General features: G+C 51.6%; 5 protein-coding genes across 7 annotated transcripts; 3 read left to right on the top strand and 2 right to left on the bottom strand.

Annotated features, from left to right (window-relative positions):
- Positions 1-76702: 76702 nt before the first annotated feature.
- Positions 76703-147710, top strand: DAB1 (DAB adaptor protein 1). The gene is made up of 15 exons (XM_038753216.1): positions 76703-76771; positions 107751-107936; positions 114529-114668; positions 117589-117687; positions 128237-128368; positions 129699-129818; positions 130225-130263; positions 132966-133031; positions 134611-134670; positions 137821-137883; positions 139343-139454; positions 140519-141061; positions 142272-142399; positions 142568-142685; positions 144518-147710. Exons 2-14 carry the CDS (start codon positions 107870-107872, stop codon positions 142667-142669), a joined length of 1671 nt encoding a protein of 556 aa, XP_038609144.1. The 5' UTR covers positions 76703-76771; positions 107751-107869; the 3' UTR covers positions 142670-142685; positions 144518-147710.
- Positions 147711-156095: 8385 nt separating this feature from the next.
- On the top strand, positions 156096-177370 carry C8B (complement C8 beta chain). The gene is made up of 12 exons (XM_038752682.1): positions 156096-156240; positions 156781-156943; positions 157771-157912; positions 159239-159380; positions 161079-161211; positions 164150-164347; positions 167209-167449; positions 169127-169255; positions 172595-172758; positions 175115-175268; positions 176272-176340; positions 176858-177370. Exons 1-12 carry the CDS (start codon positions 156164-156166, stop codon positions 177007-177009), a joined length of 1764 nt encoding a protein of 587 aa, XP_038608610.1. The 5' UTR covers positions 156096-156163; the 3' UTR covers positions 177010-177370.
- Positions 177371-179573: 2203 nt separating this feature from the next.
- Positions 179574-203704, bottom strand: C8A (complement C8 alpha chain). Of its 2 annotated transcripts, XM_038753313.1 has the most exons (11): positions 203457-203704; positions 198066-198165; positions 197452-197596; positions 195710-195857; positions 193440-193629; positions 191645-191845; positions 189165-189405; positions 187026-187151; positions 186686-186843; positions 185855-186089; positions 179574-179813 (listed from the first exon to the last, which is right to left on the bottom strand). In XM_038753313.1, the coding sequence occupies exons 1-11, from the start codon at positions 203555-203557 to the stop codon at positions 179662-179664; spliced, it is 1797 nt and encodes a 598-aa protein (XP_038609241.1). In that variant the 5' UTR covers positions 203558-203704; the 3' UTR covers positions 179574-179661. The 2 variants fall into 2 exon arrangements, with proteins under 2 accessions (XP_038609241.1, XP_038609242.1); XM_038753314.1 differs by lacking the exons at positions 197452-197596; positions 198066-198165; positions 203457-203704 and adding an exon at positions 197368-197428.
- On the top strand, positions 203556-224375 carry FYB2 (FYN binding protein 2). Its single transcript, XM_038752632.1, has 18 exons — positions 203556-203631; positions 209048-209088; positions 209436-209588; positions 212755-213304; positions 213594-213761; positions 214660-214756; positions 215444-215538; positions 215808-215907; positions 216344-216384; positions 216861-216927; positions 218327-218425; positions 220150-220178; positions 220580-220643; positions 221131-221217; positions 221437-221521; positions 222246-222402; positions 223080-223113; positions 223530-224375. The coding sequence occupies exons 1-18, from the start codon at positions 203556-203558 to the stop codon at positions 223585-223587; spliced, it is 2001 nt and encodes a 666-aa protein (XP_038608560.1). The 3' UTR covers positions 223588-224375.
- Positions 224376-225709: 1334 nt separating this feature from the next.
- On the bottom strand, positions 225710-257635 carry PRKAA2 (protein kinase AMP-activated catalytic subunit alpha 2). 2 transcript variants are annotated; one of them, XM_038752386.1, is made up of 9 exons: positions 257471-257635; positions 242344-242485; positions 235725-235818; positions 232890-233034; positions 230430-230517; positions 229486-229710; positions 228737-229244; positions 228151-228277; positions 225710-226775 (listed from the first exon to the last, which is right to left on the bottom strand). In XM_038752386.1, exons 1-9 carry the CDS (start codon positions 257562-257564, stop codon positions 226573-226575), a joined length of 1626 nt encoding a protein of 541 aa, XP_038608314.1. In that variant the 5' UTR covers positions 257565-257635; the 3' UTR covers positions 225710-226572. The 2 variants fall into 2 exon arrangements, with proteins under 2 accessions (XP_038608314.1, XP_038608315.1); XM_038752387.1 differs by having other exon boundaries at positions 226696-226775; positions 228733-229244.
- Between the last annotated feature and the right edge of the window lie 27988 nt (positions 257636-285623).

Genomic DNA, 285623 nt, shown 5'->3' with positions numbered 1-285623 from the left:
GCTGTCCTGGGTGTCTACAGTATGCAGAGCACTGTACTGGATGCCGGATGCAGGCTGTATGCGGAGCACTGTACTGAGTGTCTACTATGTACAGACTACCGTCCTGGGTGTCTACAGTGTGCAGAGCACTGTACTGGGTGTGTGCCAGGTACAGACTGCCGTCCTGGGTGTCTACAGTGTGCAGAGCACTGTACTGAGTGTCTACTATGTACAGACTGCTGTCCTGGGTGTCTCCAGTATGCAGAGCACTGTACTGGATGCTGGATGCTGGATGTGTGCAAAGCACTGTATTGGGTGTCTACTACGTACAGAGTGCTGTGCTGGGTGTCTACAGTGTGCTCTGCTGGATTTCTGCTGCGTTCATAGCGCTCTACTGAGTGTCTGCTGTGTGCGGAGCGCTGTACTGGCCTCCTACTGCGTGTGAAGCACCGTAATGCTGTCTGTCGTGTGCAGAGAGCTGTACTGGATGCCTGCTGGGTACAGAACACTTTACTGGACGTCTACTGTGTGCAGAGGGCTGTGCTGGCTCCTCATGACTGACTGAGCAATGGAGTTAGGCTTCCCTGCTCAAAAGTGTGTGTGTATGTGAGTGTGTGTGTGTGTAAAGCCCGGGCCTGGGTTCTAATCCCGGCTCCACCCCTTGTCTGCTGTGTGACCTTGGGCGAGCCGCTTCGCTTCTCTGGGCCTCAGTTCCCTCTCCTGGAAAATGGGGATGAAGACCGCGGGTCCCACATGGGACGGGGGAGTCCAACCCGACCATCTCCCCCACTGCTTAGAACAGTGCTTCGGACCTAGTAATAATAATAATAACAATAATAATAATAATGATAATAATAATAATAATGTTGGCATTTGTTAAGCGCTTACTATTTGCAAAGCACTGTTCTAAGCGCTGGGGGGAATACAAGGAGATAAGGTTGTCCCATGTGGGGCTCACAAGTAGTAAGCGCTTAGCAAGTACCGTGATTGTTATCACCAGACGGTAAGCTCGTGGTGGGCAGGGAATGTGTCTGTTTATTGTTTTATCATCCTCTCCCTAGTGCTTAGTACAGTGTTCTGCACGCAGGAAGCGCTCAATAAATACCACTGGGGATTCATTCATTCAGTCGTATTTATTGAGCGCTTACTGCGTGCAGAGCACTGTGCTAAGCGCTTGGGAAGTACAAGTTGGGGATGATGATGATGATTAGGAAGTGCTTAACCAATAGCTCAGGGGTGATTTCTAGGCAGTGTGTATATTTGTGTGTGTATGTCGGGGGGGCGGTCAGATCCCTGCTGTGTGTGGGGGAGGAATCCCTCCCTCATTCCAGTTCTCTGCTGTGTGACCTTGGGCAAGTCACTTAACTTCTCTGAGCCTCAGTTGCCTCATCTGCAAAATGGGGATTACAGCTGTGAGCCCCATGTGTGACAACCTGATCACCTTGTGTCCGCCCAGCGCTTAGAACAGTGCTTTGTACATAGTAAGCGGTTAACAAATACCATTATTATTATTATTATTATTATTATTGTTCTCTCCAGACTGGGCCTGAGCCTTCCCTCCCTCCATTCATTCATTCATTCATTCATTCATTCATATATTTTGAGCGCTTACCGTGTGCAGAGCATCATACTAAGCGCTTGGGAGTGGTCAATACAACAGAATTAGCAGGCACATTCCCTGCCCACAACGAGCTTACAGTCTGGAGGTAATAGTGGCATTTACTAAGTGCTTACTATGTGCAAAGCACCATTCTAAGCGCTGGGGAGGTTACAAGGTGATCAGGTTGTCCCACGTGGGGCTCACAGTCTTCATCCTCATTTTCCAGATGAGGTAACTGAGGCCCAGAGAAGTGAAGTGACTTGCCCAAAGTCACCCAGCTGACAATCGTCGGAGGCGGGATTTGAACCCGTGACCTCTGACTCCAAAGCCCGGGCTCTTTCCACTGAGCCACGCTGCTTCTCTGTTAACGGTACCTGTTAAGCGCTTACTATGTGCCAAGCCCTGGGGTGGATACAGTCCCCGTCCCACACGGGATGCTTTGCCCAGCGTGCACCCACTGTTCTCTTAACCCCGTCGTGGCTCGCGCTGCCCCCCTTCCCCTCTCCTTATTAACTAATTCATTAATTAATAATGGTATCTGTTAAGCGCTTACTGTGCGCAAAGCACTGCTCTAAGCACTGGGGAGGTTACAAGGTGATCAGGTTGTCCCACTGGGGGCTAACAGTTTTAATCTCCATTTTCCAGGTGAGGTCACTGAGGCCCAGAGAAGTGAAGTGACTTGCCCAAATTTGATGGATTTGAACCCATGGCCTCTGACTCCAAAGCCCGGGGTCTTTCCACGGAGCCACGCTGCTCCTCCTTATCCAGGGGGCTCCCGGGTGGGAATGGGAACATTTCCTGGCAGAGCAGATGCTGGCGGCGGAGGGATGGAAACAGATTGCTTTGTTCTCTTCGTTCTGGTGGCCCCCCAAATCACAGGATAAATCTGAAATTCAGCGTGCTCGCTAATAACCGGTCCTCATCTCCATGACGATGAACAGGCCCCCGTTCCAGGTAACGGACGGCGCTAACGAAAAAATCGGGAGTGTGTTAAATGCTTATTACACGCTAAGCACTGTGCCAAGCGCCGGGGTCCTTCATTCATTCAGTCAATCGTATTTATTGAGCTCTTACTGTGTGCAGAGCACTGTACTAAGCGCTTGGGAAGTACAAGTTGGCAACATCTAGAGACGATCCCTACCCAACAGCGGGCTCACAGCCTAGGGTCGATCAGGTCATCATCATCAATCGTATTTATTGAGCGCTTACTGTGTGCAGAGCACTGTACTAAGCGCTTGGGAAGTACAAGTTGGCAACATATAGAGACAGTCCCTACCCAACAGTGGGCTCACAGTCTAAAAGAATAATAATATTAATGATGGTATTTGTTAAGTGCTTACTATGTGCAAAGCACTGTTCTAAGCGCTGGGAAGGTTACAAGGTGATCAGGTTGTCCCTCAGGGGGCTCACAGTCTTAATCCCCATTTTACAGATGAGGTAACTGAGGCCCAGAGAAGTGAAGTGACTTGCCCAAAGTCACACAGCCGACAATTGGTAGAGCCGAGGTTTGAACCCATGACCTCTGACTCCAAAGCCCGGGCTCTTACCACTGAGCCACGCTGCTTCCCCGTCTCCCACTTAAAGAAGCTCCCAACTTTTCCCACCACAGAAGCAGCGTGGCTCAGTGGAAAGAGCCCGGGCTTGGGAGTCAGAGGTTGCGAGTTCTAATCCCGAATCCACCATTTGTCAGCTATGTGACTTTGGGCAAGTCACTTCGCTTCTCGGCGGCTCAGTTACCTCATCTGTAAAATGGGGGGTGAAGACTGTGAGCCCCATGTGGGACAACCCGATTACCTTGTGTCTACCCCAGCACTTAGAACAGTGCTTGGCACATAGTAAGTGCTTAATAAATGCCATTATTATTATTAGAAAATTCCTGACACATAGAAACTTAACAAACACCATTATTATTATTATTATTATTATTATTATTATTATTATTATTATCATCATCATCATTACTATGCCTTGGGGTCTGTACCCAAAGAGCACCTTGATATTCACGGTCCTTACATACATATCCTTATGCTGTGCTGCCTCTCCATCTGTCAGATATTTCATCTTCTACCTCCTTGTAGTCAGGGACGATGTCAGCCAGCCAGTCAATCGTATTTATCGAGCGCTTAGTGTGTGCGGAGCACTGTACTAGGCACTTGGGAGAGTACAATACAACAATAAACAGACACGTTCCCTGCCCACAGTGAGCTGACGGTCTAGAGGGGGAGAAAAGCATTAATAATAAAAATACGTCTACTCATTCTATTGGACTCTCAAAGGTGCATAGTACAGTTCTGTGCACACACTAAGTGCGCAATAAATTGATTCATTAGATGATTCTTACTGAATATTAGCCTTGTGGAGAGAGCTTGGGTCTGGAGATCAGAAGGACGTGGGTTCTCATCCCAGCTCAGCCACTTGCCTGCTAGGTGACCTTGGGCAAGTCACTTCACTTCTCTGAGCTTCAGTTCCCTTATAATAATAATAATGATGATGATGGTATTTATTAAGCGCTTACTGCGTGCCAAGCACTGTTCTAAGCGCTGGGGTAGATACAGGGTTATCAGGTTGTCCCACTTGGGGCTCACAGTCTTCATCCCCATTTTCCAGATGAGGTCACTGAGGCCCAGAGAAGTGAAGTGACTTGCCCAAAGTCACACAGCCGACACGTGGCAGAGCCGGGATTAGAACCCACGACCTGTGACTCCCAAGCCCGGGATCTTTCAGGGAAGCAGCATGGCTTTGCGGCTAGAGCCCGGGCCTGGGAGTCAGAAGGTCATGGGTTCTAATCCTGACTCTGCCGCTTGTCTGCTGTGTGACCTTGGGCAAGTCACTTAACGTCTCTGTGGCTCAGTACCCTCATCTGTGAAATGGGGATTGAAACCGTGAGCCGCACGTGGGACAGAGACTGTGTCCAACCCGATATGCTGGTATCCACCCCAGCGCTTAGTACAGCGCCTGGCACATGGTAAGCGCTTAACAAATACCAGTTAGAGAAGCAGCATGGCTCAGTGGAAAGAGCCTGGCCTTGGGAGTCAGAGGTCATGGGTTCAAATCTCGGCTCCGCTACTTGTCAGCTGTGTGACTTTGGGCAAGTCACTCCACTTCTCTGGGCCTCAGTTACCTCAACTGTAAAATGGGGATTAAGGCTGTGAGCCCCACGTGGGACAACCCGATCACCTTGTAACCTCCCCGGTGCTTAGAACAGTGCTTGGCACATAGTAAGCGCTTAATAAATGCCATTATTATTATTATTATTTCCATTAAACCACACTGCTTATCTATAAAATGGGGAGGAAGACCATGAGTCATGCTGGACACATAGTAAGCGCTTAACAAATTCTATTATTTTTATTATTATTACTGGGCAGGAGGTGCTGCGCTAAGCACTTTGGGAGAGTCCAGCAGAGTAATAATGATGCATTTGTTAAGCACTTACTATGTTCTAAGCGCTGGGGTGGATACAAGGTGATCAGGTTGTCCCACGTGGGGCTCACGGTCTTCATCCCCATTTTACAGATGAGGTCACTGAGGCCCAGAGAAGCAAAGTGAGTTGCCCAAAGTCACACAGCTGACAAGCGACAGAGCCGGTATTTGAACCCACGATCTCCGGCTCAGCAGAAGTGCGCGATGACACGTTCCCTGTCTTCCCGGAACTTCCCGTCTCGCGGGGGTGATGGGCAGAGAAATATTTACCAACAGGGATCATCCCGCTGATTTTGGTTGTCAAGTGGCCATCTTGGGCCTCCTCTAATGAGGACTCTAACCGGTCCAGGAGCAGATGGTTGAAGTCCCCAGAACTGGAGTTACCAGCTCCAGACGGTAAAAACCTTCAAAGGCTCCAGAATGCAAAATCTGCCCGAGTCACAGATCAGTCATTATCCCAAAGTCCTGTATTAGACTTCCTCTCTCTCTGCCTCTCTCCGTCTCTCCCTCTGTCTCTCTCAGGATTGTAATCGCCCTCCGGTCCTGGCTCTCCGTTGGCCTCCAGGCTCTTCCGGCCCTCGGCGGCTGTCCCCACTCAGAGAAGCAGTGTGGCTCAGTGGAAAGAGCCCGGGCTTTGGAGTCAGAGGTCATGGGTTCAAATCCCAGCTCCGCCAATTGCCAGCTGTGTGACTTTGGGCAAGTCACTTAAGTTCTCTGTGCCTCATTTACCTCATCTGTAAAATGGGGATTAAGGCTGTGAGCTCCCCGTGGGACAACCTGATCACCGTGTAACCTCCCCAGCGCTTAGAACAGTGCTCTGCACAGAGTAAGCGCTTAATAAATGCTATCATTACTATTACTGAGGAGCAGCGTGGCTCAGTGGAAAGAGCCCGGGCTTTGGAGTCAGAGGTCATGGGTTCAAATCCCGGCTCCGCCACTTGTCAGCTGGGTGACTTTGGGAAAGTCACTTCACTTCTCTGGGCCTCAGTTACCTCATCTGTAAAATGGGGATGAAGACTGTGAGCCCCCTGTGGGACAACCTGATCACCTTGTAACCTCCCCAGCGCTTAGAACAGTGCTTTGCACATAGTAAGCGCTTAATAAATGCTCTTCTTCTTCTTCTTCTCTTCTCTTGTGCCCTGACTGTCCCCCAGTGAGCCAGTCCGGACCATCCAACACCCCTGACTCATTCATTCATTCAATTGTATTTACTGAGCACTTACTGTGTGCAAAGCACTGTATTAAGCGCTTAACTCTTCCCTGTCCATCCCTGACCATCCTCAGTGACCCAGCCCGGACCATCCAACCCCCCTGACTCTCCCCTCTCCGTCCCTAACTGTCTCCCAGTGACTCAAGCCCAGACCGTCCAACCTCCTGACTCTCCCCTGTCCATTCATTCAGTTGTATTTATTGAGCGCTTACTGTCCACCCCTGACTCTCCTCAAGTGACCCAGCATGGACCATCCCACCCCCCTGACTTTCCTTCTCCATCCCTGTCTCTCCCCCAGTGATCAACCCCCTGCTCTTTTCCTTCCCAGCTCTGGGGTCAGGGGGCTTCGCTGACAGCGTTCCCCCGACACTTCCCCCAGCTGGACTGGCCTTGCAGACGTCATTCTCCGGCCCCCTCCAGCCCCTGTCTCTCTCCCCCCTGCCTCAGGTGTAATTGATTCAGTATTGATCTATTTATCCACTCTGCTTTATATTATTTAGATCTATTTCCACGCTCCTCTGACTAGACCGGATTTCTCCATTTACGCTTGTCATTCATTCAGTCATATTTATTGAGCACTTACTGTGTGCAGAGCACTGCACTAAGCGCTGGGGAAGTACAAATAGGCATCGTGTCCCGCCTCCCCTGCATGGTAATAACCTCCTCCAGGCCACAGACTTCACCTTGTGCTCTTCTCTGTTCCTCAAGTGCTCAGTACAGCACTCTGCACACGCTAGGTGCCCAGTACAGCACTCTGCCCCAAACAGGTACCCAGTCCAGTGCTCTGCACACAACAGGTGCCCAGCACCGTGCTCTGCTCCCAGTGGGTGCCCAGTATATAGGGCTGTGCACCCAGCAGATGCCCAGGAGAGAGCTCGCCTCCTCCAAGAGGCCTTCCCAGACTGAGCCCCCTTTTTCCTCTCCTCCTCCCTATCCCCCCACCCCACCTCCTTCCCCTCCCCACAGCACCTGTATATATGTTTGTACAGATTTATTACTCTATTTTACTTGTACGTATTTACTATTCTATTTATTTTATTTTGTTAATGATGTGCATCTAGCTTTACTTCTATTTGTTCTGATGACACCTGTCCACATGTTTCGTTTTGTTGTCCGTCTCCCCCTTCTAGACTGTGAGCCCGTTGTTGGGTAGGGACCGAGTTGCCAACTTGTACTACCCAAGTGCTTAGTACAGTGCTCTGCACACAGTAAGCACTCAATAAATACAATTGAATGAATGAATGAAGTGGCAGAGCTGGGATTAGAACCCGTGACCTTGGGGGCTGGGTGGTGGAGAGAAGAGCCACGCGCTTTTACTGTTTCCTTTAATCGTTCTGTCATCCTCCAGCTGGAAGCCTCCCAATTTTAGCTGCCGAATGAAGGGTGTAAATCTAAGAGCCAGAGTGGTGCAGCAGGGAGAGGGAGATGGGGAAATGAGGGTTCAGTCAGGGAAGGCCTCCTGGAGGAGGCGTGCTTTTAATATGGCTTTGAAGGAGGGGGAGAACCACTTTCTGTTGGATGTGAAGAGGGAGGGCATTCCTGGCCAGAGGTGGGACGTGGGCGAGAGGTCGGCGGCGAGACAGGCGAGATGGAGGCCCAGTGAGGAGGTTGGCATTAGGGGAGCCGAGTGTGTGGGCTGGGTTGTAGTAATAATAATAATAATAAGAATAATAATAATGGTATTTGTTAAGCACTTACTATGTGCAAAGCACCGTTCTAAGCACTGGGGAGGTTACAAAGTGATCAGGTTGTCCCACGGGGTGTTCACAGTTTTAAACCCCATTTTACATCATCATCGTCATCATCAATTGTATTTATTGAGCACTTACTGTGTGCAGAGCACTGTACTAAGCGCTTGGGAAGTACAAGTTGGCAACATATAGAGACAGTTGGGAGGGATCTGAGGCACAGAGAAGTTAAGTGACTTGCCCAAAGTCACACTGCTCACAGTTGGTGAAGCCGGGATTTGAACCCATGACCTCTGACTCCAAAGCCCGTGCTTCTTCCACTGAGCCACACTACTTCTCTAGTAGACGAGCTGTGAGGAGAGGTAGGAGGAGGCGAGGAGACGGATGGCTTTAAAGCCAACGGTGAGGGGTTTCTGTTTGATACGATGGCGGATGGATAACCACTGGAGGTTCTTGAGGAGCGGGGAAATGTGAAGTGAACGCTTTTGTAGAAAAATGATCCGGGCAGCAGAGTGAAGTGTGGACTGGAGTGGGAAGAGGGAGGAGGCAGGGAGGTCAGCCGGGAGGCTGAGGCAGAAGTCAAGGTGGGATTGAGAATCAATCAATCAATCAATCAGTTGTATTTATTGAGTGCTTACTGTGTGCAGAGCACTGTACTAAGCAGCATGGCTCAGTGGAAAGAGCCCACGCTTGGAAGTCAGAGGTCATGGGTTCTAATCCCGGCTCCGCCGCTTGTCAGCTGCATGACTTTGGGCAAGTCACTTCACTTCTCTGGGCCTCAGTTCCTTCATCTGTAAAATGGTGATTAAGATTGTGAGCCCCACGTGGGACAACCCGATTACCTTGTACTTACCCCAGCGCTTAGAACGGTGCATGACACATAGTAAGCGCTCAACAAATATCATTATTATTATTCGGAGAAGTGCTTGGATCAGCGAGATAGTTCATTCATTCAATCGTATTTATTGAGCGCTTACTGTGTGCAGAGCACTGTACTAAGCGCTTGGGAAGTACCAGTTGGCAGCATGTAGAGACGGTCCCTACCCAACAACGGGCTCCGATTCTAAAGATGTGGTGGAGGTTGAACCGACAGCCCGAATGCGTGGGTTGAGTGAGAGAGAGGGGCCGAGGGTAACGCCAAGGTTATCGGTTTGTGAGACAGGTGGTGTTGGCTACAGTGATGAGAAAGTCAGGGAGAAGACAAGGGTTTGGGCGGGAAGACGGGGCGTTCTCTTTTGGACATCCTAAGTTTGAGGCGGGACATCCGAGAGGAAATGTCTGGAAGGCAGGGGGAGATGCGAGACTGCGGAGAGGGATCGGGGCTGGAGGTGGAGATTTGGGAATCATCCGCATAGAGGTGGGAGTCGAAGCCATGGGAGTGAATGAGTTCTCCGAGGGGGTGGATGTAGATGGAGAATAGAAGGGGACCCAGAACTGAGTCTGGAGGGACCCCCCAAAGGCCGTCAGCCAGTCATTTGCCAGTCAATGGTCTTACTGAGCGCTGACTGTGCGCAGAGCACTGTACGAAGCGCTTGGGAGAGGACAACACAACAATATAACCGACACGTTCCCTGCCCGCAACAAGCTTACGGTCTAGATGTAGAAATCCGATTTATAAATCCGATCGAACGACTGAATGAACGGAGGGAACCGGAAGCCAGGCCACGGCTGCGGCCTGGTGGGCCTGCGGGCCGGCGTGGGGGCGAGCGGGGGTGGCGGCCCACCCGTCCCTCGTCCCCGAGCCCGCGGGGGGCGATCCCGCGGGGGGCACGGCACGCCGGGAAGCGGCACGGATTTGGAGCGGAAATATCAGATCACAATCCTTCAGGGATCTTTGTGCTTAAATCACAGCCCTGTCAAGGCCGGGTTTGATGAGCCCTAATTAATGCATCCGCCGCCGCCACCCGCCTGCTGGCACGGGAGGGGACCCAGCGGCGGCTCCGAGCCCGGGAGACCAGGAGGAGCCAGCCTTTGCTGCTGCTGGGGGAGGACGGGGGGTCCCGCTGGGGTCCGGGGGTCTCTGCCCCGGCCCCTCCTCCGGCCTGGAACGCCCTCCCTCCTCAAATCCCACAGATCAACCACTCTCCCCCGCTTCAAAGCCTAATCGAAGGCCCATCTCCTCCAAGAGGCCTTCCCTGACAGCGCCCTCCTTTCCTCTCCTCCCACTCCCTTCTGCGTCCCCCTGACTCGCTCCCTTTATCCATCCCCCCTTCCCAGCCCCACACCGCTTGTGTCCATATCTGACATTTCTTTATTTAGTACAGTGCCTGGCTCATAGTAAGTGCTTAACAAATACCATCATTATTATTATCATTATTTATTTACATCAGTGTCTGTCTTCCCCCCACCCCAGATCGCAAGCTTGTTGTGGGCAGGGAATGGGTTTGTTTATTGCGCCGTATCATCCTCTCCCAAGCACTTAGTACAGGGCTGTGCACACAGTAAGAAGCGCTTAATAAATACAATTCAATGCATGAATTGAAGCAGCGTGGCTCAGTGGAAAGAGCCCGGGCTTTGGAGTCAGAGTTCATGGGTTCAAATTCCAGCTCCACCAATTGTCAGCTGTGAGACTTGGGCAAGTCATTTAACTTCTCTGTGTCTCAGTTACCTCATCTGTAAAATGGGGATTAAGACTGTGAGCCCCCCAAGGGACAACCTGATCACCTTGTAACCTCCCCAGCACTTAGAACAGTGCTTTGCACATAGTAAGTACTTAATACATGCCATTATTATTATTATTATTGTTAATGAATGAATGAAGGGATACCAATGGGGGTGGGTCTTTATTGATTTCAGCAGTGGAATGGGGGGCAGTTATTACACTGGCAGCTTAGTTGGGGTAGGGGTAGGCGGTAAGGCAGTAGTTAACCATTCACACACACACACACACACACACACACACACACACACACACACACACACACTTTGAAGGCAGCATGATGTATTGGCTAGAGCCTGGGCCTCGGAGTCAGAAGGTCATGGGTTCTAATCCCAGCTCCACCACTGGTGCGCTGTGACCTTGGGCAAGTCACTTTACTTTTCTGTGCCTCAGTGACCTCATCCGTAAAATGAGGACTCGTTTTATCCCCCCTGCCCCCCATCATTCATTCATTCATTCCATCGTCTTTCTTGAGCGCTTACTGTGTGCAGAACCCTGTACTCAGCGCTTGGAAAGTATAATAAAGCAGTAAGGAGAGACAATCCCTGTCGACAACAGGTTTACAGTCTGGGGGGGGGGGGGCGGGGAGACAGACATCAAAACAAGTAAGTAGGCATTAATATAAATAAATAGAATTATATATATATATATATATATATATATATATATAAGTGCTGTGGGGCAGGGAGGAGAGGAGCAAAGGGAGCAAGTCAAGGTGATGCAGAAGGGAGGGGGAGCTGAGGAAAAGGGGGCTTAATCATCATCATCAATCGTATTTATTGAGCGCTTACTGTGTGCAGAGCACTGTACTAAGCGCTTGGGAGCCTCTTGGAAGAGGCGAGCCTTCAGTAGAGATTTGAAGAGGGGAAGAGTGATTGTTTGGCAGATTTGAGGAGGGAGGGTGTTCCAGGCCAGAGGTAGGATGTGGGCCGGGGGTAAATGGTGGGACAGGAGAGAACGAGGCCCAGTGAGAAGGTGAGCGGCACCAGAGGAGCGGAGAGAAGGGAGGGGAGGTAGGAGGGGGCGAGGGGATGGGCAGCTTTGAAACCAATAGTGAGGAGTTTTTGTTTGATACAGAGGTTGATGGGCAACCGCTGGAGATTTTTGAGGAGGGGGGGGGTGACAGACCCAGAGCATTTCTGTACAGAGATAATCCTGGCAGCAGAGTGAAGTATAGACTGAAGCGGGGAGAGACGGGAGGATGGGAGATCAGAGAGGAGACCGACGCAGTAATCCAGTCGGGGTAAGATGAGAGATTGAACAGCAAGGTAGCCGTCTGGATGGAGAGGAAAGGGCGGATCATGGCGATGTTGTAGAGGTGAGACCGGCAGGCTTTGGGGACGGATTGGATGTGCGGGGTGAATGAGAGAGCGGAGTCGAGGATGACACCAAGGTTTTTTTTAGGCTGGGGGAGACGTGGTCATGTTTGAAGGCAGAGGGAAAGAAGCCGTTGGAGAGTGAGCGGTTGACGATGGAAGTTAAGAAAGGGAGGAGGGAAGGGGCGAGAGTTTTGAAAACGTGGGAGGGAATGGGGTCCGAAGCACAAGGTGGACAGGGTGGCACTTGAGAGGAGGGAGGAGATCTCCTCTGAAGATACTGCCGGGAAGGATGGGAAAGTTGAAGAAGGGGGACGAGAGGAGAGGGAACGGAGGAGCGGGAGGGGTGATTTTGGGGAGCTCAGACCTGATGGTGCCCATTCTCGTAATGAAGTAGATGGCCAGATTGGTGGGGGTGAGCGACAGGAGAGGGGGAGGGACGGGGGCCCGAGGAGGGAGTTAAATGTCCGGAACAGTTGATGAGGGCGATGGGTGTGGGTGTCAATAAGAGGAACAGTTTTGCCGGGTGGAGGAGAGGGCAGAGTTCGAGGCAAGAGCGGACAAACTTAAAGAGGATAAGGTGGGCCTGGTGTTTAGATTTCCGCCAGTGGCGTTCGGCGGCTTCAGCCAAAGAGCGAAGGAGGTGGATGGTGAAGGTGATCCAGGCCTGCCGGTTAGTGGAGTGAGTGAGTTGAGTAGAGAGGGTGGAATTGAGAGCATCTATAGGGTGGAATTGAGAGCATCTATATGGTCATCCAGAGTGCGTAGGGAGGCGAGGGGGGCTGTGATGCGCAGAGAGAGAAGGATGGAGTTCGAGAGAGTGGAGGTCTCTGAGGGGGAATAGTACAGATTTCCGGGGAGGAGGAGTGTGGGAGAGGAGGTAGGTGAAAAGAGAAGCAGCGTGGCTCAGTGGAAAGAGCCCGGGCTTTGGAGTCACAGGTCACGGGTTCAAATCCCGGCTCCGCCAATTGTCAGCTGTGTGACTTGGGGCAAGTCACTTAACTTCTCTGTGCCTCAGTTACCTCATCTGTAAAAGGGAGATTAAGACTGTGAGCCCCACGTGGGACAACCTGATCACCTTGTAATCCGCCCCAGCGCTTAGAACAGTGCTTTGCACATAGTGCTTAACAAATACCATCATTATTATTATTCTCTGGGCCTCAGATACCTCATCTGTAAAATGGGGATGAAGCCTGTGAGCCCCCCCGTGGGACAACCTGATCACCTTGTACCCACCCCAGCGCTTAGAACAGCGCTTTGCACATGGTAAGCGCTTAATAAATGCCATAAAAAAAAAGAAAGGTTGTGGTCAGAGGGGGGGGGGAGGTCTGTCAAAGGGGGGATGGAGACCGCGAGCCCCACGTGGGGGCACGGGTCGCGTCCATCCCCGTTGGCTTGTCTCCACCCCAGCGCTCAGTACAGTGCCTGGCACAGAGTAAGCGCTTAAAGGATACCCTAATTCCTTACCGACTTGTACTTCCCAAGCGCTTAGTCCAGTGCTCTGCACACAGTAAGCGCTCAATAAATACGATTGATTGATTGATTGATTAGTGGTTTGAGGGGTTTTGCAATGATGTCATTATTCTAGGCTGGGGGGGGCTGGTCAGTTGATGACGTCATACGGAAGGGGTAGGGCCAGGGGACAGAGTCCCCCTCCCCTCCACATCTGGGGGGTGGGGAGGGGGTTGCGCCTGCGCAGGGACTGCGTGTGTACGCATGCATGTGTGCACCTGCGTGTTTCTGTGTACACTAGTGGAGGGATGCAGGTGTGTAGGCATGTCTGTAGGAGTTGTGCACGCCTGTAGCGCTTGTGCGCCCTTGGGTCTCTCTGTGTGTGTATATTTGTGTGTGTGTGTGTCTATGTGTGCTGAGACCGTGAACATCTTCCAGCCAAAGAGAGTCAGACAGGCAGAGACAGAGACAGGGCGCCGATGCGGCTCCCGATGAAGGGAGGGCGGGGAGGAGGAGCTGGGGAGACCCCCCCTCCCGACCCCGGATGCGGAGACCCCCCTCCCCTGGGAGCTCGCAGTTTGCAGGGGAGAGGGACAGAGACAGAGACACAGAGAGAGACACACACACACAGAGAGAGAGCTGGGGGGGGGGGAGCGCTGCAGGGGGAGAGAGAGCTGCAAGGGGGGAGAGCTGCAGGGGGGTGGGAACTGCAAGGGGGGAGAGCTGCAGGGGGAGAGCGAGCTGCAGGGGACAGAGAGGAGCCGCAAAAGGAGAGCTGCAGGGGGACTGAGCTGCAGGGGACACAGAGCTGCAAGGGGGGAGAGGAGCTGCAAAAAGAGAGAGCTGCAGGGGGAGAGAGCTGCAGGGGACACAGAGCTGCAAGGGGGGAGAGAAGAGCTGCAGGGGGGAGAGAAGAGCTGCAGGGGGAGGGAGCTGCAAGGGAGAGAGCTGCAGGGGACACAGAGAGAGAGAGAGAGAGAGAGAGAGAGAGAGAGCGCTGCAGGGGGCGGGGAGCTGCCGGGGGGGCGACAGTTGCAGGGGACCCAGAGAGAGCGCTGCAGGTTAGCGCCCAAGCCTCGGTGCCCGCCGTGGGTGGCCCCCGTGGGTGCCCCCCGTGGGTGGCCCCCGTGGGTCCCGAGCGGAGCCAGGCGGGGGAGGGGGGCGCTATTAGGGGGAATGCGGTAGGAGCCCCCCGCCCAGCAGCCCCGAGGACCCCCCCACCACCCCCCAAAGACCCTCCCCCTGCCCCCATCCCCCCCGCCCGCTACAGCGCCCGCCCCGGACAGGACCGGCCCCGGACAGGACCGGCCCCGAAGGCCGGCTTAGCGGGGAGGGCCCGCCGGGGGGAGGAGGGAGGAGGAGGAGGGAGGAGGAGGAGGAGGAGGAAGAGGGGGAGGAGGAGGAGGGAGGAGGAGGAGGAGGAGGAGGAGCGGCGTTGGCGTTGGCGGTGTCGGCCGGCGAGGTAGGGGGGCTTCGCACCTTCTCCCCTCCCCCGCAGGGCGGTATAGAGGGAGGAAAGGGGGGGGGAGGCTGTCAAACTTTGGGTGTCCGTGTGTGCGTGTGTGTGTCCGGGGAGGGGAAACTGAGGCCCAGGATCTCCGGTCCTGCGGCGGGGTGGATGGACGGACGGATGGACGGATGGATGGATGGATGGGTTGATGGATTGATTGACGGATGGATGGATGGATGGATGGACGGACGGGCGGGTTGATTGACGGGTTCCCCCCCGGGGGGGGGGCGGCGTGAGGAGGCCCCGACGGTGGGGGAGGGGCGGGGGAGGGGGGGTCCCTGCGCCCACACTGCGCGGCACGAGCGGCCGGCGCCCCTCCCTCCCTCCCTCCCCCCCCCAGGCCCTGCCGCAGCCTCGCCCCTCCCCCAGCTCTGTCTCTCCGCCCGCCCTCCTGTCTCTCTCCCTCTGACTGTCTCTGCCTGTCTCTGTATGACAGTCTCTGTGCCCGTCTCTCCCCGCTCCGTCTCTCTCCGTCCCTCTGCCTGGCTCTGACCGTCTGTTTCTTGATGGCTCTGTCTCCTCTCTCCCTCTGACTGTCTCTGTCTGTCTCTGTGCCCGTCTCTCCCCACTCTGCCCCTCTGACTGTCTCTGACCGTCTGTCTCTTGATGTCTCTGTCTCTCTCTGTCTCTGACCGTCTGTCTCTTGATGCCTCCGTCCTCGTCTCTCCCCGCTCTGTCTCTCTCCCTCTGTCTGTCTCTGTGCCCGTCTCTCCCCGCTCTGTCTCTTTCTCCTCCTGACTGTCTCTGTCTCCTTATGTCTCTGCTCTGTGCCCGTCTCTCCTCGCTCTGTCTCTCTCCTCCCCACTCTCTCTCTCCCTCTGACTGTCTCTGTCTCTGTATGACAGTCTCTGTGCCCGTCTCTCCCCGCTCTGTCTCTCTGTCCCTCTGACTATATCTGACCCTCTGTCTCTCGTTGTCTCTGTCTCTCCCCGCTCTGTCTCTCTTCCCTCTGACTGTCTCTGACCGTCTATGTCTCTGTCTCTGTCCCTGTCTCTCCCCACTCTGTCTCTCTCCCTCTGAGTGTCCCTGCCTGTCTCCTTATGTCTCTGTCCCTGTCTCTCCCCAATCTGTCTCTGTCTCTGTCTCTTTACGTCTCTGTCTCTGTGCCCGTCTCTCCCCGTTCTGTCTCTCCTCTCTCTGACTGTCTCTGCCTGTCTCTGCCTGTCTCTATGCCCGTCTCTCCCAGCTCTGTCTCTGTCCGTCTGACTGTCTCTGACCGTCTGTCTCTTGATACCTCTGTCCTCGTCTGTCGCAGCTCTGTCTCTCTCCCTCTGACTGTCTCTGTCTGTCTCCTTATATCTCTGCCTCTGTGCCTCTCCCTAATTTGCCTCTCTCCGTCTGTCTCTGTCTGTCTCTGTGCCCGTCTCTCCCCACTCTGTCTCTGTCTGACTGTCTCTGACCGTCTGTCTCTTGATTTCTCTGTCTCTCCCTCTGACTGTCTCTGACCGTCTGTCTCTTTATGTCTCTGTCTCTCTGACTGTCTGTCTCTTGATGTCTCTGTCCTCGTCTCTCCCCACTCTGTCTCTCTCCCTCTGACGGTCTCTGACCGTCTGTCTCTTTATGTCTCTGTCTCTCCCCTTCTTTTTCCTCTCTCTGACTGTCTCTGACCGTCTGTCTCTTGATGTCTCTGTGCCCGTCTCTCCCCGCTCTGTCTCTCTCCCTCTGACTGTTTCTGACCGTCTGTCTCGATGTCTCTGCCTCCGTCTCTGTCTCTCCCCACTCTTTCTCTCTCTCTGTCTCTGATCGTCTGTCTCTTGATATCTCTGTGCCCGTCTCTCCCCACTCTGTCTCTCTCTGTCTCTCTTTATGTCTCTGTCTCTGTCCCTCCCTACTCTGTCTCTGACTGTCTCTTTTTGTCTCTTTCCCTCCCCACTCTGTCTCTCTCTCTGACTGTCTGTCTCTTGATGTCTCTGTCTCCGTCCCCGTCTCTCCCCTCTCTGTCTCTCTCTCTGACGGTCTCTGACCGTCTGCCTCTTTATGTCTCTGTCCCCGTTTCTCCCCACTCTGTCTCTCTCCTTCTGACTGTCTCTGTCCGTCTCTTTATATCTCTGCCTCTGTCCCTGTCTCTCCCTAATCTGTCTCTCTCTCTGACTGTCTCTGTCGTCTCTTTATGTCTGCCTCTGTCCCTGTCTCTCCCCAATCTGTCTCTCTCTCTGACTGTCCCTGACCGTCTGTCTCTTTATGTCTCTGTCTCTGTCCCCGTCTCTGCCCATTCTGTCTCCCTCTGCCTGTCTCCGACCGTCTGTCTCTGTCTGTCTCTGTCTCTGTGCCCGTCTCTCCCCACTCTGTCTCCCTCTGACTGTCTCTGACCGTCTGTCTCTTTATGACTCTGTCTCTCCACCCCTCCCTCGCTGTCTCTCTGTGTGTCTCCCCCGTCTCTGGGTCTCTCTATGATTCTGACTCTGTCCCCGTCTCTCCCCACTCGCTCTCTGTCTCTCTCTGTCTCTCTCTGTCTCTGTCTCTGTCTCCCCGCCCCTCGCTCGCTGTCTCCCTGACTCTCTCTCTGTGTCTCTCTATGACTCTGTCTCTGTCTCTCTATGACTGTCTCTCAGCCTGTCTCTCTATGACTCTGTTTCTGTCTCAGCCCATCTCTCTATGACTCTGTCGCTATCTCTCAGCCTGTCTCTCTGACTCTGTCTGTCTCTCAGCCCATCTCTGTATGACTCTGTCTCTGTCTCTCTCAGTCCCCCTCTCCATGGCTCTCTCTCTGTCTCTCAGCCTGTCTCTCCATGACTCTGTCTGTATCTCTGCCTCAGCCCATCTCTCTATTACTCTGTCTCTGTCTCTCAGCCTGTCTCTCTGTGACTCTGTCTCTGTCTCTCAGCCTGTCTCTCTATGACTCTCTGTTTCTGTCTCTCTCAGCCTGTCTCTCCATGACTCTCTGTTTCCCAGCCTGTCTCTTTATGTCTCTGTCTCTGTCTCCCAGCCTGTCTCTCTATGATACTGTTTCTGTCTCTGTCTCTCTCAGCCCGTCTCTCTATGACTCTGTCTCTGTCTCTCTCAGTCTGTCTCTTTATGACTCTCTGTCTCTCAGCCTGTCTCTCTATGACTCTGTCTCTGTCTCAGTCCATCTCTTATGACTCTCTCAGCCGGTCGCTCTATGACTCTGTCTCTGTCTCTCAGCCTGTCTCTCTATCACTCTGTCTCTGTCTCTCTCAGCCTGTCTCTCTATGACTCTGTCTCCCAACCTGTCTCTTTATGTCTCTGTCTCCCAGCCTGTCTCTCTATGACTCTCTGTTTCTGTCTCTGTCTCTCTCAGTCCGTCTCTTTATGACTCTGTCTCTCAGCCTGTCTCTCTATGACTCTGTCTCTGTGTCTGTCAGTCCATCTCTTATGACTCTGTTTCTCAGCCCGTCCCTCTATGACTCTCTGTCTCTGTCTCTCTCAGCCCGTCTCTCTATGACTCTGTCTCTGTCTCTCTCAGTCCGTCTCTTTATGACTCTGTCTCTCAGCCTGTCTCTCTATGACTCTGTCTCTGTTTCTCAGCCCGTCTCTCTGACTGTGTCTCTCGGCCTGTCTCTCTCTGACTCTGTCTCCGTCTCTCTCAGCCCGTCTCTCTATGACTCTGTCTCTGTCTCTCTCAGTCCGTCTCTTTATGACTCTGTCTCTCAGCCTGTCTCTCTATGACTCTGTCTCTGTTTCTCAGCCCGTCTCTCTGACTCTGTCTCTCAGCCTGTCTCTCTCCGACTCTGTCTCTGTCTCTCTATGACTCTGTCTCTGTCTCTCCCAGACAGTCTCTCTATGATTCTCTGTTTCTGTCTCTCTCAGCCTGTCTCTCTATGACTGTCTCTGTCTCAGCCCGTCTCTCAATGACCCTGTCTCTTCCTGTCTCCCCGCCACTGTCTGTCTCTGTCTCTGTCGCTGTCTCTGTCCCTGTCCCTGTCTGTCCTCCCCTGGCTCTCTGTCTCTCTCGGGCCGCCTCTCTAAGTCTCTGTGTTTCTGTGTCTCTGTGTCCCTCCCTCCTCCTATCTCCTTTTGACCCTCCGTCTGTCCCTGTCTCTGTGGAGAGACACAGAGACACAGAGAGTGTGAGTGTGTGTGGTTAGCATCGCCTGTCCCGGGCCGCTATGGGCAGGGGTGGTCTCTCTTTATGGCTCAGTTGTACTTTCCAAGCGCTTAGTCCAGTGCTCTGCATGCTGAACTGTCCAGCGGCCCTGATGACCCGGATCCAGCAGGCCTGGTGGCCCGTGTCCAGTGGTCTTGATGGCCCGTGTCCAGTGGTCTCGATGGCCCTGATGCCCTGTGTCCAGCGGTCCTGATGACCATGTCCAGGGGCCCCAATGACCCATGTCCAGCGGCCCTGATGACCCATGTCCAGTGGCCTCGATGGCCCATGTCCAGTGGTCTCGATGTCCCGTGTCCAGAGGCCCTGATGACCCGTGCCAGTGGTCTCGATGACCCGTGTCCAGTGGTCTCGATGGCCCATGTCCAGAGGCCCTGATTACCCTTGTCCAGCGGCCCTGATTACCCTTGTCCAGTGGTCTCGGTGGCCTGTGTTCAGTGGTCTCAATGACCCGTGTCCAGAGGCCCTGATGACCCGTGTCCAGTGGCCCTTATGACCATATCCAGCGGCCTTGATTGCCCACATCCAGCGGCCCTGATGACCCTCGTCCAGCGGCCCTGATGACCCATGCCAGTGGTTTCTATGACCCGTGTCCAGTGGTCTCGTTGGCCCGTGTCCAGTGGTCTCGATGGCCCGTGTCCAGAGGCCCTTATGACCCTTGCCAGCAGCCTTAATGGCCCATGTCCAGCGGCCCTGATGACCATGTCCAGTGGCCCTGATGACCATGTCCAGCGGCCTTGATGGCCCGTGTCCAGCGGCCCCGGTGACCATGTCCAGAGGCCCTGATGACACTTGTCCATCAGCCCTGATGATCATGTCCAGCTGCCTTGATGCCTTGTGTCCAGCGGCCCTGATGACCCATGTCCAGCCCCTGCCCAGAAATCCTGCTACGACCCCTGTCACCCCACTGCCCCGAGTCCCGTCCTCCACTCCAAAACCCCCAAACCCTGGTCCTCCCCCTGCCCTGCCCTGTCCATCAGGAGAGAGTCTCTGCGGTTTGTGTCTCTGTGGTCTGTGTCTCTCCCCCGGGAGAGAGACACCCCCCCTCCCAGCGTCGCTCAGGACAATTAAGCTTTATGATTTCCTTATTAATTGTGTTTGAATTGCTATGCGATATTAAGTACGGCAAGATGGAGGTGATTTCTGGAGAAATGCCTTTTCCGCTCATTCACCGTTCTAGCAGTTATTGGGTAGGACCCAGACCCCTCGTCCACGGGCTCTGTGGCTTTGGACTCTCCGGGGCGCTTAGTACAGTGCTCTGCACGCAGTAAGCGCTCAGTAAATATCACTGGGGGGGAATGAGGGATGGAGAGGCTGATGCGGGGGGGTGGTGTCGGATGCTGGGCCTCTGAGGGAAAGACAGGGACGGAGGCGGGGGAGAGTCAGGGGGTGACATTTGCCTATTTTGATTTCTTTGTATATTTGGTGACATTTGCATATTTTGATTTCTTTATATATTTGGTGACATTTGCATATTTTGATTTCTTTGTATATTTACCCCTTGGAGTCGGTTGTTTAGCTGTTTCATCCTGATGACTTTTTTGCTGCTTTCTGCATTAGCAATTGTATTAATTGAGTCAATACCTGCCTCACCCTCCTTCTTCCACTGACTCTTACTGGCTCTAGGGCAGGGAAACTGAGTCTTACCTTTAGTTCCCCCCTCCCGCCCCCCGCCGAAGTGCTCGGTACAGTGCTGTGCCCTCAAGAGGTGATCAGTACAGTGCTATGGCCTCAGTAGTCGAATGGTACGGTGCACTCAACAGGTGATCGGTACAGTGCTGTGCGTTCAGTAGGTGAGGAGGGCAATGCTGTGCGTTCAGTAGGTGATCAGTACAGCGCTGCGTGTTCGGGAGGCGATCTGTACAGAGCTGTGCTCTCAGGGAATCGATATAGTTACCGTGAGCTCAGTAGGTGATCATTACGGTTGCTATTCGTTCAGTAGGTGATCGGTAAAGTTGCTGTGTGCTCAGTAGGGCATCAGTACGGTTGCGGTACACTCCATAGGTAATCAGTACTTCATTCAATCGTATTTATTGAGTGCTTACTGTCTGCAGAGCACTGTATTAAGCGCTTGGGAAGTACAAGTCGGCAACAGATAGAGAGGGTCCCTACCCAACAATTGGCTCACAGTCTAGAAGGGGGAGACAGACAACAAAACAAGTAGATGTACAGTGTTGTACACTCAGTAGGTAATCAGTACAGTGCTGTACACTCAGTAGGTAATCAGTACAGTGCTGTACACTCAGGAGGAGTCACTCAGGGACTGCCGTTGAGTTCTGAATTCCAGCCTTCCCCTCCCTATCAACCAGGTCACCCCTCTCCCCAACTTCAAAGCATTACTGAGGTCACGCCTCCTCCAAGCAGCCTTCCTGGATAAAGCCCTCTTTTCCCTGGCTGGCTCTCCCTTCTGCATCATCTATAATAATAATAATGATGATGATGGCATTTATTAAGCGCTTACTATGTGCCAGGCACTGTTCTAAGCGCTGAGGAGGTTACAAGGTGATCGGGTTGTCCCACGGGGGGCTCACAGTCTTCATCCCCATTTTACAGACGAGGGAACTGAGGCCCAGAGAAGTGAAGTGACTTGCCCAGAGTCACACAGCTGACAATTGGCGGAGCCGGGATTTGAACCCATGACCTCTGACTCCAAAGCCCGGGCTCTTTCCACTGAGCCACGCTGCTTCTCTACTGAGCCACATTGGACCTGTGACCACCCCTTCAAGCCCCACATATTAGGTACATATCAATCAATCAATCGTATTTATTGAGCGCTTACTGTGTGCAGAGCACTGTACTATTGTACTACAATCAATCAATTGATTGATTGATTGATACATATCTTTAAATTGTAGAGTATAAATTAGTTCTGTTATCCTCTGTCTCTCCCCGTACTATTATCATCATTATTATTATTATGGTATTTGTTAAGCGCTTACTACGTGCCAAGCACTGTTCTAAGCATATTAGGTACATATCTTTAAATTATAGAGTATAAATTACTTTAGTTCTGTTACCGTCTGTCTCTCCTCGTACTATTATTATTATTATTATTATAATTATGGTATTTGTTAAGCGCTTACTATGTGCCAAGCACTGTTCTAAGCACTGGAGTAGATACAAGGTCATCAGGTTGTCCTACGTGGGGCTCACAGTCTTCATCCCCATTTTACAGATGTGGGAACTGAGGCCTAGAGAACAATGATAATAATAATGGCATTTATTAAGCGCTTACTATGTGCAAAGCACTGTTCTAAGGGCTGGAAGTGAAGTGACTTGCCCAAGGTCACACAGTAGATGTGTGGCGGAGTCGGGATTAGAACCCACGACCTCTGACTCTCAAGCCCGGGCACTTTCCACTAGGCCACGCTGGTAAAACTTGCGGTGGGTGGGGAACTTGTCCTACCAACTCCGTTGTATTCATTCGATCATATTTAATGAGTTTTCTGATACTTTCTGGGTGCAGGACACTGTACTAAGCGCTTGGGAAAGTTATAATACCACAATAAACAGTGACGTTCCCTGCCCACCCCGAGCTCACAGCTTGGAGGAGTGTACTCTTTCCAGCATTTAGCATTTAGTGCTCTGCAAATAGTGAGCGCTCAATAAATACCACTGATGATGGTGGTGATTGATGCCGTTTATGGTGTGCGGAGCACCATGCTGAGCACTGAGTGTGTGCAAGGACCTGTACTGGATGCCTACTTTGTTCAGCAGCAGCGAGAAGCAGCGTGGTTTAGTGGAAAGAGCCCGGGCTTGGGAGTCAGAGGTCGTGAGTTCTAATCCCGACTCCACCACGCATCAGCAGTGTGACCTTGGGCAAGTCACATCACTTCTCTGGGCCTCAGTTCCCTAATCTGTAAAATGGGGATTAAGTCTGTGAGCCCCACGAGGGACAACCTGATGATCTTGTTTCAGCGCTTAGAACAGTGCTTTGCACATAGTAAGCGCTTAATAAATGCCATCATTATCATTATTATTATTACCCCATCGCTTAGACAAGTGCTTGGCACATAGTAAGCGCTTAACAAATGCCGTCATTATCATTATTATTACAGAGTGCTGTATTGGGCACCTACTGTGTGCAGAGCGCTGTATCATTCATTCATTCATTCAATCGTATTTATTGAGCGCTTACTGTGTACTAAGTACTGTGTACTGTACTAAGCACTTGGGAAGTACAATTTGGCAACATATAGAGACGGTCCCTACCCAACAGTGGGCTCGCAGTCTAGAATGGGGAGACAGACAACAAAACAAAACATATTAACAGAATAAAATAGATAGAATAAATATGTAAAAGTAAAATAGAGTAGATAAATAGAGTAAATAAAGAAATAAATCGAGTAGATAAATAAATAGAGTAGGCACTTGTTGCATGCCGAGCACTGGATTTGTGAAAGAGAAGGCCGGGAGAAGCAGCGTAGCCTAGTGGATAGAGCCCAGGCTCGAGAGTCAGAAGGACCTGGGTTCTAATTCCGCATCCACCACATGTCTACTGCTGTGTGACCAATGGGTGGTATTTATGGAGCTCTCTCTGTGTGCAGAGCACTGTACTAAGTGCTTGGACGAGTACAAGAGAAGCAGCGTGGCTCAGTGTAAAGAACCTGGGCTTTGGAGTCAGAGGTCGTGGGTTCAAATCCCGCCTCTGCCACTTTTCAGCTGTGTGACTTTGGGCAAGTCACTTAACTTCTCTGGGCCTCAGTGACCTCATCTTGTAAAATGGGGATTAAGACCGTGAGCCCCCCATGGGACAACCTGATCACCTTGAAACCTCCCCAGTACTTTTTTTTTTTTAATGGCATTTATTAAGCGCTTACTATGTGCAAGGCACTGTTCTAAGCGCTGGGGGTATACAAGGTGATCAGGTTGTCCCACCTGGGGCTCACAATCTTCATCCCCATTTTTTTTACAGATGAGGCAACTGAGGCCCAGAGAAGTTAAGTGACTTGCCCAAAGTCACACAGCTGACAAGTGGCAGAGGCAGGATTCGAACCCATTAGAACAGTGCTTTGCACATAGTAAGCGCTTAATAAATGCTATCATTATTATACAGCAGAACTGATAGATACATTCCCAGCCCACACCAAGCTCACTTGACTTTTCTGGGCCTCAGTCCCCTCCCCTGGAAAATGGGGATGAAGATGGTGAGCCCCATGTGAGTCATGAAATGTGTCCAATGTGACTCGCTTGCATCTACCCAAGCGCTTAGTACAGTGCCCAGCGCATAGGAGAAGCAAAGTGGCTTAGCGAATAGAGCCCAGGCCTGGAAATCAGAAGGACCTGGGTTCTAATCCTGGCCCCGCCACATGTCTGCTGGGTGACCTTGGGCAAGTCACTTCACTTCTATGGGCCTCAGTTACCTCATCTGTAGACTGTCTGCTGGGTGACCTTGGGCAAGTCACTTCACTTCTCTGGGCCTCAGTTACCTCATCTGTAGAATGGGGATTAAGCGTGTGAGCCCCATGTGGGACGGGGACTGTGTCCAACCTGATGACCTGCACACTGTAAGCGCTCAATAAATACGATCGAATGAATGAATGATCTTATCTCTTCACCAGTGCTTAGCGCAGTGCCGGGCACATAATAAAAGTGCTTAACAAGTACCATAATTGGAGAAGCAGGGTGGCCCAGTGGAAAGAGCACGGGCTTTGGAGTCAGAGGTCATGGGTTCAAGTTCCAGCTCCGCCAGCTGTCAGCTGTGTGACTTTGGGCAAGTCACTTCACTTCTCTGGGCCTCAGTGAACTCATCTGTAAAATGGGGATTAAAACTGCGAGCTCCCGGTGGGACAACCTGATCACCTTGTAACCTCCCCTGCGCTTAGAACAGTGCTTTGCACATAGTAAGCGCTTAACAAATACCATTATTATTATTATTATTATCAGTAGTACGCGTTTGACAAATACCGTGAAAAAAGAGTGAGTTGTTTGCAGCTGAACCCCCCCCCTCCTTCCTTTCATTCATTCATTCGTTCATGCAGAGCTATTTATTGAGTGCCATTGAGCCTCCTCATCCTCCAACCTCAACATAGACCCGAGTCGCAGCTCCGGGCTGGGCTTCGGTATCCCCCCACCAAGTCTCGGCTGGTGGAGAGGGGTGCCCCCAAACCTAGGCAGGGCATTCAGAGGTCTGTGGCACATCATCATCATCATCATCAATCGTATTTATTGAGCACTTACTGTGTGCAGAGCACTGTACTAAGCGCTTGGGAAGTACAAGTTGGCAACATATAGAGACGGTCCCTACCCAACAGTGGACTCACAGTCTAGAGGCACATGCCACCCATTGAGGAAAAATCCCAGCTTCCCAAACCCAGGAGGAGCCAACCCTTCCCCCTGCTTCTTTAGTGAAAATGCCAAATGATGCCTTTTTGCTAATTGAAAAATGGCCAGATTGAATCTCCTTTCCCCCCCCCTTTTTTTCCAAGCCAGGCGGCCTTCACGGAGTGGGGGAGTCTCCTGGCCCAGTCCAGGTTGGGGGCTGGGCATGGGGTGGCGTGGAACCCGGGACCACTTTCTCCTAAAGTATTTATGAGCGCATTTAGAGAAGCAGCGTGGCTCAGTAGCAAGAGGCCGGGCTTGGGAGTCACAGGTCATGGGTTCTAATCCCGGCACCGCCACGTGTCTGCTGTGTGACCTTGGGCAAGTCACTTCACTTCTCTGGGTCTCAGTTATCTCATCTGTAAAATGGGGATGAAGACTGTGAGCCCCTTGCGGGACAACCTGATTGCCTTGAATCTCCCCCAGCGCTTAGAACAGTGCTTGGCCCATAGTTAGTGCTTAAATATCAACATTATTATTATTATTGTCTCATGTGGGGCTCTCAGTCTCCATCCCCATTTTACAGATGAGGCCCGGAGGAGTGAAATGACTTGCCTAAGGTCTCCCAGCAGACAAGCGGTAGAGCCGGGATTAGAACCCCAAACCTGATTTCCAGGCCCGGGCTCCAGCCGCTAGGCCTGCGGCCTAGGCAGCCGGGTGGTCAGCAGGTGAGTGACCGCCCTGCTGTGTGGGGCTCAGCTGTGCCACTCGCGAACACCGGAGTCATCTCCTCCAGGGAGGCCCCCTTGCTCCTTCCAGAGGTGATAACACAGGCCGGAAAGATCCGGGCCGGGAAGTGCGAACAGATGCAGGACCACCAATGGGACGAACAGGACCGGGTGGGACATGGCAGGAATTCCCGCTCCCCAAACCCGTCACCCCCTGGGTGAGGGGTCCCCGCCGGAGTAGGGGAAGGCAGGTTTGGCCCCGATGGCAGAGGGTGTCTCTTCCTTCCCTCAGCCTCGGGGGGCCCCACAATTCCCTCCCTCCCCGCAGGGAGCCGGGAACTGGACACATCCGCTGGTCCGGAGGGCCAGATGGGTCCCTGGACCAGCCTCCAGGCCGGGTCAGCAGGGGAGAATCAGGGATGGATGGGGGAGAGTTAGGGGGGCATTGGACGGTCCATGCTGGGTCACCAGGGGACAGTCAGGGATGGACAGGGGAGAGTCAGGGGGTGGGGTGGTCCATGCTGGGTCACCGAGGGACAGTCCGGAATGGACAACAGAGAATCAGGGGTCCAGGCTGGGTCACTCGGGGGAGAGTCAGGGTTGGAGAGGAGAGAGTCAGGGGGGTTGGATGGTCCATACTGGGTCAGCGGGGGACAGTCAGGGATGGACAGGGGAGAGTCAGGGGGGCTGGGTCACTGGGGGACAGTCAGGGACAGACATTGGAGAGTCAGGGGGTCACTGGGGGACAGTCAGGGACTGGCAGGGGAGAGTCAGGGGGTCACTGGGGGACAGTCAGGGACAGACAGGGGAGAGTCAGGGGGTCACTGGGGGACAGTCAGGGATGGACGGGGAGAGTCAAGGGTGTTGGATGGTCTGTGCTGGGTCACTGGGGGAAAGTCAGGGATGGACAGGGGAGAGTCAGGCGGTCACCGGGGGACAGTCAGGAATGGACAGGGGAGAGTCAAGGGTGTTGGATGTTCTGTTCTGGGTCACTGGGGGACAGCCAGGGACAGACAGGGGAGAGTCAGGGGGTCACTGGGGGACAGTCAGGGACCGGCAGGGGAGAGTCAAGGGTGTTGGATGGTCTGTGCTGGGTCACTGGGGGACAGTCAGGGATGGACAGGGGAGAGTCAGGGGGTCACTGGGGGACATTCAGAGAAAGAGAGGAGAGTGTCAGGGGGGTTGGATGGTCCATGCTTGGTCACTGGGGGACAGTCAAGGACAGACAGGGAAGTCAGGGGGCTGGATGGTCCGTGTTGGGTCACTGGAGGACAGTCAGAGAAGGAGAGGGGAGAGTCAAGGGGTTTGAATGGTTTGCACTGGTTCACAGAGAGTCAGAGATGGAGGGATCATGTCTCACTCTCTAGTGTCCTCTCCCAAGCGCTTAATACAATGTTCTGCACACAGCGAGGGCTCAGTAAAACCCAGATCGATTGAGTTGGGAAAGTCTGAGCTTAAATTAGTCAAACTGGGTGCAGCTCCTTCCCCAATCAGGGCTCCGAGTCTCAGAGGGACAGATAGAGAGAGAGAGAGAGAGCAAGGATTTTATCCCCATTTTACAGATGAAGTCACTGAGGCACAGGCCAAGGACACAGAGCAGGCTGAGGGCAGAGCAGGCATCAACCCCCGGCCCCGGGCTCCCTGCCCCAGTTCCCACCCCCGGCCTCAAGCTCAGTCCTTGGACAAGTCACTTCACTTCTCTGTGCCTCAGTGACCTCATCTGTAAAATGGGGATTCATTCATTCAATCGTATTCATTGAGCGCTTACTGTGTGCAGAACACTGTACTAAGTGCTTAATTGAAACTGTGAGCCCCAAGTGGGACAGGGACTGTGTCCAACCCGATTTGTCGTATCCACCCCAGCGCTTAGTACAGCGCTTGGCACATAGTAAGTGAAGCACGAGAAGCAGCGTGACCCAGTGGAAAGAGCCCGGGCTTGGGAGTCAGAAGTCATGGGTTCAAATCCCGGCTCTGCCGCTTGTCAGCTGTGTGACTCTGGGCAAGTCACTTAACTTCTCTGTGCCTCAGTTACCTCATCTGTAAAATGGGGTTTAAGATTGTGAGTCCCACATGGGACAACCTGATCACCTTGTATCCTCCCCAGCTCTTAGAACAGTGCTTTGCACATAGTAAGTGCTTAACAAATACCAAAATTATTATTCTTTTAGCCTGTGAGCCCACTGTTGGGTAGGGACTGTCTCTATATGTTGCCAATTTGTACTTCCCAAGCGCTTAGTACAGTGCTCTGCACATAGTAAGCGCTCAATAAATACGATTGATGATGATGATAGTAAGTGCTTAGCAAATACCACAGTTATTATTATTATCATCATTATTGTTATTATCATTTTGTTTTAGCAGGGTGTGTCCTCCTGCCGGCCTGAGATGGCACCTCGGCCATCATGGGGTGATTGTAGGGGTCATCGTGGGGTCACTGTGGGGTCATCACAGGAGGCGGGGGAGCCTCAGAGTGCCCTCTGCTCCGGTCCAGAGGGACCGTCCAGCCCATAGGGCAGTTGGGAGCAACTGTACTTATCAGCTGTGTGACTTTGGGCAAGCCACTTAACTTCTCTGTGCCTCAGTTACCGAGCAGCGTGGCTCAGGGGAAAGAGCACGGGCTTGGGAGTCAGAGGTCATGGGTTCTAATCCCGGTTCCGCCACTGGTCAGCTTGTGTGACTTTGGGCAAGCCGCTTGACTTCTATGTGCCTCAGTGACCTCAACTGTAACATGAGGATGAAGACCGTGAGCCCCACGTGGGACAACCTGATTGTATCTACCCCAGCGCTTAGAATAGTGCTCGGCACAGAGTAAGCGCTTAACAAATACCATCCTTATTATGGATTAATGGATTGATGGATTAATGGATTAATGGATTATGGATTATTATGCGGATTAATATTGTGAGCCCCACTTGGGACAACCTGATTACCTTGTATCCACCCCAGCGCTTAGAACAGTGCTTGGCACAGAGTAAGCACTTAAAATAGCATTATTGTTATTATTATTATTATTATTATTATTATTATTATTATTATTATTATTACTGGGCACACCATGCTAGACGCACCTGTTTCCTTCCCACCTCCCTCCCACCTCCCAGCTGGATGGCAGAGCCGGAGGCCTTGATTCCCTCCCGCACCCCCAGTAGCCCCCATCTAGGGGGGCTTCCACTAGTCCAGCCTCCTGCGGGGTCCGGGAGCGAGACGCCTGTGTCTTCTGCCCCGGACCCCTAATCTCAGCCCAAAGAGTGCGAGCCTGAGGGTCAGAGGACCTGGGTTCTAATCCTGCCTCTGCCACGTGCCTGCTAGGAGACCCTGGTACGTCATTTCACTTCTCTGGGCCTCAGTTTCCTCCTCTGCAAAATGGGGAGTCAACTGCTGTTCTCCCTCCCCCTTAGACCGTGAGCTCCACGTGGGACAGGGCCTGCGTCCGACCTGCTTATCTTGTGTCTAAGCCAGTGCTTAGTGCAGTGTTTGGAACGGGGTAAGCGTTTAACCAATGCTACTACTAACTATTCATTCAACCAAGGTCAGCGTGGCTCAGTGGAAAGAGCCCGGGCTTTGGAGTCAGAGGTCATGGGTTCAAATCCTGGCTCCGCCAATTGTCAGCTGGGTGACTTTAGGCAAATCACTTCACTTCTCTGGGCCTCAGTTCCCTCATCTGGAAAATGGGGATTAAAACCGTGAGCCCCCCGTGGGACAACCTGATCACCTTGTAACCTCCCCAGCGCTTAGAACAGTGCTTTGCACATAGTAAGCGCTTAATAAATGCCAGCATTATTATTCAATCGTATTTCATTCAGTCATATTTATTGAGCGCTTACTGTGTGCAGAGCACTGTACTAAGCACCTGGAAAGCACAATTCAGCAACAGATAGAGACAATCCCTACCCAACAACGGGCTCACACTACCGCTATTATTATTATGATGATGATTCATTCGTGCATTCATTCAATCATATTTATTGAGCACTTACTGTGTGCAGAGCACTGTACTAAGCGCTCGGGAAGTACAAGCTGGCAACATATAGAGACGGTCCCTACCCAACAGCGGGCTCACAGTCTAGAAGATTGACACTTCTTTTCGGGCCAGGGCCATAAGGGACCTCTCCCCCTCTAGACTGTATGCTCGTGGTGTCTGTTTCTTGTTACAAATGCTTAGTACAGTGCTCTTCACACAGTAAGCGCTCCATAAATACGATTTGCAGATTGACCCTAAGGACAAGAAGCCAGCTGACCCAACACACAGCAGGGTGTGTTCCGGGGGTCTTTGGGGGTTGGAATGGACTCCCACCCCCTCCACCTTCCCTCACCCCTCAAAGCCCACGGGACAATATGCTACAACGTCCAACAGACACCTTCCCTGCCCACAACGAGCTCACAGTCAAGAGGGGGGGAGGCTGACATTAATATACATAAATAAATCATTAATGAATAAATAAATGACAGCGCGGAATGGGCCCAGGGAGCCCGGGGAGGGCGAGTCCCAGATCCGAGCTACAAGCCGTGGGCAGGGGCAGCTCGGCTCCCGGGTGTGTGTGTGTGTGAAAGTGTTGCCTTGTGAGAGGACGTGTGTGTGTGTGTGTGTCTGTGTTTGGGGGTGAGTTTATGGGGGTCTGTGGGTGGATGTGCTTGTGTGAATGTGAGTTTGTGGTGTAGATGTACGCGAGCGGGTGTTTATTTGTGTTTGTGTGAGTGTGTGTATATGTGCCTATGCTTTTGCATTTGGAATATGCGCTTCAGCGCTTAGTACAGTGCTTGGCACATAATAATAATAATGATAATAATAATAATAATAATGACATTTATTAAGCACTTACTATGTGCAAAGCACTGTTCTAAGCGCTGGGGAGGTTACAAGGTGATCAGGTTGTCCCACAGGGGGCTCACAGTTTTAATCCCCATTTTACAGATGAGGTAGCTGAGGCACAGAGAAGTAAAGTGACTTGCCCAAAGTCACACAGCTGACAACTGGCAGAGATGGGATTCGAACCCATGACCTCTGACTCCAAAGCCCGGGCTCTTTCCACAGAGTAAGCGCTTAACAAGTGCCATCGTTACTATTATTATTCACTAAGGCCGTAATCTTGGCGTGACCCTCACCTCCTCTCTCTCATTCAGTCCACGCATTCGATCTGTAATAATATTTAAGCTCTTACTATGTGCCAAGCACTGTTCTAAGTGCTGAAGCACTGTTCTAAGCACTGCTGTGGATGTGTGCATGTGTTTGTGTGTGTGGTGTATATGTATGCGAGCGGGTGTATATTTGTGTTTGTGTGAGTGTGTGTATATGTGCATATGCTCTTTCCACAGAGTAAGCGCTTAACAAGTACCATCGTTACTATTATTATTCATTAAGGCCGTAATCTTGGCGTGACCCTCACCTCCTCTCTCTCATTCAGTCACACATTCGATCTGTAATAATATTTGTTAAGCACTTACTATGTGCCAAGCACTGTTCTAAGTGCTGAAGCACTGTTCTAAGCACTGCTGTGGATGTGTGCGTGTGTTTGTGGGAGTGTGTGTGCGCGGATGTGAGCGTTTGTGTGTTTATGGGTGTGTGCGTGTGTATGTGAGTTTCTGCTAGTGAGTATGGGTTTGTGTGAGTTTATGGGGGTGTGTGGACATATGTGTGAAGTAGCGTGATTCAGTGGAAAGAGCCCGGGCTTGGGAGCCAGAGGTCATGGGTTCTAATCCTGGCTCCGCCACTCGTCCGCTGTGTGACTTTGGGCAAGTCACTTTACTTCTCTGAGCCTCAGTTACCTCATCTGTAAAATGGGGATGAAGATGGTGAGCCCCACATGGGACAACCTGATCACCTTGTATCCCCCGAGCGCTCAGAACAGTGCTTTGCACATAGTAAGCGCTTAACAAATGCCATCATCATCATCATGTGTGTTTGTGGGAGAGTGTGAGTTTATGGAGGGGTGTGGATGTGTTTGTGTGTGCGCGTGCAGATGTGTTCATGTGAGCGTGTGTGTGTGTGTTTATGGGTGTGTGTGTGTGTGAGAGTTTATGCTGGTATGTGTTTGTGTGAGTTTATGGGTGTGTGAGGGCATATGTGATGATGATGATGATGATGATGATGGCATTTATTAAGCGCTTACCTTGTGCCTGCTTACCTGTTCTAAGCGCTGGGGTGGAGACGAGGTAATCAAGTTGTCCCACGTGGGGCTCACAGACTTAATCCTCATTTTCCAGATGAGGTAACTTAGGCTCAGAGAAGTGAAGTGACTTGCCCAAAGTGACCCAGCTGACAAGTGGCGGAGCCGGAATTTGAACCCATGCCCTCTGACTCCAAAGCCCGGGCTCTTTCCATTGAGCCACGCTGCTTCTCTAAGCAGCTGTGTGTTTGTTGGTGAATGTGAGTTTATGGGTGTGTGTCTGTGAGGATGTGGGTTTCAGGTTGTATGTGTGTGGATGTGTAGCTGTGTGTATATGAATATGTTTGTAAGCGCTTAACAAATACCGTCATTATTATTACTATACACACACACACACACGCACACTCATTCATTTAATCATTTTTATTGAGCACTTTCTGTGTGCAAAGCCCTGTTTTAAGAGCATGGGAGAGGACAATAAAACAGTAAACAGACACATTCCCTGCCCACAACGAGCTCACAGTCTGGAGGGGGAGATGGGCATAATAATAATTAATAATAATAATAATAATAATGACGACGGTATCTGTTAAGCGCTTACTACGTGCCGAGCGCCGTTCTAAAGTGCTGGGGTAGGTACAGGGTCATCGGGTCATCCCACAGTGGGCTCACAATTCTAATCCCTATTTTACAGATGAGGTAACTGAGGCACAGAGAACTTAAGCGGTTTGCCGAAGGTCACACAGCAGACAAGTGGTGGAGCCGGGATTAGAACCCACCTCCTCCTACTCCCAGGCCCAGGCTCTTGCCAGTAAGCCGCGCTGCATTAATAGACACATGTAAATAAATAACTAAATTAAAGATATATACATGCGTACAAACACACACATGCTTACAAGCATAAAGACATTCAGACATGTGCCTGCATACACGCACAGGCATGCATGCATGCACACAGATTCAGAGAAGCAGCGTGGCTCAGCGGAAAAAGCCCGGGCTCTGGAGTCAGAGGTCATGGGTTCAAATCCCGGCTCCGCCAATTGCCAGCTGGGTGACTTTGGGCAAGTCACTTCACTTCTCTGGGCCTCAGTTCCCTCATCTGGAAAACGGGGATGAAGACTGTGAGCCCCCCGTGGGGCAACCTGATCCCCTTGTAACCTCCCCAGTGCTTAGAAGAGTGCTTTGCACATAGTAAGCGCTTAATAAATGCCATCATTATTATTATTATTATTATTGTTATTCAGACACATGCGCATGAGTAAAAAGTTACAGGCACACCCACACTCAAAAACACACACACACACAGACTGACACACACAGACACCCTCAGCCCCCTCCCCGAACCCTGGGAAGGATTTTATTTCCCCCCCCGCAACACCCCATTTCCCAACTCCTCTCTTTATAGAGGTCTATGTCTTGGCCTCTTTCAGTAGCTGTGACTAGTGGGGGGATCATGGGGGGTCACAGATTTATCCAGACGGCATCTCGATCTCTCCTCACTGACCTTGAATCCTCTGACTCTTATTGTCCAGAAAATTAATAACAATAATAATCATCACTCTGGTATCTGTAAAGTGCTTACAGTGTGCCAGGCACTGTACGAAGCGCTAGGGTTCGGGTTGGATGCAGTCCCTGTCCCCCGTGGGCCTTACGGTCTCCGTCCCCATTTTACAGAGGAGGGAACTGAGGCTCAGGGAAGCGAAGTGACTAGCCCAAGGTCACACAGCAGACGAGTAGCGGAGCCGGGACGAGAACCCACGACCTTCTGACACCCAGGTCAGTGCGCCATCCGCTGCGCCATGGCGAAGCTCAGAAAAGTGAAATAACTTGCCCAAGATCACACAACAGACACGGGGTGGAGTCAGGATTAGAACCCAGAGCCCCTGGCTCCCAGGCCCGGGTTCTTTCCACTAGGCCAAGCTCACTAAACTCTCGGGAGACGCGAGCTCCGTTTCGGGCTGTGACATTTTGAAACGAGGAGGTTGTCTGTGTTGGGAAAGCCTCTCCCGGAGGCCCACACTGGTGGTTTCCGAGGCGGGCTGTGTTTGCGGGGTCCGTGAGCCCGGCTCCTGCCCCCAGGTTCTGCACATGTGAGAGGAAAATGTTTGCGTTAAAAGCATCGAAAGTGTGATGGCGCGACTTCCCAAGTGAAGTGGTGTGTGCCTGTCGCACGGAAGCTGTTCCAAAACAAACGGCGGGGAGGGGCGGATGGGGCTCGGGGGCTGAGGGGAGACCGGGGAAAGCGAGGTGGTGGCCAGGGGCCTCCCCCAGCTTCCTCCCGCTCTCCCATCCCGCCACCCCCCACCTCCCCAGCTCGTGCGCTCTGCAACCTCTCCGCCTGGCTCCCCTCAAACACAGTTGGCGCCCAGCACAGAGCTCTGCACCCAGCAGGCACCCAGGACAGCAATCTCTCCTCTCCGGCCCCGAACCTCTCCCAGCAAGCCGGCACGGACCATCCAATGCCCCTGACTGTCCCCTCTCTGTCCCCGGCTCTCTCCCAGGAATCCAGCTTGGATTGTCCAATGCCCCTGACTCTCCCCTCTCCATCCCTCACTCTCCCCAAATGACCCAGTACAGACTATCCAATACTTTTGACTCTCCCCTGTCCATCCCTGACTCTCCCCCAGTGACCTAATACAGATCATCCAACCCCCCTGACTCTTCCCTGTCCATCCCTGACTCTCTCATGGTGACCCAGCATGGACCATCCAACACCCCTGACTCTCCCCTGTCCATCCTTGACTCTCCCTCAGTGACTCAGCACTGACCATCCAACCCTCCTGATTCTCCCCTGTCCATCCCTGACTCTCTCATGGTGATCCCGCATGGACCATCCAAGAGCCCTGACTCTCCCCTCCGCATCCCTGACTCTTCCCCCAGTGACCCAGTACAGACCATCCAACCCCCCTGACTCTCCCCTGTCCATCCCTGACTCTCTCATGGTGACCCAGCATGGACCACCCAACACCCCTGACAATCCCCTCTCCATCCCTGATTCTCCTCCGGTGACCCAGAACGGACCATCCAATCCCCCTGACTCTGCCCTGTCCATCCCTGACTCTCCCCTAGTGACCCAGCATGGACCATCCAACATCCTGACTCTCCTCTCTCCATCCCTGTCTCCCTGCAGTGACCCAAACCCCCTCTGGACCAGAGTGTGTTTCTGGCTACGAGTTCTCTGTGGGGATGGAGGCCCGGGGCTCACCGTTGCCAGGGGGAGGAAGACACCTTCCCCATGGCCCTTCCCCCTCCAGCCCTCATCCGTCCGCCCGTCCGAGCCCCAACCCCTCCAGCCTGTCAGGTAGACTGTGCTCCCTGGCAAGCCCTGGGCATCTTGGTTGGCCTTCCCAACTCTCGTCCCACTCCATCCTGTCAGGACAATTGATTGGAAGGAAGAGCACTTCTCCTCTCGACTGCAGTCAGTACTGATTAGAATGACAAGTGTCGTATCCGTTAAGCACTTACTCATCATCATCATCAAACGTATTTATTGAGCGCTTACTATGTGCAGAGCACTGTACTAAGCGCTTGGGAAGTACAAATTGGCAACATATGGAGACAGTCCCTACCCAACTCTGCACCAAGCACTGTGCTAAGTGTTGGGGGAGACAGTCAGGTCAGAAACAATCCCTGTCCCACGTTGGGTGGGGCCTTCCTGTGGCTCCCAGAATTCCCTTGTTTCCCCCCCTTTCCTTTCCAGGATCTGCATGGCTAGTTAGCTCCTCACACGGGGCCCAAGGCCAGGACCTCAGCATTGTTTTGTTTAAATGGTATTTGTTAAGCGCTTACTATGTGCCAGCCACTATACTGAGCACTCGGGTGGATGCACCCTAATTGGGTTGGACCCAATCCATGTCCCGCATGGGGCTCACGGTCTTAATCCCCATTTTATAGGTGAGGAAACTGAGGCCCAGAGAAGTGAAGTGACTTTCCCAAGGCCCCACAGCAGACAAGCGGCAGAGCCGGGATCGGAACCCGGGTCCTCTGACTTCTGGGCCCGGGCTCCGTCCACTAGGCCACGCTGCTTTCCTTGGCACGGTTGGGCTGGCAGGAGGGGGTCCCGCCAGCAAACCCATGCTCACGCCCAGCTGTCCCGAGGGTCCGGCCCATGAGAAACCGACGCCCCTGCCCTTCCTTGCCCCTCCACCCCATCTCTGGACTTTCCCGGTCTCCCCGAGTCACCGTGTGAGGGAATGGAAAATGGAAGAGAAGCGTTCCGGTGATCCAGAACGGTGGGCTGGGGTTCCTAGTGGTTCCTCAGTCTCCCTCTGTGGCTCCTGGAGGCCACAACCTAAACCAACAGGCTGTGAGCAAGGGAGCCCTACTGAGAGCTCACCTCCTCCAGGAGGCCGTCCCAGACTGAGCCCCTTCCTTCCTCTCCCCCTCATCCTCCTTTCCATTCCCCCATCTTACCTCCTTCCCTTCCCCCAGCACCTGTATATATGTATATATGTTTGTACTTATTTGTTACTCTATTTATTTATTTTACTTGTACATATCTATTCTATTTATTTTATTTTGTTAGTATGTTTGATTTTGTTCTCTGTCTCCCCCTTTTAGACTGTGAGCCCACTGTTGGGTAGGGACTGTCTCTATATGTTGCCAACTTGTACTTCCCAAGCGCTTAGTACAGTGCTCTGCACACAGTAAGCGCTCAATAAATACGATTGATGACGATGATGATGACTCCTTCCGTCCCAGTATCAGCAAACATTCGGTCAGGAAAGGTAGCGTGGCCTAGTGGGTAGAGCCAGGGCTGGTAGAAGGACCCGGGTTCTAATCCCATCACCACCACCTATCTGCTGTGAGACCTTGGTCCAGTCACTTCACTTGTCTCAGTTACCTCATCTGAAAAATGGGGATGAAGACTGTGAGCCCTGTGAGACTGTGAGAAGCAGCGTGGCTCAGTGGAAAGAGCACGGGCTTTGGAGTCAGTGGTCATGGGTTCAAATCCCAGCTCCGCCAATTGTCAGCTGTGTGACTTTGGGCAAGTCACTTAACCTCTCTGGGGCTCAGTTACCTCATCTGTAAAATGGGGATTGATTGTGAGCCCCCCGTGGGACAACCTGATCACCTTGTAGCCTCCTCAGTGCTTAGAACAGTGCTTGGCATATAGTAAGTGCTTAACAAATGCCGTCATTATGTGGAACAGGGACTGTGTCCAAACCTATTTGCTTAGAACAGTGCCTGGCACAGTGTAAGCACTTAACAAATACCACGATTATTATTACTATTAATCCCAGCTCCGCCACTTGTCTGCTGTGTGAACTTGGGCAAATCACTTGAATTAATGTGACTCAGTGGAAAGAGCCCGAGCTTGGGAGTCAGAGGTCATGGGTTCTAATCCCGGCTCCTCCACCGATCAGCTTGTGTGACTTTGGGCAAGTCGCCTGACTTCTCTGTGCCTCAGTTACCTCAACTGTAAAATGGGGATTAAGACCGTGAGCCCCACTTGGGACAACCTGATGACCTTGTATCTACCCCAGCGCTTAGAATAGTGCTCAGCGCATAGTAAGCGCTTAACAAATACTGTAATAATAATAATAATTATTATTATTCTCTGGGCCTCAGTTCCCTCACCTATAAAATGAGGAAGACTGTGAGCCCCACGTGGGACAGGGACTGGGTCCAACTGGATTAGCTTGTATCTACCCCAGTGCTTAGTGCAAAGTAACCGCTTAACAAACACCAAAAAAGAAAAAAGAAAAGCAGGGAGTGAGGGCGTTGGGATTCAGGGCCTGCCCCAAAGGCAGCCTGGCATTAAATAGGCTGTTCTGGATAAATGGGCGAAGCTATTAGCCAGTCTTCACCTCCTCGGGCTGGGCGGGTGGGCAGGCGGAAAAGTAGGGGACGGTGGGCTGAATCCTCAATCGGAACGTTTGCCGGGGTCGGCTGGTCCACATTCCCCGTTTGTTTGGTTTCTTCCAAGCCCAACCCCTGACAGATGGAAGGGAACTGAGCTGGGAATAATTAAGGCCGTGTCTGCTCGCCGCTGCCGAGCGGCGGGGCTTACAGGGGGGAGTTCCACATGTCTGCTGTGTGACTCTGGGCAAGTCACTTCACTCCTCTGGGCCTCTGTAAAATGGGGATTAAGAGTTTGAGCCCCATGTGGGACAGGGACGGTGTCCGGTTCGTTGTGGGCAGGGAACGCCCCTGTTTATTGTTATATTTTACTCTCCCGAGGGCTTTGTACAGTGCTTTGCACACAGTAAGCGCTCAATAAATACGATTGAATGAATGAATGATTAACTTGTACATACCCCAGCGCTTAGTACAGTGCCTAGCCAGCAGCATGGCGTAGTGGATAGAGCAGGAGCCCGAGATTCAGAAGATCATGGGTTCTAATCCCGGCTCCACCACCTGTGTGACCTTGGGCAAGTCACTTCACTTCTCCTGGGCCTCAGTTCCCTCATCTATAAAAGGGGGATGGAGACTGTGAGCCCCACGTGGGACAGGGACTGTGTCCAACCCGATTTACTTGCATCCACCCCAGTGCTTAGTACAGGGCCTGGTGTGTAGAAAGCGCTTAACAAATACCACAGTTACTATTATTCCATAGTAAGCACTTCAGCGCTTAGAACAGTGCTTTGCACATAGTAAGCGCTTAACAAATACCATTGTTATTATTATTAACAAGTACCATAATGTTCCCAATCAGGCACTGGGGTCTGGGCACCCCTGGCTGTGGTTTTGACCCCCTCCAGGGGGACCAAAATCCCATTGAGGATGCTCTGTTGTGCTGGGAACTGGATTCTGGTGAGCGGGAGGAGGGATTTCTTGCAAATTCCTTGTGATCAGGCCTTCCCCTCCCTCCTCAGCTCAGTGGTCCACTCCTCATTGTGGCTGTCCGATCCATCAGTCAATCAATCGTCCATCGGTAATCCGTACTGAGCGCCGACTGTGTGCAGAACACTCTACTGAGCCTTGGGGAGAGGACCATAGAGTTGGTAGATGTGAACCCTGACCACCAGGAACTTAAAATCCTGCATATGGAGCACTGTAATAGTAATAATCATGGTGGTAATAATAATAATGATAGTATTTCTTAAGCACTTACTATGGGCCAAGCACTGTTCTAAGCTCTGGGGGAGATACAGGTAATCAGGTTGCCCACGTGGGGCTCACAGTTTTAATCCCCATTTTACAGATGAGGGAACTGAGGCACAGAGAAGTGATGTGACTTGCCCAAAGTCACACAGCTGACAAGTGGGGGAGCCAGGATTAGAACCCCCGACCTCTCCCAAGTCCGTGCTTTTTCCACTGAGCCACGCTGCTTCTCTACTTGTGCTTGCGAGAGGACCCTAGCATTAGTAGACTTGGTGTAGTGGCTGGAGTTAGAAGGTCACAGGTTCTAATCCCGGCTCCACCGCTCGTTTGCTGTGTGACTTTGGGCAATTCACTTCACTTCTCTGGGCCTCAGTTCCCTCAACTGGAAAATGGGGATGGAGATTGTGAGCTCCACGTAGGGCAGGGACTGTGTCCAACCCCATTTGCTTGTATCTACCCCAGCACTTAGAACGGTGCCTGGCACACAGTAAGCACTTAACATATACCATTATCATTATTATTATTATTATTATTCTATACAATCTCTTCCTTCAAGGATGTTCTAGTCTTCTTTGTGCAGAGCAGTGTACTGAACACTTGGGAGAGGACAACAGAGTTAGGAGAGAGGATCCGTGCCCTAGGGGAGAGCCCTTGGGGGACGACCGCAGAGTCTGTAGACACAGTCCCTGCCCCCAAGGAGCTTTAAGGCTGCTGCTGTGCGCAGAACGCTGTGCAGAATGCTGTAACGCTGCATTAACCTCCTCAGAGATACCAAATGGAGGCAGGAGGGGGACGATGTGTCCTGTCAGAGTGTCAATCTGCTCACTCAATCTGAATTAATTAACGGTGGGCTTTGGCAAGCACTTATTATGTGCCGAACGCTGGGCTAAGCACTGGGAGTGCTCTGCACATAGTAAGCGCTCAATAAATATGATTGATGATGATGATGATGGGAGTGTTTAGCCCAGGTAACCAGGTAATCTGATAGACTGTGAGCCTGTTGTTGGGTAGGGACTGTCTCTATATGTTGCCAACTTGTACTTCCCAAGCGCTTAGTACAGTGCTTTGCACACAGTAAGCGCTCAATAAATATGATTGAATGAATGAATGATAACCAAGATGACCAGGTCAGGCACTCCCAGTCGAAACGGGGAGGGAGAGCTGGTGTTTAGACCCCATTTTCGAGATGAGGAAACCGAGGCCTAGAGGAGTAAAGTGACCTGCCCAAAGTCACACGGCTGGTGAGGTGGTTTCTTATGGAGATTCTCACAATTTCCCATCCCTGCTAGGGGGGAAAAGCCTGATTTGGGGGGATTGCTCTGTGGGTGTCCGGCCCCAGACTAGTAGCAGGACTTGCTCCTTCATTCATCCTGTTGCCGAATTGTACTTTCCAAGCGCTTAGTCCAGTGCTCTGCACACAGGAAGCGCTCAGTAAATACGATTGAATGAATGAATGAATGAACGTGGTAGAGCCAGGATTAGAACGCTACGTACCTATCTGTAAGTTATTTATTTGTATTGATGTCTGTCTCCTCTAAATGTAAGCTCGTTGTGGGCAGGGAATGGATCTGTTTATTGTTGTATCGTAGTCTCCCAAGCACTTAGTTCAGTGCTCTGCACACAGTGAGCGCTCAATACATACAATTGAATGGATGGGAATCAGATCCTCTGATTCCCAGGCCTGTGCTCTAGGCGCTAGGCCATGCTGATTCTTGGCCTAAACGCAGCCGGGGGTCGGGTGGGCTTCTCCGGAGTCGGGACCCCCCTCGACCCGTGGCCTGTCTGTGCCCCCGCCCCCTCCACCGGGCACCACCATGGCCCGGGCATCTGTCCGTAGAGGTCCGTCCATCCGTCCCTCCCTCCTCTCCACCCGGCCGTGGCCAATCGAGATTAAAAATGCATTAACCTCCTCAGAGATACCGAGCGGAGGCAGGAGGGGGACGATGTGTCCTGTCAGAGTGTCAATCTGCTCGCTCAACCTGAATTAAAGGCCAGCTGAGTGGAAAATTTATAGATAGAGACAGAGACAGAGAGAAAGACTGAGCCACGGAGAGACAGGCAGGCAGGGAGAGACAGCGCAGGGATGGAGAGACAGAGACAGGGGGGGACAGAGAGGTAGGGAGAGAAGCAGATGGTGAGGAGAGAGAGAGAAATAATTATTTTGATATTGATTAAAGTGCTTACTATGTGCCGAGGGCTCTGCTAAGCGCTGGGGACAGATACAAGACAATCGGGGCGATAGGAAGAGAGAGAGATGAAGAGACAGAGAGAGAGAAAGAAATAATAGTAGTAATGATGGCACTTAGTAAGAGCTAACTATGTGCAAAGAAGCCCATCTTCTAGACTGTGAGCCCATTGTTGGGTAGGGACCGTTTCTATGTGTTGCCGACTTGTACTTCCCAATCGCTTAGTACAGTGCTGTGCACACAGTAAGTGCTCAATAAATATGATTGAATGAATGAATGAATGGTGGTAGTTTCGGGCAGGAAACCGTGGGGTAGAAGGTGGTAGTTACTGGTGGAATTTTGGACTTCTGGTAATGACCTGAGGTTGCCTGCTGTGTGACTTTGGGTGTTTAACTTCTCTCTGCCTCAGTTTCCTCACTTTTAAAATGGGGATTCAATACCTGTTCTCCCTCCCCCTTAGACTGTGAGCCCCTTGTGGGACAGGGACTGTGGCTGACCTGTTAATCTTGTGTCTATCCCTGTGCTCGGTGCAGTGCTTGGCACAAAGTAAGTGCTTAACAAATACCATAATTATTCATTCATTCATTCAATCGTATTTATTGAGCGCTTACTGTGTGCAGAGCACTGTACTAAGCACTTGGGAAGTACAAGTCGGCAACACATAGAGACGGTCCCTACCCAAAAAAGGGCTCACAGTCTAGAAAGGGGAGACAGACAACAAAACAAAACATGTGGACAGGTGTCAAGTCAGAACAAATAGAATTACAGCTAAATGCACACTTGTAATACATTATAAACACTATGTTCCAGACATTGTACTGAGCACTGAGGTAGAAACAAGCAAATCGGTTGGTCACAGTCCCTGTCCCACATGGGGCTCACAGTCTTAATCCCTATTTGACAGATAAGGTAACTGAGGCACAGAGAAGTTAAAAGACTTGTCCAAGATCATTCATTCATTCAATCGTATTTATTGAGCACTTACTGTATGCAGGGCACTGTACTAAGTGCTTGAGAAGTACAAGTTGGCAACATATAGAGACGGTCCCTACCCAACAGCGGGCTCACAGTCTAGAAGATCACACAACAGACAAGTGACAGAGCCAAGATTAGAACCCAGGTCCTTCTGACTTCAGGCCCATGCTCTATCCAAACTCACCCACATAGTCTGAGTCCTGGGAAGATCCCAGGTTGGTCGACTCCGGGTGTCTCGGCCTCTCCGATCCACCAGAGCTGTCAGCTCCTTAGCTCCCGACCTCTCTGATCCACCAGAGTGGTCAGCTCCCGGAGTCCTGCTTTCTCCAATCCAACAGAGAGGTCAACTCCTTAACTCCCAGCCTCTCTGATCCACCAGAGTGGTCAGCTCCCGGAGTCCTGCTTTCTCCAATCCAACAGAGAGGTCAGCTCCTTAACTCCCACGCTCTCTGATCCACCAGAGTGGTCAGCTCCTGGAGTCCTGCCCACTCCGATTCAACAGAGCGGGCAGCTCCTTAACTCCCACCCTCTCTGATCCACCAGAATGGTCAGTTCCTGGAGTCCTGCCCTCTCCAATCCACCAGAGCAGTCAGCTCCTTAACTCCCGGCTTCTCTGATCCGCCAGAGTGGTCAGCTCCTTTAGCGCCCAACCTTTCTGATCCAGCAAAGTGGACAACTCCCGGTCTTCTGCCTCTCTGATCCACCAGAGTGGTCAGCTCCTTTAGCTCCCAGCCTTTCTGATCCAGCAGAGCAGACAACTCCCGGTCTTCTGGCCTCTCTGACCCACCAGAGCAGTCAGCTCCTGGACTCCCGGCCTTTCTGATCCACCAGAGCGGTCAGCTCCTGGACTCCCGGCCTTTCTGATCCACCAGAGCGGTCAGCTCCTGAACTCCCGGCCTTTCTGATCCACCAGAGCGGTCAGCTCCCGGACTCCCGGCCTTTCTGATCCACCAGAGTGGACAACTCCCGGTCTTCTGGCCTCTCTGATCCACCAGAGCGGTCAGCTCCTGGACTCCAGGCCTTTCTTATCCACCAGAGCAGACAACTCCCGGTCTTCTGGACTCTCTGATCCACCAGAGCGGTCAGCTCCTGGACTCCCGGCCTTTCTGATCCAGCAGAGCGGTCAGCTCCTGGACTCCCGGCCTTTCTGACCCACCAGAGCAGTCAGCTCCTGGACTCCCGGCCTTTCTGATCCAACAGAGCGGTCAGCTCCTGGACTCCCGGCCTTTCTGATCCACCGGAGCGTTCAGCTCCTGGACTCCCGGCCTTTCTGATCCACCAGAGCGGACAACTCCTGGTTCTCTGGCCTTTCTAATCCACCAGAGCAGTCAGCTCCTGGACTCCCGGCCTTTCTGATCCACCAGAGCGGTCAGCTCCTGGACTCCCGACCTTTCTGATCCACCAGAGCGGTCAGCTCCTGGACCCCCGGCCTTTCTGATCCACCAGAGCGGTCCACCCGCCCCCTGCCCCTGCTGTCTGGGAAGCCCCCCTCTGAGATCACACAGCAAACCCTGCCAGGCTCCTGATGAAAAAACCCTTGCTCTGAGCCTTTGAAGTCTGCTTGGGCTGCTGGGCTGGAGGCTGGGGGAGAGGGGAAGGAGATGGGGAGGAGGGTGGGGAGGAGGGAGAGGCGAGAGTTGTCCCCCTCCCCTCACTCTTCCCTGCCATCTCCAACCTCTGCTCAGAACTACCTGCCCGCCACGCTCAGCGCCTCCGCTGCGGCTGCAACTGGACTTCTGCTGGGTAAAGAGCACTGTAAAAATAACAATCATCCTCAGGGTATTGGTTAAGCTCTTGCTACCAGGCCCTGTTCTAAGCACTGAGGTAGATGTGAGGTAATCAGGTTGTCCCACCTGGGGCCCACAGCCTTCATCCCCATTTTACACAAGGAATAACTGAGGCACAGGGAAGTTTAAGTGACTTGCCCAAGGTCACACAGCAGACAAATGGCAGAGCCGGGATTAGAACCCATGTCCTGTGACTCCCAACAATAATAGTAATAATAATGATGGCATTTGTTAAGCGCTTACTATGTGCAAAGCACTGTTCTAAGCACTGGGGAGGACACAAGGTGATCGGGTTATCCCACATGAGGCTCACAGTCTTCATCCCCATTTTACGGATGAGGTAACTGAGGCTCAGAGAAGTTACATGACTTGCCCAAGGTCACACAGCAGACATGTGGTGAATCAGGATTCGAATCCATGACCTCTGACTCCAAAGCCGTGCTCTTTCTACTGAGCCAAGCTGCTTCTCCCAATTTGCGTCTCCAGGCTCCACTTCCAACATCCACTCCAAGCCTTCATCTTCAGGCCCCACCATAGTATTCCATCTCCGGCCTCCACCCCCGGAATCCATCTCCGGCCTCCGCCCTTAGTCCTTCCCCTCAACCCTCATCCCCAGCCTCCATCCTCAGCCTCCACCCCCATCCTCCCTGCTCTGACGGTGTCTGGGGAGGCCGAATCCGTGTTTGCCAACCCAGTGCCGTGGCCGGAGTGGATGGCTGCGGTTGCCCAGAGAACGGGCTCTGGCATTAGAAGCACTCGTCAGTCTGTAATTACCAATTACCGGAAGGCTTCACTCCAGGTTAGAGGGTAGGCTTGCATTCATTCAGTCATATTTATTGAGTGCTTACCGTGTGCAGAGCACTGTACTAAGAGCTTGGGAAAGTAAAATGCAATAAACAGTGACAATTCCCTGCCCACAGTGAGCTCACGGTCTAGATGAAGGGAGACAGACGTCAATACAAATTAATAAAATAACTGATTTGGATGTAAGTTGTGTGGGGCTGGCGTGGGGGCTGGGAAGAGCAAAGGGAGCCAGGGCGATGCAGAAGTGAGTGGGAGAGAAGGAAAAGTGGGGCTTAGCCAGGGAAGGCCTCTCGGAGGAGATGGGCCTTCAATAAGACTTTGAAAGTGCGAGAGGAGCGGAGGGTACGGGCTGCGATGGAGAAGGAGAGAAGCCAGGTGAGGTAGGAGGGGGCGAGGTGGTGGACGGCTTTAAAGCCAATAGTGGCGAGCTTTTATTTGATACGGAGATGGATGGGCAACCGCTGGAGTGTTTTTTGAGGGGGGGGGGGGTGACATGTCCTGAGGGTTTTTGTAGAAAAATGATCCGGGCAGCGGGGTGAAATATGCACCGGAGTGGGGAGAGACAGGAGGCTGGGAGTGGTGACCGGGTTATTAATAGCACGTGCTGGCGTTGGTCGTGGTGTAAACAACCGAAAGCGGACACGTGGGCTTGGCATCTGTCTAGGCTCAGGGACCCCTGGGTTCGGTTCTGTTCCGGCCCGAGCCAGCTTCCACCCCAATTTCGGCCATCTGGGTTTCAGGCTTCAGAGGTGGAGTTTGGAGTCCCTACCTCAAACTCTTCACTGCCTGTTCCCCTTCCCCCTGGCTATCGCTCTTGACTACCACTCGCCCCATTAATAATAATAATGATAATAATGGCATTTATTAAGCACTTACTCTGTACAAAGCACTGTTCTGAGCACTAGGGAGGTTACAAGGTGATCAGGTTGTCCCACGGGGGGCTCACAGTCTTAATCCCCATTTTACAGATGAGGTAACTGAGGCCCAGAGGAGTTAAGTGACTTGCCCAAAGTCACACAGCTGACAATTGGCGGAGCCGGGATTTGAACCCATGACCTCTGACTCCAAAGCCCGGGCTCTTTCCACTGAGCCACACGGCTTCTCCATTCTCCCTCCCAGCGCCTGTCCTGCCCCCCAAAACCTTCCAGACCCTGGTTCTCCCCACCTCCTCCAGGCAACCTTCCCTGATTAATCCCAACACCCACAAACCATCAGACCCCAATTCTCCCTGCCTCCACTGCGTCCAGGTTGTTGTACTGGATGCCCACTGTGTACAGAGAGCTGTACTGTAAGTCTACTGTGTGCAGAGCACTGTGTTGGGTGATAACTGTGTCCAGAAGCACTGTATTAAAAATAATAATAATGATAATAATTATGGTATTTGTTAAGTACTTACTATGTGCCAGACACTGTATTAAGCCCTAGGGTGGCTCAGTGGAAAGAGCACGGGCTTTGGAGTCAGAGGTCATGGGTTCAAATCCCGCTCCGCCAATTGTCGGCTGTGTGACTTTGGGCAAGTCACTTCACTTTGGCCCTCAGTTCCCTCATCTGGAAAATGGGGATGAAGACTGTGAGCCCCACGTGGGACAACCTGATCGCCTTGTATCCCCCCCAGCGCTTAGAACAGTGCTTTGCACGTAGTAAGTGCTTAACAAGGACCACCATCATCATTACAAGTGAATAGGGCTGGACATGGTCCCTGTCCCACGTGGGGCTCACAGTCTCAATCCTCATTTTACAGACGAGGGATCCGAGGCGCAGAGAAGTGAAGTGACTTGGCCAAGGTCACACAGCAGATGAGAGGCGGAGCCAGAATTAGAATCTGACTCCCAAGCCCGGGCTCTATCCACTGTGCGGTGCTTCTTCTGGGTACTTACTGTGTGCAGAGCACTGTACTGAGTTTAGAAGGGCGGGTAAAGCATTTGTGTGTATAATTTCTGCTAAATTAGGAATCCTGAGGCCAGTGGGAGCTTTTATGAACTCCTCATTTATTTGCCATCTTCCCTCCATGAGCTCCCCGTGCAGAAGGGATGGCAGGTGGGGGGGCTCTCCCCATTTTATGGGTGGGGAAACAGAGTCCCGGAGAGGGTACGGTGACACGGCAGGCCTGTGGCCAAACCAGGGCTAGGACCCAGGTCTCCTCTGCCCTGTCCCATGCCCGCTTCACTTCACAGCACTGCGTGCCTCCATCTTCCCCCTAATAAGACTAAAACTGCAGGGTTCAATAAGCAGTTACAGTGTGCCGAGCGCTGTGCTAAGCGCTGAGGGCAATGTAACATAATCAGGGCGCCACATGGGGCTTGCAGTCTGAAATGGAGGGAGAACAGGGGTTGAATCCCCATTTTACAGATGAGGGAATTGAGGCCAGAGAAGCGAAGTGACTTGTCCAAGGCATCCCAGCTCTGCCAACTGTCAGCTTGGTGACTTTGGGCAAGTCACTTAACTTCTCTGGGCCTCAGTTCCCTCATCTGGGAAATGGGGATTAAAACTGTGAGCCCCCCCGTGGGACAACCTGATCACCTTGTAACCTCCCTAGCGCTTACAACAGTGCTTGGCACATAGTAAGTGCTTAACAAATGCAATCATTATTATTATTATTCTTATTATTACAGCAGTGGCAGAGCAGCAGCGTGGCGTAGTGGATAGACTACAGGCCTGGGAATCAAAAGGACCTGGGTTCTCCTCCCGGCTCCACCACTTGTTTGCTGAATGACCTTGGGCAAGTCACTTTACTTCTCTGGGCCTCAATTCCCTCATCTGGAAAATGGGATTAAGGCAGTGAGCCCTCAGTGGGACAGGGACTGTGTCCAAACCAATTATCTTGTATCTACCCCAGTGCTTAGAACAGTGTCTGGCACATAGAGAGAAGCAGCGTGGCTTAGTGGTAAGAGCATGGGCTTGGGAGTCAGAGGTCGTGGGTTCTAATCCTGGCCCCGCCACTTATCAGCTGCGTGACTTTGGGCAAGTCACTTAACTTCTCTGTGCCTCAGTGACCTCATGTGTAAAATGGGGATTAAGACTGTGAGCCCCACCTGGGATTACCCTGTATCTACCCCAGCTCTTAGAACAGTGGTTGGCACATAGTAAGCGCTTAATAAATGTGATTATTATTATTATTACCACCTCCCACCTGCCCCGCAGGGCAGAGGGGGCCATGTCTGGGGCAGAATGGGGAGGAGTAGAGAGAGGAGGCAGGGAGGACCAGCCAGCTGGGCTTCGTTAGCCCTGACGAGCGGACAAACTTCCTCGTAGGCCTCAACCTGGCCGCAGTCAGAGCCCAGAGAGGCTGCTGCCCGGAGGGGGATGGTGCCAACGAAGCCAGGTGGGCAGTGGAGTCCATCACATCCTTGGTGAGCTTTCCCTGCCCTCCCCTGGAAGGAATCTCTGTTGGTCTGGGCTCATTCTTCCAGCGTCTTCCACGCAGGTGGACCCATTCCTGATTCATTCAGTCATATTTATTGAGCACTTACTGTGTGCAGAGCACCGTACTAAGCGCTTAGAAAGTACAATACGGCCATAAAGAGAGACAATCCCTGCCCACCACGGGATGGAAGATGTTGAATTTCCAGCCACTCGTATTTATTAAGCACTTACTGTGCACAGAACGCTGTACTAAGTGCTTGGGTGAGTAGAGAAGCAGCATGGCTAGAGAAGCAGCGTGGCTCAGTGGAAAGAGCACGGGCTTTGGAGTCAGAGGTCGTGGGTTCGAATCCTGGCTCCGCTACATGTCTGCTGTGGGGCCTTGGGCAAGTCACTTAACTTCTCAGAGCCTCAGTTACCTCATCTGTAAAATGGGGATGATGACTGAGCCCTGTGTGGGACAACCTGATCACCTTGTATCCCCCCAGCGCTTAGAACAGTGCTTTGCACATAGTAAGCGCTTAACAAGTGCTATTATTATTATTGCAATACAACAAACTTGGTAGACATGGCCCCTGCCCAAAACTCATTTATAATAATAATAATAGCATTCATTAAGCACTTTCTATATGCAAAGCACTGTTCTAAGTGCTGGGGAGGTTACAAGGTGAACAGGTTGTCCCACGTGGGGCTCACAGTCTTAATCCCCATTTTACAGATGAGGTAACTGAGGCCCAGAGAAGTGAAGTGACTTGCCCAAAGTCACACAGCTGACAAGTGGCAGAGCTGGGATTTGAACCCATGACCTCTGACTCCAAAGCCCGGGCTCTTTCCATTGAGCCACACTGCTTCTCTATTCATTCAGTCATATTTATGGAGTGCTCTCTGTGTGCAGAGCACTGTGCTAAGCGCTTGGGAAAGTGCAATACAGCAGTAAGCAGTGACATAGAATTCCCTGGTGAATTTTGAGGTGTATGGAGATGTGGAAAAGTTTCTGTACGAAAATGATCCAGGCATCAGAGTGAAGTGTGGTCTAGAGTAGGGAGAGGCAGTCCGTCTCCCCCTTCTCGTTGTGGGCAAGAATGTCTGCTGTTATATTGTACTCTCCCAAGTGCTTAGTACAGTGCTTTGCATACAGTAAGCGCTCAGTAAATACGATTGAGAGAGAGGAGGCCTGGAGGTTAGCGAGGAGGCTGATGCAGTAGTAATGGCGGGAGAGGAGAAGTGCTTGGATCGGCATGGTAGCAATTTGGATGGAGAGGAAAAGATGGATTCTAGACTTTGTGAAGATGTTTATTTATTGAGCACTCACTCTGTGCAGAGCACTGCACAACAGATTGGGGAATATGAGTGGGTTTGGAGATCCAGTCCTGGGGAGGGCAGTGGGATCCACTGAGCACTGTAGTAAGCGCTTGGGAGAGTACAATATGATAGACACTGAGCTTACAGTCTATCATCATCATCAATCGTATTTATTGAGCGCTTACTATGTGCAGAGCACTGTACTAAGCGCTTGGGAAGTACAAATTGGCAACATATAGAGACAGTCCCTACCCAACAGTGGGCTCACAGTCTAGAAGGGGGAGACAGAGAACAAAACCAAACATACTAACAAAATAAAATAAATAGGATAGATATGTACAAGTAGAATAAATAAATAAATAGAGTAATAAATATGTAGAACCATATATACATATATACAGTCTAGAGTCCAGAGAAGTCTGGGAGAAGTGTGGAAGACACTGGTCCTGGGCTTTGGCAGCCAGAACCATGTGCAGCTTCCTCCGATGCTGGGAAATGTAGCAAAGGATGATTATAATAATAATAATTGTGGTATCTGTTAAATGCTTACTAAGTAGCAGACACTGTTCTAAGCGCTGGGTTAGATGCAAGATCGCTAGGCTGGACACCGTCCCTGTACCACACTAGGCTCACGATCTTAATCCCCATTTTACCGGGGAGGTAACTGAGGCCCAGAGAAGTGACTTGCCCAAGGTCACACAGCAGACAAGTGGTGGAGCCGGAATTAGAACCCAGATCCTCCCTACTCCCAGGCCCGGGCTCGAAGCATGGTGTGAGAAGCAGCGTGGTGTAGAGGATAGAGCCTGGGCCTGGGACTCAGAAGGTCATGGGTTCTAATCCCAGCTCTGACACTTGTCTGCTGTGTGACCTTGGGCAAGTCACTTCACTTTTCTGGGCCTCAGTTCCCTCATCTGTGAAACGGGGGTTGAGACTGTGAGCCCCACGTGGGGCAGGGACTGTGCCCAACCCGATTTGCTTGTATCCACCCCAGAGCTTAGTACACTGCCCGACACATAGTAAGCGCTTAACAAATACCATCATTATTATTATTAGGCAACACTTTTGCTGTATGTTGATATCCCCAAATCTTGCTTACATTATCACCTTGCTGTCTTCATCATTCATTCATTCATTCAATCGTATTTATTGAGCGCTTACTGTGTGCAGAGCACTGTACTAAGCGCTTGGGAAGTACAAGTTGGCAACATATAGAGATGGTCCCTACCCAACAGCGGGCTGGTTACTGGTTTGGGGGGTTTGAGGCGCATATGAAAAAGCAGCAGGGCCTTGTGGAAATTGCCTGGGAGTCGGGGGATCTGGGTTCTAATCCTGGTTTCGAGCCCCAAGTGGGACAATCTGATTATCTTGTATCTACCCCAGTGCTTAGAACAGTGTTTGGCACATAGCGCTTAACAAATACCATCGTTATTATTATTATTACCCGTCAACTGCAATGCGATTTTGGACAAGTCAGTTTACTTTTCCGTGTCTCAGTTTCCTCATCTGTAGAACTGGGGATTCAATACCCTGTCCCCCCTCGCCCTTAGAATTTGAGCCCTGTGGGAGACAGGGAGTGTGCCTGTCCTGATTACCTTGTATCGTCCCCAGCGTTTAGTGCATAGTAAGCGCTTCCCAGCTATCACAGTGATCGTTATAATGGCGAAGGCTGAAGGTGGAATCGTTGGACTTGGGGATTTTCTAGTTGGCGGGGACCAGTCTCCTAGAGAGTTGGTAAACGGCCAGACAGAGGAGTCGCGTGGCCGTCCACAGGGCCTGGGAGCGATGGTGTGATCTCCTGGGGATGGCCGGGTGTCATCAGGGAAGGCTTCCTGGAGGAGGAGGCTTTGGAGGGCCGGAGCGGCAGGAGGGATTAGGTGGACAGCGGAGGCCCCCCCCCTGGATGGTTTATAACAGCAGCCGAACGTGTGGGCCTTGGAGAATGGAGAGCAGGTGGCCCACGGAGACCGTGGACCGGACGATGCCCGCAGTGACCTCTGCCCGGAGGCTGGAGCTCTTTCCTAATGAGACTGCCCTGCTTGGGAGCTAGGAAACGTGGACCCCCATCCCCTGCCTTGGGTGTCTCTCGGGAGACTGCAATATGAACCCCAACATCAGGGAATAATGCATCCTCCGCCAGCACGGGGAAGCCCGGGGATTCCATCCACACAGGGAGCCGGGAACCACCGCTGCTCTCAAGGGATTTGGATGGGTCCGTGTAGCTTGGTTCACCAGGGGAGAGTCAGTGATGGAAACAGGAGAGTTAGGGGTGGTGGTCAATGGTGCAATAGCTACAGCCCAGCCTGGGAGTCAAGAAGGTCATGGGTTCTAATCCCGGCTTCCCCCACTTGTCTGCAGTGTGATCTCGGCCCAGTCTTTTCACCTCTCTGGGCCTCAGGGACCTCATCTGTAAAATGGGGATTGAGGCTGTGAGCTCCATGTGGGATAGAGCCTGGGTCCGACCCAATTTGCTTGTATTCACCCTAGCTCTTAGAACAGTGACTGGCACCAAGTTAGTGCTTACCAAATACCATAATTAGAGGAGCGGCATGGCTCAATGGAAAGAGTACGGGCTTTGGAGTCAGAGGTCATGGGTTCAAATCTCAGCTCTGCCACTTGTCAGCTGTGTGACTTTGGGCAAGTCACTTAACTTCTCTGGGCCTGTTACCTCATCTGTAAAATGGGGATGAGGACTGTGAGCCCCCTTGGGACAACCTGATCACCTTGTAACCTCCCCCAAGCACTTAGAATGGTGCTTTGCACATAGTAAGCACTTAATAAATGCCATTATTATTGTTATTATTACTATTACTATTATTATTACTACCGAGGAGACTCAGGAATGGAAAGGGGAGAGTCAGGGATGTTGGATACTCTGTGCAGGGTCACTGGGGGAGAATCAGGGATGGACAGGGGAGAGTCAAGGGGGTTGGATGGTTTGCCTTGGGTCACCAGGGAAGAATCAGGGATGGACTTTATTGCTGTACTGTACTTTCCCAAGCACTTAGTACAGTGCTGTGCAGACAGTAAGTGCTTAATAAATACATTGAATGAATAAATGAGAATCAGGGGGTGGAACGGTCCACCCGGCTCAGGGCCTGGTGTCCAGGCACCGAGCCGATGCCAGTGACTTTGCCGCGGGTTAGCGTTGGCACGGCCGCCTGACTCCGTGGATATTCTGTGTGCATGGGACTCTGCCGTGTGCACGTTGAACAGGCAGCTGTGCCAGAAACCCCCCAGAGGCCCTTCACTCAGTCTCCCACTGGCCACCGCTCACTTGGGGCGGGCTGGGCGGCCTCCTCCCCAAGGGGCACTGGAGTGAGGATGCTGATCATGTGAGAGCACGGTGCTGAGTGTTGTGGGAGGGCCACGGTCTTGCCACCGGACACTGTCCGTGTCCCGCGTGGAGTCAGGGGGTGCAGACGCGGGCGGGGGAAGCAGGAGACCCACGTTTCAATCCCAGCTCTGCCCCCGGCCTGCTGAGTGACTCTGGGTGTGTCACAGAACCTCTCTGGGCCTCAGTGATCCCGTCTGTAGAATGGGGAGGGGACGTACACGGATGAACCATCTCAGCGGATGATTCCCAGATCTTCCTCTCTAGCCCCCACCTCTCTGCTTCTCTGCAGTCTCACATCTCCCCCTGCCTTCACGACATCTCTACTTGAGTCGTCCCGCCGACTCCTCAAACTGGACATGTCCAAAACAGAACACCTCATCTTCCCACCCAAACCCCGTCCTCCCCTAATTTTCTCATCACTGAAGGCAGCACCACTATCCTCCCCATCTCACAAGCCCGTAACCTTGGCGTTCTCCTCAACTCATTTCTCTCATTCATCCCACATATTCAATTGGTCATTAAAATCCACCCTTTCCAAACTGCTACTACGCTGATCCAAGCGCTTATATTCATTCATTCTATCATATTTATTGAACGCTTACTGTGTGCAGAGCACTGTACTAAGCACTTGGGAAGTACAAGTTGGCAACATATAGAGACGGTCCCTACCAACAACAGACAGACAACAAAACAAAACATGTGGACAGGTGTCAAGCCATCAGAATAAATAGAAGTAAAGCTAGATGCACGTCATTAACAAAATAAATGGAATAGGGTGATGAGGGCAGGTTAAAAAATGGTCTGCAGAATGATAAGTATAAGAATAAAAGAACCTTAGAAAAACCTCCACCAGATAAAGCCAAGAATTATCCAGCCCTGTTCTGCCTTCTGCAGTGTCAAAAAGATGCTCGCAAGAAATATACTGCTGGTTTGACATCAGTCTTAAAAGTTCTTGATCTGCCATCTAATACCCATACGCCTTGTTTGAGCTGCAAAGAAATAATCATAATAGCATGCATTGAACAATTACTATGTAAAAGTATTGTCCTAAGCACTGGGGTGGATACAAGATAGTCAATTTGGACACAACATCCTCCTCTCTGACCCCACTGACTCCTGTCTCTCCCCACTCCAGTCCATACTTCAACTCTGCTGCCCAGATGGGTTTTTTTGCAAAACTGTTTGGTCCGTGTTTCTCTACTCCTCAAGAACCACCAGTCATTGCCCATCCTCCTCCACATCAAACAGAAACTTCTCAGCGTTGGCTATGAAGGCGTCCATCCCCTCGCCCCCTCCTATCTCTCCTGGCTCATCATCATCATCATCAATCGTATTTATTGAGCGCTTACTATGTGCAGAGCACTGTACTAAGCGCTTGGGAAGTACAAATTGGCAACATATAGAGACAGTTCCTACCCAACAGTGGGCTCACAGTCTAAAAGGCTCACAGTCCTCTCCTCTAAAAGGCTCCTCTCCTCCTTCCACCCAGCCCGCACACTTCACTCCAAATGCAACCTCCTCACCGTCCCTCCATCTCATCTATCTCGCCGCCGACCTCTCGCCCACATCCCGCCTCTGGCCTGGAACCTCTCCCTCTGCACATCCGACAGACGATCACCCTCCCCACCTTCAAAGCCTTGTTAAAAGCACATCTCCTCCGAGAGGCCTTCCCTGACTGAGCCCTCCTTTCCCCTGCTCCCTCTCCCTGCTGTACCAGCCTTGCACTTGGATTTGTACCCTTTATTGACCCCACCCTCAGCCCCACACCACTTATTTCCATATCCGTAATTTATTTCCCTGTCTACCTCCTCCTCTATACCGCAAGCTCGCGGTGAGCAGGGAGTGTGTCTACCAAATCATATTTATTGAGCCTGTACTGTGTGCAGGGCACTGTACTAAGGTCTTGGGAGAGGACAACCCAGCAATATAACAGACACATTCCCTGCCCATAATGAGTTTACAATCTAGAAGCCGCTAATTACGGGGGACTCAAGTCAGCTGTGGAGATGGCCATCAATCAGTGGTATTTATTGAGAGCTTCCTGGGTACAGAGCACCGTACTAAGCGCTTAAGGCAGAGCCTATGGGTTATTTGTATGACTGAATTTGGACCAGCCTTGGCATGGCCGGTGTGGGAGAGGGGGACATTCCCCTCCCCCAACCTCTCAGGTAGAGGGACTCTCTCATATTGCCCCCCAGCCATGGATGATCACTAACGGATTTCCCTCCCTCTCTCTCTCTTTCTCTTTCTCTCTTTCTCTCCCTCCCCCCGGAAGGGAAGGTTTCCAGCACCCAGCCCGCTATCAAGATACAGTTTTAATTAACATTTGCTTTTTAGATAATAGATGCGATTTATTTTGGCACGAGTTCATTGAATGTAAAATCTACATAATTAAGATGCTAAACCTGCAATATTTTTCTCCTCTCAGTATTTTTACTAAATGGCATGGATTCAGTTGCATTCATTATGCCGGAGATAGCAGCGCTGAGCGATGGCAGTTTCTTGCCTGGGTTTTTTTTTTTTTTTCCCCTGTTGTTCCTCTTTGCTGTAAATCAAAGCAAACCAGGCTAAATCATCAATCTCAAGAGAGTTTCTGGTTTGGTTTTTTTTTTCCTCTCCAAAGCATCTGCGAAGGCGGGGGCTGTTCTTCCAGGCTGTGGTCAAGAGCAATCACAGATTGGAAATAGAGAGAGAGAACGCTTATCGATCAGCAAGGGCGCCGTGGGGTCAGAGCCGCTGGGGCCCGTCCGGCGGAATCGGCCTCACGCGGGAGGAACCGTGTGCTGGCTACCTTCTAGACAACCGCCCTCACGGTCGGAGATGGACCACCCGACGCCCCTAACTCTCCCTTCTCCGTCCCCGACCCCCCTCCCCCGGCAAGGACCACCCCTGTCTCTCAAGAAGCCTCCATTCAAACGTGTGACACGTTGAGAGGGAACTTGCTAAGAGCACTGATGGGAGCAGTGGGATTCATTTGGCCCCTGAGTGGCATTTATTGAACGTCTGCTGTGTGGAGCGTGGTACCGATTACTGGGAAACCACAGCGGTAGTAGATGTGATTGTTTTGGGGGTCCATCCTGCCCTCTTCTCTAGTAGTTTCTGCTCTCCTGTTGTCTGCCCATCGGTCAGCACGAGGGAGGGAAAAGGACTTCACGTTCTGCTGACCATCAGCCTCCAGTGACTAATAGCCTGCTTGGCCGCTGTTTGGGTAGCAGTGTTTGTGGAGTCGTGACTGGTTACCGTGCTGAGCTAATGGATTGGCCCCAGTGAGGAGGTGGTGTTGGCTAGTGGAGGGCGCCTGGGGCTGGGAGCCGGGAGACCTGCAATTGAGGCCTGCTGTGTGACCTTGGACAAAGCGCATAACCTCTCTGGGCCTCATTTTCTTCCTCACTAAAACGAGGAGAATAATCAGTGTGGCCTGGTGGAAGAATAGCTCGAGCGAGGGGGTCGGGAGGCCCGGTTCGAATCCTGGCCTGCTGTGGAAACTGGGCCAGTCACTTCACTTCTCCGTCCCTCGGTTTCCTCCCCTGTAAAATGGGGATTCGATACCTGTTCTCCCTCCCCCTTGGCCTGTGAGCCCCGTGTGGGACAGGGACTGTGACTGGTCGGAGATAAGGAAGCAGCGTGGCCTGGGGGAAAGAGCTCAGGCCTGAGAGTCAGAGGACGTGGGTTCTAATTCCAACTTCGCCACTTGTCTGCCGTGTGGCTTCGGGGAGTCGTCGAACTTCTCTGTGCCTCCGTTTCCTCATCTGTAAAATGGGGATTCAGTATCTGGTCTCCCCTCTACTTAGGCTGGCAGTCCCATGTGGGATGCAATGATCTCAGACTTGATCCACCACTTAGTAAGGTGTTTGTCACACACCGAGTGCTTAACAAATGCCACAATTATTCCTTATTCCTGTACTTCCCAAGCGCTTAGTACAGTGCTCTGCACACAGTAAGCGCTCAATAAATACAATTGATTGATGGATTATTTTCTTGGGTCTCCCCCAGCGCTGAGCACAGTGTGGGGCTCACAATGCCTCCCCCGCACCCAGTCCAGTTTGATTCTGATAGGTCTCCCCCAGCACCAGACACAATACTGGGCTCGAGAGCGTTCCCCCCGACCCCCAGTTGATTCATTCATTCATTCAGTCGTATTTATTGAGCACTTACTTAGTGCACTGTACTAAGCGCTTGGAAAGTACAAGTTGGCAACATATAGAGACGGTGATTCCATCAGCGGCACCTCTAATTAGAGAAGCCGATCACTTTGTGAAATCAATCAGGAGGGAGATGGATGCGGTTCGGCTTTTTCCTCCGGGGCTGAGGAATGAGGACCCCCCGCACTGCCTCCCCTCACCCCCACAATGATGAGGCCTCCCCAGCCCTCCCCCAGCCTGCTGCATCTCCCACCCCCACCCAGCGACTCAAATAATGAAGCTTTTTTTCCCATGGGGAACAATTAGCTGCTTCAAATATTATGAGGAGCAAGAACACATTTCTAATTACCGCCCCTCTCGGAAGGTGAAAACAGGAATTATCCTTCGTTGGAGCTGAGCTGCCGCTCTCTTGGATCGCCGCCCCCTCCCCTCCATCCCCCTGCCACCGGGCCGGTGGAGCTAATTGCCGTCAGAATATAACGAGCCGGCCCCGACCCTCGACTCGGAGAATCCTCGGGAACGGTAATAGGAACATCCATTTTTCTCTGTCAATCTAGAGCATTTATCTAGTGCTTCCCGGGTGCAGAGCGCTGTACTGAGCATCAGGGAGAAGGACAGTAGACGAGATCCCTGCCATCAGGGAGCTTCTGGTCTACCTTGTGCAGAGCGCTGTGCTGAACGCTGGGAAGAGGACAAGAGTTAGACATGATCCCTGCCCTCAAGGAGCATCCATTCTACCGTGTGCAGAGCGCTGAACTGACCGCTCGTGAGAGAGCAATAGAGTTAGTTGACACATTTCCTGCTCTCGAGGAGCTTCCAGTCTACTGTGTGCAGCGCTTGGGGGAGGACAACAGTTGTAAACACCATCCCTGCCCTCAAAGAGCTTCCATTCTAGTTGGGAAGACAGGTAGGAGGACGTAAGGGGGAATCCGGATAAGGACCGAAGTGCTATGGGGTGAAGGCTTGGGGCAGGGACATGAGAGGGAGGAGGGAAGACCCAAGAACTGAGGTGACTTGGGGAGTTAAGACTGGTTAATCCGGGAAGGCCTTCTGGAGGAGGTGGGATTTTAATATGGCTTTGAAGTAGGGAGAGAGTGAACGGAGCCCACTGTTGGGTAGGGACTGTCTCTATATGTTGCCAATTTGTACTTCCCAAGCGCTTAGTACAGTGCTCTGCACATAGTAAGCGCTCAATAAATACGATTGATGATGATGATGATGATGATATGAAGACGGAGGATGCTCCAGGCCAGAGGCAGGGCGTGGGTGGGAGGTCGGCAGCCAGATAGATGAGATCGAGCTACAGCAAGAAGTTTAGCGATAGGTGAGCCAAGTGTGCCAGCTGGGTGGTAGGAGAGTACAAGTACAAGCGCTTAGTACAGTGCTTTGCACGCAGTAAGTGCTCAATAAATACGATTGAATGAGAGTAACGAGGTGAGGTAGAAGAGGGAAAGGTGATTGAGTGGTGATAATAATAATAATAATGGCATTTATTAAGCACTTACTATGTGCAAAGCCCTCCTCTGAGCGCTGGGGAGGTTACAAGGTGATCAGGTGGTCCCACAGGGGGCTCACAGTCTAAATTCCCATTTTACAGATGAGGTAACTGAGGCCCAGAGAAGTGAAGTGACTTGCCCAAAGTCACACAGCTGACAAGTGGCAGAGCCGGGATTTGAACCCATGATCTATGACTCCAAAGCCCGGGCTCTTTCCGCTGCAGAGTTTCTGTTTGATGTGAGAAGCAGGGTGGCTTAGTGGAAAGAGCACAGGTCTGGGAGTAAGAGGCCGTGGGTTCTAATCCCGGCTCCACCACTTGTCAGCTGTGTGACTTTGGGCAACTCGCTTAACTTCTCTGGGCCTCAGTTGCCTCATCTGTAAAATGGGGATTGAGACCACGTGGGATAACCTGCTAACCAGTGCTTAGAACAGTGCTTGGCACATAGTAAGTGCCCAACAAATACTATTATTATTATTATTATTATGCAGAGGCAGATGGGCAACCCCTGGAGGTTCTTGGGGAGTGGAAAGAGGTGGATGGAACTGGTTTTGTGGAAAAACATTTCGTAGACAGCCGAGTGAAGTGAGCATGTGCGCAGCCTTGTGTCACTTCCTAAGGGCTCTGTCCCAACATATGCCACCCTGGGCAGTGGACTGGGGGCCAGACTCACACCTTCACCCTACCATTAAGCCATATCTTTCCCCTCTCCCCCCAAGCCCACTCCCCCAAGTGCCAGAGCCTTACCAACCGCACCATAATAATAATGATGGCATTTATAAAGCGCTTACTATGTGCAAAGCACTGTTCTAAGCACTGGGGAGGTTACAAAGTGATCGGGTTGTCCCACGGGGGGCTCACAGTCTTCATCCCCATTTTCCAGATGAGGTCACGGAGGCCCAGAGAAGTGAAGTGACTTTCCCGAAGTCATAGAGCTGACAAATGGCAGAGCCAGGATTTGAACCCCTGACTTCTGACTCCAAAGCCCGGGCTGTTTCCACTGAACCACGCTGCTTCTCGGCATCATCTTGACTGACCGGTTGTGTCTGTGGAGAATTGGCCAGGGGCAACTCTGATGGCTTCCTGTGTCGGTGGAGAGCTGGTCAGGGACTGATGGAGTGGCTTCCTGGGTTAGCGGGTACATTTTCCCATTGGTTTTTCCAGTCAGCCCGCACACTTGGCTTCTCTGGTGCCACCCTACTCACTGTCCCTCCATCTCGTCTGTCTTGCCGCCGTCCCCTCACCCACGTCCCGCCTCTGGCGAGGAACACCCTCCCTCTTCATTTCTGACAGACAGTGACTGTCCCCTACCCTCAAAACCTGACTGAAGGCCCATCTCCTCCAGGAGACCTTCCCTGACTAAGCCCTCCTTTCCTCTTTTCCCGCTCCCTTCTGCATCACCCTTGCACTTCAATCAATCAATGGTATTTGTTTTTTAGACTGTGAGCCCACTGTTGGGTAGGGACTGTCTCTATATGTTGCCAATTTGTACTTCCCAAGCGCTTAGTACAGTGCTCTGCACATAGTAAGCGCTCAATAAATACGATTGATGATGCTTATTATCTGCAGACTACTGTTCCTTATAAGCGCTTGGGAGAGTACAATCTAACAGAATAAACTGACACATTCCCTGCCCGTAATGAACTTACAGTCTACAGGGGAAGACAGACATTAAAATGAATAAATAACAATAGGAGCAAATATTTGGATTTGCTCCCTATATTCACCCTTCCCTCACCCCAAACTGCTTATGTCCATATCCGCATTTTATTTATTTATATTATATTGCATATATGGTATAATATACAATATTGTATTGTATATTGTATTATACTCTATTGTATTATATTGTTGAAGCAGCATGGCTCAGTGGGAAGAGCTCGGGCTTGGGAGTTAGAGGTTATGAGTTCTAATTCCAGCTCTCCTTTTGTCAGCTGTGTGACTTTGGGCAAGTCACTTCGCTTCTCTGTGTCTCAGTTTCCTCATCTGTAAAATGGGGATGAAGACTGTGAGCCCCACATGGGACAACCTGATCACCTTGTATCCCCCCAGTGCTTAAAACAGTGCTTTGCACATAGTAAGTGCTTAACAAATACCATTATTAATATCTGTTTCCCCCTCTAGACTGTAAACTCACTGCCTACAGGGAATGTGTCTGCCAGCTCTAATGTATTGTACCCACTAAAGGACTTAGTACAGTGCCCTGCACATGGTCAGCTCTCAATCAATACGATGGGTTGATTTGATTTCCCCACTGGACTCAGTCTCCTCCTCTGTCAAATGGGGATGAGATCCCTCTCTCCTTCCCCCTGAGACTGGAAGTCCCATGTGGGAGAGGGGCTGCGTCCGACCTGTTGATTGTGTGTCTCCCCCAGCTCTTAGCACAGTGCCGGGCAGAGAGTAAGCTCTTCCCAAACACTGGCTAGTGTGGTTCTAATAATATTAATGATGGTATTTAAGTGCTTACTGTTCTAAGCACCGGGTTGGATACAAGCAAATGGGGGTGGACACAGTCCCTGTCCCCAGTGGGGCTCACAGTCTCCATCCCCATTTTACAGATGAGGGAACTGAGGCCCAGAGAAGTGACGTGACTTGCCCAGGGTCACCCAGCAGACAAGTGACAGAGCCAGGATGAGAACCCATGACCTTCTGACACCCAGGACCGGGTTCTACCCATTACACTGTGCTGCTTCTATGTGTTAAGCGCTTACTACGTGCCAGGCATTGTACTAAGCCCTGCCGGCTTCGTTCTGGTTCCGGGTGGGTTCGGGGGATGGTGTTGGGAATCGGCTGCTGGTTTGTGGCCTAGTGGCTAGAGCTTGGGCCCAGGAGCCAGAGGGCCTGGGTTCTAATCCCGTCTCTACCACATGTCTGCGGTGGGAACTTGGACAAGTCACTTGACTTTTCTAGGCCTCACTGACCTCATCTGTAGAAATGGGGATGAAGACTGGGACCTTGTATCTACCCCAGCTCTTAGTGAGCCCGTTGTTGGTCGGGACCGTCTCTATATGTTGCCAACTTGTACTTCCCAAGCGCTTCGTACAGTGCTCTGCACACAGTAAGCGCTCAATAGATACGATTGAGTGAATGAATGAACAGTGCTTGGCACCTAGTAAGCGCTTAACAAATACTTCAGTTATTAATTATTGTCCTCAGTGGTTTATCACTGCCGCGTTTGTGTTCGTGGACCCGCGCTGCTTCCTCTCCCAAACCAATGAGCCGTGATCGACTCATAATAACGAATGGCTTTTAATCCAGTCATTGACAAACAAATCTGGGCAAGTGAAAAGCAATGAAAATGTCAATTTTGGGGGCGGGGAGGCCCTCACCACATGGCAGGTCAGGGAATGTGGGCAGGTCTTCCTCCCCCCCACCCGGCTCCCCTGTCCCCGCTCGCCCGCACGCATCCATCACCAGCTGGAGGAAGAGAAGGGGTGCTGTCTAATAATAATAATAATAATAATAATAATAATAATGGCATTTATTAAGCGCTTACTATGTGCAAAGCACTGTACTAAGCGCTGGGGAGGTTACAAGGTGATCAGGTTGTCCCATGGGAGGGCTCACAGTCTTAATCCCCATTTTACAGATGAGGCGACTGAGGCCCAGAGAAGTGAAGTGACTTGTCCAAAGTCACACATCTGACAATTGGTGGAGCCGGGATTTGAACCCATTCATTCATTCATTCAATCGTATTTATTGAGCGCTTACTGTGTGCAGAGCACTGTACTAAGCGCTTGGGAAGTACAAGTTGGCAACATATGGAGACGGTCCCTACCCAACAGTGGGCTCACAGTCTAGAAGGGGGAGGCAGAGAACAAAACAAAACATATTAACAAAATAAAATAATTAGAATAAATACATACAAATAAAATAAATAAATAACCCATGACCTCTGACTCCAAAGCCCGAGCTCTTTCCACAGAGCCATGCTGCTTCTCTTAAAACCAGGGACCTTTCGCGTGTCAAGCAGCACACGGGCCTGAGAGCCAGAAGACCTAGGTTCTAATCTCGCTTGCCCGCTATGTGACCTTCGGCAAGTGACTTGGCTTCTCTAGGCCTCAGTTGCCTCATCTGTAAAATGGGGATTCAATAGACTCCCTGCTGATGTGCAGCTTGGCATAGTGGAGTGATCCTGGGCCCGGGAGCCAGAAGGACCCAGGTTCTAATCCCGGCTCCACCACTTGTCCACTGTGTGACCTTGGGCAAGTCACTTCAATTCTCTGGGCTTGTTACCTCATCTGTAAAATGGGGATTATGAGTCCCTGTCCCTTTTGGGATAGGGACTATGTCAATTGTACTTCCCAAGGGCTTAGTACAGTGCTCTGCACACAATAAGTGCTCAATAAATACAATTGAATGAATGATTAACTTGTATCTATCCCTGCGCTTAGAGCAGTGCCTGACACATAGTAAGCACTTAACAGGTACCGTGGCTCGGTGGAAAGAGCATGGGCTTGGGAGTCAGAGGTCATGGGTTTTAATCCCGGCTCCCCCACATGTCTGCTGTGTGACCTTGGCCAAGTCACTTAACTTCTCTGAGCCTCAGTTCCCTCATCTGTAAACTGGGGATTAAGACTGTGAGCCCCACGTGGGACAACGGGATCACCTTGTATCCTCCCCAGCGCTTAGAACAGTGCTTTGCACATAGTAAGCACTTAATAAACGCCATCATTATTATTACTACTTATGTGGGATGAGGACTGTGTCCGATCCGATTACCTTATATCTACTCCATCATCATCATCAATCATATTTATTGAGCGCTTACTGTGTGCAGAGCACTGTACTAAGCGCTTGGGAAGTACAAATTGGCAACATATAGAGACAGTCCCTACCCAACAGTGGGCTCACAGTCTAAAAGGGGGAGACAAAACCAAACATACTAACAAAATAAAATAAATAGAATAGATATGTACAAGTAAAATAAATAAATAAATAAATAAATAGAGTAATAAATATGTACAAACATATATACATATATACATATACTCCAGCACTTAACACACTGCTTGGTACATAGTAAGTGCTTATCAAATACAATTATTACCAGCAGGAGAAGTTGTGAGACATGTACTGAGCACCCAGTGAGTGCATGGCTCTGTACTAGATGCTTGAGGAAGCACAGCAGTAGCAAGAGGCACATTCCCTGCCTTCAAGGAGCTTCTGCTTTGGAGACACAGAATTCGCAAGCAATTCATCAGTCAATCACTGGTATTTCCTGAGCACCTACTGTGTGCGGAGCACTGAACTGAGGGCCTCTCTCAGCCCAGCCTGCATAGGGAAAGTCAGGGATGGAGGGTGTTGGACGGTCCGTGCTCATCATCATCATCATCAATCGTATTTATTGAGCGCTTACTATGTGCAGAGCACTGTACTAAGCGCCGTGCTGGGTCACTGGGGAGAATCGGGGGTTCTGGCCGCTCCCATGTTTCTGACGGCCCTCGCCCTCTCCAATCGCCACGGATTTATGCCCCCTCTGCCCCTTTCCCGCCCCTCCTGCCCTCTCCCGCTGGTTTGTCTGGACGGGTCATCGCCTGGGGACCGCGTGCCTCTGGAAAAAATAAGAATCAGACTCCGCATATGAGTAGCATAGTCCTGGAAGTCATAAGGTCATGGGTTCTAATCCCGGCTCCGCCACTTGTCAGCTGTGTGACCGTGGGCAAGTCACTTCGCTTCTCTGTGCCTCAGTTCCCTCATCTGGAAAATGGGGATTGAGGCCATGAGCCCCACGTGGGCCAGGGACTGTGTCCGACTCAAGGCCCTACTGAGAGCCCACCTCCTCCAGGAGGCCTTCCCAGACAGAGCCCCTTCCTTCCTCTCCCCCTCGTCCCCCTCTCCATCCCCCCATCTTAACTCCTTCCCTTCCCCACAGCACCTGTGTATATGTATATATGTTTGTACATATTTATTACTCTATTTATTTATTTATTTTACTTGTACATATCTATTCTATTTTATTTTGTTAGTATGTTTGGTTTTGTTCTCTGTCTCCCCCTTTTAGATGGTGAGCCCACTGTTGGGTAGGGACTGTCTCTATATGTTGCCAATTTGTACTTCCCAAGCGCTTAGTACAGTGCTCTGCACATAGTAAGCGCTCAATAAATACGATTGATGATTTGCTTGGATCCACCCCAGCGATTAGTAGAGTGCTGGGCACAAAGTAAGCGCTTAACAAGTGCCATCATTATTTGGCGACAGGCATTTTTCTCCCTGGAACTTCTCTAAGACTGAAGTCATCTTCTAGCGAGCAAGGAGGCGTATTTCCATGGCAACCCCAGGGCCCGACTCCAGGCCGGGCCCGGGATGGTGGGAATCTGACGGGCGCTGTACTGGGTGCTGCCCTTGTGCCGGGTGCCATCTATATGTGGAGTGCTGGACTGGGTGCCGGCCGGGAGAAGGGCACTGTGCTAGACACCTGCCATGTACTTATGCTTAGAGAAGCAGAGTGGCTCAGTGGAAAGAGCACGGGCTTTGGAGTCAGAGGTCATGGGTTCAAACCCCAGCTCGGCCAATTGTCAGCTGTGTGACTGGGCAAATCACTTAACTTCACTGTGCCTCAGTTACCTCATCTGTAGAATGGGGATTAAGACTGTGAGCCCCCCGTGGGACAACCTGATCACCTTGTAACCTCCCCAGAGCTTAGAACAGTGCTTTGCACATAGTAAGTGCTTAACAAATGCCATTATTATTATTATGTATATGTTGCCAATTTGTACTTCCCAAGCGCTTAGTACAGTGCTCTGCACATAGTAAGTGCTCAATAAATATGATTGATGATGATGATGATGACCCTATACTGAGTGCCTGCCAATTGAGGGGTGCCATGCTAGGCCCCGGCCGTAAGCACAGCACTGTGCTGGACGTCTGACATTTGTGGGATGCTGTACTGAGTGTCTGCCGTTTGCAGGGCACCGTGCTGAGTGCCGGCCACATGCGGGTCGCTGTGCTGGATTCTGGTCCCAGCTCTGCACTAGACTTCTGTGTGACCCGGGGAAAGTCTCTGAACCTCTCTGGGCCTCCTCCCGCTCTTTATCTGTCAAATGGGGGTGGGGGGTGGGGGAGCGAAGGAGTCAGATCTGAGGATGCTGGCGCTCAGTACAGAGTGTGCGCTTCATAAATGCCAGAAGAATAATGGTGGTGGCAGGAATGGGGTTGGGGGCCGTGGCTGCCACCTGCCAACCCCCTCGTTGCCCCCTCTCTGGTCCAGTTGCCCAGGTGTGTGATGGATGAGATTTCCTTTCATTCATTCATTCATTTATTGAATCACATTTATTATTAATAATAATAATGATATTTGTTAAGTGCTTATTATGTGCCAAGCACTGTTCTAAGCACTGGGAAAGATACAAGGTAATCAGGTTGTCCCACATGGGGCTCGCAGTCTTCATCCCCATTTTGCAGATGAGGTTACTGAGGCACAGTGAAGTGACTTGCCCAAAGTCACACCGCTGACAAATGGTGGAGTGAGAATTAGAACCCATGACCTCTGATTCCCAAGCCTGGGCACTTTGGGGAAGTCACTTAACTTCTCTGTGCCTCAGGTACCTCATCTGTAAAATGGGGATTAAGATCGTGAGCCCCACATGGGGCAACCTGTTCACCTTGTATCCTCCCCAGCGCTTAGAACAGTGCTTTGCACATAGTAAGCGCTTAACAAATACCCAAATTGTTATTATTATTATTTCCACTAAGCCACGCTGCTTCTCCTGTGTGCAGAGCACTGTACTAAGGGCTTGGGAGAGGACAATGTAACAGTCAGCAAACACATTCCCTGTCCTCAACGAGCTTACAGTTTACAGTCTATATTGACCCCCTGAGCCTCTAACACTTGGCACGAGCATTTTTCCCCTGCCCTGGATGGCCTCGGCCCCTGGTGACCCCTGTCCTGGATGACCCCTGCTCTCCCCCGCCCCTGCCCATGACGGCCTGTGCTCCGGCCGGGCTTGGGATGTTTAGGGCTCTGGGTTCAGGCCGGACATGGAGCTGGCTAAGCTGGGGGGGGGGTGGACATGGATGGTTGCCGAGGCAACAGAAATGTGGGATCTCCTCCGGGCCTGACCGCCTTCGGCATCCTGATCCCAGGCACGGCGGCAACACGGAGGTGATGAGAGGCACTCGGTGGAGGTTTCATTTATTTTGCAGAAATGACAACTGGATGGGGCCGGGGAGATGAGGATGGTGAGGGTCTCCGATCTCCCGGGGTCTGCCCACAAGCCAGGAGCGCGGACTGTTGGCCGGCCCAGATCCCTCTCCCAAGCTGGTGGGAATAATAATAATGATAATAATAATAATAATCGTAGTATTGGTTAAGCACTTAGTACGTGCCAAGCAATAAGCGCAAGATCCTCCGGTCCCATGTGGAGCTCACAGTCTAAGTAGGAAGGAAAACACGTGTAATAATAATAATATTAATGGGGATGGTATTTGTTAAGCACTTACTATGAGCCAAGCACTGTTCTAAGCTCTGGGGTAGATAGAAGGTAATCAGGTTGTCCCATGTGGGGCTCACAGTCTTCATCCCCATGTTACAGATGAGGTCACTGAGGCACAGAGAAGTTCATTCATTCATTCATTCAGTCGTATTTATTGAGAGCTTACTGTGTGCAGAGCACTGTACTAAGCGCTTGGGAAGTACAAGTTGGCAACATATAGAGATGGTCCCTACCCAACAGTGGGCTCACAATCTAGAAGCAGTGTGGCTCAGTGGAAAGAGCCCAGGCTTTGGAGTCAGAGGTCATGGGTTCAAATCCCCACTCCGCCAATTGTCAGCTGTGTGACTTTGGGCAAGTCACTTAACTTCTCTGGGCCTCAGGTACCTCATCTGGAACATGGGGATTAAGACTGTGAGCCTGATTACCTTGTAATCTCCTCAGCGCTTAGAACAGTGCTTTGCACATGGTAAGTGCTTAATAAATGCCATTATTATTATTATTATTATTATTAGAAATTAACTGACTTGCCCAAAGTCACACAGCTGACAAGTGGTGGAGATGGTATGGAATTCTCATTTTACAGATGAGATAAATGAGGCCCAGAGTAGAGAATCAGGGTGACCTAGTGGCTAGAGCCCGGGCCTGGGAGTGAGAGGATGTGGGTTCTAATCCCGGCTCCGCCACTTGTCTGCTGTGTGACCATGGACCAGTCACTTCACTTCTCTGGGCCTCAGTGACCTCATCTATAAAATGGGGATGAAGACTGGGAGCCCCATGTGGGACAGGGACTGTGTGCAACCCAATTACCTTGTATTTGCCCCAGTGATTAGTACAGTGCCTGTCACATAATAAGCACTTAACATATACCACAATTGTTATCGTTGTTATTATTATTAATAGGGGAAGCAGCGTGGCTCAGTGGAAAGAGCCCGGGCTTGGGAGACGGAGGTTATGGGTTCTAATCCTGGTTCTGCCTCTTGTCAGCTGTGTGACTTTGGGCAAGTCAGTTCACTTCTCTGGGCCTCAGTTACCTCATCTGTAAAATGGGAATTAAGACGGTGAGCCCCATGTGGGACAACCTGATCGCCCTGTACCCTCCCCAGCACGTAGAACAGTGCCTTGCACATAGTAAGTGCTTAACAAATGCCATTATGATTATGATTATTATTATTATTATTATTATATGTGAAGTGACTTGCCCAGGATCCCACAGCAGACAAGTGATGGAGCCAGGATGAGAACCCAGATCCTCTGACTCCCAAGTCTAGGCTCTTTCCTTGAGGCCGTGCTGCTTCTCTAATGATAATGGTGCTGTTCGTTAAGCCCTTACTGTGTGCTTAATACAGTGCTTTGTGCAAAGTAAGCGCTCAGCAAATACCACTGATTGATTGTGTGCTGAGCACTGTTTGAGGGCGGAAGGGGAATCCTTATCCCTCTAGACTGTAAACTCGTTGTGGGCAGGGAATGTGTTTATTGTTGTCCTCTCCCAAGCGCTCAGTTCAGTGCTCGGCACACAGTGAGCGCTCAGTAAATATGACTGAATTAATGCATGAGTGAAGGAATCATCAGGTCTCTGGGGATCAGCATCTAAGAGGGAGGGAGAACAGGTTTTTTAAATCTCCATTTTACAGAAGAGAAAATTGAGGCCTATAGTGACTTGCCCACCGTCACCTGGCAGGCTGGAGAAGAGGAGGGATTAGAACACTTGTACTTCCCAAGCGCTTAGTACAGTGCTCTGCACACAGTAAGCGCTCAATAAATACGATAGATGATGATGATGATGATGATGAACACTATTTTTAGGTGCTGTGGGGCTTAGGAAGGGTGAATAAAGAAGCATCATGGCCTAGTGGCTAGAGCCCAGGACTAGGAGTCAGAAGATCATGAGTTCTAATCCTGGCCCCGCCCCTTGTCTGCTGTGTGACCTTGGGCCAGTCAGTTCACTTCTCAGGGCCTCAGTGACCTCATCTTTAATATGGGGATGGAGACTGTGAGCCCTATGTGGGACAGGGGCTGTGTCCAGCCCGATTTGCTTGTATCCACCCCAGTGCTTAGTACAGCGCTGGGCACATGGTGAGCGCTTAACAAATACTACAATTATTATGAAAGGGTATGAAGGAGATGCAGAAGGGAGTAGAAGAAGAGGAAATTAGGGCTTAGTCGGGGGAGGCCTCCCATGGAGAAGCAGCGTGGCTCAGTGGAAAGAGCCTGGGCTTTGGAGTCAGAGGTCATGGGTTCAAATCCCGGCTCCGCCACATGTCTGCTGTGTGACCTTGGGCAAGTCACTTCATTTCTCTGAGCCTCAGCTACCTCATCTGGAATATGGGGATTAAGACTGTGAGCCCCACGTGGGACAACCTGATCACCTTGTATCCTCCCCCAGCGCTTAGAACAGTGCTTTGCACATAGTAAGCGCTTAACAAATGCCATCATTATTATCATTATTATTATCCCCATTCTACAGATGAGGAAACTGAGGCCCCGAGAAGTCACGGCCACACAGGGGGCCATCCCCACCCCAGTTAGGGCAATTCCCGCCTTTCCTTCCTCTGTTGGGTAGGGACCGTCTCTATATGTTGCCGATTTGTACTTCCCAAGTGCTTAATATGGTGCTCGGCACACAGTAAGCACTCAATAAATACAATTAAATGAATCGGAGGTGAATGACAGGCACAGATGATGGAGCAATCCTTCGAAGTCCAGAGCTGGAGGAGAATCGACCCCGATCCTGGCCTGTCTGCGTTACAGATGATCCAATAGAAGAAGTCACCGATGAAACCAATTCTCTCGCCCCCCAACCCCCTTTCTGCCCCCACCCTCTCCTGCCCGCAGGACCCCGGCTGGTGGACGCAATCGGGGTATCTTGGGGTGGAAGGAAGCGGGGAACCCAAACAGTCGGCCTCTGCGGGCGCTCCCCACAGTGCCCTGCATAGCGTTCTGCACCGGGTGGCTGCCCAGTACAGCATTGTTTAGTGAAAAAAGTTTGGGCCTGGCAGTCAGGGGTCCTGGATTTTAATTCTGGCTCCACTACCTGTCTGCTGTGTGACCTTGGGCAAGCCACTTAACTTCTCTGGGCCTCAGTTTCTACACCTATAAAATGGGGATTAATGCCTGGTCTCCTTACTAATTTATAATGATAATAATAATAATGGTAACTTTGAAGTTTATTCATTCAATTGTATTTATTGAGCGCTTACTGAGTGTAGAGCACTGTGCCAAGTGCTTGGAAAGTACAATTCGGCAACAGATACAGACAATCTGTACCCAACAACGGGCAGCGTTAACTATACGGCGAGCACCGTTCTCAGCCCTGAGATACAAGTTAATCGCATCAAAAACTGCCCCACATGGGGCTCACAGTCTAATAATAATAATTATGGTGATTGTTAAGCGCTTACTATGTGCCAAGCACAGTTCTAAGCACTGGGGTAGACACAAGTAAATTAGGTAGGACACAGTCCCTGTCCCACATGGGGCTCATAGTCTTCAACCCCATTTTCCAGATGAGGAAACTGAGGCACAGAGAAGTGAAGTGACTTGCCCAAGGGGACACAGCAAACACGTGGCGGAGTCCGGATTAGAACCCATGGCCTTCCAACTTCCAGGCCTGTGTTCTAGCCACTACGCCATGCTGCTTCTCGGTAGGAGGGAGGACAGGTTTTGCAGGTATTTTGTAGGTGAGGAAAGTGAGGCCCACAGGTCATCATCAATCGTATTTATTGAGCGCTTACTGTGTGCAGAGCACCGTCCAAGGTCACACAACAGGCCATTGGCAGAGTCAAGATTAGAACCCAGGCCTTCTGAGTCCCAGGCCCGGACTCTTTCCACTGAGCCACACTCTTTAGTTTTTGAACATCATAAGGGGATGGGAACTGTGTCCAAACTGATTCTCATCTCTACCCCAGCGTTTAGCACACTGCCTGGCATGTAGGGCTGAATAAAAACCACAGTAGTTATTATTACCCTCCTTAAGATTATTATCAATTATTATCATCATCATCATCATCATCAATCGTATTTATTGAGCGCTTACTGTGTGCAGAGCACTGTACTAAGCGCTTGGGAAGTACAAGTTGGCAACGTATAGAGACAGTCCCTACCCAACAGTGGGCTCACAGTCTAAGAGAGATGGGAAAGGAGGAGGAAAGGTGGAGGGAAGGAGATGGGAAAGGAGGAGGAAAGGAGATGGGAAAGGAGGAGGGAAGGAGATGGGGAAGGAGGGAAGGAGATGGGGAAGGAGGGAAGGAGATGGGAAGGGAACTCCTCTTCTTCTCCCTCAGACCGGCGCTGTCTGAATGATCCCGGGGCTAGGGATGTTAACGACTTTGACTAATTGTCAACAGCAGCAATTACAATGACTGATCCCTTATCATTCGTCACAGCGAGGCATGCTAATTAAAATGGATTGTGTTCTGCCCTGGCACCAGGCCGGCCTCTGGACCTTCCTCATACATGAAGTTGACGTGTGCCTGGGTGGTACTGCGGGGGTGGGAGGGCCCCCCGCGGGCTGGGGTGACCGCCCTGCTGTCCTGTAGTCATTCAGTCATTCAATCGTACTTATTGAGCGCTTACTGTGCAGAGTACTGTACTAAGCGCTTGGCAAAGTATGACAATAAACAGTGACATAATAATAATGGTATTTGTTAAGCTCTTACTATGTGCCAAGCACTATTCTAAGCGCTGGGGGAGATACAGGTTTATCAGGTTGTCCCGTGTGGGGCTCGCAGTCTTAATCATCACAGTCTTGGAAAGCAGCGTGGCTTAGTGGAAAGAGCCCAAGCCTTGGAGTCAGAGGTCTTGGGTTCTAATTCCAGCTCCACCACTTGTCAGCTATGTGACTTTGGGGAAGTCACTTCACTTTTCTGTGCCTCAGTGACCTCATCTATAAAATGGGGATTAAGACTGTGATCCCCGTGTGGGACAACCTGATTACCTTGTATCTACCTCGGCGCTTAGAACGGTAGACTGTTATCCCGTTAGGGGCAGGGATTGTCTCTTTGTTGCTGAATTGTACTTTCCAAGTGCTTAGTACATCATCATCATCATCAATCGTATTTATTGAGCACTTACTGTGTGCAGAGCACTGTACTAAGCGCTTGGGAAGTACAAGTTGACAACATATAGAGACAGTCCCTACCCAACAGTGGGCTCACAGTCTAAAAGGGGAAGACAGAGAACAGAACCAAACATACTAACAGTATAGTGCTGTGGACACAGTAAGCGCTCAATAAATATGATTGAATGAATGAATGCTTGGCATGTAGTAACAGCTTAACAAATACCATTATTATTATTATTATTAATCCCCATTTTACAGATGAGATAACTGAGGCACAGAGAAGTTAAGTGCCTTGCCCAAAGTCACACAGCTGACAAGTAGCAGAGCTGGGATTAGAACCCACGACCACTATCTCCCAAGCCCACGCTCTTTCCACTGAGCCACGCTGCCTCCTTCCCACAATTAATTCAGTCATATTTGAGTGCTTACTGTGTGCAGCACACTGTACTAAGTGCTTATGAGCTCACAGTCTAGAGTTTGGAAGGCAGACATCAATACAAATACATAAATTTGTTTTGGGGGGGTCTCACAGATGTGAGTGGGGTGAGCGTTAGGCTGGGAGTCAGCAGACCCGAGTTCTAGTCCCAACTCTGGCTTGGCCTGCTGCTGTGTGACCTTGGGCAAGGCACTAAACCTCTCTGGGCCTGTTTCCACATCTGGGAAATGGGTACAAAGTCTCTGCTCTTCCTCCCCCTTAGCCCAGGAGCCCTGTGTGGGCAGAAACCATGTCCAATCTGATCATCTTATATTGGACTCAGTGCTTAGCGTGGTGCTTTGTACCATTATTTGTACATATTTATTCTATTTATTTTATTTTGTTAATTTGTTTTGTTCTCTGTCTCCCCCTTGTAGACTGTGAGCCCACTGTTGGGTAGGGACCGTCTCTATATACTTCCCAAGCGCTTAGTACAGTGCTCTGCACACAGTAAGCGCTCAATAAATACGATTGATGATGATGATGATGATATGTTGCCAACTTGTACTTCCCAAGTGCTTAGTACAGTGCTCTGTACACAGTAAGCGCTCAATAAATACGATTGAATGAATGAATGAATGCTTTATAATCATCATCATCATCAATCGTATTTACTGAGCGCTTACTGTGTGCAGAGCACTGTACTAAGCGCTTGGGAAGTACAAGTTGGCAACATATAGAGACGGTCCCTATGCAACAACGGGCTCACAGTCTTTCTGTTGGACTGTGCTCTCCCACCCACTTAATACAGTAAGCACCTGATAAACACCATTTATTGATTGATAAATACAATATGATATATTGCAAATTATTCATATCTGTTGTAGTGTACTCTCCCAAACACTTAGTGCAGTGCTCTGTACATAGTAAGCACTCAATAAACATGATTGATTGATAAACCTCTGTCTCCCCCTCTAGACTGGAAGCTCGTTGTGGGCAGGGAACATGTCTGTTCTATTGTACCTCCCAAGCACTTAGTACAGTGCGCTGCATATAGTAAGCACTCAGTAAGCACCACTGATAATTGATGATGATGTGGGTATTTATTGGGTATTTATGTTGCCAACTTGTACTTCCCAAGTGCTTAGTACAGTGCTCTGCACACAGTAAGCGCTCAATAAATACGATTGATTGATACGATTGATTGATTAAGAGCGCACTCAATGAATACTCTTGATGATTGATGGAAGTAGCTTGGAGTAGGAGGATAGAGCACAGGTCTGGGAGTTAGAAGGTCACGAGTTCGAATTCCAGCTCCGTCACTTGTCTGCTGTGTGACTGTGGGCAAGTCACTTCACTTCTCTGGGCCTCAGTGACCGCATCTGTGAAATGGGGATTGAGACTGTGGGACCACCTGATTACCTTATATCTCCCCCAGTGCTCAGTACAGTGCTTGGCACATAGTAAGCGCTTAACAAATACCATCATTATTATTAATTGTGAGAAGCAGCGTGGCGGAGTGGATAAAGCCCGGCATTGGGAGTTAGAAGGTCATGGGTTCTAATCCAGGCTCCACCGCTTGTCTGCTGTACGGCTTTGGGCAAGTCACTTCACGTCTCTGTGCCTCAGTCACCTCAACTGTAAAATGGGGATTTAAGAGTGTGAGCCCCATGCGGGACAGGGACTGTCTCCAACCTGATTACTTGGCATCTATCCCAGTGCTCAGAACAGTGCTTGGCACATAGTAAGTGCTTAACAAACACCGTCATGACGAGAATATTTATCAAGAGAAGCAGCATGGCTTAGTGGAAAGAGTTCGGGCTTGGGAATCAGACGTCATGGGTTCTAATCCCGGCTCTGCCACTTGTCAGCTGTGTGACTTTGGGCAAGTCACTAAACTTCTCTGTGCCTCAGTTCCTTCATCTGTAAAATGGGGATCAAGACTGTGAGCCCCACGTAGGACCACCTGATTACCTTGTATCTCCCCCAGTGCATAGAACAGTGCTTGGCACATAGTAAGCACTTAACAAATACCGTCACTATTATTATTATTAAGAGCTAACTAGCTACCAGGCTGGGTAAAAGTGTGTATCTGCAAATATACTCTAATGACAGGATAAAGTTGGGTGTCTACATAGCAGTCCGTAGTAGTCCATACCAGTCCGTGGAGAAGCAGCGTGGCTCAGTGGAAAGAGCATGGGCTTTGGAGTCAGAGGTCGTGGGTTCAAATCCCGGCTCTGCCAATTGCCAGCTGTGTGACTTTGGGCAAGTCACTTCACTTCTCTGTGCCTCAGTTACCTCATCTGTAAAATGGGGATTAAGACTGTGAGCCCCACATGGGACAACCTGATCACCTTGTAAGCTCCCCAGCGCTTAGAACAGTGCTTTGCACATAGTAAGCGCTTAACAAATGCTGTCATTAGTATCGGGATACTTTCTGTGTACAGAGCACTGTGCTGAGTGCTTGAGAGCCTACGACAGAGTCAGCAGCCATGGTCTCTGCCCTTGAGGGACTCACAGTCTACCAAATGCAGAACACTGTACTGAACTCTTGGGCAAGTACAGTAGACCTGATCCCCGCCCTCAAGGAGCTTTTAACAAATACCACAATTATTATTGTTATCATTTGATCGGTTGAATTTGATTGATTGATAGAAGATACAAGTAGGATACTTGTATCTGTTTTGTTTTGTTCTCTGTCTCCTCCTTCTAGACTGTGAGCCCACTGTTGGGTAGGGACCGTCTCCATATGTTGCCAACTTGTACTTCCCAAGCGCTTAGTACAGTGCTCCGCACACAGTAAGCGCTCAATAAGTACGATTGATAGAAGATACAAGTAGGATACTTGTATCTGTTTTGTTTTGTTGTCTGTCTCCCTCTTCTAAACTGTGAGCCCACTGTTGGGTAGGGACCATCTCCGTATGTTGCCAACTTGTACTTCCCAAGCGCTTAGTACAGTACTCCGCACACAGTAAGCGCTCAATAAATACGATTGATTGATAGAAGATACAAGTAGGATACTTGTATCTGGTTTTGTTGTCTGTCTCCCCCTTCTAGACTGTGAGCCCACTGCTGGGTAGGGACCGTCTCTAGATGTTGCCAACTTGGACTTCCCAAGCGCTTAGTACAGTGCTCCGCACACAGTAAGCGCTCAATAAATACGATTGATTGATTGATTGAATAGTCAGGCAGGCTTCAGCCCGTTCCAGCATTCCCCAGGAAGCCCTAGGGAGGAGGTTCTGGGCACCCCCAGTTTCCCCCATCCTCAAGCCTGGGGGAGACCCTGCCCCACAAAACCAGGGTCTGAGACCCCGGGGCTGAGATCACCCTTCACTCGGTGGGAATCCTCAGGCGGCCAACACCCTGGGCAGCCGGGCGGTCCAGTGGTCAGGGCCGGGAGCCGGGAGGCCCGGATTCCCATCCCGGCACAGGTTCCGGCCCTGTCCCCGGCCTGCTGAGCAGGGACCTTGTGCAAGTCATTTCTCTGGACCTCAGCTTCCCCCTCTGTACAATGGGGATTAGAGAAGCAGGGTGGCTCAGTAGGAAAAGCACGGGCTTGGGAGCCAGAGGTCATGGGTTCTAATCCCAGCTCCACCACATGTCTGCTGTGTAACCTTGGGCAAGTCACTTCAGCGCTTAGAACAGTGCTTTGCACATAGTAAGCGCTTAATAAGTGCCATTATTATTATTATTATTATTATTATTATTATTATTATTATTCTCTGAGCCTCAGTTCCCTCATCTGTAAAATGGGGATGAAGACTGTGAGCCCCCCGTGGGACAAACTGATCACCTTGTATCTTCCCCAGCACTTAGAACAGTGCTTTGCACATAGAAAGCACTTAACATATGCCATCATTATTATTTAATTCATTGATTCAATTGCATTTATTGAGTGCTTACTGTATGCCGAGCACTGTATTAAGCCCTTGGGAGAGTACAATAGAACAATAAGCAGACACATTTCTTGTCCACGACGAGCTGAAAGTCTAGAGGGGGAGACAGACATTAATAGAAATAAATAAATGGCAGATATGGACTTAAGTGCTGAGGAACTGAGGGGGAATGAATGAAAGGAGCAAATCTGGGCGATGCAGAAGGGAGTGAAAGAAGAGGAAAGGAGGGCTTAGTCAAGGAAGGCCTCTTGGAGGAGATGGGCCTTCAGTAAGGCTTTGAAGTGGAGGAAAGTCATTTTCTGTGGGATAATCCTGCTGTTTCCTCCCCTTCAGCTGGCGAGTTGTGTGTGGAACCGAGATTAGGTCTGACCTGACCTGTCTCGTATTTCCCCCTGCGCTCAACGCTCAACAAAGCCGGTGATGGCGGCTGTTTCTCCTGTTACTAAAGGTCGTCTGTCTCCTTTTCCCAAACAGGAGGAGACATGGAGGCTGTGAGCAGCATGACGTCGTCCTGATCCAGAGGCGTCTGTGCAGCCCGCAGGTAGCCCCTCGCCCCTGGCCCGTGAGGCCTCCCGCAATCCGTCCATGGGCTGGGGGTGGGAGACGGGAGAAGGGCAGGGGTCTGCTGCTGCTATCCCTGCCAGTAGTACTCAGCAGCAGGGAATGTGACTGTTTATTGCTGTATTGTCCCCTCCCGAGCATTTAGTACAGTGCCCTGCACACAGTAAGCGCTCAATTAAAACGATTGAATGAATCCCAACCAACCAATCCATCTCGGCAGCTACTGCCGTCTCAGCTGCAGCTCCTCAGGAAATCTTGTTGGTGCGGAGGGCAAAGAACAGAGTTGTCAGTGCAGTGTTGACACACTCTCCGGATATCAATGGAATCCTGTCACAGAATTTTGATACGCAAATTTGACAGCTAAAATGTCTGTTACGACGGAGATAACTACACTCTAATTCACTCAACTCTCTTCCAATTACCTTGATGAGAGGGTGAGGTTTGCGTTGGATTCATAAATGTGCTTGAAAATGGGATCGTGTTTGGGAGACGCCAAAATCTTGGTTCTTCCCGGGGGCACTGGGAGCCAGGACCCCCTGGGTTCTGGGCCCGGTTCTTCCCTCTGGGCCATGCCGTCCGTTGATGAGGACGGTTTCGGGGTGGAGAAACCCACCTAATAACAATAATAATGGTACTTGTTAAGCACTTATATGTGCCAAGAACTGTTCTAAGCGCTGGGGTTGATACAAGCTAATCATATATGGATACAGTCCTTGTCCTGACCGTCTCAATCCCCATTTTCCAGATGAGGTCACTGAGGCACAAAGAAGTGAAGTGACTTGCCCAAGTTCACACAGCAAAGTGGCGGAGCTGGGATTTGAACCCGGGTCCTTTTGACTCTCAGGCCCGGGCTGCATCCATTAAGGCACCCTAGGTGTTCTGCATAGCGGATGGGATAGGATTACTGACCGCCGGCCGATGCGAGGGCGAAGACAACCGCGGCTCCCGAGGCCCCTGCGATGTGCCAAGCACTGTGCTAAGCTCTGTGATAGACACAAGACCATCAGATCAGCTCTGGTCCCTGCCCCGTATGGGGCTTCCAGTCTAAGGGAGGGAGGGACCTTCTGAGGTCAAATCAGGAGGACTTGGGTTCTAATACCGATGCTGCCACTTATCTGCTTTGTGACCTTGGGCAAGTCACTTCACTTCTCTGGGCCTCAGTTCCCTCATCTGGAACATAAAATCAAATCATCATTTTACAGATGAAGGATTTGAGGTGCCGAGATAGGCGGAGCAGGGATTAGAACCCAGGGCCTCTGATGCCTTGGCCCAGGCTCTTTCCCTTAGGCTGCACCGCCTCAGCCGTTGTCACGCGGGAAGCTTTCGGCAGGCACCACGGCATGACGCTTCATTCGTTCAATCACATTTATTGAGCGCTTACTCTGTGCAGAGCATTGTACTAAGCGCTTGGGAGAATACAATGGAATAATAAACAGACAAATTCCCTGCCCACAATGAGCTTACAGCCTAGAGGGAGAGGCAGACATTACTAGAAATAAATAAAGGACAGATACGGACGTAAGTGGCGTGGGGCTGGGAAGGGGGATGAATAAAGGGAGCTAGTCAGGGGGACGCAGAAGGGAGTGGGAGAAGAGGAAAGGAGGGTGCAGTCAGGGAAGGCCTCTTGGAGGAGGTGGGCCGTCAATAAGGCTCTGAATGGGGGGAGAGGAATTGTCTGTGGGATTTGAGGAGGGAGGGCATTGCAGGACATGGGCGAGGGGTCGACTGCGGGACAGGCGAGAACGAGGCCCAGTGAGAAGGTTAGCGGCGGCAGAGGAGCGGAGGGTGCGGGCTGGGCTGAAGAAGGACAGAAGGAGGGTGTGAGGTAGGAGGTAATTCTGTTTGTTCTGATGACTGGACACCTGTCCGCATGTTTTGTTTTGTTGTCTGTCTCCCCCTTCTAGACTGTGAGCCCGTTGTTGGGTAGGGACTGTCTCTATATGTTGCCAACTTGTACTTTCCAAGCGCTTAGTACAGTGCTCTGCACACAGTAAGCGCTCAATAAATACGATTGAATGAATGAATGAGGGGGTGAGGGGATGGAGAGCCTTGACGCCGAGAGTGAGGAGTTTTTGTTTGATGCGGAGGCGGATGGGCTTCCAAATCCGACGACCGCGTTGACCGTCCGGCTATAGCTGGCGCGCTGAGGACTGGACACCCGTGCCCGCACCTAAGACTGACTTAATATTCATTTCTTCCCTCGCCTTCCAAATTCACCTTCAGCGCGCCAAGGTGAAACGGGAGAAGTTCAATAACTTCGGAATCGTAATTATAATTCATCACAGGTGATTAAACAAGGCTGGAGGAATTTGTGGCTGCGGTTTTCTCACAGCCAATGTTTAATTTTCATTACCGTGGTAGCCCGCAGGGTCTCCCCGGTGGGGGCTGGGATCGCGTCGGATCCCCCCGGCCGTGTCCACCCCCTGCGGTGTCCACAGGTGGTAGGTGGGCAATGACATTTTCTGTCTCTGGGTTTTTTTTGTTCAGTTGTTTTCCTTTTTTATGACATTAAGCGCTTACTATGTGCCAGGGCATGTACTAAGTGATGGGGGAAGATACAAAATAGTACGGTTGGACACAGTCCCTGTCCCACATGGGCTCATAGTCTTCATCCCCATTTTACAGATGAGGTAACTGAGGCTCAGAGAAGTGAGGCGACTTGCCCCAGGTCACACAGCAGGCAAGTGTCAGAGTCGGGATTAGACCCTGGGTCCTTTAGTTATGGTGGAATTTGTAAATATGATCCCTGCCCTCAGGGAGCTTACGAGTACTGTACTGAGCACCTAGGAGAAGACAATAGAATTAGTAGACACAATCCCTGCCCTCCAGGAGCTTCCAGTTTACTGTGTGTAGAGGGAGAGGACAGTCGAATGTTGATGACGGTATTTGTTAAGCGCTTACTATGTGCCAAGCGCTGGGGGAAATTCAAAATTATCAGGTTGTCCCAGGTGGATAGTTAGAGCTCTCAGGGTGGCATGCTTTCCACTAGGCCACGCTACTCCTTCTGATAATAATGTCGGCATTTGTTAAGCGCTTACTATGTGCCGAGCGCTGTTCTAAGCGCTGGGGAAGATACAAGGTAATGAGGTTGTCCCACATGGGGCTCACAGTCTTAATCTCCATTTTCCAGATGAGGTCACTGAGGCCCAGAGAAGTGAAGTGACTTGTCCAAAGTCACACAGCTGACAAAGCGGCAGAGCCTGGATTCGGATTCTTTCCAGGTCAGAGGTTCCCCTCCAGCTGGGGGGCTTCTGGTCTGCAGACCCTTCCAACAAAGCACTTGGGTCCATCTCTCTGTATTCTTCTGCTTTCCCAACTTCTCGGTTATTTCGGCATCTTCCTCCCCTGCGAGACTCGGAAGCTCCTTAAGGGCAGGGATTATGTTTACCAACTGTATCTTGCTCTTCCAAGCGCTCAGTACAGTGCTCTGCACCCAGTAGATAATAATTAATAATAATAATAATGATGATGATGGTATTTGTTAAGCGCTTACTATGTGGGAAGCACTGTTCTAAGTGCTGGGGGGAATACAAGGTGATTAGGTTGTCCCACGTGGGGCTCACAGTCTTCATCCCCATTTGACAGATGAGGTCACTGAGGCACAGAGGAGTGAAGTGACTTGCCCAAAGTCACACAGCTTATAAGTGGCGGAGCCGGAATTAGAAGCCATGACCTCTGACTCCCAATCCCGTACTCTTTCCACCGAGCCACGCTGCTTCTCTTCGTAAGCTCCGTGAGGTCAGGGAGCGTGGCTTGTTTTTTGGGCAAGTCACTTCACTTCTCTGTTGCCTCAGTTACCTCATCTGTAAAATGGGGAAGAAGACTGTGAGCCGCACCTGGGACAACCTGATAACCTTGTATCTCTCCCAGTGCTTAGAACAGTGCTTGGCACATAGTAGGCGCTTAACAAATACCATCATCATCATTCTAATAATGGTGATGATGGTATTTGTTAAGCACTTACTATGTGTCAAGCGCTGTCCTGATGATGATGGTAATTGTTTTTTTAAATGGCATTTATTAAGTGTTTACTATGTGCAAAGCACTGTTCTAAGTGCTTACTGTGTGCCAAGCAGTATTCTAAGCACTGAGCACTGTTCTACTGTCCTCTCCCTCTACACACAGTAGATTGGAAGCACCTGAAGGGCAGGGATTGTGTCTACTAACTCTATCATCTTCTCCTAGGCGCTCAGTACAGTGCTCTGCCCACGGTAGGGAGTAAACTCCTTGAGGGCAGGGGTCATATTTACGAATTCTACCATACTCTCCCAGGTGCTCAGTACAGTACTCTGCACACAGTAGAATGGAAGCTTCTTGAGTGAAGGGATCTTCTAATTCAATTGTCCTCTCCCAATCGCTCGGTATAGCACTTTGAGTTCAGCAGGAACCCAAACAGTAATTTCGATTGGTTCTCCAGCTCCGGATCACCCATGAGGGAGACAGAGACTAAGGAACAAAGAAACAACTCTCCCTTAGAGGTTGGAATAACAATAATCCTAACTGTGGTATTTGTTAAGCGCCTACTCTGTGCCAAGCACTGTGCCAAGTGCTGGGGTAGATAGAAGGTAAGCAGGTCCCACCTGGGGCTCCCGGTCTGAGGAGAAGGGAGAACGGGGATTGAATCCCCATTTTGCAGATGAGGGAACTGAGGCCCAGAGAAGTTAAGTGCCTTGACAAAGGTCACACAGTAGATGAGCAGTGGAGCCGGGATTAGAACCCAGGTCCTTTGACTCCCAGACCTGGGATCTTTCCACTAATCCACGCTGCTCCTCTCTCTAGCCTGGAACTCCCTCCCCGCCTCATATCCAGAGAAGCAGCGTGGCTCAGTGGAAAGAGCCCGGGCTTTGGAGTCAGAGGTCATGGGTTCAAATCCCGGCTCCGCCAACTGTCAGCTGTGTGACTTTGAGCAAGTCACTTCACTTCTCTGGGCCTCAGTTCCCTCATCTGGAAAATGGGGATTAAGACTGTGAGCCCCCCATGGGACAACCTGATCACGTTGGAACCTTCCCAGTGCCTAGAACAGTGCTTTGCACATAGTAAGCGCTTAATAAATGCCATCATTATTATTATTACTATTATTATCCGACAGTCCACAACTCTCCCCATCTTCAAAGCCCCCATTCATTCATTCATTCATTCATTCAATCGTATTTATTGAACGCTTCCTGTGTGCAGAGCAGTGTACTAAGCGCTTGGAAAGAACCCCCCCAAAATCATGTCTCTTCCAAGAGGCCTTCCATGAGTAGGCCCTCATTTCCCCTATGCCCTCTCCCTTCTGTATCACCCTTGCAATTTGGATTTGTACCCTTTAAGTCGGTCAATCGTATGTATTGAGCGCTTACTGTAGAAGCAGCGTGGCTCAGTGGAAAGAGCCCTGACTTGGGAGTCAGAGGTCGTGGGTTCGAATCCCGGCTCCGCCACTTGTCAGCTGGGTGACTTTGGGCAAGTCACTTAACTTCTCTGTGCCTCAGTTCCCTCATCTGTCAAATGGGGATTAAAACTGTCAGCCCCCCGTGGGACAACCTGATCACCTTGTAACCTCCCCAGCGCTTAGAACAGTGCTTTGCACATAGTAAGCGCTTAATAAACGCCATTATTATTATTATTATTATTACTGTGAGCGAAGCATTGTACTAAGCACTTGGGAGAGTACAATATAGCCATAAAAACGGACACATTCCCTGCCCACAACTTGACATCTTCAGCCCCACGGCACTTAGGGTTCTGCTCTATTATGCCCATCTCCCCCTCTAGACTATACGCTCCTGGCGGGCAGGTGACCTGTCTCTCAACTCTATTCTATTGCACTCTCCCTAGCGCTTAGTACAGTGCTCCTCGCATGATCAGCTCTCAATAATCGCCATCGACTGCTTGACTGCCAGCATGATGAAAGCTCTGCTGGTGGAAAAATGAGAAACTGGGGCGACCCTAGGATCCATGCTGGGTCGCAGTGGGGAGAGTCACGGGGGTGTCGGCGGTCCGTGCTGGGGGTGAGCCGAGGATGGAGAGGGGAGAGTCGGGGGGGATGAGCACTGTACTGAGGTGTTTGGATAACTCCAGAAGTAAAAGATGAGATATTTGTCCTTGAGGATTAATTGGCTGGGATGCCGGGCGGTGGGGAGAGACAGTAGATATAAATGACTAATATACATTCATGCAGAGGGCGAGAAGGGAGATGAATAATAGATAGCCGTGAATCAATTAATCACCAAAAAGAAAAATCTATGAGCTGGTCGGTGGGAGGTGTGATTGGGGGAGGGAGGACCCTCTCTGGAAAGACCTGCTGAGGAGGGGCTTTCTGGAAGGTTTGGAGGGAGAGGGGGGCCGCGGTGAGGAGGGTCTTCCAAGCAGTAGGATTTACTGTGCGTCTACTGTGTGCAAAGCACTGTACTGAGTACGTAGTACAAGAGTTAGTAGACAGATCCCCGCCTTCAAGGAGAAGCAGCGTGGTGTAGTGGCTAGAACTCGGGCTTGGGAGTCAGAAGGTTATGGGTTCAAATCCAGGCTCTGCCACTTCATCATCATCATCATCAATCGTATTTTATTGAGCGCTTACTATGTGCAGAGCACTGTACTAAGCGCTTGGGAAGTACAAATTGGCAACATATAGAGACAGGCCCTACCCAACAGTGGGCTCACAGTCTAAAAGGGGGAGACAGAGAACAAAACCAAACATACGAACAAAATAAAATAAATAGAATAGATATGTACAAGTAAAATAAATAAATAAATAAACTTGTCAGCTGGGTGACTTTGGGCAAGTCACTTCACTTCCCTGGGCCTCAGTTACCTCATCTCTAAAATGGGGATGAAGACTGTGAGCCCCACGTGGGACGACCTGATCACCTTGTAACCTCCCCAGTGCTTAGAACAGTGCTTTGCACATAGTAAGCGCTTAATAAATGTCATTATAAGAAGGTCGTGGGTTCTTATCCCGGCTCTGCCACTTGTCTGCTGTGTGGCCTTCGGCAAGCCACTTCACTTCTCTGGGCCTCAGTTCCCCCATCTGTAAAGTGGGGATTGAGACTTTGAGCCCCACGTGGGACAGAGACCGTGTCCAACACGATTTGCTTGTATCCAACCCAGTGCTTAGTACAGTGCCTGGCACAGGGTAAGCGCTTAACATATCCCATAATTAATTAATTTAGGGCCTTCCAGTCTATTGTGTGCAGAGCACTGTACTGAGCGCTTGAAGATAAACACAGTCCCCCCTCAAGGAACTTACAGTCTACTAGGTGCAGAGCACTGTACTGAGCGCTTGGGTGAGTGCAGTAATTAGCAGACATCATCCCTGCCCTCAAGGAGGTTGTAGTTCACAAGGGAAGACCAACAATGTGAAGATAATAATAATAGTGGTATTTATTAAGTGCTCAACTATGTGCCAGGCACTTTACTAAACACCGGGATGGATACAAGCAGATTGGGTTGGACACAGTCCCTGTCCCACGTGGGGCTCACGGTCTCAATCCCCGTTTTCCAGATAAGGGAACTGAGGCCCAGGGAAGTGACTTGCCCAAGGTCACACAGCAGACAAGTGACGGAGCTGGAATTAGAACCCATGACCAAGATAAATTACTGGAAGAGGAAGTGGCAGAGTGTAAAGACATGAACGTAATTGCCATGGGGCTGGGAGTGGAGTTGAATATCAAATCAAATATCAATGTCAGTCAAAGTGCTTAGAGGACACAGAACCGATTTCACAGGCAGTAGGGAGGGCAAATGAGAACATAATCAGGGAAGGCTTCCTGGAGGAGATATGCTTTCTGTAGAGCTTTGAAGAACTCAACCTCTAGATTGTAAACTCATTATGGGCAGGGAGTGTACTTGCTAATTCTGCTTTATTGTACTCTCCCAAGCGCTTAGTAATAATAATAATTATGGTATCCATTAAGTACTTACTAATTGCCAAGCACTGTTCTAAGCACTGGGGAGGTTACAAGGAGATCAGGTTGTACCACGGAGGGCTCACAGTCTTAATCCCCATTTTACAGATGAGGTAACTGAGGCCCAGAGAAGTGAAGCGACTTGCCCAAAGTCACACAGCTGACAAGTGGCAGAGTCTGGATTTGAACCCATGACCTCTGACTCCTAAGCCCGTGCTCTTTCCACTAAGCCACGCCGCTTCTCCAAGTTCGGTACAGTGCTCTGCACATATAGTAAGCACTCAGTGAATACGATTGATTGATTGATCGTCTGTCAGACACGGAAGGGGAGAGAGTCCAGGCAAGGAGGAGGATGTGAGCATCATCATCATCATCATCAATTGTATTTATTGAGCGCTTACTATGTGCAGAGCACTGTACTAAGCACTTGGGAAGTACAAATTGGCAACATATAGAGACAGTCCCTACCCAACAGTGGGCTCACAGTCTAAAAGGGGGAGACGGAGAACAAAACCAAACATACTAACAAAATAAAATAAATAGAATAGATATGTACAAGTAAAATAAATAAATAAATAAATAAATAGAGTAATAAATATGTACAAATATATATACATATATACAGGTGCTGTGGGGAAGGGAAGGAGGTAAGATGGGGGGGATGGAGAGGGGGAGCAGGGGTTTGGTGGTGAGAGAGACGAGAGTGAGGCTCGGTGAATAATAATAATAATAATAATAATGATGGCATTTATTAAATGCTTATTATGTGCAAAGCACTGTTCTAAGCATTGACTAGTTTGGTGTTAAAGCTGGGGGGGGTGGGAGAGGAGCGGGGGTAGGTAGGAGGGAGGGAACTGGTTGAGCGCCTCAAAGCCCATGCGGAGGAATTCCTAGTGGCTGCGGAGGTGGGTTGGCAACCTCGTGAGGGGCAGGGGGGTGGGAGGGCCTGGAATTTGGGTTGGGGGGGACGTAGGGGTCAAGTTGGAGCAAGTGGACTCCAGGCTTTGGGACCAGGCTTTGGGGGTCCAGCCACGAGGTCTTCCAAGATTTGAGGAGCAGCACGGCGTAATGGATGGAGCACGATATGGAAGTCGGAAGGTCATGGATTCTAATCCCAGCTCTGCCACTTGTCTGTCGCGTGACCTTGGACAAGTCACTTCACTTCCCTGGGCCTCAGTTCCCTCTTCCGTAAAATGGGGATTGAGACTGTGAGCCCCACGTGGGACAGGGACTGTGTCCAACCCGATTTGCTTTGTAATAATAATAATGAATGATTGTGGTATTTGTTAAGCGCTTACTATGCGCCAGGCGTTGTGGGGCTGGGAGGTGGGGGATGAATAAAGGGAAAAGTCAGGGGGACGTAGAAAGGAAGTGGAAGAAGAGGAAAGGAGGACTTAGTCAGGGAAGGCCTCTTGGAGGAGATGGGCCTTCAATAAGGCTTTGAAGGCGTGGAGAGCGGTGGTCTATGAGATAGGAGGAAGGGCATTCCTGGCCCGAGGTGGGGTCGTGGGCGAGGGGTCGACGGTGAGATAGACGAGATGTGTATATATCTATAATTCTATTTATTCTGATGGTACTGGCACCTGTCTACTTGTTTTGTTTTGTTGTCTGTCTCCCCCGTTCTAGACGTGAGCCCGTTGTTGGGTAGGGACCGTCTCTATCTGTTGCCGAATTGTATTTTCCAAGCGCTTAGTACAGTGCTTTGCACATATATCTATAATTCTATTTATCTATTCTGATGGTACTGGCACCTGTCTACTTGTTTTGTTTTGTTGTCTGTCTCCCCCGTTCTAGATATGAGCCCGTTGTTGGGTAGGGACCGTCTCTGTCTGTTGCCCAATTGTACTTTCCAAGCGCTTAGTACAGTGCTTTGCACACAGTAAGCGCTCAGTAAATACGATTGACTGAATGAATGAATGGGGGGGGACAGTGAGAAGGTTGGCAATAGACGAGGGAAGTGTGCGAGCTGGGTTGGAGTGGGAGAGGAGCTCTGCCTGTCCTCCCTCCTGCTTAGGCTGGGAGTCCTGAGTGGGACGGGGACTGTGTCCTTCCTGAGATCATTTTGACTCTAGCCCCCTCCCCCCAGAGTTTAGCAAAACCATTGTTATCACGACTACTGTTGTTTTAACGCTCCTTTAGCCGAGCTCCTCTGAATTTTAATGGAATATTATTCCGGGATTCTCTCCCTTTGAGATTCAGCTGCCGTGTTTACCCTGGATTCACCACTTCACTTCCTCTCCCTTTGAAGTACTGTGACTGACTTTTATGAAGTGACTGAAACCCCCATCCGTTTAGTATATATAATAACAAATCTCTAGCCTGGTAGCACAAGGTTCCCTTTGGCTGAGTAGTTGACAATAATAATCACCATCAATCGTATTTATTGAGCGCTTACTGTGTGCAGAGCACTGTACTAATAATGACGATTTTTGTTAAGCACTTACTATGTCCCAAGCACTGTTCTAAGCGCTGGGGTAGATACAAGGTTATCAGGTTGTCCCACGTGGGGGCTAACAGTCTTAATCCCCATTTTACAGATGATGATGATGATGATAGTATTTAAGTGTTTATTTAAGTGTTTACTATGTGCCAAACACTGTTCTAAGCACCATTTAGGTTGTCCCACGTGGGGCTCACGGTCTTAATCCCCATTTTACAGATGAGATCACTGAGGCACAGAGAAGTGAAGTGACTTGCCCAAAGTCACACATCTGACAAGTGGAGGAGGTGGGATTAGAACCCACTACCTCTGATTCCCAAGCCCGGGCTCTTGGCGCTAAGCCGCGCTGCTTCTACACGGCCTCGCTTGTTGGAATCCCAACTCCCGGCTTGTCCCATCTGCCTTGTCAGGATGGAGGCTCCCAGTGGGCAGAACACGTCTTGATCTCCTGTTGCCTTTCCCAAACGTTTAGTACAGTGTCCTGCACCCAGCCCATATCATTATGACTACAGCTTCTAACGCTAAAACAAAGTGAACCACTTTGAAAATCAAGTATTGTATTAACAAATGGACACCGCGGAAATCGAATCCAAACCTGTCATTACTGGTATATATTTACAGTGGTCTTTGATCGTGGGGCTATATATGTAGTATTTTTTAAATCATGGATTGTTTGTTTTTTTAATCTCATTCATTCATTCATTCAATCATATTTATTGAGCACTTACTGTGTGCAGAGCACTGTACTAAACACTTAGAAAGTACAACTAGGCATCAGAGACAATCCCTACCCAAGAACAGGCTCACAGTCTAGAAGAGAGAGTGTTTATGAGTTCCTTAAGGAATCATGATGTCATGGACCACTCCCTTGCCAGATAATAGTAATAATAATAATTATTATTATTATTATGGTATTTGTTAAGCGCTTACTATGTGCTAGGCACTGTTCTAAGCGCTGCGGTAGATACAAGATAATCGAGTTGGACACAGTCCCTGCCCCACATGGGGCTCACAATCTTCAACCCCATTTTACAGATGCGGGAACCGAGGCCCAGAGAAGTGAAGTGACTTTCCCAAGGTCACACAGCAGACAAGTGGTGGAGCCGCAGTTAGAACACAAGACCTTCCCAGGCTTGTGGACTATCCATTAGCCCATGCTGCTTCTCACAAGGCACTCACTACAGTGCAGGGTCCTAAGTAAGTGATTGGTCCAGCTTTGTGCACTCAGAACAGGACTGTGCATCAAGTAGGTGCCACTCAGTACAGCACTGGGGGCTCGAGAGGCGTTGCTCAGTACAGGGCCAGGCGCTCAAAAGGCGTCACGTAGGGGGATAGAGCCCGGGCCTGGGAGTTAGAAGGTCATGGGTTCAAATCCTGGCTTTGCCCCTTGTCTGCTGTGTGACCTTGGGCAAGTCACTTGACTTCTCCGGGCCTCGGTTACCTCATCTGTCAAATGGGGATTATGACTGTGAGCCCCACAGGGGGCCACCTGATTACCTTGTATCTACCCCAGTGCTGAGAACAGTGCTCGGCACATAGTAAGCACTTAACATTCATTCATTCACTCAATTGTATTTATTGAGCACTTACTTTGTGCAGAGCACTGTACTAAGCGCTTGGGAAGTACGAGTTGGCAACATATAGAGACGGTCCCTACCCAGTAACGGGCTCACAGTCTAGAAGGGGGAGACAGAAAACAAAACATGTAGACAGGTTACAAATACCGTAATTATTATTATTACTTCACATATCTAGACTCTGAGCCCGTTGTTGGGTAGGGACCGTCTCTATATGTTGCCAACTTGTACTTCCCAAGCGCTTAGTACAGTGCTCTGCACACAGCGCTCAATAAATACGATTGAACGAATGCATGAATCTCTGGGCCTCGGTTACCTTCTCTGTAAAATGGGGATTGAGACCGCGAGCCTCATGTGGGACAAGGACTCTGTCCAACCTGATTTTGCTCGTAGCCATCCCAGGGATAGTACGGTTCCTGGCGCATAGTAAGTGCTGAACAAATACCACAATTATTATTATTATTACAGCACCAGGGGCCTGGGCGGCGCCGCTCAGTACAGGGTCAGCCACTCAGGAGGCCTCTCTCAGAACAGCGCTTAGGCCAGTGCTCTGCACACAATAAGTGCTCAATAAATACGATTGAATGAATGAACAGTGTTGGGTGTTAGGGTGGCTGTGCTCAATAGACTACCGGGCTCTTGGGAGGTGGCGTTCAGTCTAGCGCCCGGCCTTCGAGCTCCAACCACGTGTTAAAGCTCTCGGCTCCTCCCCCTGCCCTTCCCTGTGTCCCCCTGCCACCCGTGGTGAGCATCCTTTTCCCCCTCATTCCTCCTGGATTCCCCCCTATCAGTTTGGTGGCTGGCCAGCGGTCAGGGATTTCCTCTGGGATTACTGCAGGTTGCATCCCTGGGTTAATGCGATCTTGTTAGCGGCTGATTTGCATGGCAAATTAGGGTTGAAAGATATGCAAATGTAAATGCTTATTTGCTTAAATCAATTTAGCTCAATAACCAGGGGAACAATGGGGAGGAGGAGCGTGGGTTTGATTAGCCATGAAGCCCCGGCCAGTGGAAAGTGCTGTGCTGGACTCCCGGACTGCCCCGTCCACAGTGTGCAGAGCCCTGGACTGGACTGGACTGGCCGCCTGCCGTGTGCAGAGTCATGGACTGAACTGGGCATGTTGTGCAGAGTGCCAGGCTAGGTGCCCACTGGGTGCTGGATGCTGGACTGGAATTTATAGAAGCTGGAGATGTGAGGGGTCCACATGGAGCTGACCATAATAATAATAACAGTAATGGTATTTAAGCGTCGTCCCCCTCTCCATCCCCCCCATCTTACCTCCTTCCCTTCCCCACAGCACCTGTATATATGTATATATGTTTGTACATATTTGTTACTCTATTTATTTATTTATTTATTTTGCTTGTACATACCTATTCTATTTATTTTATTTTGTTAGTATGTTTGGTTTTGTTCTCTGTCTCCCCCTTTTAGACTGTGAGCCCACTGTTTTGTAGGGACTGTCTCTCTATGTTGCCAACTTGGACTTCCCAAGCGCTTAGTACAGTGCTCTGCACATAGTAAGCACTCAATAAATACGATTGATGATGATGATAGTAATAATAACAGTAATGGTATTTAAGCATCGCCCCCCTCTCCATCCCCCCCATCTTACCTCCTTCCCTTCCCCACTGCACCTGTATATATGTATATATGTTTGTACATATTTGTTACTCTATTTATTTATTTATTTTACTTGTACATATCTATTCTATTTATTTTATTTTGTTAGTATGTTTGGTTTTGTTCTCTGTCTCCCCCTTTTAGACTGTGAGCCCACTGTTTTGTAGGGACTGTCTCTCTATGTTGCCAACTTGGACTTCCCAAGCGCTTAGTACAGTGCTCTGCACATAGTAAGCACTCAATAAATATGATTGATGATGATGATAGTAATAATAACAGTAATGGTATTTAAGCTTCGCCCCCCTCTCCATCCCCCCCATCTTACCTCCTTCCCTTCCCCACTGCACCTGTATATATGTATATATGTTTGTACATATTTGTTACTCTATTTATTTATTTATTTTACTTGTACATATCTATTCTATTTATTTTATTTTGTTAGTATGTTTGGTTTTGTTCTCTGTCTCCCCCTTTTAGACTGTGAGCCCACTGTTGGGTAGGGACTGTCTCTATATGTTGCCAACTTGGACTTCCCAAGCGCTTAGCACAGTGCTCTGAGCACAGTAAGCCCTCAATAAATACGATTGATGATGATGAAGCGCTTACTACATGGCAGGCACTATACTAGCACCGGTGTGGGTACAAGTAAGTCGGGACACAGTCCCTGTCCCATGTGGGGCTCGCAGTCTCCACCCCCATTTTACAGGTGAGGTAACTAAGGTCCAGAGAAGTGACTTGCCCAAGGTCACACGGTGGGGTGGGGGGTGGCCCTAAAGCAGCAGCTGGGTTCAGGGTTCGGGAGCAGGCAGAATCAGGGACCCCTCGGGATCAACATCGGAGAAGAAGCAGTCATCAGCTGAGGCCGTGAGCCCACTGTTGGGTGGGGACTGTCTCTATATGTTGCCATCTTGTACTTCCCAAGCGCTTAGTACAGTGCTCTGCACACAGTAAGCGCTCAATAAATATGATTGATTGATTGATTGATTGACCGGCAGGGCTGATCCCAGGAGGTTTCCTCCAGTGGGGCCCGGAGAGGACCGTGGTTAAGAGATCGAGGCAGAGAGAGAGAGAGAGATAGAAAGGCAAGCCTAGAGAACTTAAATGACTTGACCAAGGTCACACTGCTACCTAGCCATCCGTGCAGAGAAACACTCCGCTCCTCTAGCACCGACTAGAGAAGCAGTGTAGTCAAGTGGAAAGAGCCCAGGTTTGAGAGTCAGAAAGACCAGGGTTCTCATCCCGGCTCCACCACTTATCTGCTGGGTGACCTTGGGCCAGTCACTTCACTCCTCTGTGCACATCGCCTTCAAAATGAGGACCGGAACTGTGTCCAACCTGACTAGCAGAGAAGCAGAGTGGCTCAGTGGAAAGAGCACGGGCTTTGGAGTCAGAGGTCGTGGGTTCAAATCCCAGCCTTGCCAGTTGTCAGCTGTGTGACTTTGGGCAAGTCACTTCACTTCTCTGGGCCTCAGTGACCTCATCTGTAAAATGAGGATAAAGACTGTGAGCCCCCCGTGGGACAACCTGACCACCTTGTAACCTCCCCAGTGCTTAGAACAGTGCTTTGCACATAATAAGCGCTTAATAAATGCCATTATTATTATTATTATTAGCTTATATCTAGCCCATGGTTTAGCCCAGAGCACAGGACTGGGAGTCATGCTGCTTCCCAGGGATCATGTCTACTTACTCTACTGTACTCTCCCAACTCTCAGTACAGTGCTCTGAACACAATAGACTGTAAGATCCTCTATTGTATTCGCCTAAGCGCTCGTTACAGTGCTTTTTACAAGGTAGGCTGTCAGCTCCTTTAGTGCAGGGATCATGTAATAATAATAATAATAATAATAATAATAATAATAATAGTATTTGTTACTATTTGGCTAGCACTGTTCTAAGCACTGGGGTAGATACAGGGTAATCAGGTTGTCCTATGCGGGGCTCACGGTCTTCATCCCCATTTTACAGATGAGGTAACTGAGGCCCAGAGAAGTGAAGTGACTTGGCCAAAGTCACACAGCTGACAATTGGCAGAGCCGGAATTTGAACCCATGACCTCTGACTCCCAACCCCGGGCTCTTTCTACTGAGCCACACTGCTTCTCTAACTACTTACTCTTTTTATGTCTCCCCCTCCATTCATTCATTCATTCATTCAATCATATTTGAGTGCTTACTGTGCACAGAGCACTTTACAAAGCGCTTGGAAAGGACAATTTGGCAACAGAGACAATCACTACTCAACAACGGGTTCACAGTCTGGGGGTGGGGAGAGAGACAACAAAACAAAACATGAATTTACTGTGTGCAGAGCACTGTACTAAGCTCTTGGAAAGTACAGTTCAGCAACAGAGACAATCCCTACTCAACAGTGGGCTCGCAGTCTAGAAGTGGGGGAGACAGACAACAGAACAAAACATGAATTTACAGTGTGCAGACCACTGTACTAAGCACTTGGAAAGTACAGTTTGGCAACAGGGACAATCCCTCCTCAACAATGGGCTTACAGTCTAGAACGGGGGGAGACAGACAACAAAACAAAACATGAATTTACTGTGTGCAGGGCATCATACTAAGTGCTTGGGAAAGAACAATACAACAATCATCATCATCATCAATCGTATTTATTGAGCGCTTACTATGTGCAGAGCACTGTACTAAGCGCTTGGGAAGTACAAATTGGCAGCACATAGAGACAGTCCCTACCCAACAGTGGGCTCACAGTCTAAAAGGGGGGAGACAGAGAACAAAACCAAACATACAAACAAAATAAAATAAATAGAATAGATATGTACAAGTAAAATAAATAAATAAATAAATAAATAAATAGAGTAATAAATATGAACAAACATATATACATATATACATATATACAGGTGCTGTGGGGAAGGGAAGGAGGTAAGATGGGGGGGATGGAGAGGGGGACGAGGGGGAGAGGAAGGAAGGGGCTCAGTCTGTCAATAAACAGTGACATTCCCTGCCCATACGAGTTTACAGTCTAAATAATAATGATGGTGTCTTGTTAAGCACTTACTATGTGCCTAGCACTGTTCTAAGCACTGGGGTAGATACAAGGTCATCAGGTTGTCCCACGTGGGGCTCACAATCTTCGTCCCCCATTTGACAGATGAGGCGACTGAGGCACAAAAGTGGAGTGAAGTGACTAGCCCCAAAGTCACACAGCTGACAAGTGTCGGAGCCGGGATTAGAACCCACGACCTCTGACTCCCAAGCCTGGGCTCTTTCCACTAAGCCACACTGCTTCTCCCAATACAAATAAATAAAATTGCACATATGTACATAAGTGCTCTGAAAAAGCAGGCAATCGGTACAGTCTTCTGCACCCAGCAGGGGTCCAGTACAGTTCTCTGCGCCTAGTAGGCGTCAACCACAGTGCCCTGCACCGAGTACAGCGCTCCTCACACTGTAGCTTTGGACCCAGCCCGGGTCGGATGACACCGAGTTGTCATTGCCTTCATCAAACAGCTACTAGCTCTTTTTTCCCCCAAGATGAACTAAAAATAAACAGCTCCCACTGTGGAATATGTACCAGCCTCCTGAGCTGGCATTAATGCAAATTATGCAAGATTCCTATAAAATGTCATTAGACTCCTTGCACGCAATTTATGGTTGAATTAACAAAGAAGTTGATTAAATGTGAAAATTGATTTCTGTCTTTGTAATGTTTTTTCGGTTAAGTTAGCAGTAAGAGCGGGTCTGAGGATTTAGGGAAATTAGATTACAAAGTTGGAGTGTTGTTTCGTACTGTTTATCCATCCGTGGGGCTGACCTTTCTGCTCAGTACAGCAGTCTAAATAATACTAATGATGGCAGTTATTAAGCGCTTACTATGTGCAAAGCACTATTCTAAGTGCTGGGGAGGTTACAAGGTGATCAGGTTGTCCCACGGGGGGCTCACAGTCTTAATCCCCATTTTACAGATGAGGTCACTGAGGCACAGAGATTCATTCATTCATTCAGTCGTATTGAGTGCTTACTGTGTGCAGAGCACTGTACTAAGCGCTTGGGAAGTACAAGTTGGCAACATATTGAGACAGTCCCTACCCAACAGCGGGCTCACAGTCTAGAAGGGGGAGACAGAGAACAAAACAAAACATATTAACAAAATAAAATAAATAGAATAAATATGTACAAATAAAATAGAGTAATAAATACGTACAAATGTGAAGTGACTTGCCCAAATCAATCAATCAATCAATCAATCGTATTTACTGAGCACTTACTGTGTGCAGAGCACTGTACTAAGCGTTTGGGAAGTACAAGTTGGCAACATATAGAGACAGTCCCTACCCAACAGTGGGCTCACAGTCTAAAAGGGGGAGACAGAGAACAAAACCAAACACAGCTGACAAGTGGCGGAGCCGGAATTTGAACCCATGACCTCTGACTCCAAAGCCCATACTCTTTCCACAGAGCCACGCTGCTTCTCTAAAGCCAGTAGGTGGCCAGCACAGCACTCTGCAGATAATAGGTAGCCAGTAGGCAGTACTACTGATTGATTGATGGATGGATCCATAAATGCAGAGATATGCAGGACGTCCACTGATAATGTACTGGACATGCTCTCTCTCCTCAAGGAGCTTCTAGTCCACTGCATGCAGAACCCTGAACTGACCACTTGGGAGAGGTCACTAGTATGCTGTGTGACCTTAGACAAGTCACTTAACCTCTCTGTGCCTCAGTTGCTCACCTGTAAAATGGAGATTAAAAGTGTGAGCCCCGCATGGGACAACCTGATTACCCTGTATCTACCCCAGCGCTTAGAACAGTGCTGGGCACATAGTAAGCGCTTATCAAATACCATAATTATAATTGTTATTATTATTACTAGTTAGTAGACATGATCCCTGCCTTCAAGGAGCTTCCAGTCTACTCTGTGCAAAGCACTGTACTGAGCACTTGGGAAAGGACTGTGAGCCCACTGTTGGGTAGGGACTGTCTCTATATGTTGCCAACTTGTACTTCCCAAGCGCTTAGTACAGTGCTCTGCACACAGTAAGTGCTCAATAAATACAATTGATTGATTGATTGATTGAGTTAGTAGACATGATCCCTGCCCACAAAGAATTTATAGTATAATAATAATAATAACAATGATGGAATTTGTTTAGCACTTACTGTGTGCCAGCTACTGTACTAAGCGCTGGGGTGAATGCAAGCAACTCAGGTTGGACATAGTCCCTTTCCCCCGTGGGGCTCACAGTCTCCATCCCAATTTGACAGATGAGGTCACTGAGGCCCAGACAAGTGAAGTGACTTGAACAAGGTCACACAGCAGAAAAGTGGCAGAGCCGGGATTAGAACCCATGACCTTCTGACTCCCAGGATCTATCCGCTATGCCGCATTGCTTCTCAACAGGGGGAAATGGACACTAAAATAAATTACAGCCGAGGGAAATAGTAGACCCTCAGAATATGAACATGAGGGCTTTGGGGCTGAGTAAGTATTTAAGTGTTTGAGGTACATGACAAAGTGAATAGATAATAATGATAATAATGATGGTATTTGTTAAGCGCTTACTATGTGCTAAGCACTGTTCTATGTGCTGAGGTAGATACAAGGTAATCAGGTTGTCTCATGTGGGCCTCACAGTTTTAATCCCCATTTTACAGATGAGGGAACTGAGGCCCAGAGAAGTTAAGTGACTCGCCCAAGGTCCCACAGCTGATGCAAAGGGGCGGGAAGATAGGGAAACTGAAGGCTTAGTCAGGGAAGGCCTCTTGGAGGAGGTGAGATTTTAGGAGCGTTTTAAAAATGGAGAGGGCGGGGGTCTGTCATATATGAAGGGGGAGGGAGATCCAGGCCAGAAGAAGGATGAGGGCGAGGGGTCGTTGGCGAGATGAACGAGAATAAGGTACGATTTAAGTTCCCCCTCTAGACTCTTAGCTCGTTGTGGGCAGGGAATGTGTTTGCCCGCCATATTTTAGTCTCCCAAGCGCTAAGTACAGTACTCTGCACCCGGTTAAACACTCAATAAACACCATCGATTGAGGAATTGATCGAGATAGAGTGATTAGGTTGTCATTAGGGGAGCGAAGTGTCAGTTGATCGTATTTATTGAGCACTTACTGTGTGCAGAGCACTGTACTAAGCGCTAGGGAGAGTACAAGAAGCAGCGTGGCTCACTGGAAAGAGTCCGGGCTTTGGAGTCAGAGTTCATGGGTTCAAATCCTGGCTCTGCCAATTGTCAGCTGTGGGACTTTGGGCAAGTCACTTCACTTCTCTGGGCCTCAGTTCCCTCATCTGTAAAATGGGGATTAAGACTGTGAGCCCCCCATGGGACAACCTGATTACCTTGTAAACTCCCCAGCGCTTAGAACAGTGCTTTGCACATAGTAAGCGCTTAATAAATGCCATTATTATTATTATTATTACAATGTAACAGACACATTCCCTGCCCACAACGAGCTTACAGTCTGAGCTTGCAGGCTGGTTTGTAATTAATAGGCGAGCAGCGAGATAATAATAATAATAATGGCATTCGTTAAGCACTTACTGTGTGCAGAGCACTGTTCTAAGTGCTGGGGGGATACAAGATTATCAGATTGTCCCACGTGGGGCTCTCAGTCTTAATCCCCATTTTACAATTGAGGGAACTGAGGCACAGAGAAGTGAAGTGCCTTGCCCAAAGTCACACAGCTGGTCAGTGGCAGAGCCGGGATTAGAACCCACGACCTCTGACTCCCAAGCCCGGGCTCTTTCCACTATGCCACGCTGCTTCTCATGTGAGGTAGGAGGGGGCAAGGGGATGGCTTTAAAGTCGAAGGTGAGGAGTTTCTGTTTGATGGGGAGGTGGGTGGGCAACAGTTGGAGGTTCTCGAGGAGCGGGGATTTGTGGACTGACCGTCCTCTGGACTGTAAGCTAGTTGTGGGCAGGGAACATGCCTGTTTATTGTTGTATTGTACTCTCGCAAGCGCTTAATACAGTGCTTTACTATGTTCCAAGCATGATTCTAAGTGCTGAGGTAGATACAAGGTAATCAGGTTGTCCCATGTGAGGCTCACAGACTTAATCCCCATTTTACAGATGAGGTAACTGAGGCCTAGAGAAGTTAAGTGACTTGCCCAAGGTCCCACAGCTGATGCAAAGTGGCGGGAAGATAGGGAAAATGAAGGCTTAGGGAAGGCCTCTTGGAGGAGGTGTGAGCCCATTGTTGCATAGGGGCTATCTCTATATGTTGCCGATTTGTACTTCCCAAGTGCTTAGTACAGTGCTCTGCACACAGTAAGTGCTCAATAAATACAATTGAATGAATGAATAATAATAATAATGGCATTTATTAAGCACTTACTATGTGCAAAGCACTGTTCTAAGTGCTGGGGAGGTTACAAGGAGATCAGGTTGTCCCACGGGGTGCTCACAGTCTTAATCCCCATTTTACAGATGAAGGAACTGAAGCACAGAGAAGTTAAGTGACTTGCCCAAAGTCACACAGCTAACAATTGGCAGAGCCAGGATTCGAACCCCTGACCCCTGACTCCAAATCCCATGCTCTTTCCACTGAGCCACGCTGCTTTTCTAATGCTTCTCTAATTCTCTAATTAAAGAGAATGAAGGCTCCGCACACAGTGAGCGCTCCATAAGGACGATTGACTGACTGAACATTTTGGTAGAAAAGTGATCCGGGCAGCGGAGCAAAGTATGGACTGGAGTGGGGAGAGACAGGAGGCCGATGAGATAGTTAAGGTGGGAGAGGATAAATCCTTGGATTAACATGGTAGCGGTTTGGATGGGGAGGAAAGGGTGGATTTTAGCGACGTTGTGAAGGTTGAAGCGGCAGGGTTTGGTGACAGATGGAACGCGTGGGTTGAATGAGAGACACGAGTCGAGGATAACGCCAGGGTTATGGGCTTGTGAGACGGGGAGGATAGTGGTGCCGTCTACGGTGATGGTAAAGTCACGGGGAGGACAGGGTTTGAGTGGGAAGATGAGGAGCTCTGTTTGGGGCACGTTAAGTTTGTGGTGACATTGTGACATCTGAGGAGAAATGTGTTCTAATTCAGAAGTTAGTAGACCTAATTCATTCAGTCGTATTTATTGAGCGCTCACTGTGTGCAAAGCACCGTACTACTACTAATAATAATAATAACGATTGCATTTGTTAAGCGCTTACTATGTGGAAAGCCCTGTTCTAAGTGCTGGGGTAGAGACAAGTCTCTAAAAGTCTCTTAGACTGTGAGCCCACTGTTGGGTAGGGACTCTCTGTATGTTGCCAACTTGTACTTCCCAAGCGCTTAGTACAGTGCTCTGCACACAGTAAGCGCTCAATAAATACGATTGATTGATTGATTGATTGACAAGGTGATCAGGTTGACCCACGTGGGACTCACAGTCAATCCCCATTTTACAGATGGGGTAACTGAGGCCCAGAGAAGTCAAGTGATTTGCCCAAAGTCACACAGCTGATCAGTGGCAGAGCCGGGATTAGAACCCATGACGGGGAGAGGACAATATAACGTCAGACGCATTCCCTGCCCACAGCAAGCTCACGGTCTGTCTTCAGGGAGCTTACAGTCTAGCGGCGGGCAGGATGGCTAGATAGCCAAATAGTTTTTGCCCAGAAGAAGGAGGACGTGAGTGAATAAATGAGGAGTCAGGGAGCGACATTGTAGCTCTGAAATGCCACAGCTTCAAGCTGCCCATAGGGAATGCACCAAGGGTCTGTGGAATAGAGTGAATTTCCAACTACAGATTCATCTCTTTCATAGCCGGCACAGCAGGCTAATCCCTAAAAGACATTTTTCACCACAAAAACAGAAAACACTTCGGTTATATGTCTAAGGCAGTCTTGGATCTTGTTTTATGTTGTTCAGTCGTGTCCGACCCATGGCAGTGCCATGGACACATCTCTCCCAGAACGCCCTACCTCCATCTGCCATCATTCTGGGACTGTATACAAATACACTCGATTTGCTTGTATCCACCCCAGCACTTAGGACAGTGCCTGGCACACAGTAAGTGCTTTACAAATGCCATTATCATCATTAAATCCATAATTCGTTTATTTTGATAATAATGGCATTGATTCAGCGCTTGCTATGTGCAAAGCACTGTTCTGAGCGCTGGGGAGGTTACAAGGTGATCAGGTTGTCCCATGGGGGGCTCACAATCTTAATCCCCATTTTACAGATGAGAGAGCTGAAGCACAGAGAAGTGAAGTGACTAGCCCAAAGTCACACAGCTGACAATTGGCAGAGCTGGGATTTGAACCCATGACCTCTGACTCCAAAGTCCGGGCTCTTTCCACTGAACCACGCTGCTTCTCTTGTTATTTTAATGTCTGCCTTCCGCTCCAGACTGAAAGCTCACTTTGGGCAGGGAATGTGTCTACCAACTCTATTGTAGCGTACTCTCCCTAGTGTTTAGTACAGTGCTGTGCTCTCGATAAATGCCAATGATTAATTGACATTTAATTTCAGAAAGACAAATAGGCACATACCCATAAATGTCAAAATACTTGTCAAAATACTATTTGGAATTTGAAGAGCTGTCTCCTTTTTTCCAAAATATTTTTGCATTACATATTGTTATTATTATTAATAACTATTATTATTATAAATTACCATCATCAATAATAATAATTGTATTTACACACTTACCATGTGTCAAAAGCTATTCTGAAGTATTTCATTTTGTCCTCGCCTGATTGTGTCTGACCTGATTATTTTATCTCCCCTGATACTTGGCACATAGGAAGCACTTAACAGATCCCATCATCATTATTATGATCACAATGCACTCCACCTGTTAGTATGTACTAGATTCTGGAAATATGGTACTTAAATGCAGACTATGTGCTAAGCACTGTATTATGCAATGGGGTTGATACACCATAATCTGGTTGAACACAGTCCATTTTCCATAGAATTCACAGTCTAAGAAATAATAATAATAGTATTATTTTTAAGTGGTTACTCTATGTCAAGTACTGTACTAAGCACTGCAGTTGATACAAAATGATTAGGTTGGACATGGTCCACGTCCCACAGAGAACTCACAGTGTAAGAAATAATAATAATAATAATAATGGTATTTTTAAGTGGTTACTCTGTGTCAAGCACTGTACTAAGCACTGCAAGTTGATACAAAATAATCAGGTTGGACACAGTCCGTGTCCCACAGAGAACTCACAGTGTAAGAAATAATAATAATAATAATAATAGTGGTATTAATTATGTCAAGCACTGTACTAAGCACAGCAGTTGATACAAGATATTCAGGTTGGACACAGTCCATGTCCCACAGACCTCACAGTGTAAGAAATAATAACAATAATAATAATCATAATAATCATAGTGGTAGTTTTAAGTGGTGGCTCTTTCAAGCACTGTACTAAGCACGGCAGTTGATACAAGGTAATCAGGTTGGACACAGTCCATGTCCCAGAGAGAATTCACAGTGGAAGAAATAACAATAATAATAAGGATGATAATAATAACTGTGGTATTTTTAAGTAGTTACTATGGGCCAAGCACTGTACTGAACGTTGGGGTTGGTAGAAGATAATCAGGTTGGACAGAACGAGGAGCCTCTTCCCGCTGGCTGGCCGAGTCGTGGAAGCGAAAGGCACCATGAGACATTCATTCATTCATTAGTATTTTTTTAATCACGGATTTTTCGGTTTTTTAATCTTATTCAATCATATTTATTGAGCACTTATTGTGTGCAGAGCACTGTACCAAGTGCTTGGAAAGTACAATTCGGCAACAGAGACAATCCCTACCCAACAATGGGCTCACAGTCTAGAAGGGGGAGACAGACAACAAAACAAGTAGACAGGCATCAATAGCATCAAAAATAGATAAATAGAATTATGGATATATGCACATCATTAATAAAATACATAGCGTAATAAATATGTACAAATATACACAAGTGCTGTGGGGCGGGGAAGTGGGAAGAGCAGAGGAAGGGAGTCGGGGCGATGGGGAGGGGAGGAGGAGCAGAGGAAAAGGGGGCCCAGTCTGGGAAGGCCTCCTGGAGGAGGTGAGCTCTCAGTAGGGCTTTGAAGAGGGGAAGAGAGCTGGTTTGAACCGGTCTTTACCGGAGGAGACAAATGGACTTAATCCATCACGTCTGGGTGGAAAAACCTCCTCCAGCCGTTGACTTCATCAGCAAAATCTCTGCAAGAAATGGGAGCAATATTTTAATTTTCCAGTGCAACCTTGATGGCAACTGGGAAGAGTAGGGACAAAGTGTCCCTCGTGGCTTCCTCTCCCGCCATTGTAGTTGAAGCCAGATCAGCCGTATTAATTGATTGCTTACCGTGTGCAGAGCGCTATACTAAGCGCTTGGGAGAGTAAAATATAATAATACAACAGAAACACTCCCTTCCCACAACAGGCTTACAGAAGGGGAGACGGACACTAGTAGAAATAAGTAAATTACAGAGGGAGTCCTGCCCTTGAGGAGCTTCCAATCTACTGTGTGCAACGCACTTACTGGGGTTCCGCTGAAAGCAGAGAGTAGTTCTGGGCACCTACAAAGATTTTTTTACCCTGAGGTTTCAGAAAGTGATTTCTTGCCTTCTTTTGTAGCATAAAATAGATTCCAATTATACTCTTGTTAATGAAGTGGTTTTGTTTTATTAATTGGGTCTCACCTGCAAGCGTTCGTGGACTTCCCTCATGGGTTTCCAAATGAGGCCTGGAATGAATTACGTTAATTAGGTAACAAATGGAGCTGGGCAGATCCAACACGGATCGCGCAGAGTCAGAGTCGGGGTGAGGGCGGGAAGACAGCTGCCAGACCCCAGCTCTCCCCACTGCCACAGCCTCCTGAAACCACCTCCTCCAGGAGGCCTTCCCTGATTAACCCTAACCCCCACCAAGCTGCCAGACCATGGCTCTCCCCAGCCCCACAGCCTCCTAAAAACCCACCTCCTCCAGGAAATCTTCCCCACTTAAACCCCATCATGTTCAAACCCACAAGGTTTGAACAGCTCTCCTCACCCTCCTGGCCTCCTGAAACTCCATCTCAATCAATCAATATATCAATCAATGGTATTATTGAGCATTTACCATGTGCAGAGCACTCTCCTAAGCCCTACGGAGACAAGCAGCGTGGCTCAGTGGAAAAAGCCCGGGCTTTGGAGTCAGAGGTCATGGGTTCAAATTCCGGCTCTGCCAACTGTCAGCCGTGTGACTCTGGGCAAGTCACTTCACTTCTCTGTGTCTCAGTTACCTCATCTGTAAAATGGGGATTAAAACTGTGAGCCCCCCGTGGGACAACCTGATCACCTTGTAACCTCCCCAGTGCTTAGAACAGCGCTTTGCACACAGTAAGCGCTTAACAAATACCATTATTATTATTATTATTATTATTATTATTATTATTATTATTACAGTACAACAGAGTTGAATTAATTAATTATGGTATCTGTTAAACGCTACTACGTGCCAGGCACTGTACAAAGCCCCGGGGTGGATCCAAGCAAATCGTGTTGGACACGGCCCCTCTTCCAACGTGGGGCTCACAGTCTCAATCCCCATTTTACACATGAGGGAACCGAGGTGCGGAGAAGTGAAATGATGTGCCCAAAGTCACCCAGCAGACACGTGGCAGAGCTGAGATTAGAACCCGTGACCTTCGGACTCCCAGGCCCCTGATCTATGGAGAAGCAGCGTGGCTCAGTGGAAAGAACACGGGCTTTGGAGTCACAGGTCAGGGGTTCGAATTCCGCTCCACCAGTTGTCAGCTGTGTGACTTTGAGCAAGTCACTGAACTTCTCGGTACCTCAGTTACCTCATCTGTAAAATGGGGATTGACTGTGAGCCCTCCGAGGGACAACCTGATCACCTTGTAACCTCCCCAGTGCTTAGAACAGTGCTTTGCACATAGTAAGCGCTTAGTAAATGCTATCATTATTATTATTATTATTAATAATGTTAACAGTGGCCAGTGCTCTTTCCTCTTTCATCTCCCCGTTGGCTGCGGAGTTTTGGTCGGAGAGAGAGCTGTCCCTCTCCCTCTCCCCCATCCCCACCCCCGCCCCCCAGGGTGGCCGGTCCATCCTGGGCCTCGGTGTCCCAGTTTGAGCTCCCCGGGGAAGCAGCCTTTTGGGGAGAGCCGAGCTGGGCCTGAGGAGAGCTGAGCTGCGATGCCCGCAGGCTCACTATGTTCCAGGGCTCTGGTGATGATGATGGTATTTGTTAAGCGCTTACTATGTGCCAAGCATCGGGTGCGGCACCTTGTGGGAAACGATCCGGGGAGCACCCACGAGGAAGACTGCAGTGGTCACTCTTCCGGCCAGCCGGCTATCCATCCCCTGTGTCCCTTCCTCCAACCGTGGACAGGGCTAAGCGCTTAGTACAGTGCTTTGCACATACTAAGCTCTTAATAAATGCAATTAGTAATAATAATGGATGAGGTCCCCATCATCATCATCATCAATCGTATTTATTGAGCGCTTACTATGTGCAGAGCACTGTAGTAAGCGCTTGGGAAGTACAAATTGGCAACATATAGAGACAGTCCCTACCCAACAGTGGGCTCACAGTCTAAAAGGGGGAGACAAAAAACAAAACCAAACATACTAACAAAATAAAATAAATAGAATAGATATGTACTAATAAAATAAATAAATAAATAAATAAATAGAGTAATAAATATGTACAAACATATATACATATATACAGGTGCTGTGGGGAAGGGAAGGAGGTAAGATGGGGGGATGGAGAGGGGGGCTAGGGGGAGAGGAAGGAAGGGGCTCAGTCTGGGAAGGCCTCCTGGAGGAGGTGAGCTCTCAGCAGGGCCTTGAAGGGAGGAAGAGAGCTAGCTCTCTGGATGAAGTCATTCAGCGCTTAGAACAGTGCTTGGCACATAGTAAGCACTTAACAAATACCATCATCGTTATTGCCCTCGGGCATGGAGAGCAGCCTGGTTAAGCACTGTGGGCCCAGCCAGGTCAAACAATTCCCCTCTGCGTGATTGTTCCTTAACTCCTCTGGGAAACAGGCTGGCCCAACGAAAAAGCACAGGCCTGGGAATCCGGGAACCTGGGTTCTAATACCAGCTCTACCCCTCATCTGCTGTGCAACCTTGGGTGATTCGCTTGGCCAATCAATCAATCGATCATATTTATTGAGCGCTTACTGTGAGCAGAACACTGTACTGAACTCTTAGCACTGTACTTCTCCCTTCCCTTAGACCATGAGCCCAGTATGGATAGGGACTGTGTCTGACCTGATTATTGTCTATCTCCCTCAGTGCTTAGTACAGTGCTTGACTTAGAGTAGGCGCCTAATAGATCGACTGCCCGGCTGGGATTGGTTGCTGGGCTGGTGACACTCTGCAGATGTAGATAATAATAATAATAATGGCATTTATTAAGTGCTTACTATGTGCAAAGCACTGTTCTAAGCGCTGGGGAGGTTACACAGTGATCAGGTTGTCCCACATGGGGCTCACAGTCTTAATCCCCATTGTACAGATGAGGGAATTGAGGCACAGAGAAGTTAAGTGACTTGCCCAAAGTCTCACAGCTGATAAGTGGCAGAACGGGCATTCGAACCCATGACCTCCTACTCCAAAGCCCGGGGTCTTTCCACTGAGCCACGCTGGACTTCCCAAGCGCTTAGTACAGTGCTCTGCACACAGGAAGCACTCAATAAATACGATTGAATGAATAAATGAATTGTGTTGGCCATGAAGTCTGGTCTGGGCCCCCATCGCCCGGATGCCAGAGCCCCTCCAAGCCTCTGCCCGGACTGGCAAGGTGGAGGGGCCAGGTTGGGGGTGAGAGCCCCATCCCAGCCCACCCACCTCATAATAATAACAATAATAATAAAAATAATAATATTAACTGTGGTATTTGCCTGCATGCCAGGCACTGTGCTTAGTGCTGGGGTAGTTACAAGCCAATCAGGCTGGACAATAGTCCCTGTCATTCATTCAGTCGTATTTATTGAGCACTTACTGTGTGCAGAGCACTGTACTAAGCGCTTGGGAGAGTACAGTAGAACAATAAGCTGGTGCATTATAATAATAATCATGGCATTTATGAAGTGCTTACTATGTGCAAAACACTGTTCTAAGCACTGGGGAGGTTACAAGGTGATCAGGTTGTCCCACGGGGGGCTCACAGTCTTCATCCCCACTTTACAGATGAGGTAACTAAGGCACAGAGAAGTGAAGTGATTTGCCCAAAGTCACACAGCTGACAATTGGCAGAGCCGGGATTTGAACCCATGGCCTCTGACTCCAAAGCCTGGGCTCTTTCCACTGAGCCACGCTGCTACTGTAATGCACGCTGCTGCATTCCCTGCCCACAGTGAGCTTACAGTCTAGAGAGGGAGACAGACATTAATAGTAATAAATAAATTAGAGATATGGACATAAGTACCGTGGGGCTGGGAGGGGGGACGAATAAAGCCACCTAGGGCTCACAGTCTTAATCCCAATTTTACAGATGAGGGAACTGAGGCCCCGAGAAGTGAAGTGACTTGCCCAGGGTCACACAGCAGGCCCGTGACGGAGCCGGGATTAGAACCCAGGTCCATCTTACTCCCAGGCCTGGAGTCTAGCCACCAGGCCATGCTGACCTACCCCTGACCGTCTGCCACACCCTCCCTCCATCTCATCTCTGTCCTGGGAACAGTCCTGCCCTGATCCCCGCCTCAGTTTCCCCACCCCTTGGACTCAGCTGGCATCCTGGAGCCTCCGCACAGAGGCTACCGGCAGCCTGCGGTTCCCCGAGGCCCGGAGAGGCCGAGATAGGAATCTCTTTAACGGCATTGACCGCTGCTTTATCTGACTTCCCTTAATTGGAAAATAAAGAGATGAAATGATGCCCATAACACGGATGAATAATTCATCTCTGTGGCAGCTGGAATTGTAGGGTCAGAGGCGGGGAAATCCCTCCGTTAGGTGGGGAAATCCGACCGTGAAGCGGAGCGGCAGAAATTCATTCATTCATTCAATCGATCGTATTTATTGAGCGCTTACCGTGTGCAGAACACGGTACTAAGGGCTTGGAAAGTACAATACAGCATAAAGAGAGCATTCGTGCCCTCCACGAACTTACAGTCTAGATCGGGGGAGACAAACATCAGATCAAGTAAACAGGCATCAATGTGTCTGGCTCGGAAGTAGCATGGCTCAGTGGAAAGAGCGCAGGCTTGGGAGTCAGAGGTCATGGGTTCGAATCCCAGCTCTGCCACTTGTCAGCTGTGTGACCTTGGGCAAGCCACTTAACTTCTCTGTACCTCAGTTACCTCATCTGTAAAATGGGGATGAAGACTGTGAGCTCCGCGTGGGACAACCTGATTACCTTGTATAGTGAGCACTTAGCAAATACCATTATTATTATTATTATTATTATTATTATTATTATTATTATTATTATTGTTAACGGGGAGGAAAGGAGACAGCACGGGGCTGGGAGTCAGAGCACCTGGGTTCTCATCCCGGCTTCGCCCATTCGGCCACTGTGTGACCTCTGGAAAGTCGCTTCCCTGTGCCTCAGTTTCTCCTCATCTACAAAGTAGGGATCCAGTACCCGTTCTCCCTCACCATCTAGACCCGGGTGTCCCATGTGGGACAGAGATCGGGTCCAAACTGATCACTTTGTACCTACCCCAGGGCTTAGCTCAGTGCTTGGCACAGAGTGAGCCCTCCGAGCCATCACTTTTCTTGTCATCCCCACGTGATCTCGCATCAACCCCAAATTGGGACACCCATGCCAGGAAGGGAGTCAAGAGCGGTTCAAGGCCGACAGTTGGAAGTTTTCATCTGTGGGAAATAATAATAATAATGCTGGTATTTGTTAAGTGCTTATAATGTGCCAAGCACTGTTCCAAGCACTGAAGCACTGTTCTAAGCGCTGGACACTGTTCTAAGAGCTGGAAAAATGGAATGGACGTGGCCTCTCCCATTGTCTCGTGTGGCGGTTCCCCCCTACCCGCCACCCCCGCCGACTTAGATCCCTGTAGAATCGGCAAGCTGGAGAAAGGCCTCACTGGGTCATCTAGTCTATCCCTCTGCCTCCAGACAGGAGGGCACAAATCTGCCTGGAAAGAGAAGATTCTTTAGTTCTCTGAGGGTCTCTGCAGAGACAAAGCTGGCAGTCCCTTCTCATCACCAGCTCGCCCTTTATGGATTCATTTATCCCGAATGGAACCAGATCAATTTACATCTGCTTGTCTCCCCCTGTTAGATTGAAGCTCCTTGTAAAGATCTTTTGTAAGCAGAGATTGAATCTGCTCCTTTTAATGGACTCTCCCAGGCACTTAATCCGTCGTTCTGCATACAGTAGGTGCCCAGCACAATGCCCTTCACACAGGGCAGTGTCTCCCGGGGCTGGTCGCTCCAGCGGGGTGGTATCTCTACCAGTCAGTCTCTGTAACGGGACAGAGTTTCCCCGCTCCTCGCCTGGCCCGGGCCTGACCTCTGACCTGTCTCTCGTTCCCCGCAGCTGTCCGGCGGAGCGGATGGGATGTGTCGTCGGGGCCGCGTCTGAGGGGCCGAGGGGGCTCGGGGCGCTCCCGGGACGGACGCGGGGCCCCCGCGCTGGGGGCCGGGAACCGGAGCACGATGTCCACGGAGACCGAGCTGCAGGTGGCCGTGAGGGCCGGCACCAGGAGAGACTCGCGCAGGAAAGGTAGGGATCGCTTACTGCCGTCCGCCGGGACCGGACTCTCCGCCGCAGGGCTTCCACTCGCCCAGGGCTGTGTCCGTCGGGGGCCGGCGCCTTGGGGAGATCCATCCGAGGTCACAGACACCCGGGGCCAGTCTCGTGGGCCGGGCAGGGGGCCAGAAACACAGACCCCACTCAATCCGCAGGGGCCGCCGAGCTCAGACACCGTGGGGGCCCGGGCCCGGTGGTTCTGCGGCCTAGGCGAGTGACCCCACTCCCTGGCCTGCCGTAGGACCGTGGGCCAGTCGCTGGACCTCTCTGAGCCTCAGTTTCCTCCTCCAATCTTACTCTCCCCACCTCATGAGAATTTGGGGAGAAGAAAATGATAGTGCCCACCTGAAAGTGTGCTGGGGAAACAATTGATCGATCTATTATTATTATTGTTGTTGTCACCCTCATTATCATTATTAGTAATGCTCTCATCACCTTGATTAATGGCCCTAAGTAGGCTGTCTTTCCCATATCCTGGTTTGAGCCTGGCAAGAAGACAGGAGAGCCTTCTGGGAGAGGAGGGGGTGTGGGTGGAGGCCTCGCTTGCAGCCCACCCCTGAGGGGTGACCTCCCCTCACGCCCGCTCACTGGGTTGTTGCACCCCGAGGATGTGAGCTCCCTCCTCCAGTGACAGCTGAGGGGGCTGCCTGACCCTCGGGAGGACAGGTTGCCAGGGGGCTCCTTGGAGGGGGCGGCAGGGTCCAAAACGCCAGAAACAGGCCCCTACCTTGGACAGGGGCCGCAGAGATGGTCAGCCACAGTGGCCTCCTGGGGCTGGGCTAGCACTCCTGCAGACTCTGGGCCGGTGGACTTATTGGGGGCCCCCGATCTCGTGTTCCTGGGTTAATCCAGTCCCAGGGACACCCCCAGGATGGCACTCCAAGAGCTCTGAGCCCCTCCCCTTTCCTTCCGTTCCTGTGGGAGTTCAACCACTTCCACCCTTCGGATGGTTCCCCCCAACCCTCTGCCCCCACCAGGTTAGGTCACTGGAGAATTGGCTAGCTGGAAAGAGGCCTCATTGGGTCATCTAGCCCATCCTTCTGCCTCCAGCCAGGAGGGCACAAATCTGTATTGAAAGAGAAGAATCTTAAGTCCTCTTAGAGTCTCTGCAGAGACAAAGCTGGCAGTCTCCTCTTATCATCAGACTGGTCAGCCCCTGTCTGCTCAGCCCAGAACACACATGCTCCCCTCCCCACACCCCACCACCTCTCTCTCTCTCTTTTACTCTTTCTCTCTCTCTCCATCTCTCTTTTACTCTTTCTTTCTCTCTCTTTCTTTGTTTCTCTCTTCCTCTTCTTTCTCTTTCTCTATCCCTCTTCTTTCTCTCGCCCCCTCTTTCTCTTTCTCTTTTACTCTCTCTCCCTTCTTCCATCTCTCTCTTTTACTCTTTATCTCTCTCTTTCTCTTTTGCTCTTTCTCTTTTATTCTCTCTCCCATCTCTCTTTTACTCTTTCTTTCTCTCTCAATTTCTCTCTTCCTCTTCTTTCTTTCTCCCTTTCTTTCTCTCTCTTTCTCTTTAACTCTCTCTCCCTTGTTCCATCTCTCTCTTTTACTTTCTCTCTCTCTTTTGCTCTCTTTCTCTCTCCCTTCCTCCATCTCGTTCCTTTACTCTCTTTCTCTATCCCTTCCTCCATCTCTCTCTTTTGCTCTCTTTCTCTATCCTTCTCACTCTCTGTCTCTCTCTCCCCCTCACAGTGGGTGCAGGGGACTCTATGAGGAACCATACTCTGGCTGACCTAAGCACTGGGAAGAGCAGAGTAGAAATAAGACACTTATTCCCTGACCTCGAGGAACTTCCCATCTAGTGGGGTAGACAGGCTGACAGCAAACAGACCCACAGACAGACGTTCATTCAGAGACAGGCAGGCAGGAAGAAATCACTTCCTAAGAGTACAGCAGGAGGAAGAACAAGGAGAGAACAGGAAGGAATAGGAAAGTGTCATAATGAAGGAGATGAGTAACTACTTGAATATATGAATAAATGTTCAGAGGCGCAGGTGAGTATCAAAATAAAAGTATGTAAAATACGTAAGTACAGAGAGTGGATGAGGGAGGCATGTTGGAAGAGGTGGGTTTCAGGAGGGTGGAAGAGGTGGGGAGAGCTGGGATCTGGCAGTTTGGGAGTGTCGGGGGTTAATCAGGGAAGTTCTCCTGGAGGAGGTGGGTTTCAGGAGACTGAAGACAAGGAGCGCTGGGGTCCGGCGGTTTGGGGGGATCGGGGTTAATCAGGGAAGGTCTCCTGGTGGAGGTGGGTTTCAGGAGGAGAAGGAGGTGGGGAGAGCCTAGGTCTGCCGAATCTGAAGGGGGAAGGCGGAGTTCCAGCCCAGAGGAAGGGTGTGACCGAGGTAGAAAGTCGAGAAGAAGGGGTGGCGGAAAGGCTGGCCTCAGGGAACCAGAGAGAGGGAGCCAAGGGCCGGGGGTGAAGAGAGCAGACGGAAAAGATGGGGCAGTGCCAGTTGAAGCCGGGAACCGGACCAGTGGACGTTCAGGGCTGGCTTGGTTTTCCATCCCCACGATTCCCCTTCGGGCCAACGATGCCATTTACAAATTGCTCATTGGGATTCCATGACTGGTCTCCTCTGCCCTACGTGCGGCGGAATCTCGAGTCAGACGGTGTTTGCAAATTGCAGATCTCAATGACGATTTACGGGCCTCCTGGAGGTTGTCAGTCTGTTTGCATCCATCTCTGTAAGTTGATTTCCGCTGCCTTTTCCTTAGGAGCCGAGACGGGAGGGTGAGCTGTGCTGGGCACCTCCCCGCCCCCCCACAGCCGCAGCTTCTGGTGGGGATGGGACTCCCAGCCCCCACCCTGACAGCCACTCTGGGGGCACTGAGTCAGGGTAACCATGAAGGTGACAGCCAGAAGAAATGTTGAGAGGCACTTCAGTCCAATTCAGTTCATTCAATCGGATTTATTGAGCGCTTACTGTGGACGGAGCACTGTACTAACCGCTTGGGAGAGAAAGATACAACAATAAACAGACACATTCCCTGCCCACAACGAGCAGTACGGCAGGTACACGTTCATATGCATTGATATGAGAAGCAGCGTGGCTCAGTGGAAAGAGCCCGGGCTTTGGAGTCAGAGGTCATGGGTTCAAACCCCGGCTCTGCCAATTGTCAGCTGTGTGACTTTGGGCAAGGCACTTAACTTCTCTGTGCCTCAGTTACCTCATCTGTAAAATGGGGATGAAGACTGTGAGTCCCCCGTGGGACAACCTGATCACCTTGTAACCTCCCCAGCGCTTAGAACAGTGCTTTGCACATAGTAAGCGCTTAATAAATGCCATCATTATTATTATTATTATATGCAAATTCACCTGGAGTTGACTATTCAGGGTTTTACTTAGTCATAATAATAATAGTGTATTTATCAACGTTTACTATGTGTTATATGCTGGGGTAGATGCTCCTTACGCAGATTGGGCACATTCCCTGTCCCCCACGGGGCTCTAAGTGGGAGGGAGAATAGGTGTTTAATCCCCATTTTATAGATGAAGAAAAACCAAGGCACAGAGAAGTGAAATGACTTACCCAAGGTCACAGAGCAGCAAGTGTGAGAGATGGGATTAGAGCATCAGTCGGAGGGAGGGATGCTGAGAGACACTGCCACTGCTGCCCCTCTAGATTGGAAGTCGCTTGTGGGCAGGGAACGTGTCTACCAACTCTGTTGTCCTCTCCCAGCCGCTCAGTACATGCTTTTCACACAGTACACCAGAAGTTCCTTGAGGGCAGGAATCATGTCTATTAACTTCATTGTCCTCTCCCAAGCACTCTGGACAGCGCTCTGTACACAGTGGACTGGAAGCTCTTTGACAGCAAGGCTTATGTCTCCTAACTCTCTCTTCCTCTCCCAAGCGCTCAGTACAGTGCTCTGCACGTGGTAGATCATGAGCTCCTCAAAGGGAGGGATTGTGTCTACGGTAGAGCTTCAGCTTCTCGAGGGCAGGACAGCACGGAGTAGTAGACAAGCAGCGTGATGTAGCGGATAGAGCGCGGTACTGGGGGTCAGAAGGTCAGGGGTTCTAATCCCGGCTCCGCCACATGTCTGATGGGTGACCTTGGGCAAGTCACTTCACTTCTCTGTGCCTCAGTTCCCTCATCTGTAAAATGGGGGTTAAGACTGTGAGCCCCACGTGGGACACCCTGATTACCTCGTATTTCCCCCAGCACTTAGAACAGTGCTTGGCACATAGTAAGCACTTAGCAAATACCATCATTATTAAATAGTAAGCGCTTAACAAATACCATCATTATTAATTTTTTTTTTCTGTGTGCCTCAGTTACCTCATCTGTAAAACAAGGATTGAGACTGCGAGCCCCACGTGGGACGGGGACTGTGTCCAACCTGATTTGCTTATATTCAGTCATATATACTGAGCACTTACTGTGTGCAGAGCACTGTACTAAGCGCTTGGGAGAGCATTCATTCAATCGTATTTATTGAGCACTTACTGTGTGCAGAGCACTTTACTAAGCACTTGGGTAGTACAAGTTGAGTATAATATAACAATACACAGACACAGTCCCTGCCCTCCACACGCAGGGCTTATACAATGCTTGGCACATAGTAAGTGCTTACCACTTAATTTTTTTCCTAAGCACTCAGTACAGTGCTGTGCACACAGTAGGTGCCTCAGTGCCTACTACTGATGGATTGACGGGCTCCATCTGTGTCCTTTTGGGACCTGCTGTCAATTCTGGGTCCTCACTTCAGGGGGCTGGATTGAGGAAGTCTTTTCTCAGTGACAGCTGCGTAGATATAATTAAGGATACATGAATATAAAAATACCTGCTATCTCCAATTACTTTCTCAAAGGAGCGGGCGTGGAGGAGGGGGAGGATTCTATTTCAGGTGTCTAAGACAGGCACCTTAAGGGAAGCAGTCAATTGGGGGCCCTGTCTATCCGTCACTCGGTGGAGGTGACGGGCTCTTGAATTGATTTTCATCCTTTGCTCCTCCTCCTCTTCCTCCTCCTCCCCCTTTCTGTAAAGTTGCTTCACGGCTTCTCTCCCACACTAGACTGGAAACTTCTTGAGAGCAGGGGTCATATCTACAATCAGATTCTTCCAAGCATTCAGTACAGTGCTCTACATGAGGTAGCCTAGAAGCTCCTTGAGGACAGAGATAATAATAATGATAATGATGGTATTCTTTAAGCCCTTATTATTCATCCAATCATATTTATTGAGTGCTTACTGTGTGCAGAGCACTATAATAAGCACTTGGAAAGTATAATTCAGCAACAGAGACAATCCCTACCCAACAACGGGCTCACCATCTAGATTATTAATAATAATAATAATAATAATGGTGGCATTTGTTAAGCGTTTACTATGTGCAAATAATAATAATAATACCATTTATTAAGCGCTTACTATGTGCAAAGCACTGTTCTAAGCGCTGAGGAGGTTACAAGGTGATCAGGTTGTCTCACAGGGGGCTCACAGTCTTAATCCCCATTTTACAGATGAAGTAACTGAAGTTAAGTGACTTGCCCAAAGTCACATAGCTGACAGTTGGTGGAGCCGGAATTAGAACCCATGACTTCTGACTCCAAAGCCCGCGTTCCTTCCACTGAGCCACGCTGATTATGTGTCAAGCACTGTTCTAAGTGCTGGGGTAGATACAAGCTAACCAGGTTGGACACAGTCTCTGTCCCACATGAGGCTCGCAGTCTTACTCCCCATTTTACAGATGAGGTAACTGAGTCACAGAGAGGTTAAGTGACTTCCTCAGGGTCACTCAGCACACAAGTGGTGGTTTTTGGAACTCCCAGGACCATGCTGTATTCACTAGGCCAAGCTGGATATGTTTACCAACTCTGCTGTCCTGTTCCAAGTGCTCAGTATAGCAACCAGCACACAGTAGTTCGGAAGCTCCTCAAGGTCAGGGGTGGTGTCTACTAATTCTACTGTACTCTCCCAAGCGATCAGTACAGTGCTCAGCACATAGTAGACTGGAAGCTCCTTGAGGGCAGGGATCATGTTTCACTGTACTCTCCCTAGGGCTCAGGGCAGCAATCGGCACACAGTAGGCGCTCAATAAATGCCACAGATGGTTGGTCGATCTTCAGAACATCTCTGAGAGATAGGGAGAGGCGAAGATAATAATAATAATAATAATTTTGGTATTTGTTAAGGGCTTATGATGTGCAAAGCACTGTTCTCCCCATTGTCCACAGGAGGAAACCGAGGCTCAGAGAGGTTAGGTGACTTGCCCGAGGTCACCCAGCAGGGCAGGATGGAATGAGGAATCTGCTCGCTCTGCTCGCTCGAGGCGCCCGGGGCCCGGCCTGAGTGGGGAAAGGGAGGGTCGTACCCGGTCCCTCTGCATCTGTGCCCATTCCTGCACACTGCCTGTCCCTGCCCATTCACCTACTCTCTCCGTCTGTCCATGTCCTCCTGCCATCCGTACGCTCCTGTTGTCCCCACCCACTGCCCCTTCTGCCCATCCATCCCCTTCTGCCTCCTGGCCATCCTTCCCACCGCCCACCCGCCGACTTGTCCCTCCGTCCGTGCCCGCCTGTGCCCACCCGGGCCTACTTGTGCTCCCGCGGTGCAGCGCAGGGCCGCAGCGAGGCCGCTCTGATCCGGCGCTTCAAGGGGGACGGGGCCCGCTACAAGGCCAAGCTGATCGGCGTGGAGGAGGTGACCGCCGCCCGGGGAGACAAGCTGTGCCAGGATGCCATGATGAAACTCAAGGTGCGGGTGCCACCCGGGGCATGGGGAGGGGTGGTGGTTGGGGCAGGGGCAAAGGGAGAATGGGGTGGGAGAGAGCACAGGCCAGCTATAAATCCTTCTAAAAAAATTCATGAAAATCTCCTCAACCTGTGATGTCGGTGCCCCCCAGGGGGTCCCGTGGATGGGGGATCAGTGGGGGATCGTGAGGATGGGGTGCCAGTGCCCACAGGGGGTCCGTGAGGATGGAGGGTCAGTACCCGTGAAGCGGGCTGAGGATGAGGAGTCAGCACCCACAGGGTAGCTGGGTTTTTCACTCACTCTCCAAAGGTTCCGACTCCACTGGTTTAACCGTGCCCATCAACCAATCGATCAGTGGTATTTATTGAGCGCTTACTCTGTGTAAAGCACTGTACTAAGCTCTTGGGAGAGGACAACGGTGTAAATAATAATAATGGCATTTATTAAGTGCTTACTATGTGCAGAGCACTGTTCTAAGCGCTAAGGAGGTTACAAGGTGTGTTCCCTGCCCACAAGAAGCTCACCATCTAGAGATGTCTCCCCTATTCTAAAAAAACCCTCCCTTGTCCCCAATGGCTCCTTCCAGTTATGGCCCCATCTCCCTCCTACCCTTTCTCTCCAACTCGAGCGAGTCGTCTACACCTGCTGTCTCAACTTCCTCTCCTCCAATTCTCTCCCGGACCCCCTCCAGTCTGGCTTCCGCCCCCTTCACTCCACCGAAAGTGCCCTGTCAAAGGTCACCGATCACAGAGTAGCAGCGCGGCTTGGTGGAAAGAGCGCGGGCTTGGGAGTCAGAGGTCGTGGGTTCTAATCCCAGCTCCGCCGCTTGTCAGCTGTGTGATTTTGGGCAAGTCACCTCAATTCTCTGTGCCTCAGTTACCTCCTCTTTAAAATGGGGATTAAGACTGTGAGCCCCATGTGGGACAACTTGATTATCTTGTATCTCCCCCAGTACTTAGAACAGTGCTTGGCACAAAGTAAGCGCTTAACATATACCAGTACTATTATTATTATCCTCCTGGCCCAATCCAACAGTCTCTACTCCACCCTAATCCTCCTCGACCGCTCAGCTGCCTTTGACAACATGGACCACCCCCTTCTCCTGGAAACATTACCCAACCTTGGCTTCACTGACTCTGTCCTCTCCTGGTTCTCCTCCTATCTCTCTAGGCGTTCTTTCTCAATCTTCTTCACAGGCCCCTCTTCCGCCTCCCACCCCCTAACTCTGGGGGTTCCTCAAGGTTCATTTCTGGATCCCCTTCTGTTCTCCATCTACACCCACTCACCGATGATCACCTTGCCAAATCCAATGGCCTCTATAATCCTCCTCTACCTCTCAGCTGCCTTCGACACTGTGGCCCACCCCCTTCTTCGGGACGCGCTATCCAACCCCGGTTTCACTGACACCATCCTCTCCTGGTTCTCCTCCTAAATCTCTGGCCGCTCATTCGTCGTCTCTTTCGCGGACTCCTCCTCCGCCTCCCCACTGGGGGAATCCCTCAAGGTCTGGGTCCCCTTCTAGTCTTCACAAACCCACTCCCTCAGACAACTGATTGTCTTCCATGGCTTCATCTGCCATCCTTACATGTATGATTCCCAAATCTACCTCTCCCCAACCTCCGCCGTCTTCCGTTTCCTCCTAGTACTTACTCCTACTAATGATCATGGTAATAATAATCGCAGTTTTTGTGAAACACTTACTATTCACGTCCACATCAAACGAACTCCTCACCATCAGCTCTAAGGCAGTCAGTCGGCTCTCCCCTTCCTCCAACTCACCTCGCTGACTCCTACTTCTGCCCAGCCCTCATTCTTCGGTCCTTTAATGCCAACTTACCCACCTTGACCCAATCCCGTCCAACTCTCCTCCGACCTCTCGCCTGCATCCTGCCTCCATCCCGGAACTCCTTCCCCGGCTCGTATCTGACAGATCATCACTCTCCCCACCTTGAAAGTCCTCCTAAAATCACATCTCCTCTGGGGCCTTCTCTGATCAAGTCTTCATTTCCCTTCATTGTTCACTCGGTCGTGTACCCCTTAAATAATTGTGGTATCTGTTTAGCGCTTACTGTGTGCCAGGCACCGTACTAAGCGCTGAGGTGGATACAAGCAAATCAGGTTGGATACAGTCCCTGTCCCTCACAGGGCTCACCATCTTAATCCCCTTAAATTTGGTACACTCACCGCCCCCCAGCCCCCCAGCAATTACGTCTGTGACCTTGCATACTGCTGCTCTCCCTATCATTCATTTCATCATCTGTCTCCCCCCTTGACTGTGAGTGGACAGGGATCATGTCGACCAACCGAATTATACTGTATTCTCCCAAGTGCTCAGTACAGTGCTCTGCCCACAGTAAGCACTCAATAAATGCCATTGATGGATGTCAGGCCCCAGGGGTGGCAGTCTGGGGGTCAGGGCTGTGGGGTGGTCATGGGATGGGACGTCCAGAATGGGATGGGGCACTGAGGCTGTGGGGTGGCTGCGGGATGGGGCGTCATGGCTGTGAGGACAGGGTGTGTTGGGTGTGGGGAGATATGACCGGAGGAACGTGGCGAGGCTCCAGGGCCGGCAGGATCAACGGCTCCCTGTGTCCAGCTTTCATGGGGAGGCCGGTAGTCTGGTGGCCCCGCCTGGGCTCCAAGCTGCCAGCCAGTCCGAAGGGAGGTCAAGAGGTAAGGAGAGAGGGGGTCAGCCCTTAGTACAGTGCTCCACACACCGAAAGTGTTCAATAAATACGATTGACCCTGACCCACAGGGAGCGAGGAGAGATGGAGGTGGGAGTGGGGAGGGAGGAACCGGGAAGGGAGGGGAATGGGGAGCTAGGGAAATAGCACGGTGAGGGGGCTGGGGGGATTCTGGGATGCGAGGAGGAGGTATGGGGAGCAGTGTTTGGCTGAGGCCACCGGCCTGGTTTCTCGGCAGGGCGTGGTCGCAGGGGCCCGAGCCAAGGGGGAGCACAAACAGAAAATCTTCCTGACCGTCTCCTTCGGGGGGATCAAGATCTTCGACGAGAAGACGGGGGTGAGTCCCGCAGTGCTGGTTCCCCGGGGGAGGGGAAAACGGGGGGCCCCGCTGCTCCGAGAGGCCCAGACGGAAGGCGTCGGCGAGGAGGCCTGGGTGGGCGGGAGTCGAGGGAGCTGGAAGTTGTCCGACAAGGCCTGGATGGGAGCCTGGAGACCCTGGAGGTTTGAGAGCCGTTGGCCCAAAGACCCCCGACGAGGGCTGACGTTTATCGGGACACACGTCAGCTGGATGCATCCACCACCGGATTCCTGGTGTCGCCCGTGTCTGGTTGCAGCACAGAGGGCACAGGGGGATGCCCAAGGTCCAGCGGATGTTGAGCCATCCAGCGGGGGAGGGGAAGAGGAAGAGTATCGCGTGGTGGGTGCTGGGCCTCACCGTGTCCGGCCACCATCATCCCACCTGTTGCAGAGTGGCCGTGCCCTCTGGACTCACCGGGGCAACCGGCAGCCTTGACCCCATCCATTCATTCATTCAGTCGTATTTATTTGGCACTTCCTGTGTGCAGAGCGCTGTACTAAGCGCTTGGGAGAGTACAATACAACAATAAACAGACACATTTCCTGCTCACAACTCACTTCCAGTCCATCCAGATGGCCCTCCACTCCACCCTGCAGCTGCCGTTCACCTGGTCAGTTAATCAGGGCAGAAGCGGGCACTGTGGGGAGTGGGGGAGACCAACATTCTCGTATGGCTCCCCTGGCTGGATCAGGTGTGGGAGGGGACCCCCACCCCGCCATAATGACGGACCCGAGACCAGCCTGAGGCCTCCCGCAGTTGGGGGTGGTGTCCCTCTGGGAGCCCACTGTTGGGTAGGGACCGTCTCTATATGTTGCCAACTTGTACTTCCCAAACGCTTAGTACAGTGCTCTGCACACGGTAAGCATTCAATAAATACGATTGAATGAATGAATGAATGAATGGGGTGCCCAGACCCTGGTGACCTGCTAAGGGAAGTGATCCTGGGCCTGGGAGTCTGAAGGTCGTGGGTTCTAATCCCGGCCCCACCACTTGTCTACTGTGTGACCTTGGGCAAGTTGCTTCACTTCTCTGGGCCTCAGTTACCTCATCTCTAAAATGGGGATTGAGACTGTGAGCCCCACAAGGGGTAGGGACTGTGTCCAACCCGATTTGTTGTATCCACCCCAGCACTTAGTACAGTGCCTGGCACATAGTAAACGCTTAACGGATACCATAATTATTATTATTATTATCATCAGTGGGGGCCCCACAGTGACTTTGTGAGGAGCCGTTGAGGCCCTGGGGCTCAAATGATTCAGTCATTTCAATAATGACGATAATAATAATAATGATGCTATTTGTTAAGCACTTACTATGTAACAAGCACTGTTCTAAGCACTGAGGTACATACAAGCTAATCAAGTTGGACACGGTCCCTGTCCCACGTGGGGCTCGCACTCAATCCCCATTTTACAAATGAGGTACCTGAGGCCCAGAATGGTTAAGTGACTTGCCCAAGGTCACACAGCTGACAAGCGGCGGAGTCGGGATTAGAACCCAGGTCCTTCTGACTCCAGGCCCGGGCTCTAGCCACTAAGCCACCCCACTTCTTGCAGTTTGAATCGCTGAAGCGTCCATCGGTATTATGGTATTGACTCGGTGCGGGGTTTTCTTTGCACCTGGCTCCGGGCAGCCCCTGGACAATCAGGTCGGACCCGGCCCTGTCCCTCACGGAGCTCACGGTCTGATCCCCATTTTACAGAGGAGGAAACTGAGGCCCTGAGAAGGGAAGCGACTCGGCCAAAGTCACAGGATTGTCCCACAAAACCCCCTTTTGAGCCAGGCCCCTGTGGGTACCGCCTCCGCCACCTGCCTGGAGAGAACAAAGCAGCTGCCCTCTTTGGGGGCGCTGAGAGGGTTAGGAGGGGGTGAATCAATCAATCAATCAATCAATCGTATTTATTGAGTGCTTACTGTGTGCAGAGCACTGTACTAAGCACTTGGGAAGTACAAGTTGGCAACATATAGAGACAGTCCCTACCCAACAGTGGACTCATAGTCTAGAAGGGGGAGACAGAGAACAAAACCAAACATATTAACAAAATAAAATAAATAGAATAGATATGGACAAGTAAAATAAATAAATAAATAGAGAAGCCACTGGGGCCCAAGTCTGACATCAGCACGGAGAGATCGCTGGTCTCCCTCGCCCTTCCTCCCTGGGTCCATGTCCCTCCGGAGCTCGGCTTGCCGCCCCGACCACCCAATCCCCAGATAATAATAATAATAATAATGATGATGGTATTTATTAAGCACTTATTATGTGCAAAGCACTGTTCTAAGCGCTGGGGTAGATATAAGGTTATCAGGTTGTCTCACGTGGGGCTCACAGTCTTAGTCCCCATTTTACAGATGAGGTAACTGAGGCACAGAGAAGTTAAGTAATAATAATAATAATAATGGCATTTATTAAGTGCTTACTATGTGCAAAGCACTGTTCTAAGCGCTGGAGTAGATATAAAGTTATCAGGTTGTCCCACGTGTTGCTCACAGTCTTAGTCCCCATTTTACAGATGAGGTAACTGAGGCACAGAGAAGTTAAGTAATAATAATAATAATAATGGCATTTATTAAGTGCTTACTATGTGCAAAGCACTGTTCTAAGCGCTGGGGAGGTTAAAAGGAGATCAAGTTGCCCACGGGGGGCTCACAGTCTTTCTTAATCCCCATTTTCCAGATGAGATAACTGAGGCACAGAGAAGTTAAGTGACTTGCCCAAAGTCATACAGCTGACAATTGACAGAGTTGGGATTTGAACCCATGACCCCTGATTCCAAAGCCTGTGCTCTTGCCACTGAGCCACGCTGCTTCTCTTAAGTGACTTGCCCAAGGTCACACAGCTGACAAGTGGCAGAGCCAGGATTCGAACCCTTGACCTCTGACTCCAAAGCCCGTGCTTTCTCCACTGAGCCACGCTGCTTCTCTAGAAGCAGGGGCCCAGGGTGGGGGACTGGGGGCTGGGGAAGGTTTTGACAAAGAAGAAAGAAGCAACGTGGCCTAGTGGAAAGACCCTGGGCCTGGGAATCAATGGACCTGGGTTCTAATCCTGGCTCCACCACTTACCCACTGTTTGACCTTGTGCAAGTCATTTCACTTCTCTGGGCCTCACCTTTGCCACCTGTAAAATGGGGATGAAATCCCTGTTCTCCCTCCCTGCTTTAACTGTGAACCCCAAGTGAGACAAGGACTGTATCCGACCTGATTATTCTTTCTTTCCCCCAGCATTTAGCACCTAGTAAATGCCTAACAAATACCACCATTATTATTAATTATTATTATTATTATGCAGGCAGCAAGTCCAACCCAGATTGCCTAGGGCTTCCTGATGATGTATATATGTTTGTACATATTTATTACTTTATTTATTTATTTATTTGTTTTACTTGTACATATCTATTCTATTTATTTTATTTTGTTAGTATGTTTGGTTTTGTTCTCTGTCTCCCCCTTTTAGACTGTGAGCCCACTGTTGGGTAGGGACTGTCTCTATATGTTGCAAATTTGTACTTCCCAAGCGCTTAGTACAGTGCTCTGCACACAGTAAGCGCTCAATAAATACAATTGATGATGATGATGGTATTTGTTAAGCACTCACTCTGTTCAAGCTCCATTCTAAGCTCTTGGGTAGATACAAGCTAATCAGGTTGGACACAGTCCCTGTCCCACATGGGGCTCACACTTAGTCCCCATTTTACAGATGAGGGAACTGAGGCCCAGAGAAATGAAGTGACTTGCCCAAGGTCACACAGCAGACTGGTGGCAGAGCCGGGATTAGAACCCAGGACCTCCTGGCTCCCAAGCCCGGGCTCTTTCCACTAAACCATGCTGCTTCTCATCATTTTGTTTTCCCCCTTCAGACCTCTTTCCCCATACATGACAGTCTTATAAATGTAATGGCATTTATTAAGCGCTTACTATGTGCAGAGCACTGTTCTAAGTGCTGGGGAGGTTACAAGGTGATCGGGTTGTCCCACGTGGGGCTCCCAGTCTTAATCCCCAGTTGACAGATGAGGTAACTGAGGCACAGAGAAGTTAAGTGACTTGCCCAAAATCACACAGCTGACAATTGGCAGAGCCGGGATTCGAACCCATGACCTCTGATTCCAAAGCCCAGGCTCTTTCCACTGAGCCACGCTGCTTCTTATACCTTCCCCAATACAGGGCTTGACACATAGTAAGCACTTAACAAATGCTATTGCTTGAAGACTCCCGGGCCTGGTGGTCAGAAGAATGACCTGGGTTCTAATCCTGGCTTGCCACTTGCCTGCTGTGTGACCTTGGGCAAGTCACTTAACTTCTCTGTGCCTCAGTTCCCTCATCTGTAAAATGGGGATTAAGATTGCGAGCCTCATGTGAGACGTGGACCGTAACCAACCTGATTAGCTTGTATCTCCCCCAGTGCTTAGTACAGTGTCTGGCACATAGTAAGCGCTTAACTAATGCAATTAGAAAACATTATCATTATTTCTGAAGTAGTAAAGAAGTTTAAACTGAATGCCTACGGAGCCCTTCTCCCCACTCTACTTGAATTCATCGCAGTGCTCATTCAACACTGGTGCTGTGCCAAGCACTGTGGTCAGCACAGGAAGAGATAATAATAATAATAATAATGGCATTTGTTAAGCGCTTACTATGTGCAAAGCACTGTTCTAAGCGCTGGGGAGATTACAAGGTGATCAGGTTGTCCCACGGGGGGCTCACATTCTTAATTCTCATGTTACAGATAGGTAACTGAGGCACAGAGAAGTTAAGTGACTTGCCCAAAGTCACACAGCTGACAATTGGCAGAGTCGGGATTTGAACCCATGGCCTCTGACTCCTTCCACTGAGCCACGCTGCTTCCAGAGATTAGCTGGAACCCATTCTTTCATTCAGTGGTTTTTATTGAATGCTTACTATTTGCAGAACACTGTACAACGGAATTGACAGACATATTCCCTGCCCACAACGAGTTTACACCCTAGACATGGGGAGACAGACATTAATAGAAATAAATAATGTAGAATATAAATGTATTATATGCTCACTATGCTCACTGTTAGTAACAGACTGATCGATCATCGTTGTCATTTACTGAATGCTTTCTATATGTAGATTATAGACCACTGTTCGGGAGAGAACAGTGCTTGGCACATAGTAAGCACTTAAATGCCATCAGTATTATTATTACAGTATTGTTGGTAGATTTAATCCCTTACCTCAGGGACCTTACAATCTTCAGCAAGTGGAGCACTGTATTGAATGCTTGGGAGAGGGTGGTGGAGTAAGGATCCCCGCCCCTGCAAGGAGACATCAGTCTACTATGTGCAGAGCACTGTACTGAATGCTTGGAAGAGGACAATAGAATTAATAGACACAATCCCTATCCTCAGGGAGCTTTCACTCTACTATGTGTGGAGCACTATTCATTCATCATCATCATCATCAATCGTATTTATTGAGCGCTTACTATGTGCAGAGCACTGTACTAAGCGCTTGGGAAGTACAAATTGGCAACAAATAGAGACAGTCCCTACCCAACAGTGGGCTCACAGTCTAAAAGGGGGAGACAGAGAACAAAACCAAACATACTAACAAAATAAAATAAATAGAATAGCTATGTACAAGTAAAATAAATAAATAAATAGAGTAATAAATATGTACAAACATATATACATATATACAGGTGCTGTGGGGAAGGGAAGGAGGTAAGATGGGGGGATGGAGAGGGGGACGAGGGAATAAATATGATTCATTCAATCATATTTATTGAGTGCTTACTGTGTGCAGAGCACTGTACTAAGTGCTTAGCACCATACTAAGCACTTGGGAGGGCACAATAGAGTTAGGAGACATGATCCCAGCCGTCTAGTGAGATAATCTAGTGAATAACCATTATGATTATCATTGGTTTTCTAATGAATAACCAATTGGGCTGGGACCTTGCATCCAGTTATAAAATTACAAAATAAAATCATATACATTCTTATACTCTCCCACATGCTCGCCACAGTGCTCAGCACTCTGTAAGTGCTGTACTGCATCAATACTCCTAGGGGGTTGATTGGTTTTTTTCAGCCCAGCCCAGTGGGTTATGAGGTGAAGTCCACCCCAAGGGATGAGCCTTGAGGGTCTCCGACAGTTGGGAGGCAGAGGAGGAGACTGAGAATGAGCGGCCAGAGAGAGAGGAGGAGAACCAGGAGAGCACAGTGTCAGTGAAGCTGAGGTTGGATAATTTTTCCTGGAGAAGGAGGGAGGCCCGGGTGTCCAAGGCAGCCGAGAGGTGGAGGAGGATTAGGATGGAGTAGAGGCCTTTGGATTTGGCAAGAAGGAGGTCATTGGTGACGTTGGGGAGTGGGCTCTTTCCTGGGACCCTGAGTCTTTCCTCCCTATACCAATCCCAGGACGACGCCCCCTTCCCGAACCCTCAGACCTTCTCCGCCCCCAGCCGGGAAAAAGGCAAAAACTGAAATCGTTTGGCATCTGCAGCACGCGCGCTCCGAGTCGGAGTTAATTGATTCTAAAAAAAGCCTGCGAAATGAGGGCAGCGTGGGTCCGTGTGGTGGCGGTCGGGGCTGACGAGCCCGGCTGGGGGGACCCCCGGGACTGGGGGGGGGGGGGGGATGGGAGGGGGCCAGCCTTTCTTCTGGATCCCATCCCCCATCGCTGGTACCCAGGGCAGCGTGGTCCAGAGGTAAGACTGGAAACTCCTCATGGATGGGGCTTAGGTCTACTACTGTGCTCCTAATAATAATAATGATAATCAGAATGATGATGATACTTGTTAAGCTCCTAACATGCACCAAGCACTGTTCTAAGTGCCGAGGTAGATGATGGTAATAATGACGATGGTATCTGTTAAGCGCTTACTATGTGCCAAGCACTGTTCTAAATGCTGGGGTAATAATGATAATAATAATAATAATGGTGGCATTTATTAAGCGCTTACTATGTGCAAAGCACTGTTCTAAGCGCTGGGGAAGATTCAAGGCGATCAGGTTCTCCCACGGGGGGCTCACAGTCTTAATCCCCATTTTACAGAGAAGGCAACTGAAGCACAAGGTCATCAGGTTGTCCCACGTGGGGCTCACTATCTTCATCCCCATTTTACAGATGAGGTCACTGAGGCCCAGGGAAGTTAAGTGACTTGCCCAAAGTCACACAGCGTGGCTCAGTGGAAAGAGCCCGGGCTTGGGAGTCAGAGGTCAAGGGTTCTAATCCCATCTCGGCCATTTGTCTGCTGTGTGACTTTGGGCAAGCCACATAGCTAATCTGTGCCTCAGTTACCACATCCGTAAAATGGAGATTAAGACTGTGAGCCCCACGTGGGACAACCTGATCACCTTGTATCCCCCCCAGCGCTTAGAACAGTGCTTTGCACATAGAAAGCACTTAACAAATACCATTATTATTATTATTATTTTAAGTGATGGAGCCAGGATTAGAACCTAATCGGGTTGGACACAGTTCCTGTCCCACACGGGGCTCATACTCTTCATCCCCATTTTACAGAGGGGGTCACGGAGACCCAGAGAAGTGATGTGACTTGCCCAGGGTCACACAGCAGACATGTGACGGGGCCGGAATTAGAATCCGAGTCCTTCCCAGGCCCGGGCTCTATCTACTAAGCCAAGTTACTTCTCTTCCAAGTGTTTAGTTCAGTGCTCACTCTCGGCTTCAAGGCTGTCCATCACCTCACCTCCTTCCTACCTCACCTCCCTTCTCTCCTTCTCCAGCCCAGCCCGCACCCTCCTCTCCTCTGCCGCTCACCACCTCACTGTGCCTCATTCTCGCCTGCCCCGCCGTCGACCCCCGGCCCACGTCCTCCCCCTGGCCTGGAATGCCCCCAGTCCCTCTGCCCACCCGCCAAGCTAGCTCTCTTCCTCCCTTCAAAGCCCTACTGAGAGCTCACCTCCTCCAGGAGGCCTTCCCAGACTGAGCCCCCTTTTTCCTCTCCCCCTTCCCATCCCCCACGGTCCTACCTCCTTCCCCTCCCCACAGTACCTGTATATATGTTTGTACAGATTTTTTACCCTATTTATTCTACTTGTACATATTTACTGTTCTATTTATTTTGTCAATGATGTGCATCTAGCTTTACTTCTATTTATTCTGATGACTTGACACCTGACCACATGTTTTGTTTTGTTGTCTGTCTCCCCCTTCTAGACTGTGAGCCTGCTGTTGGGTAGGGACCGTCTCGATTTGTTGCCGACTTGTACCTCCCAAGCGCTTAGTACAGTGCTCTGCACACAGTAAGCGCTCAATAAATGATTGAATGAATGAATGAATGCTGTGTACGTAGGTACCCAGTACAGTGCTCTGCACACAGTTGGCATTCAGTACTGCACCCTGCATGTAGTAAGTGCCTAGTCCAGCGTTCTGCACATACCAGTCATTCAGTCGAGTGCCTTGAAAGGCAGAGGGCGGGGCAGTGCTCAGTACAGAAGCATGGCATAATGTAAAGAGCCTGGGCCTTGGAGTCGGAAGGTCATGGGTTCAAATCCCGGTTCTGCTGCCTGTCTGCTGTGTGACCTTGGGCAAATCACTTCACTGCTCTGGACCCCAGTGACCTCGTCTGAAAAATAGGGATGGAGACTGTGAGCCCCACGTGGTCAGAGACTGTGTCCAACCCAATTTGCTTGTATCCATCCCAGTGTTTAGTACAGTGCCTGGCACCTAGTAAGCACTTAACAAATACCATAATTTTTAAAAAATTTTACAGAGTAAGTAATAATAATAATAATAATGGTATTTGTTAAGTGCTTACTATGTGCCAAGCACTGTTCTAAGCCCTGGGGGGGATACAAGGTAATGAGGTGGTCCCACATGGGGCCCACAGTCTTAATCCTCATTTTACAAATGAGGTAACTGAGGCCCAAAGAAGTTAAGTGACTTGCCCAAAGTCACATAGCAGACAAGTGGTGGAGTTGGGATTAGAACCCATGACCTCTGATTCCCAAGCCCGGGGTCTTTCCACTGAGCCACTGAGGCACCAAAGTTTTGCAGGATCCCCGCAGGTCTTGACTTACTTATTTCTATTAATGTCTGTCTCCCCCTCTAGACCATAAGATCGTGGCGGGCAGGGAATAGGCCAGTTTATTGTTCTATCGGACTCTCCCAAGCACTTAGTACCGTGCTCTGCTAATAGTAAGCGCTCGATAAATGCGATTGAATGAATGAATGACTTTGCAGTTCACGGTTTCTGCAGTTGGGTAGTGGCAAGTCGGAGACGGCACATAGGAAAATGAGGAAACCATTTTAAACATTGCTGTTGGCTGGGGGAGACGCAGTGTCTGTCTCCCCCTCTAGAATGTAAGCTGTTTGTGGGCAGGGATGTGTCTGTTTATTGTTCTACTGGACTCTCATTCATTCATTTATTCATTCAGTCGTATTTATTAAGCACTTACTGTATGCAGGGCACTGTACTAAGCACTTGGGAAAGTACAATATAACAATAAACAGTGACATTTCCTGCCCATAGAGAGCTCATAGTCTTGGGTGGTAGGGGAGACGAACAGCAATACAAATAAATAAAATCAAAGATATGTACATAAATGCTGCGGGGTGGGGAGAGGGGGAGAGTAAAGGGAGCAAGTCAGGGTGGCGCAGAAGGGAGTGGGAGATTAGGAAAATTGGGGCTTAGTCTGGGAAGGCCTCTTGGAGGAGATGTGCCTTCCCACACACTTAGTACAGTGCTCTGTCCACGGTAAGCACTAAAATATGGCTGAATGAAAATATGATTGAATGAATGAATAATGAGCCCAGATTCCACGCAACTCCCCAGAGGCAAGTGACCACGGCTGGTCGTGGCTATTGGGGTGCGTGGGGGGGGTCCTGTTCCAGGAACGTGCAGATCTGGCTTGGCCTTGGGCCCATCACACTGGCCTCACAGTCGAGCTCGGTTCCCCCTGGACCTCCGGACTGGACAGGTTCCCAAAGGAGCATCTGGTCCGCATGAGGTGGGCCTTGGGAAAGAGCTGCTGGAAAGCATTTCCTCTGGGCACCAAACTTGGCCTTCGGGGAAGCGCGGGCTGGGCCGAATTTCCCCAGGGACAGACGCTGCTCTGCTCTCCCACCTGCCCCCGGCTTGTCCCGATGGCTCTCCTGGCCCTGCTGATGATCAGCTGAGGGGTCTCCTGGCTCCAGCTGGCTGTCAGCTGAGCCATCTCCCTGGCCCTGGCTGGTGGTCAGCTGCGGGGTCTCCATGGCCATTGACTTCAGGGTCTCCCCGGCCTGGCTGGTGGTCAGCTGCACTTCTGGGCCCAACTGGTGGTCAGCTGCAGGGTGTCTCCCACCTGGCTAGCGGTCAGATTTGGGGTCTCCCCGGCCTGGCTGGTGTTTGGTGGTGCGGTCTCCCCAACCCTGGCTCATGGTCAGCTGCAGAGTCTCCCCAATCCCAGCTGACAGTCTACGGCAGGGTATCCGTGACCCAGCTGGCCACTGGCCCCAGCTGGTGGTCAGCTGAAGAGTCTTCCAGCCATGGGGCCTCTGGGCCCCTGGCTATCAGTGGGGAGTGCTGAGGGCATCCTCTCGGGGTCTGCCCCAGGCTCTCCAGCACCATCACGCCGTCCACGAGATCTCCTACATCGCCAAGGACACAACAGACCACCGCGCCTTCGGCTACGTTTGTGGGAAGGAAGGGGACCACAAGTTCGTGGCTATCAAGACGGCCCAGGCGGTGAGTCCATCCATCCACCAGGCAGCTGGGTAGTCCCTTGGGGCCTGGGGTGGGCGTGGCCGGGGCAGGGAGACTGAGGCCAGTGAAAGTGGCCCATCCCAGGGGCCTCCCCTGTCTCCGGCCCTGCCAGCTGTTCTATTCCTGACAATAATAATAACTGTACTGTTTGTTAAGTGCCAAGCACTGTACTAAACACTGGGGTAGATAAGAGATCTATTATCTATCTAGACAATTCCTCTCCCTCACCTTCAAAGCCTTATTGAAGGCACATCTCCTCCAAGAGGCCTTCCCTGACTAAGCCCCCCTTTCCTCTTCTCCCACTCCCTTCTGCATCACCCTGACTTGCTCCCTTTACTCACCCCCTTACCCTCAGCCCCACAGCACTTATGTCCACATCAGTAATTTATCGATTTTTATTAACTTCTGTCGCCCGCTCTAAACTGTAAGCTCCTTTTGGCCAGAGAACATGTCTACCAACTCTACTAATATACTCTCCCAAGCGCTTAGTACACACACAGCAAATGCTTAATAAATACCATTGATTGATTGATTAAGCGGGTCCCACGTGGGGCCCACAGCCTGAATAGGTGGGGGAATAGTTATTGAATCCCCATTTTACAGATGAGGGAACTGAGGCTCAGAGAAGTGAGAAGCAGCGTGGCTCAGTGGAAAGAGCCCGGGCTTGGGAGCCAGAGGTAGTGGGTTCTAATTCCGGCTCCACCACTTGTCAGCTGGGTGACTTCGGGCAAGTCACATAACTTCTCTATACCTCAGTTACCTCATCTGTAAAATGGGGATTAAGACTGTGAGCCCCATGTGGGACAACCTGATCACCTTTGCACAGTGCTTTGCACATAGTAAGTGCTTAACAAATGTCATTATCTTATTATTATTATTAATATGTTATTATTAAGTGAAGTGAATTGCCCAAGGTCACACAACAGACAAGTGGTGGAGCTGAGATTAGAACTCAGGCCTTTTGACTCCGAGGCCTGAGCTCTTTCCACTGGGCCACAGTGCTTCTCAGTTGCACCCAAACAGGGAACCTGGGGCCCCCAGCCTCTTAGAGGAGAAAAGGCCCCTGCCCACCCAGGTCAAGGAGGGGTAGGGGATGGCTCTTGGCTCTGGTGTTGACCATTGCTGGACTCTGCAAACAGATACTGTTGCAGAAATGAACTTCGTTTCAAGGAGGGTGGAGCAGGGAGGATGGATGCTGGGGGGAGGTGATTTCTCAGCTAGGGGTTGGGTCAAGCTCGGCTTGGGGTCGGGGGCCGGAGGGGCCGCCTTCCCTTCCCCTGCGTCCACCAGCCCCCTTGCTGCTCCCTCCTAGGCGGAGCCCGTGATCCTGGACTTGCGAGATCTCTTCCAGCTCATCTACGAACTGAAGCAGAAGGAGGAAGTGGAGAAGAAGGCTCAGAAGGACAAGCAGTGCGAGCAGGCCGTGTACCAGGTAGCCGGGGGATGCGGGGGACAGGGCAGAGGAACACCAGGGGGATAAGGGGGGAGTGAAGCCATGGGGGCGGGACCATAGTGGTGTCCGATGGGAGCCATGGCAGCTGTGATCGTCGGTGTGACGGTGATCCTCCCGGCGGATGGGCAGTGGTTGACCTGATGATGGTTGTCAAGACGATGGGGCGACGATGGATGAGATGGTGGTTGCTGTGACAATGGCGTGTTCCCTGTGGCTGGAGAATGGCCCATCCTGCCATTTGACCCCCGTGGCCGGGTGGGAGGGCAAGGTGCAGAGGGGAACCCCCAAATCCAGCCAGGCCCCAGGCGGACCGAGGGCGGTTTCTGAACCATCTCTTTCCTCCCGTTCCCACCTCACCTGCACTCCCGCTCCTGCTCCGCTCCAGACCATCCTGGAAGAGGACATGGAGGATCCAGTGTACCAGGTAAAGGCTGAAGTCTGGGCAACGTCCGGACGGTCGGATGTACGAGTCGCCCGCGGGCCGTCCCCAGAGCTGGGAGGAGGGTCGGACGAGGGGGGCTTCTCAGGCTGTGGACGGACACAACGATCCATCAGTGGGATTGACCCAGAGCTTAATGAGGGCAAGGCACCATACTGAGCGCTTGGGAGATCAATACAGTAGAATTGATAGACCCAGTCTCTGTCCACAAGGATCTTCCAATCTGCTTTTTTTATTTTAATGGTATTTGCTCAGCTCTTACTGTGTGTCAGGCACTATACTGAACAGTGGGGTAGATACAAGCTAATTGGGTTGGACAAATCCATGTGTCCATGCTTGCGCGCTCCTTTTTTTTTAATTTAAATGGTATTTGTTAGGCACTTCCTTTGTGCCAAGCTCTGTACTAAGCACATGGGGTATATACAAGATAATTAGGTTGGACCCAGTTTCGGGCCCTCAGAGGGTTCATAGTCTAAGCAAGAGGGAGAACAGGTATTGAATCCCCATTTTGCCGAAGAGGAAACTGAGGCCCAGAGAAACGAAGTGACTGCCCCAAGGTCACACAGCAGGAAAGTGGCAGAGGTGGGTTTAGAACCCAGGTCCTGATGGCTCCCACGACCAGACTCTGTCAACTAGGCCATGCTGCTTTTCATTATGCTGAGCACTTGGGAGAGGACAGTGGAGTTAGCAGACAAGATCCCTGCCATTGAGGAGTTTCAGCCTACTGTGTGCAGGGCACTGTACTGAGCGCTTGGGCAGATGCTTTTCTTTGAATTTCCTCCTGCCTTCAAGACATCTCTACTTGAATGTCCTCCCATCACCGCAAGCTTAACATGTCCAAAACAGAACTCCTTATCTTCCCACCCAAACCATGTCTTTCCCCTAACTTTCCCTCACTGTAGACGGCACCACCATCCTGCCTGTCTCCCAAGCCCGTAACTTTGGTGTTATCCTTAACTTCTCTCTCTCGTTCAACTCACCTATTCAATCCATCACTAAATCCTGTCGGTTCAACCTTCACAACAGGGCAAAAATCTGCTCTTTTCTCTCCATCCAAACAGCTACCATGTTAATCCGGGTGCTTTTCCTATCCTGCCTTGAATACTGGATCAGCCTCCTTGCTGACCTCCCTGCCTCCTGTCTCTTCCCACTTGAGCCTGTACTTCACTCTGCTGCCTGGATCATTTTTTTACAGAAATGTTCAGGCCATGTTTCCCCCTCCTCAAGAAGCTCCAGGGGTTGCCCATCCACCTCTGCAGCAAACAGAAGCTCCTTACCATCAGCTTTAAAGCACTGAATCACCCCAGCCCCTCCTACCTCATCTTGTTACTCTGCTACTGTTCAAACGATTATATTTACAGAGCTCTTACTGTGTGCAGAGCGCTGTACTAAGCACTTGACTACAACCTAGCCCCCACACTTTGCTCCTCTGACGCCAACCTGCTCTCTGTACCTCCATCTCTTAATCCTGCCTCTTCAAAGCTGAGGGACAATGACTCTCCCCCTTTCAAAGCCTTATCGAAGGCCCGTCTCCTCCAAGAGGCCTTCCCTGACTAAGCCCTCCTTTCCTCTCATCCCACTCCTTTCTGCATTACCCTGATTCACTCCCTTGATTCAACACTACCCTCCCACAGCACTTATGTCCATATCCATAATTTATTTATTTCCATTAATGCCTGTCTCCCCCTGTAGACTGTAAGCTCATTGTGGGCAGGGAGTGCGTCTGTTAGCTTATATTGTACTTTCCCAAGCTCTTAGTACAGCACACTGTAAGAGCTCAATAAATATGACTGTTGGGTTGATTGAGTGGACGATAGAGTTAGTAAACTCTAGAGAAGCAGCGTGGCTCAGTGGAAAGAGTACGGGCTTTGGAGTCAGAGGTCATGGGTTCAAATGCCGGCTCCAGCACTTGTCAGCAGTGTGACTTTGGGCAAGTCACTTCACTTCTCTGGGCCTCAGTTACCTCATCTGTAAAAAGGGGATTAAGACTGTGGGCCCCACGTGGGACAATCTGATCACCTTGTATCCCCCCAGTGCTTAGAACAGTGCTTTGCACATAGTAAGTGCTTAATAAATGCCATTATTATTATTATTATTGAAGCCTATCCCTGGCATCAGGGAGTTTTCAGTCTAGTGGAGTGCTCTCCCAAGTGCTTAGTATAGTATGTTGCACATAGTAAGTGTTCAGTAAATACCATTGGTTGATTGGAGGAGACAGATATTAAAATAAATTTCAGATTGGGGGACAAAGGGAAGTGGATAAGTAGGTGAGTGGAGTGCTTTAGTGACAGGCTGGGTCCAGGACCCCCGTGCCTTGGCCGGACCCCTGCCATCCGGAGAGAAAGGGCCCAGCCGTTGCTGACCGTTGTCCAGGCTGTGACTGAAGAGGCCCATGACCAGAGGTGGGGGGCGGGGAGGGCTGCCCACACCTTCACTCCGCTGACCCCAGGGCCGGCCGATCCCGGGGGGCCGTGGGGGGGGACGGGCCCCACACGGACAGTCCCTATGGCCAGTCCATAAGGAGAGGCCGGCTCCGGATCCCATTGGGGGAACGTGGTGGTCCCATCCGGCCGCACCCTTGGTGGAAGGGACCGGATGGCCATGCTGGCGGTCCGGGCTGGGTGTCAGCCCCTCCAACGTCTGCTCTTCTTTCCTCCTCCTCCTCTCTCTGCTCCCGTGGCCTCCAGTACATCGTCTTTGAGGCCGGACATGAGTCGATACGAGAGCCCGAGACGGAAGAGAGCATTTATCAGGTGAAACGCCTCAGTCCCCGTCCTCCCCACCTCCACGCTCACCCCTTGGGCCACCCCTTCCCAGCACGAGGCCCGGCAGGACACCGCCTCCGCTTCCACGAGGACTGGGGAATGGCTGCATTGGGAACCCCCCTCTGAAAAATCCTTGTTTTTACATCGTGGATTTCTGTGTGTGAGATGAAGAGGGCGGTGGGGTGGCAGGGCTGGGAGGAGGAGAGAGATGTGGGAGGGAGGGATCCCCCCAGTTAAGGATTTCCCTGAAGAATTTTCATTACATAGACCCCCTCTTTGTTCCCTTCCTCTAGCCCACAATACCCTCCGACTGAGCCGTGAAGTGCTCCCTAGTAGTAGTGTTTTGGCTGTTTTCCAGCTCCCCGGAGCTGGTGGAGACAATCTTTGATCCCGAAGTCACCAGGCCCCACGGTGGTGGTGGGAATGAGCAGGGAGGGGGTGGGCCGGACAGGGACTGAGCGGCCGGAGGGATCGGGGATGGCCTCCTCTTCAGAGCAGAAAGACTTTAAGGGGTGGGGGGCCCAGGATGTTTTTGCCATTCAGGATGAGACCGGCCCCAGAGGCTTGCCAGGCGCTGTTGGGGGCGGGGGTCTTTCTGATCCCACTGAGGCGGCCAGGGGGTCTCGGTTCCGCCCACCAGCCTGCTCATCATATACTTCGACCCCTGTGAGTTGGAGGAAGTGAGGAGGCAGGGAGAAGTGGCAGGGGAAACTGAGCCCTTTTAATTTGATGTGAAAAATGTATGTCTTTTAAACTTTACAGTGCCAGAAAGGACTGGGCCCCCCCTGTGTGCATTGCATTGGGTGCCAACTGTGTGTAGGGCACTGTGTTGGACACCCAGTAGGTGCCCAACTGGGTGTAGAGCGTTGTGTTGGGTGCCTATTGTGTGTAGAGCACTGTACTGAGTGCCTCTTGTTGGTTTTATGCTATTTGTTAAGTGCTTACTATGTGCCAGGCACTGTACTAAGTACTGCATCAGATATAAGTTAATCAGGTTGGGCACAGTCCCTGTCCCACATGGGGCTCACCATCTTCATCCCCATTTTACAGATGAGGGAACTGAGGCCCGGAGAAATGAAGTGACTGGCCCAAGGTCCCCCAGCAGACAAGTGGAGCCAGGGTTAGAACCCAGGACCTTCTGACTCCCATGTTCTCTCCACTAGGCCAGTATTGGGTGCCTCCTGTGTGCAGAGCGCTGTACTGATTGCCTCCTTGTGGGCAGCATGCTGTGCTGTGCATTGGGGAAAAGACAGTAGTCAAAAATGCAACCCCCCACCCTTACAGTCTACTAGGGGAGGCAGTCATCATTAAGTGACAAAATAATGATTCAGTGCGGGTGAGGATGGCGGCGAGAATGAGGGAGGAAGGGAAACGGAAAGGGCGAGCTGGTGGCAGTGGGAGCAGGGAGCGGACAATCCATTGGGAGAGCTGTGGGAACAGGGGAAGCTTCCGATCGGAGGACGCAGCGAGCGGCCTGCCGGGGCGGAGAGGCTTTGGAAGGAGCCGGAGAGACGGGGCCGGGCTGGAACCCGGACCCTCGGACTCTGATTTCCTCCCTGCTGTCCAGGTCCCGACCAGCCAGAAGAAAGAAGGCATTTATGATGTGCCAAAAAGCCAACCTGTAAGTGTAAGTTCATTCATTCATTCATTCAATCGTATTTATTGAGCACTTACTGTGTGCAGAGCACTGTACTAAGCACTTGGGAAGTACAAGTTGGCAACATATAGAGATGGTCCCTACCCAACAGTGGGCTCACAGTCTAGAAGGGGGAGACAGACAACAAAACAAAACATATTAACAAAATAAAATAAATAGAATAAATATGTACAAGTAAAATAAATAAATAAATGGAGTAATAAATATGTACAAACATATATACAGGTGCTGTGGGGAGGAGAAGGAGGTAAGGTGGGGAGATGGGGAGGGGGAGGAGGGGGAAAGGAAGGAGGGGGCTCAGTCTGGGAAGGCCTCCTGGAGGAGGTGAGCTCTCAGTAGTAAGTACCCCCTGCCTCTCTCTGTCTTCGCTCAATCCATCGATCAATCAGTGGAATTTATCGAGTGCTGATTGAGTGCAGAGCAGTGTACTAAGCAGTTGGGAGAGCACGATATAACAGTAAACAGACACATTCCCTGGCCACAATGAGCAGAGCACTGTACTAAGCGCTTGGGACAGTACAGTACAACACAGTTGGGCACTTTCCCTGCCCATAATGAACTTACGGTTAAGAATCAATGGCGAACGTATCAGCTTCTGTGTCTCCGGGTGACTTTTAGTAATAATAGCAATGATAATAATAATAATCTTGGTGGCATCTGTTAATAATAATAATAATAATGGCATTTATTAAGCGCTTACTATGTGCAAAGCACCGTTCTAAGCACTGGGGAGGCTACAAGGTGATCAGGTTGTCCCACGGGGGGCTCACAGTCTTCATCCCCATTTTACAGATGAGGGAACTGAGGCCCAGAGAAGTGAAGTGACTTGCCCAAAGTCACACAGCTGACAAGTGGCAAAGCTGGGATTTGAACCCATCACCTCTGACTCCACTTGCTCTTTCCACTGAGCAGTGCTGCTTCTAAGTTAAGCACTTACTATGTGCAAAGCATTGTGCTACATGCTGGGATAGTCGCAAGATATTCAGATCAGACACAGTCTCTGTCCCAAATGGGGCTCACAGTCTAAAAGCGAGGGAGAATGACTATTTAAGCTCCATTGAAAAGATGAGGCCTCTGAGGCACAGGGAGGTAAAGTGACTCACCCAAGTTCACACAGCAGACGTGTGGCGAGCCGGGATTAGAACCCATCTCTTCTGGCTTCCAGTCCTGGGATCTTTTCACTAGACCACGTTGCTTCTCTGTAACTATGTATTGTGATGGATGAGTGACAAGTACATGACAAGTATCAATCAGCCAATCAATTAGTGGTAGCGGTAGTAGAAGCAGCATGACTCAGTGGAAAGAGCCCGGGCTTGGGAGTCAGAGGACGTGGGTTCAAATCCCAGCTCCGCCAACTGTCAGCTGTGTGACTTTGGGCAAGTCACTTCACTTCTCTGTGCCTCAGTTACCTCATCTGGAAAATGGGGATTAAAACTGTGAGCCCCCTGTGGGACAACCTGATCACCTTGTAACCTCCACAGCGCTTAGAACAGTGCTTTGCACATAGTAAGCGCTTAACAAATACCATTATTATTATTATTATTAATCCTGACTCCGCCACTTGTCAGCTGTGTGACCTTGGGCAAGTCACTTCACTTCTCTGTGCCTCAGTAACCTCATCTGTAAAATGGGGATGAAGACTGTGAGCCCCACGTGGGGCAGCCTGATTACCTTCTATCTACCCCAGCACTTAGAATAGTGCTTGACACATAGTAAGCGCTTAACAAATACCATTATTATTATTATAGTAAGCACTTAACAAATCAATCAATCAATCGTATTTGTTGAGCGCTTACTGTGTGCAGAGCACTGTACTAAGTGCTTGGGAAGTACAAGTTGGCAACATATAGAGACAGTCCCTACCCAACAGTGGGCTCACAGTCTAAACTACCAGCATTGTTATTACTATTATTATTATTATGAGCATACAGGGACATGAAATGGGTACGTGATGGAGATATGAGGAATACAGGGAGAGCAGTATACGAATGAAGTACCCCTCAAATGATGATCGTAATAGTCAAGGTCCTAGTTAAACACTTACTATGTGCTAAGCCCCGGGAGCGATAAAAGGTAATCTGGTCAGATACAGGCTAAAAGGGAGGGAGAATAGGCAGTGAACCCCCACTTTGCAGTTGAGTAAACTGAGGCCCAGGGAAAGGAAATGACTTGCCCACAAACACGCCGCACCTGGTACAGTATAAGGAGACAGCCATCGGAGGCAAAGAATGAGGTCCCTAGGTGTGTTCAGGTGGCTTATTGCAGCGACACCGATGGGAGGAATTGTGTTTATTAAATTTCAGTGGTCCTCTGAAAAGACGACTCACTCCAGTCTGGGGTCTTCAGCCTCCGAGACCTCCCCTCCACCACCCCGCTTCCTTCCCATCGCTTTGAATCTTTAGGGTTTGAGGATTTCCTTTGAGGTAGAAGTTAATTAACTAAGGTGCAAATCAGAACAACAGTGTGCCCGGCCCTCCCACCTCTACTTTGTCGAGGTTTTAATGAAAATGGATGGAAATCTTCGGGGGAGAGAAAAATATGTGAAAATAGACGTTTCAGAAATGAAGGTTATTTTCAAAGCTGTGCTCCAGGAGAAAATTAGGCCATCAATTCTATTTACGGCATTGGGTAAAGGATGGGGGGAATGTCTGCACTGGAAATGGGAATTGGAGGAGGGAATTATGAACTTGGTTTCCAGGTCGGAGAGCCAGGTCTGCTATGGACCCCGAGCCTGTTCCCCGATTTAGGGAGAATGGGGGCTGTGGGTGTTTGGCGGGAAAGCCCCGAGTGGTCCTGGTGGTGGTTGAACAGAAATGAGAGGTAGAGATCTCCTCTAGAAAAAGCTTTCTCCTGTAGAAGCAGCCCTTACCACCCAGCTGGATCCCTGGGGGAGTCAGATATGCTGAGGGGAGAGTTGCACGGTCCATGCGGGTCACTGGGGAAGAGTCAGGGGACAGAGGGCAGAGAGCCAGGGGTATGGGATGGTCTACACTGAATTACTGGGGGAGAGTCAGGGATGTGTCAAGGTGTGGGATGACTACGAGGGTGGGATGGGCCTTCTCGGCATCATGGAGTCCCAGTAGCTGCCCAGTCACCCCATTGCGAACTTCTTCCTTGCAGGCCGTGACGCGGCTGGAGCTCTTCGGGGACATGTCCACCCCGCCGGACATCACCTCTCCCCCGGTATGTTCCCGCCTCTCCCCGTCCTCGTCCACTGCCCCACTCCCACCGCCCTGGGCCCAAGCCAGTCAGGGGGGCCCGGCGCCTCACAGGGAAATCTCCTCTCTCCTCCTGTTCCCCAGGATGCGTGCCGGGAATCATAGCCTGCCCATTCGAGGCCCCGGGGGACCAGTTTCTGGCCCGAACCGCTTGACTGATGGCCCGGGGCAGACGGGTGGCCCAGTGTCAAGCCCTTCCCCACAGGCCCAATTTGCATATTGTCCACTTATCACAGGCGTATCCAAGTGCCCAGAGGCACCCTCCACTAAATAGTGCCAATTTGCCTAGTGTACACATATTGTTTAGCAGTGTGCACGCACCCATCTCCTTCCCGGTTTGCACACTGTACCCTTCTGAACACCCCTTCTCCCTCTGAGCGCCCATTAGCACTTGTTATTCCCAGGCTAAGGGGGCTCCGAGCCCCGATAACCCTCTCTTGTGGGGAGGGGGGGTACCCCATTACGACACTACAGGCTCCCGGGTGGGCACAGGTCAGGCAATCCCCAGAGAAGATGACCTAGAGGGGTGGGGGAAGAAGAGCCGGGAGCCCCGTACCCCCCACTTTATTGTTTTATGTTATTTATTAAGCGCTTCATTCATTCAATCATTTATTCAATCGTATTTATTGAGCGCTTACTGTGAGCAAAATACTGTACTAAGCGCTTGGGAGAATACACTATAACAATAAACAGGCACATTCCCTGCCCATAACGAACTTACACAGGCACTGTGTACTAAGCACTAGGGTAAATAAACAGGTTGGACACAGTCCCTGTCCCACGATGGACTCACAGTCTTAATCCCCAATTTACAGATGAGGTAAATGAGGCCCAGAGAAATGAAGTGACCTTCCCAAGGTCACACAGCAGACAAGCGGTGGAGCAGGGGTTATACATATGCATATATATATATATATATCTTCTAGACTGTGAGCCCGTTGTTGGGTAGGGACTGTCTCTATATGTTGCCAATTTGTACTTCCCAAGCGCTTAGTACAGTGCTCTGCACATAGTAAGCGCTCAATAAATACGATTGATGATGATGATGATATATATATATATATATATATATGAACTCGTTAGGCATTTATTATATGTCAAGCACTGGGGTGGATGCAAGGTAATCAGGTTGGATACAATCCCTGTCCCACACTGGGCTAAAATCCCCATTTTCCAGATGAGGTAACTTGAGGCCCAGAGAAATGAAGTGACTTGCCCGGGGTCACACAGCAGACACGTGGAGGAGAGGGGATTAGAACCCAGGTCCTTCTGACTCGCAGGCCTGGGCTCCAACTATTAGGCAAGGCCACTTCCCACTCCTGCTGGACTCTTGCAGGGAAACAGGCAGGGGAACACCCAGGTCCCAGGCCCATCGAAGGTGGGCCAGGGGCCTAGGCCTTCATCCGCTCTCTTGTCCACCTCAGACTCCCGTGACCCCCGGAGACGCCTTCACCCCCACTTCCTCCCAGACCTTGCCGGCCACCGGGGTGGACACTCTGGGCTCCGGCCCCTTCGGCTCCTCTGCCCTTCCCTCAGGTAACGGAGCCGCGGGCCGGAGCGACGGTGGGAGAGTGGCCAGGGACGGGACAGGGCGGACTGACGGGGGCGAGCAAGCTGGAGATGCAGCCTAGGGAGGGGGTCGGAGCCATGGTGGAGTCACAGCAAATAGTGGGAATCCCATCTTCCTCCAGCCCCGGGGTGAGGGGGTGGCAGGAAATCGGTCACCACAGGACAGTGCCATCCTCACTAATAATAGTGATGGAGTCGCTATGGGTCGGCGACAACTCGAGGGCGTAAGACAAGACAAGGTTTGTTAAGCCAAAGCACTGTTCTAAGCCCCGAGGTAGATGGACACAGCCCCTGTCCCACATGGGGCTCATAGTCAATCCCCATTTTACAGCTGAGGTAACTGAGGCCCAGAGAAGTGAAGGGACTTGCCCAAGGTGTCACAGCAGACAAATGGCAGAGCTGGGATTAGAACACACGTCCTCTGACTCCCAAGGCTCTAGCCACTATGCCGTGCTGCTTCCCACGTTATTTATGTTAAGCATTCACTATGTGCCAAGCACTGAGGTAGATACAAGGTAATCAAGTTGGACACAGTCCCTGCCCCACGTGGGGCTCAGGCTGAATTCCCATTTTGCAGCTGAGGTAACCAAGGCCCAGAGAAGTAAAGGGACTTGCCCAAGGTCACTCAGCAGACAAGTGGCAGAGTTGGGGTTAGAGTTTATGTTCTCTGATTCCCAAGCCCAGGCTCTTGCCACTAGGCCCTGTTGTCCCCCTGCTAATGAGGGACCCCCTGATTCTCTAACCGGTAAGCCAGGGACTAGGCCGATCCCCCTGCCCCGAACTTATGACCGTGGGTAACCAGATTGGAAGGTGCACACACCCCTAGGCTCCCTAGATGAAGGTGTTTTGGAGCTGGGGGCTCTGAGGTGGTCCAAGCGCAAGTCCTGGATTCTTCGGTTCCTCAGACCGCCCCCGGAGAGGGGTCTCTGGCCACCCGGACGTAGGGGACTTGGGTCGGTGGTGGGGAGGGGAGGCCCCCCCGGCCGGTGGGGTCCTCCCCGACGCTGAGCAGACCCTTCCGGCCGTCGTAGGTTACGTGGCCATGGGCCCGGTCCTCCCCTCCTTCTGGGGTCAGCAGGCCGCGGTCCTGGGGACGCCGCCGGCCGTCGCTCAGGTCCTGCCCGGGGGTCAGCCCGTGGCCTGGGCTCCGCCCGGGCTCTTCACCCCTGTCCGGTCCCCGTGGCCGCCCGGGGCCGGCCAGTTCGCGCCTGCCGCCTTCATGCCCATGCAGACTGTCTCACCTGTGCCAGCCGCCGCGTTTCCGGCGTCCCCGGCCCCCCTCGCTGCCGTCGCCGGGGCCCCCTCGGGGGAGCCCGCCCAGCCCGGACCCCCGTCAGCCACGGCGGGCAGGGGGCCACCCCGGGACCCCCTCCAGCTGGCCCCGCCTCCGCCAGTGCCAGCCCGCACCCCGGACCAGTGTGCCCTGGGCGGCGGCCCCTCAGAGGCCTTCTCCGGCTACCCCAGCCCTGGTGGCGACCCCGCCGCCTTGACCGACCCCGACGACTGCGATGACCTGGACATCTCCCAGCTCAACCTGACGCCCGTCACCTCCACCACCCCCTCCACCAACTCCCGTGCGTCCCCCTCCGGGGCCGGGGCTGGGGTGGGGGTGAGGGGCCGGGTGGTTGGCCCTGCTGCGGTCACCGGGGTAACTCACAAGCCCATGGGACAGTTTACAATCCAATGGGGGAGTTAACTATCCCATGGGAGACCTTATAATCCAGCGTAGGAGTTTACAATCCAGTGAAGGAGTCGACAATCGAATGGCGGAGTTGATTCGGTGGGGGAGTTGCCAATCCAGTGGAGGAGTTGACAGTCCAGTGCGGGGAGTGGGAGGACGACACACCGACAGTCCAGTGGGAGAGTTGACAATCCAGGGGAGGAGTTGACAGTCCAGTGCAAGAGTTGACGAGCCAGGGGGGGAAGCAGTTGACAATCCAGTGGGGTAGTCTACAATCCATGGAAGGAGTTGACAGTCCAGTGGGGGAAGTTAGTGGCAGATTTCACAATCTAGAGAAGGAGTTTTCCCTGTAACAGAGGAGCTTAGAATCCAGTGAATTCATTCATTCATTCGTATTTACTGAGCGCTTGCTGTGTGCAGAGCATGGTACTAAGTGCTTGGAAAGTACAATACAGCAATAAAGAGAGACAATCCCTGCTCACTCAGGCTCAGTCTAGGCGGGGGAAGACAGACATTAATACAAATAAAACAGGTGTCAGTATAAATAGAGTTATAGCTATATATACACACAAGTGCTGTGGAGCGGGGAGAGGAGGGAAGAGCAAGGGGAGCGAGTCATGGTGACACAAAAGGGAGTGGGAGCTGAGGAAAAGTGGGGCTTAATCTGAGAAGGCCCGCTGGAGGTGCGCCTTCAGTAGGGCTTTGAAGTGGGGAGGTGTGATTGAGTGACGGATTTGAGGAGGGAGGGTGTTCCACGCCAGAAGCGAGACATGGGCCAGGGGTCGGCAGCGTGACAGGCGAGAGGGAGGCCCAGTGTGAAGGGTAGAACACCAGAGGAGCCGGGTGTGTGGGCTGGGATGGAGAAGGAGAGAAGGGAGGTGAGGTAGGAGGGGACAAGGGGATGGACAGCTTTAAAACCAATAGTGAGGAGTTTTTGTTAGTTACAGAGGTGGATGGCAACCACTGGAGATTTTTGAGGAGGGGGGTGACATACCCTGAACGTTTCTGTAGAAAGATAATCTGGGAAGAGGAGTAAAGTATGGGGTTTTCCATCCAGTGGGGGTGTTGACGTTGCAGCATTTCTCCCCCTCCCTCCACTGCAGCCCCCACGCCTGCTCCCAGACAGAGCTCTCCATCCAAATCGTCCACGTCCCACACCAGCGACGCGGCCGCGGACGACGTGTTCGAGGAGGACTGTGAGAGCACCGGCCGGAGCGAGGGGCCGGAGGCCGTGAGTACCGGGTCCCTGCTGGCCACCCGCTCCCAAGGTCACGTGGGGATGGAGTTGTGGGGGTCAATGGGCGGCCCGGGGATCCACAGGTCGGGGGTAGGGCAAGCCGGGGGCCTTCCTGCGGCCTGTGGCTGAGGAGAGCCCCGATCTCGTGTTCTTGGTCAGCAGGCCACCGCCACTCCGCTCTCTGGCAGTGAGGAGCCCCTGGACGAGGATACCCCGGGGCCACTTGGCGGGGCAGAGACCAACGAGTCCCAGCTGGCTAGCTAAGGCAGCTTAGGGCGGGGTAGGTGCCCGTCACTTCTGTCCCTCCACTCGTCCTTCTTAGGCTGGTCCCCGCCTGCCCCCTGCTTCTTCCCCAACCCGCAAATCCTCTCTCCCCAGCGCTCCCCACATCTCTCACCTCCTCACCTCCCTCCCTTCAGTCAATCGTTCAATAGTATTTATTGAGCACTTACTGTCCCCACATCTCTCTTCTCCTTGCATCTCTCCTCTCCCCTTCCTGCATCTCCCCCACATCTCTCCATTCCCCACATTTCTCCTCTTCCCACATCTCTTCTCTCCCTGCCTCTCCCTACCTCTGTCCTCCTCTCCTCCCCATATCTCCCCGCCCCTTATCTCCCCACATCTCCCGCATCTCTTCAGCACGGTCTCTGTTTCTGGTCAGTGTTGCACGCTGGGCTGCACTGTTGTGTTCGTGTACGTGTGTGTGTGCATACAAATAGAGAAGCAGCGTGGCTCAGTGGAAAGAGCCCGGGCTTTGGAGTCAGAGGTCACGGGTTCAAATGCCCTCTCCACCAATTGTCAGCTGTGTGACTTTGGGCAAGTCACTTAACTTCTCGGTGCCTCAGTTACCTTATCTGTAAACTGGGGATTAAGGCTGTGAGCTCCACGTGGGACAACGTGATCACCTTGTATCCCCCCAATGCTTAGAACGGTGCTTTGCACATAGTAAGCACTTAACAAATACCATTATTATTATTATTATTATTATGAAGCCCTGTGGTCCCTCACCACATTGACTGACACTTGCACCCTTGGTCTCAGCGAGAATTGTGCCCACCTGGAAGATGCTGGTTCTACCCAGGAGCAGGTGGAGCGGGCAGTCTCGGGGTGGGCAGCCCTGGGGCGGGCAGGGTGGGCCACCCACAAATGCCAGCACCGTAGGAGGGGTGGACAGTGGCTTCCCCCATGGTGGCTGTCGGGGAGTTATCCGGCTGAGGCTGGCATGTAAGCTCTGCCCTGGCCTGTCTGCCCACCACCCTCCAAGCATCCCCAGGGGTCAGGGGTCAGGGCCCTGCCCCGCCAGCCCAGAAAGAGGAGGTGGGGCCTCGGGACCTTGGGGCTGGGGGAGTTCAGTGCCCTGCATGGTTTCCCCCCACCAGTTCCTCCTGAAGATGTTGGACACTGTGGCCCATCAGAGGACAGAGTCCATTCATTCATTCAATCGTATTTATTGAGCACTTACTGCGTGCAGAGCACTGTACTAAGCGCTTGGGAAGTACAAGTTGGCAACATATAGATATGGTCCCTACCCAACAGTGGGCTCTCTGCCACCCCCCGCTTTCCCTCCCCGAGTGCTATGAGCTGCACACGACCTGCCTGCGCACATTCCCTTTGGTGTGTCCAGGTGAGAAAACCAAGGCCAGAGAAGTGAAGTAGCACGGCCTAGTGGGTAGAACACGGGCCTGGGAGTAAGAAGGTTATGGGTGCAAATCCTGACTCCACCACTTATCTGTTGTGTGATCTTGGGCAAGTCACTTCACTTCTCAGGGCCTCAGTTACCTCATCTGTAAAATGGGGATTGAGACTGTGAGCCCCGCGTGGAACGGAGACTGTGTCCAACCTGATTGGCTGGTAGTCACCCCAGCGCTTAGTACAGTGCCTGGCACATAGTAAACACTTAAAAAATGCCATAATTATTATTATTGTTGTTGTTGCTACTATTATTATTGATTATTAAGCTACTTGCCTGAGGTCACCCTAGAGGCAGGATGAGAACCCGGGCTGTGTGACCCCACCCTCCCCACCCCCCCAGGCCCGGGCTCTGTCTGCTAGGCGACACTCTGGTCACCCAGGCTGGCCCGGCCCATTCTCACCCTGCTTCTTTGCCACCAGGAACCTGAGTCCCTCGAAGCGCAGATGACCAGGTTGACGGAGAGGCTTTGGTGCTGGCTGGTCGGTGTGGGGGCCTTCTGGCCTGGACTTGGGGTCTCTGGCCTCTGCCATGGACCCTCGCTCCCCTGTCCCCTCCATGGAGCCTGGCAGGCAGATGCCCGGTTGGCCTGACAGCACATACACACGCATACACACACACACGCACATACTCCCACATGTTCCCACACCCGAACACCTCCATCGGTCATTATCTTCTCCCACGCCCTCTCACTCAGCCTCCCGCCCCCTCCCCCCTGGCTGTGGTGGACATGGCATGGAGGGAGCAGAGGCTGCTGGGAAATCCCACTATCAACACCCCCGTGCACATGCCAGCTTGGAGTCCAGTCCAGGTGGCCGTCTATAACCCATCTGCATTTCCATCCTTGGGACCCTAATCCCTCTCCCCCAGCTCCTCAGGCCAGATCTGCCGTGAGTCCCCCCTCTCTCCTGCTTCTGGCCCAGTGGATGGTCAGTCCCACGTGTGTGTGCGTGTGTGTGTGTGTGTGTCTGTATGTGTGTGTGTGTCCGGTCCTGGGCACCTCCCTCTACTCTGGTTGGGGACCAGGTTCAACTATAGACCCTGCCTCCAGCCAAGGGGGCCTTTGCCTGGGGAACCAACTGACCCCCTTGGCTAGGACAGCCATGGAGCCCAACCCCGGGAGCAGAATTGGCAGAAATTCTCAGCTCCCCCAGGCTGGGGGAGATGCCATCTGTTTCCCGCTGAACCCGCTGCTCCGGCCTCTGACCTCCACTCCAGCCTTCAACCCCCAACTCTGGGCCCCGTGTGGCCCAATGGTCATCTGCCAAATCATCCCAGCCGGTGGATCTGGAGCCCCTGACGCCCCAGGGGGACGGGATCGTGCCCGCCTCAGCCTCTTCCGCCCTGCAGAAACCTCAGGTGGGTTCCCCGTCTCGTAACCAGAAGGAGCTCTCTCTCGGCCGCAGGCCGCCCGGACACTCGGAGGGAACCGGCCTCAAGCGGCTGTGCCGGAAAGAACGCTTTTCTGGAAATATGGTTCTGCACTTGATGTCACACATGGCCCACACGGGTCTCCCGCCCACCAAGGACGTGGGTGGAGAAGACTAAGGGCCAGGCCACTAAGTTCGTGCCGCGGGAGGGGGCCGGCCATGCCATCTTGCTTTGCCCACATGGTGGGCGGGGCACGGGGAGGGGGCCCACGAGAGCCAGCGGGCCAGAGAGCCTCCATCTTGGGCTTCCTCCACCCTGTCTGGAAACTCTCGGATCCCGGTCGGAGGGAGTCGGGAAGTGCGAGGCTGCTCAATGCCGAGGAGCCAGGGGCGGAGGCCACCCTAGGTGGGTGTTGACAGACCTCACTCCCGGTGATACGAGCCACAGAGTTGACAGTGGCGCAGGGGTAGGTGGGATGGCCGCCACCTTCCCAGAGAAGCCATTTGCCTTGGGCCCGCAGGCCAACTCCGCCAAGATCAGCTCAGTTGGTCCCAGGAGGTCCAGGGAGCGGTCAAAGAGCCCCGGGCCTGGGGGAGATTCCTCCTGGTATCTAAAAGGTGGGCTGGGGGTCAGGGCCCAGGACGGTGCCGGGCACAAGGTAGGTGCCCGGTTCACACCATCGATCGGTGCATAGCACAGCACCTGGGCCCTTGGGCGGGTGAGGCCGGAGCAGCGACCGATGGGCTGGCCATCATAGCCGATAACGGTGACCCCCTGACTGAGTCCCGTGGAGGGGCAGGAAGGGCCCCGGCTCCCGTGGACTTTGAGAGGCCCCCGGGGCTCCGTCTCCGGGGGGAGAAGGGTCAGAGGGTGCTGGGGGGTTCCCAGTGATGCCGTTGACCCGTTGACCCGTGGTGCTAATTTCATTTCCACCGGCTTCTCCCTGGTTTCCCTCTCAGAGTGGCCAGCGGGCAGCTTTCGGGATGATTTTCGAGCCTTCAACACACTCTCTCTCTCCATCGGTCAGTCAGGGGGATGGACTGAGCGCTTCCTATGGGTGGACCATTGTGCTGAGCACTTGGGCGAGGATGGTAGAGTCAGTAGACCCAACCACATCCTTCGAGGAGTTCACAGCCTACGGTGTGCAGAGCACTGTACTGAACACTTGGGAGAAGGCAATAGAGTCGATAGATGCGATCCCGCCCTTACGGAGCTTCCAGTCTACCGTGTGCAGAGCGCCGGACTGAGCGCTGGTGGGAAAACAGTCGGGGCAGTAGACACGATCCCTGGCTTTGAGGAGCTTCCAGTCTACTGCGTGCGGAGCACTGTACTGAGCACTTGCAGGAGGGCAGTTGGGGCAGTAGTTATTACCCCTGCCCTCAAGGAGCTTCCATTCTAGCCAATGCTGCTGTGGTGGTTGTGGTGTGCGTGTCCCAGGGGATTCTGGGGCTTCTGCTTGGCGGGCCCGGGCCCGTCAAGGTACCAGTGGGAGAAAGGCGGGTTCCCTGAGAGAGAGAGAGGGGAGGGGCTCGCTTCCCGAATGGGATCGGGGTGGGCCAGCTGGGTGGGCTTTGTGGCCGGGGTCTGGAACAGCTTCTGCATCTCGGGGAGCGGTCAGCGGCCTCGAAAGAGGCTGGAGCTGGAGACCCCCGGGCCTCCGGGACCAAGCCATGCTGCCCGGTGGGAGAAGACAGTACACAGCTGCTTGGGACCGGGGTCAAAGGTCACCCACCCAGACCCCCGACCAGCCCCCGCCCATCACCAGTGCCGAATCCGCTACTTAAAATTGGAAAACCAGGGGCTACCCCCGCCCCCCCCCCCCAAGCCATTGTCCCCGGCTGGTCTCTGACATTTCATTTTGGCGGCGGAGGTGGCCACCTCAGAGCCTCAGATGCCACCGTCCCGGAAACGGGGACGGTGCGTTCCCAGATGGCCCTGCTGTGGCTCGGGGGCTCGTTTGGGTTTTGCCAATCCGACGTATTTTTGTAATGAAGATGAGCGAGAGAGAGAGAGAGAGAAAGACAGCAAGTGAGAGAGAGAGAGAGAGAGAGAGCGGGGGCGGCGGAGCCCGTTTCTACGCCGGCTTTAACTTTACCTCAGAAGACTGTGGGTACATGTAACGGACACGTTATTTTTAACTCTGTGTAAACTGCAATCAACAGGACGGAAACGTTTTTAGAAATTTTCCATTAATTTCTGTAACACACCATGTACGACGGTTACAAATAAACATGTTTAAGTAAACACGCAAGCCTGGGGTTTTCCGGCCGCCAGCCCCAGCCCGCGAAGGCCGGGACACGTTGTCCGGGACAGAGAGGGACGCGGTCTGGTTCCGATCCCATCCGGCCGCTGGGATACTGGGAAGAAGGGAGAACTCCTTCCTGTTGGCAGAGCTGTATGATGGGAATGGGAAATGGTTCCCAGTGAGTCTTGAGTTGGACGAGAATGAAATGCCGGCAGGTCCCGCTTGGTTTTGGTTTTTTAAATGGTATTGGTCGAGAGCTTACTACGTCCCAGGCACTGAACTAAGCACTGGAGTAGATCCAGGTTGGACACAGTCCCTGTCCCATGTGGGGCTCACGGTCTCAATCCATTTTACAGATGAGGGAACTGAGGCCGATGAGGGAACTGAGGCCCAGAGAAATGAAGCGACTAGCCCAAGGTCACACAGCAGGAGAGTGGCGGAGCCGGGATTTGAACTAGTGGATAGAGTATGGGCCTGAGAGGAAGATGGAGCTATGTTCTGATCCCGGATCCTGGCTGCATGACCTTGGGCAAGTCACTCCACATCTCTGGGCCTCAGTTCCTGCATCTGTAAAATGGGGATTTAGACTGTGAGCCCCATGTGGGACAGGGACTGTGTCTAATATGATTAGCTTGAATCTACCCCAGCGCTTAGAACAATGCTTGACGCATAGTAAACACCTAACAAATAACATCATCATCATCGTAATGTCCTCTGACTCCCAGGGCTGAACTCTTTCCAGTAGGGTGCTCTGCTTTTTAATAAAGCCTTGGAGGAGTTCACGTGGAGGTCATTTTGGGAGAGAGAGGGATGCAGAGGGGACAGTCAGGGATGTTGGAAAGTCCATGCCGGGTCGCCAGAGGAGAGCCAGGGATGGAAAGGGGAGAGTCAGGAGTGTTGGATAATTCTTATAATAATAGCAATGATGGTATTTGTTCAGCGCTTACTATTTGCCAAGCCCTGTTCTAAGCTCTGAGGTAGATACAAGGTAATAATAATAAGGTAATAAGGTAAGGTAATAATAATAACCTTATATCTACCTCAGAGCTTAGAACAGTGCTTGGCAGATAGTAAGCACTGAAAAAATACCACCATTGTTATTATTATAAGAATTTTCCAACAATAATTAATTAATTAATAATAATAATGGCAATTGTTAAGCACTTACTATGTGCAAAGCACTGTTTTAAACACTGGGGTGGATACAAGATGATCAGATTGTCCCACGTGGGGCTCACAATCTTAATCCCCATTTTACAGATGAGGGAACTGAGGCACAGAGAAGTGAAGTGACTTGCCCAAATTCACCCAGCTGACAAGCGGCGGAGCCGGGATTAAAACCCACAGCCTCCAGCTCCCAAGCCCATACTCTTCCCACCAAGGTACGCGCTTCTCCCTCCTTAGCAATGAATTGGATCAAGTAGCCAAGATCATTGTGAGGTTCTCAGTCAGGGGGTGTCTGACAAAAGCCTTTGGATTTTAGCTCAGAGAGCACAAGCCTTTCTAGGAGGAATTTGGCGAGTTAGAAGGTGAAGTCTCCTGCCCGGAGATTGGGGGCTGGACACGGTGACCCCTCCCACGGTCCCCACCGGGCCTGGTTTTCTGTGACGGCCTCGGCCGCCTTTCCCAGGGATAGGGGAGACCGACGGCGTGGTCAGTGGGAAGGGCCGGGAGAGGTTAAGGAGCAGGGATTCCCTGAGCAGGGGCCAGGGGTTGGGAAAGGACAACCTGCTCCCCTCCCTGCAAGTGGTTAACAACAGCGTGGATCCCCCACCTTGCCCCCTGCGTGGAGGCAGGGGGCAAGATACTAAGATACTAAGATAAGCGCTTAGTACAGTGCTCTGCACATAGTAAGCGCTCAATAAATACGATTGATGATGATGATAGATCAGATGACCTCGCCACGACCCCACCCGGGAGTCTCGGGTTTCCGTATCGACTTCCAGGGCGCCCCGAATCCTGGCCCCCACCCGCAGCCCCCCCCCCCCCCATCCCGGGCTCGCCTGTCAGTACCTTAGCCCATCTGGAAGGCGGTAACCGTCAATCGTTCGATCGTATTTATTAAGAGCTTACTGTTTGCAGAGCACTGTACTAAGCACTTGGGAGAGTACACTATTCATTCAGTCATATTTATTGAATGCTGTCCGTGTGCAGACCACTGTACCAAGGGCTCGGGAGAGTGCAGTGAGTACAGTGCAAGGAGAAGCAGCATGGCTCAGAGCCTGGGCTTTGGAGTCAAGAGGTCATGGGTTCAAATCCCTGCTCCACCACTTGTCAGCTGTGTGACTTTGGGCAGGTCGCTTCACTTCTCTGGGCCTCAGTTACCTCATCTGGAAAATGGGGATGAAGATTGTGAGCCCCATGTGGGACAACCTGACCACTTAGAACAGTGCTTTGCACATATTAAGTGCTTAATAAATGCCATCATTATTATTATTAATGATAAGCAGACACATTCCATGCCCACAATGAGCTTGCCGTCTAGCCCGGGAGACAGACGTTAATTGTCCTCTCCCAAGCACTTAGTGCAGTGCTCTGCGCACATTAGGCGCCCAGCACAGAGTAACTCTTTAATTCCATCGAGGATGATGATTTCTTTAATAATAATGATGATGATGGCATTTATTAAGCACTTACTATGTGCAAAGCACTGTTCAAAGCGCTGGGGGGATACAAGGTGATTAGGTTGTCCCACGTGGGGCTCACAGTCTTAATCCCCATTTTACAGATGAAGTAACTGAGGCATAGAGAAGTTGTGACTTGCCCCAGTCACACAGCTGACAATTGGCGGAGCTGGGATTTGAACCCATGACCTCTGACTCCAAAGCCTGTGCTCTTTCCACCGAGCCACGCGGCTTCTCTCTTTAATAGCGAGGAACTCCGTCTCGTCTTAGCACGGAAACAAAGTTCAATCGACTGCCTTTCGTTTGAGAGGCTAATAAATCCTTAAAACTCTGACAAACACGGAACAGGCTGGCATTTTAGCTTTCATCCTTTCAGAAGCCGAAATCTTGTTTTGACAGCACATGGCTTTGTGTTTCGGTCGGATTGATGACAGAACAAAAATATCTAGCAGGAGGCGGCTCATCACACTGGCCTCACTTCCACTCTGGAGATTTCAGAGAAGGGTTGGACGGCCCCGTGGGGTCGAGATTCTAGCCCCCTGGGACTCGCTCCCTCAGTCAATCAATCAATCAATCGTATTTATTGAGCGCTTACTGTGTGCAGAGCACTGTACTAAGCGCTTGGGAAGTACAAGTTGGCAAGGGGAAGGGGCTTGGGAGGCTGGGGGACTGGGGTCTCCAGACCCAGCTTGGTGTCCCGTGAGAAGCAGGATGGCTTAGTGGTTAGAGCCCAGGCCCGGGAGTCAGAAGGACCTGGGTTCTAATTGCAGCTCTGCCACTTAATAATAATAATGATGATGGTGTGTGTATGAAGCAGCGTGGCTCAGTGGAAAGAGCCTAGGCTTTGGAGTCAGAGGTCAGGAGTTCAAATCCCAGCACTGCCAGTTGTCAGCTGTGTGACTCTGGGCAAGTCACTTCACTTCTCTGTGTCTCAGTTCCCTCCTCTGTAAAATGGGGATTAAGACTGTGAGCCCCCCGTGGTACAACCTGATCACCTTGTAACCTCCCCAGCGCTTGGAACAGTGCTTTGCACATAGTAAGCGCTTCATAAATGCCATTATGAGAAGCGGCGTGGCTTAGTGGAAAGAGCACGGCTTTGGAAGTCGGAGGTCGTAGGTTCTAATCCCGTCTCTGCCACTTGTCAGCTGTGTGACTTTGGGCAAGGCACTTCACTTCTCTGGGCCTCAGTTCCCTCATCTGTAAAATGGGGATGAAGACTGTGACAAGCTGATGACCTTGTATCTCCCCCAGCACTTAGAACAGTGTGTGGCACAGAGTAAGCACTTAAATACCATTATCCAGCACTTGGAACAGTGCTTTGCACATAGTAAGCGCTTAACAAATGCCATCATTATTATTATTATTATTAAGCACTTACTATGTGCCAGGCACTGTGCTAAGCTCTGGGGTGGATACAAGCAAATCGGGTTGGACACAGTCCCTTGACCCACATGGGGCTCACGGTCTCGGTCCCCATTTTACTGATGAGATCACTGAGGCACCGAGAAGTTGAGTGACTTGACCAAGATCACACAGCAAACAAGTTGAGGAGTTGGGATTAGACCCCATGACCTTCCGACTCCCAGTCCCGGGCTTCATCCTCAATGTCAGGTTGCTTCATTGTCATCAACACTTCATCACTTGTCTGCTGTGTGACCCTGGGCAAGCCTCTTCAGTTCTCTGTGCCTCAGTTCCCTCATCTGGAAAATGGGGATTAAGACTGTGAGCCCATTGTGGGACAGGGACTGTGTCCAACCTGATTTGCTTGTACCCACCCCAGTGCTTAGTACAGTGCCTGGTGCTTACTATTATTATTAGCCTCTGCTGATGAGCGATAGCATAGACTGATTGATCGATCGGGGAACCGCTCAAGGTTCTGAGATTCCCTCACTGCTTACAAAGGGAAAGCCTTGCACAACGTAACGATGGTATGTACTGAACGCCTACTATGTGCAGAGCACTGTCCAGGATGCCTGCTGTGGGCAGAGCACAGTACTTGGTGCCTGCTGTGTATGAAGTGTTGGTCTGCGGACCTACTGTGGGGAGAGCACTGTACTGGATGCCTACTGTGTGCAGATCCCAATGCTGGGTATCTACTGTGTGCAGTGCACTGTATTGGAGGTTTGGAATGGCTATTGTTCTGGTATTTGTTCATTAATTCAATCGTATTTATTGAGCGCTTACTGTGTGCAGAGCACTGTACTAAGCGCTTGGGAAGTACAAGTTAGCAGCATATAGAGATGGCCCCTACCCAACAACAGGCTCACAGTCTAGAAAGGGGACGTATTTGTTACGTGCTTACCATTTGTTGAGAACTGTGCTAAGCACAAAATAACCAGGTCAGACACAGTCCCTGTCATTCATTCATTCAATCGTATTTATTGAGCACGTTCTGTGCAGAGCACCGCTTGGAAGAGGACAGTGCAACAATAACTAGACACTCCCTGCCCACAACAAGCTTACAGTCTAGACTGTAAGTCCCATATGGGTCTCCCAGTCTAAACGATTCATGGGGTCTCATTCATCTGTGGGATATTTTTCCCAGGCCAAGTCCAGATCTCCAGAACCAGTCTCTCTGTGTCCAAAGTGGGAATTCTGCATCCGTCCGGTTATTCAGTGGCACAAACGTCCGGTGTCCTCTGTTGGGTTGTGCAACAGGGAAAGCAGCCGTGTAAGCTGGAGTCCGGCCCGGGCCCAAGGTCTGCCCTCCTTTCCCCAGCGGTCACTGCTCCCGGGCCGGGGGGATTTTTCTGTCCCCCTCCTGATTGGCTAAGCGGAGAGGGACCCTGAAAACTTTTTGATTGGCTGGGATGGATGGGATTTTCCTGGAATTCTGCTGATTGTCGGGATGGTGCGGGGGGAGGTCCCGAAAGCTTCTTGATCGGCTGGCAGGGAAGGGGAGGGATTTTCCTGCAGACTTCCTCTTGGGATTAGGGAAACAGCGTGGCTTAGAGGATGGAGCACGAGGCTGGGAATCAGAAGGACCTGGGTTCTAATTCCGGCTCTGCCACATGCCTGCTGTGTTACCTTGAGCAAGTCACTTCTCTGGGCCTCAGTTACCTCATCTGTAAAATGGGGATTAAGAGTGTGAGCCCCATGGGAGACGGGGGATGCGTCCAACTTGATTAACTTGTATCTTCCCCAGCGCTTAGAGCAGTGCTTGGCACATAGTAAGCACTTAACAAGTACCATAATGATAATAATAATAATAATAATAATAATTATTATTATTATTATTATTATTATTAGGCTGCCGATGATGGCGGAGGGAGGAAATGTCCTGCAAGTCACCTGATTGGCTGGGGGAATAGGAGGAAAATGGGATTTTCCTGCAAGTCTCCTTATTGGCTGGTCAGGGGGAAATTTTCCTGCTGTCTTCTGATCGACTTGGGAGTTGGGGTGGAATAAGATTTTCCTAAGAGCCTCTTGATAATCTGGACAAGTGCGCTTTTCTTTCAAGCTTCCTGATACGCTTGAGGTGGGCAGAAGGACCAATGGTGGAATGGAAATTTCCTGTGAGCCTCCTGTTTGTCTTACATTTCTCAGCTCCTTCCTCTTCTGGACTGTAAGCTCCTTGTGGGCAGGGAAAATATCTACCAACTCTATCATAGTGGACTCTCCCAGGCGCTTAATACAGTCCTCTGCACACTGTAAGCACTTAGTCAATCCATCGATAGTATTTCTTGTCAGTCAGTTGTATTATGGAGCTCTTACTATGTGCAGAGCACTGTATTAAACGCTTGGGAGAGTACAATGCAACAGACACAGTCTATGTCCATAGCAAGCCTACCGTCTAGAGAAATTGCGTAGGAGGGGCATTGAGGCCAGCAATCAATGAATCAATCAATCATATTTATTGAGTGCTTACTGTGTACAGAGCACTGAACTAAACGCTTGGGAGAGTACAATCTAACGATACAAAAAGCAGCGTGACTCAGTGGAAAGAGCCTGGGCTTTGGAGTCAGAGGTCATGGGTTCAAATCCCAACTCTGCCAATTGTCAGCTGTGTGACTTTGGGCAAGTCACTTAACTTCTCTGGGCCTCAGTTACCTCATTTGGAAAATGGGGATTAAGACTGTGAGCCCCCATGGGACAACATGATCACCCTGTAACCTCCCCGGCTCTTAGAACAGTGCTCGGCACATAGTAAGCGCTTAATAAATACCATTAGTATTATTATTATTAATACGACAGACGCATTCCCTGCCTGCAATGAGCTTACAGTCTAGAGGGGGAGATGGATGTTAATATGAATCAATAAATAACGGATCTGGACATAAGTGTTGTGGGCTGAGTAGGGAAGGGGGTAAATGAAGGGAGAAAGTCAGGGAGACTCAGAAGGGATTGGAATAAGAGGAATTGAGGGCTTAGTCAGGGGGAAAGGGGGGATCTATGGGCAGACTCCAAAAGTGCATTCCAGCCTGGAGAGGCGAATCTCTGGCCGTTCCCTCCAAGCCGCGTCACCCAGCGGATGGTGTCTCCCCGGTGGATTTGAAGCCTCTTGCCCATCTACACCCCTGCAGTGGGAATCGACGTTCTCAAGTCTCTCTTTCCCAGTCCTCCGGAATCACCCAGCGCCTCCCCCGAGGATCCGTTTCTGAGTCGGAGCCGCGCGTTCTGCAGAGATGTCGAGCTTGAGGGAACGCCGCCATAGACCAGCGCTGCTTCTCTCCCCGTCCACTGGGGCCGCGAGAACAGATCAGCCTCAAAAGTCTCTCCGGCTCCGTGGCTCCTTGGGGCCTGTCCCACTCAAAAACTTCCTAAAGGCTCCTGTCTCCAAGTCCACAAGTGCATCGCTCGATCGTGTTTATTGAGCCCATGCAGAGCACAAAGCACTGTGCTAAGAGCTTGGGCGGCAATGTGGCCCATCGGACGGAGTGCGGAGTCAGGGGTCCGGAGACCTGACTTTGCCCCTGGCCTGCGGGTGACCTTAGGTGAGTCACTGCCCCTTCCTGGGCCTCGGGATCCCCATCTGTGAAATGGGGATAATGGAACCTGCCTTTCCCCAGCTCACAGGGATCTTGAGAGGACAAAGAGTGAGATGAGTGGGTGAATGAATGAAGGAATGTGAGACAGCCCACTGTTGGGTAGGGACCGTCTCTATATGTTGCCAATTTGTACTTCCCAAGCGCTTAGTACAGTGCTCTGCACACAGTAAGCGCTCAATAAATACGATTGAATGAATGAATGAACACCTTGACACCAAAGAGATCCCGGTCTACTGTGTGTAGAGCACTTTACTGAGCACTTGGGAGAGGACCATAATGTTAGTAGACATTAATTGAACTTCCCAAGTGCCTAGTACAGTGCTCTGCACACAGTAAGCGCTCAATAAATACGATTGAATGAATGGATGATCCCTGCCCTCAAGGAGCTCTCAGTCTACTCTGTGCAGACCACTGCACTGAGTGCTTGAGAGAGGACAGTAGACTGACTTGATGCAATCCCTGCCCTCGAGGAGCTCACAATCTACTGTGCGCAGAGTACTGTATTGAGTGCTTCTGAGCAGACAGAGTCGGTAGAAACGATCCCCGCTCTGAACACCTTACAGCCGACGGTGTGTGGAGCCCTGCCCTGAGCACTGGGGAAAGATCTCTGCTCTCAAGGAGCGTCGGGGGACCCCTCGGGCTGGGCTGCTCCGTCCTTCCCACCTTGTCCCTCGGCGGCCGTTCACGACTGGGGCCAAAGGGCGGAGGCTCCCGCCCCGCTGCCTCTGTTGACCGTAGCGGACGCTGTTTGCTCGGAGGCCGCTGACCCAGTGTGCTCCGGACGCTCGGCCGGCTGCTGCACTGACCCCGGCCTCCTCCTAGCCACCGCCGGCCGCGGACATGCTCCCGCCTCTGGGCCCCATGGGGCCGCTCCTGCTGGGACTGGTGCTCGCCTGCCTGCTCCCGCCCTTCTCCCGGTCAGTCGCCGGATGGGTGTGTTTGTGTGTGTGTGTGTCTTTGTGCGTGTGTGCCCCTTGTGTGCGTGTGTGTAATACCCCTGCTGTATTTGTATGTGTTCCTGCGATGTGCGTGTGTTCCCTGGTGTGCGTGTATTCCCTGGTGTGTGTATTTGGGTGTGTGTGCACCTGGTGTGTGTTGTGTGTGCCCCGGGGTGTGGGCAACTTGTGTGTGTGTCTGTCTGTCTGTCTCCACTGCTGTCAAATTCCCAGACACAGAGAACTGTGACCACAGTATAAAGTTGCAGGAAGATGGGTGTGCAGAGATAGATTTTGTCCTTGCCGAGAAGTGTACCCCTCCCCGTCCCTCTTCCCTTCCCCCTCTTCCCCTCCTTTCCCCCCCTTTTCCCTTCTCCCTTCCTCCCTCTCTCCCCTTCCCCTTCTCCCCTTCCTTCTTTTCCTCCAGGGAGGGGAGGAGCAGCGGGCTGGGGCTGGAAGTGGGTCAGGGGCTCTCCTCCTGGGAGGGCGGGGGCCGCTGACCTCTTTGCTCCTTGGCATCAGGCCTGGCAGCACCAACAGGACTGAGCCGGCGCCGGAGGCAGGCAGCAGGAGGCTGGGCCCGGCGAGGCGACCCCGCAGTGTCCAGGGCCCCCCTGAGCCGATCGACTGCCAGCTGTCCGACTGGTCACCCTGGACCACCTGTGACCCCTGTCAAAAATTACGGGTAAGGACCCGACTCCTGGGATGGGGCAGTGCCAGCTGGGTCGGTAACACCCACACTTCACCCCTGCCCAGTGCCGGGATGAACCCCGGGACTCTGGACCCGTGAGAAGCTGGGCAGTCAGAAACTCTGGCAGGTCCAGTGGGGATCAGAGGGATCCACGGCTGACCGTTCGTGCTGGGTCACTGGGGCAGAGTCAGGGATGGAGAGAGGAAAGTCAGGGGTATTGGATGGTCCATTGTATTTATTGAGTGCTTACTGTGTGCAGAGCACTGTAATAAGTGCTTGGGAGAGGACAATACAACGATAAACAGGGACATTCCCTGCCCACTTTTCCTGATCACTGAAGGAGTCGGAGAGAGTCAGGGTGTGGGATGGTCCGTCCTGGTCACTGGAGGCGAGTTGCAGGTTGTAGGATGGTCCATGTTGGTCACTGGAGGAGAGTTGGAAGGACTTAGGGTACGGAGTGGTCCATGCCGGACACTTGGGGTGAGTCAATGACAGTCCAGGTGAGGGATGGTCTGGTCATTGAAGGACAGCCGGAGGTGGTCAGGGTGTGGAATGGTCTGTGTTGGACACTGGGGGTGAGTCAGAAACAGTGTGAGTGTAGACCATGACTAAGGGAGCGCCTGGTTCCCAGGTCAGAAAGGACCCCCGTGTCCAGCGCAGGTCACCCTATCCTTCTCCCCCCACCTTCCCAGACCCTCCTGAGGGGGAGCGGGTCAGACAGACGGGGCCAGGGAGGGGGGTCCCCATCAATGGTTCCGTGTGGCCAGGGGCTCGCCCCCCGGACCTCCCCCAGTCACATCTCTCCCTCCCTCCGGCCGCAGTACAGGTCCGCCCGTGTGCTGCGGCCTTCCCAGTTCAACGGTCAACCCTGCCAAGACCCGGACAGCGAGGCCGAGACCTGCACCGCCCCCGGGCCCTGCCCCAAGCTCAGACCCTGCGAGGGCTTCGTGTGCGAGGAAACAGGTGACCGGGCCGGGACAGGCCACAGAGGGGATGGAAGGAGGGCCGAGGGGCGGTCCCTCTGTTCGGTCCCCGGGAGCTAGCAGTGGTCATTGTGTCCGGTCCCTGAGGGTGCGGGGCTGGTGATGAGCCCTGGTCTCTGGGGGCTAACAGGGCCTGTGCCTTGTCCCTGAGAGCCAGCAGTGGCTACTGTATCCGGACCCCAGGGGCTAGAGATGGCCACCGTGTCTACTTCTGGGGGCTAGCGATGGCTACCGTGACCAGACCTGAGGGCTAGCAGTAACCACCATGTCCAGACCCCTGGGGCTGGAAGTGGCCACCGTGCCCGCACCCTAGGAGCTAGTGATGGCCATCTTGTCCAGACCCGGGGACTAACAGTGGCCACCATGTCCAAGCCCCAAGGGCTAGCGATGGCCACCAGTCCAGACCTGAAGTAACTCCTGAATCTCCCCCCGAGCCGTCCCCTCAGCTGTGCCTTGGGCCAGTCACACAGAGACGAGTGGAATCATTTTGCATCTGTCTGCACGGGTAAACGCCTCTCCGGTCTGGACCCTCATCCACGGTCAGGCCTATCAGAGCGGAAACGAGCCAGTGGCGGGCCAGTGCCATGGAGGGCTTGGGGTCCAGGAGGGCAGTGCCGGAGATAATCGGACGGGAAATGGTCCCCGCCCGCGGTGAACAAGGAGAGAGAGACCAGTGGCCTTCTCTCCATGGTACACATGGGGATGCTCAAGTTCAGAGAGGCGCAGGGCCTGGTCCAAAGTCACACAGCAGGCCGGGGAGAGAGCTGGGACTACAACCCAGGTTTCAATCCATCATTCGGTGGTATTTACTGTTATTAATAATAATAATAATAATGGCAATTGTATTTGTTAATCGCTTACTATGTGCAGAGCACTATATTAAGCGCTTGGGAGAGTACAGTATAGCAGTAGTACAGTATAGCAGTGTATTGGATAGCAGTATAGCTCTATAGTATAGTATAGTGTGGGCACGTTCCCTGCCCACAATGAACTTACAGTCTAAAGGGGAAGACGGGCACGGATGTAAATAAAGGATATGTACCCGGCTCCATCACTTGTCTGCTGTGCGACCGCGGGCAAGTCACTTCATTTCTCTGGGCCTCAGTTCCCCCATCTGTAAAATGGGGATTGAGACCGTGAGCCCCACTTGAGATAGGGACCGCATCCAACCCGATTTGCTTGTATCCACCCCAGCGCTTAGGACGGTGCCCGGCACACAGTAAGCGCTTAACAAATACCACGGTTATTATCATGATTACTCGGATCGATGGATCGATCCGATGAGCCGTCCCGATTTGTATCACAGGGAGATGCGTCAACCGGAGGCTTCGCTGTAACGGGGACGACGACTGCGGGGATGGGTCAGACGAGAGGGCCTGCAGCAAGGTTTACCGGAAATGCAGCCCGGACCTGGAGCAGTACTGGGCCATCGACCGGCTGGCCAGCGGGTCAGTGCCTTCCCCCCGGACACAGCTGTCCCGTCATTTGGGGGTGACCTGGGCTCCTGCTATGTGCAGAGCGCTGTGCAGGGTATCTGCCGTACGCAGGGCACTGTACTGAGTGCCTGCTATGTGCAGATCAGTGTACTGGGTGTCTACTGGGTGCAGAGTGCTGTGCTGGGTGTCTGCTGTGCACAGCACACTGTGCTGAGTGTCTGCTATGTGCAGGGTGCTGTACTGAGCACCTGTAGTGTACAGATCAATGTGCTGAGTGTCTGCTCCTTGCAGAGCTCTGTGCGGGGTGTCTGCCCTGTGTAAAATGCTCTGCTGGATAATAATAATGATAATGTTGGTATTAAGCGCTTACTATGTGCCAAGCACTTTTCTAAGCACTGGGGTACGTACAGGGTAATCAGGTTGGCCCACATGGGACTCACAGTCGCAATCCCCATTTTACAGATGAGGGAACTGAGGAACAGAGAAGTCAAGTGACTTGCCCAAGGGCACACAGCTGACAAACGGCGGAGCCGGGATTAGAACCCATGACCTCCGACTCCCAAGCCCGGGCTCTGTCCACTAAGCCATGCTGCTTCTTTCAAAAATAATAATAATGGTGGTATTTGTCAAGCACTCACTCTGTGCCAAGTACTGTTCCAAGCGTTGAGGTAGAGAGAATGCCAGAGGCATACAGTCAATCGATGATATTTCTTTGAGCACTTGCTATGTGCAGAGCACTGTACTAAGCGCTTGGGAGAGTAGAATCCAATAGGATTGGCAGACTGGTTCCCTGTCCATTACGAACTTACAGTCTAGAGGACAGAGTGTGAGCTCGTTGTGGGCAGGGATTGTCTCTCTTTATTGCTGCATTGTACTTTCCCAAGTGCTTAGTATAGTGCTCCGCACACAGTAAGCGCTCAATAAATGTGAGCGAATGAATGAGTGAGTGCCGTGCTGGATGCTTGCTGTTTGCAGAGCGCTGTGCTGGGTGTCTGCTCTGTGCAGAGTGCTGTCCTGCCTCCCCCCGACCATGCCGAGCCTCCATGCTAAACCTCTCCAGGGCTCCGCCCCCTCATATAATAATAACAATAATAATAATAATAATAATAATAATGCCATTTATTAAGCGCTTACTACATGCAAAACACTGTTCTAAGCGCTGGGGAGGTTACAAGGTGATCAGGCTGTCCCACGTGGGGGCTCACAGTATTAATCCCCATTTTACCGATGAGGTAACTGAGGCACAGAGAAGTTAAGTGATCCCCCTCATATGCTTAGGGAAGCAGCGTGGTTCAGTGGAAAGAACCCAGGCTTTGGAGTCAGAGGTCATGGATTCAAATGCCGACTCCACCAATTGTCAGCTGTGTGACTTTGGGCAAGTCACTTAATAATAATAATAATGTTGGCATTTGTTAAGCACTTACTATGTGCAAAGCACTGCTCTAAGCGCTGGGGGGGATACTTAACTTCTCTGTGCCTCAGTTACTCATCTGTAAAATGGGAATTAAGACTGTGAGCCCCCCGTGGGACAACCTGATCACCTTGTAACCTCCCCAGCGCTTAGAACAGTGCTTTGCACGTAGTAAGCGCTTAATAAATGCCATCATTATTATTATGATGATGATTCTATCCCCCCTCCCCACTCCACCTCCAGTGCTCCCCATAACTGTCCACCCTAAGTGCTCCTCCCCCCGTGCTCCATCTCCCCAGGCTTAACCTGTTCACCAACCAGCTGGAGGGTCCCGTCCTGGACCACGTCCACTTCGCCGGGGCCTGTGCACCCAACTACATCCTGGACCGGCGCTTCCGAAAACCGTACAACGTCGAAGGCTACGAGCCCCAGGTCAGCCCCGGCCCCCAGGCCCCAGGCCGCGCCACCCGGGGGGACACCCGGCAATCCTAGGCACTGAGCGCTCACTCTGTGCGGAGCACTGGGCTCAGGGCTGGGGAGAGGACGGTGTAACAGAGTTGGTAGACACGCTCCACGTGCACAGTCTAGAGGAGACGGTGGGTGGACGGGGCGGAGGGGGCAACCACCTGCTGCTGGATGGACTGACTGAGCTTCAGGACAGAGAGTCGTCCGCGAAGGTGGACAGTGGGAAGAGAGAGTCGGGATGGGGGACGATCCCAGCTGGGTCACTGCAGGGAGCCAAGGATGGAGAGGGGAGAGGCAGGGTCACTGGGAGACAGGGATGGACAGGGAATAATAATAATAATAATAATAATAATAATAATAATAATAATGTTGGCATTTGTTAAGCACTTACTATGTGCAAAGCACTGTTCTAAGCGCTTGGGGGGATACAAAGTGATCAGGTTGTCCCACGTGGGGCTCACAGTCTTAATCCCCATTTTACAGATGAGGGAACTGAGGCTCAGAGAAGTGAAGTGACTTGCCCAAGGTCACGCAGCAGACATGTGGCGGAGCCGGGATTCGAACCCATGACCTCTGACTCCAAAGCCCGTGCTCTTTCCACTGAGCCACGCTGCGAGGAAGAGTCAGGGGGATGGGATGGTCCATGGTCACTGGGGGACAGTCAGGGTGCTGGACATTCCACGCAGGATTACTGGGAAGAATCAGAAATGGAGAGGAGAGAGTCGGGGTGTGGGATGGTCTGTGCTGGGTCACTATCAATCAATCAATCAATCGTATTTATGGAGCGCTTACTGTGTGCAGAGGACTGGACTAAGCACTTGGGAAGTACAAGCTGAAAACATATAGAGACAGTCCCTACCCAACGGTGGGCTCACAGTCTAAAAGGGGGAGAAGCAGCGTGGCTCACTGGAAAGAGCCCGGGCTTTGGAGTCAGAGGTCATGGGTTCAAATCCCGGCTCCGCCAACTGTCCGCTGTGTGACTTGGGGCAAGTCACTTAACTTCTCTGCGCCTCAGTTTCCTCATCTGTAAAATGGGGATTGACTGTGAGCCTACATCTCTTCTCTCCCCCCCACTCCCGTCTCCACCCCAGGAGGCAATGGCCTTCTAGACTGTGAGCCCACTGTTGGGTACGGACTGTCTCTAAATGTTGCCAACTTGTACTTCCCAAGCGCTTAGTACAGTGCTCTGCACACAGTAAGCCCTCAATAAATACGACTGAATGAATGAATGTGAGCCCCCCGTGGGACAACCTGATCACCTTGTAACCTCCCCAGCGCTTAGAACAGTGCTCTGCACATAGTAAGCGCTTAATAAATGCTATCAAAAAAAAAAAAAAAAAGCAGCGTGGCTTAGTGGAAAGAGCCCAGGTTTGGGAGTCAGAGGTCGTGGGTTCTAATCCCAGCTTCGCCACTCTTCTGCTGTGTGACTTTGGGCAAGTCACTTAACTTCCCTGTGCCTCAGTTACCTCATCTGACAAATGGGGATTAAGACTGTGAGCCCCACGTGGGACAACCTGGTTACCTGGTATTTACCCCAGTGTTTGGCACATAGTGAGCGCTTAGTGTGGCTCAGTGGAAAGAGCACGGGCTTTGGAGTCAGAGGTCATAGGTTCAAACCCCGACTCTGCCACTTGTCAGCCGTGTGACTTTGGGCAAGTCACTTCACTTCTCTGTGCCTCAGTTCCCTCATCTCTAAAATGGGAATTAAGACTATGAGACCCCCGTGGGACAACCTGATCGCCTTGTAACCTCCCCAGTGCTTATAACAGTGCTTAGCATATAGTAAGTGCTTAATAAATGCCATCATTATTATTATTACTGGGGGAGAGTCAGGGGTGTGGGACATTCCATGCTGGATCACTGGGAAGAATCAGGGATGGAGAGGGGAGAGTCAGGGGTGAGGGATGGACCATGCTGGATCACTGAGGGAGAGTCAGGGAAGGAGAGGAGAGAGTCAGGGGGTGGGATGGTCTGCTGGCTCACTGGAGAAGACCATCCATCCCTAACCACGATGATTGGTGTCCAGCACACAGTCCCCCCACCAGCATCCTGCTGCGCATGTAGTAGACGGACCCCTGATTCAGCGACACTGCTAGTGTGGGTCACCTCCCCGTGGGGAGCTTCTCCAGGGACCCTGGGGAGAGGCCAGGCCTTCATTCATTCATTCAATTCATTCAATCATATTTATTGAGCGCTCACTCTGTGCAGAGCACTGTACTAAGCGCTTGGAAAGTACAATTGGGTAACAGACAGAGACAATCCCTACCCAACAACGGGCTCACAGTCTAGCAGGGGGAGACAGACGACAAAACAAGACAAGACAGGTCTTCTAATCCCGGCTTTGCCACCTGTGTGCTCTGTGGCCTTGGGCAAATCACTGCACTTCTCTGGGCCTTAGTTCCCCCATCTGTAAAGTGGGAATTGAGATTGTGAGTCCCACGCGAGACAGGGACTGTGTCCAACCCGATTTGCTTGTATCTACAGCGCTTAGCAAGTACCACAATTATCATTACTAATTTTACATAATAATAATAATAATAATAATAATAATAATGGCATTTGTTAAGGGCTTACTACGTGCGAAGCACTGTTCTAAGCACTGGGGAAGTTACAAGGTGATCAGGTTGTCCCACGGGCAGCTCACAGTCTTCATCCCCATTTTCCAGATGAGGTACCTGAGGTCGAGAGGAGTTAAGTGACTTGCCCAAAGTCTCCCAGCTGACAATTGGTGTAGTCAGGATTTGAACCCAGGACTTCTGACTCCAAAACCCGTGCTCTTTACGCTGAGCCACATTGCTTCTCATCCTGCCAGGCCTACTAAGCGCTTGGGGGAGTCCAGTACAGCAATCAGCAGGCCGCTCCCTTTCCCAGCCCCAGCGAGCTCCTGGTTTTTTTTGTGGCGCAGACCAAGGGGAAATACGAGTTCGTGCTGAAGGAATACAACTCGTTCTCCAGCTTCGAACAGGACACCTTGCGCTACCGTTCCGTCCAGTCCAGCTTCGGCTTGGGCTTCAAGGTCTCCGGCGTCTTCGAGATCGGCTTCAACCTCAACAGCAACGACGTGCGCACCTACATCAGCCGGACCAAGCGCTTCTCCGGCTCGGTGAGCCCCCCGGTCGCCCCCCAACCCGGGGACCCTCCCCAGAACCGTGGGAGTGGGAGCAGGTTTGTCCGCGGGTCGGACTTCATGTTCCCCTGGGGTGCAGGGGTGTGAGAAGCAGCATGGCGGAGTGGATAGAAGCCTGGGAATCAGAAGGTCATGGGTTCCAATCCTGACTCCGCCACTTGTCTAGAGAAGCAGCGTGGCTCAGTGGAAAGTGCTTAACAAATACCGTTATCACCATCATTATTATTATTATTCTTACCTTTTTCCTCCAGGGCCCTGGAGGAAAAAGCGGAAAGGACCCGGGCTTTGGAGTCAGAGGTCGTGGGTTCAAATCCCGGCTCTGCCAATTGTCAGCTGTGTGACTTTGGGCAAGTCGCTTAACTTCTCTGTGCCTCAGTTACCTCATCTGTAAAAATCTGTAAGACTGTGAGCCCCCCGTGGGACAACCTGATCACTTTGTAACCTCCCCAGCACGTAGAACAGTGCTTTGCACATAGTAAGCTCTTAATAAATGCTGTCATTATTATTATTATTATTATTATTGTCTGCTGGTTCACCTCAGGCAAGTCACTTCACTTCTCTGGGCCTCAGTTCTCTCCTCTGTAAAATGGGGGTGGAGACTGTGAGCCCCATGTGAGACTGTGTCCAACCCGATTTGCTTGTTTCCACCCCAGCGCTTAGTACAGTGCCAGGCATGTAGTAAATACTTCACAGTGTGGCTCAGTGGAAAGAGCACAGGCTTTGGAGTCAGAGGTCATGGGTTCAAATCCCGGCTCCGCCAATTGTCAGCTTTGTGATTTTAGGCAAGTCACTTCATTTCTCTGGGCCTCAGTTACCTCATCTGTAAAATGGGGATGAAGACTGTGAGCCCCCCGTGGGACAACCTGATCACTTTGTAACCTCCCCAGGGCTTAGAACAGTGCTTTGCACATAGTAAGCGCTTAATAAATGCTATCATTATTTAGTCACTTCACTTCTCTGGGCCTCAGTTACCTCATCTGTAAAAGGGGTATTAAGACTTTGAGCCCCCCGTGGGTCAACCTGATCACCTTGTAACCTCTCCAGCGCTTAGAACAGTGATTTGCACGTAGTAAGTGCTTAATAAATGCTATCATTATTGTTATTAACAAATACCACAATTATTATTAGTATTGCGTGTGTGTTTCTGTTTGTGTTCTGAGTTTTTGTGGGTGTTCTGAATGACTTTGATTTCAGTTTCAAGATTTCAGGAGGAATTTGGACATCGGGAGCGCTGGGATACTTATGATGGGGGGACGGTAATCAGGAGAGTGGGGAGTGAGGCCCAGTCGGAAGGTCAACTTGGGAGAGGCGGAGAGCGAGAGCTGGGGTCCGGCGGGAGAATCAATCAATCAATCAATCGTATTTATTGAGCGCTTACTATGTGCAGAGCACAGTACTAAGCGCTTGGAAAGTACAAATTGGCATCACATAGAGACAGTCCCTACCCGATAGTGGGCTCACAGTCTAAAAGGGGGAGACAGGGAGAAGAGAATGGACGGGGCGGATGGGGCCCGGGGGTCGGAGAATGTGAGCTGGGACCATCGGAGAAGAGAGCAAATGGGACCGGCAGGGTCAGTGGGTGGATAGTACAAGCCAGGTGCCAGCGGGAGAACAATCATAATCATAAAAATAATAATGATAGCATACGTTTATGTGCTTACGATGTGCTAAGCACTGTTCTAAGTGCTGGGGTAGATACAGGGTAATCAGGTTGTCCCACGTGGGGCTCACAGTCTCAATCCCCATTTGACAGATGAGGTAACTGAGGCACAGAGAAGTTAAGTAATACTACTACTAATAATAATGATGATGGCTTTTGTTCACGCGCTTACGATGTTCTAAGCACTGTTCTAAATGCTGGGGTAGATACAAGGTAATCAGGTTGTCAATCAATCAATCAATCGTATTTATTGAGCGCTTACTGTGTGCGGAGCACTGTACTAAGCGCTTGGGAAGTACAAGTTGGAAACATATAGAGAAGTCCCTACCCAACAGTGGGCTCACAGTCTAAAAGCCTGTCCCACGTCAGGCTCCGTGGCGCAGTGGAAAGAGCCCAGTCTTTGGAGTCAGAGACATGGGTTCAAATCCCAGCTCCACCAGTTGTCAGCTGGGTGACTTTGGGCAAGTCACTTCACTTCTCTGGGCCTCAGTTACTTCATCTGTAAAATGGGGATTAAGACTGTGAGCCCCCCGTGGGACAACCTGATCACCTTGTAACTTCCCCAGCACTTAGAACAGTGCTTTGCACATAGTAAGCGCTTAATAAATGCTATTATTATCATTATTATTAATCCCCATCATCATCAATCGTATTAATTGAGCACTTACTGTGTGCAGAGCACTGTACTAAACGCTTGGGAAGGACAAATCCCCATTTGACAGATGAGGTAACTGAGGCCCAGAGAAATGAAGTGACTTGCCCAAAGTCACACAGCTGACAAGAGCCCACTGTTGGGTGGGGACTGTCTCTATATGTTGCCAATTTGTACTTCCCAAGCGCTCAGTACAGTGCTCTGCACATAGTAAGCGCTCAATAAATACGATTGATGGTGATGATGGCAGAGCCAGGATTAGAACCCATGACTTCTGACTCCCAAATCCAGGCTCTTTCCACTAAGCCACGCTGTTTCGAGAGAGAGAGAGAGGGGACGGGGCAGGCAGGCCTGAGGGGCAAAGAGAAGGAGCTGGGACCCAGAGGAAGAAGAGAGTGGGTGGTCTAGGCAGGGCTGGGGGGCAGAGAGTGTGAGCTGGGGCCCAGTGGGAGTAGAGCGAGCGGGGCGTTGGGATCCAGGGTTCAGGGGCAGCTGAGGAGGCCGTGTCCCGGATTGGGTCCGCAGGAAAGCCAGTTCCTGCACGCGCGGTCGGAGCTCAGCGTGGCTCGCTACAAGCTGAAGTCGCGGGGCCTGGTGCTGCACCCCGACTTCCTGCGGCGGGTCCGGAGCCTGCCGCTGCCCTACACCTACGGGACCTACCGAGACCTCTTCCGCGACTTTGGGACGCACTTCGTCACCGAGGCCACGCTGGGCGGCGTCTACGAGTACACCCTCGTGATGAACAGGAGGGCCCTGGAGGAGAAAGGTAAGAAGAAGAAGAAGAATGATGATGATAACAGCATTTGTTAAGCGCTTACTATGTGCCAAGCACTGCTGTAAGTGCTGGGGTAGATACAGGTAATCAGGTTGTCCCACGTGGGGCTCACAGTCCCCATTTTACCGATGAGGTAGCTGAGGCACAGAGAAGTTAAGCAGCTTGCTCGAGGTCACACAGCAGACAAGTGGCGGAGCCGGGATTAGAACCCACGTCCTCTGACTCCCAAGCCCGAGCTGTTTCCACTAAGCCACACTGCTTCTGTCCCCGACCGGTCACGGGTCCCGCTCCATTCATTCATTCATTCAATCATATTTATTGAGCGCTTACTGAGTGCTGAGCGCTTGGCAGAATGCAATGAGAAGCAGCGTGGCTCAGTGGAAAGAGCCCGGGCTTTGGAGTCAGAGGTCATGGGTTCGAATCCCGCTCTACCACATGTCTGCTGTGTGATCTTGGGCAAGTCACTTCACTTCTCTAGGCCTCAGTTACCTCATCTGTAAAATGGGGATTAAGACTGTGAGCCCCCCGTGGGACAACCTGATCACCTTGGAACCTCCCCAGCGCTTAGAACAGTGCTTTGCACATAGTAAGCACTTAACAAATGCCAATTATTATCATTATTATTATTAATAATACGATAAGCAGATACATTCCCTGCCACAGCAAGCTTACATTCTAGAGTCAAAGTAGCATGGCGCAGTGGCTAGAGCACAGGCCTGGGATTGAGAAGGTCATGGGTTCCAATCCTGACTCTGCCACTTGTCTGCTGGGTGACCTTGGGCAAGACACTTCACTTCTCTGGGCCTCAGTTACCTCGTCTGTAAAATGAGAATTGAGACTGTGAGCCCCACGTGGGACAGGGACTCTGTCCAACCCGATTTGCTTGTCTCCACCCCAGCGCTTAGTACAGGGCCTGGCACGTAGTAAGCACTTAACAAATACCATCATTATTATCATTATCATTATTAGAGGGAAAGACTGAAAGCTAAGAATGACGATCGTGCCGGCCGGGCAGTGCTCACTCTGCGCTGACTGTGCCCATCGCCAGGAGAGATGATCAGGTCAGACATAGACCCCGTCCCACCCCGGACAGTGGTGGGAGTGAGCAGGGATCTTATGCCCATTTTACAGGTAAGGAAACTAAGGAGCGGTGAAGTTGAGACTGCCCATAATAATAATAATAATTATGGTATTTGTTAAGTGCTTACTACGTGCCAAACACTGTTCTAAGCACTGAGGTAGATACAAACAAATTGAGTTGGACACAGTCTCTGTCCCACATGGTAAAAATAATAATTATGGTATTTGTTAAGCGCTTACTACGTGCCAAACACCATTCTGAGCACTGAGGTAGATACAAACAAATTGGGTTGGACACAGTCTCTGTCCCACATAATAATAATAATAATAATAATTAGGGTATTTGTTAAGCACTTATTCTATGCTAAACACTGTTCTAAGCTCTGAGGTAGATACAAGGTAATCAGGTTGTTCACAGTCTTCAACCCCATTTTACAGATGAGGTAACTGAGGCCCAGAGAAGTGAAGTGACTGGCCCAAGGTCACACAGCAGATAAATGGCGGTGCCAGAATTAGAACCCATGTCCTCTGATTCCCAAGCCTGTGCTCTTGCCATCTGGCTACGCTGCTTCTCCCCTGTCCTCCCAGGCTTCTCCCTGAGCGACGTGCAGTCGTGCATGCAAAAAGGGTTCAAGGTGGGAGCAGCCATCAAGGGGGTCTACGTCAGCGTCGGAGCCTCGGGGGAACGGTGCCAGGCCATCCTGAGGGAGATCGGAGGTAAGAGCCTCCCGCCTGCCATCCTCTCCCTGCCCAGCTCCAGGTCCCCTTCCCCCTTCCCCCTCTCCCTGCTCGCCCTCTCCTCCCCCAACTATTCCATCCGCTTTCCTTTTTTTTATGGCATTTGTTAAGTGCTTACTATGTGCAAAGCACTGTTCTAAGCGCTGGGGGGGATACAATGTGATCAAGTTGTCCCACGTGGGACTCACAGTCTTAATCCCCATTCTTACAGATGAGGTCACTGAGGCTCAGAGAAGTTAAGTGACTTGCCCAAGGTCACACAGCAGACTTGTGGTGGAGCCGGGACTCGAACCCATGACCTCTGACTCCAAAGCCCGTGCTCTTTCCACTGAGCCACGCTTTCTTCTCCCGCTGGGCCCCAGCTCACACTCTCTTCCCCTCGGCCTTGCCTTAACTGTCCTCCTCCTTCTCCCAGCTCATACTCTTTATCTCCCAGCCCCTCCTGCCCTGTCCACTCTCTTCTCCCCCCAGGCCCCGGCTCTCCCTCTCCACCTCCCCGAAGTTGACCCACACCTTCCACTCCTGCCAAGCGCTGTACTGAGCACTTGGGAGAGCACAGCATTAGCAAGACACGTGTTCCCTGCCCTGACGGGAGGCTTCCCTGGAAGCAGACAGGAGTCGGGGCCCACACGTGTTAGCAGGGGATAAGAAAGGAATCAAGCACCACAGAGTAGACACGTGTGCTGGGGGGGGAATTCAGCGGGGGAAGACTTCCTGGAGGAGAAGGCGGCTTTCAGGAGGTGGTGAAGGTGGGGAGAGCTGGGGGTTTGGGGAGGCAGAGAGGGAGCCCCAGCGCGGGAGACCAGTGGGATCTGGGGGGATGGGGGCAGGGGAATGGAAAGCGTGGGGAAGGGGAGTAGAGCATGGGATGAGCAGAGAGGGGATGCGTAAGGCCGGGAGAGGTGAAGGTGGGTCCGGGACCCCACGGTCGGGGCTGGCGCGGTGGGGGACGGACGGCTGTGGGGGGCTCAGAGGGGACAGGGAGACAAGCCAGTGCCACAATGCTTCCAAGACTTCCCTGAGCCCCGGGAGATCTCTTCCTGCCCGCAGCTCTTGTTTGTCTCTGGTTCAGCTGTTCACCACCCTGTTCCATCAGCGCTCACCTTAGCCCCCCGCCCTTTCATTCATTCATTCATTCCTTTAATCATTCATTCAATTGCATTTATCGAGCGCTTACTCTGTGCAGAGCAGTTCACCACCTCACCCCATCCTACCTCACCTCACTCCTCTCCTTCTCCAACCCTGCCGTGCTCATCCCTCCTCTGATGCCAACCTTCTCACTGTACCTCAGTCTCTCCTTGTCTCGCGACCGACCCCTGGCCCGCGTCCTGCCTCTGGCCTGGAACACCCTCCCTCCTCTAATCCGATAGACAATGGCTCTCCCCACCCCCCTTCAAAGCTTTCTAATATTCATTCATTCAATCGTATTTATTGAGTGCTTACTGTGTGCAGGGCACTGTAATAAGCGCTTGGTAAGTACAAGTTGGCAACACAATAATAACAATAATAATGGCATCTGTTAAGTGCTTACTATGTGCCAAGCACTGTCTAAGCACTGGGGGAGCTACAAGGTAATCAGGTTGCCCCACGTGGGGCTCACGGTCTTCGTCCCCATTTTACAGATGAGGGAACTGAGGCACAGAGAAGTGAAGTGACTTGCCCAAAGTCACACAGCTGATAAGTGAAGGAGCCGGGATTAGAACCCACGACATCTAGACTCCCAAGTCCGGGCTCTTTCCACTAAGCCACGCTGCTTCAGGCTGCTTATTGAAAGCCCATCTCCTCCAAGAATCCTTCTTAGACTAAGCCCCACTTTTCCTCATCTCCCCCTTCCTTCTGTGTCACCCCGACTTGCTCCCTTTTCTCTTCCCCTGTATATATGTATCTATATGTATGCATATATATGTATATATGTTTGTACATATTTGTTACTCTATTTATTTATTTATCTTGCTTGTACATATCTATTCTATTTATTTTATTTTGTTAGTATGTTTGGTTTTGTTCTCTGTCTCCCCCTTCTAGACTGTGAGCCCGTTGTTGGGTAGGGACTGTCTCTATGTGTTGCCGACTTGTACTTCCCAAGCACTTAGTACAGTGCTCTGCACACAGTAAGCGCTCAATAAATATGATTGATTCGCCCCCACCCAGCCCCTTAGAGCACTTATATACAGGACTTATATACCTATCTGTCATTTTATTTATTTGTACTGATGTCTGTCTCCCTCTAGACTGTGGGCTCGTTGTGGGCGGGGAATATGACTTTTTATTATTATATTGTGCTCTCCCAAGCACTTTGTACAGTGCTCTGCACACAGTAAGCACTCAATAAATACTTCTGAATTGTTCTGCCTCCCTCTCTAGACAGTAAGCTCACTGTGGGCAGGGAATGTATGAATGAATTGAATGAATCTGGCTCTCTAGAACTGTAGCTCATCGTTGGCTGGAAATGTGTCTGTTTATTGTTATAGTGTACTCTCCCACGCGCTTAGTACAGTGCTCTGCACACAGTAAGCACTCAGTAAATACTTCTGAATGGTTCTGCCTCCCCCTCTAGACTGTAAGCTCACTGTGGGCAGGGAATGTATCTGTTGTTTTATTGTACTCTCCCAAGGGCTTAGTCATTCTTTCATTCATTCGGTTGTATTTATTGAGTATTTACAGTGTGTAGAGCACTGTACTAAGCGTGTGGGAGAGTACTCTATAACAATAAAAAGACACATTTCCAACCAACGATGAGCTACAGTTCTAGAGAGCCAGATTCATTCAATCGTATTTATTGAGGGCTTACCATGTGCAGAGCACTGGACTAAGTGCTCGGGAGACTACAATATAACTAGGAATGAACACATTCCCTGCCCACAATGAGCTTACAGTCTAGAGAGGGAGACAGACATTAATAGAAATAAATAAATTACTTGCCCATGGGCTGGGCTGCCCCTGTGCTCTCTTCGGCACTCAGTACAGAGCCCGGCTCTGTGCTTGGTCCGGGTCACCAGAGGGAGAGAGGGTGGGCTAATGGAGGGTGGTCCTGCCCCCTCTACTCTCCCTTCTGAGCGTGGCTCAGTGGAAAGAGCACGGGCTTTGGAGTCAGAGGTCATGGGTTCAAATCCCGGCTCCACCACAAGTCTGCTGTGTGACCTTGGGCAAGTCACTTAGCTTCTCTGAGCCTCAGTTACCTCATCTGTAAAAACGGGGATTAAGACTGTGAGCCCCACGCGGGACAACTTGATCACATTGTATCCCTCCCAGCGCTTACAACAGTGCTTTGCACGTAGTAAGTGCTTAACAAATGTCATTAATATATTCTCCCCTCAGAGAACAAGTCAGAAAGGAAGTTCGTGCAAGACTTTGTGGTCCTGGTGCGGGGTGGAGGGAGTGAGCACATCACAGCGTTGGCTCACAAGGATCTGCCCACGGCCGACCTCATGCAGGAGTGGGGGGACACCGTCCAGTACAACCCAGAAATCATCCAGCTAAAGGTACCCCCGGCCCCTGCCATCCCCCTCCACCAACGCCCGCAGTGGAAAACAGGGTGCTCACCGGACACCCCCTTGGGAAGACCTCCCAGCATCCGGACCAACTTCCCGGCCTCTGAGAGGGAGAACCTGAGAGGGAGGAAGAGTGCGAGCCAGGGACGGTGGGGGCAAGAGAGTGGAGAAAGAGGAGAGAGCTGATTGGGTGCCTTCAAGTCAGCAAGACCAGGAGTTAATAATAATCAATAACAATTATGGTACTTGTTAAGGACTATGTAATAATAATAATGGTACTTGTTTAGCACTTACTTTGTACCAAGAACTGTTCTAAGCGCTGGGGTAGATACAAGCTAATCATATTGGATACGGCCCCTGTCCCATTTGGGGCTCAAAGTCTTCATCCCCATTTTACAGATGAGGTAACTGAGGCCCAGAGGAGTGAAGTGACTTGCCCAGGGTCACATAGCAGACAGGTGGAGCAGGGATTAGAACCCATGTCCTTCTGATTCCCACGCCCATGCTCTATCCACTAAGCCGTGCTGCATCTCTATGTGCTAAGCACTGTTCTAAGCTCTGGGGTAGATACAAGTTGATCAGGTTGGACACTGCCCCTGTCCCACATGGGCCACACACTCGATCCCCATTTTTTACAGATGAGGTACCTGAGACACAGAGAAGTTATGTGACATGCCCAAGGCCACACAGCAGATGTAGGGCAGAGCCGGGATTAGAACCCAGGTCCTTCAGATTCCCAGGTTTATGCTCTATCCACTAAGCCATGCTGCTTCTCCCTGATGTACTCTCCTAAGTGCCTAGTACAGTGCTCTGCACACAGAAAGTGCTCAGTAAATACCATTGATGATAATGATGTGGAAAGGGATCAAGAAGCCAGGAAACATGAATCTCGGGTTCAAGTCCCAGCCTTTTCCCCTTGTGAGTCGAAGATTATGCCAAGTTTACAGGCTTGTGAGACAGGAAGGGTGGTGGTGCTGTCTACAGTGATAGGCACAGTCGGAGGAGAACACGGTTTGGGTGGGAAGATAAGGAGTTCTGTTTTGGACATGTTAAGCTCGAGGTGATGGGAGGACATCCAAGTAGATGTGTGTCCCCCTCTTCTAGACTGTGAGCCCGTTGTTGGGTAGGGACCATCTTTATGTTGCCGACTTGTACTTCCCAAGCGCTTAGTACAGTGCTCTGCACCCAGTAAGTGCTCAATAAATACGATTGAATGAATGAATGAACTAGAGATGTCTTGAAGGCAGGAGGAGATGTGAGACTGGAGAGAGATGAGGGCTTGAGATGGGGTTTTGGGAATCATCTGCATAGAGGTGGTAGTTGAAGCCATGGAAGCAAATGAGTTCTCCAAGGGAGTGGGTGTAGATGGAGGATAGAAGGGGACCCAAAGCTGAGCCTTGAGGGACCCCCAGAGTTACGGGGTGGGAGGCAGAGGGGGAACCCATGGAAGAAACTGAGAAGGAGCGGCCAGAGGGATAGGAAGAGAACCAGGAGAGAACAGTGTCAGTGAAGCTGTGGTTGGATAATGTATCCAGGAGAAGGGGTAGATGGAGGATAGAAGGGGACCCAAATCTGAGCCTTGAGGGACCCCCAGATTTAAGGGGTCGGAGGCAAAGGGGGAAACCCACGAAAGAAACTGAGAAGGAGCGGCCAGAGGGATAGGAAGAGAACCAGGAGAGAACAGTGTCAGTGAAGCCGTGGTTGGATAACGTGTCCAGGAGAAGGGGTGATCTGCAGAGTCAAGGGCTGCTGAGAGGTGGAGGAGGCTGCCCAGTGGAGCCGGAATGAGAACCCAGAGATTCCCAGAGAAGCTATGTGGCCTGCTGAAAAGAACACGGACCTGGGACTTAGAAGGATCTGGTTTCTAATCCCTGCTTTGCCATTTGTCTGTTGTGTGATCTTGGGCAAGTCACTTCATTCTCTATGCCACAGTTACCTCATCTGTCAAATGGTGATTAAGAATGTGAGCCCCATGCGGGATATGGACAACCTTGTATCTACCCAGCACTTAGTACAGTGCCTAGCACATAAGTACTTAATAAATACCACAAAAAAAATTAAATTTTTTTTTAAAAAAGCCTAGGTTCCCTAACTCCCAGGCCCAAGCTCTTTCCCTATACCGCCGTGCTGCTCCGTATACTGCCAAGGTAGCGGAATTCAGGGACACTATTCAGTTCTGGATTTGCAAAAGAAACCATTGGGGTTGTACCCGGAGGGCTCCCTGTCCACCCAGCATTCTGCCACTTGGGCTAGAATCTTTCCCGGGAAGTCCCCCGCTCTGAAAGCAGGATTGTCTCCCCCGGCCCACCCCCATCCTCCCACCCCCTTCCCCCCCATGCTGCTTCAGGCCGAGCCACTGTACGAGCTGGTCACCGCCGCCGACTTCGCCTCTGCCATCACCCTGCGACAGAACATGAAGCGGGCCCTGGACGAGTTCCACGAGGAGACCAGCCCCTGCCGCTGTGCCCCCTGCCAGGGGAATGGGATTCCCATCCTGAGAGGTGAGGATTCCCCCCACGAGGCTGGGGCCTCCTCCTCCAGACGAGGCGGTGTCATATCTGAAAGAGATCTGCTCCGGCCCCCCCGTCACTTCTGGGAGGGACCCCGGCTTTGGCCTCTGCCCTAGCCTCACCCCGGCCTCCCTGCTCACCTCCTCTGGCCTCCCCACAGACCTCCTTGCGGGCAGTCTCTCCCCTCCACTGCCAGCCTTGCCATCTGCTGCCTTCCTTCCTCTCCATGGACCCCACCCACCACGGCTCCCCATTTCCCTGCACATCTAGCACTGGTAGTCGGCTTCAGGCTCTTCCCCAACTCTCTCATTCTCCCCTTCCCTCTCTCTTCTCCCACTGTACCCTAGATCACACTCTTCTTTCCTCCCAATCCCACCTTGTCCCTGTGCCCCAATCTCAATTCCCCGCCTTATCCCCCTTGTTCTCACCCTTTATTCTACCCGGGACTCTCCTCTCCCATAAACCTGCCAGACCCTAGCTCTCTCCGCCTCCACTTCCTCCTGAAACCCAACTCCTCCTGTAGGCTTCCCTGATTAATTCCCAACATCCCCAAACATCCAGACTACAGCTCTCCCCACCTCCACCGGCTCCTGAAACCAACCTCCTCCAGGAGGTTCCCTGATTAACTCCCAACAGCCCCAAGCCTCCAGACCACAGCTCTCCCTGCCTTCTGAAATCCACCTCCTCCGGGAGACCTTCCCTGATTAGTCACCACCTTAGCCCTCCTGTAGATATTAGTTCATTTCTTTAATTGCCAGTTTTATTTTTAATGATGATTTATGAGCTTTTAATATTTTACCTGTAGCAAATTTGTCATCTTTATTATTAACGACTGTCCCTTTCCCTCACCCCAACACCTTCAGAGTGTCCGGGCCCCAAGGCAAGCCTCTGGGCCTTGGTCTTCCCTCCCGTTGAATGGGGTGGGGGCAGGGGGTGGGCTGTCGGAGTCCAGCTGCCCCCCCGTCCACCCACCACTGCTTCGCGTCCGTTTCAGAGACGCGCTGTGAATGCCTCTGCCCTGCCGGGTTCTGCGGCTCGGCCTGTGAAATCTCCCGCCGGCAAGGTGAGGAGCGGACGGAACCAATGACCGGGGCTGGGAGAACAGATGGATGGGCTGGCGGGCGGGCAGGGCCATGAGAGCAGATGGACAGATTGATCCGGGGTCAGGGGAGTGGGTGGACAGATGGATCGGGACAAAGAGAGTGGATGGACAGATTGACCAGGACCGGGGGAGAGGATGGACAGACGGATTGGGGCCAAGAGAGCAGATGGACAGATTGACCGGGGCCAGGGGAGCGGATGGACAGACGGATGGGGACCGAGAGAGCAGATGGACAAATTGACCAGGGGCTGGGGGAGTGGACGGACAGGCAGACTGGGGGCCGCGACCGGGAAAGGGGATGGATGGATGGATGTGGGGCAGGGAACGGGGAGCCACTCCCCGACCAGATCCCAACCTCTGACCCCTCCCTCTCTGATGTCCCCCTTGCCCCCCCGCCGACCTCGGCCCTGAACCCATCTCCCACCCACTAACTCCCCTGCCACCCACTGAGGCCGGCCCCTCTCCCCTCTCCCCTTAGCCCCCTTGGTGGACGGGCAATGGAGCTGCTGGTCTAGCTGGTCTGAGTGCTCGGGAGGTCAGCGGCGGAGGAGCCGCACATGCAGCCACCCTACCCCGCAGGCCGGGGGCGGGGACTGCCTGGGGCCGTCCGACCAAATGGACAGATGCTAAGCGCCCACCCTGGCCCCCGGGCCTCACCCCTGTCATGGATCGCTGCTTCCCTCCGCACAAGCGCTTAGTACAGTGCTGTGCACACAGTAAGTGCTCAATAAATACGATTGAGTGAATGAATAACAAGCTATGTTCCCAATTACCCGGCACAGCGCTCTCCACACAACGTGGGCCAAGTACAGCGTTCTGCACTCAAATCCAGCATTCTGCCCATCGCAGGTGCTCTGAATTCAGTGGGTGCCCAGCACAGGCCTCTGCACATAGTAGGTGCCCATTACAGCACTCTGTTGATAGCAGGCCCCCCGCACGATGCTCTGCACAGAGTAACTACTCAATAAATGTAGATGATGTTGAACTTCCATCTCGTCTTTTCCATTACCCGAAGGCGGCTCAGTTTAATCCCGTTCAGCTCCCTCTAACTGAGGGTCCATTTCTTCCGGGCCTAGAGGGTCCTTCTGTCCCCGGGCCGGACAGGCTGGGAGTGGCCATTTGGGCCTGAGACCCTCTGAGACCCTCCCAGTCCCCACCCAACACCCCAGCCACCTTGGGGGGAGAATCCAAGCCCTCCTGGGGGTTCACCTTGCCTCTCCATGTGACCACATGGAGCCGCATGGCGTGCCCCGGCCCCCCGCCACGTGCCCAGGAATGTGTACCTACAATTCCCTGCCCACCAGACGAAGCCTGGCTCCCAGCAACTCTTCCATGTGGAGGAAGGCTGGAACTCTGGCCTCTAACCACTGGGCTACCTGCTTTATTGAGAAAATTGAAACCTTCAGGGGTGATCTCCCTAAAATCTCCCCGGCTCTTCTCCAGTCCTCCCCCTCCTCTGCCCCTTCTGCAGCTCTCCCTTCTTCCTCAGCAGCCTCTCAAGATGAGATCTCCTCTCAAAATCCATCCCCTCCACCTGCACCCCACCCCACCCCAGAAACAGCATGGCTTAGTGGATAGAGCATGAGCCTGGGGGTCAGAAGGGCCTGGATACTAATCCCGGCTCTGCCACTTGTCTTCTGTGTGATCTTGGGCAAGTCATTTCACTTTTCTGTGACTCAGTTACTTCATCTATAAAATGGGGATTGACTGAGTCCCATGTGAGACTGGGACTGCATCCAACTGGACTAACTTGTATCTACCCCAGGGCTTATTAGAGTGCCTGGCACATAGTTAGTGCTTAACAAAATCCCATAAAAAACCCCTTATCCTTGACTCATATCTCTCTCTCTCAATCAACCCACACATTCAATCTGTCACCAAATCCTGTCAGTTCAACCTTCACAACATTGCTAAAATCCGCCCTTTCCTCTCCATCCAAACTGCTACCACGCTGATCTAAGCACTTAACTTCTCCCACCTTGGCCACTGCATCAGCCTCCTCGTTGAACTCCTTGCCTCCTGTTTCTTTCCACTCCAGTCCATATTTCACTCTGCTGCCTGGATCATTTTTCTATAGAAACGTTCAGGACTTGTTTCCCCACTCCTCAAGAACCTCCGGTGGTCGCCCATCCTCCTCCGCATCCAACATAAACTCCTCACCATCAGCTTTGAAGCCCTCAATCGGTTCACCCGCTCGCTGATCTCCTACTCCAGCTCAACCCACACATTTCGCTCCTCCAGCACCAACTTCCTCACCGTGTCCCGATCTCGTCGTCTATCTTGCCACCGACCCCTTTCCCACGTCCTCCCCTAGCCTGGAACTCCCTCTGTCTCTTATCTGCCAGCCCACCACTTTCCCGTCTTCAAAGCCTTCTTAAGGCCACATCTCCTCGAAGAGACCTTCCCAAATTCCCCTAGTCCCTCTCCTTCCTGTGTTGCCTTTTGCGCTTGGATCTGTATATCCTTTGAGCTGTTGATATCCACCCCATCTTCAGCCCCTCGGCACTTCCGTACAGATCCGTAATTTTTTCATGGCATCTGTTAAGCGTTTACTATGTGTCAAACACTGTCCTAAGCCCTGTTTCATTTTAATATCTGTCCCCTCCTCTAGACTGCAATCTCCCAGTGGGCAGGGGCACATCTGCTGCCCACCTCTGTCCCCTGGCCGCTCCCACTGCCCATCTCTGTCCACTGCTGTCCTTGGACCACTCTCCACTGCCCTCCTCTATCCACTGCTAATTAATTAATGATTAATGATGGCATTTGTTAAGCTCTTTGTGCAGGGCACTGTTCTAAGCTCTGGGGAGGATACAAGGTGATCAGGTTGTCCCACGTGGGGCTCACAGTCTTCATCCCCATTTTACAGATGAGGGAACTGAGGCACCGAGAAGTTAAGTGACTTGCCCAAGGTCACACAGCTGACAATTGCTGCAGATGGGATTTGAACCCATGACCTCTGACTCCTAAGCCGGTGCTGTTTCCATTGAGCCACGCTGCTTCTCTGAGCCGTCCTCGAGCTGAACCCTGATCGACCCCGCTTGACCGCTGGATCCCAGAAGGGGCACCAGGATGTGGGCAGCTGGATGAGGGACCACCACTGGTTCCCCAGGGCAACGGGGTCTCGGGGCGTCCCTCCACGGGGGCAGGAACAGGCGGCGGATGGAGGCATCACAGAAGGAGCCCTAGGGTCGGAGACCAGTGGTGGACTTTGTTTTTAATGCAGGCTCCCGCGGGAGGGTCAAGGTTGGGCCCCCGCGACTCTCCCGGGGAGGCCGGCCGTGGCTAACAGGGCCGGGTCTGCCGGCTGGGCCCGAGGCAGCCAGTCCTCCCACTGTCTGGGGCAGGGTTGTCGCAGGCTCGGGTGCGGGTCCTGCTTCCGGCCTGGCACGGTGACCAGGGCGCCCAGCAGCTCCAGCGTCCGGTGGTTTGGCTGCCTGTGGGGAGAATGACCGGACACAACTGACTCCGCGGGGGGAACCGATGCCCAAAAGGTCTGGGGGCCGGGGCTGGGGGGAACTGGGAGCGGTGGCGGGAGAGACACAGGCAGGGCAGAGGAGCGGGAGGGAGCGTTGTTGGAGGCCCACACCTGAAGTGGAGGCCAGAGTCTCCCTCTCTAGACTGTAATCTCATTGTGGGCAGGGAATGTGTCCGTGTATTGTTCTAGTGGACTCTCCCAAGAGCTTAGTACAGTACTCTGCACACAGTTAGTGCTCAATAAATACCCCTGAACGAATGAATGAATGGCAAAAGGAGAGCAAGATGGCTTCTAGGTAATAATAATAATAGTTATGGCTCTTGTTAAGCGCTTACTATGTGCCAAGCACTGTTCTAAGCGCTGGGGGGGGGATACAAGGTCATCAGGTTGTCCCACATGGGGCTCACAGTCTTAATCCCCATTCTGCAGATGAGGTAACTGAGGCCCAGAGAAGTTAAGTGGCTTGCCCAAAGTAACACGGCTGACAAGAGGCGGAGACGGGATTAGAACCCATGACTTCTGACTCCCAAGCCCAGGCTCAAGCACTGTTCTAAGCGCTGGGGGGGGGATACAAGGTCATCAGGTTGTCCCACATGGGGCTCACAGTCTTAATCCCCATTCTGCAGATGAGGTAACTGAGGCCCAGAGAAGTTAAGTGGCTTGCCCAAAGTAACACGGCTGACAAGAGGCGGAGACGGGATTAGAACCCATGACTTCTGACTCCCAAGCCCAGGCTCTTTCCACTGAGCCACGCTGCTTCTCTAGATGCCGTCCATAGCCCAGAGCGCAGACTGAGTGTCCAGAGAGCCAAGTTCTAGTCTGCTGTACCCCTGGCCCGATGTGTGACCTCAGGTGAGTCACTTGACCTCTCTGGGCCTCAGTGGGGAGAAAATGGGGAGAAGATCCCTCCTTCCCTCCCTTCCTCCCTTTGAGACTGTGAACCTCGGACTGGTGTGTCCAAAACTGATTATCCTCCATCTATCCCAGGGCTTAGCACAGTGCCTGATACGTAGTAAGCACTTGGCTAATACCGTTATTGTCGTTTGGTTAGAGCATGCTGGTCGTTGTTGGTTAAAGTCAGGGATGTGGACTGGTCCGTGCTGGGTCACTGGGGGACAGTCAGGGAGGGGGAAGGGGAGTCGGGGGAATGATAATAATAATAATAATAATAATAATAATAATAATAATGGTATTTGTTAAGTGCTTACTATGTATCAAGCACTGTTCTAAGCGCTGGGGGAGATACAAGGTAATTAGGTTGTCCCACATGGGGCTCACAGTCTTAATCCCCATTTGACAGATGAGGTCACTGAGGCCCAGGGAAGTGAAGTGACTTGCCCAAGGTCACACGGCTGACAAGTGGCAGAGCTGGGATTAGAACCCGTGACTTCCGACTCCCAAGCCCGGGCTCTTTGCCTTGAGCCACACTGCTTCTCTGCTCCCCATGTGCCAAGCACTGTAATAATAATAATAATAATGGCATTTGTTAAGCACTTACTATGTGCGAAGCACTGTTCTAAGCCCTGGGGAGGTTACAAGGTGATCAGCTTATCCCACATGGGGCTCATAGTTTTAATCCCCATTTTCCAGATGAGGGCACTGAGGCCCAGAGAAGTGAAGTGACTTGCCCAAAGTCACACAGCTGACAGTTGGCGGAGCAGGGATTTGAACCCATGACCTCTGACTCCAAAGCCCGGGCTCTTTCCACTGAGCCACGCTGCTTCTTCTGTACCAAGCTCTGTACTAAGCTCTGGGGTAGATGTTGGCTGGTCCAGAGCTGGGTCACGGGGGGACAGTCAGGGATGGAGAAGGGAGAGGACTGAGGGGGGACACTGAGGACCGTGGAGCCGTCGAGTGGCAGTGAGCCAGGAAGGGGTCACACGGGGTCACCCAGGGTCCGACGTGCTGCATCATTTCCCCGTGGGCACCCTGGGCCCCATGCTATGCCTTCACGTCATTCATTCATCCAATGGTATTTATTTAGTGCCTACTGTGTGCAGAGCACTGTACTAAGCGCTTGGGAAGTACAAGTTGGCAACATATAGAGACGGTTCCTGCCCAACAGCGGGCTCACAGTCTAGAAGACTGATGGAGAAGCAGCGTGGCTCAGCGGAAAGAGCCTGGGCTTTGGAGTCAGAAGTCATGGGTTCAAATCCCAGCTCCGCCAATTGGCAGCTGTGTGACCTTGGGCAAGTCACTTCACTTCTCTGGGCCTCAGTTACCTCATCTGGAAAATGGGGATGAAGACTGTGAGCCCCCCATGGGACAACCCGATCACCTTGCAACCTCCCCAGAGCCTAGAACAGTGCTTTGCACATAGTAAGCGCTCAATTAGACAAATTTTGTTTTGTTGTCTGTCTCCCCCTTCTAGACTGTGAGCCCACTGTTGGGTAGGGACCGTCTCTATATGTTGCCAACTTGTACTTCCCAAGTGCTTAGTACAGTGCTCTGCACACAGTAAGCGCTCAATAAATACAATTGAATGAATGAATGAATAAATGTCATTATGTTACGATGATGATGAGGATATCTACTCTGGGGCTTAGCTCTTAATAAAATAATAATAATAATGACGATAATGATAGAGAAGCTGCACGGCCTAGTGAATAGAGCACTGGCCTGGGACTCTGAAGGACCTGGGACTGAATTTCCCTTCTGCCACTGTCTGCTAGGTGACCATGGGCAAGTCATTTCACTTCCCTGTGCCTCGCTCTCTCGGCTTGCCAGGCGGGGAACCCGATCCGGGCCCTCCCGGAGTCCGGTGGCCCTTACGCGCGCGGCTGCCAACTTGGCAGCTGGAAGGGTTGGATCTGGGCTCCGGACTAGGCCGGGTTTCCTTTTCCCCGGCTCCCTGGTTTCCCGGAATGCGGGACTTGGCTCCCGCCCAGAGGAGGGAGGCCTTTGCCCCTCCTGCGCCGGGATTTTGGGCTGGCACCAGCTTGGCACTCTGCGGCCCCTGCAGAGGGCAAGGGCGCTGGCACGTTGCTGTGACTGTACATTTTACTTGTACATATCTATTCTATTTATTTTATTTTGTTGGTATGCTTGGTTTTGTTCTCTGTCTCCCCCTTTTAGACTGTGAGCCCACTGTTGGGTAGGGACCGTCTCTATATGTTGCCAACTTGTACTTCCCAAGCGCTTAGCACAGTGCTCTGCACACAGTAAGCGCTCAATAAATACGATTGATGATGATGATGACTGCGCTCTGCGCCCCGCCCCCTGGTGGCTGCCTGGTGACTGGCGCATTGCCGCGGCAACCCCCTGCGCCCCCTGGTGGCGACCTGGGGACTGGCGCGGGGCCACGTTTGCGCTCGGCGCCCCCTGGTGGCGGCCTGGGGAGTGGCCCGGTTGCCAGGCTGGAGCTCAGCGCCCCCTGGTGGCACGGTGAGGTGGCGCCGCGTCGGACTGGGCGCGTTGCTGTGGTTGCGCTCGGCGCCCCCTGGTGGCGGCCTGGGGAGTGGCAGGTTGCCAGGCTGTAGCGCCGCGGCCCCTGGTACCGTACATGCATGATGGTATTTGTTAGGCGCTTACTACGTGCGAAGCACTGTTCTAAGCGCTGGGGCGATATAAGGTGATCAGGTTGCCCCACGTGGGGCTCGCAGTCTTAATCCCCATTTTACACCTGAGGAAACTGAGGCCCGGAGAAGCAGCGTGGCTCAGTGGAAAGAGCACGGGCTTTGGAGTCAGAGGTCATGGGCTCGAATCCCGACTCCGCCATCTGTCTGCTGTGTGATCTTGGGCAAGTCGCTTTACTTCCGTGGGCCTCAGTTACCTCATCTGTAAAATGGGGATTAAGACTGTGAGCCCCACGGGGGACAACCTGATCACCCTGTATCCTCCCCAGTGCTTAGAACAGTGCTTTGCACATAGTAAGCGCTTAACAAATGCCAATTATTATTATTAGTATTAGTATTATTAGTATTATTATTAAGGGACTCGCCCAAAGTCACACAGCTGACGTGGTGGAGCCAGGATTAGAACCACTTTAGACTGTGAGCCCACTGTTAGGTAGGGACTGTCTCTATATGTTGCCAATTTGTACTTCCCAAGCGCTTAGTACAGTGCTCTGCACATAGTAAGCGCTCAATAAATACGATTGATGATGATTAGAACCCATGACCTCTGACTCCCAAGCTCGGGCTCTTTAACTGAGCCACACTGCTTCTCCCAGCCACGCTTTGTTAAGCACTTACTATGTGCCAAGCACCGTTCTAAGCGCTGCGGTAGATACACTAATAAAAATAATGTTGGTATTTGTTAAGCGCTTACTATGTGCCAAGCCCTGTTCTAAGCGCTGGGGGGATACAACGTAATCAAGGTTGTACCACGTGGGGCTCACGGTCTTAATCCCCATTTTACAGATGAGGAAACTGAGGCCCAGAGAAGTGAAGCTACTTGCCCGAAGTGGCGGAGTCGGGATTAGAACCCACGTCCTCCGACTCCCAAGCCTGTGCTCTTTCCACTAAGCTACGCTGCTTCTCCATTAGGTTGGGTGGCTCGCCCGAGGTCGCAGAGCAGGCCGCGGGCAGAGAGGGGGGTGGAACCCAGGGTGCCCGATGCCCGGGCCTGCACCCTGACCACTGGGCCATGCTGCTTGCCCAAGGGCTGCACACCATGGCCCGAGCAGACCGGCCGCTGCCTCCGGGGCTGGGCTGATTGGCTGAGTTTTCTTGGGGGTCAGCCCGCAGGGGAGCCCCCCTGCTTCTTGATTGGCTGGAAGAGTCACGAGAAGCAGCGTGGCTCAGTGGAAAGAGCCCGGGTTTGGGAGTGAGAGGTCATTTTAGACTGTGAGCCCACTGCTGGGTAGGGACTGTCTCTATATGTTACCAACTTGTACTTCCCAAGCGCTTAGTACAGTGCTCTGAACACAGTAAGCGCTCAATAAATACGATTGATGATGATGGGTTCTAATCCCGGCTCTGCCACTTGCCAGCTGTGTGACTTTGGGCAAGCCACTTCGCTTCTCTGGGCCTCAGTTCCCTCATCTGCAAAATGGGAATTACGACTGTGAGCCCCATGTGGGACAACCTGATCACCTTGTAGCCTCCCCAGCCCTTAGAACAGTGCTTTGCCCATAGTAAGCGCTTAACAAATATTATTATTATTATTATTATTATTATTATTATTATTATTATTATTATTATTATTATGAGTCAGTTGGACCCCGCTAAGCTCTGAATACCCAAAGCAGCTGCACATAGTGCTCTGCACACAGCAGGCATCCATCATAGCACCCTAAACACAGCTAGGTGCTCAGCATAGCACTCTACATCCAAGAGGTGCTCAGTACAGCACTCTCACAGAGCTAGGTGTTCAGCACAGCATTCTTCACCCAGCAGGCACCCAGCACAGTGCTCTACACACAGCTAGGTGTTCAGCACTGCGCTCTGCACACAAAATGCACCCAACACAGCACTCTGCACCCAGCAGGCGCCCAGCACAGCACTCTGTACACAGCTAGGAGCACAGCCCTCTGCACACAGCGAGGTGCTCAGCACAGCCCTCTGCACACAGCGAGGTGGTCAGTACAGCCCTCTGCACACAGCGAGGTGCTCAGCACAGCCCTTTCTACACAATGAGGTGGTCAGCACAGCCCTCTACACACTGCAAGGTGGTCAGAACAGCCCTTTGTACACAGTGAGGTGGTCAGTACAGCGCTCTGTCCCCAACAGGCGGTGAGTACACAGCCCCGATTAGTTGGCTGAAGCAGCGTGGCTTAATGGAAAGAGCCAGGCCTGGGAGTCAGAGGTCATGGGTTCTAATCCCGCTTCCGCCACTTGTCCGCTGTGTGACTTTGGGCAAGTCGCTTCACTTCTCTGGGCCTCAGTTCCCCCATCTGTCAAAAGGGGATGAAGACTGCGAGCCCCCCGCGGGAACGCCTGATGACCCTGTATCTCCCCCAGCGCTTAGAACAGTGCTTGGCACATAGTAAGCGCTCAACAAATACCGTGCTGCTGTTGCTGATGATGATTGGAGGGCTTGGGGACGGCGGGTCCTCACCTGAGGGGGGGGCCATCTGGCAGGCGGCCCCCCGGAAGCCTGCAGGGCAGAGGCAGGAGCAGTGGGTGCCATGGAGGAGGGGGCGGCCATCGTTGAGGCAGGGTCCGCAGCGGCAGGCGGCGAAGTCAGCCAGGAAGGCCTCCAGGGCCCGGTCCAGGTGTTGCCCCAGTCGCCGCCGCCGGGCCTCGGGGAAGCCCAGAGATGCCCGCCCCAGGACCTCGCCCAACGGCCGCAGCTGCCCCGGGCCCCGGCCACACAATCAGCCCCGGGGGGCGACCGGCCGGGGTGGCCGACCGCCCCCCTGCGCGGCCCGGGACCCCCGTGTCCACCCTACCCCACTGCTCTGGGGAGCTCCCCCGACCTCCTCTGCCGGCCCGGGCCACCGACCGCAGCGCTCTGCACAAAGTCAGCGCTCTGTACTGCGTTCTGCATCCGTTAACCGCCCCCGTTAGGTGCTCTGCACACAGTCAGAGCTCAGTACAGTGCTCTGCACTCATGAGCCGCCCAGCTCTGCATAAAGTCAGCGCTCGACACGGTGATCCGCACCCATTGGCTGCCCAGTTCAGTGCCACGCACACAGTCAGGGTTCAGGCACATGTGTTGCCAATTTGTACTTCCCGAGCGCTTAGTACAGTGCTCTGCACATAGTAAGCGCTCAATAAATACGATTGATGATGATGATGATGATTAGCTGCCCAGCTAGGCATTCTGCATAGTCAGCACTCAGTACAGTGCTTGGCACCCATTAGCCGCCCCCCAGCCCCCAGCCCCCTGGTCCTCCAGCTCCTTGGTGGGCCCGCCCGCCCGCCCAGAGTGGGCGCCCCGTCCGACCTCGAAGTTGATGAGGACGGGACTGTACTTGAGCGACCGGCCCCAGGCGCGATACAGATTGGGGCTCCGCAGGTCCAGGAGGCCCGTGGCCGGGCCCAGGTTCCCGCCTCGCACCCGGGAGATCACGTCTTCGACACCCATCTCCTTCAGGTCATTCTCTGCGGGTCGGCGGCACACGCGGGTCACCCCACGGCCACGGGCCAGGGTTTGGGGGTGACAGGGAGAAGCGGTCGGGCCTCCTCCCTCCCTCAGTCCCCAGCTCAGAGCCGACCGGACACTGCTGCCGGCCGCCCCCGGGGTCTGAGGCCGGACCGGGCCGGCCGCTGACCGGAAGATTTACCCATGTTCCTCTCGCCGCCTATTTGGCAAGAACTCCCCCGAAGCGATCCGCTCAGGTCGACTTCTTGCTTGTAGGTCAGGCCGAGAGACGCGCCGAAGCAGGAGGAGACGCTATTTTTAGTGAGCCCTGGGAGGAAGAGGGACAGGAGCTGAGCGGGGAGCAGGCCTCATCTGACCCCCACTCACTGCTCGGGCCATCCATCAGTGGTATTTGTTGAGTGGTTACTAGGTGCAGAGCACTGGACTGAGCGCTCGGGAGAGGACAATATCACCGGTAGAGATGTTCCCCGTCCTCAAGGAGCTTTACTGCCAACCGGCCTTGTCACCCTGATGGACGGCCTGACCCAGCGGGCGAAGCAGGACCAGAACCCAGGGGTCCCTGTTGGCAGCGTCCCAACGGGCCCTTGGTCAGTCCTTGACCGGTCTGCTGGTCAGCCATCGCTAAAGACGGGGCCGGCTACTCTTGGACCCCAGTCCCGAGAGCCGAATTTAGGGCCGGGTGATCATGATGGCATTTGTTGAGCGCTTACTATGTGCAAAGCACTGTTCTAAGCGCTGGTTGGGGGGATACAAGGTGATCAGGTTGTCCCACGTGGGGCTCACAGTCTTAATCCCCATTTTACAGATGAGGCAACTGAGGCACAGGGAAGTGAAGTGACTTCCCCAAAGTCACCCAGCTGACAAGTGGCAGAGTCGGGATTAGAACCCATGATCTCTGGCTCCCAAGCCCGTGCTCTTTCCACTGAGTCATGCTGAACTGTTTTCCTCACTTCCACTCCATCCTGCCTCCCCCGGCTACTGTTTGCTCACCACTGGCTCACAAGAGAGGACCCAGCAAAAGACCAAACAGTGTCGTCGTCCCCCGCCTCGGGGATGACCAGACCAGATATTGGGACTGAGCCGAAGTCGGGCCACCCTCAGCCCGCCCATCTGACCCTGGGTGCCCCCTCAGACCCTGCTCTGAGCCAAAATCCCCGAGAAATCACCAAATCCGACCCACAGCTTGGTGGACGGAGCGCAGGGCCAGGAGCCGGGAACCCTGGTTGGACATTCCCAGCTCAGCTCCCCACCTGCTGCTGTGAATAATAATAATTGTGATGTTTGTACAGCTGTGACTTTGTGCCAAGCACTGCGTTATGTGCTGGGGCAGATGGGATCAGAGTGGGAGGGAGACCGGGATTGAATCCCCATTTTACAGGGGCAGAAACTGAAGCCCGAAGGAGTGAAGTGACTCACCCGAGGTCACACAGCATGCAACCGTGTGATCTCAGGCAAATCACTTAGACCTCTCCAGGCCTCAGTTTCCTCCTCTGTCAAACAGAGAGAGGATCCCTGCCGCTCCCCATCTCGGAGGGTCAGGGACTGCGTCCGATCCAATCGTCAGGTGTCAGCCCAGCTGATTTTTGGCCACGGGGCTTGGGCTGAAGGAGGGCCTCCACGTAGATGATGGTGGAGAAATTGGCAACCGCTCAGGAAGCAGGGGAGCGTCCGGGGAGAGAGTGGGGATGAGACACTTCCACAGCAGTGGAAGCAACAGGCAGAGTCGCCTGATTTACAGAAGATTGAGGCCACTGGGAATCCGACCCCATGGGGAACTGGACAGCCAGAAACACTGGATGATCGGAGGGGGGGGCGGGGGGGGGGGGGGGGACAGGTCTATGGACCGGCGTCCATGCGGAGTCACTGGAGGAGAATCCAGGGATGGAAAGGGGAGAGTCAAGAGGGTTGGACGGTCTGTGCTGGGTCACTGGGGGAGAGTCGGGGAGAGTCAGGGTGTGGGATGGTCTGTGCTGGGTCACTGGGGAGAGTCAGGAATGGACAGGGGAGAGTCAGGGGTGTTGGGTGGTCTGTGCTGGGTCACTGGTGGATGGTCAGGGATGGACAGGGGAGACTCAGGGATGTTGGAAGGTCTGTGCTGGGTCACTGGGGGAGAGTCAGGGAGGGAGAAGGGAGAGTCAGGTTCGGGGGTGGTCCATGCTGGGTCACTGGGAGAGTCAGAGATGGAGAGGGGAGAGTCAGGAGTGTTGGACAGTCCGGGCTGGGCCAGTGGAGGAGGATCAGGGCCAGAGAGGGAACAGCCCGGGGTGTCGGATGGTCCATGTGGGGCTAGAGGGGAGAGTCCAGGACAACCCCCACTGACCTGTCTTTTCCATCTTGTCTTTGTTGAGGACCATGATAAAGTCAAAGACGCCGCCCACGGTGCCGGAGGTGATGTAGTGGGTGCCAAAGCGATGGAACAGCCGGGAGTAGAGGCCGAAGTCGTAGTGGTCGGGCAGCTCCTCCAGGGCTTGCAGCAGGTCCTCGTCCAGCACCAGGTCATCCCGCCGCATCCGGAAACGGGCCGTCTGCACCGTCGTCAGCACCCTGACGAACTCCACTCTCTGTGCAATCAGAGGGAACCGTGGCTGTCCATCACTCATCTGTCTAGAGAAGCAGCGTGGCTCAATGGAAAGAGCCCGGGCTTGGGAGCCAGAGGTCATGGGTTCTAATCCGGACTCCGCCACTTGTCGGCTGTGTGACTGTGGGCAAGTCACTTCACTTCCCTGGGCCTCAGTTACCTCAGTTACTGAGGGGATGAAGACTGTGAGCCCCACGTGGGACAACCTGATCATCTTGTATCCCCCCATCAGCACTTAGAACAGTGCCTCGCACATAGTAAGCGCTTAACAAATACCATCATTATTATTATCTATCGATCATATTTATTGAGTGCTAACTGTGTGCAGGGCACCGTATTAAGCACTTGGGACAGTAAACAGACATGTTCCCTGCCCACCACAAGTTTACAGTCTAGCGGGGAGACAGGCATTAATAGAAATAAATAAATTATTGCTAAGGACATAAGTGCTGTGGGACTGGGGCAAAGATTGCCCCACTGCCAGGCCTGGGTACTAATCCCGGCTCTGCCATTTTCCTGCTGCTGGGTGACCTTGGGCAAGTCACTTCACTTCTCTGAGCCTCAGTTATCTGATCTGGAAAATGGGGATCGAGACCACAGCGTGGCTTAGTGGAAAGAGCCCAGGCTTGGGAGTCAGAGGTCATGGGTTCTAATCCCGGCTCCGCCACTTGTCTGCTGTGTGACCTGGGGCAAGTCCCTTCACTTCTCTGGGCCTGGAAAATGGGGATGAAGACTGTGAGCCCCATGTGGGACAACCTGATGACCTTGAATCTACCCCAGCGTTTAGAACAGTGCTTGGCACATAGTAAGCACTTAACAAATATCATTATTATTATTATTATTATTATTATTATTATGTGGGACAGGGACAGTGTCCAACCTGATTTGCTTGTATCCACCCCAGTGCTTAGTACGGTACCAGGCACATAGTAAGCGCTTAACAAATACCATCATTATTATAATTATCATTATAATGATGATGATTTTCATTATTACCTCTCCACCCAGCAAGTTGCTCCCAGGGGGGCTTTGGGTAGCAGGTGGGGACCTTCATTAAGAACCCACAGAGAGCCTCCACCCCAAGCTCCTGGTCCAACCCTTAGGAGTGCCTAACACAGCACACTGCATACACTAGGCAGAATTGTGTCTGTTTGTTGTTCTATTGTCCTTTCCCAAGCGCTTAGTACAGTGCTTTGTACCCAATAAGCGCTCGATAAATACAATACAAATGAATGAATAATGAATAGGTATCCAGCCCAGTGCTCTGCACCCAGCAGGCCCCCACCATAGTGCCCTGCCCAAAGCAGAGGCCCAAAGCCGCACTCAGCATACAATAGGTGTCCAGTAAATGCTTTGCAAATAATAGACACCCAGTACAGTGTCCTAGCCAGTCCAGCTGATCCCGTGTTTTCTTCCTGGAGATGTGGGGGCTGCAGGTGCACTCATTCAGGTGGACATATTATTTATTTTCATATTAATTTATGTTTATATGAATGCCTGACTCCCCTTCTAGATTGTAAGCTTGTTGTGGGCAGGGAATGTCTGTTCATTGTTCTATTGTACTCTCCCAAGCCCTTAGCACAGTGCTTGGCACACAGCAATAACAATAATAACTGTGGTATCTGTTAAACACTTACTATGTGCCAGGCTCTGTACTAAACGCTGGGGTGGAGACAAGCAAATCGGGTTGGATACAGTCCCTGTCCCACGTGGGGCTCACAGTCTCTGTCCCCTATTTTCCAGGTGAAGGAACTGAGGCCCAGAGAAGTGAAGTGACTTGCCGAAGGCCGCCCAGCAGACGGGATTAGAACCCATGACCGTCTGACTCTCAGGCCCGCTGCTCTATTCATTCATTCAATCGTATTAATTGAGCACTTACTGTGTGCAGAGCACTGTTCTAAGCGCTTGGGAAGTACAAGTTGGCAATATATAGAGATGGTCCCTACCCAGCAGAGGGCTGCTCTATCCACTCTGCCATGCTGCTCAATAAGCGCTCACCTGGGAGCCCGTTGTTGGGTAGGGACCGTCTCTATATGTTGCCGACTTGTGCTTCCCAAGTGTTTAGTCCAGTGCTCTGCACACAGTAAGAGCTCAATAAATGCGATTGAAGGAGTATGGATGAATGAGTGGACAGGGCCCAGGGGGAGGGCCCGCCAGGCTGTGAAAGGCAGACCAGCTGGGTGAGGAGGGGGGTCACTGTGGGGGTCCCCCGCCCCCCAGACCTGCTGGCGGTATTTGGTGAGGTTCTTCAGAAGATTCTCGCCGCCAGCCGTGTCCAGCCCGACCTCCATGGTGAAGGGGGAGTTGCTGGAGCCCACACCCAGGGTCACCCCCGTGTTCCACGAGTTGTCCGTCTTCAGGGCCGAAATCAGGTCGTTCACGTCGTCGTAAGTTTCCGAGGTGAACCCGGAGTCCGCCTGGGCCTGAAACAGGTACAAGCTCTCCCCTGCCCTGCCCAGCCCCGCCCTGGGGCCCCACCCCCGGCATCCTTCCCCCCCACCCAATGCAGGGGACCCCATCCCTTTTTCCTTTTTGTAATACTGTTTGTTATTTGTTACACGGGCCAAGCGCTGTACTAAGCGCCGGAGTAGATATAAGCTAATCAGATTGGACACGAGCCACGTCCCACACGGGGCTCACGGTCCTAATCCCCATTTTGCAGGTGAGGGAACTGAGGCACGAGAAGTGACTGGCCCAAGGTCACACAGCTGACACGTGGCAGAGTTGGATTAGAACCCAGGTCCTTCTGACTCTGAGCCCCCTGTTGGGTAGGGACCGTCTCTATATGTTGCCAACTTGTACTTCCCAAGCGCTTAGTACAGTGCTCTGCACAAAGTAAGCGCTCAATAAATACGATTGATGATGATGATGATGACTCCAGGCCCGGGCTCTAGCCACTAGGCCATACTGCTTCTCACCTGCTTCCCCACCCCCAGGGCAGAAGGTCCCGTATAATAATAATAATGGTATTTATTAAGCGTTTACAATGTGCAAAGCACTGTTCTAAGCCCTGGGGAGGTTACAAGGTGATCAGGTTGTCCCATGGGGGGCTCACAGTCTTAATCCCCATTTTGCAGATGAGGGAACTGAGGCACAGAGAAGTGACTTTTCAAAGTCACACAGCTGACAAGCGGCGGAGTCTGGATTAGAACTCACGACCTCTGACTCCCAAGCCCGTGCTTTTTCCACTGAGCCACGCTGCTTCTCCCCACTCCCCCGAGGGCTAGCCACCCCACGTCTTAACCCCCCAACCCGACTCCTCCCTGGGGTGACCAGCCCCCATCATCACCCCTCCCCAGAGAAGGACCCCTCCTGTTCCCACCCTCTCCCCACTCCCCCCAGCTAGGCCAGCCCCCTAATCCCAGCTCTAGCTACTTGCTATGTGACCTTGGACAAGTCACTTCACTTCTCTGGGCCTCAGTTACCTCATCTGTAAAATGGGGATGTCTCCACATGGGACAGAGACTGTCTCCAACTCGACTTGCTTGTCTCCACCCCACTGCTTAGTACCGTGCTTGTCACATAGTAAGCGCTAACGAATACCATTATTATTATTATTCACCCCTCCTCAGAGAAGGACCCCCACCCCCTTTCCCACCCCCCCCCCCACTCCCCCCAGCTAGGCCAGCCCCCTAATCCCAGCTCCAGCTACTTGTCTGCTATGTGACCTTGGACATGTCACTTCACTTCTCTGGGCCTCAGTTACCTTATCTGTAAAATGGGGATGTCTCCACATGGGACAGAGACTGTCTCCAACTCTCCACCCCACTGCTTAGTACCGTGCTTGTCACATAGCAAGCGCTAACGAATACCATTATTATTATTATTCACCCCTCCCCAGAGAAGGACCCCCACCCCTTTTCCCACCCCCTCCCCACTCCCTCTGGGGTGGCCAGCCCCCATCGTCACCCATCCCCGAGGAGGAACCTTTACCCCCGGGCCTGGGGTGGGCAGCGCCGCCCCCACATTTGTCCCCCTCGCCGCCCCCTCCCCAGGCCCATGGCGGGTCCCGCTGACCATGAAATGGTAGAAGAGGACGTTGTGGGGCTTCCGGAAGTACTTGTCGTCGTCCCCATAATGCAGGCGCTCGCAGGCGGGGTCGTAGCGAAGTTCCCTCCACTGGCCGTTGTACACGGACTCGCAGCGGCCCCCGAAGAAGGTGGGGTCCAGCACCGGGAGGGCCGGCTCCTGGGTCAGGACGTTAAACCTCCCCAGGGAGGACGGGTGGCCTGGCCTCACCTACTGCCGTCCCCCCGCACCGGCCCACGCAGCCCTCCCGGGGACTGTGCTGAACTACCTACCAGCCGCTGAACTGAGCGCTTGGTTGGGCTGACCGGAGAGGGTGGGTACGCAACCCCGGCCCACAGGCCGTCAACAACAGCGTGGACAAAGCGGGGCGTTAGGCCTAGAGTGGCCCCCTAGGTGCAGCCCGGGCCTGGGCGTGAGAAGGACCTGGGTTCTCATCCCAGTTCCGCTGCTTATCCTGCCGTGTGACCTTGGGGCAAGTCACTTCGCTTCTCTCTGCCTCGATTTCCCCATCTGGAAATGGGGACTAAGACTGTGAGCCCCACATGCGTCCAACCTGATTAGCTTGTATCTATCCCAGGGCTTAGTACAGTGCCTGGCACATAACAAGCGCTTAACAAACACCATTTAAAAAAAAAAATTGGTGGCCTAGTGGAAAGAGCCCAAGCCTGGGAGTCAGAGGACCCAGGTTCTAATCCCATCTCCGCCTCTTGCCCGCTGTGTGACCCTGGGCAAGTCACTTCACCCCTCTGGGCCTCAGTTTCCTCATCTGTCAAATGGGGATTAATGTCTGTTCTCTTCCATAGATCGGGAGCCCCATGCAGGGCCAGGAACTGTATCTTGTATCTCCCACAAGACTTAGCAGAGGGCTTGGCATGTGGTAAGCATTTAACAAACGCTACAGTGATTATTACTCAGGGTTCCCACATCCCTTCACCCAAAGATAGGAGATGTTTGGTCACCGTGTCGGTCTCCCTGATGGACCGGAGGGCGTGGGGGGACGTTTGGGAGTTTGGGGTGGGTTGGGATAGTCGAGGCATGAGCTTGGGCGGCAGCAGGCCGTACCTGCCAGACCCAGTGTTGGGCACGGGGTCGGAGGATGCGTCAGTAAAGAGTGCCGGCGTAAACTGAGATCCTGACGTTGGTCCCCTCTGTCACGGCTACCGAGAGACGTGGATGGTCTCCGTTGCCCGAACCGGGTAGTGGTCACAGACTGGGCACAGGGACAGGGTGGCTCTGATGTCAGTGTAGGGCCCAGAGTGGTTTTGGTCGGTTAGCAAGATGGGTGGTCAGGCGGCCTGGTGACCGGCCTGATGATGGCAAATTGGCAGGAAGACTGGTGTGGCGGTGGTCATTTGGTGTGCTGATGAATCAGTTGGCATGCTGATGATCAGCTGGTGTACTGAACAGTGTGGCGTTGGTCAGTCGGCATGGTGGGCGGCCAGTGTGGTGATGGTCAGTCGGTATGGTTATAGTCAGCCGGTGTGGTACTGGTCAGTCAGTGTAGTGATGGCGAGTTGGTCTGGTGACTGGTGAGATGGTGATCAGTCAGTATAGTGTTCGTCAGTTGGCATGGTGATGGTCAATCGGCATGGTGGACAGTGGGGGCTGCCATTCAGGGAGGGAGTGCTACCCAAATGTTTCTTCTCCTCACTTCATTCATTGTCATATTTATTAAGCACTTACTGTGTCCAAAGCACTGTACTAAGTGCTTGCACTATCACCTCACAACTGCCCCTCAGCCTCATCGTGCCCCTGCCTGAAATCAGGGGACCCCCTCTATTGTCCCTCTAACCCCCCAAAGCCCTTGTATCTGTGGCTTATTATTCTGTCACCCCTCCTGCCTACCAATCAATGACTTCAGTGCCATCTCCCCTGCCAGACTAGAAGCTCCCTGAGGGCAGGGAATGTGTCTTCTGACTATACTATCCTCACCCCACTGCTCAGTACAGTGCTCTGCACACAGTGAACTGGAGGCTGCTCAAGGGCAGAGATCATGTCTCCTAACTTGATTGTCCTCTCTCCAGAGCTCAGTACAGCGCTCTGCACACAATGGACTGGAGCCTTCTGGAAGGCAGGGACCATGTCTACTGACTCTATTGTCCTCTCCCCAGTGCTCAGTAAAGTGCTCTGCATGCTGGGGTTGCTCAGTACGTGCCCTAGGTTGGTTGGCTGGCTGGTTGATGGTCTGCTTGGACTTGTCACCATGGCAACAGGGCCCCGTCCGCAACCCCCTCCGTCCCGGAGTAGGGGCTCCTCACCCCAGAGTGACCTCCTCGGCGCCGGGGATGGGCAGGAGGTCCGCGCAGGCCAACTGGACCTCCGGCTCTTCCTCGCAGTCCTCCTCGTCCGAACCGTCCCGACAATCTCGGTCCCCATTGCAGACAAGACGTCGTTTGATACAGCGACCTGGGGGTGGGGGGAAGGAGGGGACGGAGAGCCGCTGAGCATCGCCTTCCGCAGGAGAAGGTGGCCACTCACCCACCTTACTAGCCCAGGACGGCTAGATGGTGCATTCAGCCTGAATCTGCAGTGGGAGGGAGCTGGGATGGTCTCTGACAGAGATCACTGAGTCAGGAATGTGTCTGTTTGTTGTTATAGTGTACTCTCCCAAGGGCTTAGTACAGTGCTTAGTACACAGTAAGCGCTCAATAAATACAATTGAATGAATGAATGAATGAGTGAATGGTCCCAAAGGGACGTACTGAGGGGGTTGGACAAACAACTGGCTGAGCTGAAGACCTGCCTGGAGGCAGGGGGTTGGACTGAATGACCTCTCAAGGTCCCTCCTTCAGCCTTGATGAGCAAAGGTTAATTAATTTGCATTTACCTTAGTGTTTAGAACTGTGTTTGACACATAGTAAGCGCTTAACAAATACAATAATAATACAAGCTGTGTAACCAGTCAGTCACTGGTATTTATTGAGCGCTTACTGTGTCCAGAGCAGTGTGACCTTGGGGAAATCACATCCATTCTCTGTTCCTCAGCATCCTCATCTGTAAAATGGGGATTCATATTCATTCTATGGTATTTATTGAGCGTTTACTGTGTGCAGAGCACTGTATTAAGTGCTCTGACAGCTGACAAGTGGTGGAGTAGGGATTTGAACCCATGACCTCTGATTCCAAAGCCCGGGTTCTTTCCACGGAGCCACGCTGCTTCTCCGTGGAAGCATGGCATGGCAGGGCATGGCGGGGCATGACGATTTTGACACCTGTCCACGTGTTTTGTTTTGTTGTCTGTCTCCCCCTTCTAGACTGTGAGCCCGTTGTTGGGTAGGGACCGTCTCTGTATGTTGCCGACTTGTACTTCCCAAGCACTTAGTACAGTGCTCTGCACACAGTAAGCGCTCAATAAATGCGATTGAATCAATCAATCAATCAATCAATCGTATTTATTGAGCGCTTACTGTGTGCAGAGCACTGTACTAAGCGCTTGGGAGTTACCTCATCTGTAAAATGGGGATCAAGGCTGTGAGCCCCCTGTGGGACAACCTGATCACCTTGTATCTACCCCAGGGCTTAGAACAGTGCTTTGCACATAGTAAGCGCTTAATAAATGCCATCATTATTATTACAAGTTGAATGAATGAATGAATGAATGAATGGCGGGGCGGGGCGGAGCTCACCTGACTCCTTGCACTGAAAGCCCCGGCCACAAGGGGTCGCTGTGGCGAGAGGCATAATAATAATAATTAATAATAATAATAATAATAATAATGTTGGTATTTGTTAAGCGCTTACTATGTGCTGAGCACTGCTCTAAAGCACTGGGGTAGATACAGGGTAATCAGGTTGTCCCACGTAGGGCTCACAGTCTCAATCCCCATTTTACAGACGAGGTAACTGAGGCACGGAGAAGTTAAGTGACTTACCCAAAGTCACACAGCACGGCAGGGCATGACACGGCATGGCTCACCTGTCTCCTTGCACTGAAAGCCCCGGCCACAGGAGGTGGTTGCGGTGAGAGGCATAAGGCGTGGCAGGGAGTGTGTGGGCTCACCTGTCTCCTTGCACTGAAAGTCTTGTTGGCAGGAGGTGGATGGGGTGCAGGCTTGGGAGGTTTGGCAGGCAGCCTCCTCCCACAGGCTCCCCGCACACAGCCTGCCCTCCAACTTTGACGGCTGCACCAGCCTCCGCCAGCGGTGCTGAAACACACACAGTTCAGTTCCCTCCCTCAACGTCCGCTGCCTCATCCTCCTCCCTCAACCCTATCTGCTAACTCTACCATCTTCTCCCCGGTGCTCAGTACAGTGCTCAGCAGACTGGAAGCTTTTCAAGGGCAGAGGTCATGCCTGCTAACTTTGTTGTACTCTCCTGAGAGCTCAGCACGGGGCTCTGCACACAATAGGGGCAGTGATCTAGGCCCAGGAGGAAGAGGAGGCATCTGGTATTTGTTAAGCGCTTACTATGTTGCCCTGTTGTAAGCACTGAGATGGATACAAGGTAATTAGGTTGGACACAGTGTCTGTCTTGCATAGGAGGTACTCAATCTAGTGCTCCGCACAAATGCAGGCGGCCTACCCAGCACTCTGCACATGGTGGAGAGGGGGTGCCCTGTACAGCCCCCTGCCCTGGCCATGGTGGGCAGCCAGTCCAGGCAGTAGAGCTCCTTACTTTGAGGTTCTGACAGGGGAAGCAGTCAGTCCAGGCAGACCAGGAGCCGAGCTGGCAGTTGACAGGGGCGAGCAGGGTTCCAGAGCTGTCCCGGAGAACTCTGCAAGGAGAGGACAGTCAGGGTTGCACAGCCTGGGTGGGAGCCCGCGGAAGCGGAGGCTGCCCCCGGGGTGGGGAAAAAGCACGGGAGACAGTGGGAGGGTTGGTGAGGGTCGGTCCAGTACGCCCAGCGATGGTGGGCTTAAAGGCGGAGAGGGTGGGGGGCTGGGGACAGGGAGCAAAGGGTTCATCCTTTGTCTCCCCACATGCGGGGGGTCCTGTGATGGTCCCCGCCTCAACAGCAGCCCTGTTACCTGCCCGAAAGGACCCCAGAGTGTTCCGAGAGCCTCCTTGGGAGAAGTCCTCAAGGGCAGCCAGTACAGTACACTGCAATGCTGCAAGCGCCTAATACAGCACTCTGCAATATTGCAGACACCCAGTACAGAGCTCTTCACACTGCAGGACTCCAGGATAGTGTAAGCACATCGTAGTCAGGGACTGTGTCTGTTATATTGTTATAGTCTACTCTCCCAAGTGCTTATTACAGTGCTCTGCACACAGTAAGTGCTCAATAAATATGATTGATTGATCAGAATTAGTATTTGGATTAACCTGGTAACAGACTGGATGGAGAGAAAAGGGCAGGTTTTAGTGATGTTGTGAAGGCTGAACAGATGGAATTTAGTGACAGATTGAGTATGTGGGCTGAATGAGAGAGATGAGTCGAGGATAACACCAAGGTAACGGGCTTGTGAGACAAGAAGCATGGTGGTGCTGTCTGTAATGTCGGGAAAGTCACGGAGGACAGGGTTTGGGTTGGAAGATGAGATCTGTTTTGAGCATGTTACGAGTTTGAAGTGACAGCGGGACATCCAAGTAGAGATGTTCTGAAGGCAGGAGGAAATGTGAGACCGCAGAGGAGAGAGATCAGGGCTGGAGATGGAGATTTGGGAATCATCTGCATAAAGATGGTAGTTGAAGTCACGGGAGTGATTGAGTTCTCTAAGGGAGTTGGGATAGGTGGAAAATAGATGGAACATAGAAGGGGACCCAGAACTGACCCTTGAGGGATCCCCACAATTAGGGGGTGGGAGGCAGAGGAGGAGCCTGCGAAGGAAACTGAGAATGAACTGCCAGAGAGATAGGAGGAGAACCAGAAGAGGACAGAGTCAGTGAAGCCGAGGTTGGAAAACGAAACCAGGAGAAGGGGGTGGTCCACAGTGACAAAGGCAGCTGAGAAGTCGAGGAAGATTAGGATGGAGTAGAGGTCTTTGGATTTGGAGAGAAGGAAATCATTGGTGACCTCTGAGAGGGCAGTTTCTGTGGAGCAAAGGCGATGGAAGCCAGATTGGAGGGGGTCGAGGAGAAAATTGAAGGAGGGGAAGTGGAGGCAGTGGGTGAAGACAACTCACTCAAGGAGTTTGGAGAGGAATACTAGGAGGGAGATGGGGTGATAACTGGAGGGAGCCATAGGTCAAGGGAGGGGTTTCTTTAGGACAGGAGACACACACACACACACACACACACACACACACACACACACACACACACACACACACATCCAACCCCCTCTCCCCCCGATCTTCCATCCTCCTGTCTCTCTCCACTTCAGTCTATACTTCACTCTGCTGCCCGGATTATCTTTGTACAGAAACGCTCTTGGCATGTCACTCCCCTCCTCAAAAGTCTCCACTGGTTGCCTGTCAACCTTCGAATCAAGCAAAAACTCCTGACTCTTGGCTGCAAAGCTCTTCATCCCCTCGTCCCCTCCTATCCCCTCGCCCCCTCCTACCTCACCTCCCTTCTCTCCTTCGACAGCCCAGCCCACTAACCTCCATTTTGCAGATGACGTTAAAGAGGCACAGAGAAGTAAAGTGACTTGCTCAAGGTCACACAGCATTCATGTGGCAGAGCTGGGATTAGAACCTAGGTCCTTCTAAGTCCCAGGCCCTTGCTCTATCCACTACACCAAGCTGCTCTTCCCTGGGACAAGACAACAATAGTGCCAAAATCCTGTGCTCAGATATGCCTTCCAAGTCTCGCCATTTCCATAATCTTGATGGAAAAGCAGCGTGGTCCAGTGGAAAGAGCATGGGTTTTGGAGTCAGAGGTCATGGGTTCAAATCCCGCCTCCGCCAACTGTCAGCTGTGTGACTTTGGGCAACTCACTTAACTTCTTTATGCCTCAGTTACCTCATCTGTAAAATGGAGATTAAAACCGTGAGCCCCCCGTGGGACAACCTGATCACCTTATAACCACCCCAGCACTTAGAACAGTGCTTTGCACATAGTAAGCGCTTTACAAATACCATTATTATCATTATTATTATTATTATTGACAGCCAGAGCAGGAAGCTGACCAAAGCAGAGAAAAGCCTAGGCTGTCCTAACAGTCCAAGCAAAAGCCTTCATTTTAGTCCCTCTACCGATTGCTGTTCTCTGGAAACATTTGGCCCTGGGAAGGTTTAGCTGTTGAGCTGCTGCCATCCAACCCCTTTCCCCTTTCTTCTAGAATGTCAGCTCACTGTGGGCACCAACTCTGTTACATTTTACTCTCCCAAGCACTTAGTACAGTGCTCCACACAGAGTGAGTGCTCAAATGGATTGATTTCCCAGTGTATTTGCTGAAACTCCTGTGATCTAGGGAGGCTGTGCTACAGGAGGTTGGGTAAGAGAGTTATTTCTCACCAGTGAGAGGAGGGAGCATGGAGGCAGGTTCAAACACCAGACCTATGTTTTTAGCACCGGAAACCCTGAAAACTGTACCCATTCTTGAGGAAAGATCTGAAAGGGGCCACACAATATGTGTTAAGAGCCTGAAGACTGTTAAGAACCCAGCCTTAGAAACCCAGGTCGATTCACTGACACCAAACCCAGAAACAAGGTGCCCAGCAGAGTCCCACCCGCCCAATTGGTTAGGTAACAGAGGTCACCAGGAGGGGGTCTACAGGAGGGTGGGAGAGACCGTTCAAATGCAGAAAGACTCATTCCGGGTAGGAGAACAGGGAAGGCTATAAAGTGTTGGCAGTCCAGGTGCAAATAATAGTAATAATAATGATGACAGTATTTGTTAAGTGCTTACTAGGTGCCGAGCACTGTTCCGAGCGCTGGCGTAGATACAAGGTAATCAGGTTGTCCCACGTGGGGCTCACAGTCTTCATCTCCATTTTACAGATGAGGTGACTGAGGCACAGAGAAGTGAAGTGACTTGCCCAACGTCACACAGCTGACAAATGGCGGAGCCGAGATTAGAACCCATGGCCTCTGACTCCCAAGCCTCTTTCCGCTAAGCCACACTGCTTCTTCAGCCATGCTGCTTATGGGAGGTGAGACAGGCAAAAAAAGAGTTGGCACCTTGAGGGGTGTGGGGTGATCAATGTTGGGTCATTAGGGGAGAGTCAGGGGGGTTGGACAGTCTGTCCTGGGTCACTGGGCGAGACTTAGGGATGGAGAGTAAGCTCCTCTCTAGATTGTGTTTGCTTTTCTTTGTGGTACTTTTTAAGCACTTACAACGAGCCAGGCACTGTACTAAGCTCTTGGGTAGATTTAAGCTAATCGATTTGGACACAGCCCATGTCCCACATGGGGCTCACAGCAGAGGGAACTGAGGCCCAGAGAAGTGAAGTGACTTGCCCAAGATCACACAGCAGACAAGTGATGCAGTCAAAGCTCATTGTGGGCAGGGAGCAAGTCTACCAACTCCGTCGTATTGTTCTCTCCCAAGCATTTAGTACAGTGCCCTGTACATAGAAAGCGCTTGATAAGTACCATTGATTGATGGATGCAGAGGGAAGAGTCAGGGGTGTTGGACAGTCCATTTCTGACCACCTTCCAGTCCTTCTGACTCCCAGGCGTATGCTCTTTCCACTAGGACTAAGCTCACTGTGGGCAGGGAATGTGTCTACTTATTGTTACATCGTACTCTCCCAAGTGCTTAGTGCAGTGCTCTGCACACGGTAAGCACTCAATAAATGCGATTGAATGGATGAGCAGGGCTGCTGCTGGAGACCAAACCCTGGAATCTTTGGGCTTTTGGGCTAGGATATTGCTAACCATGGAAAATTATTTCTCCACTAAAGGGAGCCTGGGGGTCATTTCCCTCTTTCTCCCCACCCCACCTTCCCCAGGGATAAGGGGTTGGTGAACCAGTGCTTTATTAACTGTTTAATTGGTTCACCTCCAGAGAGACTTTGAATTTTTCCCTCTAAGTCCATCTTGGGTGATGAGTTCATCAAACGGCAAACCAGTGGGGGCTGTTCGTTTGCAAAAGGGATTACAATAATCAGGTCTGGTAATGAAATGTATCAGGATTTCGCTTATCCACAATTCCTGGCCTGCCTCTCCTAATCATTAGTGATGTATTTTCTGATTATTCTAAGCCATATTAACTTTAAATACAAGCTGCAAATTAACAGCAGGTGGGAGGAGGGGGAGGACAGGGAGAAGAATGGTTTTCCTTCACAAAACGGTCGCTTACAGGGAATCTCTCCTACTCAAAAACGTAAAGGCAATAATGAGATTTTTTATTAAAGAAAGCTCTTAGGGACAACGTTCCACTGGAATATTAAAAGGTGTTAAGAAGAGGAAGGAATTGAGGTGGGTGGAGGCTGAAAACCTGTTGTGTTTGAGGGAGGGGACCATGCGCTTATTAGTACAGTGCTCTTCACAGAGTAAGTGCTCAATAAATATGATTGAATGAATGAATGAATGAATGGTCCACACTTTGGGAGGGGTCAGGGCCTCTATGGAAGGGAGATGGGGAGGGGCCTGTGGTCTGTGAGAGGAAGGGGGTATGTGGTCTCTGTGGAAGGGAGGGGGCCGTGATATATGAGCAGGAGGGGCAGTGATCTCTGTTGGACAGAGGTGGGGAGGGGGCCATAGTCTGTGGGAGAAAGGGGGCTGCGGACTCTGTGTCCAACCCAGTTATCTTGTATCTACCCCAGCGCTTAGAACAATTCCTGGCACATAGCAAGCACTGAACAAATGCCACAATTATTATTCTTACTATTACCTGTGGGAGGGAAGTGGGGAGGAGGGGGCCGTGATCTGAGGCAGGAGGGGCCTTGGTCTCCATTGGAGCAGGATGAGGAGGGGACTCTAGTCTGTTGAGGGGAGAGGGCTGCGGTCTGTGTTGGGCGAGAGGCCGTGGTTGCTGTGGGAGGTGGGACGGCCATGGTTTGTGCAGGGGGAAGGGGCTAGGGGCCTGGGGTTGGGAGGCTGCAGTTCGGGCTGGGGGAAGGGTGATGCAGTCTTCCCTGCCCCACATCAGGGTCTCCCCCATGCAGCAAGTTGCCCTGAAAGCCCCCTGGGCCTGCACAGCATCGGGGAGGGTCGGGGGGCCCACGGACTCACCTGCTGGTTCGGCTCTGGCCGGTGGCATTCAGCTTCCCGGAGGTCAGACCCAGAACCAAGCAGAAGGGCATTAGAGCGGTCACTCTGGGACCTGGATGCATGGCGGCCAGCAGGACGGCTGCCCCGGGGGGCGACCAGCTGTCTGGAACGGCCTGGGAGGCGGCCGGGAACAGGGGTTGGCTGGGAGCAGGGAACTCCTCGTCTGGGCTGGAATAGTATGGACACCCGGCTCCGTCCTGACCGGACAGTCAGTAATCAGTGAGCAGAGAAACCATCGAGCGGTCACTGCCCTCAGGGCCTCTGGATGAACAGGGCCCCCACTGTGGTTGCTGGGAAGGTGGCCGACCCTTGAGCTCACCAGGAAAGTTCCCCCTCTCCCCTCCTCCCAGGGGAGATGGGGCAGGGGCTGGGGGGCAGTTTCTGGGGTTCTTTGACCAGGGCAGATGGGAAAATCTGAAAACAGGAGCCCGGCCTCAGACCCTGTGTGAGGGTGAGTGTCTGTGTGGTTCCCTGTGTATGCTTGAATGTTGACATGCCAGTGGGCATCTCTGTGGGCACGCGAATGGGCATGTGAAGGGGATCTGTGAGACCTTGTGTGATGGTGCATTTTATTGTGTGCATCAGTGGGAAGGGTGTGTAAGTGTGCTTGTATGGGTGTGCTTGTGGGTGTGTGGTGTGTGCAATATGTGTGAGCACACAGGGGCCAGAGTCAGGGAGCGGTTTTCGAGGACTAGTCCGCCCAAGGCCTAGCGGCCTGGAGACCTGATCGGAGCCGAATGGAAGACTTGAAAAGCAGTGTGATCTGTCTGGGGGAATGTGTGTTTGTGCACCCGGGGATCTCTGTGACTGTTTGTACCCATGACGAGGTGTCTTTGTGTTGGGGAAGGGGAGGGCGAAAGAGAATCTGGGGTGTTTGTGTGTCTGTGCGAATGTGTGTCTGTGTGGCCGTGTATCTGTACCAGGGTATCAGTATCGATGTGTATGTGTGCATGTGTGTGTCTGTGTGAGCATGTATCCGTGGCAGTGTATTTGGGTCAATGTGTGTGTGTGTGTCTGTGGGTGTATATCCATGGCAGTGTGTCATTGTGTGTGTTTGTGCAAGTGTGTATCTGTATGGATGTGTATCCATGCCAGTGTGTCCCTGTTAATGTGCGCATGTGCAAGTGTGTGTCTGTGTGGTTGTGTATAATGATAATAATAATAATAATAATAATAATAATAATAGTACTGGTTATGTGCTTACTATGTGCCAAGCACTGTCCTAAGCACTGGAGTAATAATAGCAATAATAATAATGGCATTTATTAAGCGCTTACTATGTGCAAAGCACTGTTCTAAGTGCTGGGGAGGTTACAAAGTGATCAGGTTGTCCCACGGGGGGATCACAGTCTTAATCCCCATTTTACAGATGAGGTAACTGAGGCACAGAGAAGTGAAGTGACTTGCCGAAAGTCACACAGCTGACAAGTGGCGGAGCTGGGATTTGAACCCTTGATCTCTGGCTCCAAAGCCCGGGCTCTTTCCACTGAGCCACATAGATACAAGTTAATCAGGTTTGACACAGTCCATGTCCCAGCGGAGCTCACACTCTTAATCCCCATTGTACAGATGAGGTAACTGAGGCCCAGAGAAGTGACTTGCCTAAGGTCACACAGCAGACGTGCGGCAGAGCTGGAAGAGCCCAGGCCCTTCTGACTCCCAAGCCCGCGCTCTATCCACCATGTCAGTGTATCCGTGTCAATGTGTGTCTATGCAAGGGTGTGTATATGTATGTATGGATATGAATGTGAGACTGTGGGTGTGTCTTGGTGAGAGTGTCACTGTTTTGTTTTATGGTCCTTGTTTAACGCTTACTATGTGTCAAACAGTGTTCTAAGTGCTGGGGAAGGTACAGGATAGGCTATTGATGCCTGCCTAATTGTTTTGTTTTGTTTTGTTGTCTGTCTCCCCCCTTCTAGACGGTGAGACCATTGTTGAGTAGGTGTTGTGTCTATTTGTTGCCAAATTGTACTTTCCAAGCACTTGGTACAATGCTTGCACACAGTAAGCACTCAATAAATGTGTGACTTTGGGCAAGTCACTTAACTTCTCTGTGCCTCAGTTCCCTCATCTGTAAAATGGGGATTAAGACTGTGCGCCCCCTATGGGACAACCTGATCTCCTTGTAACCTCCCCAGCGCTTAGAACAGTGCTTTGCACATAGTAAGCGCTTAATAAATGCCATTATTATTATTATTATAAATACGATTGAATCTTGGGAGTCAGAGGTCGTGGGTCCTAATCCTGGCTCCGCCACTTGTCAGCTGTGTGACTTTGGGCAAGTCACTTGTTTCCTGTGTCTCAGTTACCTCATTTGTAAAATGGGGATGAAGACTGTGAGCCCCAAGTGGGACAAGCTAATAACTTTGTATCTATCTCAGTGCTTAGAACAGTGCTTGGCACATAGTAAGCGCTTAATAAATACCAACATTATTATAATAATTATTATTATTAAGTAAGTTAGATCGAACACAGTCACTGTCCTGCATGGGGCTCACAGTCTCAAGTAGGAGGGAGAACAGGTACTGAATTCCTGTTTTACAGCTGAGGAAACTGAGGCACAGAGAAGTTAAGTGACTTGCCCAAGGTCACACAGTTAGCAATTCACAGTGTCAGGATTAGAACCCATGTCCCGACTCCCAGGCCGGCAATCTTTCCCCTAGGCCGTGCTGCTTCTTGTTTGTCATTATGTGTCTGAAACTGTGGGTGTGCACATCTGGTGTTCTGTGAAACTGTCCGGGCAAGCAGAATGGCGTAGTGGCTACAGCACGGGGCTGGGAGTCAGAAGGTCATGGGTTCTAATCCCGGCTCTGTCTGCTGTGTGACCTTGGGTAAGTCACTTCATGTCTGTGGGACTCAGTTCCTTCAGCTGTAAAATGGGGATCGAGACTGTGAGCCCCAAGTGGGATAGGGACAGTGTCCAACCCAATTTGCTTGTATCCACCCCAGCGCTTAGTACAGTGCCTGGCACATAGTAAGTGCTTAACAAATACCATCATTATTATTATTATTGTGTGTGTGAATGCAGAAGTTGCATTACATTTGTGGATCTGTACAAAGGTGTCTGCAAAGCTGCCACTTAGCTGTGTGACCTTGGGCAAGCCACTTAACTTCCCTGTGCCTCAGTGACCTCATCTGTAAAATGGGGATTAAGACTGTGAGCCCCACGTGGGACAAGCTGATCACCTTGTATTCCCCACAGAGCTTAGAACAGTGCTTCACACATAGAAAGCGCTTAACAAATACCATTATTATTATTATCGTGTGTGTGTGTGTGTCTCCCTGTGTCTGTGCCTATACACATGTGTCCATCTGTGTGCAACTTCAGCCCAGGGAGTGGATGAGAGAGAAGACCCGGGGTGGGGGGTGGGGGAACAGAAGACCGCTGGAGTGGGCCGGAAATGTGACTCTTTATTATTCATTCTTTCATTCATCCAATCGTTATTTATTGAGTGCTTACTGTGTGCAAAGCACTGTACTAAGCACCTGGGAAAGTACAATACAACAATAAACAGTGACATTCCCTGTCCAAAACAAGTTGCAGTTGTATTGAACTCTCCCAAGCGCTTAGGACAGTGTTCTGCATACAGGAAGTGCTCAATAAATATGATTGAATGAATGAGGGGGAAAGCCCAGAGCTCATGGAGGATAAAGGCATGGCTCAGTGGAAAGAGCACAGGCTTTGGAGTCAGAGGTCAGGGGTTCAAATCCCTGCTCTGCCAGTTGTCAGCTGTGTGACTTTGGGCAAGTCACTTAACTTCTCTGTGCCTCAGTTACCCATCTGTAAAATGGGGATTAAAGACTGTGAGCCCCCTGTGGGACAACCTGATTGCCTTGTAACCTCCCCAGCGCTTAGAACAGTGCTTTGCACATAGTAAGCGCTTAATAAATGCCATTATTATTATTATTATTAAAGGGGGGAGGGCCCTGCATGCATGGTGAACCCTCCAGGAGCCCCAGTGCCAGCTCGTTGGCCCCAGAGGGGCAGCTGCCCCCTGGCCCGGCCTAGCTCTGGTCCAACCCCTTGGGTCCCTGTGTTACAGAGCAGGAACCTAGGGCTCAGAGAGGTTGAGCACAAGGCCCAAGATCACCCAGCATGTGGGGGTGGGACCGGAGCCGTGCCCATGGACCCTGAAACCCTCACCCCGACCCGGAGAGGGCACAGTTCCGCCCTGCCCTGCCCTGTCCGGCGCCACTCCTGCCCTTTGGTCCACCAGGGGAGGAGGCCGACCTGGATTTGTAGCTGCCTCAATTGAGGGTGGTTCAGTCATTCAGTCAATCGTATTTATTGAGCACTTATTCGTATTTATTGAGTGCTTATGGTGTGCAGGGCACTTTACTAAGCGCTTGGGAGAGTACAACATTCATTCATTCAATCGTATTTATTGAGCACTTACTGTGTGCAGAGCACTGTACTAAGTGCTTGGGAAGTACAAGTTGGCAACATATAGAGACGGTCCCCACCCAACAGCGGGCTCACAGTCTAATAACAGACAGACACATTCCCTGCCCATAATGAGCTGTGCAGAGCACTGTCCTAAGCGCTCGGAAGAGTACAGGATAATACTGAACAGACACATTCCCTGCCCATCACGAGCTGAGCAGAACACTGTCCTAAGCGCTCGGGAGAGTACAAGATCATAGTAAATTGACACATTCCCTGCCCATAAGGAGGTGTGCAGAGGTGGGGTGGGGGTGGTCCCCGACCACGGACGACTCGGGTTTTGGGCCCCTGGCATTCCGGGCCCCTGGCATCCCGGGCCCTGGCATCCCTGGGCCCGCGGGCTGCGCTGGGGGGCGGGGCCAGGGAACACCTGCGGACTCCAGGTGTCTCCAAACAGGCGTCGAGGGACCGGGAGGAGGAGGAGGAGGAGGAGGGGAGGAGGAAGAAGGCGGAAGGAGGGAGGAGCCGGGGCCTGGGTGGGTGAGATCTGCGGCCTCCAGGGGTGTCTGGGGCTCCGAGGCCGCTGGAGGAGGAGGAGGAGGAGGGAGAGGGACAGGAGCAGGAGGGAGAGGGACAGGAGCAGGAGGGACGGGAGGAGGAGGAGAAAGAGGAGGAGGAAGAGGGACAGGAGGGAGAAGAGAAGGAAAAGGAGAGGAGGAGGGAGAAGGAGGAGGAAGAGAGACAGGAGGGAGAGGGAGAAGAGGAGGGGAGGAGTAGGAAGAGGGATAGGAAGAGTAGAGGAGGAGGAGGAGAGGCAGGCCGGAGAGGAGGAGGAGGAAGAGAAGGAGGGAGAGGGAGAAGAGGAGGGGAGGAGTAGGAAGAGGGATAGGAAGAGTAGAGGAGGAGGAGGAGAGGCAGGCCGGAGAGGAGGAGGAGGAAGAGAAGGAGGGAGAGGGAGAAGAGGAGGGGAGGAGTAGGAAGAGGGACAGGAGGAGTAGGAAGAGGGGCAGGAGGAGGAGGGACAGGAGGAGTAGAGGAGGAGGAGGAGGAGGAGGGACAGGAGGGAGAGAAGGAGGGACAGGAGGGAGAGGAGGAGAAGTTGGAAAAGGCGGCAGGGGGACCTTGCCCAGCCCGGCCCGGGTCTTCCAGGGCCGGGGTCTCCCCGCAGACCCCACCCCCCACCCCGGGGGCAGCGAGGCCATGGACGGGGTAAGGAAGGGGAGCCGGGGAGGGAGGGAGGGGCCGGGGGGGGGGGGGGCCATCCCCGCTTGTTTGCCCTGCAAACACGGTCCTGGCCGCAGGGCGGGGGGCGAAGTCCGGCCGGGGGGGCGGCGGGCTGCCTGCCGGGAAACCAGGGGAGGACCCCCACCCCCTCCTCTCCCGAGCCCTAAAGGGGCGGGGAAGGGCCGGCCTCCTCCACCCCCCATCTGGGGCAGACAGCCCCTCTGGGGCCGGCCTGGACGCAGGGGGAGGAGGAGGAGAAAAGGGGGTAGGGGGGTCTTCCCTCCATCCCCTCCCCCAGCCCGACCCCTTTTGGACCCCCCCCCCCCACCAAGGGAAACCGCAGCTCCCGCCCTTCTGCCCCCCAAAGGACGGGCCTGAAGCCCAGAATCGTCCTCAAACCTACCTATGGTCACACAGCACTCTGCTTGCAGAGGCGGGACTCGAACTCAGGTCTTGTAGGTGTCGCTACCTTCCGCTTCATGTCTGTGCCCAAGTGCTGCCCGTTCAGGTTAGGGTTAGGGTTTCCTGTGCTTAGTGGGTGGGCCGGGATCTTTTATCCTCAGGCTGCGGCCCACCTCTTCTGGCACTCCTTTTTTTTTTTAATGATATTTGTTAAGCACTTACTATGTGTCAAGTGCTGAAGTAAATACGAGTTAATTAGGTGGGCCACAGTCCCTGACCCCATGGGGTTCACAGTCCAAGTAGAAGGGAGAACAAGAGAGATGAGGCCCAGAGAAGTGAAGTGACTGAACCAGGGTCACACGGCAAGCAATTGGCAGAGCTGAGATTAGATTTACTCCCAGGCCCTGGGTTTTTCCGTTCTTCCCGATCCTGGCTGTGCCCTCCCATCCACCTCCGCATCAAGCAGCGTGGCTCAGTGGTCGAGGGTTCACATCCCGGCTCCGCCAATTGTCAGCTGTGTGACTTTGGGCAAGTCGCATAACTTTTCTACGCCTCAGTTACCTCATCTGTAAAATGGGGATTGACTGTGAGCCCCCTGTGGGAAAACCTGATCACCTTGTAACCTCCCCAGCGCTTAGAACAGTGCTTTGCACATAGTAAGTGCTTAATAAATGCCATTATTATTATTATTATCAAACAGAAAGTCCTCACTGTTGGCTTTAAAGCCCTCAATTGCCTTGCCCCCTCCTATCTCACCTTTCTGCTTTCCTACTCCAACGCAGCCCGCATGCTTCCCTCTTCTAACGCCAACTGTCTCACCGTACCTCAATCTTGTCTATCGCCCCGCTGACCTCCGGCCCACACCATACCTCTGTCCTGGACCTCTCTCCCTCCTCAAATCTGACAGACAGTGACTTTTCCCTCACTTCAAAGTCTTATTGAAGGCACATCTCCTACAAGAGGCCTTCCCTGACCAAGTCCTCCTTTCCTCTTCTCCCACTCCCTTCTATGCCGCCTTGCCTTACTCCATTTATTCATCCCTCCCCTCACTCAGCCCCACACCACTTATGTCCATGTCTGTCATTTATTTGTTTCTATCAATGTCTGTCTCCCCCTCTAAACTGTAAGGTCACTGTGGGCAAGGAATGTATCTGTTATACTGTTATACTGTTTTCTCCATACAGGACTCTGCACACAGTAAACGCTCAAGAAATACAAATGATTGACTCTGCCACTTGTCTGCTGAGTGACCTTGGGCAAGTCACTTCAAGTCTCTGGGCCTCAGTTTCCTCATTGACAAAATGGGGGTTAAATGCCCGTTCTCCCTCGTCAGAGGTCATGGGTTCTAATCCCGATTCTGCCACTTGTCTGCTGTGTGACTTTGGGCAAGTCACTTCACTTCTCTGGGCCTCGGTTACCTCATCTGTAAAATGCGGGTTAAGACTGTGAGCCCCACAGGGGACAACCTGATTACCTTGTATCCCCCCAGCGCTTAGAACAGTGCTGCACACAGTAAGCAGAGCACTGTACTAAGCGCTTAATGATGTGTTAACGATGTGCATCTAGCTTTATTTCTATTCTATTCTTTATTTCTATTTGTTCTGATGACACCTGTCCACGTGTTTTATTTTATTGTCTGTCTCCCCCTTCTAGACTGTGAGCCCGTTGTTGGGTAGGGACCGTCTCTATATGTTGCCAACTTGTACTTCCCAAGCGCTTAGTACAGTGCTCTGCACAGTAAGCGCTCAATAAATACGACTAAGTGCTCAATAAATACGATTAATTGGCACATAGTAAACGCTTAACAAATGCCATTATTATTATTGTTATTCATTCAATCATATTTATTGAGCGCTTTCTATGTGCAGAGAACCCCATATGGGACAGGGACTGTGTCCGACCTGATTAGCTTGTATCTGCCCCAGCCCTTAGAACGGTGCTTGACACATAATAAGTGCTTAATAAGTATAATAATAAGTCCTGGTTTGCGGGTTTAAGCTAAGGGGGTATGGGTGTATCAGAGTGTGATAAGGCAGTACCTCAGGTTCCTCTGTGTTGGTTTCCTCTACTGAATTTTGCCTCCATCTAGACTCTCTCACCATCGACCCCCTCGCCCACATCCTCCCTCCTGCCTGGAACTCTCACCCCATTCATATTCGGCAGATTACTGCTCTCCCCTCCTCCAAAACCCCTCTGAAATCAGGATCTCCTCCAGGAAGCCTTCAGTCAATCAATCGATCGGATTTACTCAGGGCTTAATTTGTGCAGAATACCGAACTAAGCACTTGGGAGCATACAATTACCCCACCCTATTCGCTGTCCCCTCTGGGTCGACTGTTCAATCAATCAGGTATATTGAGTGCTTACTGAGTGCAGAGCACTGTACTGAGCATTTGGGAGAGTATGATATAATAATAATAATAATGATGGCATTTATTAGGCGCTTACTATGTGCCAAGCACTGTTCTAAGCACTGGGGAGGTTACAAGGTCATCAAGTTGTCCCATGGGGGGCTCACAGTCTTCATCCCCACTTTACAGATGAGGGAACTGAGGCACAGAGAAGTGAAGTGACTTGCCCAGAGTCACACAGCTGACAAGTGGTGGAGCCGGGATTTGAACCCACGACCTCCGACTCCAAAGCTCAGGCTCTTTGTACTGAGCCACGCTGCTTCTCTATATATGATATAACAGAATTGGTAGACACGTTCCCACAGCGAGCTTATGGTCTAGAGGCAGTGCACCCTGTAAGCGCTGAACCCGTTGTGGGCAGGGATTGTGACTCTTTATTTCTGTATTGCACTTTCCAAGCGCTTAGTACAGTGCTCTGCACACAGTAAGTGCTCAATAGATACGATTGAATGAATGAATAAATGGATACTCACCCCCAGCCCCACAGATGTCTACATCCTTATACCCTGCCCCTTCCTGTATCTGGACGATACAACCTTACAGTCTACTGTGTGCAAAGTGCTGTCCTGAGCACTTGGGAGATGAAAAAAGAAAGATGAAAGAAGAAAGGCTGATTCCTGGATTTTACACACAGGAGTTCAGTACATAACCTTAGTATTTGACAAGGGGCTGGAGATGGGGAAGTGGAGGGAGGATGCAGTGAGTTGGAGCATGAAGAGAATGAGCAGGGGAAAGCTAGGAGAGGGGGATTGACAGGAGGAGGAGGAGAGATGGTGGGACTCAGGGTTGGCCACCTCTTCCACCCGTGTTCTTCTTCGGGCATGGCCCATCTGGCCAGCCGGGAGATCTAGAGACCCCTCCTGCCCCCTCTTCCCGCCCAGATAACAACCCCATCCCCTGCCCTGTCGTGTTTCAGGAAGAGGTCAGGGCCCTACACTTCCTGGCCCTCCGAGCCCGGTTCCAGAGCAAGGCCACGGCAGGACCCCCTAGAGAGACCACCGGACACAGCCCCCCGGATCCCAGCCCTGCCCGGATGCCCAGAGAATTGGGGGACCCACCCAGGATGTGGGCCCAGTCCCAGGACAACATGGACCTGAGCCCCAGGGACGCGACCACAGTGGTCGGGAGCGGCCCCGAACGACGCACTTTCAGCGAGACGCTGCGCATCTGGGAGGAGGCTGCGGTAGCGGCAGAGACCACCCACCCACCCCCGCTCCTGCCCAGGCTGGCCAGGGGGGGCATCTCCCCGTGGAGACTGAGGGGGTCTGGGCCCGGGACCACCCCTACCATCAAACCAGCGGGGCTCACGTCAGTGGGGGCCAAGACCCGCAGGATTCCCCAGCCAGAGAGACCCCACAAGCCAAGAGAGTTGTCCAGCAGGTCTCAGGGTTTGTCCACTTCCCCACCCCCTCAAAATAACCAGAATGACCAACCCGGAATTTACTGGGCCCTCATTTCATGCCAAGACTGTGCCCAGCACTGAGGCCGATACAGGATAATCCTATCGGACACAGTCCCCCACCTCCACGGGACGTCCAGCCTAAGAGGGAGGGAGAGCAGGGATCGTATCCCCATCGTATGGAGGAGGAAACTGAGGCACTTGGCTCCAGGCGGGCAAGGGCAGAGCCGGGATCCAAAGCTGGGACCCTCGTGCTCAGACGGTCATTCCTCTGCCAGGCCGTGCAGCGGATGGAAGCCTCCGGCCACCCAGATGGCGGCCCCTCCCTGCCCTGGAGTCCCTGGGCCCACCGCCCCCCAAGCCCCTCCGCCCTCTGGAAGTGACACTGCACAGATTCCAGCACTCGGCCCGGACCCCGCCTTCAGCCCCCCGGACACGATCTCTCGGTGAGGGGAGCCTAGGATTCTGCCAGGGTCTATGCCATGGGCACGTCAGTGCCACGGGAAGGGGTGTCACTTCTGGGCATCTGGGGCCCAGATCCTGGCCGAAGTCCTCCTGTCACAAAGTGGTGTCTGAGCAGTGGGGAGGGGGATCCGGATCTCATACGTCATGGGTTCGAATCCCAGCTCTGCCAATTGTCAGCTGTGTGACGTTGGGCAACTCACTTAACCTCTCTGTGCCTCAGTTACCTCATTTGTAAAATGGGGATTAAGACTGTGAGCCCCCTGTGGGACAACCTAATCACCTTGTAACCTCCCCCGTGCTTAGAACAGTGCTTTGCTCATAGTAAGCACTTAATAAATGCCATCATTAGTATTATTATTATCCCCACTTGACAGTTGAGGAAATGCAGGCCTAGAGAGGGGCAGTGATCTGCCTGAGGTCACTCAGCAGGCCTGGGGCAGAGCTAGGATTCGAACCCAGCTCTCTTGACTCCCACTGGGTGGTGCCTAGCTGGGCTCCCCCAGCACAGAGGGCTCAGGGGCCATCTCTTGCACACACACGCATACACGCATGCACGCACGTGCGTGCGCTTGAGAAGTAGCGGGCCGTAGTGGATAGAACACCGCCCTGGGAGTAAGGTCATTGGTTCTAATTCCAGCTGTGCCACTTGTCTGCCGTGTGACCTTGTCTGCCACTTCTCTGGGCCTCAGTGACCTCATCTGTAAAATGGGGATGAAGACTGAGCCCAGCGTGGGACAGGGACTGTGACCAACCCGATTTGCATGTATCCACCCCAGGGCTTAGTACAGTGCCTAGCACATAGTAAGTGCTTAACAAATACCATTATTATTATTATTATTATTACCACTCAGTCCCACAGACCCCCTGCTCTACCTACAGGTCTGAGGCGGAGCCCCGGTTGTCTGCCCAACACCTTGGCTGCTTCTGTGACTGCCCCCAACCCCATCCCTGCTGCGGAAGACCGGAGCCCCATAGAGTAAGTGCCAGATGCCTGTGGCAACCCCTCGTGGGATCAGTCAGATAGCAGCGGGCAGTCCCGGGAGCGGTGGCCTAAGTCCTTTGGGCACTAGTGATTGTGGGAAACCCCAGGCGGGGAGGAGGGCAGAGAGGAATCTGGAATGACATGAAGCCCCCGACTCTTGGCCAGATCCAGGCCAAGGGCGTCCGGGCCCGGAGTCCACTTTGCCTAAGCTGGGGGGCGAGCCCCCGGGACCTCCAGCTGAGGAGGAGGGGGCAGCAGGGGTACTCAAGCTCTTCTTGGAAGAAGTGAAGGGTCAATTTTGCAGCAGGAGCTCCAGCCCGGTCAGAGGGGAGGGTTGAGACTACTGCCTTGGGAACCCACAAAAGGAACTGGAGTCCAGGACAGCACCCAGCCCTTGGTGGAGGGGGTAGGGAGGGAAGGGAGTCCAAGACAGCACCCTGCCCTTGGTGAGGTCAGATGGAGCCCAGGTCAGGACCTTGCCTACCGCGGGTAGCCCCTCGGAGGATAGAGTGGGCAGTCTGCAGGGGAGTGGACAGGCCAGAACTGACTCTCCCCTCAGGGCCAGGACTGGGCTCTGTTTACCGTGTCGGTGGGTGTCCGGCCCCATGGCCACAGGAGAGAAGCAGGCTGTCTGTCCGGGCCCCCGCCCCCTTCCACAATCATGTCTCTGGTCAATCTCAGTTCCACGTATGAGAATCCCGAGCAACTTGACCACCAGGACAGGACAGCTTCGAACCCGCGTCTGGCGGGGGCTGCCCCGGACCCAAGGGTGAGCGGTGAGTCTGCTGGGGACCTGGGAGCTGTCATCTGGAAGCTTATAGCCTACCATGGTCAGAGCACAGTAGTGGACACAACCCCTGTTCTCAAGGAGCTTCCAGTCTACTGTGTGTACAGATCCCTGTACTGAGCCCGTGGAAGAGGACAAGAGACGTGATCCTACCCTCAGGGGGCATCCAGACTAGAGGGGGAGATGTCCAGTTGGATAGCTGTGGACAGGTAACGGACGAGCGATACCTGTGGACAGATGCCATTGTCCCATTTCCAGGGGGCTTTGTGAGCCCCATCAATGGTCACAGACAAAGTCCAGCCTCCAGCACCGGGGACGATGACATGTATGATGATGTTGAGTGCCTGACGTGGGAGAGGTGAGTGCCCCGGCCTGTCGGCCAGAGGCTGTCCAGGGGGAGTCGGGAGAGGTGACCACTCTGGCCAGCTGGAGGGAGGTGGTGGGGTCACAAGGAAAGAAATGGGAGAGGTGAGCGCCCACTCTGACCTGAAGGGAGGGTGGGGGGCAGGCAGGGTGACCACACTGGCCATCTGGGGTAAGGAAGAGAAGCAGAAGTAACCAGTCCAACCGTCAGAGGAAGAGAGGAAGGGGCAAGGATGAGTGACCACCTCTGCGTGGGAGCCCCATCCCTCAGCTGGCCCCTCGGCCAAGCGGAGGCTTTGGCTTCCACGATAAATTGGGGGCTCCTCGAGGGCAGGGCTGGGCAGGCCAGAGGTTATCCTGGATGCCCTCTGTCAGAGGCTGCATGGACAGCAGCTGGACGTTGGTGGTGTTTCATGCTTCCGTTCCCATAGGCTGCAGTTGACTCTATTCCTCTCACTCTCTTCCAGAGGCGGTGAGTCCCAGGAAACCCCAAGATCCCCAGAGGTCTTCCCCACTCCCCAGGTTGCCGGGGGCCCCCAGAGCATCCTGGGAATCCCGAGACTCCGGCTTTGGCCAGCCTGCTTCCCCCGGCTCCCTCAACAGTCTTCCCCACTCAGGGTCCCCTCTCCTGGGCCGTGGGCATCCCACCTCCCTCCTGCTCCGACCTTTACGGATTGGTCATTGTCATCATGGTCATCACCGGAGGCATGGTTTATTGGGTGTCCCTGGGGGCGGGGTACAGTTGGCATAGGGCAGGGGTCACTTGAGGGTATAGGACCAGGGAACTGCCCTGCCTGATGGGCTTCTATCTCTCCCAGTGCTTAGCACAAGAATAAGCACTTAACCAATTCCTCCATTATTATTATTGTTGCAATTATTATCTGGACTGTGAGAACAAATGAATGAATGAATGAATGAAGGAGGGGCTGGGGAGGGGGTCATCTGTAGTTGCAGGAGCCGGCGACGAAAGGGATGAGGGCGTCGGGGAAGAAGAGAGTTGTCCGCAGATCACAGAGTAAGTTTCCAGTCCCCGGCCTCTGCTCGCCATCCGGAAGGCAGTTTTCAGTCTCAGCATCTGTCAGAAAACCTCCTTAATTCAACCCCTGCCAATCGGGAATTGGCGATAATTCAGACTGAGGGGGAGTGGGTTGGGGAGGAAACTGCTGCAGGGTACCCTGAGGTGAAGACGAGGAGAAGAAGGTGGGAAGCAACATGGCCTAGCGGAAAGAGACCGGCCTTGGGAGCCGCGGGACCTAGTTCTAATCCCTGCTCCAACACCCGACCTGCTGTGTGACCTTGGACAAGTCACGTAACTTCCCTAGGCCTCAGCTTTCTCCTGTAAAACAGGGATTAAGTCCCAATTCTCCCTCCCCTTAGACCGTGAGCCCCGTGTGGGTCAGGGACTGTGTCCAACCTGATTATCCTGTATCTACACCAGCACTTAGCACAATGCTTGCCACATAGTAAGCAGTTAATAAACTGTTATTTTTATTATTATTACTATCAACAAATAGCTCTATTACTGTACTTTCTTCAAGAGGTTTTTCCCTGTTTAATCTCGTTTCTTCCCAACAAATTTTCTCCTATTTCCACTCAAGCATTTTGAGTCACCTAAGCAATAGGAATTCACCACCATATCCCCAATCCCTAATGATGATGGTGATAATAATAATAGAATTTAAGTTCTTATTATGTGTCAAGTACTTGTGCTGCACTCTGGGGGAGAGTCAATCAGGCTTGTCCCACACGGAGCTCATATTCGAAGCGGGGAGCACCAGAGAAGCAGTCCCCTAATTTTAATAACAATATCTTCTAGACCGTGAGCTCACTGTTGGGTAGGGACCGTCTCTATATGTTGCCAACTTGTACTTCCCAAGTGCTTAGTACAATGCTCTGCACACAGTAAGCGCTCAATAAATATGATTGAGTGAATGAATGAATAATTGTGGTATTTGTTAAGCACTTACTATGTGCCAGGCACCGTACTAAGCACTGGGTGGATACGAGCAAATCAGGTTGGACACAGTCCCTGTCTTAAATGGGACTCACAGTCTAAATCCCTACTTTACAGATGAGAGAGCTGAGGCCCAGAGAAGTGAAGTAAGTTGCCCAAGGTCACACAGCAGACACACTGCAGCCCTCATGTTCTGTCCTGGGTAAAGCCCTTCTCCAACAGCCTGTGGGCCCTGCAGAGTGGGTCTGAGGCCCTGGAGGGAGCCTGGGAAAGTTTAAGTGGTGGCTGTTGGGAATTTTCTCCCAGGAAATGAGAGGGGAGCCCCCCACCCCATCAGGTGATCCCTGAGAATCTGTAGGGAAGTCAGAGGAGGCTGCAAGTTCCCCACTCCACCCACCCGCCAGAACCACCCCCTGCTCCCGGACACAGCTGATTCCCACTGTCTTTGTCTCCCCTGCAGCCAGGATGGTGGCGAGACCCCAAGGGGGTTGGGGAGGTTTTTCAGGAAAGATAAGGAGAAATCCAAGACGAAGAATGTCAAGTCCAGGATGACCCTGAGGTAGGCACCGGCGATCCAGTGACTGGGGCGATCCATTGGCTGAGCCCCTTCCTGCCGGCCGGAACGGATCGGGGCTGACGACTCGAGGACTGTGTCAGTTTTTGGTTCTATTTTATTCATTCATTCATTCAATCGTATTTATTGAACGCTTACCGTGTGCAGGGCACTGTACTAAGTACTTGGGAAACTACAATACAATGATAAACAGACACATTCCCTGCCCACAACAAGCTTACAGTCTAGAAGCGGGGAGACAGACATTAATATACAGAAATAAATTATGACTATGTACATAAGTGCTGTGGGGCTGGGAGGAGGGATGAACAAAGGGAGCAGGTCAGCCCTCGTACTCTCCCAAGCATTTAGTACAGTACTCTGCACACTAATAATAATAATAATGTTGGCACTGTACTAAGTACTTGGGAAACTACAATACAATGATAAACAGACACATTCCCTGCCCACAACAAGCTTACAGTCTAGAAGCGGGGAGACAGACATTAATATACAGAAATAAATTATGACTATGTACGTAAGTGCTGTGGGGCTGGGAGGGGGGATGAACAAAGGAGCAGGTCAGCCCTTGTACTCTGCCAAGTGTTTAGTACAGTACTCTGCACACTAATAATAATAATAATAATGTTGGTATTTACTAAGCGCTTACTATGTGCTGAGCACTGTTCTAAGCACTGGGGTAGATACAAGGTAATCAGGTTATCCCACATGGGGCTCACGGTCTTCATCCCCATTTTATAGATGAGGGAACTGAGACCCAGAGAAGCAGTGTTGCTCAATGGAAAGAGCACGGGCTTGGGAGTCAGAGGTCATGGGTTTGAATCCCGCTCCACCACTTGTCAGCTGTGTGACCCTGGGCAAGTCACTTAACTTCTCTGTGCCTGTTACCTCATCTGTAAAATGGGGATTAAGACTGTGAGCCCCACGTGGGGCAACCTGATCACCTTGTATTCCCCCAGCACATACTAAGCGCTTAACAAATACCATCATCATCATTATTATTATTATTATTATTATTAAGGGACTTACCCAAGGTCACATAGCTGACAAGTGGCCGAGCCGGGATTAGAACCCATGACCTCTGGCTCCCCAGCCCGTGCTTTTTCCACTGAGCCACACTGCTTCTCTAGTGAGCACTCAATAAATGCAATTGACTGACCAGTCCTGCCCAGAGCAGCCAGGGAGGGTCCGAGTCCTTAAATTGATCCATCAGATTGCAACAGTCCTGTGGAAGGGACTGCGGCCTCCACCTCTACTGTATTTGCACGAGCTCCCAGTACTGCACCCTGCACACAGTAGGTATCTGGCACAAGTCCCCCCACCCCAAGCACCGTGTTCTGCCCAATTCTGTGCACAGAGTAGGTGCCTGGTACAACACTCTGCTTGCAAGGGGGAGCTTAAATACCACTGCAATATATGTCTATTGAAGCAGCCTTGTTTTAATGTTGATTTTAAGAGCAAACTGACCCCTCCTATCAGCATAGTGGAGTCCCCCTTCCCTCCAGAATCAGGGAAGAAGACCTGACCTTCTCCTAGGAGTTGGGCTTTGGCCGCAGCTGGGGGTGGGGCAGGGGCAGGGGCTGGGACCGAGGCCCTCCGACCCCGGAACCAGAATCTGGGAGGGCACACAAAATGCTTCTGTTCTGTCTGTGTCTTGGACTGGTCCTAACCTTACCCTTCTTTGCCCCCCTAATCTCCTTCCTTCCCAGCATGTTTTCCGCCTCCTTGCCCAATCTAAGTAAGTGTCTGTTTGTCCCCGCCCCAGGATAAGGGGGAGGGGGTGGCGGAGCAGAGAGGGATGGATGCAGGGACCCAGCGAGGGAGTAGAGAGAAGAGGCAGACAGCGGTCGTGCAGGTATTAAAGGCTCCCAGGACTCTAAAGGGTCAGTTTGGATCGGGCGAGAGGGGACAGCTGGTCTCCTCTGGTCTCCTGGAAGAAGTGAAGTTTCAGGAGGGATTTGAAGGGCAAGGAGGATGCAGTGTGTCTGGTTGGGGTGGGTGTGGAGTTCCAGGCTGGAGGTAGGGAATGGAGGGAGAGTTGAGATTGAGGGACAACTGGGAGGGGGTGGAAGAGGTCAGTGGAGGGGGCAGGGGCACCGTCCGGTCTGTCTGAAGGGTGGTCCCCATTTCTGATCACAGACTTTAGGTCTCAGGAGGCCGCAGCCTATGATGACGTGGATAAAGGTGGTCCCCGAGACTTGAGGTGAGTCTGCCCGGCTCCGCCTAACCACGGGCAGTGTCCAGCCTCCAGCCCCAGACTGAGGGTACAGTGCCGCCTTTGGCAGTGCAGACCAGCACTGGGTACCTCTGCGCCCAGTGGTATGATTTCCGGTGGTCAGCTTCCTCTGCGGCCGCTCAGACAAGGTGCTCAGGTTCACAGGGCCCGGGCTGAAATGTACCAGTCCTGGCGGGAGCAGGAAGGGTGGGCAGACCCCATGGGCCATCCCCAAGAGTCTGGATTTCTGCGCTCTCACTGTCCCTATGACAGTCACATTGCAACACATGACCAATATTGTGGTCCAGCACCCCGCTGCCCCTTCTAGGCCAGAAAGGCCCAGGTGTGGCCAACCGGGACCAGCAACAAATGGGAGCGGGCAGCCGCAGCGTGAACAGACCACGTCGCTGACCATGTGGAGCGTCATGGATGCAGGGCTTCTATTCCCATCATGGGTTCTGTTCTCTCTCCTCAGGGAACAAGAGGAGAAATTGAAAACGAAGAAGTGGAAATTCCAGGGAGCCAGAGAGACTGAGAGGCAGAGGCCAAGAGGGCCAGAAAGGTTAGAGGCGGGGGCAGAAGCATCTCAGCTGGCTGCAGAGGGACCCAGGTGGCCGGCGGAGGGTCTCGTGGGGGAGAGACGTGGCTGTGTGTGCACGGGGGGTGAGGTGGGGTGGGGTTGTCGTGACCTCCCTTGTTGGATCCAAGTGGAGCGGGATTTTGTCGTGGGAGCGAGTCCATCCTGAACGGCCGGCATCCCCACCCCCGCTCCATCTCCTAGAAACCTCTTCGGAATGAAAAAGCAGGACCCGGAAAAGAACAGGGTGGCAACCAAAGAAGAAAAGATTTTTCGGGAGCGATTTGAGGTTCGTGGCCCTTCTGTCTCCCAGAGCGGGTCTTCCCTCAGGTATCAGGCCCGATGCAGGGCCCCATGGTGGGGCAGCAGTTGGTCAGGCGGTGGCCGCCAGAGCCTACTGGGGCTAGGGGTGGGGACGCGGCCCGGCCCAATGTCCAGCCATGGACAGACCACCCCCACAAGATGCTCTCTCAGAGCAGGCTCAGTCCGGGCACGGGCCAGTTCCCTCCGCATCCTGGGACATGGAATCCAGATGCGCCAGAGTGCTCAGGGGAGCTGCAGCTGGGGAGACTGACCCTGACAGGAAGGAGAGCTAGTTGGAGGTGGGGGTCCCTGGACCTGGCTTTCCTGGATCTGCACTAACAGGGAAGAGACAAAGAAGAGTCGGTGCCCCTCCCCAAATACCAGGGTCCCCCCAACCCCCATCACCACCGCTCTAAGCCTGAACCCAGCAGCGATGATGAGCCAGCCGTGGGAGATGGGGGCAGTAAAGCCTGAGGAGGGGGCCCATGTTGCACGTGTCTGAGAAGGTGTGTGTGTGTGCGCATCTAAGGGGTCTGAGTCAATCATATTTATTGAACGCTTACTGTGTGCACAGCATTGTACTAAGCGCTTGAGAGAGTACAACAAGCCAATAGAACAGACTGTATCTGTCTGTGTGTGTCTCCACCACCCCTGCCCCTCTGCCCGGGTGTGCCGTGGGCAGGGTGAGACCAGCTGGCTCTGCCTTTCAGTACGACAAGGAGATTTCGGTCATCAACACGGCCGTCGCCTGCGCCCACAGCTGCCCACCGGACGCCCTGCACCTAAAGGTGGAGCCGGGCGAGTGGCTGGACATCATCGATGTCACCGAGAGCGACAGCGTCATCTGCCGGAACGCGGCTGGAAAATGTAAGCCCTGAGGGTGGGGCGGGGTGGTGGATGGGTTGGGCTGGCCAGGCAGGGGGCTCTGGGCCACTTGGATCCAACATGCCCTGATGTTGCCATCCAGGCGCAGCTCCAGTGAGGTCCGTCCAGCCCAGGGCTCTGTCTCTGAAGGGCCACCGGGACAAACCATGACCTAATTATCCTGGATACAAGCCCCCGTGATCAGGGGTTGACCATCCCACAGCCCTGACTCTCTCCTCCCCATCCCTGATTCTCCCACTGTGACCCAGCACGGACCATCCGACACCCCCGATTCTCCTCTCTCCATCCTGACTCTTCCCCCACTGACCCAACCCCCACTGGACCAGTGGGTATTTCTGGCTCCCAGCTCCCTGTGGGGAGGGAGGCCCGGTGCTCATCCCTGCCGGAGGAAGACACATTTCCTGCAGTTGGTGCTTAACCTGTCACCCCTATCTCCGGCGGGGACCACTCATCCAGGGGATGGGGGGGTTTGGGGAGCAGCAATTCCACGTTTGCCCCGCCCACCTCCTCTGTGGCCCCTTTACCCTCCAGCCCTACCTTCCCCCTCCATCCACATCTGTCTGAGTGGCCAAGCCCTGACCTTTCCTTTATTTTTTTGTACTCCTGGACACGGGCATCGGATTTTGAGGTGTCTGACCGCTCTGCTCTCTCCTCCACAGATGGTTATGTGCTCATTATGCATCTGGATTTTAAGTAAGTGTTTCGCTCAAGGCCTCCCTGTCTCCCGGGGCCCATCCCGTGCTGGCAACTTGTGTCTGAGCGAGGCAGGGAGGGGCTGGCGGGGAACGCTGAGCGAGGGGAGGCTTTAGGGAGACCCAAGGGAAATGGACCCTTCCCATCCACTCCCTCACTTGGGCAGTCAGGAGTCCCCAGGGTCTCATCCCAGCTCTGCCGCTGGCCTACTGTGTGACTTTAACCAAGTCACAAAACTTCTTTAAGTCTCAATGCCCTCATCTGTAAAATGGGGAGAAATCACCCCTTCCCTCTCTCCGTCTTAAACCGGGAACCCCTCGTGGGACAGGGTCTGGGTCTGACCTGATCATCCTGTATCAGCCCCAGGGTTTGGCAGCCGGTAAGTAAGTCCTTGTTACCATTGCACCTGTGCCCAGGGCTCCATGCCTGGCTCCAAGCTCACCCCCGACCATCACGACCGCCAGCTGTTCCTGACTCTGGGGCGAGAGCCTGCCGGGACCCTGGTGCCGGACGCAGGATCCCGTGAGCCGGGTCTGTGATGGAGGTTGCAACCTGCCTGCTGTTTGGGTCATTTTGGGGGTTACTGAATCTGAGTGAACTGGTGAAAAGGACCATATTTATCAACGCTGACTCTGGGCGCCAGACCGGACCCCATTCCCATCCTCCGCGGGCTCCCAGGCTCCGAGGGAGGGGAGCAGGAGTTTATCCACCCTGAACAGAGGACACTGAGGCCCAGAGAGGGTGAGTGACTTTGCCGAGGTCACCCAGCCGCTGGTTACAGCTGGGTGCAGTACTCGGGTCTCCAGATGCCTATGCTCTGTCCAGGAGGTCTTGCCGCCTCTAGTCGTGGTCTCTGACCAAGAGATAGGCCCTGTAGATGGTGGGGTGGGTGGGCTGGTGGGGGGATTCAGGACACGCTCCTTCCGTTCCCGGTCATCGCCAGTCCACTGCTTGGTGTTGGTTTTGTGTGGTGGGCCCAAAAGGGCCTATCCACCCCTCTGGACCCCTGGAGCCAGGACCCACCGGCCCCTTCCTGTCCTCCCATGGCCCCCCCTTTCCTCCTGGCCAGCAGGGATGGGCCTCACTTGGAAACCTCCGACTGGTCCCTGGCATTGCCAGGGACAGGAGCAGGGGCCTCACGGGTCATCCAGGGCCCGACCACCCCAGCCCAGGGCGGCCAAGCACGCAGAGGCGAGCGTGTGCAGCTGAGTACAGCACGTGCCCAAACAAGGATGTACAGGAATAAAGAGTTGAAACCAGCATGGCTTAGTGGATAGAGCATCGGCCTGGGAGTCAGAAGGTCATGAGTTCTATTGCCGGCTCCGCCACTTGTCTGCTCTGTGACCTTGGGCAAGTCACTTAACTTCTCTATGCCTCAGTTCCCTCATCTGTAAAATGGGGATAAAGTCTGTGAACCCCACGTGGGACAACCTGATCACCTTGTATCCCCCCCAGCACTTAGAACAGTGCTTTGCACATAGTAAGTGCTTAACAAGTACCATCATCATTATTATTATTATTCTCTGGGCCTGTTTTACCTCATTTCTAAAATAGGATTAAGACTGTGAGTCCCATGCGGGACAGGGACTGTATCCAACCCGATTTGCTTGTATCCTTCCCTGTGCTTAGTACAATGCCTGGCACATAGTAAGCACTTAAATACCATGATTATTAACCCCAAGGGTACCTGGTCTAAGTGCTTCTGAGAAGATTTCCAGTCTTTGCATCCAGCGAGGTTCGGTCAGAGACCAAATTAAACCTGGAGCTTGGGGTCCCGAGGCCAGGCGAGCCTTTCATCGTCATCATCAATCGTATTTATTGAGCGCTTACTATGTGCAGAGCACTGTACTAAGCGCTTGGGAAGTACAAATTGGCAACATATAGAGACAGTCCCTACCCAACAGTGGGCTCACAGTCTTTCCAGGAGCTCCCTCCTCGGCTCCCTGCCTGGGCTCTGAGCCACAGCACCCCAGATGGGGGCTAATCCTGGCTCCGCCTCTTGTCTGCAGGGTGACACCTTGGACAAGTCACTTAACTTCACTAGGCCTGTTTCCTCATCTGCAAAATGGGAGTTTGCCTCCTGTTCTTCCTCCTCCATTAGACTGTGAGCCCCATGTGGGACAGGAACTGAGTGCAACCTGATTATCTTGTCTTTTCCCCAGCATTCAGTACAGTGTTTGGCACATAGAAAGCACTTATCCAAAGCCACAATGACTGTAACTATTACTCCCCTCCAGGGCTCCCCAAAGGGTCAGCTGGGGGCAGTTGTTGGAGGAAGAGAAGTCCTGAAGTTGGCCTGTTGCGGGGCAGGAGGGGGTCCTTGACTGGAAGCACGGGATTAGGGGGGAGGGGGCACCAGGAAGGACTTGAGCAGTTGGGGGTGGACGCTGGGGGATTGGTTCTCGTGGCTGGGGGGCCACCAGGCCCCCAAGGAGGGGGCAACAGTAGGTCCCTGGGCTCGGCCCAGAGGAGATATCTCCCCCACCCCCCGGCGGCCCACCAGCCTGGGTGCCACTAGGGGACCGCCCCCTCCCACCCAACTGCCAGTTCCTCTGTCTTCCCCAGCCGTTTCTAAAATGGGGCATCTCTGATGGCATTCATTGACCGGAAAACAGACTTTATGGAAACAAAGATGGTCCAGTCCGCTCCTCCAGAAGGCCTGGTTCCAGGCAGGCTGCAGATGCCACAGTGGTGGCCCAGAACCAGAATCCTCCCAACCCCTAACAGCGTCCCAGTGCCCCAGCCGTTTCCGGAGTGCCACTGCTGGTAGGCACCTGTGCCACCCGGGAATCACAACGCTCAGAGGGCGGAGGTGGAAATCAGAAAACAATTCAAGAATTCAAGCCATCGGCGGCGGAATCGCCTGCTGCAGGCCAGGGATCGTGTGAGCCTAAGGGAGAGGGAACCCAGAAGTGCTGGACTCCCAGCGGTGTGGTTTACTGGAAGTCAGGCCAGACGCCGGCCCGGGGCCCTGGAGAGACCCGGCAGCAAAGGCCGGGCAGCGCTGACTTCTGCGGGCAGGGGCTCCCTTGAAGAGCAGACCCGCTGACTTGCTGGAGGTGCTGCTGACCCTCTGGGGCACTGACCAGCTGGAAGCACTGGCCCTCAGAGGGCATTGGTGAGATGAGGTGAGGGAGACCAGCTTGACCAAAGGAGATGGATTTCAGAGTCAAGCCAGCCTTCTTCCCCGGGACCCCCTTGGCCCGGGACCCGGTGGAGGGCAGGGGGATGGAGGTACAGGGGGGCACTCAGGCTGCGGTGTGGGACACCCCCAGCCCTGACTCGGGTGGGCCTAGAGGAGCCGTCACCAACAGCAGGCCTACGTGGGCAGTATCTGGTGCTGCGCCAGGCTTGTCCACCCGAGCACCTGCCCAGTGCACGGTGGCCGGTCTGGCACGGGCAAACCGGACGTCAGCAGGGCAGCGGCAACGGACACGGCTGGGGCCCGAGCAGCCGCGGTCAGCGGGCCAGGGCAATGATGAGGCTGGCACAGGTCTCGAAGAAGTCCATGGTGTGGCTGCCCAGGCGCGGGGGGCCGGGGGGAGCCGGGCTGTCGGCGGGGCCGCCCTCTAAGCTCAGTCTCGATCGGTGCAGGGCCGGAGTGGCAGTGGGGGTGGCGGCGGGGGTAACGGCAGAGCCTGGCCGTGGTTCAGAGATGTCATCTGAGAGCGACAGGCGGACGGACAGACGGACGGATGGACAGACCCAGGGGCAGCGAGTAAGACGGACGCTCTCGCTGGATGCCTCACCACTACCCCATTCATAACAACCTTGGTACTTTTTAAGCGCCCGCTAAGGGCCGAGTACTGTGCTGAGCCCTGGAGTACGTATAAGGTAATCAGGTCAGACACAGTCACTTGCCCCACACGGGCCTCACCGCTTAAGTCGGAGGGAGAACAGGTACCGGATCCCCATTTTCCAGAAGAGGAAACTGAAGCCCAAAGAAGTGAAGTGACTTGTCCAAGGAATGTGTCTGTTATACTGTTATAGTGTACTCTCCCAAGCGCTTAATACAGTACAGAGAAGCAGAGTGCCCTAGAGAATAGAGTGCGCATCTGGGAGTCAGAAGGACTTGGGTTCTACTCCCGGCTCTATCATTTATGTGCTGTGTGACCTTTGCACGTCACTTCACTTCTCTGGGCCTCAGTTACCTCATCTGAAAAATGGGGATGAAGACTGTGAGACCTTTGTGGGACAGGAGCTGTGTCCACCTGATTACCTTGTATCTACCCCAGCAAACAGTGCCTGGCACATAGTAAATGCTTAAATACAATTATTTTTATTACAGTGCCCTGCACACAGTAAGCTCCCAGTAAATAAGCAGCGTGCCCTAGGGGCAAGAGCCCAGGCTTGGGAGTCAGAGGTCATGGGTTCTAATCCCACATCCGACACTTGTCTGCTGTGTGACCTTGGGCAAGTCACTTTATTTCTCTGGGCCTCAGTTCCCTCACCTGTAAGCCCCACATGGGACAACCTGATTACCTTGTATCTACCCCAGTGCTTAGAACAGTGCTTGGCACATAATAAGAATAATAATAATTTTGGTATTTGTTAAGCGCTTATTATGTGCCAAGCACTGTTCTAAGTGCTGGGGAGGATACAAGGTGATCAGGTTGTCCCATGTGGGGCTCACAATCTTAGTCCCCATTTTACAGATGAGGTAACTGAGACACAGAGAAGTTGTGACTTGCCCAAAGTCACACAGCTGACAAGCGGCAGAGCCGGGATTTGAACTCATGACCTCTGATTCCCAAGCCCAGGCTCTTGCCACTAAGCCACGCTGCTTCTCTAAGTGCTTAATAAATACCATCATCGTCATTATTATTATTATTACCACCGGCTGACTGAGTCTGTTCCCCTGACAGACTGGCTGATGGAAGCTTCCCTGCTCCTGGGTCCACGGCCCCTCTCCCTCAGGGGGCTTGCTCCCTGCCCCGCCCCCGGACCAGCCCTGGCAGCAGCCCCCGGGCAGGGGGAGGCCGCCCGGACCCCCAGGGTGGGACTGGGGGAGTGCGTTGGTGTGTGGGGGTGTCTCACCATCAATGCTTTTGAAGTCCAGGAGGTAACTGTGGTTGTCCACCTGGTACAGCTGCAAGCTCAACTTCACGAAATTCTCCGTCACCGGATTCTTGCGGCGTACACGGAGGTGGTATGCGGTCACCACCTGCCCGGAAAGAGGTGTGAAGGGGGCGGGGACCCCCACTTGGGTCCGGACCCTGTCCCCCCTGCCACTGTCCCCTCCCCCTCCGCTGCCTCTTTTCCTGGGAAGCCCTGGTATGACCCGATGTTGGCCAGGACAAGCCCCTTTGTCTCCAGACATTTTTTGGCCCATTCGTACCAACCTCCCACGCTGACCACAGTGGGACGGGGACTCAGGGGGGCATGCCTGCCATCCCCAAGGAGGAGGGGGAAACCCCCAGCCTTGTTGGCAATACAAACGGCCAGAGGAAGCAGATAGTGGCCGCACCCCAGGTTCCCCAAACCCCGCCAAGTCCATAGGCCATCCTGGTCGGGCAGAATGGGAGCTCACCAGCCAGTCGGGCCAGCTGTCCTTACCCCCACACCGCCCCGCTGCCCCGATGGCTGGGACCACAAGCTGTGTGGGACCCCCGGACCTACCTACCTTCCACTGGAAGCCCAGCTGCTTCATGGCCCGGTAGACTTCAGCCATGATGTCGCCGGGCCGGCTCTGGCTGCGGATACCCAGGTGCCACTTGGCCTTCTTGACGGCCAGCGGCTTGGGCCGCGTGGTGTTGAGGGCATCCAGAGGGCAGCGGCCCTTGGGGCCGTCGGCCACCAGCGGGGGCATGCGCTCGGGGTGTGGCCGGAGTGGCGGGGGCGGGGCCGTGAGGCCGTCGTCGGTGGCGAAGGAGCCCGAGGGTGGGCTGGACGCCAGGTAGAACTCGCTGGCCTGGTTCATGATGCGGCGGTTGTCGATGACCAGGTGGTAGGCCACGGCCAGCTGGTCCTGAGGGTCGCCGCCGGCCAGGCTGGCCAGCACCTCTGCCTCGAGGCAGTCGAACTTGGCGCAGACCTCGTGGATGGCCTCCTCGTCGGGCATGCTGGCATCGTAGGCCGGGTCTTCGGGGAACAGGTAGCTCGGCAGATCCTGCTTGAACCACTCATGCTCCCTGTGAGGCCGGAAGAGGGGCCGGTGGGATCGGGAGGCCCGGGGGAAGCGGGGCTGACCGGTGGGCTTGGGGGACCCGGGGCTGTGGGGGTTGGGGGACCCGGGAGGTGCCAGGGCCAGTTAGGGGTGTGAGCCACAGCGCACGTTTCCGGCCCTCGGGAGCATCCAGTGGGCCCAGATATGTCAACTGGCAGGTTTATGGGGTGGGGGGCAGGAGGGGGTCTGGGGGCAGGGCCCGGCACCTGATGTCTTTGATGGTACTGCGCTCGAGCGGGTCGACCCGGAGCATGTGGGTGAGGAGCGTTGCCACGGGGCGGGGCAGGTGGTCGGGGATGTGGAATACACCTCCGCGGATCTTCTTGAACAGTGCAGGCACGTACTCGTCGTCGAAGGGCAGTGCCCCACACAGCAGGGCATACAGGATCACGCCGCAGCTCCACAGGTCCACCTCTGGACCCGCGTACAATCTGGGCACACACACACACAGTGAAGCACCAGCCTGGGATTCTGAACCCCCTGGGCTCCTGTCTCCGCCCTGCCCCCAACCCAGCTGTGTGTCTATCCAGTCACTCAACCCCTTTTTTTTCTTTTTTATTATATTTGTTAATCGCTTACTCAGCAGGCACTGCACTAAGTGCTGGGATAGATACAAGCAAATCGGGTTGGACGCAGTCCCTGTCCCCATGGGGCTCACAGATTTAATCCCCATTTTAATAATGATAATAATTATGGTATTCGTTAAGTGCTGTTCTAAGCACAGGGGTAAATACAAGATAATCAGGTTGGACACAGTCCCTGTCCCACGTGGGACTCAGAGTCTTAATCCCCATTTTCCAGATAACTGAGGCACAAAGAAGTGAAGTGACTGGCCCAAGGTCATACAGCAGACAAGTGGCGGAGCCGGGATTAGAACCCACATCCTCTGACTCCTAAACCTGCACTCTTGCCACTAGGCCATGGTGCTTCCCATGGGGATTCAACACCAGTTCTCCTTTCTCCTTAGACTGTGAACCCCATGTGGGACTGTGACCATTTCATCTCAGGCCTTGGTACATAGTAAGTGCTGAACAAACACCATGATTAGGATTGTTCTTATTTTTTGAGTGCCACCGAGGCCAGGGCGGTGTACTGGGCGTATCCCTGCTCTACCGCCTGGTCTCCTTGGGGACACACGGGGTCTTGTTACCTGCCAGAGATGACTTCTGGGGCAGCGTAATTGGGCGAGCCGCAGCTGGTCCTCAGGAACTCACCATCTGACATCATGTTCGACAGCCCTGGGAGCAAGACTGGGCTCAGCCGGAGCTGGACACGGAGGCACAGAGCCCGAGGGGACGGTGAGCGGGCACTGGAGGCCAGGGGGTGGAGTGAGGGTGGGAGGAATGGGTGGGGGGAGGAAAGGGGGCATGGAGGAATGCAAGGTGGTGGGTTTGGGGAGCTGGGGAGTGATGGGATATACAGGGAACATGTCTGTTTATGGTTATATTGTACTCTCCTAAGCGCTTAGTACAGTGCTTTGCATACAGTAAGTGCTCAATAAATATGAATGACCTCTGGGCTTGGGTATCCCTCCCCTAAGTGGGATGAGGAGGAACAGAGTGGGAGACAGAGATTCTAGGCCTGATTCCTAACCTGCAGCTCTGGGTGCCAGGGAGACCGTAAGCTCATTGAGGACAGCACCAACAGTGTTTGGCACCTAGTAAGCGCTTAACAAATACCATCATTACTATTGTGTCTGTTTATTGTTATTTTGTAGTACAGTGTTTTGCACACAGCAAGCGCTCAATAAATATTAATGAATGAATGAATGAATGACCCTTGGGCTTGGGTAACCCTCACCTAAGCAGGATGGAGGAGGAGCAGAGAGGGGGCAGAGAATCTAGGTCTGATTTCTAACCTGCAGCTCTGGGGGCTGGAGAGACTGCAAGCTCATTGTGGGTAGGGAATGTGTCTGTTTATTGTTATATTATGCTCTCCCAGGCCCTTAGTACAGTGCTTTGCACACAGTAAGTGCTCAATAAATATGAATGAACGAATGAATGTAAGACCTCTGGGTTTGGGTATCCCTCCCCTAAGTGGTATGTGGAGGAGCAGAGTGGGAAACAGAGATTCTTGGCCTGATTTGGGGTTAGCCGGATCCCCATCCCAGGGAGCTCTGGGAATAATAATGATAATAATAATAATAATAATTGTTAAGTGCTTACTATGTGCCAAGCACTGTCCTAAGTGCTGGGGTAGATACATGGTCATCAGGTTGTCCCACATGTGGCTGATGCTTTTAATCCCCATTTTACAGATGAGGTAACTGAGGCACAGAGAAGTGAAGTGACTTGCCCAAGGTCATTCGGCAGACAAGTGGCGGAGCTGGGATTAGAACCCATGTCCTCTGACTCCCAAGCCCAGGCTCTTTCCACTAAGCCACGCTGTTTCCACTGTATGACTGTAGTAAGATCATTGTGGGCAGGGAATGTATCTGTTTATTGTTGTACTGTACTCTCCCGAAGCGCTTAGTACAGTGGTCTGTACACAGTAAGCGCTCAGTAAGTATGACTGACTGCTGATTTGTACTTCCCAAGTGCTTAGTACAGTGCCCCGCACACAATAAGTGCTCAATAAATAATAATAATACTTGTACTTCCCAAGCGCTTAGTACAGTGCTCTGCACACAGTAAGCGCTCAATAAATACGATTGGTTGATTAATAATAATAATAGCATTTTTAAGCGCTTACTATGTGCCAAGCACTGTTCTAAGCGCTGGGGAGGATACAAGGTGATCAGGTTGTCCCACGTGGGGCTCACAGTCTTCATCCCCATTTTACAGATGAGGGAACTGAGGCCCAGAGAAGCTTAGGGACTTGCCCAAGGTCACACAGCAGACAGGCGCCAGAGCCGGAATTTGAACCCATGACCTCTGACGCCCAAGCCCGGGTTCTTTCCTTCTAGACTGTGAGCCCGCTGTTGGGTAGGGGGCCGTCTCTATATGTTGCAACTTGTACTTCCCAAGCGCTTAGTACAGTGCTCTGCACACAGTAAACGCTCAATAAATACAATTGATTGATGATTGATTGATTTACACTGAGCCACGCTGCTTCTCTGCGATGGGATGACTGACTGCCTGACTGACTGACTGACAGACTGATCCTGTATATATGTATATATGTTTGTACATATTTATTACTCTATTTATTTATTTATTTATTTTACTTGTACATATCTATCCTATTTATTTTATTTTGTTGGTATGTTTGGTTTTGTTCTCTGTCTCCCCCTTTTAGACTGTGAGCCCACTGTTGGGTAGGGACTGTCTCTATATGTTGCCAATTTGTACTTCCCAAGCGCTTAGTACAGTGCTCTGCACATAGTAAGCGCTCAATAAATACGATTGATGATGATGATCCGCCAGGGGTCGCCGTGAGCAGCACAAGGCCTAGACTATGAGCGCCAGGCGCCCCCTCGTGGCGGAAAAGAAGCAGGCTGCGGCCCCTCAGTGGGCTCCGCCCTCCTGATTGGTCTGAGCAGGACTCGGCTTGCGCGCGCAGCTCCTCCGCTCCCCGCCCCTCCGTCACCGTCGGGCTCCACCCAGGCCACGCCCCCTCCCTCGTGATTGGTCCGAGAGGAGGCCCCGCCCCCCAGGCCCCGCCCCCGCACCGAAATCGGCGATCTTGGCGTTCATGTGGGCGTCGAGCAGCACGTTCTCGGGCTTGAGGTCGCGGTGGACCACCATGTGGCGGTGGCAGTAGTCCACCGCCGACAGGATCTGCTGGAACAGACGCCGCGCCTCCGCCTCCTCCACCTGCCCGGAGTAGGGGCGGGGTCAGGAAGAAGGGGGCGGGGCAGGTGTGGGCGGGGCCAGGGTCTCGGTGGGCGTGGCTTTTGTAGGGGTGTGGTCCTGTTTGTGGCCGAGAGGGGGCGTGGTCAGGGTATCAGGGCGGGTGTGGTCGAGAGGGGGCGTGGTCAGGGTCCCGGTGGGCGTGGCGTGTGTAGGGGTGTGCTCCTGCGTGTGGTCGAGAGAGGGCGTGGTCAGGGAATGATAATAATAATGATGGCATTTATTAAGCGCTTACTATGTGCAGAGCACTGTTCTAAGCGCTGGGGAGGTTACAAAGTGATCAGGTTGTCCCACGAGGGGCTCACAGCCTTAATCCCCATTTTACAGATGATGTAACTGAGGCACAGAGAAGTTAAGTGACTTGCCCAAAGTCACACAGCTGATAAGTGGTGGAGTCGGGATTTGAACCCATGACCTCTGACTCCAAAGCCCGTGCTCTTTCCACTGAGAATCAGGGCGGGTGTGGTGGGTGTAAGGGTGTGGTCCAGAGGGGGTGTGGTCAGGGAATCAGGGTGGGTGTGGTGGGTGTAAGGGTGTGGTCGAGAGGGGGCGTGGTCAGGGAATCGGTGGGTGTGGTAAGGGTGTGGTCGAGAGGGGGCGTGGTCAGGATCTCGGTGGGCGTGGCATGGGGTGGGGTCCTGTGTGGCCGAGAGGGGCGTGGTCAGGGAATCAGGGCAGGTGTGGTCCTGTGTGTGGTCGAGAGGGGGCGTGGTCAGGGTCCCGGTGGGCGTGGCATGTGGAAGGGTGTGGTCCTGTGTGTGGTCGAGAGGGGGCGTGGTCAGGGAAACAGGGCGAGTGTGGTGTATGTCAGGGTGTGGTCCTGTGTGTGGTCGAGAGGGGGGCGTGGTCAGGGAATAGGCGGGTGTGGTGTGTGCAAGGGTGTGGTTCTCTGTGTGGTCGAGGGGGCGTGGTCAGGGTATCGGTGGGCGTGGCGTGTGGGTGTGGTCGAGAGGGGCGTGGTCAGGGCCTCGGTGGGAGTGGCATGTGGGGGTGTGGTCCTGTGTGTGGTTGAGGGGGGGCGTGGTCAGGGAATCAGGGCGGGTGTGGTGTGTGTAAGGGTGTGGTCCTGTGCGTGGTCGAGAGGGGGCGTGGTCGGGGTCTCCGGCGTGGCGTGGGTGTGGGTGTGTGTGGGCCTGTGTCTGGTGGAGAGGGGGCGTGGTCAGGTTGGGGGCGATGATGGGCGGGATCCGCGATTTGTTGGGCGTGGTCCGTGGGGTGATGTGGGCGTGGCCTGGTTTGGGGCGTGGTCATGAGATGTGGGCGTGGTCCGTGTGGGCGTGGTCAGGGCTGGGGAAGTCTGGACCTCCCCCTCCTTCCTCCCCCTGAATTATAGTCATCATAATCATAATGATAACGGTACTTGTTTAGCATTCACTATGCGCCAAGCGCTGTTCTAACCTCTGGGATTGATATTATTAGCTATTATTTCATTATTAACTATCTAATCTTATTGTTCTCTAATAATAATCTAATAATTAGACATTATTATGAGAAGCAGCGTGGCTTAGTGGCAAGAGCAGTCTTCTAGACTGTGACCCCACTGTTGGGTAGGGACTGTCTCTATATGTCGCCAACTTGTACTTCCCAAGCGCTTAGTACAGTGCTCTGCATACAGTAAGCGCTCAATAGATACAATTGATTGATTGAAGAGCATGGGCTTGGGAGTCAAAGGACCTGAGTTCTAATCCCCGGTCCACCACTTGTGACCTTTCACAAGCCACTTAACTTCTCTGGGCCTCAGTTCCTTCATCTGGAAAATGGGGATTATTCATAATAATAATAATAATAATAATGATGATGGTATTTGTTAAGCACTTACTATGTGCCAAGCACTATTCTAAGCACCGGGGTTGGTACAAGGTAATTGGGTTGTCCCACGTGGGGCTCACAGTCTCAATTCACATTTTACAGATTAAGATTTGATTGACTGCGAGCCCCACGTTGGACAACCCGATTATCATCATCATCATCATCAATCGTATTTATTGAGCGCTTACTATGTGCAGAGCACTGTACTAAGCGCTTGGGAAGTACAAATTGGCAACATATAGAGACAGTCCCTACCCAACAGTGGACTCACAGTCTAAAATTACCTTGTATCTCCCCCAGCACTTAGTCTCAATTCACATTTTACAGATTAAGATTTGATTAAGACTGCGAGCCCCATGTGGGACAACCCGTTTACCTTGCATCTCTCCCAGCACTTAGAATAGTGCTTGGCACACAGTAATCGCTTAACAAATGCAATTATTATTGTTATCATTATTATTATTATTGTATTAGTTAAGTGCTTAGTATGTGCCAAGCACTGTTCTAAACATTGGGGTAGATACAATTTAATCAGGTTGGACACGTAGCTGTCCCACACGGGGCTCACGTTCTCAATCCCCATTTTACAGATGTGGTCACTGAGACACAGAGAAGCAAAGTGACTCGCCCAAGGTCACACAGAAAACAAGTGGCAGAGGCAGGATTAGAACCTAGGTCCTTCTGATTTCCAGGCCCAAGCTGTATCCACGAGGTCATGCTGTTTCTCTAGCACGGGGCACCCTGTGGGGGCCCGGGCCTATGCCCGATCCGGCCATAGTGAATTCACCCCAGCACTCAGCACAGAGTGAGCGCTGAACAAACACTCCAGTGATTCCGACACTCACCCTTCCGTGTTTACAGATGTAGTCGAACAACTCTCCACCAGACACGTATTCCATGACCATGAAGAAATCCGTCGGCGTGCTGATGACTTGGTACCTTCCGGGAAGAGACAGAGAATGCCTTGCTATCCTGAGATTATCAGAACCAGAAGCTAATCCGTCTCGCCTGGTTGGGACCAAGGCCCCTAAAACTCCCGGCCCTGAGAGGAATCGCCCCACAGCCTGTATGCTAGTCAGTCATTCAGTATTTACTGAGTGCTTACTGTGTGCAGAGCACTGTAATAATAGTAATAATAATAATAATGGCATTTATTAAGCACTTACTATGTGCAAAGCACTGTTCTAAGTGCTGGGGAGGTTACAAGGTGATCAGGTTGTCCCACGGGGGCTCACTGTACTAAGGTCTTGGGAGACTACAGTACAACAATAAACAGACACATTCCCTGCCCACAATGAGTTTATAGTCTAGAGGGGGAGACAGACATTAACAGAAATAAATAATTACAGATTTGCACATAAGTGGTGTGGGGCTGGGAGGAAGGATGAATAAAGGGAGCAAGTCAAGCGACGCAGAAGGGAGTGGGGGAAGAGGAAAGGAGGGCACAGCCAGGGAAGGCCTCTATTTGTGGGCAGGGAACATACCTGCTAATTCTGTTGTATAGTGCTCTCCCAAGTGCTTAGTACAGTGTTCTGCACATAGTAAGCACTCAAATATGATTGACTGATTGACCATTTTTCCAGGTGTAAACATACCAACCCCATTCTGAGGCCCCATTTTGCAGTGACACATTTTCCCCAGATCTGGCTCGGCCCCCTCCCCTCGCCGCCGTCTCTGCAGACTCTGGGGGAAGGCTGGGCGGCTCCCTGCTCTGAACCCTGGAAGGCCCGGCTTCACTGCCCCATAAGGATTCAACTGGATCTCAATTCCCCGTGTAGGCTAAGAATGCAACAGGGCTCGGAAAGCAGGAGGAAAATGTACGCAAACGGTCCAGTTTTCTTCCCGCTCCTTAAAAACCCTCCAGTTGCCCATTCATCTCCCCATCCAGCAGAAGCTCCTCACTTTCGGCTTTAAGGCGCTCAATCAGCTCCCTCCTTCTCTACTTCTCCACTCTTTCCCCCACCACACTCCAGCTCACGCTCTATTCCTGCCAAACTCACCTCCTCACTGTGCCTTGTTCTCAGTTTCCCTCAACAGATGCCCTTCCTCCTGCCTGAGACTTGCATCCTCTTCACACCTGAACGACCATTGCTCTCCCCAACTTCAAAGCCCTTCTGAAGTCGTTTCTTCCAGAAGGCCTTGCCGGATTAATTTTTCTTTTCCCCATCCTCCCAGCAGAGCACTTCTGCACCAAAAACACATTTATTCATCACACCTACCCGTGGAACTTCTGCATATATTAATTTACACATCCTACACTTTTAGTACTTATTTATGTACCTACCCAAATTTCCTTTCTCTCTTTTCTGTCTCTCCTGACTTGAAGGCAGCGATCATGTCTTCTAACTACTGTTCTCTCCCAGGTGCTCAGTACACGGTAGATAGTAAACCTTCTCCTTCCTCTACCCCTCGTCCCCCTCTCCATCCCCCGCATCTTACCTCCTTCTCTTCCCCACAGCACCTGTATATATGTATATATGTTTGTACATATTTATTACTCTATTTATTTATTTATTCATTTTACTTGTACATATCTATTCTATTTATTTTATTTTGTTAGTATGTTTGGTTTTGTTCTCTGTCTCCTCCTTTTAGCCTGTGAGCCCACTGTTGGGTAGGGACTGTCTCTATATGTTGCCAACTTGTACTTCCCAAGCGCTTAGTACAGTGCTCTGCACACAGTAAGCGCTCAATAAATACGATTGATTGATTGATTCTGAGGGCAGGAATCTTGTCTGCTAAGTCTACTGTCCTCTCCCAAGCACTAAATATAGTGCTCTGCACACAGTAGCCTGTAAGCTCCTTGAGAGCAAGGATTGTGCCTATTAACTCTATTGTCCTCTCCTGGGGGTTCAGTATGGTGCTGTGCACCCAGGGGGTGCTCAGTATTAGCTGCTGACTGACTGACTCATGGCGGGCCCCCAGTCAGCCGAATGTCTGACGTCCGATCCAGAGGATCCTACTAGTGGGTCCAGCCCGACCCCCCGACTTCTCCCACAAAGGGTCATCGACTGCCCTGATCACATTTGGGCGCAGGTGGCAGGGATGACGCTCAAATCCCTCCAGACCAGGATTTTAGAAGCAGCCTTTTAGAAGCAGCATGGTTTAGAGGATAGATCACGGCCCTGGGAGTCACAAGGGCCTGGGTTCTAATTGCGGCTCCGCCACGAGTCTGCTGGGTGACCTTGGGCAAGTCACTTCACTTCTCCGGGCCTCAGTTCCCTCATCTGTAAAATAGGGATTAAGAGTGTGAGCCCTCATGTGAGACAAGGACTGTGTCCAACCTGCTTAGCTTGGATCTGCCCCAGTGCTTAGAACAGTGCTTGGCACATAGTAAGTACCATCATAATAATAATTATCATCCATTAGCTCAGCTCCTTGATTCTTGTCAGAACCAAGCTCGACCTGCAGGGTGGAAGATTCACAGTAGGCTCGGGAATCGTCGGGCTGAGACCCAGGATCCGTGGGACACGGATACGGCAAAAGAGCATGGGTTTGGGAGTCAGAGGTCATAGGTTCGAATCCTGCCTCCACCCCCTGTCAGCTGTGTGACCTTGGGCAAGCCACTTCACTATGCCTCACTTACCTCATCTGTAAAATGGGGATTAAGACTGTGAGCCCCACGTGGGACAAACTGATGACCTTGTATCCCCCCACGCTTAGAACAGTGCTTTGCACATAGTAAGCACTTAACAAATACCATCATTATTATTCCCAATCCCACCTTCTCTTCAGCTGCCTCAGTTTCCCCTTGGCACCACTGTCTCTCTCTGCTGGGCTCCAAGCCAACCGGCCTGGCTGAAGTCTGGTTCTCCTTGCGGTTGGGTGGAGGGGGAGGGAGGGCAGGCGCTGCCTGCCTGGGCACAGCGCTGCCCGGCTCCGGTTCATTCCAGAAGAGCGCTCTGGTTGTGGTAGGGGGAGGGTCTCAGCCAGTCCTGGCCACCCCCGTCCCACCACAAACTCTGGCTTCTGGGGGTCCAGAGTGCCACGGTCTCTCCCCATGGCCACGGGGGTCACCGGCTGCCTGTCACAGCGAGCCGGGGGGGCACGAGGCCACTGGCCTCCAGCCTCGGTCCCATGTCTTTCGGGGAATGCCAGGTGGCATTGGGGTGGTGGGAAAGGAGGGAAAGGGGGTTTCCCTTTCTCCCTTCGGGCCCCCAGAGGCCAGCCCAGCTCAGACCCAAGGTGGAACTCGGGACCGTACAGGGGGAGAAGCCCCTACAACACAGCCTCCTGGAGCTTGGCTCATCTTTCCTTATTTGTTTTTTTTTTTTTTTGATGGTATTCAATCAATCAATCATATTTATTGAGTGCTTACTGTGTGCAGAGCACTGTACTAAGCGCTGGTATTCGTTAAGCACGTATTACGTACTAGGCACTGTTCTATATGCTGGGGTAGAGACAAGCTAATCAGGTTGGACACAGTCCATGTCTCACATGGGGCTCCTAGTCTTAACGCTCACGCCCCTGGAGCAAGCCTGCCTGTCCCAGCGGACCTCATCTCGGCTTCCTGGGTCAGTCCGGGGGCACCGCCGAGCACAGGGTACCACCCCCAGTGAGCGATCAGTCAACACCGTGGCCGCCGATTAGGTCCCGGACAATCGGAGGCTCGTGATCTACAGTTGCTGCCAAGGCCAGTGGGTGAGACTGAATCCTTCAAGGTCAGACGGTCGGCACGTCAAGGTCCCACGCTGACCGCTTCCAGGAGGAGATCCGGACGCCGGGGCCGCCATCCCAGCCTGGCCTTTTCTGGAATGCCCGCCCGACTCCTTACGTGCTGACTTTCCGGGGTCTGCGCCACCCTCTCTCCCCTCGAGGCCTCAGCCTCGCTGGCACCCTTGGGAATATTCACCTCCTCCCTGGATGCTCCTCCCACAAAGGATTCCTTCCCTGTTCAGAGGACCAGCCCAATCCCCGCCTTCCCTCTCTCTCACCCTTCTCTCCCTGACCCCTGAAATCCCGGCCCTGGTGACCGCTAAACTCACAGGCCTGCTGTGTGTCCTTGGACAAGTCGCTTCACTTCTCTGGGCTACAGGGCCCTTATCTGTCAAATAGGGATTCAATACCTATTTCCCCCCTCCCCTTAGATTGTGAGCCCAGTGTGGGACAGGGACTGTGTGCCACTTGATTATCTTGTATCTATCCCAGTGCTTGGCACAGAGTAAGCTCTTAAATACCACAATGATTATTATTATCATTGTGGTAGTTACATGCTTATTATATATAATTATCATTATGATCATCATTCAGGTCACCAATCACCCCCTCCTGGCCAGGTTTGGTGGTTTCTGCTCTATCATTATCATCATCATCATCATCCATGGTATTTATTGAGTGCTTTTATTCATTAGGTAAGTGAGGCCCAGAGAAATGAAATGTCTTGCCCTAGGTCACACAGCAGAGAAGTGGCAGAGCCAGGATTAGAACCCAGATCCTTCTAACTCCCAGGCCCAGGCTCTATCCACTGGGCCACGCTGCTTCTCTCACTTGGGAGAGTACAGTACATCAGAGTTGGTAGACATGTTCCCTGCCCACAACGAGGTTACAGTCTAGAGTGGGGAGACGGACGTGAATATAAATAATTTGTAGATATGGATTTAAGTGCTGTTGGGCTGAGGGTGGGGCAAATATCAAATTCATTCATTCAATCATATTTATTGAGCACTTACTGTGTGCAGAGCACTGTACTAAGCACTTGGGAAGTACAAGTCAGCAATATAAAGAGACGGTCCCTACCCAACAATGGGCTCACATGCCCAGAGGTCACAGTTCCAAGTGCACAGATGATGCTGAAAGAAGCGGGAGCAGGGGAAAAGAGGGATTAATCAGGGAAGGTCTCTTAGAACACGGGCCTAGGAGTCAGAAGGTCATGGGTTCTAATTCCGGCCCTTCCACTTGTCTGCTCTGTGACCTTGGGCAAGTCACTTCACTTCTCTGAGCCTCAGTTCCCTCATCTGTATAATGGGGATGAAGACTGAGCCCCAAGTGGGACAACCTGATGACCTTGTAATAATAATGATGGCATTTGTTAAGCACTTACTATGTGCAGAGCACTGTTCTCAGCGCTGGGGAGGTTACAAGGTGATCAGGTTGTCCCACAGGGGGCTCATAGTATTAATCCCCAATTTACAGTTGAGGCAACTGAGGCCCAGAGAAGTGAAGTGACTTGCCCAAAGTCACACAGCTGAGACAAGTGGCAGAGCCACGATTTGAACCCATGACCTCCGACTCCAAAGCCCGGGCTCTTTCCACTGAGCCATGCTGCTTCTCCTACCAGCGCTTAGAACAGTGCTTTGCACATAGTAAGCGCTTAACAAATGCCATCATTATTATTTAATTTATTATTTATTATATTTATTATAATTTATTATTTATTTATTATTTAATGATGGCATTTGTTAAGCGCTTTCTATGTGTGAAGCACTGTTCTAAGCGCTGAGTTTTTTATTTTATTATTATCCAGTGCTTCCCTTTGGAAGGTCACTGCTTCCCTCAATGCTGTGAGCTCGTTGTGGGCGGGGAATGTGTCCGTTGCTGTATTGTACTCTCCCAGGTGTTTAGTAAAGTGCTCTGCACACAGTAAGCACTCAATCAATATGACTGAATGAATGGCCGATGCCCTCCCTCTGCCCATCCGCCAAGCTAGCTCTCTTCCTCCCTTTAAGGCCCTACTGAGAGCTCACCTCCTCCAGGAGGCCTGCCCAGACTGAGCCCCTTCCTTCCTCTCCCCCTCGTCCCCCTCTCCATCCCCCCACATCTTACCTCCTTCCCTTCCCCACAGCACCTGTATATATGTATATATGTTTGTACATATTTGTTACTCTATTTATTTTACTTGTACATATCTATTCTATTTATTTTATTTTGTTAGTATGTTTGGTTTTGTTCTCTGTCTCCCCCTTTTAGACTGTGAGCCCACTGTTGGGTAGGGACTGTCTCTATGTGTTGCCAACTTGTACTTCCCAAGCGCTTAGTACAGTGCTCTGCACACAGTAAGCGCTCAATAAATACGATTGATGATGATGATGATGATGAAGCTCGCTCCCTGGATGCTGCCACATGGGACTCACAGTCTTCATCTCCATTTTGCAGATGAGGCAACTGAGGCCCGGAGAAGTGAAGTGACTTGCCCGAGGTCACACAGCAGACAAGTGGAGGAGCCGGGATTAGAACCCGGGTCCTTCAGACTCCCCGGACTGTGCTCTAACCATTAGGCCACACTGTTTCCCGGCACCCCCTCAGAGCACTGGTCAATCAGACAGTGGACGGTCCTGAGTTCTGTGACACACCTCCGAGATTTTCCCACGGAAACGGTGGGTCAGTCGGTCAGTCCCCTCCAAGCCCGCGGGGGCTTCCCTCCTTGACCCCCACCCCGGGGGAAGCGTTGACCCACCCTGTAGCCAACCCGGCCCCGAGGGGACAGGCCCCAGAAGCAGCCAGCCCGACCGCTTCGGTGGGACTCACAGTTTGATAATGTGCGGGTGGCGGAAAAGCTTCAGGTTTTGGATCTCCCGTTTGATCTTTCCGACCACATCCAGACTGCGGATCTTCTGCCTGTTCAGGATTTTGACGGCCACTTTGTGGCCCGTCAACTGGTGCTCTCCCACTGGGCCAAAGAAAGAAAGCAGAGGGGGTCTCTGGGGGGGGGGGGTGGCCGGTGGCCCCGGTCAGCCCCAGCCCGCAACCCCTTCCCCCACCCCACTCGCTCGGACGCTCGCCCATTGCTCGGTCCCTGACCCGAGTGCGAGCGGGTCGGCGAGTCCTGGGCCCGGAGGCAGGAAGGAGTCGGTTCTGAGTCAGTGCCATTAGAATTACGGGCACGATGAAGGCGAGCCAGGCACCTTCCACCGACTCACCACCCCAGGCCCTGAGGTGAGGGCTTGGACCCATCACTAATAATAATAATAATTATTATTATCATTCATTCATTCAGTTGTATTTATTGAGCACTATGTGCAGAGCACTGTGCTAAGTGCTTGGCACTGTAGGGACCATCGCTATATGTTGACGACTTGTACTTCCCAAGTGCTTATTACAGTGCTCTGCACACAGTAAGCGCTCAATAAATACAATTGAATGAATGAATGTACTAAGTGCCAATGATTGTAGTATAATCTAATAATTATGGTATTTGTTAAGTGCTTACTATGTGCCGAGCACTGTTCTAAGTGCTAAGGTAGATAACGAGGTAATCAGGTTGTCCCACGTGGGGCTCACAGGCTCAATCCCCATTTTACAGATGAGGTCGCTGAGGCACGGAGAAGTGAAGTGACTTACCCAAAGTCACACAGCAGACAAACGGAGGAGCCGGGATTAGAACCCATGACCTTATGACTCCCAAGCCCGGGCTCTTGACACTAAGCCATGCTGCTTCTACTAGACTGGAAGCTTCCGGCGGGCAGGGAACGGGCCACTTTTTTGTTTTCGAGGAAGTACTTATTGAAAACCTACTGTGTGCTGAACACTTGGGAGAATGATAGAGTTGGTAGGCATGATTCCTGTTCTGTTCCAATCTACTGTGTGCTGGGCACTGTACGGAACATTTGGGAGAAGACCGCAGGGTTAGCATACACATCCCCTGCCCGCAATGAGCTTCCAGTCTACTGTGGGGGGGCAGGGACTGTGTCTGTTATACTGTTACATCGTACTCTCCCAAGTGCTCAGTACAGTGCTCTGAAAATAGTAAGCCCTCAATAAATATGATTGATTGATTGATAGAAGAGTACTTTACTGCACGCTTGGGAAAGGGCAATAGAGTTGCCCTTTTCCTGCTCTAAAGGAGCGTCCAGTCCTACTGCGTTCAGAGCATTGTACTGAGCATTTGGGGGAGGACATTAGAGTTAGTAGCCACCTTTGTGACCTCGGTCAAGTCACCCGACCTCTCTGGGCTTTGGTGACTTCATCTGTAAAATGGGGATAAGCTTCCTGCCTCTAACCTAGAGGGATTTTGTGAGGATAAAATGCAGTAACAGATGTGAAAGCACTTAGAAAAAATTACCACTCTATTCCAAAACAGGGTGTTTTTATTATCATTATGGATATTAGTGATAGGTTGATACATGGACGTTATTATTGATTGATATTGTTATGACTATTGTTGTTGTTATTCTCATCACTTTTACAGCGGGTACCCTGGGTAAGTCACTTTACTTTTCTGGGCTATAGCTATAAGTATCTATAAATTATATAATTATTATGTCTACAAATTATTATAAATTCATTCATTCGATCGTATTTACTGAGCACTTACTGTGTGCAGAGCACTGTACTAAGTGCTTCGGAAAGTACAATAATTGTACAAAAGTTATTGTTTATATTAATGTCTGTCTCCCTCTCTAGACTGTAAACTTGTTGTCAGGGAACATGACTGCCAATCTTGTTGTCTTGTAATCAATCAATCGTATTTGTCAGCACCATTTGTCAGCTGCGTGACTTCAGGCAGTCACTTAACTTCTCTGTGCCTCAGTTATCTCATCTATAAAATGGGGATTAAGACTGTGAGCTCAACGTTGGGAAACCTGATAACCTCTTATCTACCCCAGCGCTTAGAACAGTGCTTGGCACATAGTGAGCACTTAACAAACACCATCATTATTATTGTAATTATTATTAGTGGAAAGAGCCCAGGCTTGGGAGTCAAAGGATCTGAGTTCTAGTGCCGGCTCTGCCAAATGCTTGCTGTGTGACCTTGGGCAAGTCACCTACCTTCTCTGAGCCTCGGTTCTCCTTCTTATTTAGACTGTGAGCCCTATGTGGGACAGGGACTGTGTCCAACCTAACTAGCTTGAATCTACCCCAGTTCTTAGAACAGTGTTTGACGCATAGTAAGCACTTACTGACTCCTTCTTGGAGTTAGAAGGACCTGAGTTCTAATCCCAGCCCCGCCACATGTCTGCTTGGGCAAGTCACTTCACTTCTCTGGGCCTCAATTTCCTCATCTGTAAAATGGGGCTTAAGAGTGTGAGCCCCATATGGGACAGGGACTGTGTCCAACCTGATTAAATGTATCTACCCCAGTGCTTTGAACAATGCTGGCACATTGTAAATGCTTAACAAGTGCATGGAGTAGTGGATAGAGCATGGGCCTGACAGTCAGGAGGTCATAAGTCCTAACCCTGGCTCGACTACTTGTCTGCTCTGTGATCTTGGAAAAGTCACTTTACTTCTCTGTGCCTCAGTGACCTCATCTGTAAAATGGGAATTGAAACTGTGAGACCCAAGTGGGACAGGGACAGTGTCTAACCCAATTTGGCTGTATCCAAACCAGCGCTTAGAGAAGCGGCGTGGCTCAGTGGAAAGAGCCCGGGCTTTGGAGTCAGAGGTCGTGGGTTCAAATCCCAGCTCCACCAATTGTCAGCTGTGTGACTTTGGGCAAGTCACTTCCCTTCTCTGTGCCTCAGTTACCTCATCTGTAAAATGGGGATTAAGACTGTGAGCCCCCTGGGGATAACCTGATCGCCTTGTAACCTCCCCAGTGCTTAGAACAGTGCCCTGCACATAGTAATAAATGCCATTATTATTATTATTGTTATTATTACAGTGCCTGGCACACAGTAAGCGCTTAACAAATACCATCATTATTATTGCTATTACTATAATTTTTAGTAGTATTATTATTAACAAATACCATAAAGTGGAGTTTACAATCTAATAGGAGAGAATGAGGTAAGAATGTTTACAAACAGAGGAGTCAAAACAAATGATTGAGTGAACTGTGTATAAACATATACACAGAGGTGCTGAGTCTGAGTCTGGGCATAAATAAGGCCATGAGAGCCAGCATGACCGGAGGAATGAATAGCTCAGGGCCATGAGGTGAAGAGACTAGCAGGAGGCGGTGGGGTTTCAGGAGGGATTTGGACATTGGGAGTGCCAAGGTCCGTGCGACCGTGGGGACGGATGGAGAGAGGGAGCTCCAGGCCGGGGGATTGCCACAAGCGAGGGGACGGAGGTGGAAGAGTGAGGAGCAAGGCCCAGCCAGAAGATTGGCTTGGGAGAGGCAGAGAGTACGAGCCGGGGCCTGGCAGGAGAAGAGAGAGGTCCGAGCAGGTGGCAGTCAGTGGGTGGAGAGCAGAAATGGGGGAGGCAGAGGGAGATGGGAGCAGTCTGAGCAGGAGAAGCCATGGGGCGGAGAGCCCGGAAGCCTCTGGGGAAGGGTCTTTGACATGGAGGAGTGGGGGGCTTGGGGAGAGCCTGAGGAGGGTTTTGCAAAGCATCTTGGCCTAGTGGAAAGGACCTAGTGGAAGTCAAGAGACCTGGGTTCTGATCCTGGCTCTGCCACTTGTCTGCTAGGTAACCTTCGACAAAGCATTTCACCTCTCTGTTTTTCCCTTTCCTAACCCCTAAAATGGGAATTTAACACCTGTTTTCCCTCCCCGTTAGACTTTGAGCTCCATGTGGGACAAGGGACTGTGTCGGATCTGAGAAGCAGCATGGCTCAGTGGGAAGAGCACGGGCTTTGGAGTCAGAGATCGTGGGTTCGAATCCTGGCTCCGCCTCATGTCTGCTGTGTGACCTTGGGCAAGTCACTTAACTTCTCTGGGCCTCAATTACCTCATCTGTAAAATGGGGATTGACTGTGAGCCCCACGTGGGACAACCTGATCATCTTGTATCCCCTCCAGCGCTTAGAACAGTGCTTTGCACATAGTAAGCGCTTAACAAATGCCATCATTATTATTATTATCTGGTGATCCTGTGTCTACCCCGGCTCCTAGCACGGTGCTTGACATACAGTCGGCGCTTAACCAAAATCACCATTAATTAATTCATTTTGAGGTAATTTCATATAAAAATTTGGTAGAGTAACCGAAAAAAAACCCCAACAAAAAACAGCATCTCTTGCGGACAACTCTTAAAAAAAACTTTTTCATTTACCATAAGTTAAAATGTAATGACAATCAGAATTAAGGGGGGAATCCTCCATAAAGCCAACTAAGAAAACAGGATTGAGAAGTTGGTTCTTATTTTGAGTTGTGCAGAAGCTGTTGTTAAAAAAAAAAACCAACAGAACAAAGCAAAAAACCCATGAGCAGATAGAGAATCAGTTTTTAATAAGGTGCCACGAATTGCAGAGTTCCTGCAGGTAGGCTTAGTTGAAGAGTAGAACAAAGTGATTGTACCCCATCTCTCCCAGGAGGGAGGGGGGAAAGGAGGTTTCTATTCTTAGGAAAGAGATAAGAAGGGCCTGAAATTCTTTCCTTAATAACAACCTGCTAAAAATAAAAGGTTGGACGCTTGAAAGCTGATCCTCTGTCCTTGACCGTTCCAGGATCCGGAGGAAAGGGGAGGGGAAGAGTGGCAAGAGGACAGCAGTGGAAGGAAGAGGAGGGGGAGGGGATGGGGGCAAGGATGTTGAGGGGTGGGGGGGACTACAGGGGAGGGGAGGGGATGGGAGAGGTGGGGAGGGGCAGATGGGGAGAAAGGGGGTACCAGAAGGGGAAGACTGATGGGGAAGGGAATGGATGAACCCACGTAGGGTTCACAGTCTAAATCCCCATTTTACAGATGAGGTAACTGAGGCACGGAGAAGTGAGGTGACTTGCCCAAGGCCACACAGCAGACAAATGGGGAGAGTATGGGTAGGGGATGCTGGAGGGGACGGATATGGGAGATTGCGTCCAACAACTCTGCTATTTTATACTCTCCTAGGTGCTCAATACAGAGCACTGCACACAGTAAGCGCTCCATAAATACCACTGATTGAATGATTGACTGGAGGGGCAGGGGAAAAGACAGGCAGGTGGGAAGTGGAGGGGAGGGAAAGAGAGGGAAGAAACAAACCGACTGAAAGCCAACCTCTACATCCTTTTCTGCAGAGATCTCTGGGGTCCACTTTTCCAAAGAACAGGATGAAGAAAGCTGATATTAATAATAATGGTATTTGTTAAGCACTTTGTGCCAGGCACTGTACTAAGTGTGGATAAACAAATCGGGTTGGACACAGTCCCTGTCCCACGTAGGTTTCACAGTCTTAATCCCCATCTTACAGATGAGGTAACTGAGGCACAGAGAAGTGAAGTGACTTGCCCAAGGCCACACAGCAGACAAACGGAGGTTTTGAGAGAGCTCCTTTCAAAAAAGAAAACTCCTTTTCAACTTGTTGTACTCTCCCAAGCACTTAGTACAGTGCTCTGCGCACAGTAAGTGCTCAATAAATACTATTGATTGTTAGACCATCCAACCCGATTTCCTTGTATCCACCCCAGTGCTTAGAACAATGCTTGGCACATAGTTAGCACTTAACAAAAAACACAATTATGATTATTGGTAGAGAAGCAGTGTGGCCTAGAGGCTAGAGCCTGCCTGGGAGTCAGAAGGACCTGGATTCTAATCCCACCTCCACCACTTGTCTGCTGTGTGGTCTTGGGCAAGTCACTTCATTTCTCTGTGTCTCAGTTGCCTCCTCTGTAAAATGGGGATTAAGACTGTGAGCCCCCTGCGGGACACGGATTGGGTCCAACCTGATTACCCTGTATCTACCCCAGCGTTTAGTATACAGTGCCTGTTGCATATTTCTCCCCCTCCTCCCCCTCCCCATCCCCCCCCGCCTTACCTCCTTCCCCTCCCCACAGCACCTGTATAGATGTATATATGTTTGTACATATTTATTACTCTATTTATTTTACTTGTACATATTTATTCTATTTTTTTTATTTTGTTAATATGTTTTATTGTCTGTCTCCCTCTTCTAGACTGTGAGCCCGCTGTTGGGTAGGGACCGTCTCTATATGTTGCCACCTTGTACTTACCAAGCGCTTAGTACAGTGCTCTGCACAGAGTAAGCGCTCAATAAGTATGACTGAATTAATTAACTAAGCACTTAAATACTATAAAAGAAATGGATTGATTGACACGGTGACCTTCACCCACAACCTTAACATTCAACCTCCAACAGCAAACAGAATTCCCCAAATTGAGCTACACTAACCTGATTTACAGGAGATCTAGATTCTAATCCTAGCTTTGCCATTTGCTTTCAGTGTGAACTTGGGTGAGTCAGCTTCTCCAGACCTCAGTTTCTCATCTGTAAAATGGGGATTAAACACCTGTACGCTCCCTCCCCCTTAGTCTACGGCCCCATGTGGGACAAGAGCTGTATGGAGTTATACTGTAATTCCCCCGGTGCCCAACGCTGAGCACTTAACAGATGCCACAATTATTATTCTTGTTATTCAGATCTGCACCCTTTATTCACCCATCCCTCAGCCCACAGCATTTATGTCCGTGTCCATAATTTATTTATTTATATTAATGTCTGACTCGCCCTCTGAACTCTAAGCTCACTGTGGGCAGGGAACTTGTCTACCAACTCTGTTATACTGTACTCTCCCAAGCGCTTAGTATAGTGCTCTGTGCACAGTAAGTGCTCAATAAATGTGGTTGATTTATGGATTGTTGTTACGTTTGGTGTGAAAATGAGAGAACTAAATAGCTCCTGCATTTTCCACTTACAGATTCTCCAGAGCTCTCTGTGAACAGAACTGGTCGTGTGTAGGAAGGCAGAGATGGAGGTAAATTAACCTCTGAATTTCTCATTCCTCTTTTGCATCAGGGAAAAAAAGCAAAACCGAAATTCTATCATAATGGCTGTAATTCTGTGTGCAAACAATACCAGCAGCTCTAATCTTGCTTTGAAAGGGAGGGTGTTACCTCTGCTACTGTTGGGGTTAGGGAAATTTGAGCAATCTGGAGGTGGGACCCAGAATTTCTCCATGAAAGGAGGTTTTCATTAATCAAGGTCGTTTGTGTTTCTTTAAAATGGTTAAAAAATAAGCAGCTGCTCAAGATGGTAAACAAATCCTGAAGGGATTTTAATCTCTCTTTGGCAACAATCTGACTCTTGCCGACAGCTTCTCAATCTGTTCATTCACTGGTTTGAATGAAACGAAGAATGAAAAAGATCCAGAAATAAGTGAGGCGGGGCAGGAAAATCTGTTCTCTGATTTTGATGGAGCCTCCCGGCAAGGGTGGTGGACTGGCCTAGGTCGGACGCCACTGGACCGAGCCCCTGACGGACTTCAGTCGGACACCAGTCGGTCAGTCAGTCATATTTACTGTGCACTTATTGGGTGCAAAACGCTGCACTGAGCTCATAGGAGAGAACAGTGTAACAAAAAATGGACACATCCCCTGCCCACAGTAAGCTTACAGTCTAGAGGGGGAGACAGATGTTAATATAAGTAAACAAATTACGGGTATGGACATAAGTGCTGTGGGGCTGGGAGCGGGGGATGAATAAAGGGAGCAAGTCAGGAGATGAAGAAGGGAGTGGGAGAAGAAGAAAGGAGGGCTTAGTCAGGGAAGGCCTCTTGGAGGAGATGGGTGGGCCCTCAATATGGCCTTGAAGAAGGGAAGAGTCACTGTCTGTCGGGATATGGGGAGGGAGGGCATTCATGGCCAGAGGCAGGACGTGGGCGAGAGGTCAGCGGCGAGGTAGACGAGATGGAGGTACAGTGGAAAGGTTGGTGTTAGAGGAGCAGAGTGAGTGGGCTGGGTTGTAGTAGGAGAGTAGTAAGGTAATAATAACAATAATTATGGTATTTAAGAGTCTACTATGTGCCACGCACTGTTCTAAGCACGGGGATAGATACAAGATAATCAGGTTGTCCCACGTGGGGCTCACAGTCTTCATCCCCATTTTACAGATGAGGTAACTGAGGCCCAGAGAAGAGAAGTGACTTGCCCAAGGTCACACGGCAGACAAGTGCGGAGCTGGGATTAGAACCCACATCTTCTGACTCCCAAGCCCGGGCTCTTGCCCCTAGGCCACGCTGCTTCTCACTGAGGTGAGGTGGGAGGGGGCCCCGAAAAGCCTCGGTTGGAGAGCGCTGGACGGAGCCTCTGCACCAAGCAGGAGTTGATGCCAGGACTGGTGGCTGGCACCGGCGACCTGTACTCTCTGATCCCACCCCTCGGGGGCCTGGAGTGTAGCGGGAGTGAAGGTGGACAAGGGGTGGCAAAATCAATCAAACAAGGAGAGCACTGGACTTAGCGCTTGGGAGTTGGTAGATGCATCCCCTGCCCACAAGAAGCTTCCAGTCTAGAGGGGATGACCCACGAGCATCGACACCCCCTCCCTTGGAGAATTTGTTGGTTCCCACGGCTTCAACTCCCACCTCTATGTGGATGATTCCCAAATCTCCTTCTCCAGCCCTGATCTCTCTCCAGTCTCGCATCTCCTCTTGCCTTCAAGACATCTCTACTTGGATGTCCTCCAAGTAAAGCGCTTAGTACAGTGCTCTGCACATAGTAAGCGCTCAATAAATACGATTGATGATGATGATGTCCTCCCGTCACCTCGAGCTTAACATGTCCAAAACAGATCTCCTTATCTTCCCACTCAAACCCTATCCTCCCCTTGACTTTCCCATCACTACAGATGGCAACACCATCCTTCCTGTCTCACAACCCCGTAACCTTGGTGTTATCCTTGATTCCTCTCTCTAATTCAATCCACATATTCAGTCCATCACCAAATCCTGTCGGTCCCAAATTCACAACATGGCTAAAATCTGCCATTTCCTCTCTATAAACTGCTACCACGTTAATGCAATCACTCATCCTATCCCTCCTGGATAACCACATCAGCCTCTTTGCTGACCTCCCAGCCTCCCCACTCTAGTCCACAGTTCACTTTGCTGGCCGGATCATTTTTCTACAAAAACATTCAGGACATGCCACCCCTCTCCTCAAAAAACTCTGTTGGTTGCCCATCCACTTCTGCATTAAACAGAAACGCCTCACCAGTGGCTTTAAAGCACTCGTATCACCTCACCCCCTCCTATCTCACCTCACTCAGACCACACACTTCGCTCCTCTAACACTGACCTTTTCACTGTGCCTCGATTTCGTCTATCTCGCCACCAACCTTTCACCCACATCCTGCCACTGTCCTGAAATACCCTTCCTCCTCAAATCTGACAGCCAATTACTCTCCCCCCACTTCAAAGGCTTATTCATTCATTCATTCATTCAATAATCTTTATTAAGCGCCGTGTGCAGAGCATTCATTCCTTCGTTCAATCATATTTATTGAGCGCTTACTGTGTGCAGAGCACTGTACTAAGCGCTTGGGAAAGTACCGTACAACAAAAATCAGTGACATTCCCTGCTCACAACAAGCTCCCAGTCTAGAGGCAGGGAGACAGATGTCAATACAAATAAATAAAATTACAGATATATACGTAAGTGCTGTGGGGCTGGGAGGGGGGAGAAGGGTAAAGGGAGCACATCTCCTCCAGGAGGCCTTCCCTGATTAAGCCTCCCCTTTCCTCTTCTCCTACTCCCTTCTGCGTTGTCCTGACTTGCTCCCTTTGCTCTTCCCCCATCCCAGCCCCGCAGCAATCAATCAATCGTATTTATTGAGCGCTTACTATGTGCAGAGCACTGTACTAAGCGCTTGGGAAGTACAAATTGGCAACACAGTACAAATTGGCAACACAATTGGCAGCACTTAAGTACACGTCTGTAATTTTGTTTCTATTAACGTCTGTCTCCCCACTTCTAAACAGTAAGCTCGTTGTGGGCTGGGAATGTTTCTGTTTATGGTTCTATTTTACTCTCCTAAGTGCTTAGTACAGTGCTCTGCACACAGTAAGTGCTCAATAAATATGATTGAATGAATGAAGAGCAAGTGCCTGCACAGGCAGCGGGTGGGCCGGACCCCTAGCTCAGGGCTGTGGTGCTGTGCCCCGGCGGGTGGGAAGGCGGGATCCTGGAAGTGGCCCTGGTCTTCCCCCTCCCACCCCATGTTAGTTGACCAGCTGATGGTCAGGAGTCCTGCTGGTTCTCGCCCAAAAACTGTTCCCCCCGATTGACAACATGGCCAAGCGGGCGGAGCAGGACCAGAAGCCATTTCCCAGGGTCCCCACGCTCCCCCCATCAGGGACCCTGAGTGGGGCTGTGACACGGAACCCCTGGGCCAACTCAAAGGAAATGCGTTATGTCTGCTGGGGTCTGTGTGTACCCCTGCCAGGGGCTGAGTAACAATAACAGTAATAACAGTATTTATTAAGCACTACAGAAGCAGCGTGGCTCGGTGGAAAGAGCCAGGGCTTTGGAGTCAGAGGTCGTGGGTTCAAATCCCGGCTCCGCCGCTAGTCAGCTGGGTGACTTTGGGCAAGTCACTTCACTTCTCTGGGCCTCAGTTACCTCATCTGTAAAATAGGGATTAAGACTGTGAGCCCCACGTGGAACAACCAAATCACCTTGTATCCTCCCCAGCGCTTATAACAGTGCTTTGCACATAGTAAGCGCTTAACAAATGCCATTATTATTATTATTATTATTATTACTATTATAATATAAGAGAAGCAGCATGGCTCAGTGGAAAGAGCCCGGGCTTTGGAGTCAGAGGTCATGGGTTCGAATCCCGGCTCTGCCACATGTCTGCTGTGTGACCTTGGGCAAGTCACCTCACTTCTCTGAGCCTCAGTTCCCTCATCTGGAAAATGGGGATTAAGACTGTGAGCCCCACATGGGACAACTTGATCACCTTGTATTCCCCCAGCGCTTAGAACAGTGCTCTGCACATAGTAAGCGCTTAACAAATGCCATTATTATTATTATTATTATTACTATTATGTGGCAAGCACTGTTCTAAGCCCTAGGGTAGATACAAGGTAATCAGGTTGTCCCACGTGGGGCTCACAGTCTTAATAATAATAATAATAATGGTATTAAGCACTTACTTTGTGCCAAGCACAGTTCCAAGCCCTAGGGTAGATACAAGATAATCAGGTTGTCCCTCGTGGGGCTCAGTCTTCATCCCCATTTTACAGATGAGGTAACTGAGGCACAGAGAAGTTAGGTGGCTTGCCCAAGGTCACACAGCAGACAAGTGGTGGAGCCAGAATTAGAACCCACGTTCTCTGACTCCCAAACCTGTGCTCTTGCCACTAAGCCACGCAAAGTATTTCAGGACAGTGATTAGTGACCATGGCATGGAGGGAAGGGGGAGGAGGAGAAGGAGAAAGAAGGAAGGAGGAGGAGTGGAGGAGGAGGGGGAGGAAGAGGGAAAGTGAAAGAGGAGGAGGAGTGGAGGAGGAGGGGGAAAGGGAGAAGGAGAAAAAGGAGGAGAAGGGGAGGGGAAGAGGAGGGGGACTGTAGACTGTAAACTCAGTGGTGGGCAGAGAATGCATCTACCAACTCTGCTATATTGTACTCAAGCTCTTAGTACAGTGCTCTGCGCAAAGTGCTCAATAAATCTCATCGTTTGATTGAGGAGGTGGAGGGGCAGAGGAGGAGGAGGAGGAGGATCCAATTCCAAGAACTTGCCCACAGGTTGTCTCCCCCACCCCACCCTGCGGAATGTTCCCTGCACTTTATACCTCCTGGCAAAATGAGCTTGGAGCCCCCATGGTAGAGGGAGGGGAAAGGAGGTGGGCGGGGGGGATGGTGACCTGTCCCTGGTCATCTGCTGTGGAAAACAACCCCAGGATTCACATCCACTGTCACCCACACAGCCATGACCACCTATTTCTTCATTCCATTAAACTGGAAGCTCCCTCTATGGCCTTCTCCCCAGCACTTAGTATGGTGCCCTACACAGAGTAGACTGAAATTTCATGTCGACTAATTCTGTTGTCCTCTTCCAAGTGTTCAGTACAGTGTTCTGAGCCCCCTCCTTCCTCTCCCACTCTTCCCCCTCCCCACGGCACCTGTATATATGTATATATGTTTGTACGTATTTATTACTCTATTTATTTATTTTATTTGTACATATTTATTCTATTTATTTTATTTTGTTAATACGTTTTGTTTTGTTCTCTGTCTCCCCCTTCTAGACTGTGAGCCCACTGTTGGGTAGGGACCGTCTCTATATGTTGCCAACTTGTACTTCCCAAGTGCTTAGTACAGTGCTCTGCACACAGTAAACTCTCAATAAATATGATTGAATGAATGAATGAATGAATAATCCCAGCTCTGCCACTTGTCTGTTCTGTGACCTTGGGCAAGTCACTTAACTTCTCTGGGCCTCAGTTATCTCATCTGTAAAATGGGGATTGAGACTGTGAACCCCTCATGGGTTTACAGATGAGGGAACCGAGGCCCAGAGAAGTGAAGTAATAATAATAATAATAATAGTATTTTTAAGTGCTTACTATGTGCCAAGCTGTACTAAGCGCTGAGGTGGATACGAGCAAATTGGGTTGGACAGTCTCTGTCCCACATGGTGCTCACAATCTTAATCCCCATTTTACAGATGAGCGAACCGAGGCCCAGAGAAGTGAAGGGACTTGTCCAAGGTCACACAGCAGACAAGTGGCAGAACCCATGGCCTTCTCACTCCCAGGCCCGTGCCATATCCACTATGCCATGCTGTTGTTCCTCCAAGTGACTGTGAAATGACTTGCCCAAGGTCACACAGCAGACACACGGCGGAACCGGAATTAGAACCCATGACCCTCTGACTCCCCAGCTCGGGCTCTAGCCACTTTGCCACTCTGAAAAACTCCCGCTCACCACCCTGATGCCTCTCTGACCCCAGGCCCTGCCCCTGCCAGCCATACTGACAACCACCTGTCAAATCAGAGGGGAAGCAGTGTGGCTCAGTGGAAAGTTCCCGGGCTTTGGAGTCAGAGGTCATGGGTTCAAATCCCGGCTCTGCCACTAGTCAGCTGTGTGACTTTGGGCAAATCACTTAACTTCTCTGGGCCTCAGTTACCTCATCTGTCAAATGGGGATTAAAACTGTGAGCCCCACAGGGGACAACCTGATCACCTTGTAATCTCCCCAGTGCTTAGAACAGTGCTTTGCACATAGTAAGCACTTAAATGCCATTATTATTATTATTATTAAAATATGATTGATTGAGAAGCAGTATGGCTTCTCCAATCAGTGTGGTGGGGAGTCAGAGGACGTAGGTTATAATCCTGTCGGAAAGTCATGAGTTCTAATCCCAGCTCTGCCACTTGTCTGCCGTGGAACCGTGGGCAAGTTGCTTCATTTCTCTTTGCCTCAGTTACTTGATCTGTAAAATGAGGATTGAGACTGCGAGCTCCACGTGGGACAGGGATCGGGTCCAGCCCGATTTGCTTGGATCCACCCCAGGGCTTATTACACTGCCTGGCACAGAGTAAGTGCTCAACAAATACCAAAATTATAATTATTATTGTCCCAGAATAGCTCCCTCCCAATCCAGACCCCTACCCATCTGGTCCCAGATCTTTGGCCCAGTCCCCTCCCCTATCCTGTCCCAACATAGCCCTATCTTCCTCCATCCTGCCCCAGGATGGACCCCCCCACCCCCAACACAGCCCCCTCCCCATCAGCCCCATTTATTCAATCGTATTTATTGAGTACTTACTATGTGCAGAGCACTGTAATAAGTGCAGAGCACTGTAATAAGCGCTTAGCACTGTACTAAGCGCTTAGGATAAGCCCCTCCCTCCAATACAGCCCCCTACCCACCAGCCCCAGGATGGGCCCCCCCCGAACACAGCCCCTTACCCACCTGCCCCAGGAGAGACCCCCTCCCCCCAATGCAGCCCTTTAGCCACCTGTCCCAGGATGGACCCCTCCTCCCAACGCAACCCCTTACCCACCTGTCCCAGGATGGACCCCTCCCCCCAACACAGCCCCTTACCCTCCTGCCTCAGGAGAACCCCCCTCCCCCCAACACAGCCCCTTAACCACCTGCCCCGGGATGGCCCCCTCCTCCCAACCCAGCCCACTCCGCCCCTGCCCCAGGATGGTCCCCTCCCCCTAACACAGCCCCCTACCCACCAGCCCCAGGATGGACCCCTCCCCCCAACACAGCCCCCTACCCACCAGCCCCAGGATGGCCCCCTCCCCCCAACACAGCCCCCTACCCACCAGCCCCAGGATGGGCCCCTCCCTCCAACCCAGCCCCCTGCCCACCAGCCCCAGGATGAACCCCTCCCCCCAACCCAGCCCACTCCACCCCTGCCCCAAGATGGTCCCCTGCCCCCAAGGCAGCCCCCTACCCACCAGTCCCAGGATGGATCCCTCCCCCCAAAACAGCCCCTTACCCACCAGCCCCAGGATGGACCCCTCCCCCCAAAACAACCCCTTACCCACCTGCCCCAGGAGAGACCCCCCTCCCCCCAACGCAGCCCCTTAGCCACGAGCCCCAGGATGGACCCCTACCCCCCAACGCAGCCCCTTACCCACCTGCCCCAGGATGGATCCCTCCCCCCAACCCAGCCCACTCCGCCCCTGCCCCAGGATGGATCCCTCCCCCCAACGCAGCCCCCTACGCACCAGCCCCAGGATGAATCCCTCCCCCCAACCCAGCCCACTCCACCCCTGCCCCAAGATGGTCCCCTCCCCCCAAGACAGCCCCCTACCCACCAGTCCCAGGATGGGCCCCTCCCCCCAAAACAGCCCCTTATCCACCTGCCCCAGGAGAGACCCCCCTCCCCCCAACGCAGCCCCTTAGCCACCAGCCCCAGGATGGACCCCTACCCCCCAACGCAGCCCCTTACCCACCTGCCCCAGGATGGCTCCCTCCCCCCAACGCAGCCCCTTACCCACCTGCCCCTCCCAGGCCCAGCAGCTGAGCCCCCTTCCCCTGCCTAGCCCCCTCCCCTGGCCCGCGGCCCCCCGCCCTTGGTGGGCTCCCGAACCTTTGACTTTGCCGAAGGTGCCGACCCCCAGGGTGTCCCCCAGGACGTAGTGTCCGATCTTCACCCGGCCGTCGTGCTTGGGCCTCTCCGCCATGGTCAGCGCGCCCCCCGCCCACCCGGACCGGGCCCAACCCCGGGACCGGGACCGGGACCGGGACCAGGACCAGGACGAAGACGAGGACCGGGGCCGGGAGGAGGGGGAGGAGCCATGGGTCGGGGGCATCGGGGGAGGAGTCAGGGGGTCGGGGCACTGCTCCTGATGATGCTGCTGCTGCTGCTGATGGTATTTATTCAGCGCTTACTAGGAGCCAAGCACTGTCCTAAGCGCTGGGATAGTTACAAGGTGATCAGGTTGTCCCCAGGGAGGCTCACAGTCTCCATCCCCATTTTCCAGCTCAGGGAACTGAGGCCCAGGGAAGTGAAATGACTTGTTACAAGGTGATCAGGTTGTCCCCAGTGAGGCTCACAGTCTCCATCCCCATTTTCCAGGTGAGGGAACTGAGGCCCAGGGAAGAAGTGAAATGACTGGTTACAAGGTGATCAGGTTGGCCCCAGGGAGGCTCACAGTCTCCATCCACATTTTCCAGGTGAGGGAACTGAGGCCCAGGGAAGTGAAATGACTCGTTACAAGGTGATCAGGTTGTCCCCAGGGAGGCTCGCAGTCTCCATCCCCATTTTCCAGGTGAGGGAACTGAGGCCCAGGGAAGAAGTGAAATGACTGGTTACAAGGTGATCAGGTTGTCCCCAGGGAGGCTCACAGTCTCCATCCCCATTTTCCAGATGAGGGAACTGAGGCCCAGGAAAGTGAAATGACTGGTTACAAGGTGATCAGGTTGTCCCCAGGGAGGCTCGCAGTCTCCATCCCCATTTTCCAGATGAGGGAACTGAGGCCCAGGAAAGTGAAATGACTTGTTACAAGGTGATCAGGTTGTCCCCAGTGAGGCTCACAGTCTCCATCCCCATTTTCCAGATGAGGGAACTGAGGCCCAGGGAAGTGAAACGACTTGTTACAAGGTGATCAGGTTGTCCCCAGTGAGGCTCACAGTCTCCATCCCCATTTTCCAGATGAGGGAACTGAGGCCCAGGGAAGTGAAATGACTTGTTACAAGGTGATCAGGTTGTCCCCAGTGAGGCTCACAGTCTCCATCCCCATTTTCCAGATGAGGGAACTGAGGCCCAGAGAAGTGAAATGACTTGTTACAAGGTGATCAGGTTGTCCCCAGTGAGGCTCACAGTCTCCATCCCCATTTTCCAGATCAGGGAACTAAAGCCCAGAGAAGTGAAATGACTTGCCCAAGGTCACACAGCTGACAAGTGGCGGAGCTGGGATTAGAACCCATGTCCTCTGACTCCCAAGCCCGGGCTCTTTCACACTTCCTCCAGGAGGCTTTCCCTGATGAAGCTCTCATTTCCCCTATTCGCTCTCCCATTCGCAGTGGTTATGCCCTCAAATCCGTGGCTTAGTGGAAAGAGCCCAGGCTTGGGAGTCAGAGGTTGTGGGTTCTAATCCTGGCTCCGCCAATTGTCAGCTGTGTGACTTTGGGCAAGTCACTTCACTTCTCTGTGCCTCAGTTACCTCATCTGTAAAATGGGGATTAAGATTGTGAGCTCTACGTGGGACAACTTGATCGCCTTGTATCCCCCCAGTGCTTAGAACAGTGCTTTGCACATAGTAAGTGCTTAACAAATACCATCATTATTATTACTATTCTCTGGTCCTCAGTTACCTCATCTGTAAAATGGGGGTTAAAAGCGTGAGCCCCACGTGGGACAACCTGATGACCTTGTATCTACCCCAGTGCTTAGAACAGTGCTTGGCACATAGTAAGCGCTTAACAAATACCATTATTATGATTATTATCATCTTAAGTACTCGCTATTCACACCACCCCCAGCCACACAACACTGAGATACATATCTCTAGACTCTTATATTTCTCTCATCAGTTATTTATTTTAATTTTAAAATTTTATTTTGTAATTTGAATTTATTTTAATGCCTGTCTTCCCTAATAAACTGTAAACTCCTTGAAGGCAAGGATCATGTCTACTAACTCTACTGTCCTCTCCAAAGCAGCATGGAGGAGCAGCTTGGCTTAATGGCTAGAGCACGGACCTGGAAGTGAGAAGGACCTGGATTCTAATTTCGGCTCCACCACTTGTCTGCTGGGTGACCTTGGACAAGTCACTTCACTTCTCTGGGCCTCAGTTACCTCATCTGGAAAATGGGGATTAAGAGTGTGAGCCGTTTGTGGAACAGGGACCGTGTCCAACCAGATTAACTTGTACCCACCCCAGCTCTTAGAACAGTGCTTGGCACAGAGTAAGTGCTTTAACAAGTGCCATAATTATTATTACTATATTATTAGTACAGTGCTCTGCAGGGACAGGGGCTGAACCTGTCAGCTGCCTTGTATACTATGGACCACTCCCTTCTCCTGGAAACATTATCCAACCTTGGCTTCACTGATTCTGTCCTCTCCTGGTTCTCATCTCTCTGGCCATTTATTCTCAGACTCCTTCGCGGACTCCTCCTCTTTCACCCACTCCCTAACTGTGGGAGTTCCTCAAGGCTCAGTTCTGAGCCCCCTTCTATTCTCCGTCTAAACACATTCCCTTGGAGAACTCATTTGCTCCCATGGCTTCAACTATCATCTCTATGCGTATGACACCCAAATCTCCATCTCCAGCCCTGATCTCTCTCCCTCTCTGCAGTCTCACATCTCCTCCTGCCTCCAAGACATCTCTATTTGGATGTCCTCCTGTCTCCTCAAACTTTACTTGTCCAAAACAGGGCTCCTCATTTTACCACCCAAACCCTGTCTTCCTTCTGACTTTCCCATCACTGTAGATGTCACCATCACCCTTCCTGTCTCACAAACCCCTAACCTAGGCGTTATCCTTGACTCCTCTCTCTCATTCAACCCACCTATTCAATCACTAAATGCTGTCGGTCCCACCTTCACAACATCGCTAAAATCCACCCTTTCCTCTCCACCCAAACTGCTACCACATTAATACAATCACTCATCCTATCCCGTCTGGATTACGGCATCAGCCTCCTTGCTGACCTCCCAGCCTCCTGCCTCCCCCCACTCCAGTCCACACTTCATTCTCCTGCCCAGATCATTTTTCTACAAAAACGTTCAGGACATGCTACCCTGTCCCTCAAAGAACTCCAGTGGTAGCCCATCCACTTCTGCATCAAACAAAAACTCCTCTCCATTGGCTTTAAAGCACTCCACCATCTTGCCCTCTCCTACCTCAACTCGCTTCTCTTCTTCTGCAACGCAGCTCACACACTCCACTCCTCTGGTGCCGCCAACCTTCTCACTGGACCTCAATCTCACCTGTCTCACCACCAACCCCTCACCCAGGTGCCACCTCTTGCCTTGGACGCCCTTCCTCCTCAAATCCGACAATGACTCTCCCCCCCTTCAAAGCCTTATTGAAGGTACATCTCCTCCAAGAGGCCTTCCCAGACTAAGCCCCACTTTTCCTCATCTCCCCCTGCCTTCTGTGTCGACCTGACTTGCTCCCTTTGCTCTTCTCCCCCTCCCTGCCCCACAGCACATATCTATATCTCTCATCATATTTATTTGTATTGAAGTCTTTTTCCTCCACTCTAGACTGTATCTGTTTACTGTTGCATTGAACTCTCCCAAGGGCTTAGTATAGTGCTCTGCACACAGTAAACTCTGAGTAAACTCACTTGGATGGATGGATGGATGGATGGATGGATGGATGGATGGATCAGGGCCCGTTCTGGACGTGGCACTGGGGAAGAGGAGGGCTGACTCCTCCGGAAGCAGTGATTAGGGGCCTTTCACGGAGCTGGGGCCCAAGGCCTTTCCAACCCCAGGGAGTCGCAGAAATGGGGGGACTGGGAAAGGGGCAAGACACACTTTTGAGCTGCTGTTATCCTGGAAATGGCCAGTAGGGGGCGCGCGTACTCCTTCAGACTATAATCTGTTCTACCAGCAGGGGGCGCGCAGGGGCCCTCAGGCTGCAAATACAATGGGGGGGTCAACCAGCAGGGGGCGCACGTACATCTTCAGGCTATAATCTGTCCGACCAGCAGGGGGCGGGCAGGGGCCGTCAGGCTGCAATTACAATGGGACCAACCAGCAGGGGGCGCGCGTGCGCCCTCAGGCTGCAGTTGCATTGGGGACCGGCCAGCAGGGGGCGCGGCGGGGCGAACGGAATGTCCCGGATGTTGACTACAGGTCCTGCTCGGACTCCAGGGTCCTCCCACAGTTCATTCATTCATTCAATCGTATTTATTAAGCGCTTACTGTGTGCAGAGCACTGTACTAAGCGCTTGGGAAGTACAAGTTGGCAACATATAGAGTCGGTTCCTACCCAACAACGGGCTCCCAGTCTGTGGGGCAGAGGCGCTGGGCCTTTTCAGGACTCGCTGCTGGGGGTGAGACTGATGATGATGATGATAATAATAATAATAATAATGGTATTTGTTAAGTGCTTACAATGTGCAAAGCACTGTTCTAAGCGCTGGGGGGATACAAGGTGATTAGGTTGTCCCACGTAGGGCTCACAATCTTAATCCCCATTTTCCAAATGAGCTAACTGAGGCCCAGAGAAGTGAAGTGACTTGTCCAAAGTCACACAGCTGACAAGTGGCAGAGTCGGAATTAGAACCCATGACCTCTGACTCCCAAGCCCATGCTCTTTCTACTGAGCCACGCTGCTTCCCTGTGATGATGATGACGATGATTACGGCATTTGTTAAGAGCTTACTGTGTGCCAGGCACGTTACCAAGCCCTAAGGTGGATACAAGTAATTGGAGTTGGACACATGTGGGTCTCACTGTCTCAATTCCCATTTTGCAGATGAGGGAACTGGGACACAGAGAAGCGAAGTGATTTGCCCAAGGTCACACAGTAGACAAGCGGTGGAGCTGGGATTAGAACCTGTGACCTTCTGACTCCCAGGCTCTTGCTCAATCCACTGTGCCATGCTGCTTCTGCGTGGGTGCCTAGCCAAAAATCCTTCTCTGGCCTGTGGCCATTTGGCATCAATGGAAGTGGGAAAGTCTGTTCTAAGGCCTGAAGCTGTGTTAGCCGCAGTAGTAGTAAAGAAGCAGTGTGGCTTAATGGATAGGGTTTGGGAGTCAGAAGGACCTGCCTGTGCCACATGCCTGCTGTGTGACCTTGGGTGAGTCACTTCACTTCTCTGGGCCTCAATTACCTAATCTGTAAAATGGGGGTGAAGAGTGTGAGCCCCATATGAGAGGGACTGTGTCCAACTGATTAACTGTATCTAAGAACATTGTTTGGCACATAGTAAGCGCTTAACAAGCACCATAATTATCATTATTATTATTATTATTATGGATGGTGTACGTTGAATCATCCACACTCTCTGACGCAGTGCTCTCTGCCCAGTGGCTGGTATGGAGGACGTGGGATGTCTGTAGCCTCAGGCTAGAATGTCTCGGAGCCTTCAACAATTATAATCGTTGTGATATTGTTTAGCGCTTTCTATGTAGGCTGTAAACTTGTTATGGTCAGGTAATGTGTTTATTGTTATATTGTACTCTCCCAAGTGCGTAGTACAGTGCTCTGCACACAGTAAGGGTTCAATAAATACGATTGACTGACTATATGAAGCGAAAAGCAGCATGGCCTAGTGGATAGAGAACGGGCTAGGTATGAGAAGCACCATGGCTCAATGACAAGAACACGCGCTTGGGAGTCAGGGGTCATGGGTTCAAATCTCATCTTCACCAATTGTCAGCTGTGTGGCCTTAGGCAAGTCACTTAACTTCTCTGTGCCACAGTTACATCATCTGTAAAATGGAGATTAAGACTGTGAGCCCCACATGGGACAAACTGATCACCTTGTAACCTCCCCAGCACTTAGAACGGTGCTTTGCACATAGTAAGCGCTTAACAAATGCCATCATTATTATTACTGGGAGTCAGAGAACATGGGTTCTAATCCCTGCTCCGCCACTTGTCTGCTGTGTGACCTTGGGCAGGCCATCTCACTTCTCTAGCCGTCAGTTACCTCATTTGGAAAATAGGGATTAAGACTGTAAGCCCCACATGGGACAACCTGATGGACCCTGTAGCTCCCCCAGCGCTTAGAACAGTGCTTGGTGCATAGTAAGCGCTTAACAAATACCATCATCATTATTATTATTATTACGTCGAAAGGCTGCGTCTCACGGCCGCCCCCTGGTGGTCTCCGGCGTCTGACCGGGAGGCGGGAGCGACCACCCTGCCCTTCCCCATCATGGCGTTATTCTTCCGCAGCAAGATGGGGCCCCGGCTACTCTGCCCTCTCCCAAGATGGCGCAATTCCCTTTGAAAAATGGCGCCTCTAACATCCTTGCCCTGTTCCAAGATGGCGCCAGCACCCACCGGGGAAATGGCGACCGTGGTTAGTTTGCCCTCAACCAAGATGGCGTCCGTGCCCGTAACAAAGATGACGACGGGAGTTCCGCTGCCCTCCTTCAAGATGGCGGCATGTGCAGATTCTCACCGGGGCCCAAAAGGAAGCCCAGCCCTCAAGCAGTAATCAATCAATGGTATTTATTGAGCACTTGGTGCAGAGTTTCCACTGAGCAGGGTGGATCACTGGAAAGAGCACGGGCTTTGGAGTCAGAGGTCATGGGTTCAAATCCCCAGTCTGCCAATTGTCAGCTGTATGACTTTGGGCAAGTCATTTAAGCGCTTAGTACAGTGCTCTGCACATAGTAAGTGCTCAATAAATACGATTGATTGATTGAACTGCCTCAGTTACCTCATCTGTCAAATGGGGATTAAGACTCTGAGCCCCCAGTGGGGCAACCTGGTCACCTTGTAAACTCCCCAGCGCTTAGAACAGTGCTTTGCACATAGTGCTTAATAAATAGTGTATGCCCAATTTGTACTTCCCAAGCGCTTAGTACAGTGCTCTGCACACAGTAAGCGCTCAATAAATATGATTGAATGAATGAATAAATGCCATCATTTTTATTATTATTATAATGAGCGCTTGGGAGAATACAGTGAATAGAGTTGGCAGCCGGAGAAGCAGCATGGCCTAGCAGAAAGAGTATGGGGCTGGGAGTTGGAGGACCTGGGTTCAAATCGTTGCTCTCCCATTTATCTACTGTATGACCTTGGGCAAGTCACCTAAATACCCTATGCCTTAGTTTCCCTATCTGTAAAATGGGGATTAAATCCACTCCTTCTTACGTAGACTGTGAAGCAGCGTGGCTTAGTGGAAAGAGCACGGGCTTGGGAGTCAGAGGTCATGGGTTCTGATCCCGGCTCCGCCCCTTATCAGCTGTGTGACTTTGGGCAAGTCACTTAACTTCCCTGTGCCTCAGTTACCTCATCTGTAAAATGGGAATTAAGACCGTGAGCCCTATGTGGGACAACCTAATTACCTTGTATCTACCCCAGCGTTTAGAACAGTGCTTGGCACATAGTAAGCACTTAACAAATATCATCATTAATTAATTAACCCCATGTGGAGCAGGGACTGTGTCCAACTTGATTATCATGTATCTACCCCAGCGCTTGGAACAGTGCTTGGCATATAGTAAGTACTTAACAAGTAATATTATTATTATCATTATTATTATTATTATCCCTTCCCACAAGGAGCTTACAGCCTAGAGGGAGAAACAGGAATTAAAATAAATTGCAGGCTGGGGAAGCAGCAAAGTAGAAGGATATGGTCATAAGTGCTGGGATTGAAGGTAGGGTAACAAGTGCTTGATAATCATAATAATGGTATTTGATAAGTGCTTACTATGTGCCAGCACTGTTCGAAGCACTGATGTGGATACAATCAAATCAGGTTGGAAACAGTCCCTGTCCCACATAGTCTTAATCCTCATTTTACAGGTGAGGTAATAATAACAATTATAGTGGTATTTGTGCTCAGGTATTTCTACAATCTCACAGAAAAGCCTTTCCCTAATGATGCCAGGTGCTTCTAAGTAAGGAGAAAAGGGGCTCTGCCCCTTTAAGGACTCCCAAGAGGCTGCTGGGTCCTTCTTCATATAAAACTAGATTGAGGGGAAGGGAGAGGGAAAGAGAGAGAAAAGTATGTAGTCTGTGGCAGTGGGTGGAGTGGTTGGTGAAAGTGGGAGCTATCTGGTGTGGGTGGGAGTTCCTAGGGAGGTGTGAACAACAGGTCTGGAGAGGGGAGAATGACGCTCAAAGAGTAGGTTGGCTTTAGAGGAATGAAAAGTGCAAGCTGGGGTGGGGGGGGGAAGAGCGCTGACTAACAAGGCCAGTGGTAAGGGGGTTGAAAAAATATTAGTCAATTGTTTATATTAAGTGCTTAATTTGTGAAGAGCGCTGTACTAAGCGCTTGGGAGAGTATAGTGCAACAATAAAGGCACATTCCCTGCCCACAATGTGCTTACAGTCTAGAGGGGAAGACAGGATAAGTCAAGGACAATGCCAAGGTTGTGGGCTTCGCCAATGGGGAGGATGGTGTCTAGTCCGTCTCATGGGTTCTAACCCCGGCTCTGCCGCTTGTCAGCTGTGTGACCTTGGGCAAGTCGTTTGACTTTTCTGTGCCTCAGTTACCTCATCTGTAAAATGGGAAGTAAGATTGTGAGCCCCATGTGGGACAACCTGATAATCTTGTATCCTCCCCAGCGCTTAGAACAGTGCTTTGCACATAAGTGCTTAATAAATGCCATCATAATTATTATTATTACAGTGATGGGGAGGGTTTGGGTGGGAAGGTGAGGAGTTCTGTTTTGGACATGTTAAGTTTAAAGTGTTGGTGGGACATCCAAGTAGAGGTGTCTTGGAGGCAGGAGGGAATGTGAGACAGCAGAGGAGAGAGGTTAGGGAACCTTGTATCCCCCCTCTCCATCCCCCCCATCTTACCTCCTTCCCTTCCCCACAGCACCTGTTTATATGTATATATGTTTGTACATATTTGTTACTCTATTTATTTATTTATTTTACTTGTACATATCTATTCTATTTATTTTATTTTGTTAGTATGTTTGCTTTTGTTCTCTGTCTCCCCCTTTTAGACTGTGAGCCCACTGTTGGGTAGGAACTGTCTCTATATGTTGCCAACTTGTACTTCCCAAGCGCTTAGTACAGTGCTCTGCACACAGTAAGCGCTCAATAAATACAATTGATTGATGGATTGATCCACTGAGCTTGGGAGTCAGAGCTCGGCCTGACCCAGGGTAACTCCGCGGGCGGCCAGCAGGGGGCCCTAACTGCTAAATTGACTCGATCCCGGGACGCTTGACCTCTGGTAACCGTAAGGGCGGCCAGCAGGGGGCGCTAGGTGGCAGACGGACTCCGCCTTGGGACGCTGGACCCCCTAGTAACCGCGCGGACGGCCGGCAGGAGGCGCTGGACGGCAGGCTGATCCACCCCGGGACGCTCGACCTCCGGTAATCCTGAAGGTGGCCAGCAGGGGGGGCCGGGTGACAGGCTGACTCCGCCTCGGGACGCTCGACCTCCGGTAATCTTGAGGGTGGCCGGCAGGGGACGCTGGGTGTCAGGCCGACTCCACCCCGGGACGCTTGACTGTCTTGTAACGCCTCGGGTGACCAGCAGGGGGCGCCGGATGACAGGCGGCCTCTGCCCCGGGACGCTCCACTTTGGTAATCCTGAGGGCGGCCGGCAGGGGGCGCCAGATTCATTCATTCATTCATTCATTCATTCAATCGCATTTATTGAGCTATTACTGTGTGCAGAGCACTGGACTAAGCGCTTGGGAAGTATAAGTTGGTAACATATAGAGACGGTCCCTACCCAACAGCGGGCTCACAGTCTAGAAGGGGGAGACAGACAACAAATGGCAGGCTGACTCCGCTCCTGGGCACTCGACCCTCTGGTAATCAATCAACCAATCAATCAATCAATCGTATTTATTGAGCGCTTACTGTGTGCAGAGCACTGTACTAAGCGCTTGGGAAGTATAAATTGGTAACCGCGCGGACGGTCAGCAGGGGGCGATAGTTGCCAGGTTGCCTCCGCCCCGGGACGTTCGACCTCTGGTAGCTGCGCGGGCGGTCAGCAGGGGGCGCTAGATAGCAGGCTGGCTCCCCCCCAGGATGCTTGCCCCCCTCCCGGTAACGTCTTGGGCGGCCGGCAGGGGGCGCCGGATGCCAGGTTGACTCCGCCTCGGGACGCTCGACCTCTGGTAAGTGCGCGGGCGGTCAGCAGGAGGCGCTGGTTGGCAGGCCGACTCCATCGGGGACGCTCGACCCCTGGTAATCCTGAGGGCGGCCGGCAGGGAGCGCTGGATGACAGGCCCCTCCCCGGTAACGTCTCCTTCTTCCTTCCTTCCTTCAATCGTATTTATTGAGCGCTTGCTGTGTGCAGAGCACTGTACTAAGCGCTTGGGAAGTCCAAGTTGGCAACATCTAGAGACGGTCCCTACCCAACAGGGGGCTCACAGCCTAGAAGGGGGAGACGGCAGGTGGCGCCGGCTTCCGGGCTGCCTCCGCTGGGGGCCGCTCGACCCGTGGTCATGCTGCAGGAGGCCGGCAGGGGGCGCTGGTGGAGTCAGACCGACTCCACCCGGGACGCTCGACCTCTATCATCAATCGTATTTATTGAGCGCTTACTGTGTGCAGAGCACTGTACTAAGCGCTTGGGAAGTACAAGTTGGCAACATATAGAGACGGTCCCTACCCAACAGTGGGCTCACAGTCTAAAAGGTTACCTCTAGTAACCTGAGGGCGGATGGCATCATCATCAATCGTATTTATTGAGCGCTTACTATGTGCAGAGCACTGTACTAAGCGCTTGGGAAGTACAAATTGGCAACATATAGAGACAGTCCCTACCCAACAGTGGGCTCACAGTCTAAAAGAGCAGGCCGACTCCACCCCGGGACACTCGACCCTCGACACAGAAGGGAGAGGGAGCGGGGAGAGAAGATGAAGGCTTAATTGGGTAGCACCTCTTGGTTGAGGATGTGATTTTAAAAAGGCTTTGGAAGTAGGAAGAGGGGTGGTCTGTGTGGATGTACTAATTATCGTATTAATAGTTGTGGTATCTGTTAAACGCTTCCCCACAGCACCTGTATATATGTTTGTACATATTTATTACTCTATTTATTTTACTTGTACATATCGATTCTATTTATTTTATTTTGTTAGTACGTTTGGTTTTGTTCTCCGTCTCCCCCTGTTGGGTAGGGACTGTCTCTATATGTTGCCAACTTGTACTTCCCAAGCGCTTAGTACAGTGCTGTGCACACAGTAAGCGCTCAATAAATACGATTGATTGATTGATTGATTGATCGATTGACCCCTGGTAATCCTGAGGGCGGCCGGCAGGGAGCGCTGGATGACAGGCTGCTCCACCTTGGGACGCTCGGCCCACCCCCTTCCCCGTAATGCCTCGGGCGGCCGGCAGGGGGCGCTGGATTCCAGGCTGCCTCCGCCCCGGGCCGCGGGAGTCGTGGTCATGCTGCAGACGGCCGGCAGGGGGCGCTGGTTGGCAGGCCACCTCCACCCGGGGCGCTCGGCCTGGAATGCCCTCCCTCCGCACATGCGCCAAGCTAGCTCTTCTCCTCCTCCCTTCAAAGCCCTACTCACCTCCTCCAGGAGGCCTTCCCTGACTGAGCCCCCTCCTTCCTCTCCCCCTCCTCCCCCTCCCCATCCCCCCCGCGTTACCGCATTCCCCTCCCCGCAGCCCGGGCATCCCCCTCCCCAAGTGTAGTGTTCATCTTACTGAGAGCTCACCTCCTCCAGGAGGCCTTCCCAGACTGAGCCCCCTCCTTCCTGTCCCCCTCTCCATCCCCCTGTCTTACCTCCTTCCCTTCCCCACAGCACCTGTATATATGTATATGTGTTTGTACATATTTTTTACTCTATTTATTTATTTATTTTACTTGTACATATCTATTCTATTTTATTTTGTTAATATGTTTGGTTTTGTTCTTTGTCTCCCCCTTCTAGACTGTGAGCCCACTGTTGGTTAGGGACTGTCTCTATATGTCGCCAACTTGTACTTCCCAAGAGGTTAGTACAGTGCTCTGCACACAGTAAGTGCTCAATAAATACGATTGATTGACTGATTGATTGATCTTGGGCAACTATTCCATTTATTTTATTTTGTTAATATGTTTTGTTTTGTTGTCTGTCTCCCCCTTCTAGACTGTGAGCCCGTTGTTGGGTAGGGATCGTCTCCATATGTTGCCAACTTGGACTTCCCAAGCGCTCAGTACAGTGCTCTGCACACAGTAAGCGCTCAATAAATACAATTGAATGAACGAATGAATATGTTTGTACGTATTACTCTATTTATTTATTTATTTTATTTGTACATATTTATTCTATTTATTTCATTTTGTTAATATGTTTGGTTTTGTTCTCTGTCTCCCCCTTCTAGACTGTGAGCCCACTGTTGGGTAGGGACTGTCTCTATATGTCGCCAACTTGTACTTCCCAAGAGCTTAGTACAGTGCTCTGCACACAGTAAGCGCTCAATAAATACGATTGAATGAATGAATATGTTTGCACATATTTATTACTCTATTTTACTTGGACATATTTACTATTCTATTTATTTTATTTTGTTAATATGTTTTGTTTTGCTGTCTGTCTCCCCCTTCTAGACTGTGAGCCCGCTGTTGGGTAGGGACCGTCTCTCTATGTTGCCAGCTTGTACTTCCCAAGCGCTTAGTCCAGTGCTCTGCGCACAGTAGGCGCTCAATAAATACGATTGAATGAATGGATGGTAATCCTGAGGGCGGCCGACAGGGGGCGCCGGATGGCAGGCCTCTTTCGCCCCGGGCCGCTCGACCCGCGGTCAATCAATCAATAATAATAATGATGGCATTTATTAAGCGCTTACTATGTGCAAAGCACTGTTCTAATAATAATAATAATGATGGCATTTATTAATCACTTACTATGTGCAAAGCACTGTTCTAAGCGCTGGGGGGATACAAGGTGATGAAGTTGTCCCACGTGGGGCTCATAGTCTTCATCCCCATTTTACAGATGGGGGAACTGAGGCCCAGAGAAGTGAAGTGACTTGCCCAAAGTCACACAGCTGACAAGTGGCAGAGCCGGGATTTGAACCCTTGCCCTCTGACTCTAGAGCCCGGGCTCTTTCCCACTGAGCCACGCTGCTTCTCTAAGCGCTGGGGAGGTTACAAGGTGATCAGGTTGTCCCATGGGGGGCTCACAGTTTTAATCCCCATCTTACAGATGAGGTCACTGAGGCACAGAGAAGTGAAGTGACTTGCCCAAAGTCACACAGCTGACATCTGGCGGAGCCGGGATTTGAACCCATGACCTCTGACTCCAAAGACCGCGCTCTTTCCACTGAGCCACGCTGCTTCTCCTAATCAATCAATCGTATTTATTGAGCGCTTACTGTGTGCAGAGCACTGTACTAAGCGCTTGGGAAGGACAAGTTGGCAACGTATAGAGACGGTCCCTACCCAACAGTGGGCTCACAGTCGTGCAGCAGGAGGCCGTAAAGGGGCGCCGGTGGTGGGGGGCCGCTTGACCGTTGACCGTCTGGTAAGCGAGGGCTTGGGGGGCGGAGCCGCCTCCTCAGGGGTCTGGGCCTTCACGTTTTCTTCGGAAACTTCATTTTTTTCCTCCCGGGCCCTCCCTCCCTGGCATCCCGTAGGTGCCCCCCAACCGGGGGGGCTCGCAGCTGTGGGCTGGGCGCCTCGGAACGGCTGCCCCCCCCCCCCCCCCCAGGGGCACCGAAATCCCCCTTTATGAAACTCGTACGCAGACAGTACAAAAGGAGTCGCGTTTAATCACTTCCTGGCCGAAGCGTCCAGCCTCCATCTCCAACTCTCCGGTTACTCAGCAAACTTCCCCCAAACCCCTGAGCAGATCAGGTTGCCGGGAACAGAGAGTGGGTTGGGAGGGGGAGGAAGAGAATGAGTCGTGGGTGTGAAGAGGCAGGCGGTGGGAATCGCCCAAGTCCTGCTCCGCCCGCCCCAGGCCCAGAGGAGGTTTTGTGACTCAGTCCCTTGGCCCGTCCAGCCAACGGACCCTCCCTGCAGGGGCACTCCCGGGCGCCAACCCTCATGGGCACAGAGGGGCCCTCCCCTCCCTCTAACGCCCCCGACTCTCCCCTGTCCATCCCTGACCCTCCCCCAGTGACCTGGCACGGGCCATCCAACACCGCTGACTCTCCCCCGGTGACCCAGCGTGGATCATCTGACACCCCTAACTCTCCCCTCTCGGTCCCTGACCCCCCCAATCACCTAGCACAGACTATCCAACCCCCCTGACTTTCCCTTGTCCATCCCTGACCCTCCCCCAGTGACCCTTCACGGATCATCTGACACACCTGACTCCCCCACAGAGAGCCAGCATGGACAAGCCACCACCCTGATCTCCCCCAGTGACCCAGCATGGACCATCCAACACCCCTGACTCGTCCCACTCCATCTCTGACTTCCCCCATTGACCCAACACAGACCATCCAACACTCTTGACTCTCCCCAAGAATCCAGCACAGACTGTTTAACATCCCTAACTCTCCTCTGTACATCCCTGACCCCCTGTGACCCAGCACGGACCATCCAACCTCCCTGACTCTCCCCGTCCATCCCTAACCGTCCCCCAGTGACCCAGCACAGACCATCCAACCCTCCTGACTCCCCCCTCTCCATCGCTGACTCTTCCCCAGTGACCCAGCACAGACCATCTGACACCCCTGACCCTCCCTTCTCTGTCTCTGCGTCTCCCCCGGTGACCCAACACCGACCATTCGCCATCCCTGATCTCCCTCAGTGACTCAGCATGGACCACTCCTCCATGGGTCTGTCCAAACCCCTCTTGGGTTTTCTGCCATCTCTAATTTTTCCAGATAATCCAAGCCAATGCGACAATTCCACCCCATTTGTGGAACTACAGTGAAGGGAATGTCTGCCAGAGCCCCTATCTGGCTGTGCCGGGGGATTTATCCAACTGGTTCCGAAAATGGGTTCTTTTGGATCGTAAAATCTAGGTAATTCAGGCCCCAGCCGTATTTAGGGCGGAAGCGTCTATGCGATTTACAAACGTCATGTAGACGTATAATAACAATAATAGCATTTGTTAAGTGCTTACTATGTGCCAAGCACTGTTCTAAGCATTGGGGGGATACAACGTAATCAGGTTGTCCCACATGTGGCTCAGTCTTAATTCCCATTTTCCAGATTAGGGAACTGAGGCCCAGAGAAGTTAATCAATCAATCGTATTTATTGAGCGCTTACTGTATGCAGAGCACTGTACTAAGCGCTTGGGAAGTACAAGTGACTTGCCCAGGGTCACACAGCTGACAAGTGGCAGAGCCGGGATTGGAACCCATGACCTCTGACTCCCAAACCCGTGCTCTTTCCTCTAAGCCACGCTGCTTCTCCATAATAGTGATGGTATTTGTTAAGCACTTACTATGTGCCAAGCACTGTTATAAGTGCTGGCGTAGGTTCTTGCCAGCCAACGTGGATCCGGAGGGGCCTCAGTTATCCGGAGATGAGCCGGTGATTCTCTCCCTTCCTCTGCTCAGCTCAGTTTTCCTGTGCGTGTGTGTGCCTCTGTGACGTCCCCACATCCATCTGTTTGCAATTGCTGGCGATGCGGCCAAGGGCACTTCAGGGGCCAGGATACAACCCAGTGCTCCCCTGCTGCTCCGTGGGGCGGGGGGGGGGGGAAGGATCAATCAATCAATCAGGTGGGGGGGGCTGTACCCCCCCCCCAGCTGCTTCAAGATAGGGGCCCTTCCTCTGGCAATCCAATGAATCAATGGCATATTTTCAGCACTTATGTGTGCAGAGCGCTGTACTGAGTACTTGGGAGAATACAACAGTATAGGTAAGGAGCTTCCACTCTACTATGTGCATAGCTCTGTGCTGAACGCCTAGGAGAGGACAGTAGAACATGATGCCTGCCCATGAGGAGCTTCCAGTCTACCGTGTGCAGAGCCCTGTGCTGAGCGCTTAGGAGAGGACAACAGAACATGATCCCTGCCCTTGAGGAGCTTTTAGTCTGTGTGCAGAGCACTGGCTGAGTGCTTGGGAGAGGACATTAGAGTTAAACACAATGTCTAGCCTCGAAGAGCTTACAGTGTGTGCAATGCACCATACTGAGCACTTGGGGAGGATCATGCAAAGGAGTTGGTAGATCTAATCGCTGCCCTTAAAAAGTTTATAATCTAGCAGGAGAGGGCAGAGGGTGAGATTAAATTGCAGTTAAGGGAAGCAACAGGTAGGGATGGGATGAGTACCTCCATTTTTCAGGGTTACAGATTCCAGTAGATAGGTTTCACAGTTACGGTTCAAACATGACCATTAGTGCTAAGATGGTGTCGTGAATCCCCAAGTGCTTGGTTGATGTAGAAATGCTGAAATGGGTGTCGGTGGGGAAATGAGGTCAGTTAGGGAAGGCCACCCGGAGGAGGTGTGATTTTTTTTTTAAGTAGAGCTTTGAAGAGGGGGAGAGCAGTGGTCTGCCCGTTGCCAAGTGGGAGGGAGTTCCAAGTAGTAGGGAGGGCAAGAGAGGTGACATCGAGGCACAGTGAGTAGGTTGATGTTAGAGGAGCAAAGTGTGAGAAACTGGGGTGTAGTGGGGGAGGAATGAGGTAAGGTAGGAAGGTGGAGAGCTGATTGTGTGCCTTAAAGATGATGGTGAGGAGTTTCTGAGTGATGTGCAAGTGGATGGGCAGCCACAGCTGTGTGACTTTGGGCAAGTCACAACTTCTCTGGGCCTCAGTTTCCTTATCTGTAAAATGGGGATTAAGACTGTGAGCCCCACGTAGGACAACCTGATCACTTTGTATCCTCCCCAGTGCTTAGAACAGTGCTTTGCATATAGTAAGCACTTAACAAATGCCATCATCATCATTTTGAGGAGGGGGGAGATAATAATAATAATAATGATGGTATTTATTAAGTGCTCACTATATGCCAAGCTCTGGTCTAAGCATTGGGATAGATACAAGGTAATCAGGTTGTACCACATGTGGCTCACAGTCTTAATCCCCACTTTACAGATGAGGTAACTGAGGCACAAAGAAGTTAAGTGACCTGCCCAAAGTCACACAGGTGATAAGTGGCAGAGTCGGGATTAGAACCCATAACCTCTGACTCCCAAGCCCATGCTCTTGCCACTAAGCCATGCTGCTTTTTTTTTTCTTTTTAGAAAACTGATCTGGACAGCAGAGTAAAGTAAGGATGGAGAGAGGAGAGGCGGGAGGCGGGGAGTCAGCAAGGAGGCTGATGCCATGACAAGTCCCTGGAGGTGATGTGGTGGCCATCGAGATGGCGAGGGAGGGGCGCAGCTGGTGTGACCTGGCTCAGGGGTCAATCAATCAATCAATCAATCGTATTTATTGAGTGCTTACTGTGTGCAGAGCACTGGACTAAGCGCTTGGGAAGTCCAAGTTGGCAGCATCTAGAGATGGTCACAGTCTAGAAGGGGGAGACAGAGAACAAAACCAAACATATTAACAAAATAAAATAAATAGAATAGATATGCACAAGTAAAATAAATAGAGTAATAAATCCGTACAAACATATCTACATATATACAGGTGCTCGGGTCCGAGCTGGTTCCCATCCAGTGGGGGAAGGGCCCCCCTGTGGTTTCAGGGGGCGGTCTCCCCAAGAACCAAGTTCTCCGCCACCAAGTCCGGCCGCTTAGGGCCGCCCTGACCGGGGACTGTGACCGCCGCTGTCCGGAGCCTGACTGACTGCTCGTCGTCATCTGCAGGGTTGTTGGGGTCTGACCAACCGAGTGTGCTCCTTCCCCTCACAGCTGGGCGTCCTCCATCTGTCCCAAACCAGGAGGCCCTGACACACAGCGGATTTCACCGCCAACCCTCGCCCACGTCCTGCCTCTGGTCTGGAACGCTCTCCCTCTCCATGGCCAACAGACCCTCACTTTCCCCACCTTCAAAACCTTCTCTAGGAGCCTTCCCCCAACTAAACCTTTTCCCCAACTCCCTCTCCATTCTGCCTCATCCTGACACTTGTAGATATATCCACTAAGCAGTTGCTTGTCTCCCCTTAACCCCAGAATGCTTATGTACATAACCATAATTTATTTTAATGTCTGTCTTCCCCTCTAGGCTGTAAGCTTCTTGTGGACAGGGAGTGTGTCAGCCAACTCTGTTTTATTGTTCTCTCCAATGCTTCTGCTGAGAAGCAGAATGACGTATAATAATAATTTTGGTATTCGTTAAGCGCTTACTATGTGCCAAGCACTGTTCTAAGCGCTGGGGGAGATATGAGGTAATCAGGTTGTCCCACATGGGGCTCACAGTCTTAATCCCACTTTTCCAGATGAGGTAACTGAGGCACAGAGAAGCTAAGTGACTTGCCCAAAGTCACATAGCTGGTAAATGGCAGAGCTGGGATTAGAACCCATGACTGCTGACTCCCAAGTCCGCGCTCTTTCCACTGAGCCATGCTGCTTCTCATTTAGTGGCTAGATCATGAGCCTAGCAGTCATAAGGACCTGGGTTCTAATCCCGACTCCGTCACCTGTCTGCTGGGTGACCTTGGGCAAGGCACTTCACTTCTCTGGACCTCAGTTACCTCATCTGTAAATTGGGGATTAAGAGTGTGAGCCCCATGTGGGACAGGGTGTGTGTCCAGCCTGATTCACATGTATCTACCCCAGTGCTTAGAATAGTGCTTGGCACATAGTAAGCGCTTAACAAGTACAGGAATTTTTTTTTTCCTCTGCACACAGTAAGTACACAGTAAATACCATTGATTGACTCCGGGAATACAGTGTAGGTTGTGTCTGGATGAGGGGAAGGGAGAGTGGGGAGGTGGGTGGGGGGAGGAAAAGTGGAGAGGGCTAGTGGGTTTGTATGGAGAAGAATGGGTGGATTTTAGCAGCTGTGAAGGTTGAACCAGCAGGATTTGGTGACTGATTGAATACGTGAGTTGAATGAGAGAGATGAGTGGAGGATAATGCCAAGGTTACGGGCTCGTGAGACAGGGAGGATAGAGGTGCTGTTACCACCATTCATTGAATGAATGAATACTGTCTATGGTAACAAGAAAGTCAGGGGGAGGACATGGTTTGGGTGGGAAGATAAGTGGGACATTCAAGTAGAGATGTCCTGAAAGCAGGAGAAAATGTGAGACTGCAGAGGAGAGAGATCAGGGCTGGAGATTTGGGAATCATCTCCAGAGAGATGGCAGTCAAAGCCATGGGAGCAAATGAGTTCTTCAAGGGAGGGGGTGTAGATGGGGAATAGAATAGATGGGGACCCCGAATTGAGCCTTGAGAGACTCCCACAGTTAGGGGGATAGGGAGGCAGAGGAGAAGCCCACGAAAGAGACCATTAATAAGTGGCCAGAGAGATAGGTGGTAACCAGGAGAGGACTGTCTCAGTGAGGCCAGGGTTGGATAATTTTTCCAGGAGAAGTGGGTGGTCGACAGTGTTGAAGGCAGCTGAGCGGTCGAGGAGGAATAGGATGGGGTAGAGACTGTTGGATTTGGCAAGAAGGAGATTATTGGTGACCTTTGCGAGGGTGGTTTCTATGGAGCAAAGGGGATGGAAGCCAGATTAGAGGGGGTCAAGGAGAGAACTGGAGGAGAAAGACTTGGAGTCAGCGGGGGTAGACTACTTGCTCAAGGAGAATAAGGGTACAAGGGAGATGGGATGAAAGCTGGAGGGAGCCGTGAGGTCAAGGAAAGGTTTTTTTGTTTGTTTTTGTAATTTTTTTTAAGATGGGGAGACATGAGCATGGTTGAAAGCAGCGGGGGAGAAACCAATGGAGAGTAAACAGTTGAAGATGGCGGACAGGGAGGGGGCAAACGTTTTGTTAAGGGGAAAAGAGATGGGGTACAAAGTGCGGGTGAAGGGAATGGATTTTGAGAGGAGGTGGAAGAGCTCTTGATGTTCTGCTGGGGAAGATGGGAGAGTTGAAGAAGGGAGCAGGTGGAGGGACTCAAAAGGAGCAGGGGAGATTTTAGGGAAATCATGCCTGATAGTTTCAATTTTCTCAATAAAGTGCATAGCCAGGTCATTAGGGGCAAGAGATGGGGGATGCAGGGGGACAGAGGCTTTGAGGTATGGGTGAAATGTCTGAAACAATTGGCCAGGGCAATGGGCATGGGAGTCAGTAAGGATGGAGAAATAATGTTGGCAGGCAGAGGAGAGGGCAGAGTTAAAGCAAGCAAAGATGAACTTGAGGGGGACGGGGTCAGATAGATATCTGAATTTTTGTCTGCTGTGCCCTAGCTCAGATGCAGGAGCAAAGGAAACGGACTATGGAGGTGATCTAGGGGTGTGGGTTAGCGGTATGAGATTGAAAGGATAGGGCTACAAGTGAGTTGAGGTCACTAAAGAGGGTTGAGGGCGATTTGGTCATCAAAGGAAGCTAGTTTGGGTAGGGAGACTAAATGGGACATGATTACATTTGAAAATTGGATGGGATCAAAATATCGGGGGTCTCTGTGGGGGAACAAGACAGATTTTTGAGGAGGGGGTGTGTGAGAAAGAAGGCAGTTTGTGGTATGGGATTGGAGGTGGGATCTGAGCTCTCACTGCCTGAACTCCTGGGACCCCAGAATGCCCCCCCATCAATCAATCGATGGTATTTATTGAGCACTTACTATGTGCAGAGCACTATACTAAGCTCTTGGGAGAGTACAGTACAACAATTGTACTCTCCAAGAGCCCTTTCCTCTCCGTCCAAACTGCTACCACATCAATCCAAGCTCTTATCGTATCCTACTTTAATTACTGTATCGGCCTCCTTGCTGACCTCCCTGACTCCTATCTCTGCCCACTCCAATCCATACTTCACTCTGCTGCCCAGATCATTTTTCTACAAAAATGTTCAGGACGTGTTTCCCCATTCCTCAAAAAATTCCAGTGGTTGCCCATCCACCTCCGCATCAAACAAAAATTCCTCACCATTGGCTTTAAAGCAGTCCATCACCTCGCCCCCTCCTACCTCACCTCGCTATTCTCCTACTTCCACCCAGCCCCCACACTTCTCTCCTCTAATGCTGACCTTCTCACTGTCCCTCCATCTCGTCTATCTCACCGCCGACTCCTCGCCCACATCCTGCTTCTGGCCTGGAACGCCCTCTGTCCTCAAATCCGACAGACAATTACACTCCCTTCCTTCAAAGCCTTATCGAGGACATATCTCCTCCAAGAGGCCTTCCCTGACTAAGCCTCCCCTTTCCGCTTCTCCCACTCTCTTCTGTGTCACCCTGACTTCCTCCCTTTGTTCTTCCCCCTTCCCAGCTCCGCACAACACTTATGTCCATATCTGTAATTTCTTTACTTATATTAATGTCTGTCTCCCCCTTCCTTCTAGACTGTAAACTCGTTGTGGGCAAGGAATGTGTCTGTTTAGTGTGTACTCACCCAAGGGCTTAGTACAGTGCTCTGCGCACAGTAAGCGCTTAATAAATACGATTGAATGAGTGAACAGTTAGCAAATATGTTGCCTGTCTCTGGAGGAGGGGTCCAAGACGTCTTCAGGGTCCCTCCGAGTCCTGGGTCAACACTAGATGGTAGCCACGACTTTCCTGGGTGTGAGGAAGCCCAACCCCTGGACCCTCTCTGGCCTCATCCCACCCCCACCCTGGATCCCCTTGTCCGGTCTTCAGCCCCAAGGGATCACTTCGCTGCTCCCATGAAATTAGACAGGAGAGAGAAAGAATATGTGCTAAGCAGAGTCTAGTTTACTGGCAAGCGAGTGAATGTGTTCCCAAGATCCACCAAAACTGTCGCAGGATATATATCGCTCAATGGTATTTCTGAGTACTTACTATTTGCAGAGAGGACTGTCTTAAGTGCCTGGGAAAGTACCATGTAACAGAGTTAGCGGGCACGTTCCCTGCCCTTAACAAGCTTACAGTCTAGAGGGGGAGACAGACATTAATATAAATTTATAATATATAATTGAAAAGATATGTCCAGTGAGAAGTGCTAACCTTCTCACTGTGCTTCAGTCTCGCTGCCACCAACCCCAGGCCCATGTCCTTCCTCCTCAAATCTGCCAGACAATGACTCCCTCTGACTTCAAAGCCTTACTGAAGGCACTTCGCCTCCAAGAGGCCTTCCCAGACTAAGCCCCACTTTTCCTCATCTCCGGCTCCCTTTGCTCTTTCCCCCCTCTCCCTGTCCTACAGCACTTATGCATATATCTCTAATTTCATTTATTTATATTGATGACGATTTGTACCGATGTCTACCTCCCCCTCTCTAGACTGTGAGCTTGTTGTGGACAGAGACTGTTACTCTTTATTGCTGTATTGTACTTTCCCAAGCACTTAGTACAGTGTTCTCCACACAGTAAGCACTTAATAAATACGATTGAATGAAGAATGAAAGTGCTGGGGGATTGAGGGTGGGTGAATATAAACAAAAGCACACAGTAAATATAGTAGTCCTGTTATTTCTTGAGCATCTACTGAGTTTTGTGCCCTATTCTGAACACTCAGGAAATATAATAGAGGTATAATAATGATAGCATTCATTAAGCGCTTACTATGTGCAAAGCACTGTTCTAAGTGCTGGGGAGGTTACAAGGTGATCAGGTTGTCCCACGGGGGGGCTCACAGTCTTCATCTCCATTTTACAGATGAGGGAACTGAGGCCCAGAGAAGTGAAGTGACTTGCCCAAAGTCACACAGCTGACAAGTGGCGGAGCAGGGATTTGAACCCATGACCTCTGACTCCAAAGCCCGTGCTGTTTCCACTGAGCCACGCTGCTTCTCTAAGGTATGTATTTCATTCATTCAGTTGTATGTATTGAGCGCTTATTGTGTGCAAAGCATTGTACCAAGCACTTGGGAGACCACAATAGAGCAAGAAAAATCTCATCTCCATTAGGAGCTTCCACTCTAATGGGAGACAATAGAAAAATATAATAAAAATAATTGTGCTATTTAAGCACTTGCTAAGCACTGGGGAGAAATAAAATGCAATCAGGATCAGACACAGCCCCTGCCCCAAACGGAGCTCATAATCTAAGAGAGAGGGAGAATAGGTCTTGAATCCCCATTTTAGAGATGAGGAAACTGAGGCACAGGACAGTGAAGCGACTTGCCCAAGATCACACAGCAGGGGAGTGGAGAAGCCAGGATTAGGACTCAGGGCCCCTGACTCGCAGGCCCAGGGGCCTTCCATGAGGCTGTGCTGTTTCTGTCATTACATACCCATCTGCAGGATTTTTGAATCGGATATTTTGAATGTGTGCCTATGGGAAGCAGCATGACCTAATGGATAGAACACACTCCTGGGAGTCAAAACGACCTGGGTTCTCGTGCTGGCTCCACCACTTGCCTGCAGGGTAACCTTGGACAAGTTACTTAACTTCTCCGTGTCTTTTACCTCATCTATAAAATGGGGATGGAGATTGTGAGCCCCGTGTGGGACACAGACTGTGTCCAAATAGATTAGCTTGTATCTACCCCAGCGCTTAGAACAGTGCTTGACACATAGTAAGCACTTAACAAATACCATCATCATCATCGTCATTATTGTTATTATTACCCTAGTGTTTAGAACAGTGCTTGTCATAACCTGATTTGCTTGTATCCATCCAGCACTTAGTGCAGTGCCTTACACATACCTCAATAAATACCATTGATAATGATGGATTTTAATCACTCTTCAGGCAAACATCTCCTTACTATTCTATTCTATTATATTTATTCTATTCTATTTATTATATTTATTCTATTCCATTTATTCTATTTATTCTATTCTATTTATTATATTTATTCTATTCTATTTATTTTATTTTGTTAATATGTTTTGTTTTGTTGTCTGTCTCCCCCTTCTAGATTGTGAGCCCGCTGTTGGGTAGGGACCATCTCCATATGTTGCCAACTTGGACTCGCCAAGCGCTTAGTACAGTGCTCTGCACACAGTAAGTGCTCAATAAATATGATTGAATGAATGAATGAATGGATCTCCAAGTGGGAGTGGGAGGGAGGTGTTTGAGTCCAAGCCAATGGTACAGAGCATGGGCTCAAAGGGAGAAAATGTGGTTAGAGACACTTGCTGGATAGCTCAGCAGCAAACAGTGAACATTGGGGAGAGGACAATAGATTTAGTACTTACAGAGTTAGTACTCATGATCCCTACCCTCAAGCAGCTCCCAATTTATTGTGGAGGCTGGAAAGGAGGAAGAAGAAGGGATATGGACATAATGATTCATCTTTCAAGCAAAAGCTCCTCATTCTCGGCTTCAAGACCCTCCATCACCTCGCCCCCTCCTACCTCACACCTCCCTTCTCTCCTTCTCCAGTCCAGCCCACACTCTGCACTCCTCTGCCACTAACCTCCTCACTGTACCTTGTTCTCTCCTGTCCCGCCGTTGTCCCCCGACCCACATCCTAACTCTGGCCTGGAATGCCCTCCCTCCACACATCTGCCAAACTAGCTCTCTTCCTCCCTTCAAAGCCCTACTGAGAGCTCACCTCCTCCAAGAGGCCTTCCTGGACTGAGTCCCCCCTTTTCCTCTCCTCCTCCTCCTCCCCTCCCCATCGCCCCCCGCCCTACTCCCTGCCCCTTCCCCATAATATTATGTACATATAATTATTATTATTATGTACATATAATTATAATACGTATAGATTTGTACATATTTATTACTCTATCTTTTTTGTACATACTTATTATTCTATTTTATTAATGATTTGTATGTAGCTATAATTTTGTTTATTTTGATGGTATTGATGGCCGTCTACTGGTTTTGTTGTCTGTCTCCCCCTTCCAGACTGAGCCCGTACTTCCCAAGCACTTAGTACAGTGCTCTGCACACAGTAAGCATTCAATAACTACTATTGAATGAATGAATGAATATGTCCCACGTAGTCAATCTGTCACCAGATCCTGTTGGTTTTACCTTCACAATATTGCTAAAATCTGCCCCTTCCTCTCCATCCAAACTTCGACCATTCTGAACCAAGCTGTCCCTATACCCCTCCATGACTTCTATCTACCTCAGCCTCCTGCCTCTTCCCACTCCAGTTCTTGCCTCACTCCGCTGCGCCCATCGTTTTTCTACAGTTCCACCACTCCTCAAGAGTCTCCAGCGATTGCCCATCCACATCAAGCGGAAACTGCTCACCACTGGTTTGAAAGCACTCAATCCCCTCGCCCCCACCTAACTCACCCACACACTTCGCTCCTCTGGTGCCAACATACTCCCCGTACCTCGATCTTGCCTATATCTCCCCAACAAACCCCTCACCCATGTGTCCTCCCTCTGACCTGGAACTCCCTTCCCCTTTATATCTGACAGACCACCCCTCTCCCCACCTTCAAATCCTTCTTAAAATCACATTCATTCATTCAATCATAGTTATTGAGCGCTTACTATGTGCAGAGCACTGTACTAAGTGCTTGTACTAATCACAACTTCAAGAGGCCTTCCCCACTAAGCTCTCTTTTCTCCTACTCCTCTTCCCTTCTGTGTCACCCTTGCACCAACAGGCTCACCCATCTTCACCCCGACAGCGCATATCCATATCCCTAATTTATTTTAACGTCTGGCTCTTCCTCTAGACCGTAAACTCGTTGTGGGCAGGGAACGTGGCTCCCAAGCGCTTAGTACAGTACTCTGCACACAGAAAGCAGACTGAGCCCCCTTTTTCCTCTCCTCCTCCCAATCCCCCCTCCCTACCTCCTTCCCCTCCCCACAGCACCTGTATATATGTTTGTACAGATTTATTACTCTATGTTACTTGTACATATTTACTATTCTATTTATTTTGTTAATGATGTGCATCTAGATTTACTTCTATTTATTCTGATGACTTGATACCTGTCCACATGTTTTGTTTTGTTGTCTGTCTCCCCCTTCTAGACTGTGAGCCCGTTGTTGGGTAGGGACCGTCTCTGTATGTTGCCAACTTGTACTTCCCAAGCGCTTAGTACGGTGCTCTGCGCACAGTAAGCGCTCAGTAAATACGATTGAATGAGTGAATGAAAGTAAGCGCTCAGTAAATATGATTAAGGTAACAGTGAGATCGGCACAGTAGCCTTGCAGGTGGAAGTGAGTTCACAAGTGCATAAACTGTGCAGAAAGAAGTGTCGAAGTAGCCTCTGGGGGAGGTGTGGATGGTGTGCATGGTAACCACAAAAGGCATTTCCCCATTAGACTGAAAGAACCATGAAAGCATGGTCTCTTTTCTCATAAATAATCATCCTTGTAAACTTATGGGCAGGGAACGTGTCTGCTAATTGTACTCTCCCAAGCACTTAGTGTAGCACTCTGCACATAGTAAGTGCTCAATAAGTACCATTCATTGATTGATTGTGGTATTTAAGTGTTTACGAGGTGCCAAGCACTATATTAAGCACTGGGGTGTCAAGAGCACAGGCTTGGGAGTCAGAGGTTGTGGGTTCTAATCCTGGCTAGGCCACTTATCAGCTGTGTGACTTGGGGCAAGTCACTTAACTTCTCTATGCCTCAGTTACCTCATCTGTAAAATGAGGATTAAGACTGTGAGCCCCATATGGGACAACCTGATTATCTTGTATGTACCCCAGCACTTAAAACAGTGCTTGTGCTTAACAAATACCATCATGATTGTATTTGTATTGATGGAGAAGCAGCATGGCTTAGAGGAAATCAATCAATCAAACAATCGTATTTATTAAGCGCTTACTGTGTGCAGAGCACTGAACTAAGTGCTTGGGAAGTACAAGTTGGCAACATATGGAGACAGTCCCTACCCAACAGTGGGCTCACAGTCTAAAAGAAAGAGCACGGGCTTGGGAGTCAGAGGTCATGGGTTCTAATCCCAGCTCCGCCACTTGTCTGCTGTGTGACTTTGGGCAAGTCACTTAACTTCTCTGGGCCTCAGTTACCTCATCTGTAAAATGGGAATTAAAACTGTGAGCCCCACATGGGACAACCTGATCACCTTGTATCCCCCCCAGTGCTTAGAACAGTACTTTGCACATAGTAAGCACTTTAACAAATGCCATTATTATTATTATTATTACTATTATTACAAGATAATGAGGTTGGACACAGTCCTCATCTCACATGGGGCTCACAGTCTAAGTAGGAGGGAGAACAGGTATTGAATCCCCATTTTACAGATGAGGTAATTGAGGCCTAGAGGAGTAGATACCTCATCTGTAAAATGGGGATTCATTTTGTATCTACTCCTCTAGGCCTCAATTACCTCATCTGTAAAATGGGGATTCATTTTGTAATTGAGACCTAGAGGAGTAGATACAAAATAACCCGGGTAGATACAAGATAATGTGGGTAGCTATTATCATCATCTTCTAGACTGTGAGCCCGTTGTTGGATAGGGACTGTCTCTATATGTTGCTGACTTGTACTTCCCAGGCACTTAGTACAGTGCTCTGCACACAGGAAGTGCTCAATAAATAGGATTGAATGAAAGAATAGATACAAAATAATTCGGTTGGACATGGTCAGACCCTGTCCCACATGGGGCTCACAGTCTAAGAGGGAGGAAGAACAGGTACTGAATCCCCATTTTATAGATGAGGAAACTGAGGCCCTGAGAAGTGACTCGCTCGAGGTCACCCAGCAGGCACGTGGCGGAGCCGGGATCAGATCTCAGGTTCCTTGATTGGCAGGCCGGCCTCAGTGATCCCCAAAAGGCTCTGGTTTGAGCCTTCTTGCCGACCTCCGTTTGATCCCTCTAGCCTTCAGAATGGCCCCGTTTGGAAAACATAAAGTGGGAATGGTCTGCGGAGCTTTGTAAGAGGAAATGTGAGACTCTGAATGAAATGCCGTCAATTCAGTTTGGCCAGACCCCCAAGGCCGTGCCCTTGGCTCCAGCTTCTCCTCCCGGGCACCCCCACCTCATGAGATGGAAACACCGAACCCTCCAGATCCCAGCAAATAATTCCCAAATCATGTCGATCACCAGAAACTGATTTTCCCCCACTGCCCTCCAAAAAATAGGTCTTAAACTAAGGTCAGGTCGCAACTAGCCAAAGGAAGTTGTGGGAGATGCAGGGATTTTCCTGAGGGGCTTGAGAAGCAGTGTGATCTGATGATCTGATGGGAAGAGCATGGGGTTGGAAGTCAGGGGTCCCAGGTTCTAGTCCCAGCTCTGCCACTTGTCTGCTGTGTGACCTTGAATTGGTCACTCTGCTGGGCCTCTGTTTCCTCACCTACAAAATGGGGATTCAGTACCTGTTCTCCCTCCCATTTAGACTGTAAGCCCCCTTTGAGACAAGGACTAACTGTGTC

This window comes from Tachyglossus aculeatus, chromosome 10 (genome assembly GCF_015852505.1).
Source record: "Tachyglossus aculeatus isolate mTacAcu1 chromosome 10, mTacAcu1.pri, whole genome shotgun sequence".
Lineage (NCBI taxonomy): Eukaryota > Metazoa > Chordata > Mammalia > Monotremata > Tachyglossidae > Tachyglossus > Tachyglossus aculeatus.
The sequence above is the reverse complement of the archived record's forward strand: the minus strand, read 5'-3'. Positions and strand labels throughout refer to the sequence as shown.

Excerpts from the sequence above, each read along its gene's own strand:
- C8A (XM_038753313.1), bottom strand. The coding sequence starts at position 203,557 with ATGCATCCAGGTCCCAGAGTGACCGCTCTAATGCCCTTCTGCTTGGTT. Across the intron at positions 193,630-195,709 it reads GCCGAGGAGGTCACTCTGGG|GTTTAACGTCCTGACCCAGG; the intron begins GTGAGGAGCCCC and ends CTCCCTGGGGAG. Across the intron at positions 191,846-193,439 it reads TCCTCTTCTACCATTTCATG|GCCCAGGCGGACTCCGGGTT; the intron begins GTCAGCGGGACC and ends TACCTGTTTCAG.
- DAB1 (XM_038753216.1), top strand. The coding sequence starts at position 107,870 with ATGTCCACGGAGACCGAGCTGCAGGTGGCCGTGAGGGCCGGCACCAGG. Across the intron at positions 114,669-117,588 it reads ATGCCATGATGAAACTCAAG|GGCGTGGTCGCAGGGGCCCG; the intron begins GTGCGGGTGCCA and ends GTTTCTCGGCAG. Across the intron at positions 139,455-140,518 it reads CTCCTCTGCCCTTCCCTCAG|GTTACGTGGCCATGGGCCCG; the intron begins GTAACGGAGCCG and ends CGGCCGTCGTAG.
- FYB2 (XM_038752632.1), top strand. The coding sequence starts at position 203,556 with ATGGCGGCCAGCAGGACGGCTGCCCCGGGGGGCGACCAGCTGTCTGGA. Across the intron at positions 215,908-216,343 it reads GAGTGCCTGACGTGGGAGAG|GCTGCAGTTGACTCTATTCC; the intron begins GTGAGTGCCCCG and ends CCGTTCCCATAG. Across the intron at positions 220,644-221,130 it reads GGTGGTCCCCGAGACTTGAG|GGAACAAGAGGAGAAATTGA; the intron begins GTGAGTCTGCCC and ends CTCTCTCCTCAG.
- PRKAA2 (XM_038752386.1), bottom strand. The coding sequence starts at position 257,564 with ATGGCGGAGAGGCCCAAGCACGACGGCCGGGTGAAGATCGGACACTAC. Across the intron at positions 235,819-242,343 it reads CACCCGCACATTATCAAACT|GTACCAAGTCATCAGCACGC; the intron begins GTGAGTCCCACC and ends TCTTCCCGGAAG. Across the intron at positions 230,518-232,889 it reads CGCCAAGATCGCCGATTTCG|GGCTGTCGAACATGATGTCA; the intron begins GTGCGGGGGCGG and ends TCTTGCTCCCAG.
- C8B (XM_038752682.1), top strand. The coding sequence starts at position 156,164 with ATGCTCCCGCCTCTGGGCCCCATGGGGCCGCTCCTGCTGGGACTGGTG. Across the intron at positions 156,944-157,770 it reads ACCCCTGTCAAAAATTACGG|TACAGGTCCGCCCGTGTGCT; the intron begins GTAAGGACCCGA and ends CTCCGGCCGCAG. Across the intron at positions 175,269-176,271 it reads TGGGATTCCCATCCTGAGAG|AGACGCGCTGTGAATGCCTC; the intron begins GTGAGGATTCCC and ends CGTCCGTTTCAG.